This window comes from Stegodyphus dumicola, chromosome 4 (assembly GCF_044657685.1).
Source record: "Stegodyphus dumicola isolate Sdum_Otavi_A_Nest chromosome 4, ASM4465768v1".
Classification (NCBI taxonomy): domain Eukaryota; kingdom Metazoa; phylum Arthropoda; class Arachnida; order Araneae; family Eresidae; genus Stegodyphus; species Stegodyphus dumicola.
This window is the reverse complement of record NC_140771.1, coordinates 178,346,411-178,570,918: the sequence shown is the minus strand read 5'-3', so window position 1 is coordinate 178,570,918 and position 224,508 is coordinate 178,346,411. Positions and strand designations below refer to the sequence as shown.

General features: G+C 33.6%; 1 protein-coding gene across 3 annotated transcripts; it reads right to left on the bottom strand.

The window, feature by feature from the left end:
* Positions 1-1,199: 1,199 nt before the first annotated feature.
* CstF64 (cleavage stimulation factor subunit 2 CstF64) lies at positions 1,200-175,559 on the bottom strand. 3 transcript variants are annotated; one of them, XM_085815839.1, is made up of 12 exons: positions 175,246-175,539; positions 158,747-158,825; positions 129,631-129,800; positions 99,019-99,053; positions 73,531-73,638; positions 69,710-69,829; positions 38,570-38,686; positions 35,707-35,749; positions 33,201-33,374; positions 15,621-15,988; positions 13,175-13,312; positions 1,200-1,379 (listed from the first exon to the last, which is right to left on the bottom strand). In XM_085815839.1, exons 1-12 carry the CDS (start codon positions 175,301-175,303, stop codon positions 1,257-1,259), a joined length of 1,533 nt encoding a protein of 510 aa, XP_085671965.1. In that variant the 5' UTR covers positions 175,304-175,539; the 3' UTR covers positions 1,200-1,256. The 3 variants fall into 3 exon arrangements, with proteins under 3 accessions (XP_085671965.1, XP_085671964.1, XP_085671966.1); XM_085815838.1 differs by having other exon boundaries at positions 33,201-33,377; positions 175,246-175,532; XM_085815840.1 differs by lacking the exon at positions 33,201-33,374 and having other exon boundaries at positions 175,246-175,559.
* Positions 175,560-224,508: the final 48,949 nt, after the last annotated feature.

The following is a 224,508-nucleotide window of genomic DNA, read 5'->3' as shown; positions in this document are numbered from 1 at the left end:
ACGCGAGAATAGAAAAACCAAACTTTTTTGCTTTCCTAATATGCCTACAATTATTGAATTATGATGCACATGCTTCTCGCTTTCTCAGCCTACATGCTACTGTGCTGCTCTCTTCTTACTGCATCGACATCAAAAATGCAAATGTTTTAAAAGATGCATGATGGAAGTGTTAAGTAATTTGCGGTCGCAAATGTCAATTAAAACAAAAATGAATATTTAAATATGTAACAACTGCTTCATATTACATCTATATCATAATTGTTTCTTCTTCTTTTTTATGGATCAGCGTCTATGTAATCAACATTTCTATATTATTAGATGTATAAACACTATATTGCAATTAATGGTTGGTAAATTCCTAAAAGGAAAATAGATATGTGACACTAATGCATGCCATGAGCGGCAGAAAAAAAAATTCATACCCGACAGGTGAGGTATTCTTTACCTAAAGTTTTAGGAGCTGGATCCAATGGGTGTGGATGCAAGTACTGTTTCTGAAAAAGAAACTGAGCAAAAGCCAAGCAAAAATTATCAAAGTTAAATGTTAGCATAGGGCGTCAATTATGTGGGGAGGCATTTTGGATGGGGTCATAAAAGAGTCCTTTATAGTGTAAAAATAATTTATGAACAGGTTTAAGTCACACACGGACATTACATTTAACTTTAAGAAAATTACAGAGCAAGAGTCTGATACAACCTATCAGGTTCACCACTTGGCTTTTACTGAAGTATTTCTCTGGTTATTCACCAGCGGGCACCCTTATTGCTACAGTTAGTCCAACAGTTTATATTAGCAGCAGAGTTTATATTAAAGGACTGGTTACAACTATTAAAAATTTGATCATTAATATTTTACCTGATATGACAAAATAAGATATTACTATACTACACTAGAATTACCCTCATTTATCAAATACATTACAATAAAATTATGAGTTAAAAACTTTGTTCACTTTTGTTACTTTATCATATTTCAATAATTGTAACATATGCAATGATCGCTTTCAATTAAAGATTGTTTATTGAAATAAAATAATAATAAAAAAACCTGAAAATTATTTTCGGAGAAGGTCAAATAACGTCAAAATTTTTCTGTTATAAAAATAAAAATATCTCATACAAAGGACGAAGACAAGTATTCAGAATACTAATCAGTTTTAAAGTGTACAGAATTTAACCAAAATTAACCAAAACAGAGATTCATTACAAAATTTAATACATAAATCAAATACAATATACACATTATACAATGAAATTTATGAAGCCTGTTGGCTACGAGCTATCTGTTCCTTGAGTACCATTATACTCTGCCGCTGTTCTGGCGGTAACATAGCAATCTGCTGATCGGACAACTGCAAAACTTGCATAATCAGAGCAGCCTATTAAAAACAAAAGTAGGTTATAACAAGATGAAACTCCTAAAAATATCTCAAAACAAAAAATTAAAAGAATGTTAAATACAATTGCACAGATTATATTTTATACACTTAATGTTGCACACATAATTTTTACCTAATCATTAATCTTACTTCCAGTTCTTATAAATGGACATTTGCAATCATGTATAACAAATCTAGTTAATGCTTTCATTTCCATGCTGAATGCATGAGACCGCTGTAACACAAGAACTGATTGTGTCTTTTTAAGGACTTGCCGAAACTGGCAAATTACCAAAAACATACCAGATATTCAATGTAAAAGCGGACAGTAACATTTAAAGAACATGCAACATATAGCTATTAGTGACCAGACAACACTAAAATGAAAGCAAGATCCTATATGCCCCTGTTTTATATATTACAATACAAAGTCCGTAATCCGGACTCGTCGAGACTTCGGCTATTCTGGATTAGGGTTTTTTTCAGATTATAGATCCTCAATTTAAATCTGGTAAGATGGCGTGCAGAAATTACAAAATTAAAAATATGAAACCGTAATTTATGAAGTAAAGAACAATTATGATCAAAAGGGTATCAAAATTTACACACACACACACACACACACACACAAAAAAAAAAAAAAAAAAAAGCTTAATATTTATTTGTTTACTTTATTATACATTTCTTTCAATTTAAGTTGTTTAAGTTGCTTTGTTTTTTGAGCTAATACTTTCTCTTTAATTCTATAAACAGACATAATTTTTTGTTCAGTTACAAAGTTCTGCTGTTCAAGTCCTGTAATTGCTGTGTCAAGAATACTGACTAACTTGTCAATCGAAATTTTTTCATTTTCAATAACCTCTCTCTCTGTCACTTTCTTCACTATTGGAAGCGGTATTTTCTGGATCTAGATTTCGCCGTCCGTTAATTGATTGATGATTGGGGCATTGATTTTATAAAATTGCTCTAACAGTCTGCAAAAAATAATAAGCCAGATCCAATTAGAAGATTAAGGAACAGTGCAATCTGCAACATTAACTGAAATGCCTTAGAATCAGTAAAGATAATTTTAGTTTAGCTTATACCATCCGCACATGTGTAAAGCATACAAAAAAAAAAAAAAAAAAAAAAAAAAAAAAAAAAAAAAGTTTGTGGCTTTGAGGTCCGGATTATAGATCATTCCGGATAATGGACTTTGTACTGTATATGCCTATAAAAATATCATGAACACTTGGGAAAAGTGAATACTGAGGGGTTGCCTCCTTCCCCCCAGCATTTCTGAAGCACCTTGAGTTCTCCTCCGTGGGCATGCGCAATAAGAATCTCAGTTTTGAGAGACTGAAAAAAAAAAAAAAAAAAAAAAAAAAAGAACTCTTCCCTTCTGTTTTTACAAGTTCATGTATACACTTTATTCATCGCTGAGATTAATGTTATTCTAACGCTATGTACATATTATGATTTATTAAAAAAATTAATTTTTATAAATAAATGGGTGTTTAGCAGTCACATAGATCCCAAATTGGTGACTACGGTATTAAGAAGAATATGTTTTTAATCGTTCGAACATGCCTGCTAACAACAATATTATCGTTTCAACGCATACACTTGAAATAACAGAATAACAGTTAAAGTACTGCCGTTTTGGAAAGATACTCCAAGCATTTGGTTCTACAAGATTGAAAGTCAATTCTTTAACAATGGAATAACTGCCGACATCACAAAATACCATATGGTGGTAGACCACAATGAGACTGACATCTTATGTCAGGTAAGTGATATAATTGATCCTCCTCCAGTTACTGATGAGATTAATTGAAGTTTTCACTGACTCTGAAGAACGAAAATTAAAGACACTTTTGAAAGACATCGATTTAGGTGACAAACACCTATCTGTTTTACTCCTACAAATGCAAGAACTGGCGGGACCTCTTGTCGGAACTGAATTACTGAAATCTTTGTGGCTTCAATGCCTTCCAGCCCAGATGCAAACCATATTGGCCTCTTTTGATTTTGAACATAAAAAATAGCAGCTATGGCTGACAAAATATCTAACATCACAAGTCCTGCTCAGCTTCAAGCAGTGGATGTCATATTGAAACTAACTACTTATACAGATACATACGATGCTCTAGATAATTTACAGAAACAAATATCTGATTTAAATTAAAAAAGTTGATAAACTTTTTATATTGTATTCTCGTGTTCGTTCTAATTCTAGATCTAGATCTAGTCGCCTCCTTGTATACGAAAAATATTTATTTAAGAACACAATTTTTGGTTGACATTTGTTTGCTTTGCCTCCTACTCCATAAGACTGATGTAAACCAACATCACTGCTCAATTTAATAGAAGCAAATGGTATCAAAATTTATGTATATGGAAAAAGTTTAGTCAATTTAGACATAGGTCTACGACAAGTTTTTCCATGGACTTTTGCTATTGCTAATGTGCCACGACCAATTTTGGGTGCAGATTTTTTTAAGTAATTATGGCATTATTGTTAATTTGAAATCCAAAATATTAATTGACAACATGACTAATGTTCAGATGGCAAGATATCCTGGCATACTGTACCATAAATTACAGTTTTAGAACCATTCATTACATGTATTTAATGATTTACTTAAAAAATATGATTTTCTGTTTCAAGATGTTTTAAGACAGCTTTTGAATAAGAATACTCTAACATTAATTACTTAATTACAAATGTAATCGAAACTCCAGTAGCAGCTAAGGCTAGGTGCCCAACAAATTGGCTGCCGCAAAAGAAGAATTCACTTATTTAGTGCAAAAAACATTCGTAGGCCTTCAAAAAGCTGCTGGAGTAGTCCTCTGCTCATGGTAAAAGAATTGGATGGGTCTTGGCGGTCTTGGGGGGACTACCGTAAATTAAATTCATCACTATTCCAGATAATTATCCAATTCGATATCTACATGACTTTACATTCAATTTGAACAATAAAACTGTTTTTTCAACATTAACCTCAAGAAGGCATATCACCAGGTACCAATGAATAAACAGTACATACCGAAAACCGCAATACTACTCCTTTCGGATTATTTGAGTTACTACATGACATTTGGTTTACGTAAAGCTGTGCAAACCATCCAAAGATTACTGTATCAAATTCTATCAGATTTAAATTTCTGTTTCGTATACATAGATGATATTTTGATTACTTCACCATCCCTTGATGAACATGTACTTTATATCGAAGAAGTTTTTAAAAGATTAAAAAGTCATAATTTGACTGTCAAACTTCCTAAATGCACATTTGCTGCAGAATGCATAAAATTTTTAGGTCACATTATCACAAAAATGGAATCACTCCTTTACCAGAAAAAAAGTTATCTAAGATTTTTCCAAATCAAAAACTGTTAATGAACTAGACGTTTTTTGAGAATTCTTAATTTCTGTAGGAGATTTTTAAATCATGCTGCTGAAGTTCAAATTCTTTTAAATGGTATATTGGGAAGTTGTAAGAAAAATGACAAAACACCCTTAAATTGGTCAATAGACACTGAAACAGCTTTTGAGTCATGTAAAAAGCTTCTAATACAGGCTACAAATTTAGTCCACCCAGACCCAAAAAAGAAATTGCTTTTACATGTGACACATCAGACAAAGCCATAGGCGCTTGCATCCAACAGACAGCTTAATGCATAAACATGGGATTTTTCTCCAGAAAATGGACCGATACAAAACAAAAGTGCAGTACGTATGACGGAGACCTGTTAGCAATATTTGCCGCTATTAAATACTTCAAGTAGCTGCTTGAAGTAGCTTGCGTCCAACAGACAGCTTAATGCACAAACATGGGATTTTTCTCCAGAAAATGGACCGATACAAAACAAAAGTGCAGTACGTATGACGGAGACCTGTTAGCAATATTTGCCGCTATTAAATACTTCAAGTAGCTGCTTGAAGTATTTACAGATCATAAGCTACTCACATAAGTATTTTTCCAAAAGTATGGCAAGCAAGCTCAACAAATTAATCAACTTAATTTTATTGGTTAGTTCACTACTGATATTCAACATGTGAGTGGCGCAGAAAATGGGCCAGGCAGTACTCTTTCTCACATCGAAACGGTTGCTACCGTCATTCCTATTAATTATGAATCTATGTCGCAAGCACAACAGAGTGAGACTGTACTCCAATTCCTTTTAGACAAAGAACATTCAGTTCTGCAATTAAAGAAGTTAAAAATGCCTGAGAGTTCTGTAGAACTGTATTGCGACATTTCGCATGGTAAAATCCGTCCCTTTGTTCCGCACAGTCATAGAAAACTTGTTTTTTCAGCTCTACACAATCGTTCTCATCCTGGACCTAAAGCAACACTGAAGCTAATTAGTGACCGATTTGTCTGACCCAGAAGGGAAAAAAAAAAAAAAAAAAAAATGTCACGAATCTCGCTAAAACTTGCATACAATGTCAAAAGGCTAAAGTGTCTCGTCATGTACACTCACCTTTAACTACTTTTTCAGTTCCAGATGAACATTTTTCTCATATCAATATAGATTTGATTGGACCTCTTTCTTCATCTCAAGGAATGTCTTACTGTTTGATGTTTGACATGTATCGACAGGCATACTCACTCCCCCAAAGTATATCCATTGAAAGATACATGGGCAGAGACTGTCGCCACTGCTCTTTATGCAGGCTGAATTTCAAGATTCGGTGTACCTGCCTAGATCACCAATAATCGCAGAAGTTATTTTCGAAGTGAACTCTTTCAAGAACCAGATAGAAACTTTCGTATTCACCTTTCTCATGCCACCATGTACCACAAGCCAACAGCATCATTGAAAGATAGCACAGATTGCTTAAACAGTCCATAATGTGTCATATATACTGCATTACCTTCAGTTCTTGTAGAACTTCGGACCACTTTTAAAAAGGAACTTATATGGCAAACTGGTGTATGGTCAAACTTTACGTCTTCCAGGACAATTTGTTGTGCCTCCTGACAGCATCAATCCAAAGTATGACTTCCTACAAAAATTAAATGACCACATAGAACACCTTTGACCGACTGCTACTACAAATCACTCCAAAAAATAGAGCTTTGTGTACAAAGATAAATGTTCTCATGTTTTTCTGCGTGTAGATGCAGTAAAACCCTCATTGCATACACTTACACTGGCCCTTACAATGTGCTTCAACGTAGTGATAAAACTTTCATCACCTGTAAAAAAGGACATGATATCACTGTGTCTGTCAACAGGGTAAAACCTGCTTATGTAGTCCCAGATGATGTATTTGAACCTCCTATAGTTTAACTGATGTGGATAAGGCCTTATCAGCAACCAGCCTGTACAGTAAACGAACAGTCCCTTGAAAAGAGTGCTCCTGTGAAAACAAATTACACAAACTCGTTCAGGATGTCGTGTTCACTTTCCAAAATGATTTGTGCAAGACCAATTTTTTTTCTTTTTTAGGTTTTTAGCGCTTTTTTTTCCAGGAAGGGAGATGGTGTGGGGTTACCTTCCTCCCACATTTCTTCAGTGCCTCGAGTTTCCTCCTCATTCATGCGCGATTAGAATCTCCTTTCTGCATGACTGCAAAAATGAACTCTTCCCTTATTTTATAAGTTCGTGTACACACTTCATTTATCACCGAGATTAATATTATTCTAACGTTATGTACATATTTTGATTTATTAAAAGAATTTGTTTTTATAAATGTGTGTTAACAGTCACACAAACCTCAAAATACTATATATAGCTACTGAAATTAAGGAGACATGTGACAAATTGACTGGTGAAATGTAACTATTTCGGGACAAATGTTATTTTGGTATAACTTTTCCCAAAATAAATGTATATTCTAAATTCTTTTTTAATTTAAAATAGACAGTTTGTAGATTATATAAAACAGATAAAATGTAAATTTAAAGCTTAATGTTTTTAAAAACCAGTTGTTTAATTTCTCTTACCTTTGATGCATCTTTTGTGACAGTGTGCTAGTTTGGTACACTTTTCTTAAAAAATACTGCATCAAACTTCTTAAAATGTTGCATGATGGTTAAAAACATATCATTTAAAAATAATAAGCAGTATTTTACATTTTACATAAAAAGAAAAAATATTGAAATAAATTATTAAAATATTTTGAAAATCACAGAAAAAAATGGTATTAAATTTTTAATATAGCCACAACTAATAATCTATTTTGAAAGTAGTAGTTAAGATAAAAACTGTGGAAAATTTAAATCATCTAGGCTGAATAGTTTTCAAGAAAAGTGTACCGAAAGTTACAAAAAACACGTTTTGAGGGGGGAAAAAATAATAATTTATAAAAAAATCATTTTAATATTTTCCTGCACCATAATCATCTTGAACTGGCATTTCTGAATCTAGTTGTTTTTGTTTTATTAACTTATGTTTCTTTCTGGCCATTTTAAGAAAGCTTTTGTGAAGCGAGATGGGCCTCACAAATTCTATCGCAATCTATTTTCGCAAAAACTTTACCGTATAAAATCCTGGTTGTATTCCTAATAATTCCATTATTTATTGCGGCTTTGTACACCACCATTAAAATATATTTTCGCATCTAACAAACCAATGTTTAATGTGATGACACTCACAAAAACAGTTTTTGGTATGCGTGTCCAGATGCAATTATTAAAATTTTCATTCGGGTTTTGAGTTGTTGTTGTTCACTTGTCCGACGTATAGCAGCACAAGGAGCAACTGTCTTTGGCAACAACATTGAGCACCTTACAGATGGGAGTGTGATTTAGCTCTGGTCCGCCAGCAGTTTTGATGAAGAGCATCCGGGGGGGGGGGGACGGATCCAAAGGTCTTCCACCCTTCCTCCCCTGCAACATGCCTCTCGAGAGGTCTTTCCGCTGGCCGCATATTTCGAGTGCTTCCATGCCGCACAGACACTATACATTTACAAACATGAATGCCTTCTCTGCGATTCGAACCCTGGCCCATCGGCACGGCAGTCAGCGACGCTAACCACTATGCCGGTTGAGTGGCGGTTTTGACTTCTTCTATGAATGCAATTTGACAGTAGTTTTCTGTCAGAGAGACTTCTAAACACTCAGCTAATAAAACAGTTTCTAACAAAGAATGTTTATGAAAATACTTTTTACCAGCTGATATGGCTTTATTGTTGCCACACCAGACATCTGTCCCTTCTCAATTGCTAAGCTTGCTAATGCTTGTTATCATTTTTAACGAAAGATTTCGATCTTAAAATTTCGAAACATGTATAAGTTATATATTTTTGGAATCGTCTCAGTCTACTTTATTTTTTAGCCCCAAAATGAAAATTTGAATATTTGAAAATTTTTATGTCATACGTCCCCTTAATGCACAACAAGAGCTGGATGATTTTGAAAGCCCATTATTTGGTGATTACATCCATGAGATTCCTGGCAGCTCCCAGATTTCAATGCAACAATATTGCCGTGAAATGGAAACAAGAAAGAATTATAAAAATATCACCTTCAGCAAACAAAGCCAAACGTATTAACAGATAACAACTATGAATGCAACCAGTATCGAGCCAGCAAGCTTTATTAAAAACCTTTACCACAGACTTTTGAATGGCATCTGGAAGTAATGTCAGTACCATTTTCTAAGAGGTATACACATAAGATTCTATGGGCAAGCTGCACGAAAGCATGCCAATGGTTCTGTCAAATGTAATGTGAGGATAAACTACTAAAGTTCATTGTTCTGAGAGCAATATTTGAGGCAAAAGAATTATGGTACAGAACTTGTTCTTACCTTAATCTTGATTCACTGGTTTCTGTATTCCCACCTCAGCTTATTCCTCATCTGGAGAATACTATTTATGGACTCTCTCAGACATCAGGCCCAATTTGGAATTCATCCAGAAATCTGGAAAGAGCAGGGATAGGAATTCCCCACTGCATGCCAGAATAATAACAACAATATTAAAGTATCACTGGTTTCTGTGCTACTACTCTGTGGCAACCATTTGGAACTGGTCCTTATCATTTTCAATGTGGCAATTTTTCGCAAAGAAAAAGCTGCAATTATGTTATTTCAGGAAATGGAAATAAATGGACTCAACTAGCAAACCAAAAGCTTTGATACTAATCCAAATAATAATCGAATACTGCTAGACCAAGTTAAAGTGCCAGTTGAGAATCTGATCAAACCACTTCAAAATAGCTACTTAAATGTTTGCCATGATGAAACATTATGGCATTATGGAGAACTAGAAGAAAATACTGCAGACACCTAACAAAACTTAAGGCACGACTTCCTCAAGGGTGACAGTGGTGAATGGGAAACCTATGTTATACCGATACCATATCAATCTCAAGTTAAGCCATTTCTTGTTACTGTCCAACATTAAAAGCAGAATAATGTCACAACAGAGTCTATTGTAAAAATGTATCCTTAAGATCTCTAACTATTGTTAGGGTAGACTGCATTTTGCGAAGACACTTCAAACAAATGATCTTTATAAACAATGCAAACATTTTGTACGAGTTCCAATGAACACCTACATAATGTACAAATAAGAAAAAGCTTTATAATATCACAAAAAATTAAAAAATATGGATAAATGTACTGAAATAAAGCAATATCATTTTCAACATATATTGTAGGCAAGGCATATTTCATCAATATAGATGCTTACAGTTTCTAGTAAGGGTCCACTTTTAATTGAATAATTGGTGTATGCATATATTAATGTAAACAATGATGAAGATTAAAAAGATTTGAGAATAAAATCGACTTTATGTTGATTTTTTCTTTTATGTCTCATTTTGTCACATACTTGCTCAGTTTAGAGGTTTAGTAAATAGTAGGTAGATTTTCTGTTAAATGGCATAGGTTAAAATGAAAAGTAAAATCATAAATCAGTATGATTCATAACAGTGATGCAGTTAGCATCATAGCTTTGTGTAGAGTTCCAGGGGTTGTAACCCAGTTAATATACTTTCAGGTTCCAATAAGCCATTAAAGCAGCAGAGGTGATAAATTGTTTTGTATTATTTTAAGTCTCACTAGATGCAAAGAATAAGTTTAAATTGAATTTCTACATTTTTTGTGTTTTACATTCAAAGGTTAAATTGAATTTCTACATTTTTTGTGTTTTACCTTCAAAGGTTAATGAAAGCCAATAACTCGCATTAATATGCAAAGATAATTTTTAAGGGTAAGCACTTAGTTATAATTAAATTATGCATTAGATAACCTTAGTCACATGGATTTACATGGCCACTATCAAATTAAATATATTTTTTAATAATATTTGTTAAAAAAACCCTATTAATATCACAATCTAATAAAATTCCACAGTTTAAAATACATCCAATTTATGACATTGATTTTTAAACAATATTAGGATAATTACACATTAAACATTTATGTTTTGTAGCAACAAAACTCAACACAGTAATTATGTGTCTTTTTAACTTGAAGGCCTACCCAGACATTTTGGCAAATTTATATCGATTTCCTTCTCCTTAAGCATCTTTTCTAACAATTAAAATTTGTCTCAATACACAAAACAATATTCTCATTAATTTTTGCCTGTTTTATCTCCTAACTGTCAACCTCTCCACAATGTACTACCCATGAGGGTTTACTTGTTCTAGTAAAAGTTAAATAGTCCCCTCCTCCGACAGACGTGAAAAACATTATGGCTATGTCTGAAAGTAATTATAAATCAGAGGTTTAAATAAGCTTCTTATTAAAAAAGAACTTAGAACATAAAGGCATTCTTATGCTAACAAAATTAGTTACAGCTCGTGGTGATGTAATTAAACAAGAGTTAAATTCAAACTAAAAATATGGACTAGTGGTCAATTTAATTTCAATTTAATCTGGTTCAATAACTCTATCGTCATAATAAACTCAAATGTCAGCAGCGGTAATGGAAATTATCAGAGCTGATAGGAACTAATACAGGGAGCAAATGGAGGTCAGAAACACACTCTTGTCTCTTACACTCCAAAAACCTCAGTTTAAAAACTGTCTCAGTGATTTGCATTCTGGTGAGAAAATAGAAATGGGAAATTACAGTAAAGGCTGAAATTGTTAACAACTGGGTAACTTATATAATAATAACTACATATCTCTGAAGAATAATTTTCTTTCTCTTTACATATTTAATTTGTTTCTTCAACACATTTCCTTTTCACTTTAGAATTTTTGGATTTAATTAAAGATTTCTGTTATTCTAAAAGACAAAATGCATTTAGAATGTATGGAAAAAGCTGCTAATTTTATTTCTTTAGTAATACGAACATTCAGCAGAAATACGAAATACGTATCGTAAGGTCCGGTCGCAGAGCTGGTGTGGCATAATTTTTAGAATTTAGTGACACACTGAGCAACAAAATCTAGAAATGGCAAAATTTTTAAAATTTTGAGCAGGTACTGGAAGCAGAATTTAGAAAGGCACCAGGCAGCAGAATTTAGGATGCACAGAGACTGCATCAGGTGGCAAAATGCCTAGCGCCAGCCCTGTGTATGATGCATTAAGACATATTAGATGAATCTTCTGAATTGTCAGCTTTCAATTTCTTTATTAATAAAAATATTCTTTTATATACTGCCTGTCCATATGATAAGATTAGAAGCATTTTTGATATTTTCCAGGCTCGTGTCTAGTGAAAAGTAGAGAAAGAGAAAACTGATGCATATTCTGAGAATTCTGAAAAATGGGAAAAACTCTTCCCATGAAAAAATTAAAAAGACATTTTTAATTAATTACATAGCTTAATTTGCTTTTACTAAAAACTGTTTTATAAATTGTGCTTTATAGCATTACACCTTGCTTATTTTTCAGATTTAAAACATTGTATAATATGTAGCCAAAATGGAACTTTATAATATGACAGTAAAAAATAAAAACGGCTTATTTTAATGTTATTTCTTAAATATAACTCCAATACATTACCATTATTTTAATGAAATTTATCTGTATTAGAATGTTCTAAAAAAGTTGCAAAAAATTTCCCAGGTTACGGAATTAAAAATTTTCCATAGAAACTGATCTTAAATTCGCCAAATTTAGAACTATTTAATAAAAGAATTCACATCCCCCAAAGTGGAAATTTGTTTGAGAGCTCTTCATTACAAAAAATGACATAATTTTGAAATACTTATGTTTCACTTCTTGCTCAAAAACTCGAATATTCCACCAGTTATATTACAAATAGGAACAAATTATAACCCATGAACCCATTCAAAAAATAACCATATTTGTCAGTGAATCACCAAAAATATTGCTGCAAAATGCTAATTCACACTCAAAATGGCAGTGGGAAAAACAGACAGAAATTTCAGATTATTAAAATTAAGGAACTCCTGCCTCTTTTGGCCAAAATTAAGGACTTTTAAGAACCAAAATTCGTTTCCAAAAAACTTAAGGACCACACAAACCCTGAATTGAGGCTATCAGGCTAATAGACAAAGAAAAAGAAGAAAATCATATAAATTGCAAGTAACAAATTTGTGATTATGTTTGTCAATTTTGTTATGACAATCAACAAAGCAAAATTACATTTTGTTGTTATTAGTTTGAATTTAATTCTGTTAATTGCAGTGGCTGCTTCACTTTTACCCAAGATTTATTGATCAAAAATTGCATGCATATCTTTAATATTAATCTGCCCCTAAAATAAAACCCTTAGAGAATAATGCAGTAATTTAAAAAATGTGGATGCAGTGAAAAGGGTTTTTATTACCATAGTAAAGAGACACTTTTAATTTTCTGCTTTTGATTTGCAAAAATATCTGTGCTTAACTATTTAAGGGGGGGACTTATTGATTTGGTTACTTATACTTACTTTTTCTTGATCATGTGGAGCTATAGCCGCAGCTGCTGCAGCAAGAGCATTAGGCTGACGAGGTGATGATACAACATTTGAGGGTGATGCACCACCCACCATTGGTGATCCATTGCTCACAGCACTAATTCTAGGATTCTGCATTAAATTTATACAACATAATAAGGCAGAAAATTAAGTGAAAACTTCAAACAACAATATTTTATTAAAATAATTTTTAAATTAACACAGTTTCTTTACTTTTAAATTTTACACTCTTGTTTTTAATTTTAGATGTAACATTATGCTGTATTTTTACTATTAAAATAACCAACTAGCTTTGAAATTTAAATTTAATTACCTGTTGCAAATATGTTAAATTGTAACCATTCTTTTAGAAACATAAATGCTGGCTAGCTCTTTAGGAGTTCTAAATGTGTGTGATTTACTTGATGAATTTTCTGTACTTATTTATTACAAATCCTTTTATATGTATTAAAAAATTAGAACTGTTAATAAATAGTTGCAGTGGGGAGACAAAAATTGTCTTCCAGAAAAAATCGTTGAAACAATTCTGGTCATAACAAATTCTGTTAAAACTAAGAATGCTATAAAGAAACAAAAATGATCAAACATATTTCTCACTAATCTCTTAAATAAGAAACATTTAACTTTAACTAAAGAACAGATTTAAAAAAATGCAGCCAACAGTGTAATATAGAGTACAAAAAAGTAAAATAAAGAGTACAGAGTGTTTTTTACTATGACTTTGATGTTGAGAGATAATACTGCAAACTGCTGTTTCATCATGTGCTTCTGCTTACATTCATAGACTAAGCAAACAACAGTAGAAATGCTACCTTATCAAAGAAAGTCTCCTTTATTATGGAGGGAAAAAAAAAAAAAAAAAAAAAAAAAAAAGAGGCTCTACTTCGGAGTAGCTAGAAATGTAGTTTAAAGCAAAGCATAAGAGGATTTTCTGCCCAAGAAAGATTAATTTGTGGAGAACTTCCAAGTTTTTTTTCATAGAAATCATTAGGCAGCTTACAAAAAATGAATTAACCTTCTGACTGCTCAATTTGTGGACCGAAATCATTTTCAAATTTGCCCGCCCTTTTTTTTTTGCATATTTTAAATCTATATATATATAGGAGAATTGAAAAATGCACTTTTTCTTTCTAGAAAATATTTTTTATATAGATTTTTATCATGAGAAACTAAGTTGCCAGAAAAACCAATTTCAGATGTTATCACACACACACACACACACACAAAAAAAAAAAAAAAAAAAAAAAAAAAAAAAAAAAAAAGCTTCCATCGAATTACAGTTAATTTCTATTTACTGCATAATATAAAAAAGTAAAATGTATAAAATTTAAGAAAATATAAAGCGCTGCGGGAAAAATACCTTAAAAATGCAGTTTAGTATGATAGAGTTCAAACTTCACAGTCTTTGCACCAGATTCAATAAATGTAATTAATAATCAATCTAATTAATAAACTAATCACTAATTTAATTAAGTAATCAAAATAATTGCTGAATGTTTCCTAGCAGCCATTTCTGTAAGAAAAAAGTGGCAAAAAGTGAAGTTTGAGAGCTAATACCACCTGTCTTCAAATGCTGCAATTTAGTCCACAACTAACGATATCTGTTGTGTCCAAAACATAAACTAAACACCTAATACTGTATATAATTAATTTCAATGGTTAAATGGGGAAAAAACGAGATGTGCTCTTCAATAAAGGAAGAAAAACATATGCCCGCAAAAATCCCCCCATTGATCAGCCAGAGGGTTAACTAATCCTCAGAAAAAAAGCAGAGGAACAAATGAAAAAAAAAAAAAAAAAAAAAAAAAAAAAAAAAAACTGCAGGAAGCAGATGGAAAATGTTCCTTTTGTACTTTATTTATTTATCTTTCATTTTTATTACAACATACCAAAAATTATTTTACTGCCTTTATATACACAATATATTCTCTTAATAGCTTCATAAAAAGTAAATTCAAGAAATTTTCACAATTATTTACATATTTCTGAAGAAAATTATTTAAGTCCATTTATTAGTCTTTCCAGACATATTAGAGATGCATTTTCACCATAAAAATATTTAAACAGAACTAATTAATTTAAGAATAAACCAGTTAAGTTAGATAACTTAATTTAATTATTAATTTATTAATGTAAATATCATATTACTTTCTTAGTAGGCATTTGGAGATACTTAATGAACTTGGTAAAACACAGAAACATCCATGTAAGACCAAGAGTAAAGATTACTTTTAATGCAGCCTTTGCAAGTCATAAGAAGTGACGTGGAGAAAGGGATGTCAGGTTATCACATGTTATAAGCCATTGGGAGGCCAGACTATCAAACACTTATTATAAATAATATCTCATATTTCAAGGACTTTTCTCAAGCATATAAACACTGTTATCACATTTATAAGAAAAAGACATAAATACTTACAGTCGGCATGCGAGGATTTGGAATAGTTGGAGCTGCAGGCATAGACACATTTCTCTGAGTGTCCATTCGACTAGGAGGTGCAGGTCTTGCTTCATATGAAGTTCTAGAATCAACAGTTGCTGGGACACTAGGACGGTCAAAAGGAGGTCCACGGGTGCTCACATCAAGACCTGGCACACCTCGAAATCTAGGATCAAATGGTCTACATTCTTGAACACCTCCAGGTACACCTAAAGTTCTTAAATCCTGGTCTCCCATTTGTTGCCTCATATCTTTATCTCCAGTCATCATAGGCAGAGTCCTCATATCTCTATCAGCCACTGGTGGTTGGCGTAAATCATGATCACCCATAGCTCGTGGATCCATTGCTTAAAAAGTAAGAAACATGAAAATCAATGATTTTTATATATTTTCTTAAAATGTTTCTAGATGTAATATTATCTAAACATATTTTAAGAAAATAATAAAGCATATACTCTATATTTATTGACGCATATACTCTATATTTATTGATGAATATACTATACCTATTGATTAACCTATTTTAACCAGAGTAAAAATTAAAAAATTTGGCAAATTGGTAGTTTCAATATTAAATGGAAACAATAAACAAAATATCATTTTAAGAATAAGCTCAATTTTATTCCTGTTCCTCTTTATTCCTTAAAAAATATTTTATATTTTAAAACTGAACTAGAAAATTTATTAAAGCTGAATTTTTAAACCAATACTATTCATTGAAGCAATAAAAATTGTACAGAAATATTTTTTTTACAAACACATCTATTAACAAAACAAAAGAAATGAAAAAATGGTATTGATATAGTCTATGACGTAATACTTTTAGTATTTATTTCTTAGATAGTACTCCTAAAATGATATTTTAAAATATGAAAATAAATTAAAATAACTAAGAATATATGAATGAAAATTATTCCATTAATTGATGCAATAACTTTTAAAATTTTTAATTCATTAAATTTAAATTACATCCAATTTTAAAACGAAAAAGCGAAACTAGCCTTAAAAGGACCATTTTTATTAGTCATTCAGCCATATACATTATGAATGTCATGCAACATGCCGAAAAAATAAATATCATATTTATCAATAGATCTCCACCATGCTTCTGCAATTCTATCATATTTATCAATAGATCTCCACCATGCTTCTGCAAGATAATGTGGAAGCATTTGCAGCATGGAACTTTATATGTTGCATAGAATCTAGTCTGAATACTCAGCAAGATACAATTGTTTGAGTATTACTGTAGTCTATGATACTGACGAAGCTCTTCTGCTGGTTTACAGTTTGAATGATACGATCACAAAAGTGGTAGATTGCATACTACATCATTACTCAAAAAATCTTTATCTCAAATGCCAAGAGGTCATCATAAAATCTCATGATAAGTTTTTCCTTATTCGTACAAAAATATATACCTTTATTTAGTTGGCTTATACATAACAAATGGTTGAAAGAGTTTCTCTATTGCCCTAGAATTCAACTAGCAGCAATGAAAATTTGCACTCAAAGAAAAAGAACATGAAATATTTATAATTATCTAAAAAGCAGATCTACAAATTTTACGATATGAAATAAACTCCCTCCCCCCTGCAAAATAAATCTGATATAAGTTCTCAATTTTTATATTCATTAATTGTTATCACATAAAATACTATTTTAAATAGGTAAATATATGGTATTCTAATTTTTAAGCTATTTCTAGTACGAAATGAATAAAATTAAGATTTAATAAGCCATCTTTTGTCACCACAACTACTCAAACTTGGAAATCAAATGAATATTTTTATTATATTACTGAATCTTTATTCTGCTACATTTTAATCGCCAGCAAATAAAAAGTAGTTGCCGTACGTTAACGAATACCATGCGCATTTTTTTTTTGATAATTTTAATCAGAAAAAGAGGTGCGCGGTTCAAGTGAAACAAAGCAATATAAACCAGGTAAACGCAAGTTGGTTGGCGGCAGAAATTATTTCTTTTTGAAGCTACGGTATTTCCAGAAAATATAATATTATATGATGTCACTGTACCTTCTCAAATAATGAATCCTGGTCAGAGATTTGTAGAGGATATCCCGGTACTTTCAGCAAACAATTATTCTCTGAATGGTTTTTGCCAAACTCTGCTTCTTAATCATAACATTGGCAGCAGCACTAGAACTCAGTTGATAAGGAAGAAGAGAATATTAGCAGCTCAGAAAGCATCAGTGATGACAGCAGCACAGAAGGCAAGGAAGACTGACAATCTACATTGTGTTTCCAGACTGAAAATGTGGGAAGAAGTGCCATGGTGTGGTAAGATAGCTGCCTTTGTTAGATTACCGGTAGATTTTAAAGGATTACCATTTTTGATGCCATATAAGACGCACCCTTATTTAGAAGGCCACACACAAGCGAAAAAAGTTTCAATAGTCCGCGCGACAGCGCGGTACCACAATAACTTAAAATGTGGTTTCTTTTAGTTCTCACGTTTCATAAAAGCCAAATAAACAATCATTGAATGGAATTATCAAACATATTTTATTAAATGAAAATTAACAAACGGCAAGCTATTTTGAACATGATATGTAAATTTCATTAATGAATAAATGAATGAATGGCAAGCAATCAAACATAACACAAAATAAAGCAGAAACATAAAAAAACACAGATTCAAGAAAAACGTTGCCTATCATGAAATTAGACTTTAATCACTTTCAAAACCATAAAAATCCTTTTCACTATCATCATTACTATTCTTTCCGTCATCACTAGTATCACCTTCTTCGAATAATGCGTCGTCTTCTGTTCCGTCAAGAGCATTACTGATTCCGCACTTCTTAAAGGACTTAGGAATTACTTCATACTTTACGTCCTCTCAAGATCTTTTTACCCACTCGTACATTTGTGAAATAGAGAGCCGCTTCATTCTACCTGAAGGTGTGAGGGCTCTCCTATCCACTTGTTTCATCGTTCTTGCACTTTTTCCTTAAATGGCTTATTCACCGATATATCTAAAGGCTGCAATTGGCTAGTCAGTCCACCAGGAATGACAGCTATCTGGGTTTTTAATTCTCTCACTTTATTCTTTATGGTTTCAGTTCTATGGACGCTAAACTGATCCAAAACCAAAAGAAAGGGTTTTCTTAAGAGTCCACCAGGTCGCCGCACCCATACTTTCTGTAACCACAGTTTCATTCCAGTTTCGTCCATCCAGCCTTTCGGATGAACATGAACAATTACAGCCGTTGGAAATTTTTCTTTCGAATGAGTTTTTCTTTTGAATATGAAAAACGGTGGTAGTTTTGTGCCATCAGCACAACATGTTAGAACTACCGTATATCGATTTTTCATTACCTGTGGTTTTTATGGTTATTGATTTAGACCCTTTAATACTCACAGTCTTGTTGGATGGTACATCAAATGTGAGAGGAATTTCATCCATATTTCCTATTTGACCGAGCTCAAAAGAAGTTTTCTTGCGTGCATTTACAACAAACCTATGAAATGCTAGTAATTTTTCTTCATAATCTGCTGGCATTTTTTGTGCAATAGTTGTTTTTGTGCGCATAGATAAGCCTTGCCTTTTCATGAACCTGTAGCACCAGCCCTCAGACCATGAAAAGTTCTGATTCCCATGTTTTTCTGCAAATCCTTTGGCCTCATTGATTATCATTTTGGTTGAAACACTTATCCCAGATTTCCTCTTATCTATCACCCACGTTTTTATGGCATTTTCAAGTCCAGGCCAAGATGGAGCTGGGCATCGAAGGTTATGTTTTTGTTTTTCAGCAGTCTTCAGTTGATCTTCCTGCAGTCGCCAAGTATCATTTTTCCGGTAGGTGGTGGACCGAAATGCCTTGCTGCTGCTCTGTTTCCATGCACTTTGGCGTAGTTTAACACTCCTAGTTTATACTGAATTGTATAGCTTAATCTCTTGTTTCCTGTAGTCATATTTTCTGGGGTATTTTTTTTAAACAAATAGTTTTAAGGACCGATACCGACACGTTTATTCAGAGTAGCACCGATACCAACACGTGTGTCGGCTGAGTCAAAGAAAGTCTATGTAAAGAAGGAAAGGCTCCATAGACGTAATGTGACCATTGAACCTGTTCGAACTTCGACATCAGCTTCGAGCTTTGGCGCTTTTTGGCGACAGATATTTCACGCATGCGCAAAATAATTATGGCAGATGTAGAAAAAGTTATGTGTGTCTAGACTTTTATCCAGGCTAAAAATAGTATTCAGTATTGAAAGTTAACCTGTGTCCTTCACGTATAAGACGCAGGTAACTTTTTTGAGACCAAATTTAGGAAAAAAAAGTGCGTCTTATATGCTGTCAAATACGGTACTCGGGACTATTAAATCCATATTAACACAGCAATTGTTGCAGACTGAAGCCATTGTTCAACGAATAAAATATTATATAACATACTTAGATTAGCAGGAGTTTTTTCCCCTGCCACAGAATCAAGCAAAATAATTTTTTTCTGTAAATTAAGCTTTCAGTGGGCTTGATGAAAATATGAGCGCCATATTCGCAGACATGGTTTTCTTTTTTGGTGCATCACAAAAATCGGGCGCGTGTCTTATTCAGTTGCGTATAGTATTCATGAACATATGGTAGTTACTTCCTGGAAAACAAACTTTAGGTCATCAATCGGATAGCTTTGTGGCATCTGAGGAAAGTTATGATTGGTTAAGGCTGTCAGCATTCTTACTTTTTCATTATCTATTTCTGCTTTTATCATTTAATTTGCTGATTTAAATCTTATCATGTTCAAGAGGACCCACCACTGGCAAGTGGATAGAACAACTAAACACTGGTAATTTAATCTATCCTTAAAAAAATCCTTGCAAATAAGACTAGCTGTATACGTATTTTTATGCTTATTCTTATAAGTAACATTACTATAAAATAGTTTCTCTTACAAAGTCCTTCACAAAGGCATACCACCATTTAAATAGATCATCCTCGTGTGCTTTACTACAACAGATACATCGAGTCCAATCCAGGCACTCATGATAAAATTTACCATGGATTACACTCAAGAGGGCCCACTACTGGCAAGTGGATAGAACAACTAAACACTGGTAATTTAATCTATCCTTAAATCCTTAAAAAAGATCCATGCAAATAGGGTAGCTGCATATGCATTTTTATGATTATTCTTATAAGTAACATTACTATAAAATAGCTTCTCTTAGAAAGTCCTTCACAAAGGCATACCATCCTTGAAGTAGATCATCCTCGTGTCCTTTACCACACCAGATACATCGAGTCCAATCCAGGCACTCATGACAAAATTTACCATGGCCAACAAAGAGAGAGAAAGCAGCATCTATTATTGACCAAGGCTTATTCCATTTCAGCTGAAAGTATACTTTTGCCCAGTTCCAACACTGATAATTTTGACTGATAATTTCTTAAGACACAGATTCCAAAAGTCTTGAACCCCTCTTTTCCAAATAATAACCTCTCAGGTGGAAAACCAATTGTAGTACCACCATGTAACAAAGATACTATACATTAACAAACATTATCAGGTTCAATGTTCCGTCTTACTTTCTTTGGGAACATGCAAGGACCTGACTCAGAACAGAGAGCTTACTAAAGCTATGTTCAATAACCGTGGGAAGTAGACAGAATACACAAGAAGGGTATACAAAACCCTTTATTTTTCTCTATTTACAATAACTTCCGTACTTCGGAATACAAAGACCCACATAAACGTGGAAGATTGGCCTTATATTAACAGGAAGCCGTATGTAGTACAGAGAACTGTGAACACTACAATACATTTAAAGTTATCAAGAGGATTAAACCTCTGGCCTGGAAGGCAACCAGCAACTGAGTAAAACTTCTAAGGTAAGCGGCCTGCTTCGACTAACTGCTTCCTCTCCCTCGCTTGGCAAAAAGCCACAACTTAAATACTTGGCGTTCGCCAGACAAACTTTGCATAAATACGTTAACGCTTATAATTCTGGCCGGAAGTAGAAAATAAGAAGTGATAGTAAAGATTTAAAATAAAATAAACGTTAGTAAAACTTAAGATCCTTACAACATTAATGCCTTTTCCAGGATTTCAAACCAACTCCATGACAATGCAGCTGTCATTTGGGTGCGGATTTTTTCCCTCCCCTTTATTTATTTTCGTTAGGAATCCAGGAAAACTACAAGGGAGGGTCGATCCTTCACAAACTGATTTGACATTACTTAAAATAAATATTATATATATAAACCATTTTCCACAAGTGTTAATAGGAGGAAGACCATCCTAGTTCATAATATTCTTTTTGTTAATCATTAAACATACGATATACACGTCTAGTTAAAAAATGGCTACACAACAAAGGAGCAATGTGCCGTTATTTATCACGATAACATGAGACCTCATACCAGGGCTGTCTGAAAACTTTCCGACCTCAATATGTATACGGCAGCTCAAATTAACTGAAGTGTGGGGTGGGGAACTTGTTTGGGAATTACCAATCAAATTTTCATCTATTTTGAAAGCGAATATTTTGTTTAACAATTACTTTTGTGAGTTGATGTGACCGTTTTTGCAAAAATGGAAACCTGTTTTTGAAAGATAATACACCTACTCAGATTAAAGAGGAGTTGGACACAGTGTACGAAGACTCTGCACAATCATTTACTACTGTGAAATTTTGGGCAGCTGAATTTAAACGTAGCTGTATCAGCTTGGATAAGGATGAATGTTCAGAACGGCCAAAAACTGCAAGCACTGAAAGAAACACATTGCTAATATCTACCAAATGGTGCTGACGACCATCCAGTCATGGTTAGAGAGATAGCAGAGGCTATTAGCATGTCTAAAGAACATGTTTGCCACATAATGAACCAAGATTTAGATACGCGCAACATGGATGCACGCTGGGTGTCGCGTTTGCTCATTTTGGACCAAAAACATGTCCGAATGAACATTTTCACTGATCTGTTGGCACAATATACCAAAGTTTTTTTCGACTATGATTAATAGTAGATGAAACCTGGATTCATCATTACAGGCCAGAAACAAAAACACAGTGAAAACAGTGGACTGTAAAGTAAGAATTGGCTCCAAAAATGGCAAAAACTGTTCCTTCTGCAGGGAAAGTGATGACAACAGTTTACTGGGACAGCCATGGCATTGTTTCAATAGATTATCTTGAAAACAGAAAACCATTACGGGAACATACATGTAACGTTACTTGACAAGTTGAAGGCTGAAATTGTGGAAAAATGGTCACATTTCCAAAAGAAAAATTGTTTCACCAAGACAATGCTCCCTCTTACACCTCAGCGCTTGCAAAAGCAAAAATCCATGAATCTGCTTGACAACCTGCCTTATTTGGCAGACCCGGCACCAAGTTTCGTTCCCCAAGCTAAAGCACTTGGGGAAGAAAAAACGAATTTCGTTAAATCCCACGTTATACTTAGGCGGGTTAAAGGGATGGGAGCATCGCTGGAAAAAATGTACAGACTTACAAGGAAACTACGTAGGGGGGGGGAAGGAGGTAATTTTGGAGAATAAATATCTTTTTTCTTTGTTAGGTTGGAAACTTTTCTGACAGATAATGTACAACTTACTTAACACAGGAGAGAAAATTTTTGGTTGACAACTTCTTTAGCATCCACCTTACAGGCTATACCTAGCCCCAAACATTTATTGCCCATTTGATCCACTAAAAAGAATCTTGGAGACAAATGCTTTACAGATGATAACAATATTCAAAATGAAGTCCTAATATGGCCGAGACAGCAGCTCAAAAAAATTTATGCAACAGAGAAAACACATAAAAATAATTTATAATTCCTTTTAAATATAACAAAAAATTATGATTACATATAATAGTTTTATTATTTCCCCTTATATTTCAACTATAATTAGTTTGTTCAGGAGATCAGTTTAAAAAAATGCAGATCTGCATGATGATTGCAATTTACATGCTTATATTGCAACTTCATTGAAATGCTAAATTATTTAATTTAGAAGTCCAACAACCAAAACCAGCATTATATTTTCAAATTTTCACAGGACTAGTTTTGATGGTTTTACCGAACCATCATCCTCAGCTGCAAAAGCGCAAATGAACGAGATAAGATATAATGTTTAGATAAGATAAGAAAGCCTGGATAGGAGATAAGCTACTGGCGCCATCTGTTGATGAAACCAGAACTAAAATATAATTTCTTTAAAGGCTGAAGGCAAAGATGGATTGGAATTAGGGTCATTAACTAGAACAGAAAGATTTTTTTGAATGTGAAATGCCTCTAGAAAATCCAGTTCATCAATGGAAGATGTTTTTGAATAATTTTGGCAGCAGAAAAATTGAAAGTGTGATTTTCGGACCAACAATGTTGGGCAACAGAACACTTCTGCGTTTCCTTTTTTCTAACTATGCCTCATGTTTCTTAACGCAAAATTTTAAGGCTCTCTTAGTTTGGCCAATGTAAATTAAACCACCCTGGCAAGGAATCCTGTAAATACCCCAGGAATTCATACCTGGAATGGGGTCCTTGAGTATGGAACTCGGAATTTTATTGATGGGAGAATAAACAACACGAAAGTTAAATTTCTGCAAAATATGTGCAACTTTATAGCTAATTGATGGAAAGAAGGGAATGACAGCAGAATTTTTATAATCTCCTAAAACAAGAGTGTGCCTTTTGGTGTGTTGAGATAATTTTTTAACTGCTTGATTACAGGGTTCGTACACATTTCTGCACATGGAAATTATGTACTTTTAAGGACCATTAATGAAAAAAATTAAGGACCTATGAGCAAATGGGAACTGAATAAATTCAATTTAAAATATTATCTATGCCTGAAATTCACTTTTGTAACACCATCCTAAAAATAAAATAGATCCACAAGTAGTATGCATTATTACTAAACATGAATTAACATAATTATTAATAAGTTAGATAATAAAATAAACTTTATGCAATTTATCAAGTAGCATTAAATATTTTACACTTATAATAATTGAACATATTTGAAAGAAGATAAGTGACATTTATGTTTTACTCGCTTTATATTGATTTTTTTTTTTATGTCTCATTTTGTCACATACTTGGTCAGTCTAGAGGTTTAGTAAATAGCAGGTAGATTTTATGTCAAGTGGCATAGGTTAAAATGAGAAGTAAGATCATAATCAGCATGATTCGTAACAAAAGACTGAATGTTGTCACCACTGCTGCTTGTCTAGATAGACCTGCTGATTAGAACAAACCTGAAAGGCCTGATGTAGGCACGGTTGGCAAGCGTTGAGTGTTAGTTAGGCTCTGTTTGATGCAGTTAGTGTCATAGCTTCCTGTAGAGTTCCAGGGGTTGTAACCTAGTTAATATACTTTAAGGTTCTAATAAGCCATTAAAGCAATAAGATTTACTTGAATTTTTACATTTTTGTGTTTCATCTTGTGACCACAGTGACTATTAATGAAGGACAATACCTCGCTCTAATAGGTTATAGGTTTCGGAGGACAGGGACGCCTGGTGTCTAACATAAGTAAACTCCCGAAACAGCCCCTTATTGAGACATGAAAAAGGCTGTACGTGGCCAAACAAAGGCGCTAATGTTTTGTTTTACAGATTTGGAGAGACTTTGACTGAACAGATATGGCAAGGAAACAAAAATGTTGCAGAATTTTTTTTTTTTAAAAAAAGGGCAGCAAGAGCAAGAATTAAAACATGCAAAGAAATATAATTAAGGCATGTGTTGAGCTAAGTTGCTAGGATAATGACCTCAGGTGGCATGCGATGCACAGTATGTTGAGTTTTGTGCTAGGAGTTCGTAGGGCATAAATTACACAAGTGTTTGCACATAAGGCTGTCCATGGTTGTGTAGTTCATACAGCTAAATAGTTTGCACATGTGTGTAGTCGCAAATAATTCGCTGTTTGCATGCATTGTTCGTAATTTGCACATAGTTTACAGTTACTTCAGGTCTCTGTTTACGAACGTGCATAGGAGGATGCAGCTGGCTGCAGTTGTAGTACAGGAGAATGAACATTTACACACTCTGCAGTTTCACAGTTTGCACATTAATGGAGTGCAGGCATTGCATCCTGTGACAATTTCATGGAACCTAAAATGTTTGAAGTCGATACTCGTTGGTTGCTCATATAGATCATGTTCTTGTTACTGGGAAGCTGGCAAGGGTTTAATGTGGCTGGCACACATCTTGGCCCATGTAGGCTAATGCATTGATGGTTTTGCAGATTTGTGTTTTTGTTGGCTTAGTGCTGGAAGGCCTCAGTTATTGTTGTGGGATGCTTAATATGAGTTAAGGTTGTCAGTGGGCAGTGGAAGATGTAATGATCAAGTGCTCCTTCTCGGCCGCAGATACAGGTGTCTGTGTTGGAGATATGGTGTCTGAAGTAATATGAAGGGAAAGTCCAGTGATATATCTTTTGAGTTATGGGGTTGCAATGAGACAGGCCGTTGACACTTTTGGAAGAAAGATATAGGTACAACGACCTGTTTCACTTGTGTTCCGTTCATGTTGCCACTCTCTGAGGACTGCTTGATGCAATATTGGTTTTAGATGAGACGGCAGAATTGGGATGTTCTCTCAATGGGTGTCAGGTGCGTTGGCAGCTTTCTTTGCCAGGACGTCTGCAGCCTCGTTGCCCTCGTGCGCCTTGACTGCGGTTAGTTAAATGCTGCTATATTTGCTGTGGTAAAGTTGACTCTGTATGCCTGTAATTACTGGTGATGAGTGGCGGTGATTCAGGATGACATGGAGAGATGATTCGCTGTTGTAGCAGATGCAAATGGGATGCTGTGTGATTCTTGTAGTTTGTAGATTTTATGTCAAGCGTCATAGGTTAAAATGAGAAGTAAGCATAATCAGCACGATTCATAACAAAAGACTGAATGTTGTCACTGCTACTGCTTGTCTAGAGACAGACCTGCTGATTAGAACAAAAAATGAAAGGCCTGATGTAGGCACAGTTGGCAAGTTTTGAAAGTTGATTGGGCTTTGTTTGATGTAGTTAGTGTCGTAGCTTTGTGTACAGTTCCAGGGGTTGTAACCCAGTTAACATAATTTAAGGTTTCAATATACCAATAAAGCACTAGAGGTGATAAGTTGTTTTGTATTATTTTAAGTCTCACTAGATGCAAAGAAAAAGTTTTACTTGAATTTTTTGTGTTTTATCTTGTGACCATGGTGAGGATTAATGAAAGGCGATAATTAACTCGCTTTAATATGCAGAGATAATTTTTAAGGGTATGCAATTAGTTATAAATAATTAAATTAGGTTATTAGATAACCTTAGACATTATGGATTTACATGGCCACTACTAAATTTTATTTTTTAACAATATTTGTTAGAAAAGCCCTATTAAAATCAAAATCTAAACAAATTTCACAGTTTAAAATACATGTAATTTATGACATTGATTCTTAAACGATATTAGGATAATTAATTATACATTAAGAGCTACAAAACATTTATGTTTTGTAACAAGAAAACTCAACAAAATATTTATCCGTCATTTTAATTTGAAGCTTTCCCAAACATTTTGGCTAGTTTATATTGATTTCCTTCTCTTTAAGAATCTTTCCTAACAATTAGAGATTTATCTCAATATGCAAACCAATTCTCTTGCTAGTTTCTGCGTGCTTTATCTACTTGTTAACCTCTCCACAATGTACCTATAAGGGTTTAATTGATCTGGTAAAAGTTAAATAGTTCCAAACCCCCGATAGACATGAAGCAAATTATTGCTATGTCTGAAAGTAACTACAATATTAGACAAAGGCTTAAATAAGCCTCTTTTTTAAAAGAACTTAGAACATAAAGGCATGTTCTAATGCTAAAAAAATGTATGATGCATTAAGACATATTAGATGAAACTTTTAAATTGTAAGTTTTTCAATTTCTTTTTTAATAAAAAAATCCCTTTCTATAATGCTTGCCCATGTGATAAGATTAGAAGCATTTCTGATGCTTTCCAGGTTTGTGCCAAGTGAAAAGTAGAAAAAATAAAGGAAAGATAAACATGTTAAGAAAAAGATTCTAGTATCAAGAGTAAAACATTCAAATATTATGTTTTCATAGTTCTTCTAGACGTTCTCCAAAAAGTAAGAAATTCATTGCTAACTTTCTGTTAAATACATCCATTACGTGTTGATACGATGGAGACATTTTTTATTTTGTCACATATATCTCGAATCTTCTAGAATTGTGGGTCTATAAATCTTGCCTTCAAATCATTCTAAACTTTCAAGCTGCAATGTCTAAGATACTAAAGAAAAATTATCCCTACCAATTCTGTAACAGCAAAAAGCCAGAAATATCTTGGGGGGGAGGGAGGGGACAAACCGTAAAATTAATTTTATAGAGAAAACTGCATATTCTGAGAATTTTGAATATTCTGAGACAATTACATGAGAAAAACGCTTACTATGAAAAAATTAAAAAGGAGACATTTTTAATTAATTGCATAGCTAATTTTGCTTTTGCTAAGAGCTGTTTTGTAAATTATGCTTTATAGCATTAGACCTTGTGTATTTTTCAGATTCAAAATATTGTATAATAAGTTGCCAAAATAAAACTTTATAATATGACAGCGAAAAATAAAAATTTTTTATTTCAATGTTGTTTTTACTTCCTTGTATGAAGTAAAAAGGAAATATTGTAATCGTGAAAAGTTTCAGGCAGCATATTTCAACGAAAATATCCATTTTTACCGCTATCGAATGCAATTTAACGACGTTTTTGCGTGATATCTGTACGTAAGCACAGAATAAAATGCCCTTTTCCTTCAAAAAAATTATAAAACTGCTTTAAAATTAATTCTGAAGAGAATTTTTCGTGGCGTCTGTACGAACGTATCTCGCATAACTCAAAAACGAGTAGCCTCCGAACGTTGAAATTTTGTATATAGGACTGCTATAACATCTAGATGTGCACCTCGTATTTTGGCTGCAATCAACTGCACCAAACGTATGTAAATATATTTATATATATATATCCACTCTGTTACCCGGCTCAGTAATCTCAGTTTCTTTACTCTTATATGTTTGTAAATTGTACATTTTTTGCTTTAAAAATTATTGTATTATGTTGTTTTTATCTTCCGGTTAAGGTTTTTATGCCTTTAGTAAATCTGTATGCAATATTTTTAGAATTATCAACAATTTTAAAGTTGCCTAAGTGCCGCTAAGCCTTTTTTTTATGGCGGCAATTGATGTTTACATTTGAAACAGGAGACTAGTGGATTTGTTGCCAATCTAGAGAAACTTAGCTTCGCAACAACAAAAATATCGCAATTATTTATTATTGCCAATTAAATCATGCTTAATTCTTTCTGGAATTTTTTCAAGGAAATAAGTGTTTAAGATTTACTTTGTAATTTTTAATATAGATATTTTGAGTTTTCATGTATTTTTGCCTTCTCGCGAAGTGAGAACTGAATTAATTAAATGAGAAATACTCAATCGTCTGTGAAAAACTGTTTCTTTTTTGTTTTGTTTGCTTAATTTCTTTTATACATCATTCTAGCTTTATTATAGTATTTGAATAGAACATGTGACAACAATTAGATAATTCTATTCTTTAAATGATATAAATTTTGTGCATTATGAGTTATAATATGAATGAAATATATAAGTTAACTGTTATATAATTATTGGATTATATAACAATTAACTTAGTTTCTGTTATATAATTATTATATAAGTTAACTGTTATATAATTATTAATACTGTTAAGTGAATCTAGCGCCAGAGTGTCGCCATGGTAAACAAATACTAGAGTGAATTTTAAAGAATGCATTTATTCTATTGTGGTTTATGCGCTGTCGGCGAAGTAGATTTAATTCAATCCAATAAGTTTTAATGAAATGCAAGAAAAAATGCGTATAATTTATTATTCCGTACAAGGAAGTCATGTTGTGTACACATCAGATTTTTTAAATATAATTTCAATATATTACCATTATTTTAATGAAATTTATCAATGTTACAATGTTTTTAAAAAATCATCGAAAAAATCTCAGACCTCGGAATTAAAATTCTTTTATAGAAACTGATCTTAAAATTGCCAAAATGTTGATAAGTCACCAAATTTAGAACCATTTAATAAAAGAATTCACATCCCAAAAAGCAAAAAAATGTTTAAGAGCTCTTTATTAGAAAAAATGAGTTTCAAAATGCTTATGTTTCAGTCGTAGAAACAAATAGAAATTTCAGATGATTAAAATTAAGGACCTTCTGCTGATTTTCGCCAAAATTAAGGACTTTTAAGGACCAAAAATCGATTCCAAAACAATCTAAGGACTTTTAAGGACTCTTAAGGACTGTACAAACCCTGGATTAATAATGTTGGGTGACAAGCCCCTGTCAATAGCTATTGCTTTTAAAAAATTTAGTTCTTCATCAAGGGATAGTTTTGAGGAGCAACTTGAAGAGCATGGAAAACATATGAACAAAATGAAGATAACTTTTGTTTAGTCAGATGACATTGTTTGAAGTGTGGTGGAAGGCAAACCGATGAAGGTTTACGGTAAACTGTAGTACTGAAGTTGGATGTGTTACATGTGAATAGAATGTCGAGAAACGGAACAGAATTGTAAGTCTCAAGTTCAAAAGTGAACTGAATAGCAGGATCAATGGAATTCATTGTTGAAAGGACTTTATTTAAATCATCTTTATTACCTTCAAACAGGGTAAAAGTATCGTCTACATAGCGGAACCATACAGGGAAGTTTAAAGTTTCAAACAATTTTGATTCAAAATAATGCATGTTTACAATGGGAAGATTTTTTGAACTACTTGAACTGGAAGACTGTAAAAGAAGTTTTTCAAATTTAATTGCAAGAGTGTTTTTATAACAGTTAACTGCATTCTCCGTTCTAGGCTAAGACTTTTTTCAAGGGCAGAGAATTCTGGATATGAATTAGTGAGTTCCAGCTAAATTATGAATTAGCTAAATTATTTCTTAGATTAGTATTTACATTAGGAAACAGTAAATGAATTAAATAACATATATTGAACATTTTAACTTAAACTAAGAGCATGCACATATTTAAAAAAATTCTTGTAAGTACTCCATAATTTTGCTGTGTTATATTACATGTTATGTTATAATTAAGTACATATAATACAGCAGAATGCCTTATTGCTGTATTATGTAAAATTAAATATTATACAATACAGAAGGATTCAAGGGAAACTACAAGGAATTAAGGTCAGTTAGATCTGCACATTGGTTAGCTTACCTGCAGTTAAGCAAATTAAATGTGAATAGGCAATTCAATGCACAACAGTTCCAAATTCCACAAATCTGAGAAATTTTCTTAAAGCATAAGAGGACGGAATAACTAAAACTTAAAGTACTTAAGTTTTTCAATGATTGTGAGGATTGGCCATTTCATTTATTAAAGCATCTGTATGTTTAATTGATTATATGAACTTATTTCATCACAGTGACTGTTAAAATCAATCTGTATAACCCATGAATGTGAAAGGTTAATACTCAGCATTAAATAATTAGTCAATTTAAGAACATTAAGAAAGAGTTATCGAATGAAGTCAAAAATACTGGTCTAACAAGTACAAAAATAGTAAGAAAAAGGCCTTGTTTATTTCATAAATTAGCATATGCATAACATAAAAATAGCTTTTATACGCACATAAAAACTAAAGATTTCAAATGACTCATCCTTGTGCAAACAACCTACAATACATTGAGGCACGCTGCAATAAAAATCAAAGACTAAACACTGATGATGCATGCAAACCATACTACAATACATACAAAGGCTAACATATATACAGTAGTGGCCAAAATTGTGGACACTTTTGGAAATTTTTATGTTTTTGAGCTTTGTATGCTTATAGAAAATGTTACGTTTCGCAAAATGCGAACTTGTATACATCATTTTAAAGAGAATTTATTACTGAATTCAATACAAAACACAAAATTCAATTATTTGCAATACAAAAAATGTTATATGTACTTTAATATAAATAAAAAACACAGTAATGAAGTGGTTTGTAATGTCTAGCTTTCCTGGCCAATCACTGTTCTTGTTCTGAGAACCAATCAAATGTTAGTAACTGCCAGTAGAAGCTGACATCATGTTTACACTTGAAAAAATTCATTATTTTGCTTTGGTCTGTAGAAGGAGGACCTGTTTCTTATACACTGCAATTACAAGTAGGAATTTTTGTAAAAATTTTTAATATTTAGTCAAGAAGCAATGACATCAAATAAAAGAGTAGATTGGACACCTAGAAAGAGATGTAATATTATTGTGTAACGAGAAAGTGGTCTTTCCTATGCTGAAATTGCAAGACAGGTGGGTGGTTCAGTGACTACATTTGGAGTCCGAAAGTTTTGTTTAGGATATTAGGAGACAAATTCAATAAAAAACAAAGAAGGAAAAGGCCGAAAAAGGTGCACCACATCTATTGATGACAGAAGAATAAAAAGACTATGTCTCCAAGATAGAAAAATGTCAGCAGCGGCCATCAGAAGTGATCTGAATGATGCTGGTGTTTCTGTCAGTTCAAGAACAATCAGGAGAAGATTAACAGATGTTGGACTGAGAGGTAGAATTCCACAAAAAAAGCCTTATCTTAATTTTCAGCAATGGAAAAAAAAAAAAAAAAAAAAAAAAAAAAAAAAAGAATTCAGTGATCAAAAGAACACATTAATTGGACAGATGATAAGTGGTCACAATTTATATGGAGTAATGAAGCTAAGATATCGCTATTCGGTAGTGATGGGCGAAAACATGTAAGACGTAAAATAGGAGAAGAGCTACATCCTGACTGCACTCAAGCAACTGTGAAGAACCCAGTTAGTGTTAGGATTTGGTCATGCATGTCAGCAGATGGTATTGGTCGGCTTCATGTCATCGATGGGACACTGAATGCCAGAAAATACATTGACACTATTTTAGAACCAAAACTTCTACCTTCCATCAGAGATCTCTTTCCCAGCAATGCTTCGTTTATTTTTCAGCAGGATTCTGCTCCTTGCCACACGGCCAAAATATCGAAAGAGTGGTTTCGTAAAAAGAGCATTAAATTGTTGTCATGGCCAGGAAACAGTCCTGACCTCAATCCTATCGAAAATTTGTGGCACCGTTTGAAAACTCTTGTCCGAATGAGGCACCCATCAAATCAAAGGGAACTAATTGAGGCTATAATTGTTTCCTGGCATCATGTAATAACGAAAGAAGAGCTTAAAACTCTTGTCAGCTCAATGAAACGTCGATGTGAAGCTGTAATCAAAAATAAAGGGTACCTTACTAATTACTGTTAACTCACTGCAATCATCACTATCTAATGTATATCGATAACTATTATCGTTTAACTTTTTGTATTGCAAATAATTGAATTTTGTGTTTTGTATTGAATTCAGTAATAAATTCTCTTTAAAATGATATATACAAGTTTGCATTTTGTGAAACGTAACGTTTTCTATAAGCATACAAAGTTAAAAAACATAAAAATTTCCAAACGTGTCCACAATTTTGGCCACCACTGTATATCTGAATTTGTGATTTAAAGCAGTTAGCGTACAAATTTAACAATTTGCACACACCTCTTTCAGGAAATGTATTAGGCATCACAGGATTAGGAAGTACAGGTTTAGGAGGAGCGGGAATTACAGCAGGTCTATCGCCCAACAATGAGGGTCTTGACTGTTGAGTAGTAACTGGCCTTGCCATAGTCATTATAGGATTGGTAGGCATCATACCTGTTGGACATGTAGACACTGCTGCCAAAACAAAAAATAAATTTAGCAACACCAAAAATTAAATTAATTTTACACTAAAATGTGCAATGATTTCAGTGAAAGTTAGTGTTTAAAAACACTAAAGCACACATATAATCACAACTAATTATCAAATCATTCGCAATCATATTATTTTAATTCTCCCCTTTTTTTTTAATGATTTCAGTTCCAAGTTTGTTTCAAAAGTGACGAGTTGAAACACTTAACAAATCATCAAGATAATTCTTATTTCAATACTGAAATAAAACTAAAAAGGTGCACAGAAAATCTTTTTCAGATATAAGAGTGAAGAGAATACATAAAGGTAACTTCAGTGGATGACATTAATGTGATTGGGGTTAATGTTATTATTCAGCTATTGTTCTTGATTTGCAGAAGTTCTTCCCATCTGTATATGAAAACATGGAAAATACATTCCTTATTTTGATCAATCATTTCATTAATATGATAAAACCATTACAGAATATTTTTTTATAGTCGTTAAATAAAAGATAAATTCAACAAATAATGTCAAAGTAGATTATAAAAATTGTGAAGTCACAGAGAAATTTAACAAAGTGAGAGCTTAAATCATCAAACAGTTTGGTTTCATTTTCACTTGAACATTTAAAACTAGGAAAAAAAGCAACCTCAGCTTGGCATAGATTTTGAATAACTTGATCGATTTTGGAGGCAACCAGACACACGCTTTTTTTCTTCAGAAGCCCCTCCCCTCAAAAAAATAAAGAACACTGCAACTTATATATATATTCCCAGAAAACATCTACAACACACTAAAATTGCTTTTTTACTTAATTTAAAATTTTATGTTGGAATGTTGAGCACGGTGCTGATATTGCCGTCCTTTTTGTTCAGCTTGCAGTGAACAAGCATTGGGGAGAATGAACAGAGTACTACTTTATTTCTCCTTTTTAGCTTTCTTTCAGATTGGGGCAATGATGCAGCCAATGCATATGTAAATGCAAGGCAAAAAGGTGACCTCCTAGAGATAATTAGAAAAAAAGGCAACAAAGTGTAGAGACAATTTGAGAACAGAAAATTTTTGTTTGATTTTATTAATTATTAAATTATTTACTCCTCATTAGAATTATTATTTACTCCTCATTTAAAATTTTTGGAAGAGAAAGAGATAGTGATACATCAAGTTAATTATTTTTATCATCTAAACGCTGACATGTTACGGCTGTCATTGTTGGAAGATGATAGCTCATTACACCAAGCGGTGGAACTTGACAATGGCAGTTGTGACATAAGTGTTAATGATACCAGTGATAAAAAAGAATGATTTGATCAAAAAGGCAATCAGTCAAATATTGTGTCGTATACGAAAGCCTAAGGTGCCAAAAAAAAAAAAAAAAAAAAAAAAAAAAAAAATAATAATAATAATAATAATAATAATTTTAAGTAAATTTCATTGAAATTACTGCATTTATTTTTTATACTTGATACTACTGGTTCCTATGGGCCAATGCTGGCCAAACAGAAAGTTCACTGTCGGTCCCCAGGGACTCAATGTGTTAACTTTTACAATCACTTTACATTTTAAGATACATTGGTCAAATAATTTCCAGGAATGTTATGAAGAATTCACAAATAAACTTTTGTATTACAGATATTATGAACAGTTCATAAACAAACTTTTGCATTTCCCTAATTAAAATGCAGAAAAAACACTTGTTCATTCAATATTTTAATATTCAGTTAAATTCTGCTGTTACTTTTTCCTCATAGTTTAATATTTACATTTGGTTAATGCTACCAAAACAGAAATGAATTAAAAAATTTGTATCACATTTTTTTGTGGCAACTACTGTGCTCAAAAACATCTTTATTAAATTGACAAACAAACGTAATTGATTCTATTAGCACCATAATAAAATAAGATAGAGCCAGAGGAAAATTCATAATGAATTATTTCTACATATTAACTAAATAAAATTCTACTTAATAAAATAAGAATAAAATTCTACTTAATAAAATCATCTACCCATTCGAAACAGATAGGGAGACCCCTGTTAATGATTTTATTTATGTTATTATGTTAATTTAAAAACATAACTTCATACATGTTTTGTTAAAACAGATAAACAGATAAAAGTTCTAAATTTTTGTTGACAATTAATATAAATTAGACGAGTTTAACAACTGATTGAATTCTATAATTCTAATTTCTGAATATATACATACATATATATATACAATTCCATATCTTGTTTCTTTTAAAATCAACCTCTTCTTTTATGACAAATAATTTATTAAAGCTAAATGCGCTTTGAACTTTTAATTATTTATTAATTTTAAAATATCTTACCAGCAGGAAAAGTTGTAGGTGCTTCATTTAAAGCAGGAATATTCTATGAAATAAAGATAGATAAAATTAACAATATTTTTATTTTTAAACATAACGCCAGCTCTCTTTTTAGCAACATAATATAAAGCTTCTTAAATTTCAGATATTATAAAACAAAATAATAATTTAAATCAAATAAATATTACACTATAAAGAATAAAATTTTAGTATAAAATACATTCAAATTGTAGAATAAAATACTCCAGCATAAATAAAACATCCCTCCTATTTAAATATTACTGTCTTTGTTTTTTCCCCTCCAATTAGAACAGCTCTATTTAATATTTAAGCTAATAAATGTATGCCTCTACTTTTCTCTCTTTTTTGGTGGTAGTAGTGGTGTATCTCTGTGTGTGTGTCATGTCAATTCAATTAAAAAGAGAACAAATCACTTGATTAAATACTCTAACTGAAATATTATTAAAATGAGTCAAGTATTACTTAATCTCAGTTACTGAAGTGGTTAATTCAAGCAGCTATGCAAAAACAATTGTCGGTTCTTATTGTTTATATGGTTCTGAGTGAAACACTAAAATAATATATTGGTGAAGGTGACAAACCTGGTTTTCCGATTTTTAGCCAATACTGTTAGGGTAACACATTCAAAAGGCATGCCTGCCAACTTCATGATTAAAAATCAGACATTGGGAAAAAATTCAACTCTGTTGAACTCTGTTCCAGTTGTTGCATTCTTACCCATGCAACAACTGGAATATTTTCTTGAAGGGGGAAAAGTGATCGAAAAGAAATAAAATAATAAATAATTAAAATTAAATAAAAATATAAATAAAATAGATAAAATATTCAAACTAACTTAATGGTACATAGATAAATATTAAAATTAATAAATTTTAAATATGAAATTAAGTAATAAACAAAAATGCATTCAGTAGACTTGAGAACACAAAATGCAAAATTTGTAAAAAAAAATTTCCCATAAATCAGAAAAATAACTGGAAAAGAAAACCCCATTAAAAATATTGAAAATAACATTTATTTGAACATATTCACAGCAACTGACTTTTGTCAAAAGGGAATCAGAAAATTCAGCATAAGACTTATCATCCACTTCATATTTGAGAATCAAGATAATTTTAAGAGTTTGTATTGTCATAGAGTGGGACTGAGTTTTATTACTATTATTTGCATTGCCAAAAATGTACTTATATCCTGACCGGCCATAAGTTATGGTTAATAAAGCTTTCAAAACTTTACTGATAATGCCATACTTAGGATTTCTATCTATTTTACACATTTTTTCTGTGAAACCAACAAAGTATTCCCTCCTCATCAAAATCAGAAAGCAATGACAGTAAAACACTATAAAAGGCTTTGTTGAAGTCAGATGAATAAAAATAAGAAATCTTTTCATTTCAATATATATATATATATATATATATACATTTTCATTTTCTTTTGCAGAATTTTTTTCATTCAGTTTGACTTTCATGGCAAAGGTTCATCATAGTATGCTTTCTTATCTTTTTCCCTGTTTAAAACCCATTATTTTATTTCATCTCTTCATGATAAAACTTAAGATCTCACTGCTCTATTAGCATTTTTATTCCTCTACCAAGAGACAAGCTTGGGTGCATATGCTTTAGTGTTCTTATTTCTTGCCCATGCAACAACTGGAATATTTTCTTGAAGGGGGAAAAGTGATCGAAAAGAAATAAAATAATAAATAATTAAAATTAAATAAAAATATAAATAAAATAGATAAAATATTCAAACTAACTTAATGGTACATAGATAAATATTAAAATTAATAAATTTTAAATATGAAATTAAGTAATAAACAAAAATGCATTAACTCACCCCCCCCAAAAAGTTAAAGTAAATTAATGATAGTAAGACAAGCTATTAAGAGTTAGGAAAAATAAATATTTTGAAAAGTATTATATAAAATTGCTCCTTTTAGTACCAGGCAAATAAATATTCATTTTTTCATATGAATCACATTTAGACTTTTTTTTTTTTAATTTTCTATCCCAGCTAATTAAGGGTTCTCACATATTTCACTCTTCCCCAGAAGTTAAAGATTACATCCATTACAGAATATCAGTATCAGCCTTACAATATGCCAAAAGAAGTGATACCAAGCCCAAAATTCCTAACTACTTGATAAAAATTTAGGAAGTACCAGCTGAATTTAAGTGTTGCTAAACAGAAGTTATATCAAAGATTATGTATCATGAATGGCAATATGGACAGATAGAAGAAACAAATGATGACAGCTAAAAATAATTCTGAGGACTTTAAACCGAAACTATGTCTCGACCCTATCTAAAGCTAACCACATATAGTGAAAAGACCTCTTAGCAAGTGCAAAATACTCAGTTCCATATAGTGGCTGACACTAGTGGGTGAGATTCTGAAACACAGGCCTGCCACCATGCCACTTCTTTGAGAGCAGATATATTTTAAAAACTGCTTGGAAAAACAGACACTAAAATTCAAAAGAGAAGATCTTTGGATTTGTACCCTGGAATGATTCTCATCCAAAAATGGGATGGAGATGGACAAATTATATGATGTCCAAAACCTACACGAATGACAGGCATAGTGCTTGTCTCTTGGCAACAATATACTGATTTGGTTGCAGGTCCAAATCACAAAGATTAAAAATAACAAAAATGATGCTAACTTAAGTGTAAAAAAATACATTTTTAAAGCTATGTATGGTAAGATTATATATATATATATATATATATATATATATATATTAAAAAAAAAAAAAAAAAAAAAAAAAAAAAAAGCTTTAGTTATTAAAAAATGCTGCATATAATAATATATTTATAATAAAATGAATAATGTACATTACTGGCTGAGTTGGCGGAACCATTGGTTTTACATCGGGGGTAGGTAAGAATGGTTTTACATCAGGTGTTGGTAATAGACCAGCTGTTGTTGCTTGTGTATTTGTCCCATGCAGCATCCCCTAAAATAAACAAGTTACTGTAAATCTCATTCAAGTATAGCATATAATGTTAAAACACAGTAAAAAAATAATACTTTCAATATTTTTCACACATAATGTCAGTGCAATATTCTCTCAGATTTTAAATTCACTCAAAAACATATTTTATACACACATTTAGCAAATACAAAACTATATACAGTCAAAAGTCGTTAACTCGGACACCCATAATCCGGAATGATCTATAATCCGGACCTCAAAGCTACAAACTTTCTGTGCATGCATCGCGTTGACGCATGCGCGTAAGACCTTTACGGCTGCGAATTTGAGTGCGCAAAATACGTTTACGAATGCATGTTTAATGTATAACGGATGGTGTAAGCTAAGCTAAAATTATCTAATTATCTATTTCAGTTAATGTTGCAGATTGCGTTGTTCCTTAATCTTTGAATTGGATCCAGCTTATTATTTTTTGCAGACTGTTAGAGCAATTTTATAAAAGTAAGCTTGAACTTTCGATTATGTCAAATAGAGTTTCCGATTTATATTTAGTAATATGTAACGGATCTACAAAGCGAAAGAATGGTTCGGAGTCCATTAAACAAAAAGTGGAATTGCTGCAAAAAATGAATACAGGCATATCCTTTGTTTATCTAAACTTTAACGTTTGTTTATCTTTAACGCAATGAATTGGAAGTTGATCTGTCAGCACTATCCTTATCTTCAGGGCAGATGTTTTTATTTTATTTGGCTTATAATTGCTTACTAAATGTAGTATTTCATTTCGATGTACTCCGTTTTTGATATGATTTAAATCAAATGCCTCGTCATTATAATTCGCTTCCGATAGCGAAGAAAGTGACAGAGGTTATTGAAAACGAAAAAATTTCGATTGACATTAGTCAGTATTCTTGACACAGCAATTATAGGACTTGAACAGCGGAACTTTGTAACTGAACAAGAAATTATGTCTGTTTATAGAATTAAAGAGAATGTATTATCACATAAAAAACGAAGCAACTTAAACAACCATTGAAAAAAAATGTTTAGTAAACAAATAAATATTAAGCTTTTTTTTTTTTTTTTTTTGTTGTAAATTTTGATACACTTTAGATCATAATTTTTCTTTATTTCGTAAATTATGGTTTCATATTTTTAATTTTATAATTTCTGCATGCCATTTTACCAGATTTAGACTGATGATCTATAATCCGGAAAAATCGATAATCCGGAATCGCCGAAGTCCCGACGAGTCCGGATTAACGACTTTTGACTGTATCAGAAAGTTTGGTTCTTTTTTGCAATGGAATGCTGTTAGCACCAAACATAAATGTCTGCATGAAATCTAACTAGATTATGACAACATAAATATAAAGCTTCATAAAAAGACTAACTAATTTATATATAATTAAGGTAATATATCTAATGCATAATGTACACAATACCAAGGCTGTATGTGATACCAAAGAATGCAATTCTCTAATTTTTTTAAGCAAAAACATCAGAGAACTGCAAAAAGTTGGCACTAGGCATAAATTCACCAAAGAATGGTTGTATGTATAAAAGCAACTGAAAATCTATAATATAAAGTTACTAGATTGATGTCCATTCTTTCCCCTTGTTGGCAACAACACTAGTGCTGATCTGAAGCAAACAGGTTACCACATTTGTCACTTTCATGCACATTTGGAGACTGCTACTCAGTTAACAGAAAAACATTGAAAGATCCTCAATTCGCTAATAAAATCACATGGAAATGACAGATTAACACTATACTCAAAAAGCTGGATAAAGGAAAATATAAAAAATAAAAAGTATTTTTCAATTCTCTTAAACTGATGTCATCCTTTTAATTATTTTAAAAAATTCACTTTATACACAAGCTTAAAATAAATAATAAAAAATAAGCAATTATACCTTGACATGTTAATAAGTAACTTTTTAACTTTTCACTTAAAAATACTGCTACAGATTTTTCTCTCATTTCCTTAATGATCACTCAAATCAGATAACTTTTTAATCACATATTTTGCACTGTAGAATGAGAGAAATTTACTAATTTAGCGATATCTCAAACTGAATCTCCAGCCTTATGATAAAAAATGATCAATTTTCAAATGCTGTTTCCTTATGACTATGAGCCATCTTTAAACATTAAATAAAATATAATTAAGTAAGCAAGCAAACAATAAATCTAAACAATTTTTTAAGCATTAACAAAATGCAAAAATAAAAAGTGGTATACGATAATTTTATTTATGAAATTTTACGAAAATGTTTCGGTGTACAATGAACATACTTGTCAACCTATGAAACTCAAAAATCAGGAGATTTTTCACAATGTTAAAAAGACTTTTTAAATGATGAAAATATAGTTTTTGATAATGAATTCACTTTAAATAGTAACTAATTCTTAAATGCAAGCAACACAAAAATACCTTACACATAAAAAACATTTTTATTACTTGCATTGAAAAAAAAAAAAAAAAAAACCACTTTAATCAGTTTTTGTTCAAATGTTATAAACAGTGGCAGATTTTGCCTTCTTTAAGAAAGAAATTTCATAATTTTGTTCCTAGCAATTGCCACGTAGGCCTGCTTTCGCTAATAAAAGTTTTTCTAATTTGTCATCACTAATATTAGATCTAAATTTAGTCCTCGTTTTCCCAACAACACTGAAAATCCTCACACACTCTGCATTACTATGGGGAACTGTCATTCACTATATTTTAAAATTCCATCAGCATCTTTCAGTTTTCCAATTAAACTCCACTGGGTGTCAGTCCTAGCTGATTTTATAACTTCATCCAAGTTTTCTAATTGTAAACTGCTGTTATGCAGCTGTTGGAACTGTTTCAATTTTCCCTTCCTTTTAGAACTCCTTTCAAGATAATAATAAATATCAACAATGTGTTCATCCACATTTATTGGTAAAGAAGCTCCCCCTTTTTCAGCTGCTAAATTTAAGAGGAGACAGGTGCACCTCACATTCTGCAAATCTGAATTTTCCTTTCTAAAGATGCCTGCAACACCAGTCTTCAAGCCTACCAATACTGGTGCATTATTGGCACTAAGTGCTAAGCAATTATCCAGAGGAACTGCATTTTCTTTTAAAGTTTTAATAATTAGCTGTGCTATATTAAAAACCTGTCAAATGTCCTTCTAAAGTGGGGACAGAAAGTAAACTGCACTCAATTTCTAAAGACTCTGGATTAAAAAAAGAAATAACATTTGGATCAGTTTTGAATCGGTATTATTGCTTCCGTAGAGAGGCAGAACGGAGCAGTTTTAATGCAATCAATAACTGAAGATTTATTTTTCAAATGCAGTTCTTTAACAATTGCACCTGTTTTGATTCTTGAGTATTTCTTATCGATTTCACTATCGGGAAACATTTTTCTTAATAAAACTGCAGCGTGATCTGATGCATTCTGTGGCAGGTTGTGCTCCAGTAAAAAGGCAGAGAACAGATATTCTGCATTAATAACTTTTTGGTCCTTTGTTTCTGAAGAAAAATGTAATTTTTCGTTTTTTTCAAAACAACTCCTGTTGTCCTTGTGTTTTTGTGTATGCACATGTTTGAGAACATCCGCCCTTCCACCATGCGAAATCGAAAAATCGCAACGACAGGCGCAACACATCGCAAATTTATTACATTTCCTTGAGGAAATAACGGAAGGAAAGTCAACTGTGTATGATTTTTGAAACGTACACGTTTCACCTTTCTCACAGACATAACAAAAGATGATAATTTCTAAAACTATTTCCCGAAGGCATGTGTACTCGCACAACTTGCTACGAAATGACCGAAATAAATAAAGAACTATCCAAATAACAGCTTGCTTTGTCCTCATTGGCTAATATATGCCAGATGACACACAGTGGAGCACGATGCCCATTGGAGAACTGGAAAACGGCGTTTCTGGATACGTATATGCTCTCACTCACAAAGCAGAAGTTATCTAATTCGCAAGGTTTTGTTTTAGATATAACCTAGGGAAAATTCAATTGCTTTCAGACGTCCAAAATCACTTTACTTTTTTTTTTTTTTTTGTTCATATAACAAAGTATTAAGCAAAGTTCCATAAAAATCGTGAGAAATTTTAAGAATAAGAAAAAGTCGGGAGAAATATATCGTAAATCGGGTTGGCGGGAGAGCGGTCGAAAAGCGGGAGTCTCCCGCTTAAATCGGGAGAGTTGGCAACTCTGGTAAAGGATTACAGTTCATATTCCATCTGCATCTATGCTGATTGTGCGATCCAGTAAAACTTACAATGTCCCAATCTACCTAATATAGAAATGTTCACTTTATGTTAGTATATGCAAATTTTATGCAATGGAACATAAGTTTAATAACCATAAAGTAAAATAATAATCAGCATAAATCATTACAGAAAACTGGCTGCTACCACTGCTGCTGCACACTTAACAACAGAGAGTTCGCTGACCAGAACACACATGAACACCTGACGTTGGTTATGTTGGCAAGTGAAGAAAGTTAAGTGCAGCTAACATTCTTCACTGTGTGTTTGACCCAGTTAGTATCATACCTTCATGTAAATTTGCTGAAGTTGTAACCCAGTTAACCCTTTGAAGCATGCGATATTATTTTTATAAATTCTTTAACTAAAAATTGTAGAAATTGAATATTATGATCGTAGAGGCAAAGAATATATGAATTAAAAAAAATCTACTCTTGCCCATTGTTCTGTGGTGGTCGCACTGTGCAACCACCGTGCGTCTAGGACTTTGAAACCTACTGAGGTAGTAGGGAAAAAAAATTTACCTTTCTTCGTGGGCGTTTCCAATAAATGACAAAATTTATGAATTTTTAAAAAATGTACGTAAGAATTGCATTATATATAATTTTTTTACATTATTTTACAAAGTAAATTGTCAGAAAAAATAAAAGTTTATGTAATTTTTCTGTAGCAGTGAAAATATAAGTACCTACATAATAAGGACGTTTGGCTAAATGGATTAAAAAAACTCAGTAAAATAAGGATAAATCTCCCGCCTAAATCGGGAGAGTTGGCAACTCTGGATGAATTTTGTGGTGTGTTTTATCATGCCTCCTTACAGTTTCAATTTCAAAAAAAGATAATAAGTCATTATTAAAAATTAAAAAGTTTGGTTTTATTTAAAGTCATACAGAGATGTTATGAAAAAATATTCGGCTTCATATTCGAATTTAATTTCAGGCTACAGCAGACCGCCACTGCGCAGTATTACTGCTCATTTTTGGAGCACAATCTCCGACCAGCTTTGAGAAAAAAACGGTGACACTTTCTGCAGAACACTCCTCTCATTTTGCATGACAATGCTCGGCCGCATGCAGCACAAGCTGTGACTGATTTTTTCAAGCGATGGGGCTGGGAAGTGCTTTACCATCCACCATACTCCCCAGATCTAAGCCCTTGTGACTATAACTTAATTCCTAAGATGAAGGAACCACTTCGTGGCACTCGCTTCCAAACTGTTCCCGATATTCTTGTGGCAGTAGACTGGTCTATTCAAACTATCAACAATACAGGCGCTGCTACAGGTATTCTGCGACTTCCACATCGTTGGAAACGGGTTGTACACAATGCTGGCGATTATATTGAAGGACTGTAAAACATGGTGACATGAATCACTTTTGTATTCCTTGTAAATAAATAATTGCCACTATTAAAGTTCCAACCCTCGTATATTTCTCATTCAATTAATACGTTGAGTGCCGCGCATATTTGGTGGGGTTTTCCCATGACGCTAACTTAAAAATTTTTATTATGCAATGTATATTATGTTGAAATATTATCTACAGAAGATAATGTGAGTTATATTTGTATAATCATGCTTAATGCATTTTTCGTGGTGGGAGTTACCGGTGACCCCCAAGTTGCTGTAGACCATTATTGCAATTTATAATTTAAATTTTTACGATTTATTATTCTTTAAACCATTATAGTAACAATGGCACTATTTAAAAATTTATCAATATCAATATTTACTCTAATTATGTATTTTACTATTGGTCGTGTTGCCAGTCACCGGTGGCACCCATGGTGCTGTAGCCAAGTGAAGTGCAGGTCACTGGCGATTCCCCACAGCAGTCAACGTGTTAATTCAGTTCTCACTTTGCAACATTTAAAAATTTTTTTTGAAAAATCAAATCTATTATTGCTACATGTTACTCTTAATCCTTTGCGGTCGGATTAAATTTGGAGATGGGTATTGTACTGGTTGGAATTAATTTCCGTCGATAGAGAAGGGATACATAACACGCAAGTTTATGATGGATAAACAAGATTTAGTAATTCTTTTGTGAACTTTAGATATATCTTTATTCAATACACTAATCTAGAGCTGTGTTTTTGTATAAAAATTATGTTTTATAATTCTCCTTCGTGTGATATTTTTCAAAACACTCTCCAACATGCAGGCCAGGTTTTTGAGTGCATGTATCGCAAAAATAATTGGTTTGGTGCCTTCCACCCTTAATCTTTCTGTTTGAACATACACTACAATCTTTACTTTTTACATTTTCACAATGCCGCAATATATGCAGTTTTCCATGAAGTCTTTTTTCCTTATCGGAGGTCGATGATCTTCCTGATTTTGAATCTGTTCCGTCATGAAAATCACCTACCAGTTGTGCCATCAATTTTCGGACGAACATAAAATGTGGCATAGGTGTCCTGATCTCTCTTCCAGCTGAATTTTGGGGAATTATTTTGGAATATTTTAAGAAGTGAGAATGTCTAATTACTGTTAAATACAATTTATAAAATATTCTTTGGAATTCTACAAGGTATCATCGAACGTTGTCAATTTCACTGCATTCAAAAGACAACTGACTCGCCACTGCGTCTTGCATGGTGAGCGCTGGGTCACAACTTTTGTTTAGATTAGATTATGTTATCTCCAATCAATGGAGCACCTTATTGGTTCGTGAATAGATTCTTTAGGCATTAAGGTTCGTATAGGAAAAGAGTAAACTGATACATACAGTATACGATTCGTATAGTTCCTTGCTGTGGTGGCTGAGAGCAGACATACAACCGGAACGGTAAAAAGGCCTTGGTGGCTGACAGCAGACATACGACCAGAAAGGTAAAAAGGCTTTGGTGGCTGACAGTGGACATACGACCGCAAAGGGTTAATACATCATTAAGGTGCAAATCAGTAAATGGAATTCTGTATAAGCTGTAAATTTCCTTTTGGTCTCACTTAGCAAAAAGGCACTGATTGTGCAAAAAGAATTAATTCAATATTCTGCTGTGTTTCAAATGTAAACATATATGGCTGCTATGGTAAAAAAAATTAAGCTTAGCTGCCACTTAAACAACTTTTAAATTGCTGATAATGCTACAAATATTGCACGCAGATTAACTAAAGGCATAAAAACTTTAACCAGAAGATCATCATAATTAAATCATTTTTAAAGCAAAAAATGCACACTTTAGCAATATATAAGAATAAAACTGAGTTCACCGAGCCAAGTAGCAGAGTGGGTGTTTGTGTGTGTATATATACTTTACGTGTGGTCAATTATAAACAAAAAGCAAGGTGCAAAACTACATGTTATAGCAGTCCTATATACAAAATTTCAACGTTCTGAGGGTACCTCTTTTTTGAGTTATGCAAGATATATACATACAAACATCATGAAAAAAAAATATCTTCTGAATCAATTTTAAATCCATTTTACAATCCCAGTCCTTTATTCTGTCTTCACATGCAGATGTCACTCAAAAACATCATTAAATTGCATTCAATTGTGGTCAAAATGGATATTTTTGTTTATATATGATATCCGAAATTTTTCCAATTGCAATACTTCTTTTACTTCATATAAAGAAGTAAAAATGACAATAGCCAAAAGAGACTCGGTATTTTTGTCTGGACTATGATGTTGAACTATGCCTCTCACCTTGTTTTAAGATATTTCACTAAATCAGATCTTTGCCCCTCTCCAAGAAAGAGCTAAGTAGACATAATAGTAGTAATTGTAATCTAACACAATTGCAAAAGAATTGTATTTTTTATACATACAACCATAAATGTAACTTTCCTGTTAAATGCTGATACATCAGAGAACTTCCAGGGGAAATATTCTTTGCAGAAAAAAGTTCTTCTGTGTACTTAAATATATTTGAAATGTTAATTTTAATAATATTTTCTTATTTAATGTAAAATGAACAAAAAATGTGACAATTTTTGTATTGAATTTGAGAAAAAATAAAACAGTTAACGTGGTGAATGTGATCCTGTCCACGACTATTTTGATAACATTAAACAAAAAGAAAAAGTATCCTTCAAAATAGCAATGGAATTTAATTAATTTAACTAGAAATATAAAAATAGATACTTCCACAGCATTTTAATAAAAAAAATTCAAAAGTTTGTTTGCATTTACTGCAAAAATTCATCTATGAACTGTTCATAACATTTTTGGAAATTATTTGTCCAATGCTGTCCCTAATCCTTAGAGGACATCCTTCAATAAAAGAAAACTTGTCAGTGTAAAAATTACAATTAGGCACAGATGCAACCTTAGTTTGGTACAGATGTTTTCAGATAATTTTCATTTCAGGGGAAAAATCATCTGCGAAATTTTTTTTACTCCCCAAAAAGGATTTTGTCTGATTGCCCTCAAAATTGATAGCAACTGAAAACCTTTGGCAAACTACTTTTCTCTAGCCTAATATAAAATGATCAATTAAAATCAAAACTTAGCTTTTTAGCAGCTTAATTCCTTACTTATCGATATTTCTTTGTCACTTGGCAATTTTCATTACAAATTTTTAATTCATTTAGCAATTTACTTTACTTTAAAAAATGTATTCTAAAATATTTTGATCATATTAACCAAACTGTTGAATAAGCAATATCTTTTCTATGGGCGTGTACAACGTTGGCAATCTGATAATACAATCTAAAAAAAAAAAAAAAAAAAAAAAAAAAAAAAAAAAAAAAATTCAGATTTTAAATTACGTCCAAAGGGGCTTTTTTTTAACACTTTGTCTGTTACCTTTATTTATTAAATATCATGTTCTTCGCACTTTTCAGTTCAAGAGCAATATCACAAAATAGTTTTAACTTGAGCTTATCCTTTAGAATTTTCGATACATAGCCTCACACATAAAAATGTTTTTTCTGTACAATGTTGCCATTGCTCCCTTTGAAATCCTTGAGTTTGTTAATCAAAAATTCGTTAAAGTTTTACAAAATATGAAATTGATAATAAATTCCAGATTTCAAATTTGCACTTCCACATGCTCATATTCGCAGTAGGATTACATCATTCAAAATTCAATGGATTAGTGTACTGTTGTTTTACCACACTGCGAGAAATATACATACATTTACGCAGGTTTTTCATTATTTAATTTCTTCAAATATAATGCAGAATTCTAACATTTGGTGACAACAGTTTGAAAAGTAAAACGGACATTCATAGCGAACCAACACTAAATCCAACGAATCCACGAAAACAATAGTCCTTAAAGGACAAAGCCCCTTTGGACTAATAAAAACATTAACTTATGATCACATTATGCAGTGTCTAGTGTAATTAAAAGCTCAGCAAACACTAATGACCCAACTTATCTTTGCCTAATTTATGCTTACAGTACGCAAGTTATAAGACAAAGTATCTCATAAAGCAAAGTGACCAGACGTCCCGATTTTTAACAATTTGTCTTGCATCCTGCAGCATTTCAAAAAAGACCTGCTTTTTGGAAAGAATGCACAAGCTAGGGAACGCCGAGAGAATATTGTTTTCAGCGGTCATGTGGCTATTTCGCCAGGATATGAGTTTTATATTATTTTTGTTAACTTTATAATGTTAAACTTTAATAATAACAAATAATTATTGAGAGCTGCTTATCAAAGTTTGCATTGTTGATCAGTTGTTGGAATTCAACCACCACTGTTTGGATTTAATAAACAATGGCATTTTTTGACATTGGCAATGACAAAAATATTTTGTAACTGTCTCTCAGATGATACGCATCGTACTGTGAACTAGTTAAACAAGTGATGACAACAAATCAGTTAGTCAGATAATTTGGGTAAATAATTTACTTATTTCATAAACACATATTTTTTAAAAATTTAGCAGACAGTACTCTTATTATTTATATTTTATAGTGGCAGCAAAAGTGCCGGCCTTGAAAGTGAAACTTACGACTTACGTTATGGAAAATTTAAAGGGGAAAAAATACAAATTAGTATTGTAATTATTTAGAAAGAAATATAGGATTAAAATTAAAGTAATTTTTAAAATACAGTTACTGTATAACAAAAAAATTAATTTAATATATAAACTAACAATTAAATATGTTCATGTAATTTTGTATCTACTTACTATGTTTTTAAGCAATAGCACATTGTTCAATAAGTCCCGGAACTAACCAACAGATGGTGTTAGTAATAGCAACTCGATTTCGTTGTTCAAAAGAACTAATCTTCAAATTACATGTTTCTGATTTTCATGGCAATCGGACCAGAAACAGCAAAGCCACTGTGGTGAAAGTAACACTACTTGTACATTTGTGAACAAAATGGACAAAAACGAATTATGAGTGTTGATCAAACATTGATATTTAATGGGAAAAATTACAGTGAAAGCTCAGCAATGGCTTGAAGAATGTTATCCAGATTCTGCTCCATCAAAAATAACCATTTACTAATGGCATGCTGATTTGAAGTGAGGTCGCACGGATACAAACAATATGGCACGCTCAGGTAGGCCAAATAAAGCAGTCACTCTGGAAAATGTGAAACAAATGTTGAAAATAAAATGAAAATGAAAGTTCGTGAGATTGCTGAGATGGTAAACTTATCAACTGGAAGTGCATGTCTGATTTTACACGAAAAGTTGGGCCTGAAAAAAGTGTTTTCCAAATGGGTGCCGCATGTGCTGACAATGGAACAAAACCAACAATGAGTCAATGATTCACAGAGTTGTTTGTCACTGTTTACTTGCAATAAACATGATTTATTGCCTTTGTATGTGACAGTGGACAAAACATGGATCCATCATTTCACTCTGGAGTTGAAGTGGCAGTCAGCTGAGTGGTGTGCAGCTGGTGAAAGCTGTATGAAGCGTCCAGAAACGCAACAGTCAGCTGGCATCAGTGTTTTGGAATGCACAAGGTACAATTTACATCGACTACCTTGTAAAAGGAAAATCTATCAATAGCACCTATTACAGTGAGTTATTGGTGCGTTTGAAGGATGAAATCGGAAAAAAAAAAAAAAAAAAAAAAACAGCCATACATGAAGAAGAAAAAAATTGTCTTCCATCAAGACAATGCAAACACTGGTTATATTGAACGAGTTAGGCTTTAATCTGCTTCCCCACCCACCATACTCTCTTGATCTAGCCCCCAGCGACTACTGGCTGTTTGCTGATCTCAGAAAGATGCTCAAGTGAAAGAGATTTCGCTCGAATGGAGGAAGTCATCACTGCCACCGAAGCTTATTTTGCAGACAAGGACAAATCGTTTTACAAGCATGGTACTGAAAAGTTAGAAAAACATTGGAATAATTGTATAGCTCTTGACGTTGATGAATAAACATGATTTTTTTTAAATGAATGTTGTTTTCTTAGTTAGTCCCAGGACTTAGTGAACGAAGTCTTATATATGTAAAAATGTATAGTATAATTTATAAAAAAATTATTTTTTTTTAGATGTTTAACATAATGGAGTAGTAGTAGTAGTACTAGTAGTAACAGAGGAATCTGTTACTACTATTACTACTACTACTACTCATTATGTTAAACAATGAGTTTTCATAATGAGAAGAAATCTAAGAAGTGAATTTCCTTTTATTAATCTTTTGAAGACGGGATGGCCATTATAGTGGCCATAGAGTCCTCTGTTTGAAATGACAGGGTTGTCCACTTTAGTGACCATGTCTTTTTCCCCCATTTTCCAGACTGAAAGTGTGGGGTGAAATGTCAAATTTGACGTCCCTGGGGTTTTAACTACTTATCTCTTTCAAAGGTCTTTGTGTTAAGAATCTGATTTTTCCCAATTTTTCCCTTTTAGTTCTTGTAGCTACATTGCTACAGAATTTGTGATAACTGCATTTGTAAATTATAAACAGAGCCTTGCGTTACTTTAGAATATTTCATATTTTCGTAAGTTTTTAGGAATTATTTTGACATTTTCCTAGCAATATGCTGAAAAGAGGTCTGACTGAAGAAGAAATACGAAAACTTCTTCAAGAGCTTGATGATGAAATATATGCACATACATATATCTGTATGTTTATACACGTATGCATAAATCCACACACAAACACATACATATGAATGCATATGTGTACCTGTGTGTGTACATGTACGTGTCTGTATATACGTTATTCTCATTTAAGGATATGCATGCTTTCATCTTTATGTGCATATCTGCACTTATACCATATTATTATATCAGTGCAGACATACATACTACATGGATATGTAGGTATACATTTCCATAAACAAATATAAATTTCCACGTACTTGTATACACGTACAAGCACTTTTTCTTACATTCTTACCAGTTCATTCTTAACAGTTCTGTCTGTCTTTACTTCCATAAATATCTAATTATGCTGAAGTGACCTTCACACACAGAAGTTCATTGTGATGGTACTGTTATTCAGACAAATCACAAGAACATAAATATAAATTTTGTGTCAAAGGAACAACAGTAGTTTTACAATTTCAGTCTGAAACCTGGAAATTGTAAATACACTAAAACTAGTCAATCAGTTTCAAAGGCCATCTCTAGCCATTATATTCCAGATGTACTGATATACTATTATTTTAAACGGTATCTCTGTGTCTCGATTTCATGGTCAAATCATTCTGAAGTAAGATGTTCAGAATGGATTGTGAAATTTCACTATCCGTTGAGCTCCGGGGATGCAAACAGGATGTAAAAGCTCTCAAATAATGTACAAATCATTATTCTACGACAGCACATGTTCCTCATCTGAATTTCTGAACCTAGACCTTTTAAGTGATTGAATGCCTTTGTCATTCATTACACATATATCTCAGCAACTACGTTCAAGTACAAATTCCTGGAGGGCATACCTTGGGCACTCAGTTATGAAATAGTTTCGATATGATAGCATAATGACCGATGTGCTAATGAAACCAATGAATAGATGCCAAATTTTCAATAAAAAAAGAGAAAAACAGTTAATTCAACTGTGTCAGTATAGATTTCGCATGACCTGACAATGAAGATTTTTTGAGTAACTGCAAGTAAAGATACTCGCTAATATATCGTAGAATTTAAATTCCACCATATAAAATCTGCCACCATGGTTGATGTCAAAGCTGCTACAAAGACAGTCTGGAGTTGAAAAGAAATGGTTTAAACAATAGAGGAAATTGAAAAATTCGCATGGGACGATGATTTCAAACAGGAGAGAATTTTGCTGACCAGGCATGTGAAATTATCTGGAAATATCTCTTAACGTGCTAAATTATGTAGCATAATATAGAATAACATAATACAGTATTGAAGACAACAACTAATTATCATGCAACTTCTGTCGAACAGTTTTGCAGACACTATGCATAACAAACAATTTTCCCTTCAATTTGAAAAACTCACTAAGAAATTACCTAAATTTTGATACCCGAGTGAACACGTTCCCTTTGTGAGCTGGGAATTTAGTTTTAGACAAATGGAAAAAAAAAAAAAAAAAAAAGACAAATGGAATTTACATTTTAAATTATGGGTTTGCATACTAAATAATTTGACATTTTTAATGACTTAAATTCATTCTATTATTAATACTTGAAATATATCACTTACTAATTTTCAATAAACAGTAAAAAATGGTACATAATTAAATAATCTTTTTTTTTTTCAAATTTTTAAAACTAAAATATTCTAAAAAACAGTTTTTGAGCATCTGTTTTATTATGCGTTAATTTTGAAAAAGAACTGAATTTTAATTAGTATCACTTATGTAGTTGGACATTGCAGTACTAACAGTCTACAATAAAATAAAATTGTTTTTAATTAAACCAGTTATAGTCTAATTTGCTGAAAGTTTCCTCCTTAAATAGTATGTTATCAAGCAGATTTTGAACAATTATGTAAAATTAAAATTTCCTTATGCCTATAGAGCATAATTTTATCAGTTCCACTGAACTTTAATCATTTCTATAGCTTTAAGCGTTTATTTTTTAATTATTCCCTGTATGGAAGAAAGTTCAAAGATATAGCTATATTTGATAATATATACCAAAACAAATTTAAAATTATAAGGACATTTAACAGTAAAAAAAAAAAAAAAAAAAAAAGATTGGTTAAATTTTAAATTGTCCAAGGAAATAATCAAATAGTTGAAATATTTATTTTTTTGACATAACATTAATATAAAGATACGATAGAAATAACTATCGTACGCACTTAGTAAAGACACATAGTTTTACAGTGTAATTTAAAATTCAAACCAAAATTTTATAAAAACGAAAGTAACGTCCTATAATATAAAGAATGGCATTTTTTTAAATGAAGGTTTACACATTTCCCAGTAGTCTCAATCCAGAACAACTGTAATATGAAATTTTCCCTCGAAAAAGAAAAGCTTCTTGAAGTCTGGTCACTAATCCCTACACTTTCCTTCCTTTTGCGACATAGATGCAACTCTCTGAGAATCCATTAAACTACACACAAGAATCTTTGTTGCAAATAGGAGGTGATTTCTTAAAGAGGGGAAAGCATTCGGTTCAAGATAAGGCTTCTACTGCTACCAAAGCCCTGGCCTCAAAAGGTTAAAAACACCAAAAGTGACATGGCAAAATGTGAGAAATGTTATGGTGAATTTTCTATTTCGACCGGCGAGAAGAATGATATTTCAAAGGCCTCAGAGACACCAGAAACATAAAAGATATTTAAATAATACTGCATCTTCATCCAAAATGCAGGAATCCTTACAGAAAACAACTTATGGAGATTAAGAAAAGAAATTAGCATTAACAGAATGCTAATTTCTTTTTTCCTTTTTGTCTTTCATGTTAATAACCACAATCATTTCTTTAGATCTTGTACATCACAAGTTGTGCAAAAGTTATTCAACAAAAAATTTGCCTGTGCTAGAACAAAATCCAAAGCAACTGTGTGTAATGTGCTTTTTCCATATGCATTTTCAGAATTAAAAAAAAATCTAGGAAAAATTAATTTTTTTATTCGTTTTGATGCATCTAATCATAAGTGTATAAAGCTATTTCCACCCATTATCCTTTGAAATCCTAATTTCTATCACAGGATAAATGTCCTATAGTTTTAGAGGAGTTTTTGAGAAAGAATCTTCAAAAATTTGGCTACAGCTTGTACACAATCAAGCAGCTCATTTTCAAAATGCTATAAAACTTATTGAAAGTGACAAAATTTCGGTATATTGAAGGTGACAAAATTTCGGTAATCGAAGTGGCAAATGTAGTTAATACTTTAAAATTTCAAGAGCGGTTAGAAAATAATTTTCTTCCGTTAACTATCTGTAATACTAGCCAGCTAGAAGAACAACGTGCAATAAATTGTGCAGATATCATGAATCACATTAAAAAGTTCTCTAGTAACTGCATAGATTATTTAGAAGAGTGGATGTTATATTACAATGATATTAAATATATTCATTGGGTTACATTTAAACAAGAATTTAATTGGAATGAAGTGCAAAATCATTTGATCATATTACTAAAAATTTCCTCATATTTCCTATATTTCCCAAAATGATCTTTTTAATGAGGTGTCATTATTAAAAAAATATATTGATAAGGAAAAGATTAAATCTTGGGCATCAGCAAAATCACAATAGAGAACAAACAGTTAAAAATATTTCATCATTTTGACCAAACCATGTTCCAAGCAATAAAGCGCTAAAAATTGTGGAATACACGCTGTCCTTACCAGGAACTAACACTGCGATTGAACGCATTTTTTCTACGGTAAAATAAAGTGCAGATATCAGAAAAATAACAATTAAATGTTGAGACTTTGAAAGCCATTTTATGTGTAAAATATAAACTAGCAGATTCTTGTGAAAAATTTCATGACCTTTTAAGCAACGACAGCAATCTACTAAAAAATGTAGTTCACTCAAATAAGAAATATATCAAAGAATAAAATAATACCATACATAATTGTTAATGTATTATATTTGTAAAGTGTATTTATGTTGAAATTAAAAAAAAATATATTACAATACTATTTTTGCGTTCTATAAAAATTTGTGTTGCTCCATATAGACCAAATTTTTAATCAAGACCTCCACCCACCCACTCCAGTAAATGGTGTCCCGTTTTACCAATGTTAAAATCTGGTCACTTTATCATAAAGGTGTGTGTTGGTTGATCTTACTCCTGTATATGAATAAAGCAGCATGGAACAGCATTAAGTATATTTTATAAACACAAACGAAATTTGTACCAGGAGCGCTCTAGTAGCTTTTCTTTTCTCAGTGGCACCTCCCAAAGGAGGCAAGAGAAAAGTTGTGACCTAAAACATAACACATGATGTGCATCTCGTGCTAACTGACTGCTTCTCTCATTCTCATGGATGAAATGCTGCAGAGTATGTTCCCAGTGATAAGTCACAATTACAAATTATAATGAATATTTACAATATATACAGAAAATGATGACATCATGCAAAATTAGCGAAATAAAGAAAATGAAGTACAATGTAATAAAGATATATACATAATCATCGATGCAATAGGAACATATCCCTAATACAAAAATGTTAAATACAGTACAAGTTTGTACTCAATGTAGTCTGTGACTAAATGCATAGGAAATCAGACCTTACCCACTCTTAGTGGTAGATGTTTGATTAAAGCATCATGGGGGAGGGAGCTGAAAGCAAAAGAGGGAAAGACAAGATATGAATAATGTTATCTGGCATGTGGTAAGCAGGTTTTAAGCGAACAATTTAAACTATAGTATGTTTTCCATTTCCATCACTAACAAAATTTTTATAATTTCTGTTAACAACTAAATGAGGTCCAGTACAAGGTGGTGTCAGTGGATTATTAACTTTGTCAGATCTTAAAAATATATAAGGACAAGTTTTTAATAAGATATTGATGAAAACTTTATGATTACCATGTAGGGCAGTAGAAATAGGATTTAAAAATTTCATTAAAGTAAACTATTGGCATATGCAAAATTTAAGGTATGATGTTTAGCATCACCGGTTACCAGATCAGGATGTAACCTTAATGATGTGCCATAAACAAGTTGAGTAGAAGTTGCTTTGACGTCCTCTTTAATGGCTGAGTGTATGCCTAAGAGAACAAGTGGGAGAGTTTCTATTCATTGTGCCACATTATGTGCTTTAAGGGCTGTTTTAAGATGATGATGGAAGCATTCGATAATTCCATTTGACTGGGGGTGATATACAAAGGTTCAAATCTTGTTACAACCCAAGCATGCAAGTAAGGTCTCTTAAAAAGATTACAGTTTTTTTTTTTTTTCCCTGGTCAGATATAAGTGATCCCATAGCATCCAGACCTGAATATCCAGCCATGTACACAAGCGGCTGTTTCCACATTCATGCCAGTTGTTGGAATAACATCCGGCCATCTTGCGAATTGGTCTGTGATAGCCATGCAAAACTGTTTTCCATCCGATGGAGGAAAAAGACCTATAAAATCTATATGTATGTGGGCAAAGTGAGCATCAGATTTAGCAAATGTGCCAATAAGGGGGGGGGAGATTTGGTATGTTTACTGATTTTTTGCTAGTTGATGTTTATCACAGTTACACACAAACAATTTAATTTCTTTTTGCATGCTTGGCCATACAAAACATTAACATCAATCTAAGATAAAACAACAAAACAAAGCTAGCACCTAATCTAGTTTGATCATCAACTACCTCAAATATTCGAATAGCAAAAATTTTAATCCAAAATTGACTGCATCTCCTAATATCAGCAATATTTGCCTTGGAGTTTCTCATTCCAGTATCTTAAGTGAACAACATCACGTTGCTACCCATTCTATTCCTAATTTTTTGGCTCCTCCTGGCGCAAATTCGAACCTAAATTTCACTGATATCCTTTCAACCATTATCCAAATTTCATTTCAATCTGGTATTAAGAAACAAAAGTTCCTTTTAGCATTCAAAGCCTCAGCTCAGAGTGGCTCTATCTGATGCCACCTACTTTCTTTCCACTGACAGCGAGGCAGCCGGTCCACTGGGTAGTTAGCATATCGGCCAGGTAGCCCCGCTGACGGAAATAACTTGATCAAAATAACACACTTATACAGTCAAAAGTCGTTAATTCGGACACACACAATCAGGAATGATCTATAATCTGGAACTCAAAGCTAGAAACTTTCTGCGCATGCGTCGCTTTCACGCATGCGCATAAGACCTTTACGGCTGCGAATATGCGTGTGCGCATGATACATTTATGCATGCGCGTTTAATGTATAACGGACGGTATAAGCTAAGCTAAAATTATCTAATTCAGTTAATGTTGCAGATTGCATTGTTCCTTAATCTTCGAATTGGATCCGGCTTATTATTTTTTGCAGACTGTTAGAGCAATTTCATAAAAGTAAGCTTGAACTTTCGATTATGTCAAATAGAATTTCCGATATATATTTACTAATATGTAAAGGATCTACAAAGCAAAAGTATGTTTCGAAGTCCATTAAACAAAAAGTGGAATTGTTGCAAAAAATGCATAAAGGCATATCCTTTGTTTATCTAACCATTCCGAAATCTGTTTATCAATTTCACACCGCAGCGCGCAATGAATTGGAAGTTGATCTGTTAGCACCATCCTTATCTTCAGGGCAGATAATTTTGTTTTATTTAGCTTGTAATTCCTTCTTAAATGTAGTATTTCATCTTGATGTACTCTGTCTTTGATATGATTTAAATAAAATTCCTCGTCATTATAATTCGCTTCTGATAGTGAAGAAAGTGACACAGAGGTTATTGAAAACGAAAAAATTTCGATTGACAAATTAGTCGGTATTCTCGACACAGCAATTATAGGACATGAACAGCGGAACTTTGTAACTGAAGAAGAAATTATGTCTGTTTATAGAATTAAAGAGAAAGTATTATGACATAAAACAAAGCAACTTAAACAACTTACATTGAAAGAAATGTTTAATAAAGTAAATAAATAAATATTAAGCTTTTTTGGTAAATTTTGATACCCTTTAGATCATAATTGTTCTTTATTTCATAAATTACGGTTTCATATTTTTAATTTTATAATTTCTGCATGCCAGCTTACCAGATTTAAACTAATGATCTATAATCCGGAATCGCCGAAGTCCCGACGAGTCCGGATTAACGACTTTTGACTGTATATACATATTGTGCTCAAGACGACTGCTGGGGGCAGTGCAAACAAATACTGGATGAAGACGATAGTGCAGTAATGGAAGAAGGGTGCATTGTGGGTGAGAAGAACAATTTCAGTTACATATTTACAGAGTTATGGATAGGTGGTTACAAAAGACATCCACAACGTGAACAATAAATGAGTACATTGCAATATATGAGCCATTAACAAAGCGACTGATAAAACAGTAGAAATAATATCTAAAATAGGGCTAAATACTAAATAGCAATACTAAAAGTAGTAAGAAGTAAAATACTAAAAAGTGAAATAATACATAAAATTAAAAAAAGGCAAAACAGTGAAAACAATACATAAAATAAGGCAAAATACATAATTCAAGGAGATAAATATATACAGGGAATAAGAAACGCCAAATAAGCTAACTTCAGATAAAATTAGTTCATTACAGGTACAGAGCATACAGGGGCTGTGCTGGTGATGAGGATGGTAGCTGAGAATACTCCAGCCTGTCTGAGATTTTGCGTGCAATATTTATGCAATCGCATATGCGTTTCAATGCATTGTGATTTTTCGAAGTAGCTTCGGCCCATGCATGGATGTGGTTTGCTACTGGTTGCCTAAGATGATATTTGGAGGTCTCTTTGCAAGTGAACAGATAGTGGTCCGGATCTCCTGCCATCCCGCATGAGCAATGCTCGTTTTCGTGTCGTCTGAAGCGATGCAGGTGAGTCATGAAGGGACCATGTCCTGTTAGATACTGAGTGAAGTGAGACGAGCCACTTTTTAGAAGGCGGCAGACTTTTGGAAAAAATCTGTAAACTCTTCTGGAAGTGGTCTCTGTCTCCCACAGATTTTGCCAACGTTTGAGTAATTCTCTCTCGAGCTCAGCTTTTAAGAACGAACCCAGAAGAGGCACGTCAAGTGTGCGAACTTGTGGGTCAGTTGCTGCTCTTTTAGCTATTACATCTGCAATTTCCTTACCCAGTATTCCGGTGTGGGCAGGTACCCACTGGAGTTCAGGCCTATAGTATTTAGGTGTTCTTAGTAAAATTTTGTACGGCCCGGACGAGTGGATTTTTACTACATGTGCCTTGGATTGCCTGGAGGCTTAGAGGCTGAGTCTGAATATATACTGGAATAGTTATTTTCCAGTGCGTAGACAAGTGCTGCTTTTAATGCAATCAGTTCAGTCTGAAAAACTGAGTTGTGGTGCTTAAGCTTTCTTTCTCAGGTCTTTAAGATCTGGTTCCCATGTAACATTTTTGAAAGCTATGCAGCTCTCCAATTTTTTTTATCTATCCCAACATTAATATTCCATTCTTTTAGAGCAGTAACCGATGATGCCATACACCAGACCATTTTCCCAACTTTTTTTTCCTTGCGAACCACAAGAAAGGTAAAAAAATTTGACGAACCCCCTATGTAGTCGTTAATGACAGGTTAAAAAAAAAAAAAGCAATAAAATTTGATAGAATATATATTTTTCATATTGCAGAATAATTGATTATATTAATCGTGAACCATTTAAATAAAACATTAATAAGACTAAAATAATGGCTATAAAAGTTGAAAACAAGATAAATTTAACAGACTGGTTCTTATGTTTTACATTTGGAAAAACTTTTAATGGGATATTTGTGGCTGTTTTATAGAACAAAGCAATTCAAAGTTAGGCTCAATATCTGACAATTTCAGTCTTAGATCAGGTTCTGCATTTAACCTGTTTCTGTATTTATCTTTCAGATAAGTATATGTTGAAAATTCTTTCTCGCATAGATATGTTGTGCAAAATGATAATAGAACTTCAATGGCTTTTTTTGACAGAACATGATATTCATTTTGTATACTGAGCCAGAATTCAATTAAAGATTGATCTTTAAAAATTGCTTCTAGAGAACTGTCACAAGATAATTCTAGGAGTTTTTCTTTTCCCATTATAATTACAGAGGTTTCTGAACTTACATTTCCTTGAAATGGATTACGTGTCCAGTTGTTTGAGATGGATATATTGCATCTGTTGGGAAAATAGTCATCGAAAGTTAATCGAAGATACTTTAGATGTTCACATATACTCCTTTTAATGTTTTCGTCAGGTTTAATTGAATTTTTTGATAAAATAGTGCTGACAGAATCGAAACATCATACTCATTCATCTGCAGGCATTGAATCCAGAAATTGATCTTTTTCAACATTGCCTCAATTCTATCATGTACACTGAAAATGTGACACCCTCGCCTTGTAAAGACATATTTAATTCATTCAGTTTACAAAAAGTGTCAGCTAAATATGCAAGATTTTGCAGCCAAAGAACATCCGATATACAAGAAGACAAATGAAACGGATGATCAATAAAAAATGCTTGAACTTCAGACTTCAATTCAAACAAATGCATCAAAACAATACCATGGGAAAGCCATCTAACTTCTGTGTGAAAGAGTAAAGAAAACTTCGAAGATCCTCACAAAGCGTACGGAATAGACGGCAATTTGTAGCATGCGATTTTATAAAGTTCACAATTTTTCCAGCATCACTTAAAGCAGTAGATAACTCTGCATGAATAGTCTTACATACTAAAGCTTGTCTATGAATACACCAATGAGTCCATTGAATTTTCTCATTGATCTTCTTCACCCGTGCCACAAAATCAGAAAATTTTCCTGTCATTGATTTTGCACCATCTGTACACACACCCACACAATAAGACCAGCTTATTAAATTCTTTTCAAAATACCCACTAATCATATCAAAAATCGCTTCTCCAGTTGTGTAGGTTTTCAAAGGTTTTGCAAATAGCGCATCTTCTTGAACACTATTCGTAAAAAGATAGCTACTGTAGAAAAGCAAGACTGCGGCATTTGTTACATCTATCGATTCATCAAGTTAAATTGCAAAATAATTCAATTTTATTCTTTTTAGAAGTTTGTTTCCACATAATTAGCCAAGTCATTAATTCTAGGCGACACCATGTTGTTTGATAAGGGAACTAGCTCAATTTTCTTTGCTGCTTTTTCCCCCAAGCATACATTTGGCGATATCTTTCGCATATGGCCAAATAAATTTTCTGCTTTTATATGCGCTTGTCCAGATCTTGCAATTCTATAACTTACTCGAAATGATGCTTCAAGGACCATTTTACTATCATTGTTTGAAGTCAAGAAAGAAGAAAGGCTACACTTTTTGATATCTGCTAATTTTCTTTTGAAATATTCAAGAGGTTTATCTTTGTGTGCCGGATGTTTTGTTTCAATATGTCTATGAATGTGAAGTGATGGTTTTAAACTGCTGTTGGCAAGAACTTCGTTACATATAACACAAAGCGGTTTAGGTTCCGACTCATTCCCAGTAAAATGAAAACCCAATTGTAGATAGTTGCTATTATATTTTCGTTTTTTCCCTTTTCTATCATCATTTCCTTTGTTTTTCGTCTGGTGAAACGGTAACTCACTACAGCTTTCAGTACTATCATCTCGATTATCATGTCTCGTTTCTTTACGACCCATTTTTAACCAATGATCTATAATAAAAAAAAAGTTATAATAATAATTAAATTAATAATTATTAAATCATTTACACGAGAACTTGACAGTCATTGTATCACTATCACTCAAGCTTTACAAGTGCTAAGCCTATGTATGAACGTCGACAGATAGACAGACAGACAAAATAGACAGTTAATACAACACTACTCTCTGAGTTCCCGGTTGTGAAAAAGTATCTAATTCTAAAATCTGTAGTAAACTGCCTTAATTTGATATTTATTTCCAATTGTATTCAAAAAAATTTTTTTTTACATAGAAGGGAAAACTGCTGCAATGATTTTAAATATAAAGCAGAACATGATACTAAACACATTGATAAAATGTTTTAAATATAAATAAATGTTTGTAATAAAAAGAGAATAGTATTTGATTACTGAATAAGAGGAATAAATTATAATGTATAAAATTCTTGATATGATTTGATATTGATGAAGTAATTTTGAAAAACAAATAAGGAAAAAAGAAATGAAAATATTGAAATTTATTATAGATTTTGTAACAAACAGGCAGTGAACAATCTGTTTTACAGTGGGTGTGTTCTTTAATTTTTTTTTCTTTTGATTTTTAATGGCGTTTTAAAAAATCTGCCATTACAACATTATTTTCGCGAACACAGGAAGGAATCACTGTTTTAGAGGTTAAATCTTACAAAACTTTTGTTTCTAGAACACTAACGGTATTATGCTAAAGTTCCATGAATTCTGAGATTATGTGTTTGAGAAGGGATTTGATATTATTTTAGTTCGGGAGACCAAACGCCAGCTAGAGAGAGTTTCCAAGCTGGCAAACTGCAATTTTTATTGTAATGACAGATAAGCTGTCAGTCCCTTTGAAGTTTGTTATGGTAGCACATGTGTGTATATTAAAGATCGAAATCCTCACAAAAAAGGTTGACGCTCTGAGCCAACTTGTGGCAACTACTATCAAAATTTTAAATCCTAATTCACCTTCATTAATTGCGATCTCTGCATACCTTCCTCCTCAGAAGGAAAAAGGTGTTAAATTGCTAGAAGATTTTTATAAATTGCTCAAAATTTCCACCAATATCATTATTGTTGTGATTAAATTGATTTAAATTTCCACTGTCTTCATCAGTATTGCGATTGTAAATATTCCAAACCTACTGGTTGTGGTCTCCGAAAATGAGCTCAAAGCACCCAAATTCAAATTATTGTGCTGGACAACTCCACCAGATATGGAGTACAGGTTCCCCCTCATTTACTGGCCTGGCTGTATTTAAAAATATATATTTTGATTACCATGTGACTGTTGAAAGCTGTTGTTAACCCCTTACTTCTCAACTTAAAAACTTTCAATAAAAATTCTCTGGCACTTGCCTCTACACCTTGTGACAATATTCAATTTAAACTAAAAAAAAAAAAAAAAAAAAAAAAAAAAAAAGTATTCTCCTCCACTTCAAATTAAATCCAGTAAAGATTGATTCTGCAGTTGATTAACTTGTAGAGACATTAGGATTATTTTTTGAGCCAGAGAGATGAAACATTAGCAACACCTTCGCCAGGAATTGCTCAGGGTGCAGACCACCACACCACGAACGCATACTAGGAAGGCAGGAGAAACACACTTCCCCTTTTAAAAAAGGGCGACTGGGGTTTTTAGCGGACCCAATCACCAAATTCTGGGTGAGGAGAATCATCATCCAACACCCTTTTAGTTCGGGCACCACCATAGAGACATTAGGTTATTTTTAAAGTAGGAGTGACGAAAAATTAGCAAATGCCTTCGCCGGGAATTTAACCATGCACCTCTGGAATACTGGCCAAGCGTGCAGAACCACTACACCACAAAGGCATGCTAGGAAGGCGCGAGAAATACCTTATAAACTAATTTGCACCTTCTCTCCCGGATCTAGACGGGGCAAGTTGGGATTCTTGCCCCGGGCGGCAAATTTAAATATAACGCTGGATCGTTTTGGTATGTTGTTCACTAAAACAGCTCTCTAATTTTAGTACAATGTTAATAGTTTTAAGGCCACGTTTAAAAACCTCTTTTAAGAAGATTTCTAATTTTATACTAAGAACCCTTTTAAAGAAACATGAGTTAAAATAAAGTACAGCCGATTACAACTATAAATACAAGATCAGAAAGAGGCCAATAGAGGGACTCTAGGCATCACTGATAGAATCAGACTGACCCTATCAGTAACATCTGGAGTCCCTGTATCATTTGCTGTCTAGGCCGGGCATATTCAAATAATAAATAGAACGATAGATAGAAGAAGTCACCTGGTTCCCATAGCAACGTCTGCTGGGAAATGGAGAAGGATTGCAACTATTTTTTAAGAGCTAACCTAAAAAATTAACTTTGGGCCATCCTGGACAAATGAAATAATTCAAATTAATGTTCATGGAGTATATATGTAACGGTGAAGTACCAAAATCTGGTTATTCTTATTCTTATTAAGGCAATTCATAGTGAATTTCATTTAGATTAAAAGGAACCATCTGCGTGTCGAGGGGGGAGAAAAGCGGAATACAGAAAATGAGCCAAAGATAAGGCCAAACAGAGAAAACAAATTTCAGCTAAGATGAAAAAATAACTTCATGAAAGAAGTAAACATCAGATCCTGCCGCAATTCCAATTGTGCTGAGATTCTAGAGGAAATTAATATTTCTTGCAATTTGCACGACCAAACATGACTGCATATATCATCCCCAAACAATCTACAAGTCAGCATTTGAAAGAATAAACTTCTTCATCAACATCAAACAAATAGCTTGAGGACATGAAACCATGATATAAAGATCTCTTCATTTAGATGGGAGCGGGCAGCAGAAAGATGAAAAACTAAAAATTTTTGATTTGTTGGACGCATGCAATTGGCTGGTCATAAAAAAATAAACGGTCACCAACAATCTTTCTTAAGCAGTCAATCAGTCTTATTAGCCAGTAAACATCCGGGAAAACGTAAACCTCAATCACATTGAACTTCATGGCAGACATTTGACATGTTATACAGAACATTAGTAAATAATGAAAAGCTTAGATCTTGGTTTACATATTCTAAAAACAAGACTTCATTTTTTTGTAAACTCTGCAAGATTTAGCAGAAACATGGTGCTGCTGTTACACCATACTACAGGATTCATTAATTGGAAAAACATTTTAGCAAGATTAACTGAGCGCGAAGCGTGTGGTATCAACAGAGGTGCATGATTAAGTTTAAAATTCGAGTACAACAAATGAAATCGTGCCAAGGCATCGATCACGACACTGAGCGACTCATTCATACAGAGAAAGAAAAATGGAGAAAAATTCTATACAGTCATGGATGCGGTACTATATCTTTCAACATTCTGTCATTCTTTTATTGGGTCTGATGGAATCCCAAGTAGTCTGTTCATAAAGTGTCCTTGACGTAGCGAAGAAAATTTTCTTAATTTAATCTCTCCACTTGCCAAACATAACTCAACTCTTACGTATAAGCACCTAACAAAGGGAAAGGAATCATATTTACCCCATATGTGTCTCATACAGAAAAAAAATGAACCAGGTGACTCAATACGTAAAAACGTGTGGTGATTGTGTGAGACAAAGGAAAATTTAATTGATTTCATAGAAGTTGGGGGAAAGATAGGAGAATGTATTTCTGAACGCATTGTAGAAAATTAGTGTCTTAATTGACACTTGATGGTTTAGATATTGGAAAATGTCGGTGTAAGTCTTTCGACAAAGGGTTTAATATGGTTGGCATTTCTAAAACAGCACGAGCTTACAGAATTGAATAAGCTGGATGAATTTGTGCCATGTTTGGCTAACTCCTTATATTTTGTCAGTATGCATTCTGCTTCTTCGTCTCCGGAAGCAGTTAATCTATTTGGAATTATTCAGAAAATACTTCGCTTTTTTGTTGGATGCACTACTCGACAGTATATTATTAAAAAATGTACAAAATACAACTTAAAAGAAAGCAGCCAGACGAGATGGTTGGAAAAATACGTGGCTGTGAAAGTCCATTTAATTATTTTACCAGAAATATTCAAATAGTTAAAAAAAATTAAAGATATTTCTCTTGATGCGGAATCAAAGCACGAGGTAGGATATCTGTTACATGCTGTGAAAAATTTGAATTTACTCAACCTGATTATTTGAGCAGATATTTTTCTAGAATTCAATCGAGTAAATATAGAAATTCAAAAGGAATTCCTCTTCTGCGTTCTGTGTAGTTAACGAAAGAACTGACCAAATCTAAGGAATTATAAAAAATGAGAGAAAAATCCTATGAAATATCGGATACAAGAGTCTAAAACAGTAGCCCAAAAAAATCGCAGTTGAGTCTATTCTGACAAATGAAGAATTCAAAAGCACATAAAGCAATCTGATGAACTGTTTGAGGACAAATCACGAACACTTCAACCTGTTCAGATCGAAGTTTCAGCAAATTAAAACATATTTAAAAATATCTATGATCATCGGTGAGCAAGAGCGTTTATAAAGTCTCGCGATTCTGGCAACCGAAAATAAACCCCAGATCAAATTATGACGATTCCATGCACTTATTCGCAGAATAAAAGGCTTACAGTGTAAAATTTTAATTTTCGTTACTAATTCCGTGATATTTTAATAGCGTTAAGGCAGGTAAGAACTTAAAATTACTTATAACATAGAAAGTATGAAAAACAAGACAGGAAGCACAAAGACTCATATTCTGTATAATCGTTTCAGAATACTTCCTTTCGGCAATAGCCCATATTTTGCATGCAATGGTTCCATTAGTGGCTGAGCAACAAAAGCCGCTGAGCACTCATAGTTTGGTCCGAGGGTCAAGTATAGGTGAATGGGCTGGATGTATGAGTATTTCCGTGATTTTCCCTGTGTGTAACATAGATACAAGCCAGTTTACCTTACAAAGTTTTTTCCACGGGATATTCCTCCTTTTCCATGCAGAGCCTAATGGCGAAACACATAGTAAATAATCAGACAAATGTCTTCAGCAGTGGCCGAGTGATTAAGATCACTGTATACTGGTAGTTCGACCTTGCCTGGGTTCAAACCCAGGCGAACGGGCTGGTTCCATGGTTTGTTTTCGTGGATTTCCTCATGTGTAACATGAATACGAGCAAGTTTTCTTTAAAAGTTCCTCTACAAAAGCACCTCTCCTCTAAAGCAGATACCAGTCAGTCTCCTTAATTTTTTTTTTCCACAAGGCATTCCTCCCTTTCCATGAAGTACCTAATGGTGAAACACATAGTAAATAATCAAACAAATGTCTTGAGCAGTGGCTGAGTGATTAAGACAGCTGAATACTGGTAGTTCGACCTTGCCTGGGTTCAAACCCAAAAGAGGGCTGGCTGCATGGTTTCTCTTCGTGGATTTCCTCATGTGTAATATGAATACGAGCCAGTTTCCTACAAAGTTCCTCCACGAAAGCACCTCTCCTCTAAGCAGGTAGCCCTCCTGTCTTTGCCATATTCATATAATCTAACCCAACCTAATTTAACCAGTAATGCAATAATATGGAATAGTAAGAAGCTTAGGGGTTGCTCGTTGTCCCTAGAACGGAAAATGAATGGTGGCGAGGACTGGGGAGTTAGAAGCATTCAGGATTAGAGTTAGGATTAGACTTGAATCCGAATGTAAGCTAACCAGAAAGGCGATTCTCCTAGGGAGGAGATGAATTTCTAATTATGTTTTTTTCCTTTATAGCAAAAAAAGGGGAGGGCCCATTAAGAACTTAGTATAAAATGGAGCTTAGGTTTTTACCTCAAACCATATCTATTTCTGTACTTATTAAAGAAATGAAAACGTTTTAGAGAAACTTAAAGGATGATGGGTGAGGGCGGCAGTTTTAGCTTTTTCCCCACATCAGAAAAATCAAAAATCTGGCGCTGTGTAGCTTAAATGATACTTTTGATTCTTCCCATTTCCAAACTTCCTCCTGAGATTAAATTCAAAATTTGTGAGAAAAATAAATAATGAAAAATTTGGCAAATAACATGAATAATGAAATTAAAATTCAACTTTGTACTCTCCAGAATGAGATCAAGACAATATGTGACCAGTTCTTCCAATCACAATAAACAGTACAAAGTCTTTAATCCGGACTCACCAGGACACTTCGGCGATTCCAGATTATAGATCATCAATTTAAATCTAGTAAGATGGCATGCAGAAATTATAAAATTAAAAATATGAAACCGTAATTTATGAAATAAAGAGCAATTATGATCTAAAGAGTATCAAAATTTAACCCCCCCAAAAAAAACTTAATATTTATTTGTTTACTTTATTAAACATTTCTTTCAATGTAAGTTGTTTAAGTTGCTTTGTTTTATGTGCTAATACTTTCTCTTTAATTCTATAAACAGACATAATTTCTTGTTCAGTTACAAAGTTTCACTGTTCAAGTCCTGCAACTGCTGTGCCAAGAATACCGACTAACTTGTCAATCGAAATTTTTTCGTTTTCACTAACCTCTCTGTCACTTTCTTCATGCCTTTATCCATTTTTTGCAGCAATTCCACTTTTTGTTTGATGGACATCGAAACATGCTTTCGCTTTGTAGATCCTTTGGCAGCTCCAGAATCGGAAACTCTTTTTGACATAATCGAAAGTTCAAGCTTACTTTTTATAAAACTGCTCTAACAGTCTGCAAAAAATAATAAGCTGGATCATATTAGAAGATTAAGCAACAAAGCAATCTGCGACATTAATTGAAATAGATAATTAGACAATTTTAGCCTAGCTTATACCGCCCGTTATACATTAAACGCGCATGTGTAAAAGTATTATGCGCATGCGTAAATGCTATGCATGCACAGAAAGTTTGTAGCTTTGACGTCCGGATTATAGATCATTCCTGATTATGGACGTTCGGATTAAAAACTTTTTACTGTACTAAGTTTCTAACAACCAATGACAACAGTCTTTGGCACACATCTGCCAGGTTATGCAAACGGATACTCTCATTTTGTCCTTAGCTGTGGACTCAGTGGTGGCTCATACAGACATGGAGAAAGCTGAGCTTATTGCTAGCAGTCTCCAAACCAAATTTACATCCTGTCATGAAGTTATTTTTGTGAACAATGCAAATACCTTCTCACAACATATTGATTATTTCTTTTTTACAATATACTTCACTTTCTGAAGTTAGCACATATGTTGCTAAGCTCAAGCCCAAACAGCACCTGGATTGGACTCTACTTCCAATTGTATGATTAAAAATCTCCCCAATAAATTTGTTCTTCAAACAGTAATGCTAATTAATGTTAAGTTATTACATTGCTATTTTCTGGAAAGCTGGAAATGAGCACTTGTTGTGCTTATTCCAAAACCTGGACAGTGCCACTCTAACACTCAAAATTACAGACCTATCTTCATTATATCAGATATACAAATACATATTGCTTGAATGGCAGAAACCTTGGATTTAAAATTATTCTGAGAAATTTCTCAAAAAAGAGAAGATAGTTACAACCAAACTTCAACCACTATTAGCTCAAAAGAGCCCTCTGCCAACCAAAACAATACTACTGAGGAGTAGATTATTAATTTACAAACCTGCCCTGTAGCCAAATAGAAAATGATAATGATAACAAATAAAAATGTGTGTATTTTTAAAACAAAATCATTCTGATATAATTCAAACATGCTATGTTTAATCCATTTTCTTAACATTTAACTTTTCACAAAATTAAGACTTTTTTTCTTTATATTTATTTAAAAAATGGTATATTTTAAGAAACAAATTAATCTCATTTTTCAGTGGCAAATTGATTTTACAAAACTATGTTATCAATAATATATCTTCTCACAATGACAGCTCAACATTCTTTCTTTAAACACAATTATTATAATCTAAATGTCATTTATTTTTTTTCCTAAAGCATCTTTTAAATGAACTTTTGAAATTATCTAAAATGCACAGTCTTGCAGTCAAATTTCAAAATGACAAAAATACTTTGAATTTTATGAAAGATTAGAACTAGTACACATTTTTGCATCTGTTAACATTTCAAAGAAATTTCACAATTCATTCACGGTGTTATTCTTAATGAATTTATTTTTCCAACTTAGTTTTCATTGATAGTATAATGTTAAAATTAGTTATAAAGTTTAAATAAACTTCATTAATCTGATACATATTGCACAATAAACATAAAACAAAACACACACGTAAAAATATAATGTAAATAAGAAGCACACACCATAGCAGTTTCAGGATCTACAATCCTCATGATGACCTGAGCTTGAAGTAAAGCGTATGTTAGTTGAGGATTCTGTACCAGTAAAGTCCGGGCTTCATTGGGGTTATTTTCTAAACATTGCTGCATAAAAGAAATAATAATAATAATAATAATTGTTTACAAGCACTTTTAGGAGAGAGTTTTCTTCCAACTTTTTTTAAAATAAAAAACTGGCAGATTCTCTCCCGAAATTTTAAAACAACTCCAAATTGACTTGAAATTACTTAAAATGTAAGATTCAGGTTACTGAACCACATATAATATAATTCTGAAGTAAAATATATACATATTTAATTTAATTTAATGGTTTTTATCAACTTCATTTTGTCCATTTCTTATTTTAAAGAGAAAACGCTGTGTAGCGAAAACAAGCTATTATTTGCCAATTGACGAAATTCAACTTGCGTTTTTCAAGAATAGAAGCATAACTTAAAATATATATTATACTTTTGTTCTAACATATGTATTTTGATAAAAATTAGACTTTTCCTGAAATGACAAACTGATCTTTTTTTTTCTTCCAGATTTTGATTTAAATTCTGTCTAAAACCCAAATTTTGTAAAATTCAGTTAGAAAAGTTCATTAGTAATTCAAGAATATCATTTGGTGTACTTTTTTTGATTTTACACTGAGAGTAATTCACTTGGCAAACTTTCACTTCCACTTTCATTTTGCAGATGTAGGGTGGGGGGAACCCTGTTTCTTCTTTCTTGGAAATATTTTTACCTTATACTATATTTTTCATACTTGTTATTTTTAGATCATTTTTTCCTTTTTTAGAATTTTATTTTAATTATTTGAGTTGTATGGCTGAATTATATTAACACCTGAACAAGTATTCCTGTGAAAAGTTCTAGAACTCTAAAATGTTTCTTTTGATAAAGTAAGTTTTATTAACCTACCATGGGACCTCTGTGCATTCAATCTAATACAAACCAGTATACATGCAACAATACAGTGTATAAAATTTCTGTTCCTTTGCTTTTTTTCTCAAAACGCTTTTCTATTGCGAAGCCTTTCTCTCCTTGAAGGAAGGGTAATATGCAAGACAACAAAATATACAACTCTGAATTATACTTTAAATTAACACTTTTTAATTTGGGAACTTCTTCCTCTCTATTCTAAAAAAATAGTAATAACTTTTTTGAAACTGTGTCATAGCTGAAAACTATTTCTGCATTAACCTTCTGGACTGTGCACAGCTCTTAGCCAACCAGATTAATGAAAAATTTTACGATAAATATTGTTGCAATCCAAGAACGTTCTCTCTTATGCTACCTAAATGTGCTTGCTAAATGATATTTCTTCGCTTAACTGCATTTTTTTCATTGGCCTAAAATGTAATTAACTGTGCATACATAATTGTGAGCCATGTTTAGCACTCCTAGTATTGTATCAATTAAGAAAAAATATGTTTCTGAACAATCGTTCCAGTTAAAAAATAAAAATGATGTTTTAATCATCAAGCAGTTGTGATTTTTTTTTTGTCATCTATGCAACAGTCTTCTCCATGATTTAAAAGTGAATTGGTATATTCCCTAATGAAGCTCTTCTGATAGTAAGTTATATACAACAAAATAAATCAACACATATTATATCCTACAAATATTTAAAAAATTATGATAATTTTATTTACTTTTGAAGTGCTTTTTATTCAAGAATATTTCATTGACGTTTTCTCTATGGTGTTACTTATAACAAAATTTTTAGCAAAGTCTGAAATTATGTAAAATTAAAACAAATCAAATCAGAAGTGCAATAAGCACTATAAGATTAAATTGCCTATTTATTTTATAATATTAATTACTGTAATAAAATTTATTAATCTGAACCATCCACTAATAAATACCAGGAGTTTTCAGATGAATTTACGGAAGTTGTTTTCCAAAATCTGTATTACATGCAAACTGAGGGATTAACCATGTGAAGCTCTCTTAATCCTATCCTGGCTGATATCTACATGCATTATTATAAATCAAAATTATTTGAAATTTTCAACTTCCCGGTATGGTTCCGCTATGTAGACGATACTTTTACCCTCTTTGCTGGTAATAAAGATGATTTAAATAAAGTTCTTTCAATAATGAATTCCACTGATCCTGCTATTCAGTTCACTTCTGAGCTTGAGACATCCAATTCCCTTCCGTTACTCGACATTTTGGTCACATGTAAAACATCCAACTTTAGTATTATTGTTTACTGTAAACCTTCACTGGTTTGCCTTCCACCACACTTCAAATCATGTCATCCGACTAAACAGAAGTTAGCTTCATTTTATTCCCCTGTTTCTGTGCACTTCAAGTTTGCTCCTCCAAATTGGATCTTAATCAAGAACCAAATCTCTTAAAAGTAGTTACTATTGACAGGAGCTTTTCACCCAACATTATTAGCCAAGCAATTGTAAAATTCTCATCTCAGCATACCAAAAGGCACACTCTTGTTTCAGAAGATTATAAGAATGTTGTCATTCCTTTCTTTCCAGAATTAGCTATAAAACTGCATGTATTTACAGAAATTTAACTTTTGGGTAATTTATTCTCCTATCAATAAAATTCCCAGTTCCATACTTAAGGATCCCATTCCGGATATGAATTCCTGGAGTATTTACAGAATTCCTTGATTAATCTCTTGATTAATTTGACCAATTTACATTGGTCAAATTAATCAAGAGAGCCTTAAAATTTCGCATTAAAGAACATGAGGCATATGTTAGGAAAAAAGAAAAACAGAAGTCCTCTGTTGCCTAGCAATGTTGGTCCGAAAATCACACATTTTTCTGCATCCAAAATTATTTTAAAAAATCTTCCATTGGTGAATTAGATTTTCTAGAGGCGTTTCACAATCAAAAAAATCTTTCTGTTCTAGTTAACGACCATAATTTCAATCTATCTTTACAATTCAGCTTTTAAGGAAATTATGTTTTAGTTTTCTTGTTTCATCAATAGATGGCACCAGTAACTTAACTCTTTTCCAGCCATTATTATCTTATCACCATATTCATTATCTTGTTCGTTTGCTCTTTGACAGCTCAGGAAGATGGTTCAGTAGTCAAACCATTGACACAAGCCCTGGAAAATTTGCATATATAATGCTGATTTTTGTTGTTTCACTTCTAAAATATTCGTTGTCTGGCATGTTATTTTAACTTAAGCTCATTTATGTCAATTATATCACTGCTAATACAAAAATAAACTCTCATAATTATTTTTTAATTGTAGTATATCCGTAACTAGCCTCTTATAATAATTCTGCACATGAAAAAGTATATTAACATATATTCCTTATAAAGAAGCAACAGAAGAAGTTTGAAATTCATTTAACATATTTTAAAAGTGTTTTTAATTGAATGCATCATAAATTTATAACATGAATACATGGTATAAATTACAAAATAAGAAATTTCAATAACACATTTTTCTCTTTCTTATACATACATAGGTATACATTAATCTATGACACAAATTCACTACAAAACATTTATATCGTAAATTGAAAACCTAATGTTCATTTTCTTAATTTTTTTGCACATATTCTTGTGTAATGTTTGTTATGCCATTAGAGGAAGTAAATGGGTCTTTAATAAGTAAAACTGTCATTAACTCATTCTTAGCTCGAAGGCATCTTGACAGTTTCGGCAGAATCTTAAAAAGCATAAAACACTGATAACCTTTTTATTATTTACTTACATTCATAAAAAATATTCACAAATATTCCAATATTCATAAAAATTATAGAATATGAATAAATTCAAAATATAAGCAAGTTTTTCATTTTATAATACCTTCATCTGTGTCATTAAGTCATACAACTGCTCAGGAGGTAGACTACACATTGTTTTTGCAATTACATCAGGAGCCTTATCAGGAGACACATCTGGACCAAAGGGACTCTGAAGAAAGAAAAGAAAATGAATTTAAAGTATGCACTTTTTATTAAAATTCATGCACTTATATTAAGGTATCATAGACCACTTTCTAACTCAATCAAGACCATGAAATACATTTATCACACATTTCTGAATATAAGCACCATGTATTTTTAATTCAAAAATTTACCTAAAACTCAGAACACATACATAAGTCAAAATGTGGGGGGGGGCAATCCAATAACATTCAAACATTTCACCATGAAGGCAAAAATGTTGCCAAGCAGGCAAAATGGGTAGAATATTTTGCAATTCAAATCACTGTGAAGTAAAACATCAAAAGCCAATGGTGACAGTAGCAACCCTATATGAAACTAGCATACTTTTCCATTCATTTGTTATCTCGTTATATGGTCTATGATATCTGTGTTAGTATTACTTTCTGCATCATTTTATTTTGTCTGAAGGAGGAATGGGGAGAGAAATTCTTATAAAGAAAATTTCAAACTATAAGTGATCACGTTTGCTGAAAATTCTAATAAAAGTTTGACTGCTTGACACTTTTCTATAAATGAAAAATAAGTGGAAAAAAAAAGGTCAATAATATAAACAATTTAAAAAAATAATACAACTCATTTTCATAAAATGAATAAGTCATTTCATTTCAAATAAATTTTTTCCTCAAACTAAAGAAATATAAAAGTGCTATAGAGGGTGATTTATCATTTGCACCTGTTTAAACTACCTAAGGGGTACTTTAAACAGGTTTAAACTTTTTTTTTTTTTTTTAGCAGATTTGTATACAAGCCAACACCTGCAATTTAACTTTAGAAAAAGTTTCAAAATTTCTCGGCTTATACACGGAATTACATGATATTCACATCCATCAAAAACATCTTAATTTTGATATTAGCCTAATATATTTGCAGGTATGATACAATTTAAGAAATATTTTTCTAGCAGAAATACTATTTTTTTTTTTTTTTTAGAAAACATTTTTATATTTGTTTATAAAACATAAATTGTATTCTTACCTCAAAGCTTCAAAGCTTACCTGCATGAAACACAATACATTTTAAATGATTCAATACATTCCTGAGCTGTTCATGCTAATTTTTTCTGTCATTGCAACTTAGATGATTACAACAGTTACAGGCATTATTAAAAGATTATAGTTTCGAGAACATTTATAATGTTAAAATGGGAAATTTAAATGGATCTTTACTATTGCTCAATAACCATTAAATCAGTGACACCCAAAGACTCAAATGCATATAGCACTAGAAAAGTACAACAAAGAGTAATAGCAATACTGTGTGCCACTATTTTTTTAGGTGAAAAAAATAAACATTCATTATGATGGAGAAATTTTATTAAGAGTAAGTTCGTAACAAAAGTGAAATGTAAATTCAAAATCTTGGATGACAAAAGCTCTTTATTCTTGGGTGATGGAAGCAATTTTTCTAATGCTCTAAATTCTGTTATGGAAATTAAAACATATCATAACTAAGGAAATGATGATATTTAATTATATTTAATTTCAAACTGTTTTAGAAAGGAAATGATGAACCAAAGCATAAAATACAGCAGATAAATTTCATAGCATGAATACTGAACATTTTAAAATTACCAAACAAAATTTATAATGCAAGATTTTTGTAGTTTTATTTTGCTGGCAGAGGGGATCTATACAAGACATGCTTTTCCTACATTTTAAAATATTATTCATTGACAATGTAAGATCTGTCTCTTCTATTCCACATAAACTTAAACTAGAATCCTACAATGAACCTGGTGAATTCTCGCACAGGCGTAAATGAAGTACCAGCTCAGAAGAAGGGAGAAAATAACCCTTTATTTAATTTGAACAAATAACAGAAAGGAATAATCTTCGTGCTTTACAAAAACACCGTGAACTTGCGGTGAAACTTAAACATAGAATATAAATCAATTCAAATCTAAAATAGAATAATGGGATTAGCACGTGAAGCTACGTCTAACATGTTGACTCAACAAAAACCTAGCAGGGGTGATGATAATCCAAAATAGCTAAGAGGCGTACAAGCATAAAAGTGAGATAGCAACAAAATATGCACTGGCTAGCAAAAACATGCAGTGAATAAACTCAGTGATTCATCCATTTAAATACTCACTTCACTTAACTTCAAATTTACATCCTGGCAAGAAAATGCGAGGGGAAGTTGAGGAGTTCAGAAAAGGTATCAAACTTAAAATATATTTGTTATGCAAAATAAGGGAAACTATAAAAGAACATTTCATAAAATAAATTTCCTTTTTTTTTAACATTATTCTTAGAAATTTACAGTTTTATTATTATAATGCTAAATAAACTAATATACCTAAAATAATAATATGATACAAATAAATTATATTAATAACAGTCATCTTCTCTACGACGAAGAACTATCCTTAGAATTCATGGGGACTTGTCTTAAAGAGGGTTCACTGTACGTATGTCTGTAAATATATTGTTGTCACTTGCCTGCTAGTCACATCAGCACAAGCCCTCGAAATTTACTGTGGCAAGGAGTGCAAGAGAGGACTTTCGACTCGCCTCATATTTAGAACGCCCCCATGCCACACAGAAACTAATAAACAGTATTAAGTCTAAACCTGGATATCAAATAGCCAGAATGAATTTGGGATACCCAAAAATTTTATAGAATCTTTCTTACATATTTTAATGAAAGGAAAGTTATTTACAGATTTAATAAGAATATTTATATTGAAAGAATGGTTTACAAAGGATGCCCACGTGGTTCTTGCAGTACTCCGCTGCTCAGGAACACCGTAACATATCGATTGTTAAAGAAAGAGTCCCCAAATGGTGTAAGAATGTTATGTTATGCTGATGACATTTTATATGCAATTTGTGAAAACTCTTTAGAGAAATTGTTCTCATTTGGTACAGAAGATTTTAAAATGTGGATTGAAAAAGAAAAGCTGAGATGTAAATTTACAAAAAACTTATTTCTTGTTTTACCCAAAAGATGGAAAAGAAACTAGACCACCACACCTAAAATATGAGGGTGTTAGAATTAAAATGTGCTGAAAACCTTAAATATCTTGGTGCTTCGACTGTAAACTGAATTCTGAAGAACATTTTAATATTTATAAAAGAACTAACTCTATTCTGATGGATTATAAAAGAAATTTCTCAGCCGAGTCATTAGCACTGAAAAGTAACATTATTAGATTAATTTACAAAACAGTTATTACTCCCATTATATTATATGTGTTGGAGTTCTAGTTCTAGTGGACTTGCAGCGAATCAGAAATAAATTAGATACAATACAATGACTTTGCCTGATGCTTTGGACTAGATGCTTTAAAACAGTCTCGACAGAATTTGTTTGCATATTGGCCAGTAGATTGCCCCTCTTGATATTTTATTCTTTTTATTATGATAAATTTAAATTACGTTCACAAAATGTTGATTTTATTACTTATGAAGGTTTTGCTGCATATTAAGAAAAGCAGTGAAATACAGGAGACCAGGTTTTTGCGTTGGAGAACTGGATATATTTACTGACGATTCAGGTTATGACAATGAAATTGGTGTAGCATATGTGGTTTACTTGTTTGGTACAGAAATAGATGACAAAATTAGACTTGAACCTTACACTTTAATTTTTCAAGCTGAATTGCCTATCTTATTTGCTCTTAAATGGACTGATGAAAACCTGACTGTAAAAACATATACAGTCAAAAGTCATTAATTTGGACACCCATAATCCGGAATGATCTATAATCCGGACCACAAAGCTACAAACTTTCTGCGCATGTGCGTAAGACTTTACGTCTGCAAATATGCCTGTGCGCGTGCGCAAAATATGTTTACGAATGCGCGTTTAACGTATAACGGACGGTATAAGCTAAGCTAAAATTATCTAATTCAGTTAATGTTGCAGATTGCGTTGTTCCTTAATCTTTGAATTGGATACGGCTTATTATTTTTTGCAGACAGTTAGAGCAATTTCATAAAAGTAAGCTTGAAATTTCGATTATGTCAAATAGAATTTCTGATATATGTTTACTAATATGTAAAGGATCTACAAAGCGAAAGTATGTTTCGAAGACCATTAAACAAAAAGTGGAATTGCTGCAAAAAATGGATAAAGCATATCCTTTGTTTATCTTTAACGCCGCGGCGCGCAATGAATTGGAAGTTGATCTGTCAGCACTATCCTTATCTTCAGGGCAGATGTTTTTATTTTATTTGGCTTATAATTCCTTACTAAATGCAGTATTTCATCTCGATGTACTCCGTCTTTGATATGGTTTAAATCAAATTCCTTGTCATTATAATTCGCTTCTGATAGCAAAGAAAGTGACAGAGGTTATTGAAAACGAAAAAATTTCGATTGACAAATTAGTCAGTATTTTCGACACAGCAATTATATAGGACTTGAACAGCAGAACTTTGTAACTGAACAAGAAATTATGTCTGTTTATAGAATTAAAGAGAATGTATTATCACATAAAAAAAGGAAGCAACTTAAACAACTTACATTGAAAGAAATGTTTAATATAGTAAAGAAATAAATATTAAGCTTTTTTTTTTTTTTGTAAATTTTGATACCCTTTAGATCATAATTGTTCTTTATTTCATAAATTACGGTTTCATATTTTTAATTTTATAATTTCTGCATGCCATCTTACCAGATTTAAACTGATGATCTATAATCCGGAAAAATCGATAATCCAGAATCGCCAAAGTCCCGACGAGTCCGCATTAACGACTTTTGACTGTATTAATATATGTACACACACATCTGGTTTGGAAGCACTAGCAGATGTTGATAACACTAATATTTTGGTCTCACATATAAAAGATCTCCTTGTAAAAGTTGAGAAAATACATGATGTGAAAATGAACTGGATGAAAGCCCATATTGGTGTTATAGGTAATGAGAGGGTCGACATGTCGTTCGATTTTCAGGCATCAAAAAGGAATTGTTATTGGTAAAATCAAGGATTTCTATTATGATTGCAGGAAAGAGAAATGGAACATTTCGAGAAAAAGGAAAGATTATTTGTTGAACTTTGAAGTTTCTAAAAATATGAGAATGATATGTGATTTTGATTATAATCAAATTACTGGACACAAGCACTTCCTGGCATACCTGAAAAGATTTAATTTGCAAAATTATAGTTTTTGTAGTGTTGAAGGTAATGCAAGACATTTCATCAAAGACTTGCATATTATTGCTAAATGTTAGGGAAAAACATGGTAACATAAAGGAATTCTACTGCCATGCAAAACATGCCATCACACTACGTTTTTTACACAGACATTCTTACACATATCTCTTGGGAAAATTTCATCCCATCCATGACACATTTGTCTGAGACATCAATCTAAGAAATAAAATCATAGGAGGGCAGTCACATGCAGATATCTTTTAAAGGAACTCTACAACCAAGTTTGTGTGAGCCCTAGAAATAGGGTTCTTAAATGTCATACTGTGACTGAATGCAACATCATCAAACAACAAATACATGTCACATCAAATGGCAATTATATGCCTTCCAGTCATCTGAGAAAATTACTGATTCCTGCTTTATGCTCCCCTTATAATAATGCTAATAATTTAGAATGGTTTTCTTCATTCCCAAGCTAGTTGAAGAATTAGTTGCTATAGAAACTGCCTTTGGATGGTCACTCCAAGGAAAATATGATGACCAAAGTTAAGTCAACATTGATTATGCTCGTTCTGAATGTAAGAGATTTGGTCTCCACTGAGCTAAGGCGATTTTGGGAACTGGAGAGTTTGGGCATTAGAAGTGATGAAACAGATACTTCAGGTGTCGGGGAAATTCTAAAGGAGTTTGATGAATCGAGTCAGTTTATAAATGATGGGTACTGTGTTAAGTTTTGTGGATAATAGGTATGCAGAAGAAATTGGGCAATAATAAGGAGGTTGCATTCAAAAGTTTTATTAGTTTAGTTTGGAGGTTCAAGAGAGATCTGTCATTATATAAACAATATCGGGAGATTGTTGACAGTTATCTTAAAGAAGGAATAGTTGAAATACCTTCTGATTTGTTAGGAGATGAATTATCATTTTACTTACTCCAACATGCTGTTATTCAAGAAGACAAAGTCTACGAATTGTATTTGATGGTGCAGCTCATGGAGAAGAACTTTCACTAAATGACAGTCTTCACACTGGTGCGAACTCGTATCCTAATTTGTTTGAACTATTATTAAAATTTTATTGTTATCATTGAGTACAAGTTGTCTGATCACACTATCAGATTAGAATCATCATTTACTTCCAGTTCTAGTGCAAAAAGTCAGCTACAGAATGTCCCCAAATCATGTCTACAGCTTTTGGTACTAATATTGTAACATATGACACTGTGAAGGTTTGGTAATGAAAGTTTAAAAACAAGGACTATGACATTCAACAAGCAGAGCACTCTGGCTGGCCTACTGATGTTGATGAGGCCCACCTGCGAGAATTTGTTAAAAAAGATCAGCATGCAACCACTCAAGAGCTTGCTAAGGAGTTAAATATCAGTTGTGCTATGCACAGTATAAACTTGACATACAAATTCAATCGTGGGATGCTGCATGAACTTACTCAAGCAGATAAGGACAAACGTGTGAACCCATCAGCAGTGTGGCAAGGCACAATTTGATTAACAAAAAGATCATGTTTTGAATCTGATGGGACTGCCATGATATTACCCAAAAAAAGTATCTGGAAAAAAATAAAACTCTTGACAGTAAGGTGTTCCACAAAATGCTAGTCCATGTTGCACCTGCTATCAAGGAAAAACATCGAACTGAGTTCTGCCGTAAAAAAATAATGTTCCATCAAGATAACGCAAGCCCACATGTGTCTGCATTCACCAGTTGGACTCTGTGTGGAAACTTTTGTCACATCTACCATATAGCCCCGACACTGCTCCTTCAGACTTATACCTTTTTTCACACCTGCAGCTACATCTTGCTTCTTTCTTCCACTATACACAGGATGTAAGAAATGAAGTTGGTCTGTTTTTGGATTCGCTGCCTCCAAGTTTCTGGGAGGAAGATTTTAAAAAACTACCAAAACATTGGTAGAAAATCATAGATTTGGGTTGTGATCACGACCTGCACTAAAGGCACTGTTGTGTTTTTTTTTTAAACTTTTTTTTGGCAGAAAACTTTCAGTGCAATCAGATATTAGACTACAATTTAAAATATTTTGCTTTCTTACTTTCTTTAATGATAATGGAAGTTTCTGAAAACAGAGATTCGAATAAGTAACTATAAAAATTAAGCTAACAGAAGTTGTTTAAATGCAGGTCCTTATGAACAGATCCGAGAAACCATGCTACTTAGAGGGATAAAAGAGAAATTCCTTCTTACAGATGGCTGCCCATATGTCAAGAATAAAATAATTTCTGAAATTTTCCACATTTTTAAATAGGAGAAAATCATAAAAATAGAAAAGAAAATAGAGAAAATTGAATTACTTCAACAGAAAGTCATGCTGTATCAAAATACAAAAAGAATTTCCTTATTTTTATGTCTCGCATTACTTAGATGATGCCATGAGCCTTCTAATTAGCAAATTGCACTAAAGCAGCAATTCTACTTGGAGCTCTTTGCAAATCATAGCCAAGCAATCAGCAGCCCTAACCATACTCACTCACTTACCACCCAATAATAAGTACACTCGAGAAGAGCTCTGAGTGGCTGCTTCATCACAGTTTATAATATGAGAGCACTTGGTGCTGTTTAGATAGTGGTGCTTATAAAATAATAAAGTATTACTGTAGAAAACTGAGAAAACTTAAGAATAAACAGTTATTATAAAGAAACAGATCAATGAAATTAAGTTTTACGTAATTTACATAATAAACATGCAATTACGTGGGTTTTTGCTTTTGCTAAAAAGTAATTAAAAAACTCTGTTTTATACGGGTTCGTACACATTTCTGCATACAGAAATAAAGTGCTTTTAAGAACCATTAATGAAAAAAATTAAGGACCTATGAGCAAAATGGGAACTGAATAAATTAAGTTTAAAATATTATCTATGGCTGAACTTAACTTTTGTTCAGCCATTGGAACTTAACTTTTGGCTATCCTAAAAATAAAATATATCCGTAAGTAGGATGCATTATTATTAAACATAATTATTATAATTATTAATTAATTTGAGAATAAAATAAACTTTATGAAATTTATCAAGAAGCATTAAATATTTTACACTTATAATAGTTGGACATATATGAAAGATGATAAGTGGCATTATATTTACATTTTACTAACAGCTTTATGTTGATTTTTTTTATATCTGATTATGTATGATTTTAATTGTAGTCTTAACAATAATAATAACTGCCATTCTCAGTTTAGAGGTTTAGTAAATAGCACATAGATTTTTATGTCAAAGGGCATAGATTAAAATGAGAAGTAAAATCATATCAGCATAATTCATAACAAAAGTCAATCTGTTCTCACTCCTGCTGCTTGCCTAGAGAGAGAGACCTGCTAATCAGAACAAACCTGAAATTCCTGATGTAGGCACGATTGGCAAGTTTTGAAAGTTATTTTGGCTCTGTCTGATGCAGTTAGTGTTGTAGCTTCGTGTAGAGTTTCAGGGATTGTAACCTAGTTAATGTACTTTAAGGTACCAGTAGGCGACTAAAGGACCAGAGGTGATAAGTTGTTTCGTATTATTTTAATATTATTAAGTCTGTATTAATTAAGTTGTACGTTATTAATTTATTAAGTCTCACTAGATGTGAAGAATAAGTTTTACATGAATTTTTACATTTTTGTGCTTCATCTTGTGACCACGGTAAGGATTAATAAAAAGCAATAACTCGCTTTAATATGCAGAGATTATTCTTAAGGGTTAGTTAGTTATAAATAATTAAATTATGTAGTTAGATAACATTATGGATTTACGTGGTCACTATTAGATAAAATATATGTATTTGATGACATTGATTCTAAACGATATTAGGATAATTACACATTAAAAGCTACAAAACATGTTTTGTAGCAACAACACTAAAAATGCCTTTTTAATTTAAAGCCTTCGCGGACACTTTGGCTAATTTATATCAATTTCCTTCTCTTTAAGCATCTTTTCTAACAATGAGAAATTTGTCTCAATACGCAAAGCAGTGTTCTCACTAGTTTGTGCGTGCTTTATCTCCTAACTTCTCAACCTCTCGACAATGTACCTATGAGGGTTTACTTGATCTAGTGAAAGTAAAATAACCCCCAACCCCCTTACAGACATGAAGCAAATTATCGCTATGTCTGAAAGTAACTACAGAGAAGCACTATAAAAGTAACTAAAAATATTCACATAATATTGCCCCTCTATGTAGTACACTGTTTTTCCTCTCTGATGGCTCGTTTTCTGGTAAACTGTATTCCCTTATTTTTTTTTTTTTAATTATTATTCAGTGTATTCAATTTGTAATTTAAAAGTAAAATTTTAAATAATTATTCAATTAATATTTTAAACACAATTTTTCATAATTAATAATTTTAAAATGATATTAATACAAATTAAAAATGTTTACAATAATAAGAATGTCAACTTCTATATGTAGTTACATAAAATTGGGGGAAAAAAAAAAGACTATTTGAATTAGTAAATTCCTCCCCCCAGAACATTTTAAGGCAAATTTAAAAAAATTTTTTTAAATGAAAAAGTCTTTAATTCTTGTATGACATTTCTTTTGATTCTAAATCTTAAGAAAAATGCTACAAATCAAATTTAGTTCTTGAAATGTTTTCTCGCTTATATTATAACACATAAAGAAGTTTCTAGGGGTGTTAATGCAGTAGTCAAAGTGGTATTATTTCTTCGGCATTCCCCCTACTTAAATGTTTTCAATTAATTCTTCAACTACACATGAATAACTTCATTACATTGATTCACAATTTATCTATTTCCTTGGCTGCAATGCCTAAATCCCAATAGTTTCCAATCTTCTTAATCCATAATCAACACTTTGACTTGCTTCTGGGTAGAAAATCCCTTTTTAATGAAGCAATTTTTAATTAACTGTGATTTTACTTAAGTCCAGGCAAGTGAAATCATATTCATAGCCTCAAGAATATTTAAATTTTTTACTAATTATATTTTGAAGGGCTATTTGAATCAACCTTTGCCTGTAGAACATTTTCAAATTCTTAATGAGAGCCAGATGTATTACTAGACTAGTGCGGTTTTCAGGGAAGAACAACTTTCACATTTTGCAAGAAATATGTTGTTTGGAGATGGGTGGTACACTGATCCTAAAAAAAGAAAAAAAAAAAAAAAAAAAAAAAAAAGAAAGGGGAGAAAGAAAAAAGTAGTTTATTATTATTATTATTATTATTTATTTATTTTGTTTATTTTCTTGAGTTATTTTATAAAAATGTCCACAGTTATGCATGCTTTCACATTTTAATGGCAGAGTTTTAACATGTTTGAGGAACTTTGGTTTTGGTTACATTCCTATAACTAAAAGTAGTCATATTTTCCATACCATCAGCATTTGTTCAAAGTAAAACATCGAGAACTTCTTTACTTTGCTTAGCTCCATGACAATGGTCACCTCTGAAAGTTAGAGTTCTTGCAGACATAAATTTAAAGAAAAGAGCAGTTTGATCAACATTAAAAAGGTGTTTTAATTCACAGCCATTTATTTTCGTAGATAAATTCTTGAACCACTCTTCAACCAACTCAGTAGAACCCCTTTTCATAAACATTTATTATATGACATGAGATTCATGCCGCACTTCCAATCCAGACGAAAAGCTAGCTTTCTTCGCATTCACTCAAAGTGCTATTTCTTTTGACTTCTCAATTAACATGGGGCCATTCACTGGAATACCGGATGCACAACACTGATTGAAAAATTTTGGCAAAATGGCTTCTACCTCAAATTTTCCATATTGTACACATAATTTCTTTAAAGAAGACTGTCCCCAAATTTTTTTCCCCCCCCCTCAAATTTGTTTCTATCAATTACAACCATTTTTAATATTGTCGCAGAAATATCCAGTTTCTTTATTAAGTCATCTTTCATCAAACCAGTATTCTCATCAAATTCTTTTGAGATTTGAATTTAATATTTTATCAAGAATGCCTTTCGTTTTGTGACACTTTTTATCAATTAAATCTCCTCCATCTAGTTTACTTAATACAGCATACTGTTCAGGGAGAAAAAAAAAAGCATACATGTTTCTCCAACTATCCCCTCTATTCATAAACTGGTTTTCAACTCCTGTACCAGACTCTGATATCTTATACTTTTATTTTCTTCTCCTATCCCCACCTCTGGTGAAAATATTTGAATGGTGGGACTGTGTGAAATGTAAAACCAGTGCAGTTAAATCAAGCAAAAGCAATGTATAAAAGAAATATTTAGCTATTAAAATGAATAGGACTTCATCGAGACCAACATGAAATGACATATAAAGATGTAGAAACGAGAAATGTCTAAATGGTGCCCCACTGTATTACCATTTCATACATTTTACTTCCCCTTGCAGTTATTATTTGAAATGTATATATGGTAGATTTTTCGTTATGTGGATACCCGAATATGGCAGGTGTTCTCACACTTAAAAGAAACATTTGATTTTACCTTACTTCTATTATTTATGTTACAACTCGCTGCAGCCTTATCTGCTACTCATGTGTTTTATTCTTCAAAATCCAGGTCTTTTACTCACCCTCCTTCTCCTTTGTTCTATGTATGACCTTCTTAGGAACTGTAGTCAAGAATAATACATGTCAGGTGTCCCTAGGACTTTACAGGGTAATTGAACCAGACACATCTGAGTTACTGACAGATATTGTAATGTCAATATGACCGTATATTCTTATATGAATCTGGGCTTCTTTTAAAGAAATAATATTGTGATAATTAGCAGTAATTTATTCATGGTTTCTTTTCATTTGTTATATTCTTACTGTAACTGCAAATTACTTGCATAATTTTCCCTTCTCAGTTTTTGAATGATAAAATTAGTTAAAAAGGAAGGAAAATATATGAGGAAATATGGTAATCACCGAAAATGGAAAATATATATATTCTATAATAAAAAGGAAAAAGACATATCATACACAACAAAAAGAACAAATTTAAATGGTAACCTGAACTTCTGGCATAAGCCCATGCTTTAAATACAAATCTGGTGACAAACCACCAGGAATTTTATTGCTTCTACCAAAAAAAAAAAAAAAAAAAAAAAAAAAAAAGTAAAATTCCTAAAAAATTAATTTGGGTATAAGACCTTAAAACTAGTGCAGTTTTTCTAAAAATTACGGAAAATTCATTTAAGTTAGCGGACAGGCTTTAAATTTTGCTAGAAGCTATAAGCTGACACAAAAATTGTCTCAACAGCAAACTCCAACTTGCTGATTCCTTTTTTATTTATTTATTTTTCATTTGTATTGTCATTTTTTTCTCTGCATTAATGCTCTTAAACTTTTTTGCTCCATGCACTGTTTTTACTACTGCCAAACGATCATTCCTCTTCTTCCTTTCCAAAACTCGAAAAATGCATACATATTTATTTAAATTTTGATTATTTTTTAATGTGCTTTATAAATTAAATAAGAAAAAATATAGAAAATATTGATAAATAGCAAAACCTGAATTTTAAAAAAAGAAAGAAAATTTGAAAGCTTTGAGATTTTACATTATTTTCCCAAAAGAGTGTGTAAGGATTATATTAATTTATCTAACACATAAGTTTTGAGTTAAACTTCCTTTCCTATCATTTCTGAATTTCAACTTACAACTTCCAGTCAGAATGCAGTTTTAGAATCATGTTTGAATGCAAATTGAGGAACAGTGGTATTTAACCGCAAAGTTCTACTGTCTTAGTCAGAGAGAACCAGAGATTATGGCTAGCATGTGTCCGCCCTTTTAGACTACTCTATCTCAAGCTATTATTACGCTCGGCCATACTTTACGCCCTTAATAGCTTCACAGTCAATTAGGGTTAAGGGGCCAACTCCATTAGAATCTTGATAGCTTCGACTACATCTTTTTACTTAAGATCAGTTAAGTTTTAATTCTTAGTTCCTAAGTTCAAGCCCGAGTGCTGGCTTTATTGTAAAACTCCAAGAAAGAGTTCTGTTAAATCTTATTTGAATAATAAAGGGTCTTTTAACCCTTTCCAAGTTTTAATTACTGTCTCACGAACTCAAGTGATTATTCACATACTAGTTCTTAAGATTCTTCACATTCAACTGTAACTTAAAGTACACAGTAGAGAATCTTACATTTGGCGCCCGAAAAGTTTCCAACAGACTGTGTCTTAGAGAGTGGAAAGTTTACGTTGACTGCTCCGACCTTTCAGGTCCCTTAGACGGCTATGAATCCAATGGTAGGATTCAGATTTATCGTGGAAGCGATGCATGCCTCTATGAAGCCAGCCACAACATTTGATGGCAAAGGCTCAGTTATGACCTTTGTGGAGCAACTAGACTGCGTTTTACTTTATACCCAGTGAACCAGCTGCAGAAAGTTACCATCGCTACTACAAACCTAAGAAGTCAAGCTCTCAGCTGGTATAAAGGAATTGGCAAGATCTTGTTGGGGAACTCTTTGGAATTGTACAGCTGGGAAAATTTCAAGTCTGTGTTGCTGAAAGCATTTCTAGTGGTGAAAGATTGGGCAAAGCTAGAGCCAGAATTGTTTAGCAAATATCAAAGCAATTTCGATGAGTTGATGGAGTTTATTTTACGGAAAATTAAAATCTACAATTTATTATATGGGAAGATGCTTGATATTGAACTTATCGAGGTGATTCTACCACGTCCTACTACCATCAGCTTAAGATTTCCTTCAAGTCAGTAACACGTAAACATTAGAAAAACCTCTTCCAGCTTGCGCTGAAGTTCCAAAGCAGAAGAAACTTGGAGAAAGCATGTGCGAACCAGTTTGGCCAACATTCAAGCAGGAAAAACTGCATGTTCAGCAGAGTGCATACAGACAGACAGGAAATAGTGGAAAGTCAGATAACAAAAGCGCTGGTAAATCTAAGGGTTTCAGATACAAAAGTCAGTGAAAAGGGGGGGGGCAGAAAAGCAGAATTTAAACGAATACCAAGGGGGAAGAAAAGCCACTCAGAAATTAGTTTGAATAGAGTAGCAGTGCAAAATCTAGCCATGCCAGAGATACAAATTCTTGTGAATAATGTACCAACCACTGCCCTCCTGGACACCAGGGCTCAGTTTTCATTTCTCTCAGAAAATTTCTTTAAGAAAAATGTTTGCCATTACAGACTATTTAAAAACGCAGGACAAAAAGTAATTGCCGCCCAAGGCAAACAGTGCGCATATTTGGGGAGAACTGCACTACATGCACAAATTAAAAACGAGGTGTTAAAAGTTAATTTTTTAATGGTAAAAAATTTGCTAACATCTAAAATGAGGGTTGCTTTCTTATGCATAGCTGGCGTGACTCTTAATTTCCAGAATTCTACATTTCAGGTGCACATGAACCCTGTGGAAGAAGAGGAAGGGTCTATGCCAGAAATAGGCTTAGACTACCTAAGGTCCAAAGAGAAAGAAAAGATTGAAAAGTTGGTAAGAAAATTTAATTCTTTGTTTAACGAAAAACCTGGCTTCTGCCAGGTCATGAATCATGCTATTAATACAGGCAACACCCCTCTAGTCCAGTCGAAACCTTATCAATATGATAAGGTGAAAGAACAGATTAAGGAACATCATATAAAAACAGTGTTAGAAAATAAAATAATTTTGTCAAGCACTAGTCCATACGCAAGTCCGGTGGCCCCTTCCAGAAAGAAAAATGGGCTACCGCCCGAGCACCCGGATGTGTACAGGTTTGCAGTTGATTACCGCAAACTTAATAGTATAATGAAGTATTCCGTGTATCCCTTACCAATAATTGATGAAATTATCAGAAAATTTTTTTCTGCTAAATTTATGACAACCTTAGACTTAACATCTGGTTATTTTCAAATCACCCTAAAGCCTGAAGATGTTGAAAAGACTGTGCTTATTACAAAGTCAGGCGTCTATGCTTCTTAAGAATGGCATTTGGTTTAAGCGGAGCACCGGCTACTTTTCCAAAATGCCAGTTTTAAGTATTATATATTTATCTGGATGATATAATAGTCACCAGCGAAACGATAGATGAACATGTTAAACACCTGGAAGAAGTTTTTTCAATTGCTTAACAAGGCCGGTTTCAAAATAAATGCAAGAAAATGCAAGTATGCTGCCAAGGAGGTACGTTACCTTGGGTACATGATTTCAAATAAGGGCATCGAGACTAATAATTCCAAAATATTAGTGATTAAAAGTTACCCTCCCCAAACACGGTTAAGAAATTATCTTTATTTTTGGGCTTATGTTCCTATTACAGAATGCTTATAAAAAAAAGTTTACGAAAATTGTTGAGCCTCTTTTAGAGCTGAAAAGAAAGAAAACTAGATTTCCTTGGACAGCCGAGGTGAACACCACTTTTGAACAACTAAAAAATGCCCCAGTCCTCAAATTCTCAGAAGGAGAACATGATCTAGAAATTGCTGCGGATGCATCCGATTACGCAATTGGTGCTGTGCTTTCCCAGAAAAGATCCTGATAGCTTTTTTTTTTTTCTCGAAAACTCTGAATTCTACGCAAAGGAACTATTCAGCAACAGAGCGAGAAATGCTTGCTGATAACAGTATACTAGGACCATGCGGCAGTCGACCACTTGTATTCGGGGGAAAATCTATCGCCTCACCAGACACGGTGAACATTAAAACTACAAGAATTTAATTTTATTATAAAACACATCCTTGGAAAAGAAAATTTAGTTGCCGAAGCCCTTTCAAGAATCAAAATAGATGAGGAGGGGAATACAGTTAAGTGTGCTATGCTCAATTCAAAAGTTATCGAGTCCAGTGAAACCATAATTGAAGAATTACGAAAGGATCTGGAATTTAAAGACATTTACGCATATTTTGAAGACCTCAAAAAGTTTCAACATAGAGATTTAACAGCTATTCGCAATAGCGTAAAGCATTAGGAAATAACTGATAAACTGTTATTCTATACAAAAGTAACAATTTGATAATCAGGAATATCGGCCAGTAATCCCAGCAAAACTACGTTTAAATATTTTAGAAGAATTTCATAACTCCTCGATGGCTGGTCATTTCGGAATTTAAAAAACCGTGCAGAGGGTCTGTGAAGCGATTTATTTTCCGCAGTTACAAAGAGTAGTCACGGCATGTGCTAAATTACGCCATTTGTGTCAATTAATAAATGATGTTAATTACAGCCTGGCCGGGTATTTAAAAAACATAAAGATTACTTTCCCAAATGAAATGGTTGGCATTGATTTGCTCGGACCCTAACCTAGAACAAAAATAAATAAAAATTACATATTTGTTAACAATTGTGGATCATTTTTAAAAATGGGTAGAAATAGTCCCTCTTAAACAAGCTTCCACTAAAATAGTCGCATATTCGTTTTTAAATACGTATATTTTAAAATACGGGACCCCACTAAAAATAATATCAGATAACGGAAAGCAATTTGTTAGCAGTATATTTAAAAATTTGTGCACAGGACTTGGCATACACCATCTAAAAATGGTACCATATGGACCGCAATCGAATATTGCGGAATGCGTAAATAAGGATATTGTAAAAATTATCAGGGGATATGTGAAAAATTTTCATGACCGCTGGGACAGCTGTGTCAATGAGTTAGGCTTTGCCTTGAGAACAGCAAAGCACGATACTACAGAAGACCCCCACGGAGTTATTTTTAAGAAGAAAAACTTAACGCCTTTGGATAAGCTGTTCTTTGTACAGCAAAGGCAAGAAGAATTCAAGTTAAAAGAAACAGATAATTTTCGACGAAGAAAGACAAAAGCAAAAGATCTACTATAATAGAAATAGAAGGGAAATGGAATATAAAGTGGAACAGAAAGTTCTCAAGTTGAAATACTCATTATCATCCGCACCCGAAAACAGGGTGGCAAAGTTCAAAATAAGGTTTGAAGGGCCATACATTGTCAAGAGAATAATGGAAGCCAGGTTTGGCTTTTATAGAAAACAACTGGTTGCAAATATTGATCAGATAAAGCCCTATTACAGCCGTAATGATTTTCAAGTTTTACAGGATCCTGGAACGGAGGGAAGAATTCCGTCAGCTCAAAAGCCCAGCTGGAGTCCCCCAACACAAAAAAAGAAGCAGACAGAAGACTGCAACAATCACTGGCCAAGCAGATCCAACCTGGAAAAGGTCCAGGCACACAGAAATAGAAGAAGATAACCCCTACAGACCAACAAGCCAGAACTGAGGATTCAAGAAAAATACTAGTACTGCTGGCTAAGAGGGTGAGGCCCGCTGAGGAGGTTCCAGAGAAGCAGCAAACTCAACTATGTGCAGAATCAACAAGACGCAAGCCACGTTTTCCAGCACCAGCGACTATGAGGGAGGCCCAAGGAAGTCCAGATTTGAGGAGGAAAAGAGGTAAAAGACCAGCCAATACAGCTGTGCCTGACCAATAAGTTAGAAGGTCCAAGTGCAAGTTCAAAGACCCAGAAGAGCAAATGGCCCCACCAGAGCTCAAGAGGAGACTGCAGTTTCAAAACCAGCAGCCGTCATTTGCAAAAAACCGAGGTTCATAGACAAAGGACAAAAGAGGAAAAGGAATGAGGGAATCGGTCACAGAAGAAGTCACAGAAGAAGGCTGGAGGTCCTCAAATATCCGAGGTTTGAACAATTCTGTGGAGGAGTACAGAAAAAGAGATAAGTAAAAATTTTCTTTACTTATTTTATATTAAAAAAGTTCAATTTATGTCATTTTGTTCTAAGGCACTCAAGATTTTAAAAGAAGAAAAGTTAAATCACAAATAGCAAGAAATTAGTTGTAAATAGCTTATAATCATAGATTTTTATGTTCGCAATTTGGCGAGAAGCTACTAGCAAATATTTTGTTAAGAAATTTTGTTAAAATTTTTGTATAAAATTTTGTCGCAAGTTGCGAGAATTAAATTGTCAATATTTTTAGTTGGAAAGACTCTTTGACTACTGAAATCTGTTAACTTAAAGTTAAGATTTCGTGTAAAGATGGTAAATTGTAATTAAGCAACTATCACTTTTGATGTAAAGTGAATTTAAAAGTGATGTGTAAATATCTGAATGTTTATGTTCAAGTAGAAATGTTCAATTTCTATGGTAAAGTGTCATAAATTTAAACTTGTACAAAAGATAAATTTTGCCCACTGTGCAAAAGAATTTCTGAAAGAATTGCATGTTGTAGAATATATATGTGTTCAATGTTAGGCTCTCCAGCTAACACTTTAAAGTTATATTTAAGCTCTCACTTAGTACATTAGGAAAGTGTTTTTGTATAGTGAGTCTTGTGAGGTCTGGTATGTCAAATTTAACAATGTTAGACGTTGTTTAGTAGCAGTTTTGTTCGCAGTAACACAACATAAGTACCCTAAGTATATTTCAGAACAAGTTCTGGAGAGCATTGCGGAAAACAGAAGTTTAAGTATGAATGAAAGTGTGTGAGGCCAAATGATGAAATAAAGGAGTAATTGTAAGGAATATAGAAATTTTTGTAAAAGACAGTACTAATGCTTTTTCCTTCCAGAGAAGTTGGAAGGACCAGGAATAACTTATGGATTAAACGAAAGAAAGAAGCAGATGATTGTGTGTTCCAAATTGAAAATTTATAAAATTTTGTCAATTTCTAGTTTAATCTAGCTTTAAATTTGCTGTAAAGTTGGCAGTAAGAACAAAACTTTAAAGTGAAATCTAGTTAATGAAAGAGGTATAAGCATTATAGTTTAACGCTAGAAAGTCTTAAACAAGGTCGTATAGAGACCTTAATTGACAACTATTTAAAGTCTGGCTACTGGGACCCCTGCAAGCATTATATTAATTTATCTAACAGTTAAGTTTTGAATTAACTTTCCTTTCCTATCATTTCTGAATTTCAACTTCTGGCCAAAATATAGTTTTAGAATCACGTTTGAATGCAAACTGAGGAACAACAGTATTTAACCGCAAAGTTCTACTGTCTTAGTCAGAGAGAACCAGAGATTCTGGATAGCACGTGTCCGCCTTTTTAGGCTACTCTCTCTCAAGCTATTATTACGCTCGGCCGTACTTTACGCCCTTAATAGCTTCACAGTCAATTAGCGTTAAGGGACCAACTCTGTTAGAAACTTGATAGCTTTGGCTATATCTTTTTAGTTAAGATTAGTTATGTTTTAATTTTTAGTTCCAAAGTTCAGGCCCGAGTGTCGGCTTTATTGTAAAACTCCAAGACGGAGTTCTGTTAAATCTTATTTGAATAATAAAGGGTCTTTTAACCCTTTCCAAGTTTTAATTACTGTCTCACGAACTCAAGCAATTATTTGCTTACTAATTCTTAAGATTCTACGCATTCAACTATAACTTAAAGTACACAGTAGAGAATCTTACACGTGTTTAATTAATGTTTTGTGTGTTATCTTTATTTTTTAAATATCATGTTCTTTGCACTTAAACCACATAAATTCAATTCAACAGCATTATCACAAAATATTTAAAAATAACAAAACAGTATATCTTTAGAATTTCCGATACACAATCTCACACGCTAATAAAAATGTTTTTTCCGTACAGTGTTGGAATTGCTCACTTTGATATCATTGAGTTTTTTACGCAAAAATTTGTTATAGTTTTACAAAATTTGAAATAGATAATAAAACAAATTCGAAATAAAAATTCAGGTTTCCTAGTGCTCATGTTCGGTTGGAAGACTACGTTATTCAAAATTTGATGTCTCTAGGTACCAATGTTTTTTCACAATGCGATAATCTTTCATGCAGATTCTTCATTATTTAATTTCTTTATTACATGACGATAACATTTAGTGGCAACAGTTTGAAAAGTGAATCAATGCAGAAAGTGAAACGATGCAAAATGCAGTTTTGAGACTAATAGCCATTTGGGTCTAACTCTTCTTTGGACTAAAATGTAGTTTTTTATATTCATGAACTAAAAGTAAATACTTAACAGGTAAATATAAGGCTGGCTGCATTCCCCCAAAACTATAAATCCCCCAATTGAAAATTCCTTCTTTCAGCTGGTCTTCATTGTTTTTAATAGTGCTTTAGCAGATGAACTAATTCTCTACATAAATAAGTAGCTCTCTCCAAATTTAAATTACTTTAACAGGGTTCGTACACATTTCTGCACACGGAAATTAAGTACTTTTAAGGACTTTTAAGGACCATTAATGGAAAAAATTAAGGACCTATGAGCAAATGGAAACTGAATAAATTCAATTAAAAATATTATTCTATGCCTGAATTTCACTTTTGTAATACCATCCTAAAAATAAAATAGATCCCTAAGTAGTATGCATTATTACTAAACATGAATTAACTAACATAATTATTAATAAGTTTGAGAATAAAATAAATTTCATGCAGTTTATCAAGTAGCATTAAATATTTTACAATTATAATAGTTGGGCATATTTAAAAGAAGATAAGTGACATTTACATTTTATTAATAGTTAGCTTTATGCTTTTTTTTTAATGTCTCAATTTGTCACATACTTGGTCAGTCTAGAGGTTTAGCAAATAGTAGGGAGATTTTATGTCAAACGGCATAGATTAAAATGAGAAGTGAGATCATAATCAGCATGATTCATGACAAAAGACTGAATGTTGTCCCTCTGCTGTTTGTCTATAGCTGCTGCTTGTCTACCTGCTGATTCGAACAAACCTGAAAAGCCTGATGTAGGCACAGTTGGCATGTGTTGAAAGTTAGTCAAGCTCTGCTTAATGCAGTTAACGTCATAGCTTTGTGTAGAGATCCAGGGTTTATAACCCAGTTAATATACTTTAAGGCCATAGCCATTAAATAATAATAATGGCTTGCGCCATAGGTGATAATTTGTTTTATATATAAGTCTCAAGTAGATGCAAAGAATAAGTTTTACTTGATAGTGTTGATGGTTATTTGATGGGTGATGGTTACTTGATGGGTTCTCCACACAAAGGATTTGACGATTGGATTCCCTAAAAACCCCAGTCGCCGTTTAAAAGGGGGAGTATATAAGGTATTTCTCCAACCTTCTTGGTGACCCTTCGTGGTGCAGTGGTTTGTACACTGGTAGTGGTATTCCAGAGGTCCGCGGTTCGATTCCCGGCAAAGACGCTGTTAATTTTTTATCTTTCCTGCTTTCAAAAATACCTAATGTCTCTACAAGCCTTCCCAAACATTTTGGCTAGTTTATATCCATTTTCTTCTCTTTAATTATTGATCTTTTCTGACAATAATTATAAATTTGTCTCAATATGCAAACCAATGTTCTCGCTAGTTTCTGTCTGCTTTATCTCCTAACTTCTCCACAATGTACTATGAGGGTTTACTTGATCTAGTAAAAGTTAAATAGTCCCCCCCCGGTAGACGTGAAGCAAATTATTACTGTATCTGAAAGTAACTACAATATCAGACAAAGAACTTAGAATATAAAGGCATGTTTTGATGCTAACAAAGTCAATTACAGCTCACGGTGACGTAATTAAACGAGAACAGTCAAATTCAAACTAAAAATGTGGACTAGTGGTCAAAGATAATACAATTTAATTTAAATTTAATCTGGCTCAGTAACTCTATCATATGAGGAAACAGAAATGGTAAAGGCTGAAATGATAAACAATTGGGTAATTTACATAATAATAACCGCACATATCTTTGAAGAATAATTTTCTTTATGTATTCGGTTCCTTTCTTCAACGTGTTTACTTTTAATTTTAGAAATTTTGGACTTAATTAAGGATTTCTGTTATTCTAAAAAACACTAAATGCATTTAGAATGTACAGAAAAAGCGGCTAATTTTATTTCTATAGTATTATGAACATTCAGAAGAAATATGAAATATATATGGTAAAGGCCGGTTACAGAGCAGGTATGGCAGAATTTTTAGAATTTAGTGACACACAGAACAACAAAATCTAGAAATAGCAAAACTTTTAGAATTTAGAGTGGGCATTGGAAGCAAAATTTAGATAGGCAATAGGCAGCAGAATTTAGGATACACAGAGATTGCATCAGGTGGGAAAATGCATAGCACCAGCTCTGTGTACGATGCATTTAGACACATTGGATGAATCTTTTAAATTGTAAGTTTTCAATTTCTTTATTAATAAAAAAATCTCTTTTTATAATGCCTGCCCAAGTGATAAGATTAGAAGCATTTTTGATATTTTCCATGCTTTTGTCTAGTGAAAAGTAGAGAAAATAAAAGGAAGATAAACATGTTAAGAAAAAAGACTTTAGTATCAGGAGTAAAACATTCAAATATTATGTTTCCATTGTTCTTCCAGATGTTCTCCAAAACGTAAGAAATTCATCACAAACTTTCTGTAAAATGCATCCATTACGTGTTGATATGTTGATACCATGGAGACATTTTTCATTTTGTCACATATTTCACGAAATGTAAAATTAATTTTGTGGAGAAACTGATGCATATTCTGAGAATTATGAATAATCTGAGACAATTACATGGGAAAAACGCTTACTATGAAAATATTAAAAAGAAGACATTTTAATTAATTACATAGCTAATTTTGCTTTTATTAAGAGCTGTTTCGTAAATTATGCTTTATAGCTATATACCTTGTTTATTTTTGAGATTTAAAATATTGTATAATAAGTTGCCAAAATGAAATTCTATAATATGACAGCGAAGAATAAAAATTTTTTAATGTTATTTTTTAAATATGATTCTAATATATTACCATTATTTTAATGAAATTTATCAATGCTATGATGTTTTAAAAAAATCGCCGAAAAATTCTCATATCTCGGAATTAAAAATTTTCTACAGAAACTGATCTTAAAATCGCCAGAATGTTGACAAGTTGTCAAATTTAGAACCATTTAATAAAAGAATTTACAACCCCAAAAGCGAAAAGTTGTTTAAGAGCTCTTTATTAGAAAAAATGAATTTCGAAATGCTTATGTTTCACTTTTTGCTTAGAAACTCGAGTATCCCATCATTTATATTAAAAATAGAAACAAATTATAACCCATGAACCCATTCAAAAGATAACCATATACGTCAGTGAATTGCCAAAAATTGCTCCAAAATGCTAATTCACACTCAAAATGGCAGTCGTAAAAACAGAGAGAAATTTCAGATGATTAAAATTAAGGACCTTCCACTGATTTTGACCAAAATTAAGGACTTTTAAGGACCAAAAATCGATTTCAAAAAATTTAAGGACTTTTAAGGACTCTTAAGGACCGTACGAACCCTGTTTAATTTCCCAACAGACATTTTTCAGAATATTCTTTCCCTTTCCAAAAGCCATATTTTGTGTCTCATCCTTATCCATGAAAAATTTTCAAGTAATAAGGAGTGGAAGCTCATTAAGCTCAAGTTTTATGAAATTAGAAGACCTTTCACATCTTTCACGAAGGTGACGTTTTTGTCACAGGAGACCGAAGCATGATCATAAGGTTAATACTGAGGCTTAAGAATCTTTTCTTCATTACAAAATATGATAGTACACTGTTTATTACACTTGTTTTGAAAGATTACATGAAAAGCAATCAGAAATTTCTAAAACTTTTACTGTGGGATGGCTGTTAGTTCTCGTTGTTTACAACATCAATATGTGATGTATATTACATCAATATGTAATATACATGATATACATGATGTGTATATAAATTATGTGCTGCATGGTTTAAATTTCATTATTTATTCAAATTCCCCCCCCTTCTTCCTTTCTGAAGACATTACCAGTTGACGCATGATACATCGCTGGTGTCCCCCATACTTTTACATGTACCTAATTCCCACACCAAATGGGAATCACAGAAAAGAGATGAAAATGTGACATAAGAGGAATTAAGGACCGTTTGTCAATCTTTATCAAAATTAAGGAGTTTTAAGAACTAAAAATCATTTCCAGAGAACCTAAGGTCTCTTAAGGACTTTCAAGAATCATGTAAATTCTATTTTAATGGCTGCCCAAACCCTGTCTACGCCTCATTAATGGGGGCACTATAGGTGACAATGTTCACAGTTAGTTAAGTTTAATCCCCGGATAGTTTTAAAAAAAATAGAACCCACATTAACAGAAAACACTAATAACAATTTAACTGTATTTTGAAGTAGAATGAGAATTAATTCATTTGGTTATGTGAATTAAATCAGAATAAAAGAGAGAGAGAAAAAAAAAAAAAAAAAACACACACACTATATGTAGCAAAAAAATAAATTATTATTAGATATGATGAAACTAAGCTAGAAATGGCATTTAAGAATAATAGTAAAATGCGAATTTAAACGTTGCGCTTTAACTCATATCAAAAAGTCAAAACTTTTTCTTTTCTGACCGAGTTCATCTAGTACATATCATCTATTATCACTGCTGTTATAGTACACATTTTTTTCTTCCTTTCTGTACTTTCAGTCAACAGTTATACTTCAAACTTTTGGTTTGTAGCAGTAACTTTTTTCCTTATTTCACAATAACAAATTTATCATTTAAAAAAAAAAAAAAAAAGCAGCCAAGGAAATCACAGCTGATTAATCTGCCCCTGGTCAATATAGAGTTGATCGCACATAATACAAAGCAATATAGCAAAAAAGACTGAGAAATATAAACTGAATGGGGGAAAAAAAAGCAACATTATCATTATTTTATGGTCAATAGCTCAATTTTAAGGACATAAAAACTTTACAATTTTTAATACAGTTAATATAGGGTTAGCACAAATGATTCACTCATTTTGAAAAGGCTATATTTTCAAAAGCATTAAGGGTACACACATGAAAAATATACGAAAAGAACCACAAACTCAGCAAGTTTTTTTCACCAAGTTTCCTGGATAAGTGGAATGTTGCTTCATTGCTAAATAATAACTTGGTGGCAAAATCTTTGTCCTCCAATGCTTCTTGCATGTTGACACACAAAATTTAGTTGATGGGCTTAATCCTCTGGCTTTAACTGTAGCAGGAGCTACATATGGTACAGTCTGAAGTGCAACCATTGATGCAAAATCTTCCACACAGTTTTTATGGTATCCCGAACATCTGGTCAACCGACAGGATGTGGACAACAATGCTACAAAATATATGGAATCAGCATGATTATCATCTGGATGTGTGTCATGACACCAAAGGGGCAGATATTGAATATTTGTAGAGGAGTATAAACTTCGTGAGTTGGTTCTTTTCATATATCTTAGATGTGTATACGTAAAATACTTTTGAAAATACAGCCTTTTCAAAACAAATAAATCATTTATGCCCCCCCCTGTATTATAAAAAATAAAATTAAAGCAGACCATCAGATTTCTATACAAAAGCAAGTTTTGTAAACAAAATTAATAATATAAGATTAATGGCATACCTCTACTGGTGGTCCACCCAATGATGCTTGTAAATCTAAATGTAAAAATTAAGCATTTTACAAATAAAACAACATGACCATAAATCTACATCATTTAAATACTTTATGTATAAAATAAACACATATGCATTAATAACCTGACATATAATATTTTATAAACATACTCTTATTAAACAATATAATTAAAATAAGCTTCAGATGGTTCCAAATCAGGCTGATAATATTTCCGTGAGACAATGGAACATCGATATGGCACAAATGTATGACTGTTCATCATGGAAAAAAACTAGGAAAAAGTCTTATGACATTAACATGTTAGCTTATCACTGTTCTTCAGCAAGCGAACACATGTAAAAGATTAAGTACACCTTAGAAGTACTATATTCTGTCTGGATGATAAAATTAGATACAAGTTTTGGTCTTTTAATACCTCATAAAAAAATCTGATATGGCCAACACATGACCCCTCTCACTGCCATTCTGCAAATTCCATTTCTTAACATAGAATTGGAGGAATAGCAACAAGGTTTAAGTAAATTATAACTTCCAGTTGATCATTTGTAAATAAAATCAAATTTGTTTGCAAACTTTATGGCTCATTATAAATTATAAACACTACTCACTTTTTCCTATTCAGTTCTTCCATATATAACAGACAATGGTACCTGTATGTGCTAAAATACACTTCTGTTCTCATACTTTAATTTGAAAATATCACACTGACAAGAAGTATATTAATCTTTTGGATATATAGTGTTTTCGATTCATGAATTACTACTTAAGAGTAATAGCATTTTTAAAAGCAGCATATCTTCAGAATTCCAAATATAGTATTAAGAGTTGCTACAACAATCACAAAATTTTTAAAAGCAGCACATCTTCAGAATTCCCCAATAGAGTATGAAGTGTTGCTACAGATTTCCTTTTCTGTCTTTTTTAAGTTTATGATATGTGTAGTTTTCTTCAAAAGATGATCAAAGGTTTTATTCATCATTTTAGTTCCATTTATTAAATCTCACCTTCTTCACACTCACACCATATAAAATTCAACAATAAAATCACAAAAGTTTTAAAAATCAGCATATTTTAAAATTCCCAACAGAGTATTAATTGTTGCCAGATATTTTTCATATTTGCTAACATTTTTTTTAATAATACTTAGCGATAACATTTGGTGGCAGCATTCTTTCATTGAATGCATTCAAGTGACTTGACACGAAAGTGAAACGAACACAAAATTAAGGACAGGCTAATACATTTAATTATGGGCTCACCTTCAGAATAAGCTTATTCTTATTACATTTCCATATTTCCAAATGATTAACCTTTAATCCTGATAAATGTAATATGTTGTGCTCAATCACATACCTATTTTAAATACCAAATCTGAGACATTTTGGATATTATCATATTTTTTACAAAAAGTCTTTTCATAGCTTCAAGTAAAGTATCACTTCCAGTTTACCATTTTTAACTAAAATTTAATATGCTGTTCCCATTGATATAAAAATCTTATAATATTAAAATTTAAAAGTTTTGTATTATATTTTAATACAGCTTTCATTAAAAACTACTATGGGCTTCAATCAAGTAGACAACTTCTGGTTGTCTACTTTTATCCAAAATCTAATCAACACTTTATATGAATGTCAAAAGCTTATATACAAAAAAATTAAATTTTTGGAAGTTTCATACATGAGTTATCATGAAAATGAAAAAAATCTGTCCACATATATAAATAAACATCATTGTAAGAAGGGAAAAAAAAAAAAAAAAAAAAAAAAAAAAACTTGCTACTGAATTCTTGGGCCAAAAACATTACCTCCCTTACCTATGTTATATACGTTGGCAGGAAGTAAAAATAACTAAGTGCTCTTTTATTCTTCTTTCTCTTTAGTGGAGTAGTCAAGTTCATGCGCATTTCTTCAGCTCAAAGTACCCCTGGTGTAAAAAGGCCTTTAGGAGCTTCAAGTAAAATATAACTTCTGGTTGTCCAGTCTTACCCAAAATTTAACCCACACTTCATATGAATGTAGCAAGCTTAAATATGGAAAATTAAAAGTTTAAAATTTGTATTATTATTGACGAGAAAATTATAACACATATACACAGATGGACAGTCATTTTTGTAAAAATAGTAAAGCGTGTTGTGGGGACCCTAACTCATGCTTATTTACTAAAAACCCACCATGAAATTTTTGAACTGAAAAACACAAAAAACAGTACAGTACAAAGTCCGTAATCCGGACTCGTTGGGACTTCGACGATTCCGGATTATAGATCATGAATTTAAAACTGGTAAGATGGCATGCAGAAAATATGAAACTGTAATTTATGAAATAAAGAACAAATATTATCTAAAGAGTATCAAAATTTACAAAAAAAAAAAAAAAAAAAAAAAAAAAGCTTAATATATATTTGTTTACTTTATTAAACATTTCTTTCAATGTAAGTTGTTTAAGTTGCTTCATATTTTGTGCTAATACTTTCTCTTTAATTCTATAAACAGATATAATTTCTTGTTCAGTTACAAAGTTCCACTGTTAAAGTCCTGTAATTGCTGTCGAGAACACCGACTAACTTGTCAATAGAAATTTTTTCGTTTTCAATAACCTCTCCGTCACTTTCTTCACTATCGGATCCAGAAATGAGTCTAGAACCATACTACAGATTTCGCCATCCGTTAATTGATTGATGATTGGGACATTGTCGTCGCAATAAAAAACTTATGTTATATCATCTTCATTTATTACCGCTTCTCCACATTTCTTTATAAAATCCAATAACTGGAAAATTTTGCCTTTAGTTTGCGATGTCCGAAAACTTCCAAATTCGCTGCTATCATCTTCATCGTCCTCACTATGAAATATGGTAGCTGGCCATAAATTATGGCGAGCATTTTTTAACGTATCTGGAGACACATCCTCCCACGATCTTGTGATGCTCCACACAGCAAATTTAATGCTAAAAAATTTCAAAAAGTCTTGAATAGTCTTGCCATTGTTCAAGAAATTTAACATAGATTTAAAAAATGTTACTTTATATTTGCATTTCAGCGTGTGCACTATTCCCGTATCCAAAGGCTGAATGATAGGCCTACAGTTTGGAGAAAAGGATAACATGGATACATTATCTTTCACTAAAACTTTAAGTGTGGTATGCGCCGAACAGTTGTCAACAATCAAGACTATTTTTGAGTCATCAGGTAAACCAACCGAATTCAAATGTTGCTAAGACTCAGGTATAAAATGATTTTCAAACCAATCATTCATCAACGCTTGTATCATCCATGCTCTTTTATTTGCACTATATATAACGCGGAAAATCGTTACTCCTTTAAATGCTAAAGGTCGTGCATGTTTTCCGATTACGAAAAGTTTGCACTTGTGCATTTCTGCAGCATCTGCGCAAGCTAAAATTGTTAGTCTCGCTTTGGAATCTTTGACACCAGTTGGAGCCTTTTCTGTAGAGATTGCCAAGGTATTTCGCTGTACATATTGCCAGAAAAGACCAGTTTCATCAGAGTTGTAAATTTGTTCTGGAGATAATTGTTCACTAGTAATGAATTCAATGAATTCACCTGCAAATCGTTCAGCAGTTTCAGTATCAACTCGAGTTTCTTCAGCTGACATTTTTAATTGTCTTATACCATAGTGATTTTTAACCCTTTAACTGTCAAGTTATTTTGATGATTTGGATACACAAATTGTCAAATTTTTTTATTGGAAAAACCAAATGTAGCCGAAATAAACATCTCCCGATATATATTCGGGTATGACAATACAATGCACTCAAAAAAAAATTACCCCGAGAAATACTCGGGCGTGACATTTTCGAACACCAGTGCTGTGCCCGAGATAATCTCGGGCATGACAGTTAAAAGGTTAAATTTGGCTAACCAACCTGTCGAATATGTACATTCAGTGTTTAAGTTCATTTCTTCATGAAATATTTTGGCTTGAGCCATTAGCTCATCAATGTCACGCCCTCGCTGCAATATTAGACTCGCTCGCAATACTAGACCCGTCAATGGCACGCCCTCGCTATGACTCTGTCTGACCCATTCAAATCATCACTTTGTCATGATCGTCATTTTTAGCATAACGAACCCTTTTTCTGTTATTCATTGCAAGTGGGGTGTCGGAATCGACCAAAAATTCCTTTTTCTTTTTGCTTATGTCATATACAGTTGACTTTCCAATGTCATTTCTCCTCGCATAATTTTGAGATGGATATGCCTTTATCCATTTTTTGCAGCAATTTCACTCTTTGTTTGATGGACATCGAAACATGCTTTCACTTTGTAGATCCTTTAGCAGCTCCAGAATTGGAAACCCTTTTCGACATAATCAAAAGTTCAAGCTTAATTTTTATAAAATTGCTTTAACAGTCTGCAAAAAATAATAAGCAGGATCTAATTAAAGGAAGATAAAGGAACAGCACAATCTGCAACATTAACTGAAATGCCTTAGAATCAGTAAAGATAATTTTAGCCTAGTTTATACCGTCCATTATACATTAAACATGCATGTGTAAACGCATTACGCGCATACGTAAAGGATACAAAAAAAAAAAGTTTGTGGCTTTGAGGTCCGGATTATAGATCATTTCGGATAATGGACGTTCGGATTACGAACTATTACTTGGAGGGGGGGGGAGGTAAAAGCTTGTTACATTTCATTAAACAGTTTTTTACCCACAATAGTGTAAGCGTTTTCTACATACTCTTACACTATACAATTAGTATAGTTTTTGTCATCTCTATACTCAATCAACTTTCTTCTTTGACTATATTTCTTTGTAATAGAAAATACTTTTTTTTATCAGGTACACAACTTTCTTAAAGATGAAGGAATTAACCATACAATATAAAAAATGCCTTGATTCAGGGCATATTTTGTCAATTTTCAAAAATCATCCATATCGATACACTGCATCAATCCACTGAAGTCCAGATATTTTAACTCATATATGAGTGTGAAGAACCAAGCCAGTGGATAAGTGCAGAAACCACAGCAACTATCGAGAATGTTACTAAGCAGGAGGGAATCCAAAACTTCCTATGGTCTTATGTTGGTATGGTGATGACATGGTTAGATTATTTAAATATCACGAGTGCTGTCTGCCTAAGAGGAGGCATACCTACATAGAGGACTTTCTGTGGGAAACTGGCTTGTATTCATATTACACATGAGGAAAATCATGGAAATTAACCATGCAGCTAGCTTGTTTGTCTGGCTTTGAGCCCAGACTAGCAGTATTCAGTAGTCTTAACCACTCAGCTACTGATAGACCAGGGGACGACACGAATTGTAAAGTTCACTGACAAGAGCTGCATGTAAAAAATAAAGTCTGCTGGGAACAGTAAAGCATACTTGCCAACCTATGACACTCAAAAATCAGGAGATTTTTTTAAGAAATCAGGAGATTTTTCACAATGTTAAAAAGACTTTTTAAATGATAAAAATATAGTTTTTAATAATGAATTAACTTTATATAGTAACTAATTCTTAAATGCAAGCAACAAAAAAATACCTTACACATAAAAAACATTTTTATTACTTGCATCGTTTAAGGAAAAAAAAAAAAAAGACACTTTAGTTTTCGTACAAATGTTATAAACAGTGGCAGATTTTGCTTTCTTTAAGAAAGAAACTTCGTAATTTTGTTCACAGCAATTACCACGTAGGCCTGTTTTCGCTAATAAAAGTTTTTCGAATATGTCATCACTAATATTAGATCTAAATTTAGTCCTCGTTTTCACAACACTGAGAATCCTCTCACACTCTGCATTACTATAGTGAACTGTCAAGATGGTAACACAATTCTAGACAGTTCACTATATTTTACAGTTCCATCAGCACCTTTCACTTTTCCAATTAAACTCCACTGGGTGTCAATCCTAGCTGATTTTATAACTTCATCCAAGTTTTCTAATTGTAAACTGCTGTTATGCAGCTGTTACAATTAGAAAACTTGAATGAAGACTTGGATGGATTGTTTCAATTTTTCCTTCCTTTTAGAACTCCTTTCAAGATAATAATAAATATCAACGATGTGTTCATCCACATTTATGGGTGAAGAAGCTGCCCCTTTTTTCAGCTGCTAAATTTAAGAGGTGACAGGTGCACCTCATAATCTGAATTTTCCGTTTCTTAAGATGCCTGCAACACCAGTCTTCCAAGCCTACCAATACTGGTGCATTATCGGCACCAAGTGCTAAGCAATTATCCAGAGGGCCTGCATTTTCTGTTAAAGTTTTAATAATTAGCTGTGCTATATTAAAGCCTGTCAAATGTCCTTCTAAAGTAGGAACATAAAGTAAACTGCAATCAATTTCTGAAGACACTGGATCAAAAAAAGAAACAATTGGATACAGTTTTGAATCAGTATTATTACTTCCATCCGTACAGAGGCAGAAAGGAGCTGTTTTAATGCTATCAATAACTGAAGATTTATTTTTCAAACCCATTTCTTTAACAATTGATCCTGTTTTGATTCTTGCACCTTGAGTATTTTTTAGCGATTTCACTATCGGGAAACATTTTTCTAAATAAAGCTGCAGCGTGATCCGATGCATTCAGTGGCAGGATGTGCTCCAGTAAAAAGGCAGAGAACAGACATTCTGCATTAATAACTTTTTGGTCCTTTGTTTCCGAAGAAAAATTTAATTTTCCGTTTTTTTAAAAACAACTCATGTTATCCTTGTGTTTTTGCGTATGTACATGTTTGAGAACATCCGCCCTTCCACCATGCGAAATCGAAAAATCGCAACGACTGGCGGTACACATCGCAAATTTATTACATTTCTTTGAGGAAATAATGGAATGAAAGTAAACTGTGTACGATTTTTGAAACGTACACGAGTATTTCACTAAGGCACGTGTACTCACACAACTCTGGACAAAATGAAAGAAATAACTAAAGCACGTCCAAATAACAACTTACTTTGTCCTCATTGGCTAATATATGCCAGCTGACACGCAGTGGAGCTCGAAGCCCATTGGAGAACTGGAGAACGACGTTTCTGGATACGTATAATGCTCTCACTCACAAAGCAGAAGCTATCTGATTAGCAAGGTTTTGTTTTAGATATAATGTAGAATAATTCAATTGCTTTCAGACATCCAAAAGCACTTTGTTTTTATTCATATAACAAAGTATTAAGCCAAGTTGCATAAAAGTCGTGAGAAATTTTAAGAATAAGAAAAAGTCGGGAGAAATATATCGTAAATCGGGTTGGCGGGAGAGCGGTCGAAAAGCGGGAGTCTCCCGCTTAAATCGGGAGAGTTGGCAACTCTGGTAAAGGATTACAGTTCATATTCCATCTGCATCTATGCTGATTGTGCGATCCAGTAAAACTTACAATGTCCCAATCTACCTAATATAGAAATGTTCACTTTATGTTAGTATATGCAAATTTTATGCAATGGAACATAAGTTTAATAACCATAAAGTAAAATAATAATCAGCATAAATCATTACAGAAAACTGGCTGCTACCACTGCTGCTGCACACTTAACAACAGAGAGTTCGCTGACCAGAACACACATGAACACCTGACGTTGGTTATGTTGGCAAGTGAAGAAAGTTAAGTGCAGCTAACATTCTTCACTGTGTGTTTGACCCAGTTAGTATCATACCTTCATGTAAATTTGCTGAAGTTGTAACCCAGTTAACCCTTTGAAGCATGCGATATTATTTTTATAAATTCTTTAACTAAAAATTGTAGAAATTGAATATTATGATCGTAGAGGCAAAGAATATATGAATTAAAAAAAATCTACTCTTGCCCATTGTTCTGTGGTGGTCGCACTGTGCAACCACCGTGCGTCTAGGACTTTGAAACTTACTGAGGTAGTAGGGAAAAAAAATTTACCTTTCTTCGTGGGCGTTTCCAATAAATGACAAAATTTATGAATTTTTAAAAAATGTACGTAAGAATTGCATTATATATAATTTTTTTACATTATTTTACAAAGTAAATTGTCAGAAAAAATAAAAGTTTATGTAATTTTTCTGTAGCAGTGAAAATATAAGTACCTACATAATAAGGACGTTTGGCTAAATGGATTAAAAAAACTCAGTAAAATAAGGATAAAAAAAAGGAGTACCCCCCCCAATTTCAAAGAACAATTTTTTTTTTTTTTTTTTTTTTTTTTTTTTTTTTTTTTTGCGACACTGTTCAAAGCATGTTTTGTCTTTTTGGCACACGCATAGACACACATTGCACGTTTCACACATGTATCTTCTATAAGGTTTCACTGCCTGGATCTAAATTTCACAGGTATATGTCCAGCGTTACTTAGTTTCTTTTCATCTGCAAAAGGAAATTTGTGGTTTTTTATGTTAATGGGAGAGTGTTTGGTCTTTTTGGCTTTGGTACAAATCATCCGTTTCCCATTCATACTTATTTTGTTCGTATTTCGTCCCAAAATATTCAGAAAATATTTTAAATTTAAATAAAACTTTAAGGGACTTCATTTTTAATTATAGCAAAGTATATTTACATTAAATTTAAACCACATGAAATAATTTATAAAATCACAATACTAGCTTAGGGAGCAAGTGTGTTGAGGTCAGAGAAAAGTCTCTGGAAAAGAAAGACCTTTTTACCGAGCAGGTGCATGTATTATTTAGTAATAAAATAACTCTGTGGTTTCAAAACCCCTTATCTATATCCGGGTAAAAAAAAAAAAAAAAAAACATTCCTATTTGAGAAGCAAGCAAACGCCACTGTGAAGAGCAGTAGTTTCAAGGCGTGACTACCGAGCCTCTAGAGCACTGTGACACAATGCTCTAGTGGGGTAGTGGTCGTGCCCTGAAACCACAAAACAAATGCCATACATATAGAGGGTTTTTTTATATATGCAGTTTAACTATTACTATTTTTTATTTGTTTGTGATAAAAATCATGATGTGCGATGATTACCTTTTGAAATTCAAAGTTTTTATATTAATAAAAGGAAGTTATTTTATCTCAGTGAAAACGAATTTTAAAAGGCATCCGATTTGAAGTACTAAGATCTAAAACATGTATGATTTTGTGTTATTTAGAAGTAAAAGATCGGTAATCAATCGATTTTCACTCAAAAATTTCGGAAAGAACAGGAGAAAAAAATTCGAAACTACGTGGTTTCAAGGCGCGAGCACCGCGCGTCAAAAGGTTAATGCAGAGCATTTAATATAAAGTTTTAATAAGGCACTAAAATAATGAAACATCAGAGGTTGTTTCATATTATTTGAAATCTCATTAAAAGTAACGAATAAAATTTAACCTTAAGTTTTACTTTTTGTATTCGCGTGTGTGTATCTTGAATCCACAATAAGGATTAAGGACAGGAGATAACTTCTAAGGGTGAGCAGTTAGTTGCAAAAAATTAAATTACGTAGTTAGATACCATTAGTCATAATACATTCATGTGATCTTTTTTTTTTTTTTTAATTTCTAAAATATATCCATTAAAAAGGATTAAAGAACATTTTACAGCAGATATAATTTATGATATTGATATAATTATACATTAAAGACTAAAAACATTTACGTTCCATAGCAACAACAAACAACAAAATTTAAAATAGTAAAGAAACAACCCAGTAATTGGCATAAATTTAGGCAAAAATCTCAATCGATTCGGAGGACAAACAGGTCCCTCTTCATTTGGAGCAAGCAAATTTACAAGACATGAAAGCAGCGGGCATAACGGTTCTATTTATACCCTACTACAGTAAAGCAAACAGGAACGTAGCACCATGTGTGCAAAATTAGCAACGAAAATTGAAAAATTAAGTTAACAGAATTTTAAAAGCATTAGGAAGGACTGGCTTGGACTTAAAGTCAGTAATTAAACAAGCTAAATTTTTGCGAATGTGAAAAGCTTCAAGAAAATCTAATTCACCAACGTAAGAAGTTTTTTGGATAATTTTCGTGGACCCAAAGTCAAAATTATGATTAAATTTCCTAACTATGATTAGCTATCAAAGACTTGTTAATGCCACCTTTTCTTCAACACTCAATTAGTTTGGCCAATATACCTCAAACACACTGACACGCGTTACTAATTTTGGCAACAGATGGTGCTACCTTCTTGTTTGCTTTACTGCAATAGAATCACTATGCACACTGCAATAGAATCGTTACTCATGCTGCTTTCCAGCCTTGCAAATTTCTTTGCTTCTGATGAAGAGAAAGCTGTATGCCCTTGAAATTAATTGAGTTTTTTGTCTAAATATATGCCAAATGCAACATTTTTCTTTATTATTTTTAGTTTCACTTTGGTGTGTTTCTCTTTTGATTTTTAAACAACAAAATGTTTATGTTTCTTTTTAATTTGAAAATTTTCCAGATATTTTAGTTAATTTATATCAGTTTCCTTCTCTTAAGCATCTTTTTTAAGTTTGTTTCAATAAACAAATCCACTAGTTACTAAATGTTTCATTACTCTGTGCTTCATCTCCTGTTTACTTCTACGCCTATGGAATTAATTTCCACTTTTCGTTGCCCTTCATTAGCAACACACTTTTGAGATTTGTCGTCTGAAGAATTTGGTTGCTAAAAGCGTAGCTGACCTGTAACTGTTGTAATTCTTATTTTATTGCTTATCTGTATTGCTGAATTATCACTAAACGTTTATGTGTGAATGTTATATAATTAAATGTATGCAGTTTGGTTTAAAGAGACCGAGAGTGGTTGAATTTATTAAGGATATTTAAAATCGAAACTACATCATCCATTTCAGCGGCATTCTAAAACGAGGAACGTAAACAATTTTGGAGGTACGGCGGCAAGATTGGGAATTCGTCAGCAGTTTAAAGTACAGATAAGTGCTTTTTATTTCAATTTACATCTGAATTTGATTCTTGAAGTTTTATATATATTTTGAACTTAGATTACTTATTATGGATCAAGCTACTGTAATTAGACTGCGTGGTAGGGCAAAAGCGGCCTTCACAAGGCTTCAGATTAGTATTACTTCCGATTTATCTAAAAATGAAGTAATTTTGCATCTGGAGCGCTTGGAAATTATTTATTCAGATTTTGATAAATTTGATGCCCAATTACCAGAACAGCAGTCAGAAATTGTAGATTTTGAATTGAAGTATTTTAGTTTGAAACTTCAGGATCAAAATTTGTTAGATTTATTGAATGTGGCTAATGTGCCAAATGTTACAGAAAATTCTAATACAGTACAAAGTCCGTAATCCGGATGATGTATAATCCAGACCTCAAAGCCACAAAATTTATGCATGCGCATAATGTATGCTTTATGCATGCACGTGTTTAAAGAAATGTTTAATAAAATAAATGACGAGTCTAGATTACAGACTTTGTACCGTATTAGTAAGTTACTGAAGTTGAATATTCCTATTTTTTTGGGTAACTGGATAATTTTAATGACTGGGTGAATTTTAAAGAGTTATTTGTTGCAACAGTGCATAATACTTCTTTATCAAATATACAGAAATTTCAGTATTTGATCAGATCGCTTGCTGATGAACCAGTTTCTATAATTAAACATATTCCGTTATCATATAATTCTTATGAAGAAGAAGTATTGGCAAAATTGTTTGCTAGGTATAATAAAAAGAAACAAATCGTACAATCGTTAATTAAAACATTTCTGGATCAAACATGTATTTCACAGGTAGACAATGTTAATTTATGGCTTAGCTGATACTTCGGAAAACTCTTGGTGAGAAAGCAACTTCTAGGGATCCATGGTTAATATTTATGCTGCTTCAAAAGGTAGATTCAGAAACTCAAAAGTTATGGGCACAGAAAACAGCGGAAGATGATTTCAATACACTGGAATCATTTTTTGAATTTTTAAATTTAAGGTGTTCTTCTCTCGAAATTATTATGAAAGAAGAAGCAAAAGTTAAAGTCATTCATAAATATAGTAATGTTAGTTCTAAAACGTTACAGAATTCTAAATTTAGTAATACTAAATGTTCGAAATGTAATGGACTTCATGCTTTATATAAATGTGTTATATTTAAGAATTTGGATGTTACTGCTAGAAAGAACTTTGTGAGAAAACAAGGATTGTGTTTTTTATGTTTAAAATCACATCTAATCAAAAACTGTAATTTACATTTAAAGTGTAATTTGTGTAATTCAAAGACGCATGAAGATAATAGTTTGTTGCATGATAAAGCTAACAACGTACAGCTTTTAACAGCGCCAAACAAAAGCACTTTAGAAAGAATTTCGAATGAACCATGCAAGGGTCAAGGTCAGGTAGTTGTCAGTAATGCGATTGAAAATTGCAACTCGGCGATTTTGCCTACGGTTCTCGCACTCGCATTTTCGTCCATTCGCGAAACTATCAAAATTAAATAATAAATGAATTTAGGAAATGAAAGTTCATTTATTTCTGAACGAGCTGTTTGAAGATTAGGGTTAAAAAGAACGAATCAAAGGTTACTTTAGCGTGGAATTGGTGGAGTGCCGGCTTCCAAGACTCGCGACTGTATTAGTTTAAAAATTGGATCAAGGTTAAATAGTGAAATAATTGATGTTAACGCATACATTTTGGATAGGTTAACTTTCTCATTGCCGGAACAAGTCACTAATGTAAAGCATATAGAATACATTAAATCTATTCCGTTAGCAGATCCGAACTTTGCTCAACCCAAAGAAATTGATTTGAATTTAGGAGCTGATTAATTTTTCTCCATCCTAAGAAGTGGCCAAATATATGGTTCGAAAAATGATCCTGTAGCTCAAAATACAAGTTTCTGTTGGGTGATTGTGAGAAAGGTTGGAATATGGAATGCCCCAAAACAGCAAATTTACACTTCATAAAGCTAGAAGATAATATAAATATTGATTATGAACTGAGAAATGGAGGATATCATCAATGTTGGGAAGATGGGATTTCTGACAGCTGAGGAAGAATTTTGTGAATCACATTTTCAAAACACTCATTCTGTTAATTCAGATGGGCGATTTGTTGAAAAACTTCCATTCTATAAATCGCATTTGAAGTTGGATGATTCAAAACCGGCCACAATTTCTAGGTTGTGTTCCATGGAATGAAAATTCAAAAATAATCTGGAATTTGAAAAACAGTATAAAGATTTTATACATGAATATGAACAATTAGGGCATATGACTGTGATTAATGACGATTTATCTAACAGATCGGATACAGAAAAGTTTTATCTTCCTCATAATGTGGTCATTAAACCTTCTAGCACAACGACAAAATTAAGAGTAGTTTTTGATGCATCCTGTAAATCTGAAAACGTATATCATTGAATTCTCTTTTAGAGGTAGGTCCGAAATTACAAAAAAAAAAATATTTTTAAGATTTTGATTAATTTTCGATCTCCTAAAATTGCTTTCACAGCCGATGAGGAGAAGATGTATCGTCACGTGATGGTAGCCCATGAAGGTTAGAATTATCAATTGATACTTTGGCGATACAATTCCAGCCATGAAATATGCATGTACAAGTTGAAAACAGTTACGTATGGTCTTTCCTCTGCTTCATTTTTAGCAACCCGATCTCTGAAGCAGATAGCTTTAGATTCTAAAGAGGAATCAGATGTATTTCGTATATTGTAAGAGGATATGTATATGAATTTTGTGAACAAAATTCTACTTTATTGTAGAGTGGAAATACAGTTGATGATGCAGTATCCGCCTGCAAGAAAATATCTTCAATTTTACATCTCCTAATTTGTTAATGTTTCAACAATGTACCTTCGAAGAATAATTTTCTCTCTCTTTCAAATTGAATTCCTTTTCAATGAGTTTCCTCTTCCTTTTAGAATTTTCAAAATTCAGATTTAATTAGATTTCTGCTATTCTAAAGAACTGTTTGTGCTTAGACTGCACAGAAGAAACTGCTAATTTTATTTCTCTAATATGAGTACTAAGAATAAATATGAAATGATATAAGGTCAGAGTTAGCACCAGATTCAGTGTGGCTAAATCAGAGATCTCCTAAGACAGATTAGATATCAATGGTGTGGCCTGTTACACCAGAATTTCTGCACATTCAGTGAAAGTATATATGGAAATGGGATTGTTTACAGAAATGCAAGTGACCACGGAAATCATCAGCCAAATAAGAAAAACTGACTTTAATGCATTCCCAATCTGGGAAGAATTTATTTGAAAAAAAATGGTACATTTCCAAAGAAACAAGAGATAAGTGAAAGGTAAGTATTTAATTTACTTTATTTATGCTACTTTATGTTGAGTTTTGCCTCAAGCAAAGATATCCTGGTTTTATTCAACAAAGAAGTTTTTCAGTTTCGTGTATGGATTTATCTTGAATTTTTATTTTGAGTGTTAAACATTATTCTGCAATTTTAGTTCTAGGAAAATTTTGGCATGATTGTAAAGCAAATGTTAGCAACTAATGTACTTGTGATGTGTAAAGTTCAAACAGAGTAATCTTCTGAATTATACAGTCAAAAGTCTTTAATCCAGACTCGTCAGGACTTAGCCAATTCTGGATTATCGGTTTTTCCGGATTATAGATCAGCAATTTAAATTTAGTAAGATGGCATGCAGAAATTGTAAAATTAAAAATATGAAACAATAATTTATGAAATAAAGAGCAATTATGATCTAAAGGTCTAATCTGAAATCTATATCTAATTATGATCTAATCTGAAATTTACCCAAAAAAAAACTTAATATTTATTTGTTTACTTTATTAAACATTTCTTTCAATGCGCACATGCATAAAGCATACATTACGCATAGTCGAAATTAGAAAATTGCAACCAGAAAAGTATTTTATACGTATTCATGATATTTATAATGACGAGGAAATTTATTTAAATCATATCGGAGTATATCAAGATGAAACGCTACATTTAGTAAGGGATTATAAGCCGAATAAAATAAAAACATCTACCCTGAAGATGAGGATAGTGCTGACAGATCAACTTCCAGTTCATTGCGCGCCTCTGCCATTCAGCAATTTCCATGACTGCACATTTTGTACCTGCAATCATTATTTACGACACAGCCATTAACTTTCTCCCTCTAGAGCCATTTATTTTTTTAATTTGACCTAGAACAACACTATTAAATGTCTAGAATTCAAAAATCAGTTTGTGCTGCAGTAAAGTCTTTTGATTTTTAATTTCCATTAATTTCTTACATTTAACAGCATTTCAGCTCTTCAGGATATCAAATAAAGAGATCAAGATGTCAAAAAACCATACTAATCAACTAAAAAAAAAAAAAAAAACTTACACCTGAGACTAACCCTGCATCAATTTCGCAGGAATTCTTGCAGTATGAAACAAGTGGCCATAATTTTTTGAAGCAAGTGACTTGTGACAAAACATGCATTTTTCAGTGTGATCTTAAAACAGAGAGACAGAGTGCAGAGTGACGCATGCCCCGATCTCCTCGCCAAAATAAAGCTCGAGTAAGCAAATTAAAACTGAAGTCCACACTCATTGCCTTCTTTGACATCAACGCACAAAGAGTTTGTGCCACCTAGACAGACAGTAATGCAGATTTTTACAAGGAAGTGCTTCAAAGCTGAGGAACCAAAGCGTGCGTGCTTATAACAGCCCGGAGCTAAAAAACAACTGGATTCTGCACCATGATAATGCATCCGTGCACACATTTATCAAAGTGACTCAGTTCCTGACAAAACATGATGTCATATTCCTACCCCAATCACCATACAGTCCCAATATCTCCCTGCCTTTTTTCTATTCTCTCAGTTAAAATCCAGCTTAAAAGGTCATTGCTTCGACAATCTGGAGAACTTTCAGAAAAAATGTAGCACGCATTCTGAACAGAACTCCAGCTGAAGACTTTCAACAGGCATCAGTGGATGGCAGAGACACTGGCAATGATGTTTTAATGCAGGAGGAGGCTATTCTGAAGAATAAGTGCATATAAAATTATTTTCAAATATCTTTAGAAAATTTTAAGAAACCAGTCTCATTACTTTCTGGACAGACCCTGTATATTTCACATTACTATGAAAAATGTAAGAAAATAAAGGAAAATGGATGTTTTGTTTTTGTGTGTTTATGTTTTGATTATTTGTTTTGCCTCATATGTATGCTGCTATGAAAAGAATGAATATTTTTTTAATAATTCTTTTTTTGTTTATTTAAAAAATACATTTTTATTTAAAGGTGCCAAACAAGTTATTAAAGGGAGACTCAAAAGTTCCTTGCTATTAAAATAACAAAAGGTATTCAAATTCATTTGCCTACTCACATACGAAAATTGTTATTTATAATACTCATTTTTATTTAAAGGTACCAAATAAATTAGTGAATGAATCATAAGTTCCTTGTTATTAAAATAAGAAAAGAAATTCAAATTCATTTGCCTACTCACTTATGGAAATTTTCTCTCGTAAGTAAAAAAAAAAAACAACTTAATAATTATATAATTTAGATAGAAATTTATATAATACAAGGGATATTCAGAAAGTAAGGAACATTTTGGAATTAAAAAAAAAAAAAAAAAAAAATAAGTACAAGGAAAAAAAAAAATTATTATATACACCAGAAAGAGTGACTAAAATTCTACTTTTCTACATAGTCACCAAACAAATTGAGGCACTTATCATAGCGGCGGACTATCTTTGAAATTCCTTCGTCATAGAATTCTGCCGCCTATGATCTCTGCCACTCAGTGACGTGCACCCGCAGCTCCTTGTCATCGTCAAAGCGCTGTGTTGCTAGCCAGTTCTTCATTCTTGGAAACAAATGAAAATCACTAGGTGCAAGACTGGGACTATAGGGCAGTTGAGGAAAAACCTCCCATTTGAATGAATTAAGGAATTCTTGAGTGCGGTTCTTGAGGTTGGGCATTGTCGTGCAAAAACAAAATTTTGTACGTCAACGTTCCTCGGCGCTTGTTTTGAACTGCTCTCCTAAGGTTGTGCAAAGTTTGACAGTACCGCCCAAAGTTTATTGTGGTACCACGTTTGAGAAAATCAATCAGAAGCACACCTTGCCTATCCCAAAACACAGTCGCCATAATCTTCTTTGGTGACAAGGTTTGCAAAAATTTTCTTGGTCTTTTGGAGGAACTTTTATGTCCCCACTGCATGCACTGTAATTTTGTCTCGCAGTTCACGTGTCTCACCCACGTCTCGTCACCAGTTACGATTCGATCCAGTAATGAATCACCATGTTTGTCATAGGCCTCCAGAAATGTCAAAGCTGCCCCCATTCGCTGACCTTTATGGTGGTCTGTAAGCAATTTCGGCACCCATCTTGCACAAAATTTGCGGTAGCCTAGCTTTTGTGTAACAATTTCAAATAACAAAGTCCGTGAAACTTTTGAAAAACTAGGAGAAAGCTCCGTTATTGTGAAACGGCGGTTTTCACGAATTTTTTCATCAACTTTAGCGACTAATTCGTCAGTCACAATGCTAGGGCGTCCACTCTTCTCTTCATCGTGAATGTTAGTCTGGCCATTTTTAAACTGAATGCGCCATTTCTGGATTGAACTTTCATTCATTACGTTGTTTCCGTACACTTCACACACTTTCCGATAAATTTCCATATGTTTTAGGTTTTTTGCTAACAAAAACCGTATCACAGACCGCACTTCACAACTGGCGGGATTTTCAATTGCAGCGCACATTTTAAATTTGAATATCGAAAAAACGGGCAGCGTGGAAATGTTCCAGTTGTGATGGCTGGAAGCGGACTGAGATGCCGAGCATGCAGACACCGAAATATACGTGATCAGCGCGCGCCTAGCAACGTCAGGCGGAAACGTTCCTTATTTTCTGAATAACCTACATATTTAAGCAAAAAAATATGGTAATTTTTAAAACAATAATAGAAAAAGACCTTGGCGATATCTGAAATAATCACATTACAGAATGGGGACAATATTTTTGGTGATTCATCTCAGTAGCCACTCTAAAAAAAGTACAAAGATATTCATTTTTATTCTAGGATCAAGAATCAGCGGTTAATTATTATGCAAAGAAAATTTCTCATTAATTACATTTATTTATTGTGTAATCACAAGCTATTTAATTTATATAATTATTAAAGAGCTAGAATATTTATAAATATAATGTGCAATGTGCTTTGAAGATTGTGTTGATGAACCAACACCATCTTCAGTTATGACTTCAATTGGCATATAACTAACATGACTAGATTCTGGAACAAAAACAAAGTTGTCAGGTCCAGTGAATCAAGGTTTCTTTTACAGTGCATTAATGGTTGTGTAACAGTACATTATCTTCTAACTGAATAATTGTTCAATATGTACAGGCCAATAGTAGCAGCATTATACCTTGGAGCAGGAACCACATGACAATTATTCTAATGGGTATCAGTAGAATTTGTGGTAATTAATTATACAGCATACTATGAAAGTCATGGTTTGGCTCATGGGCTTAACTTTTTAAACAACTAGGCCAGATTTTGGATATGAGATTTCCTGTCAGGGCACACAACCAATTATATTATTATTATTAAAGCAAACAATGTATATGAAAAATAAACATATTTATTAGATCAGGGTCAGATTTCAAAAATTAAAATGATAAATTTTAGTGATGTCTGGTTTTGTTTGCAGAGGAAAAAGAAAAAAAGAAGTTATTAAATGAGATATATTTATGTCCTTGTTGCTTAATGTGCTCCTTTTCAAAGAATAAGGTGAAACAAACTTATTGTGTGATAATGTAATCTATTAACCATTAATATACAAAGCTGATGTGTATACCACATGACTTCCTTGTATGAAATATTAAATTACATGCATTTTTCCCTGCATTTCATTTAAACTTATTTCCTTGAATTCCATTGGAGATATATTTCTCATTCAACTAATTCAGTTCTCACTTTGCGGCAAAGCAATTCAAGATATAGAAAAACATAAAGCACCAAATATAGTTAAAACAATTCTTACTATTAAAATTACAATTTCTACGCAAAAACAAGCAATTTGGTCAGCAGGCAAGAAGTCAGTTTCCTTTTGGTCTCATTTGGCAAAAAGACACTGATAGTGCAGAAAGAATTAATTCACTATTCTGCTATGTTTCAAATGTAAACATATATGGCTTCTATGGTAAAAAAAATTAGGCTTAGCCATACTTAAACAACTTTTAAATTGTTAATAATTTTACAAATATTGCATTCAGATTAACTAAAGGCATAAAGACATAATAATTCAATCATTTTTAAAGCCAAAAAAAAAAAAAAAAAAAAAAAAAAAACCGCACAATTTACCAATATATAAGAATAAAAAAATGAGCTCACTGAGCCGAGTAACAGAATGGGTATATATTTATATATATATACTTTTGGTGCATCAGATTGCAACCAAAATGAGAGGTGCACAACTGCATGTTATAGCAGCCCTATACACAAAATTTTAATGATTTGAGGCTACTCGTTTTTGAGTTTTGCGAGATACATATGTACATATGTACAGATGCAATCAAAAAATCTCTTTTGAATCCATTTTTAAATCAATTTTTTGATTCATTTTGGGAAAAAAGAGTCCTTTATTTTCTCCTTATAAGTACATTTGTCATGCAAAAACATCATTAAATTGCATTCGATAGGGGTCAAAATGGATATTTTCATTGAAATGTGATACCCAAAATTTTTCGTAATTACAATACTTCCTTTACTTTGCACAAGGGAGTAAAAAGAATAAAAGCTTGGTTTTACTAACCTTCACTGCACTTAAAAAAAGGGGGGGAACTCGGTATTGATGACAAATTATTCAATTAGAGCAGCTTTTATTCTCATTAACATTACAACATTGATTGCAAAATCTCTAGAGGCACATGTCGATAATGCACACAAAGGAAGCAACCGCACAATGGTAGTAGTAAAAGTGACAACAATGCGAGACTGTTTCAGATTGGTCGATACTCAGTTTTACAATACTGCATGACACATCATTGTTCTGCCATGCTATGCAGGATCAGTGCGTGATGTTCCTTATACATATTTGATGGTTGTTTTATGTATAATGTGTATTGTTCCCAGATTTTTTTTTTTTTTTTTTTTTTTTTTTTAATATGACCCAGATTTACAGGTCACAAGCAGACACCTGGCAGACAGAATGTGGCCCACAGGTTGAGCTCCCATGGTTTAACTGATGTCTTAGCTTTTTGAATCACCAGAATTCAATCCTAATAAACAAATGCGGGATGAGATGAAGCACCAACACAAAGCTCACAGACCATATTCTCATGACCTACAGATCTTGTCTGACCTAGCACTTGCAAATCTGGTACAACCTTCCTCCTGCACCGGACCTTTTGATTTTTCTGATGTGGGGCAAAAGCTAAAACTGCCGCCCTCACCCATCATCCTTTAAGTTCCTCTAACAAGTTTTAATTTGTTTAATAAATAGAGAAATAAATAGGGTTTGAGGTAAAAACCTAAGCTCCATTTTATACTAAATTCCTTACTTGCCTTTTCTTTTTTTATTATATAAAGGGAAAATATGTACCAAAGTTACATAAATAGAAAATCGCTCTAATCCTGAAGTGCTTCTAACCCTCCATTCCTCGCCATCATTCATTTTTCCGCCCTAGGGGGGACGGGCATCTCCTAAGCCTCTCACTATTCTGTATTATTGCTTACCGGTTAAATTAGGTTAGATTATATAAATATGGCAAAGACAGGAGGGCTATATGATTAGAGCAGTGGTCGGCAAAGTGCAGCTCCAGAGCCGCATGTGGCTCTTTGGCTCCTTAACCCATTAACCGCCAAAACTACAAGGAATGTTTCTTTTCTCATGAAAATAATAACAAATATTAAATTAAGCATTAATAACATAAATTTACATTGAAAATTTAAAAAATGCTCTTACTTGTGGAAAAAGCGAGTGTTGCGTTCGTGCAACGTCAGCAGAATAAGACTACGGATGTTTAGTGAGTAGGATTGTACTCGTGTGATGTTTCTTTTGAGTGGAGCACAGGATTACTTTTTAGCTGTATAGCGTTTTATAAATCTACAAATCACTTTACTTGTAATTAATTTAATATTAAAATATACATTCTATTTCTTTTAAAAATACAGATTATTTCATTTGAAAGATTCAAGCATGAAAAGCTTGATTATGATCATGATGTAAAGCTACATTACATACTTTGCTGTAACTATAAACAGTCTGGCTTTGGTACTCTTTACAACAAAGTCTTTTGTTATCAACGGACTTTACGATAAAATGTCTACCATCTCCATGCAATGGTTTTTGAATGCTGAATTTACTAGGTCTTCCTGTTGCTGATCTATTTCTGGCTAATTCTACACTCTCAATAGGAGTTTGCAAAAGGAATAATGCATTCTCGCGTCTGAAATCTAAAAGAGTATATTTCCAGTAGTAAAAAGTGGTGATATTTAGTAAGTTTAGATACGGTCTCACCTCATATAATTTATCAGTAATGTCAATTTGACTATTGTCAAAGGCAAATTCTGCTTCATATTCCTGTAATGCAAACGTGATACCAATTCTTGTACAACAGGAACAGAAATGCCCTTATATACCAATACATTTTTTCTTGAGGTAAAGAATGATATCCTGTAATAATATTCCAATAAATCTTTTCATATAGGCTTCAGATGCAATAAATTCTGGTCTTTTTTTTTTTTTTTTTTCTGAGCGTATATATTTGTCTGTTCAACGAGAAGACAGTAAATGTCTAAACCAAAAAAGAAAATCGAAAATCTGTGCACTAGTTTTTTTACCTTGTGTTTTGTCTTTTATAATTTCTCTTCTATCTCTTTCTTCATGTTCTTCCTGAGACATAACTAACAGTTCCTTTTTTATCCACTTCAAGATTTCAGTCTTCTGCTTTTTAAACTTTCTAGTATGACTATAACTGCTTTTAGAAGGCTGAAACTCACTTCTTACGTGAATTTCAATTCCCCAGCAGTATCATTTGGTAAAATATCATTATCATTATTTAAAACATTGCCATTCCTTTCTTCTTCGTCACTAGTCTCTGCAATTTCTGGGGGAACAACAACAACATCAGTTTCATTCTAGTCATTATTAACATTATCATCATCTGTTTCTTCATCAAAAAATCTTTGAAGGGCTTCTTCTAATGTACGATACCTCGTTCTAGGCATTTTTAAACAACCAGAATATGAACCAGAACATTGAAAGGAATGAGTGAAAAAGGAGATTGACTACCCGTTTCCTGCTGACATTGCGTCAACGCAACTCCTGATTTCCCTTCCTTCCCAACACAAATATAAACATCTGACTGATGTAATGTTCTGATAAACGGTGACCTTGGCTAAAAATAGATCACTCACAAAGACGGCGATTCTTTCGTTAAATATTTTCAGCAAAAATACTCGGTCGAAAATTTTGCTTAAAGTATGAGATTAATTATTATAAACAAAATTATTGTTGAAGGCAAATATTTTTTACAGAAATAATCTTCATAATATTCCCTACACAAAATCATCTGCTTGTATAAAATATCTTAGGTAGTTATATTTATATACGCATTTATTTTGACTGTTGCGTCAACGCAACACCAGCACCTAATGGGTTAAGTGCGGCTCTGGTACAAAGGAGCAATAATATTTTCATTTAAAAAAAACTTGGTAAGAAAAAAATTACATCTTATTTTGATAAATTAAAATTCTTCTATAAATCGAGAACATGTATAATTTTTTGTTTGCGTAAAAAGATAGATAAGTAATTAAAATTTTATATTGTTGTAAAAATACGTAACGAACATCGAGTTTAACCACTTGCACTATGACTAAACTTCACGGTCACGGTGCCGTGCGCTACAAGCGGTAAAGTGTCTCATTTACGCCGCTCCGCGTCTGCGAGTGCAATCCAGAACTGTAACTCGAGAAATAAACAATCTCGTTGTTAGGCGACGTGTGCACCACTATTTTCATTTGTGCGATAAATGCCTATCGATGTGGCTTTATTAATAGCAGTTGACAATTCTTGTAACATATTAAATGATACAGTGCAAGTTTCACTTTTTGTAAGATTTGTGTCCCATTCAAGTCCTAAAGAAGCATCTTTAGGATTATTGCCACTCAAAGGTCAGACATGTGGAGAAGATATCGCCAATGCTGTAACTGAGTGTATGGATAAACATCATATTCCCCTCGATAAAATTGTGTCGATTTCAACAGATGGGGCCAAAAGTATGACCGGCGTAAGAAAAGGATTTGTTGCTATTTTGAAAGAAAAATTAATCCCGAGATACTTGTTTATCATTGTATCATTCACTAAGAAGCGCTTAGTGCAAAAACATTTCCGGAAGAAATTTGTAAAATAATGGAATTAGCAATTACCATTATCAACTCCATTTTAGCTAAAGCTCTTAATCATCGCCAATTCAAAGAATTTTTATTTGAAATGGAGAGTGAGTACGCTGATCTTCTGCTTCATAACAAGGTACGTTGATTATCAAGAGGGTATGTTTTAAAACGTTTCACGTCCCTTTTCCCGTAAATTAAAGCATTTCTCCTTGGGAAGGGAGTTCACTATCCAGAACTAACAGACGATCAGTGGATCCAAAACTTGTATTTCATGGTAGACGTTACGTCTCATCTAAATCAGCTTAATCATAAACTACAGGGAAAAGGAAACTTACTTTTTTTTATGTTAGAAGAAGTAATAACATTCGAAAACAAATTATCCATTTTTGCATAGAATTTTGAAAGGGAAACATTGCTTCACTTTCCGAGCCTGCTGAAGCATCGCCAAGAAAATAATTCTTCTATTGATAAACACTATTTTAGAACAATAATTTTTAATATGAGGGAAGCATTTCTCAGCAGGTTTTAGGAATTTAAAAACAGCAGAGCAACTTTAGCATTTGTCAAAAATCCTCTTAAAGCTACGATAACCAAGTTGAAATTTTCTCCTTTTGAAATTGACATTGGTAGCTTTGAAATACAATTGCCGGATTTAAAAAACAAGGAGATATGGCGCTCTAAATTCGAACGTCTTTGTGTTGAATTGGAAATATTAGAGAAAGAAAAATGTTATCTTTAGTTCACAACACAAGTGGTCTGCTTTGAATGACCTGGAGAAAGAAGACATGATCATTTTCAACGCCTTGGAATAGTATTCCTGACTCTTACGATCAGTTGAAAAAGCTCGCGTTTGCTGTTCTTTCCCTTTTCGGTTCTACATATATATGCGAACAATCTTTTTCAAGCATGAACATTAACAAGAGTAAACCGAGAAGTCATCTTACTGATGAGAACTTGGAATCATGCCTAAAATAAAAAACAACAAAATACAAACCTGACTTACTCAAACTTTCCAAGGAGATGCAAGCACATTATTCACATTAATAAAGATTTATTAAGTATTACATTTAACTTTATTTAGTGTAATAAAAGTTTACTAAACAAGGAGATTTGGCCCCCAATTTTTTTTTTAAATTGTTGTAATGTTCATATTTGGGTCTTTGGCTAATAAGTTTGCCGACCACTGGATTAGAGGATAGGTGCTTTCGTGGAGGAACTTTTTAAAGGAAACTGGCTCATATTCACGTTACATATGAGGAAATCCACGAAAACAAACCATGCAGCCAGCCTGTTTGCCTGGGTTTGAACCCTGACAAGGTCGAACCACCAGTATTCAGCGGTCATAATCATTTGGCCACTGCTAAGGACATTTGTCTGATTATTTACTATGTGTTTCGGCATTAGGCACTGCATGGAAAAGGAGGAATGCCCCGTGGAAAAACATTTGTAAGGAAAGCTAGCTCCTATCTATGTTACAAATGGGGAAAATCACAGAAATGCTCATACAGCCAGCACCACGCACATTCACATATACTTGACCCTCGGACCGAACTACTAGTGCTTAACGGCTTTTATTGCTCAGCCATTATTAATGGGGCCATTGCATACAAAATATAGGTTATTGCCAAAAGGAAATATTCTGAAAAGATTATACAGAATATGGGCTATTACTGAGAGTATTCGTGCTTTCTGTCTTGTTTTTCATACTTGCTATTTCAAAAGTAATTTTGAATTCTTACCTGCCTTAACGCTATTAAAATGTCACAGAATTAGTAACAAAAATTAAAATTTTTCTCTGTAAGCCTTTTGTTCTGCTAATAAGTGCATAGAATCATCATAATTTGATCTGCGGTTTACCAGAATCGTGAGACTTGATAAACATCCTTGGCTCACCGATGATCGTAGATACTTTTTAATATGTTTCAATTTGCTGTAACTTCGATGTGAACAGGTTGAAGTGTTCGTGATTCTCCTCAAACAGTTCATCAGATTACCTTATTACCTTTTGTGGTTTGGAATTCTTTCTTTGTCAGAATAAACTCAAATCAATTTTTGGCTACTGTTTTAGACTCTTGTATCCAATATACCATAAGATTTTTCTCTCATTTTTTATAATTCCTCAGTTTTGGTCAGATCTTTTGTTAACTACACAGAACTCAGAAGAGGAATTGAATTTTTATATTTATTCGATTAATTCTGGAAAAATATTAGTTAAAATTTTCACAGGTTGATAGTTAATTCAAAATTTTTCACAGCATGTACCAGATGTTCTACCTCGTGCTTTGATTTGGCATCAAGAGAAATATTTTTAATTTCTTTTCAATATTTCAGGTAAATTCATTAGAAGGACTTTTACAGCCACATATTTTGACGACCATCTCGTCTGGCTGCCTCCTTTTAAGTTGTATTTTGTACATTTTTTCATAATATACCATCAAGTAGTGCATCCGTTAAAAATAATAATAAAAAAAAAAAAAAAAAAAAAAAAAAAAAAAAAAAAAAATAAAATAAAATAAAATAAAAAAAAAAAAAAAAAAGGTAATTTCTGAGTAATTCCAAACAGATTAACTGCTCCTGGGCACGAAGAAACAAGATACAAGGAGTGAGCCAAACATGGCACAAATTCCTCCAGCGTTGTACAAATTCCTCCAGCATTTTTGTAATCCTAGCTTGTACTGTTTTAAAAATGCCAGCCATATTAGACCAGTTGTCATAAGACTGACACCAACACTGTCCAATATCTAAACCATCAAGTGTCAATTAAGACACTAATTTTCTACAATGCGTTCAGAAATACAATCTCCTATCTTTTCACCAACTTCTATGAAATCAATTAAATTTTCCTTTATCTCACACATCACCACACATTTTTACGTATTGAATCACCTGGTTCATTTTTTTTCTGTAGAGGCACATATAGAAAGCAATCGAGCATTATTGTGTAGTATTTGGCTTCTTTAATATTGTTTAAAATGCTACTTTAGACTGTTTTGCCTTAAGTTAATAACTAAGTTAATAATTTCATTTTGTACCATCTTTGATAAATATGATTCCTTTCCCTTTGTTAGTGCTTTGACTGGTACTTAAGATTTAAATTATGTTTAGCAAGCGAAGAGATTAAATTAGAAAATTTTCTTCGCTAGGTCGAGCACACTTTGTGAACAGGCTACTTGGGATTTCATCAGATCCAAGAAAAGAATGACAGTTTGTTGAAAGATACAGTGCCGCATCCATGACTATATAGAATCTCTCTCTATTTTTCTTTCTCTGTGTGAATGAGTCGCTCAGTGTCGTGATCGATGCCTTGACATGATTTCATTTGTTGTACTCGAATTTTCCACGTAATCATGCACTTCTGTGGATTCTAGATGCTTCATGCTCAGTTAATCTTGCTAAAACTTTTTTCCAATTAATGAAGCATGTAGTATAGTGTAGCAGCACCATGTTTCTGATAAATCTTGCAGGGTATACAAAAAGTTGCATTCTTGTTTTTAGAATATGTACACCAAGATCTTCTAAGCTTTTCATTATATATTAATGTTCTGTATCACATGTCAAATGTCTGCCATCACGTTCAATAGGAGTAAGGTTTACGTTTTCTGCATGTTTACCAGCTAATAATACTGATTGACTGCTTAAGAAAGATTGTTGGTGATCATTCATTTTTTTCTATGATCAGCCAACTGCATGGGTCCAACAAATCAAAAATTTTCAGATTTTCGTCTTTCTACTGCCTGCCTCCATATAATTGATAAGATCTTTATATCATGATTTCATGCCCTTTAGCTATTTTTATGATGTCAATGAAAAAGGTTGTTCTTTTAAATGCTGATTTGCAGATTGTTTGGGGATGATATATGCAGTCATGTTTGATCGTACAAATTGCAAGAAATATTAATACCCTCTAGAATCTCAACATAATCAGAATTGCGGGAGGGTCCTTACAGTTTAATTCTTCCGTGAAGTTATTTTTTCATCTTAGCTGAAGTTCGTTTTCTCTGTTTGGCCTTAGCTTTGGCTCGCTTTCTATATTCCGCTTTTCTCCCCCTCGGAGCATAGATAGTTTCTTTTAATCTAAATGAAATTCAATATGAATTGCCTTAATAAGAATAACTAAGAATTAACGTAATTACACTGAACAATCCTAAATAAATGGTCGCATCTCGCTAAATATAGTGCGAGCTATTAAAAGCAAGCATATCTAAAAAGAACGTGCAGAAGAGACTCGAAAACTATATATAAAAAAAAAAAATCTAGCTTTAAAATCCAAAATGCACTCCACTGTTCCGATTCAAACCAAAGGTGAGCCTAAGTTGCGAACTGGCTGCAAAAAAATCTAAATGCCTTGCTTCATCTTGAAGACATAATAACGGTGTCTTGCATATACTCGACGAATATTAATTTGAATTATTTCATTTTTCCATGATGGCCCAAGGCTAAATTTTTTGGGTTGGCTCTCAGAAAATAGTTACAATGCTTCTCCATTTCCCAGCACACGTTGCTATGAAAACCAGGTGACTTCTTCAACAAGCCATCGTTCTATTTCTCATTTGAATACATCCTGCCCAGACAGGAAACAATAGAGGGACTCCAGACGTTACTGATAGGGTCAGTCTGATTCTATTAGTGACGCCTGGAGTCCCTCTATTGGCCTCTTTCTGATCTTGTATTTATAGTTGTAATCGACTGTACTTTATTTTAACTCATGTTCCTTTAAAAAGGTTCTTATTATTTAATCATAAATCTTCTTAAAAGAGGTTTTTAAACTTGGCCTTAAAACTATTAACATTGTACTAAAATTAGAGAGCTGTTTTAGTGAATAACATACAAATACAATCCAGCGTTACATTTGAAATTGCCGCCCGCTAGATCCAGGACTGTCTTTCTCCTCTCATTGTCAAGAACTTGCAAATGCTTTGAATTAACAAAATGTTCAACTTACATTAAATATCAAGTGTAGTGATTACCTAGGATGTTAAAAGCGCAGAAACCAGGTCTGACAAACACGTATTAGGAGAGTGGTTATACTGTTAGGTCGATCAATATGTATACATGTGTGAGAAAATTTTTAAATAGTCTAACAATGATGTTTTTCAAAACACTTCTTCAATAAAATTTAACATGAATACTGTTTCGTTCATGCTTAAGTATCACTCACATATATAAAGAAATAAATAACTTAAAATAAAATGAAATATTAAGTTCAAAACCACAGCCTAAATAATGCACTTCACGCTACATTAATTCAAAGGTAATTTTTATTAAAATAAAAACCTAATAAAAATATTACAATCTAACAAAAACATATTCAATTTGAAATAATGATTTGGCACAAAAATACCACAATTGCGAATTCATATAACACTGTAATAAAGAAATAATAACAATATGACCGGTGTTCTAAAATTCTTAGAAAACCTAATGCAGTGCAAAAAAAATTCATACATAAATTCATATGGTACTAACTGTGCAATATTAACTAAAATGTCCTTTGAACCCTTTAAACTGCCGAACAAGATATACTCTGTAAACACGATGAAGTCCTACAAAGGTTTTAAATAAAACCCTTTCATTAAAACTGATTTTAACAAAACGCATAACTTGGTTCATACAGTCAAACTCTGCCAATTGTAAATATTAAACAGAAAAAATGAAGATACAATCTAAAGTGGATTCATAGCCTCAGGCTGCATAATTTGGTCTAATTACACTGGCGTAAACTTCATTGGCACAATTTAACTGCAGCTAGCAAATGGTTAATGATGGAATATTTAACTGGCAAAGCTGGGTGATAGAAAGTAAAGCCACAAGTGTTTGCTGTAAAAAGCACTATATCTAAAACATTCAAAACCCATAATCTTCAATCTCATTTGAAACCTGGTGAGGGCTAATGAAAAGGAGAAGTTATAATAAAGATCCAACACATAAAAATGAGTTAATTAACATAAAATACCTTGTAAATTAATAAAGTTACCTCATACACAAATATATATATATACAGTCAAAAGTTGTTAATCCGGATTCGTTGGGACTTCGGCGATTCCGGATTATCGATTTTTCCGGATTATAGATCATCAGTTTAAATCTCGTAAGATGGCATGCAGAAATTCTAAAATTAAAAATATGAAACCATAATTTATGAAATAAAGAACAATTATGATCTAAAGGGTATCAAAATTTACCAAAAAAAAAAGCTTAATATTTATTTGTTTACTTAATTAAACATTTCTTTCAATGTAAGTTGTTTCGTTTTATGTGATAATACTTTCTCTTTAATTCTATAAACAGACATAATTTCTTGTTCAGTTACAAAGTTCCGCTGTTTAAGTCCTGTTAATTGCTGTGCCGAGAATACCGACTAACTTGTCAATCGAAATTTTTTCGTTTTCACTAACCTCTCTGTCACATTCTTCATGTATTTATCCATTTTTTGCAGCAATTCCACTTTTTGTTTGATGGACATCGAAACATACTTTCGTTTTGTACGATCCTTTGGGAGCTCCAGAATCGGAAATTCTTTTTGACATGATCGAAAGTTCCAAGTTTATTTTATAGTATTGCTCTTACAGTCTGCAAAAAAAATAATAAGCCGGATCCAATTCGAAAATTAAGGAACAACGCAATCATCAACATTAACTGAAATAGATAATTAGATAATTTTAGCTTATACCATCCGTTATACATAAAACGCGCACACGAAAACGTATTCTGCACTTGCGCACACGCATATGCACAGACGTAAAAGGTGCTTACGCGCACGCGTAAACTTTTTAGCTTTGAGGTCCGGATTATAGATCATTTCGGATTATGGGTGTCCGAATTAACGACTTTTGACTGTATATATATAAATGTTGTATGATTTTAAATTCTCTAAGTTCGAAAACAAGTTATTCAAATACTAGCGCAATAGCTGCAAAGTAAGATAATAATAATTCATTTACTAAAGAAACATTGCTAATCAATATTTCTTTAGTAAATAAATTATTTTATATATGGGGCTTCTGAAAAACAACACCCCATTATGAGATTGCTGGCATGAAAACAAGATTTTCAATTGCCTTAAATTTAACACACTAAAACCTTACTTGTGCAAGCACAAAGGTGTTGACAACATTTTGAAGGCTGCTTTTTTCAGTAAAAACTTATCACTTCATACTGAAGCTGAAACCCATATGTCATGGCATCAGGCATTTGAGTTCGTATATACTAGTCAATTAGCACAGAGGAATCAGATAACCTTATGAAGGCAATTTTGTATACATAAGCACTATGTATTTACTATATATATATACACACACATACATACTCTTTACAGTCCTCATGGATCCATTACAGCCATTACATTTAAATACTAAACAATAAAAATTAATTTACTTTTTAATTCTTCCTTGCTTTTCTCACTTGCAGCATTATCAACTCTTAATGCTCTTCCATTTAATTCATAACCATTTAAATTACGCATAGCACTGAGGGCCATTTCTTGGTCTTTATACTCACAAAAGCCATAACCTTTTGGTTTTCCAGTTTCGCGATCATACACTAGCCTAAAAGTACAAGCACATAATATAATAAAAGCTAGATATACAAAATCACTAAGTACATGAAATATAATTAAATGATGCCCTGCTTGTTATTTTTTAAGGCACAATAAATTGTGCTTTAGTAAAAGCTTTAATCATGCAGTTTTATTTTTAAAATCAAAGTTCCTAAAATTTTTCTCAATGAAGCAAATAATAATTTCATGCATTTTATCAATTAACTATAACAGAATGCTGTGCCCATTTCCAACCTTCCTGCATCATTCATTATTATTAGCATTATTTCTGTGCAGATGTCTAAAACTAAACTAATAACCAGAAATTAATTACTCTGCAATTACATAAGGATTAACCATTTAACAGTTTTGATTGAACCCCATTCAAGTTACATGAAAGGAGACTTCCCTGACTTTCCCGTACAACTCAGCATTGTATTGGTATATTTTCCCACATCAATCCACTGATTTGCATAGTTTACTTTGCAGTGTTTCTAATAAATTGTCTTTAGTAGTCTAGCAGACTGAATTGTAAAACCAATTCAAGGACATGTTTTACTGCTTTTCATTTAGGCTTTGTATGTTGCTCAAAACAAGAGTCCCTGGTTTGCCCGTACACCACTCAAGCAGTATACGGGCAAACCAGTAACCCCCCTCTTTTTAATGAGGAATCTGCCTATCTCCTTGTTTTAAAATGTATCATACCAAAGCTGAATTTTAAACAGAAATAAAAATGTAAGCATTCAAAAAAATACATGTTTTTCCCTTACATTTATCTTCTGTAAATTGGTCTTTCCAGTTTTGCACCTTTGTCAGAAAAAAAAGCCAACAAAGTAAAAATGGCTCATTTTCGCCATAACTAAAAGTTACCTTAAATTAATATATGCAATACTTGAAACAGTTCTGACTGCTGATTTGAATTCATGTAATCAATTTGAATTAAAAATTGTTGATAAAAATATGCTTATTTTTGGTCACACTATGGCAGAAAAATGAAACTGGTAAGTGTTTTAACTTACATTTTAATATATGGTTTCAATAAATAACTAATGGAGTATCCAATTAAAGCAATGTAATCCCCCTCTTTTTAATGAGTGATGTTAAAAGCCATATTTATTTGTTTAAGATCTCAGAATTAACATCAAAGATTCCAATTTTAAACAAAAGCTGATAAATTGTTTCACAAACCGAAGGCTTATATGAGATTCTATCCATCTAACATCTAGAGGTATAATTACAAGAAGATCTATAATTGTGAAAGATTTTGTTTATAAGTTACTTGAAGCAGCAATATGAGATTATTTACATGCACAGACCCAAGCACACACATTATATAGTTGCTCTACTTGGTTGGAAAAGGTGAAGGTGTGACATAAAGGGATGATTTTTATCACTAATAAAATATAGATGAATATGATGGCTCATCAGGATTTAATTTCTCAAACAATCAGACAGTCAATACAGTGTAAAAGGATTCAATATGTTATTTCGTGCTATCCAATAACATGAAAAAGTCATGTTCGATATACTAAGGTATAATCAATTAGCTATATCAGTATTCAACATTAATGCTATAATGACTAACTGATCAGACAGATTATGAACAGGACATGTGGAAAAGGATCCTGTACATTTATTAAGTTGTTTAGAAACTACTTTTGATCTTCCCCCTATTATTAAAATAATAATAAAATTTCTACACAGAAATAACTTTAATCAGTAATTGACGCTTTTGTTCGAAGCCATCTGCCGTCTTCTAGACAATTTCTTAATTTCACTTTCAAGAAACTAATCTTATTCTGAAAAATAAATAAATTAATTAAATTAAATAAAAGTTGAATCTGACATTTATCAAAATAGAAGTTTTGCTCAATAAAAGCTCAAAATGAATTAATTCCCTTACAGTATCATCAAGTTTATAACATGTCCTTCTTTTGATGATTAAAAGGTTTTGATGTTGTTTGAGCTGTCTGTCTTTCTGCATATGGACCATGATTTTTGTATGTTTAGTATTATTATAAATAATTAATTTTTCCAACACTTATAAAACTAATTAAAAAATTGGTCACATTTCCAAGTCAAATTAATTACATTAATTAAATTAATGTAATTAATTGTTACATTAATTAAATTTTTTTCAAGTTCATATGGGATCCAAATAACAAGCTTTCTTATAGATAAATCTTTTCAAATAGTCATTAATAAATAATTTTTTGGATAAATTTAAGACTCTAAGCAAGCGCACATACCATTAAGTAATGATCAGCTTCAATCAGTGCTTTTAATTTATATATTAAGAAAGGAATTTACCATCACTGATTTCAAATAATATACGAAATCATGGTGCACCTTGAACTAAAATTTTTAAACCAATTCTGGCGTATTCACTCAATTAGTGCATCATAAACAGTACAAATCTTTTTGTACATATCTGCAATTATCTGCTTTTGCAGAAATAATAAGTGTTGAAAATGGTAATTTGGTATTATCACATTATCTGCCTGACAAGAATCACCGCTATACAGCCAAAGATGACAACCAAGAATTTTACGAAAATGTATTCATACTTGCCAACCTAGGACACTCAAAAATCGGGAGATTTTTCTCAATGAGAAACAGAATTTTTAAATGATAAAAATATTTTTTTTAATAATGAATTAACTTTAAATAGCTACTAATTAATATCTGTAAGTTCAGTCACTAATTCTTAAATGCAAACAGTAAAAAAATACTTACTAGTAAAAAACATTTGCATCCTTTAACAAAAAAATACTTTAATTAGATTTTATACAAATGCTATGAATAGTGGCAGATTTTGTTTTCATTAGGAAAGAAACTTCATAATTTTGTTCATAGCAATTGCCACCTAAGCCTGCTTTTGCTAATAACAGTTTTCCTAGTAGGTCATTACTAATGTTAGATTGAAATTTAGTCCTTAATTTTACAACACTGAAAATCCTCTCACACTCTACATTACTATGGGGAATAGTCAGGATGGCCAACATTATTCTAAACAGTTCATTATACTTTAAAATTCCATCAGCACCTTTTGGTCTTCCGATTAAACTCCACTGCGTATCAATCCTAGCTGATTTTATAACTTTGTACAAATTTATAATTGCAAACTGCAAAATTGTGACTGCAACTTATCACTACTTTGTTAGTTGCAGCCCCTATTACCAAATCTTCATCTTTCTTCTGATTTTATTTTTCACCATAAATCACATTATATAGAGAATTAGAAGACAAAACAAAGACTTGTTTTACAAACTCTGATAAAATGTCTTTCAACAGGGTTCGTACACATTTCCTTACATGAAAATTAAGGACTTTTAAGGACCATCAAAGAAAAAATTAAGGACCTATCAGCAAACAAAAAAAATGAATAGAATAAAGCAATTATCCATACAACCGACTTCATGTTTGTAATTTCACTTTAAGAAACTAACAGAAGTGTGTATTATGCACTATTATTATTAAATTCAATTTAATACTTACCATAAAACAATTTTGAAAATTAAACTAACTCCCTACAAGTTATGAAGTAGATAACATTAAATTAGGAACATAATTTCTTGAAAAACATGTATAAGTGTATTTTACACTAATAACAGTCACTATTTTAGAGATTTACATGATTATTATTTAACTTATTTGATATTTATTTAAACACAGTCAACTACTATTACAATCACAATGTAAGAATATTTTGCAGATTAAATTAACTGATTTGTAAACATACAATTTATTTCCTTGGTTTTTTGAAAGATACTAGAATAATAAACTGTACAATAAAAGATACAAAACATTTGTGCTTTTTTTAAATCTGAAATCTTTTTAGCTATTTTAACATCTAATTTATTCATGTCTATTTCCTTTTCTTTAACTATTCTTCTACGTTCATTTGTTTTGATAAACAAATCAATGTTCCTGCTGGTCTCAGCTTCATCTGCTAAAGCATCTACTTCTTCATTAATATCTTTAATGTCCCTTTGAAGAAATTTTTCTTCTGCTTCATATAATCAATTTCTTCCTCAATAATATTTCTTTTCCTTTTTGAATTTTCAGATTCTTCTAAATACTGAACTTCTAAATAACGAACTCCACTTCTTGCAGAAGCTGCTGCTGATCTTATATTTCGATATTAAGAACACCTCCAGAAAATTTTATGTAATCAAATACTGTGCGTTGAAAAATGTATGATGAGTCACTTAAATTTTCAATTTCAATTGCTTTATTTACAGAGAAGACCCTTTTCCACAGAGGCCTGTTCATGTGACAAGATAAGAATACTTGTCACAGTGAATACTTGAATAGTGAAAATATACATTTTTTACTATATATATATACAGTGGATGGACAAAAATATGGAAACACCTTGTGAAATGCATGTTTGAAAAGAAAGATTGATTTTAATGAAATATGTAGGTGGCGCTGGCGTTTTTGACTACTGACGCCACCTATACAACTTCGTAAATGTGCTAAACAGTTCAGTTGTTGTCGGAGTACTGTTATGTGAGGTTGTCATTGCATTATGTCAGAGTTAACAGACTTCGAACGTGGGCAAATTGTTGGAGCACGTATGGTAGGTGCTTCTGTAAGCAAGGTAGCCGAGGTGTTTAGTGTTTCGAGAAGTACTGTATCGAAGATTTATTCCACATATTTGAAAAGCGGAAAAACATCATCTGCTAAATCACAGCGTGGACGAAAGTGTGTCCTGAGTGATCGCAACAGACGATCATTAAGGGCAATTGCGATGAAAAATAAGAAGACCACAGCTGCAAAAGTTACTGCTGAAATGAATGTTGTGTTACCGAACCCTGTGAGTACCAAAACAATTAGAAGGGAGCTTCATAAACAGGGAATTGCTGGCCGTGCTGCAATTGAGAAGCCACTCGTCAGTGATGCTAATGCCCATATAACAGGAAAAGGTGGTGTTTAAGTCATAAAGCCTGGACTATAGAGCAGTGGAAGCGAATAATATGGTCTGAAGAATCTTCTTTCACATTGTTTCCCACTTCTGGCCGAGTTTACGTCTGGAGAACGCCATCTCAAGCCTATAATACAGACTGCTTGTTGCCAAGAGTGAAACATGGCGGAGGTTCTGTTATGGTTTGGGCAGCCATATCGTGGTTCTCTGCTAGCGCCATGATAACTGTGTCAGGGCACATGACTGTCAAGACTTATGTGAACATTTTGGCCGATCAAGTTCATCCCATGGTACAAACTTTGTTTCCCGATGGTGATGGTGTCTTCCAAGACGACAAAGCCCCTGTTCACACAGCTCACATTGTCCAGGACTGGTTTTCTGAGCACGAGGATGAGTTGTCCCATCTCCCCTGGCCACCACAGTCACCAGACCTGAATATTATCTAACCTTTGTGGTCTACATTGGAACGGAAAGTGCGTTCTCGTTATCCACCGCCAACGTCGTTATCTGAACTTGCCACCGTTTTGCAGGAAGAATGGTATAATATTCCCTTGGCAAACATACAGGAACTGTATTTATCCATTCCGAGAAGACTGCAAGCTGTTTTGGATGCCAACGGGTTTCCTACACCATATTAAGCAAAGAAACATGTTTTCTTAAAGGTGTTTCCATATTTTTGTCCAACCCCTGTATATATAATTTACTTCCTAAATCAAAAAATTCAACGCACAAAAAAATAGCATTAAAATAAGTACACCATCACAACTCAATACAGCAGAATTAGAACACTTTAAACACCATGATTTCAACTCTATTCAACTTCAGATACTAGATATAATACCTAATCACAAAACACAAATTTTTCAGGAATCTCTCTATATACTAAAACAACGTTCACTTTATCCATATGGACTTAACACTTATATACATAGTCATAGAGATACTTCTAAGAAGTCTATTTTCAGCCAATTTAAGCTCTACAGCAACAAAACGCAGAGAGGAAAAAGAGGAAGCAAAATAAAAAATAATGCGAGATTTTTATCCACTTTGGATACACTTGCATTGAAAAAACAATTGAAAGGTTTTTTTGACTCAGACTACTTTCCCAAGAAACTTCTCAACTGGTTACACTCCTGTACTAATAAATTCTTATCAAAGTAAAAAAATTCATTCAAGAAAGCTATGATGACATACAAATCATTAAAGACATGATTCTTGATTTTAGTCTTTTCAAACTCTCTAATAGTCTCACTCAACACAAAATTTATTTTAAAGTCAATTTTCTGCATCCGCAGTTTGACAATATTCATTTCTCAAGAATCATCAGAGATTGTAAAGATTCCTTCCCTGCAGTTGACACAATACCAATGGTTGCATTTAAATATCAAAGGACCTTAAGCAACTTGCTCACTAACCACCATGAAATAGATGAAACAGCAGAATGACATTGTAAGACACCAATTTACAGCAATTACGTAGATTCTCATCACCAGCACATAATTACTGGCAACCTGAATATCATATAAAACCATCAACTAAAAACACTAATGAGTTATGGTACAAAATTTAGACCAGTCAGAAAGATGACTACAAATTACTGTTACAAGACTTTCGAAAACAACATCAACGAATTTATAGTTAAAGCAAGCTATCAACTGAATTTACCCATAGATACCTTCTTAAAATGGAAAGATAAAATTCTTCAACGCATATCCACCGAAATCAGTCACCTCAAGTTTAAAAGTACACTGAATTGGTCGCAACTTACATCAGATATTAATAAATTAAAACAGCTTTTTACTATTAGAAAAATAGATAAAGCAACTAATAACTTTAGCATTATATGAAAACAATTCTACGCTGAAATTATTCATAAAGAACTTCTCAACGCAACTACTTATCAATTGGCCAACCTTACAGAAACATCTATAATAAATAGGATTAACTTTTCATAAGAAACTCAATATTACTTTCAATGCAAACTACAACAGATTTACTAATCTTTATGCGATTCCCAAATTCCATAAAACACCATTAAAATTCAGATTTATAGCTAATGGAACTAATAATTACAAGAAAAATGTAGACTATTATTTTTCAATTCAACTTAATAAAATCTGTAAATTTATTTTCAATGATTGTAACACTTAATCATAACTATTGCTGGATCATTCATAATAACACACCTGTCATTAATACCATTCAAACCATTAACATCCAAAACATTAACTGCTATGACTTTGAAAACTTATATACCTCATTTCCTCTAGAAGAAATCTATACCAGTCTACTTGATCTACCTAAACTCTTCCCTGATATGCTCAATATCATGACTCTTGACAAATGGAAAACCTACTTAAAATGCACACTTTTTCATAACTACATCAAGTTTCAAAATCAACTTTTTAAACAAGTCAGAGGATTGCCAATGAGCTTACATTCCAGCACCTTGATCTGTAATATCTTTTTATTTGTCAAAGAATTTAACTTCCAAAAATATCTACAACCACAAGAGTTAAATCACTACAAACACACCTACAGATATATTGATGACCTTATTACAATTAATAATTTTGGTAAAATTGAACACTCCGAGATTTATCCGAATTGTCTTACACTTAAAAATACTAATAATTCACAAAATAGCATAGACTTTCTGTATCTTCAAATCATTAACTACGAAAAAATTTTACTTTTTGACAAAACAAGAAACTTCAATTTCAATACTAACAAATTAATAAATTGGAACTCCAACATATCCAAAAAAGTAATTAACAATACTATAATTAATCAAATACAACGAATTAAAATTATATGCACAGATACAATAGATTTACAACGCGAAATTTTACTCCTTATTAAAATTCTCAAAAATAATCTAATTCCCATTCAATTTATCAACCATTGCCTTAAAAGAGCAGGTGTTAAATACTCACTCTAAATCATTTACCTGATAGGGATATGATAATTTGTTCCTAAACCTGAGAAGGCGGTATAAGTTGGATGACTGTCAGTTGAAGGATTTGTATATAGTGTAATTACTCAATTGTATATATTGTAATAAGGTAATTGTCTTCAGACCCTTACTGTTACTATACTGTTACTAAAAAAATGGGCCTATTTCATGACTTTAGTCTGTCTAATAGCTCTTGGACAGTGAAAATTCCTTTTTCCTTTCTTAAATTCTTAATCATTGCGACACGACAATTAGCCAGAAATTAATTAATTTCCATTCACTAGTATTTTAAAAAAAAAATCTTAACAGACAGTCTCACTCAAATAAGAACTCCACATAATACATCCCTCAAGAATTCCAAGTCCCACCCACTACCATAAATTACTTCACCCAAGTCTTACCGACTGATATTATTCAAAGCCCCCACTGCCGCTAAGAATTTTCGGACACCCTACACTTATGAGTCAGACACGAAGAGAACACTTTGCCAACTCCCCCACTAGAAAGAATGTAAGTTACTTAATACCTTTTCTGGCCTTTATATCTTCATGTACATTCACTGTTCTTATTATATTTTATTTTTTATATTATATTTATATTGTCTTTGATTTATTTTTACAAAGTTTGCATTATTTATCTTATTTTGTAATCTTCTATGTTTATTTCAACTTTACTTTGAATTCGATTTCATAATGACAATTTCCAATGTTTAATTTTTACAAATAATATAGAACTCAAATGCATAAACATGAAAGTGTCGGGGACGGTTACTCGGGTTAATTAGGATTTCTCTACAGTAATTGCTTTTTACTCCAAATTGAATTGACTAAAATGCTTCATAAGAATAAGTTCTTTGAGTATCAACATTGGATCATAATCCCTTCTATTCGCGGAAATATTTGGCCTGACTAGAACTGCCGGTTTGGATAACTCGAGTAAAGACGAAACACTTTTGTATTTACGTATTTTTTTCAATTATTGTTCATTGAACGGGAGTTGGTTCGTTCCCCTTGAAAAGTCAACTAATTTCCGATCAATGACAATGATTACATGTTTTTAATTTTTCCTTTTACAATTGAAATTTTATTCTTCATGATGATTTAACTCCAGTCCCCGTTAAAATATTATTAACATTTTGCTTTCAAATTACTTCAAAACATCTTTCAAAATATAACTTACCAGTATGGATTCACTCTTTTAAAATAATTCTACTTTAATTAAACTTAGGAGATAATATAATCAATTAATCAATACTGTTTAGGAAATAAATTATATATATATATATCTATATCTATATATATATATATATTTGTACTGTATCTATCTATCTATATATATATATTTGTACTGTGTATATATATATATATATATACATACAGTACAAAGTCTGAATTCCAGACATTCAATATCTGGAATGATCTAAAATCCGGACCTCAAAGCCACCACCAACCAATTTTTTACGGCTTTTTTGAAGGGAAGGGGTATGCTTTACGCACACGCATTAGATTTTTTTCCTCATCATAAAAAAACATGTCGGAAATCCCGATTCTTAATCTCAGTTTGGCGCTAAATAAAATATCTCATTATTGAAGAAATAATTATTTTAGCATAAATTTGTGTGATTAGTAACTTGACTCCATAGCTGAGTATCTGCTTGGCATAATCTCAAACCGAAACATTTGTTAATTTTACACCAACTAATATTTTATATCCTTGATGCCGAAATCGCGAATCATTATTTATTGTATTCATGGACCTTATAAGAAATAGACTAACCCAAACGGGTTTTCTCCTCCCTCGTCTGAGGCGTTGTCGGCTGTCACCTTGATCACATCTGGAGGAGTAGGGACGACATGCAGAAATTTAACATTGGTTGCCTATTGCAGCGTGTATAATTGTCAAGAAAAATCTGGTTGTAGCGCCTCATTTCACAAATTAGAATTTCTACATATTTTTATTTTTGAAATTGAGATTGATTTTTAAAAATTTAGCATATTTGTCAAGCATAATTAATGTTCCAAATAATTATGAAGCTATTGCATGCTTTCAGGGCTTGATATTTTTTTAGCTTTTCCTATGCCATAAGGTAATTTGTAACAACAGGAATTTTATTTCAATTATATTTCATAATACATCATAGTGATAAACACTTTTGACTACTTAAAAATTTTTATACATTTAATTCTAATATTAAAATTGTATTTAATTGTAATAATTAATTTTGCTTGTGTTTTATAGCGATTATTTTTTAATTTATTTTTTGTTTTGCATAAGTTTTTTTTATTTACTGTTAATTTAATTTATTAGCCCAAAGCGGCGGTAACCTAGAAAGGCTGTTAGTTTCGAAGCTGCATTTTGCACTGTCTTACTATAAACGTCCGTGTCTCCTTGCAAATTGTTGTTACCAAATATTATCGCCCTGTATTATATGTAAAGATATTAAATAATGAAGGATCTGCATGAATACATGTATGTTTCTCGCACTGTGACAAAAACGACAGTATCTAGAGCCATCAAATTTTTAATAATGTGATCATCCACCCGAACATGGGCATCTGGATGGCCGAATTTCGAATTTGTTTCAATCTATTTCATATTTTGTAAAACTTCAACGAATTCTTGATTAACAAACTCAACAAGTTCAGAGCGAGCACTGTACAGAAAATAACAGTTTTATCTCCAGTGCGAAAATACTAAAGATATGCTGTTTTCAAATGTATGTGGTTTACGGGGGGAAGAACATGATATTCAATAAATATAGGTAACACACAAAACTTTAAAAAAAGGTTCCCTTTGGGCGTAATATAAAATCTTAGTGCTTCTAGATTTTATTTTATCTTTTTTTTTTCCTCTTCATTACGCTCAGAAAATTTTATGCTCCGAATTTTATAAATTATTAAAATACCTAATCCACTTTAATGTTAATAATTTAATGATCAAATAAATATGATCGTTTTGAATGTTATTATAGTTTGGAAAATCACTGCCTGAAAATGTTCATTAAATTGAAAAAAAAAAAAATTATCAGATCTTGTTTAATTTTACCTTATTTATTTCAAAGCATCACGTACTATCAATCTTATTTAATTTTACATTATTTTTATGCAAAATTAAGTTCATAAATTTTGTGCTTAGAGTTTTTACCAAAGTAAAGACGTTTGTACAAGAATTACGCGTGAAAAAAATGTGCGAAATGCAGTAAAAAGTGCTTTAATGAGACATATTAAATCCTATTTGGAAAAACTGTGGCTTTCATAAGCTCATCACTATACAACGTATCACATTTAATAATTAAAGAGATTATGTGATACAAATGCCATAGGTTTCAATGTTAAAGTAGATCGTCCCTACTCTTTCTTGCCGACATGCCGGTGACGCACGCCCCGCCCACTGGGTTAGTCTATTTCTTATAAGGTCCATGATTGTATTTTGCTTTCATCACCGCATGTTTATCAACGGATGACAACTTGAGTGATGAATCATGCAGCTACGCCAAATAACAGAGTATCATCCGATTACAGATTTAAGTTTAATGCGCTAAAATGTTGACAAGGGGAGATTTAGCAGAAATTTCTCTCCTTATGCTAAAAATAGATTTTGTTAATGATAATCATAGGACAAACGATTATATTTAGTGCTATTTGAATTAAGAATAACTGATTTGTTATCCACATAAAGGCAGAACCAGCGCCAGATCTCGCATGGCCGCACCAGGCGGCAGAATTTAGCGAAGTTAAACAGAAGTTTTTCATTGCGATGACAATGCCCAATCATCAATCAAATAACGGAGGGCGAAATCTGTAGTATGGTTCTAAATCCAGAAAATACAGCTACCGATAGTGAAGAAAGTAACAGAGAGGTTACTGAACGAGAAAAATTTTGATTGACAAGTTATTCGGAATTTTCGACACAGCAATTACAGGACTTGAGCAATGGAACTTAATAACTGAACAAGAAATTATATGTCTATAGTATTAGTCTAAAGTATTAGCAGAGAAAACAAAACAACTCACACTGAAAGAAATGTTTAATAAAGTAAACATATAAATATTAAGCTCTTTTCTTTTGTAAATTTTGATACTCTTTAAATCATAAATGCTTCATTATTTCATAAATCACGATTTCATATTTTCATTTTTATAATTTCTACGTGCCATCTTAGTAGATTTAAAATGATCTAATATCCGGAAAAATTGAAGCTTCAAAACGTATTTCCGAACTTCACTTTTTCTCGGCTAGCGTTATCGAATTTGCCCTTGGCTACCTAAAATCAAAATGGAGCCAACAGATTTCCCACGAAATCAATAACAGACCCTCTGCAGAAATAAACTCATTATCCCGATATCCAATACATATAGTATGTGCAAAAGAGAATAAACTCCATAGAAGGTGATAAAAAATTAATTTATGGCTTAATTGAAACAAACACAGAAATTAAGCTAAGCAAAACCATGTAAAAACAAATTGAAATGATAAAACAAAACTTAATTTTCATGTGAATTTTCAGCGCTGACTCTCCCATTCTAGAAATTTCAATTTGTTTCAGACAAAGACCACATTTAAGGATTGCCATCCATCAATATCCAGTCTTTGTAGTCAGCTTGATGAAGCCACAGTTTATTGAAAATGCAATTTCCAGGCATCTCGTTCCTATTGGCGTCGGAAGGGTTGTGGCTTTCTAGGTTGGAATTGCTCTGATTTTGGCAAATATTTTCAGAATCCCCCGCCTTTTTTTTTTTCTCAAGCACTTTCATCATCACTTTCGCCTCTTAAAGAACTTTCAGCTTCACGCTTTCGACACAATCTGCCTAAATTTATGGATAACACCTGTTTCGAAAGATTGGGGAATAGCCAATCAGACACCGATACTTTCGTTCAGGTAGCTAATTTTTTTTTTTTTTTTTTTTTTTTTATCGTTTGCAACGCAAATCCGCCAACAGATTGGTTAAGAGCCATGTAATTTTAATTCCATATTCATGAGAAATCGTAATTCACACTTACAATGGCAATCATTAGAAATTATAAGAAATGTCAAATGAGCAAAATTAAGGACTGTTTATTCATTTTGGCCAAAATTAAGGACTTTTAAGGACCAAAAATCATTTTTGAAAAAATTAAGGACTTTTAAGGACCATACAAACCCTGTTTCAACAGATCAAAAATCACCGATTGCGAAACATGAATTTATGGAATTCTGCTTTGTAAAACTATGTTAAGAACATCAAATGATTGTACAAAAAGAAAACAGCTTTCTTAAGGTCTGAAGACAAAAACATCTGTTCTTCAGAAGATGAACTTAAGTAATTGGAAAATGTTTCCCTTGTTGAGCTTTTTTTTTTTTTTATTATTTTGAGAGAAATTTGTAACAGCTTTGCATTTATATTTTGTAGTATTATTTTGAGAACTGCCAATTAAATTCCTCACTGGTGCAGATATTACTTTATTTTTATCAAACCTATTTTTAACAGAACTTTCAATAGAGCTTTTTACCTTAACTCTAGAAGCATTTACTTCTTTAAAAAATGGAAGAAGAGGCTTCCATTGATCAAGGATTCTCGATTCTTTAAAGATAGATAGTCAGAACGTACATATGCGTTTCAAAATTTTTCTTATTTCAGTATTAGGCAGCTGTTGGAACTGTTTCAATTTTTTATTCCTTTTAGAACTTTATGCAATTTATCAAATAGCATTAAATATTTTACACTTATAATAGTTGGTCATATTTGAAAGAAGATAAATGACATTTATGTTTTACTAAGAGTTAGCTTTATGTTCATTTCTTTTATGTCTCATTTTGTCTCATTTCATTTTACGTTATTTCATCTGTAAAAGTAGTAGGTTGAGATGAATCACTTTAATTTGTACCAGAAAAATTTTGTGACGTCCCTATCTTCTTTATGTAGTGACAACTGTAAAAAAGCTTGCTTACCATCACATATAACAGCCAATTCATGCAATCGAATTCTTAGTAGACAATCAATAGATTTAGGAAGAAGATTCGGGCCAGCTTCCAAGGTATCTTTCAGTGAAATCATTCCTGGAGCATGCGAGGAAGCATCAAACACAATTCTCCACTTGGTTTCAGATTGTGTTTTCTTTCTTACAGCATGATAAGGAAGGTAATATACTGGCTTCTCATTGGATTCATCTATGGAACAAACTTCAACATGCTTTTGTTCAATGTAATTCAGCAAGCAGTTGTCATATTGTGTCTTTAACACATCACTAGATGAAAGTCTTTTTTGAAGAGAATGAAATCTGTTTTCCACTATAATTTTGTTTGTAGGCAAAGGTGTGACCAATGGTTTTCTAGGCAGAGACACAATTCTTCGATTGTCTTCAGTGTTGTAAGTTTTGTGAAATTCTGATAAAATTTCTTCATCTCGAGTAGTCATTTTTCATTTCTGCACATCTTGTATCCCTATGGAGTCTAATTCCCAGAAGCGACGTACCTGATCATTTAAACAATCAGTTTTAACTTGCACGCAAACTTGATGGACAGAAGTCTTCTCAGCGATTGTAGTACAGTCAAAAGTCGTTAATCCGGACTCATCGGGACTTCGGCGATTCCGGATTATAGATCATCAGTTTAAATCGCGTAGGATGGCATGCAGAAATTCTAAAATTAAAAATATGAAACCGTAATTTATGAAATAAGGAACAATTATGATCTAAAGGGTATCAAAATTTACAAAAAACAGCTTAATATTTATTTGTTTACTTTATTAAACATTTCTTTCAATGTAAGTTGTTTCGTTTTATGTGATGATACTCTCTTTAATTCTATAAACAGACATAATTTTTTGTTCACTTACAAAGTTCCGCTGTTCAAGTCCTATAATTGCTGTGCCGAGAATACCGACTAACTTGTCAATCGAAATTTTTTCGTTTTCACTAACCTCTCTGTCACATTCTTCATGTCTTCATCCATTTTTTGCAGCAATTCCACTTTTTGTTTGGACGGACATCAAAACATACTTTTGTTTTGTACGATCCTTTGGGAGCTCCAGAATCAAAAATTCTAATTGACATAATCGAAAGTTCAAGTTTACTTTTTTAGTATTGCCTCTTAAAGTCTGCAAAAAATAATAAGCCGGATCCAATTCGAAAATTAAGGAACAACGCAATCATCAACATTAACTGAAATAGATAATTATATAATTTTAGCTTACACCATCCGTTATACATAAAACGCGCATGTGAAAACGTATTCTGCGCTTGCGCACACGCAAATGCGCAGTCGTAAGAGGTCTTACGTGCACGCGTAAACGCCTATGCGCATGTGTCAACGCGGAGCATGCGCAGAAAATTTTTAGCTTTGAGGTCCGGATTATACATCATTCCGAATTATGGGTGTCCGAATTAACGACTTTTGACTGTATGTGTTCTTGTTCCACTAAGAACCCATCCAAACACTGACGGTACCATAACAAAAGATTCTGAAAGCTTGATTGGAGCTTCTGTGGAAACAATTTGCCAATAATGATCACCACCAATAAGTATTTCTATGGGCAGTGAAGAGTCATCCGGAGGATCAGCAATTCTCAATCTTTTCTTCTGAGCAAAGTGAACTATTTCTGGTGGAGCAGTAGGATGTGTAGTATAGGAATTGGAGCTTTCAAATACGGAGATCAAAAATGCTTGGTTGCTCCACAAACTTGAAAGTGACAGTTGAACACATCTACGTTGTTCTTGTGAAGTAAGAGATTCAAATGCTTGAATTGAAAGTGAGGCAGAACTGACAACTTTAAGCTTCAGTTTTTCAATGAGGTTTGTGTGAACAAAACTTGCTTGGCTACCACCATCTAAAATGCAATGTGTTAATTTAGTAATGCCTGTGGGGCCAGTAACGTACACACGAGCAGTTTGCAAATGTGTGAAAATTGTTTTAGGAAAGGTTATGTGATTTACAGCACTGTTAGTTATCCGCAGTTGATTGTTTTCAACAGGAGGACAAATAGATGCATTTAGTGCACCGTGCAGTATTTTTTCTTGGGCAGTTTGAAACTCTATGACCACAGTTAGTACACAGAAAGCAGCGATTTGAAGTTTAAAGTTTCTGAACATGAGTATCATAGTCTGTAACAGTTTCACAATATTAAGGCCAATGTCCTGTAGTATCACAAAATGAACAAAATGGTGAAATTTTCTTATGTTTGTTTACTGTTTTGGAAATGATATTAAAATTTTCTACAATGCACTTTACGGTGTGATCAGAAAAAGACGTACCTTTAACTATTTGTGCTGCAACTACACCTTCCACTTCTTCTGCCAAGAACTGCATCAATCTAGTAATATTACCTTCGTTTAGTTTTTCACGCTTGGCATAGATAATCCAGCGGCAACAAATAGCATTGGGGAATGCGCGAATAATTTTTGGCACTAGGATTCTACCGTATGCTTCAATATTTTCACCCACAGCAGTTAAAGCTTGAATTCTTCTGTTACATTCTATGTAAAGATCATTTAGATGCGTAGGAGATGGGTCTTGAATAACATTTAAATGTTCTAAGTAATCTAAGTGTGATTGGATAATTCGATCTTTATTTCCATATCTTTCCTTCAACAATTTTTTTGTTGTTTCATAGGTGTCTCCTATTACACTAATTCCATCAACAAGGCGTTTAGCTTCACCATCTAAATAACCTCTGAGGAAAACATGTTTATCAATAACAGAAAGATGTGGATTGGCATCTATAGAAGATTTAAACTGTTCCCAAAAACATTGCCACTGTTCAATTTCTCCTGTAAATGACTGTAGTTTAACTGTTGGCAATTTAACTGTATATGGTTGAGTCATAGGCACTGTAGTAGGAGGGTCGCCAATTGTCATTGCTAAATCATTGGTATCCATGTTCGAAGCAGTAACATTATTTGGAGTTGGCGATAATTTATTTTGAGTAATTTTTCGTGCTTTGAAAATTGCGGATTCACCAGTATCTATGTAGTTTTCACACTGCAAATTATCACTTTCATATTCATCGTCAGAAAGGAAGTTGTGAATTTCGTTATCTATTAGTTTCATATCATTTAAAGCAGTTGTTATGCGATTACAAATATAATAAACTTTCTCAATTGAGAAATCATCGTTCAAAGTATCAATTTCAGTAGAAAAGCGAGAAACATTACTTCGAATGGCTTTCCGCTTTCGTTTCAGATGCGTCATTTTGTCTACAGCTTCACCGGTTGGCGCCACTGCCCGAGTAGTAGAAAAGAACAAAAACAAAACTAAGTTTTAATGTCGGAAGTAAAATATTTCAGCAAGAATAATCCAACAGTAGGAAGTATAAGTTCAAGGTCCTGTTTCATAGAGGTAGAAGTCCAAAGTACTCACTGTGAACACAAATTTAAGCAGATTAAAGGGCTCAAGTGTTATAAATGTGGCCGTCCAGGTCATATTCAAAAATACTGTAGAATGAAAGGTAATTTTTCCAGATCACCCTCGCCTGCTTCTTCTGTTTCCTCAGCTGTATCTAGTAGTAATAAAACATCTCCTAAGTGCAAGAATAAACCCAATTTGAGTAAAGGTAAAAATAATTCCCCTGCTCAGTCCCATTTTGTAGCTCAAGCTAATGTTAACAACTTGGAGGAAAATGATGATAGTTGGATTTTTGATACTGCTGCATCTCATCATTTTTGTAAAAATCGTGAATTGTACGATACTTTTTCTCCTGTGAAAAATGAGAACATGCTAGTAGCTATTGATGGGGTAACTTTTCCAATTCGTGGGAAGGGTACTGTTAAAATGAAATTTGGGGATACAGTTATTTTGCTTAAAGATGTCTTATACTCATGAACTGAGACGAAATTTAATATCTGGACCTAAGGTGGATATCAATGGAGCGAGATTTTATGGTAAAAATGGGCAAATTAAAATTACTGATGATGAAAATGAAACCTTGTACAAAGCTAAGTTGATAGGAAGTAACTATCATGTATTCCCGAAAATAGTGAAAAAGGGTCATATAAATCCATAATGACTAAGGTTATCAAACTACCTAATTTAATTATTTATAACTAACTGCTTACCCTTAAAAATTATCTACATATTAAAGCGAGTTATTGCCTTACAAGATAAAATATAAAAATGTAAAAATTCAAGTAAAACATATTCTATGCATCTACTGAGATTTAAATAATACAAAACAACTTATCCACTCTGGTGCTTTAATGGCTTATTGGAACCTTAAGGTATATTAACTGGGTTACAACCATTGGAACTGTACACGAAGCTGTGACACTAACTGCATCAAACAGAGCCTGACTAACTTTCAACACTTACCAACCTTGCCTACATCAGGCCTTTCAGCTTTGTTCTAATCAGCAGGTTTCTCTCTAGACAAGCAGCAGCGGTGACAACATTCAGTCTTTTGTTATGAATCATGCTGATTATGATCTTACTTCTCATATTAACCTATGCAGTTTGACATAAAATCTACCTGCTTATTTACTAAACCTCTAGACTGACCAAGTATGTGACAAAATGAGACATAAAAGAAATGAACATAAAGCTAACTGTTAGTAAAACATAAATGTCATTTATCTTCTTTCAAATATGACCAACTATTATAAGTGTAAAATATTTAATGCTATTTGATAAATTGCATAAAGTTCTAAAAGGAATAAAAAATTGAAACACTTCCAACAGCTGCATAATACTGAAATAAGAAAAATTTTGAAACGCATATGTACGTTCTGACTATATTTAAAGATTCGAGAATCCTTGGTCAATGGAAGCCTCTTCTTCCATTTTTTAAAGAAGTAAATGCTTCTAGAGTTAAGGTAAAAAGCTCTATTGAAAGTTCTGTTAAAAATAGGTTTGATAAAAATAAAGTAATATCTGCACCAGTGAGGAATTTAATTGGCAGTTCTCAAAATAATACTACAAAATATAAGTGCAAAGCTGTTACAAATTTCTCTCAAAATAAAAAAAAAAAAAAAAAAAAGCTCAACAAGGGAAACATTTTCCAATTACTTAAGTTCATCTTCTGAAGAACAGATGTTTTTGTCTTCAGACCTTAAGAAAGCTGTTTTCTTTTTGTTCAGTTCTTTTTGTACAATCATTTGATGTTCTTAACATAGTTTTACAAAGCAGAATTCCATAAATTCATGTTTTGCAATCGGTGATTTTTCTATAGTCTTATTGGAATTTTCCCTATCTATCTCTCTTAAACCAAGACGTGTTTCCTCTGCTAGTATTTCAAGTTCAACATTTTTAAATATGAACTTTTCATCTGGCCACCTCAAAACATTCTGAACCACTTGATCATATTTATCTGGAAGGAACCTAAGAAACTGAAAACATATGTATACATCTCTTACAGCCTGATTAATATCAGCTAATTGTTCAGTTAATGCGTTTTAATCTAGAAGAAAAGAAACTAATACTTTCATTTGGCTTAATTTTACAATATAAGAACTCTGAAAACAAGGACATATGTCTAGATTGATAATCTGGAAGTATTTGGCAAGCGTATTCCATGCCACTACCAGGTCATCAATTTCACTTATCAAGTTTCTATATTCAGGGCTTACATTCCTATAAATTAAAGATAATGCCAAACAACTTCTATTTTGATAGTCGGCAATTATTTCTTTTGTAATATCCTTGACATCATTTAAATCAGGACATTTTTCAATACCTTTGACCAAAAGCCATGGATTTTTTTCATTTAAAACAAACTTTATATCTTTAGACCATGTAAAGTAATTACATGCCTCAAGTTTAGCAATATTATGCATAACATTAACAGTAGCCATATTTGAATTTCAACAAAAAACGCCCACCAATCTCTTAAGTCCTAAATTTAAACTTCAAAAGTCTGCACTAAAAATAACTCAGGGGCTGGGTAATAACCAAAATGATGCTAAAGCAAAGTTTAAAATTTATAAAATTAAACATTTTAGCAATAGCAGCAATAAAAGCTCCCTGAGATAATATGTTGTGCAGACATTGAAGACAATAAAGAGGTTTCAAACTTAACCAATTTATTAACAATATAAAAAAGAATAAAAACACAAAAAAATAAATTTAAACAATATCAGAGTCTTCGAAAAATATATTATAACCATCATTCATCAAATAATATTTTTACCTGGTCTCCAAAAATACTGGCATTCAATACAAACAAAATGTCCTAAACAGTAATTATGCGGTCCCAAATGAAATTGGCAACGCATTCAATAAGTCCATGATCAATGGTCAAGAAAGCACCTGAAATTTAAATTAAGTTCTTGAAAGCACTTAAATCCGGCCTAACTCCGCTTACATTAGTTGAACACGAGGAATCGCCGCTAACTTATTTTAAATGCCACCTTCATGAAGAACATGGATGCCGCCCACGGCAGTCACTCACATTGTAGCCGCTGGAACCAAGGAACTTATTCTGGAAAGGTCATCTTGTATACAGAAACCAAGGAACTTATTCAGGAACAGTCATCTTGTGGACAGGAACCAAAGAACTTATTCAGGAACAGTCATCTTGTGGACAGGAACCAAGGAACTTATTCAGGAACAGTCATCTTGTGGACAGGAATCACATTTTGTTTTTGCATCTTAATTAGGTTGAAACAGTCCCTTCTCAACACAAACAGTGGCAGTAAGAAAAAGAAGTAGAAGTAACTACTATATTACATTAAAATAAGAACTAAACCTAATAAACATTTCAAGGAGGAGAGATGATGCAGTAAAATGGTTACAATAAGTCATACTTTCCAACAAATTTCTAAGACCTTTACGGCTGCGAATATGCGTGTGCGCATGCGCATAAAATGATTATGCATGCGCGTTTAATGTTTAACGGACGGTATAAGCTAAGCTAAAATTATCTAATTCAGTTAATGTTGCAGATTATGTTGTTCCTTAATCTTCGAATTGGGTCCGGCTTATTATTTTTTGCAGACAGTTAGAGCAATTTTATAAAAGTAAGCTTGAACTTTCAATTATATCAAATAGAATTTCCGATATATATTTGAAAAATGTAAAGGATCTAAAGCAAAAGTATGTTTCGAAATCCAAAATCTGTTTATCAATTTCACGCTGCTCGGTGGGGGGGGGGGACGCCGCGGCGCGCAATGAATTGGAAGTTGATCTGTCAGTACTGGCCTTATCTTCAGAGCAGATGTTTTTATTTTATTTGGCTTATAATTCTTACTAAATGTAGTATTTCATCTCAATGTACTCCGTCTTTGATATGATTTAAAACAAGTTCCTCATCATTATAATTCGCTTCCGATAGTGAAGAAAGTGACACAGAGGTTATTGAAAACGAAAAAATTTCGATTGACAAATTAGTCGGTATTCTCGACACAGCAATTATAGGACTTGAACAGCGGAACTTTGTAAATGAACAAGAAATTATGTCTGTTTATAGAATTAAACAGAATGTATTATCACATAAAAAACGAAGCAACTTAAACAACTTACATTGAAAGAAATGTTTAATAAAGTAAACAAATAAATATTAAGCTTTTTTTTTTTTTGTAAATTTTGATACCCTTTAGATCATCATTGTTCTTTATTTCATAAAGTACGGTTTCATATTTTTAATTTTATAATTTCTGCATGCCATCTTACCAGATTTAAACTGATGATCTATAATCCGGAAAAATCGATAATCTGGAATCGCCGAAGTCCTGACGAGTCCGGATTAACGACTTTTGACTGTATTACCATTATTTTAATGAAATTTATCAATGTTATGATGTTTTAAAAAAAAATCGTCGAAAAATTATCAGATCTCGAAATTAAAAATTTTCTATAGAAACTAATCTTAAAATCGCCAGAATGTTGAAAAGTCGCCAAATTTAGTACCGTTTAATAAAAGAATTCACATCCCCAAAAGCAAAAAGTTGTTTAAGAGCTCTTTATTAGAAAAAATAAATTTCGAAACGGTTATGTTTCACTTTTTGCTTAGAAACTCGAGTATCTCATCATTTATATTAGAAATAGGAACAAATTAAAACTCATGAACGCATTCAAAAGATAACCATATATACGGCAGTGAATTGCCAAAAATATTCCTCAAAATGCTAGTTCACATTCAAAATGACAATCGTAAAAACAGACAGAAATTTCAGATGATTAAAATTAAGGACCTTTTGCTGATTTTGGCTAAAATAAAGGACTTTAAAGGTCCAAAAATCGATTCCAACAAATATAAGAACTTTTAAGGACTCTTAAGGTTTGTACGAACCCTGATTAAAGCCTGTCGAATGTCCTTCTAAAGTGAGGGCAGAAAATCAACTATGCCTTGTTTCTGAAGACAACAGATTAAAAAACGTAACAACGATTGGATATCGTTTTGAACGGATATTATGGCTTCCATCCCTGACAGTCAGAATGGAACCATTTTAATGCACTGAAGATTTTTTTTCATACCAATTTCTTTACCAATTTGCAGCTGTTTTGGTCCCTGCATTTGAGTATTTCTTAGCAATTTCGCTATCGGGAAATATTTTTCTACATAAAGCTGCAGCATGATTCAATGCATTCAGTGGCAGGTTGTGCTCCAGAAAAAAAGGCAAAGGACAGGCATTCTGCATTAATATTTTTTTGGTCCTATGTTTCCACAGAAAAATTTATTTATTATTATATTTTTTAATACAAATCATGTTGTCCTTGTGTTTTTATGTACAAACATGTTTGAGAACATAGGGCCTTTCACTGTGCGAAATCAAAAAATTGCAATGACAAATAATACACATTGCAAATGTATAACATTTCCTTCAGAAATAATAGATGGAAAGTAATCTGTGTACAATTTTTGAAAAGTACGCTGATTATTTTACCTTTTTTGTAGACATAACTAAAACAAAAATCGTAATTTCTTACTCGAAAACCCATGCACACACCAATCAGCAATAAGATGAACGAAATAACAACCTTGATCTTGCTTTGTGCTTATTGACTAATATATATATATATATATATATATGCCAGACGGCACACAGTGGTGCTCAGTGCTGATTGGAGAACTGGAACATGACGTTTTTGAACACATGTGGTCTCTCTCCAATGTCACAGTTCTCCAATGGAAGATGTTTTACAAAAAACATCTTCCATTGGAGAACTGGATTTTCTAGAGGCATTTCACATTCATAAAAATCTTTCTGTTCTAGTTAACGATCCTAATTCCAATCCAACTTTGCCTTCGGCCTTTAAAGAAATTATGTTTTAGTTCTGGTTTCACCAACAGATGGCACCACTTGCTTATTCTTGTCCAGGCTTTCTTATCTTATCTAATCATTTTTTCCTATCTTGTTCATTTGTGGTTTTGCAGCTGAGGATGGTGGTTCGGTAAAACCATCAAAACTAGTCCTGTGGAAATTTTGTAAATATAACGCTGATTTTTGTTGTTTGTCTTCTGAATTACCATCCTAAATATAAAATAGATCCCTGAGTAGAATGTACTATTACTAAACATGAATTAATTAACATAATGATTAATAAGTTTGAGAATAAAATAAACTTTATACAATTTATCAAGTAGGATTAACTATTTTACACTTATAATAGTTGGACATATTTGAAAGAAGATGACATTTACTTATGTTTTACTAATAGTTAGCTTTATGTTGATTTTTTTATGTCTCATTTTGTTACATACTTAGTCAGTCTAGAGGTTTAGTAAATAGCAGGTAGATTTTATGTCAAACGGTATAGGTTAATATGAGAAGTAAGATCATAATCAGCATGATTCATAACAAAAGACTGAACGTTGTCACCGCTGTTGCTTGTCTAGAGAAAGAGCTGCTCATTAGAACAAACCTAAAAGGTCTGATGTAGACACAGTTGGCAAGTGTTGAAACTTAGTCAGGCTCTGTTTGATGCAGTTAGTGTCATAGCTTTGTGTAGAGTTCCAAGGGATTGTAGCCCAGTTAATATACTTTAATGTTCCAATAAGCGATTAAAGTACCAGAGATGATAAGTTGTTTTGTATTATTTTTAAGTTTCACTAGATGCAAAGAATAAGTTTTACTTGAATTTTAAAATTTTTGTGCTTTATCTTGTGGCCACAGTAAGTGTTAATGAAAGGCAATAACTTGCTTTAATATGTAGAAATAACTTTTAAGGGTAAGCAGTTAGTTATAAATAATTAAATTAGGTAATTAGATAACCTTAGTCATTATGGATTTACATGGCTACTATTAAATTTTATTTTTTAACAATATTTGTTAAAAAAGCTTATTAAAATCAAAATCTAATAAAATTTCAGAGTTTAAAATACATGTAATTTATGACATTGATTCTTAAACGATATTAGGATACACATTAAAAACTACAAAACATTTATGTTTTGTAACAACACTCAACAAAATATTTATCCTTCATTTTAATTTAAAGCCTTTCCAAACATTTTGGCTAGTTTATATTGATTTCCTTCTCTTTAATCATCTTTTCTAATAATTACAGAGTTGTCTCAATTTGCAAACCAATGCTCTTGCTAGTTTCTGCATGCTTATCTCCTAACTTGTCAACATCTCCACAAGGTACCTATGAGGGTTTACTTGATCTGGTAAAAGTTAAAGAGTTCCAAACCCCCGACTGAATCATAAACCAAAAGGCTGAAATTATAAACTATTGGGTAAGTTACATAATAACAACTGCACATATCTTTGAGGAATAATTTTCTTTATGTATTCAGTTTCTTTCTTCAACACGTTTACATTTTAGAATTTTTGGATCTAATTATGTCTGTTATTCTAAAAAACACTAAATGCATTTAGAATGTATAGAAAAAGCGGCTAATTCTATTTCTTTAGTAATATGAACAATCAGAAGAAATATGAAATATATATGGTAAAGCCCGGTTACAAAGCTGGTGTGGCAGAATTTTAGAATTTAGCGACACAGCGAACAACAAAATCTAGAAATAGCAAAACGTTTAGAATTTAGGATCCACAGAGATTGCATCAGGTGGGAAAATGCCTAGTGCCAGCTCTGTGTATGATGCAATAAGGCATATTAGATTAATCTTTTAAATTGTAAGTTTTCAATTTCTTTATTAATAAAAAAATACCTTTCTATAATGCCTGATAAGTGATAAGATTAGAAGCATTTTTGATATTTTTGATGCTTGTGTCTAGTAAAAGGTAGAGAAAATAAAGGGAAGATAAACATGTTAAGAAAAAGATTCTAGTATCAGGAGTAAAACATTTAAATATTATGTTTTCATTGTTCTTCCAGACGTTCTCCAAAAGGTAAGAAATTCATCACACACTTTCTGTAAAATACATCCATTATGTGTCGATATCACGGAGACATTTTTCATTTTGTCACATATTTCTCAAATCTTCTAGAATCGTGGGTCTATAAATCTTGACTTCAAACCCTTCTAAACTTTCCAAGCTGCAATGTCTAAAATACTAAAGAAAAATTATCCCTACCAATTCTGTAACAGCAAAAAGTCAGAAATATTTTGAAAAAAAAAGAAGGAGGGAAAAAGTGTAAAATTAATTTTATAGAGAAAACTGATGCATATTCTGAGAATTTTGAATATTCCGAGACAATTGCATGGGAAAAATGCTCACTATGAAAAAATTAAAAAGAAGACATTTTTAATTAATTGCATAGCTAATTTTGATCATGTTAAGAGCTGTTTCATAAATTATGCTTTATAGCAATATGCCTTATTTATCAGATTCATAATATTGTATAAATTGCCAAAATGAAATTTTATAATATGACAGCGAAAAATAGAATGTTTTATTTTAATGTTATTTTTTATATATAATTTCAATATATTACCATTATTTTAATGAAATTTATCAATGTTATGATGCTTTTAAAAAAACTCGTCAAAAAATTGTCAGATCTCGGAAGTAAAAATCTTCTATAGAAACTGATCCTAAAATCACCAAAATGTTGACAAGTCGAAAAATTTAGAGCTGTTTAATAAAAGAATTCACATTCCCAAAAGCGAAAAGTTGTTTAAGAGTTCTTTATTAGAAAAAAAAAAAGGAATTTCAAAATGCTTATGTTTCACTTCTTGCTTAGAAACTCGAGTATCACATCATTTTTATTAGAAATAGAAACAAATTATAACCCATGAACCCATTCAAAAGATAACCATATATGTCAGCAAATCACCAAAAATATTCCTGCAAAATGCTAATTCACACTCAAAATGGCAGTCATAAAAACAAACAGAAATTTCAGATGATTAAAATTAAGGACCTTTTGCTGATTTTGGCCAAAATTAAGGACTTTTACGGACCAAAAATCAATTCCAAAAAATTTAAGGACTTTTAAGGACTCTTAAGGACCGTACGAACCCTGATTTATTCATCTGACTAATAAAGTTCTGCATACACCAGCATATAATGCTACCATCTATCTTGCAGCTAGTGGTAATGAACACGGTTTTGATGTTTGAAGGTTAGGTTTGCAGTTTCTATGCGGATAGTGTGTGGAGTCCCCCCTCTTTTGTAATGAATTTTAATGCCATTGTGGAGTTTGCCAGCTAGCAAAAATGAAAGTGGTCTTTTTTTCAGAAATGACATTTTGCCTAGAAGTAAGTGTAGGAATGTACACTCCATACTGGCAATTCGTTAATATCTTTTTAATTTACAATTTGGTAATATGCTGAGAATTCTGCTATTCTCCAATTTTTTTTTAAAGTTAAAACAGATTGTTGTGCTCATAGACAGAAGACTGGGGAAAAAAGGAAGTTAAATGCTTTATAATGGATGTTTGGTGCATTTTTAATTTAATTAATCTGTTGCTTTTTTACATAATTTTGAGTGTTTCATTATGGATGTTTCTTGCACTTTTAATTTCATTAATTCATTGTTGTCGATTTAATTTTCAGTCTATTTCGTTTGTGCTTTATGCAATATTTTAAAACAGCCACAGTTTTTCTTGTGTGTTAGGTTGCCGGAAAATTAGCTCTCAAAGACTGGTGACTTGTGGGTTGATTGGGCAAACCGTTAATTTTTAAAATTCATCCTTCAACACATGATGACAATATAAGCATCCTATAATTTTTCTAAATTTAATCCAAACTACAAACTGGTATGTCAATTAACACAGTGTACTCACAAAAAATCGTTTTGAAAAACATTAATATCATCTGCATAAGCCTAGCTTATTAATATATGTATATATATATATATATATGAATTTAACAAATATTCTCTATTTGTATATATGTGTGTGTGTGTGTGAATGAAAAGGAAAGACAACTCAGAAATACACAGCAGAAATTTTCCATTTTAACAATGGCCAGATGCACTTATGTCCATCACTTAAAAAAATTGCTGCCGAATTCCAAGAGCAATTGGATATGCTGTCACTTACCACAAGGATCATCTTAACAGCATCACTGGCCTTTGTCACTTCTAGGCCTTTATACTTTCTAGTGTCTATACTACTTTTATCACCCTATGAGATTCTTAATTAAAGCTATATATGTGATTTCACTGATAACAATTAGAGCTTTCTGGTGATTTAGTGATCATTACTTTGCTTAAAATTCGGCAACTTTTTCTTTCAACTGGCAGCAACATCCAACTAACTTTCATATAAGGCAACAAAAGCTTTTCCAAAGGATACCACTATTTACTACCACAAAACTGTACCACTATTCCTGTCAACATAAACGGGAGTTAACATGTCTCATTCCATTACTTTTGGTACAAAACATATTTTCTGGATACAAATCACATAATTTAAGCTTATAACGGTATGGCAAGATCTGCCACAAAATGTCTGAAGTCGAAAGGAAGTCTTTGTAGATTGAGTTTTGGAGCCAAATCTTAAATCTTGTTTGAACTCGCTATCCATCACTTTCACATTACATTAGGTTTTTATTTCATAAGTTGCTGTCTTAATCTTCTGTTTGAAAAGCAACATATATTATGGCTGCAAAACTATTGCTACATTATTTTGACAGTACTCAAAAGTCTTTAAATCCAGACTCGTCGGGACTTTGGCGATTCCGGATTATCAATTTTTCTGGATTATAGACCATCAGTTTAAATCTGGTAAGATGGCATGTTGAAATTATAAAATTAAAAATATGAAATCATAATTTATGAAATAAAGAGCAATTGCGATTTAAAGAGTATCAAAATTTACAAAAAAAAAAAAAAAAAAAAAAAAAAAAAAAAAAAAAAAACTTAATATTTATTTGTTTAATTTATTAAACATTTCTTTCAACGTGCATGCGTAAAGCATACATTACGCATAGTCGAAATTAGAAAATTGCAACCAGAAAAGTATTTTATGTGTATTCATGATATTTATAATGATGAGGAAATTTATTTAAATCATATTGGAGTACATCGAGATGAAACACTACATTTAGTAAGGAATTATAAGCCGAATAAAATAAAAACATCTACCCTGAAGATGAGGATAGTGCTAACAGATCAACTTCCGGTTCATTGCACGCCGCAATGTCCCCCCCCCCCCACAGAGCAGCGTGAAATTGACAAACAGATTTCGGAATGGTTAGAGAAACAAATCACCTCTCTGTCACTTTCTTCATGCCTTTATCCATTTTTTGCAACAATTCCACTTTTTTTTTTTTAATGGATATCGAAACATACTTTCGCTTTGCAGATCCTTTGGTAGCTCCAGAATCGGAAATTTTATTTGACATAATCAAAAGTTCAAACTTACTTTTATAAAATTGCTCTAACAGTCTTCAAAAATAATAAGCCGGATCCAATTCGAAGATTAAAGAACAATGCAATCTGCAACATTAACTGAAATAGATAATTAGATAATTTTAGCTTAGCTTATACCGTCCGTTATACATTAAATGCGCATGTGTAAACGTATTATGCGCATGCATAAAGGTATTATGTGCATGCGTAAACATATTATTTGTTCACGCATGCGCAGAAAGTTTGTAGCTTTGAGGCCCGGATTAAAGACTTTTGACTGTACAATAAACAAAGCAACTACATTCAATGCAATATACATTTTTACCTTAATTAAACCAAACAATAAATGATACTGCAGTCTATATTTAAATAAAAAATCAAAATAATGTATTAATTTATATTCCAAAAAACATAACTAAATGCATATCATATTGATTCACATTTGTAAAGGCTTTACCTAAAGCTAACTACAGGCCCAACTTCAGAAAATATATCTTTTAGCTGTTCCTCCGTAGCTTCATATGGAATATTCCCCACTAAAAAAAAATAAATCAATCAATCAATATAATAACATTAATTAATGTTTGAAATATTTGTTAACTTAAAAGACACAAATATTCCAAAAGCAAATAAATGACTAAGAGATAATTCAGAATTTTGCCACAAAGTGCAAAAGAAGAAATAAAATAATAAATACAACAGACCTCCACCTATCTGCATCACTTATTCTTCTTTTGCACCAATTAAAAATTATGTTGTTTTAAATATGTTTTGAATATTTCCAATGACTTAAATACTACAAAATGATAAAACAGTTTAGAATTTACATTTTCAAGAAGCTCTTAAATTAATTTAGACAAATGTATAAAATATATTTAGTAGCTTACAACAAAATATACTTTAGCACAAATCAGTAAGCATGTCACACAATTCATCTTATTCACTTGCATATCATCACATATAAATAACTAGCCGCTACGTATGTGGGCAGCCTTTGTCTGGCTTTTAAATGTATCAAAAAAATGCCTAAAGAGAACACCAAATATTAAATTTTAAAACTGCACAGAATTTTACACTGCAGAACAACTTTACCAAAAAAAAAAAAAAAAAAAAAAAAAAAAATGATACTTTTCTGTTTCACCGGTGCAAATCTTGCCAAGCAGACTTAACATACAACATACAGTATGCACATAAAAAATGTTAACAAACGTTAGTTGTAAGAATTTTTTATTTTGAAGGCATAAACATTTTAATATCATTTAAAATTTTGTAAAAAGCCAAAAAATAAAGACAATGAATTTGTAAAACAACATTAATTTAAGAATTTACTATGCTTTCATGATTCAACATCCTGATTCATATCATGTGACCCCAAGTGACCTCATCTCACGTAAACTACGCTAGAAAAATCTAATTCTCTCAATAACTATCTAGTACATTAATTTTAAGTTAAATCTTAATTTGAAACACAAGTTTAAATGCAAGAATTATTTCAATTCATATGAATAGCTAGCTTACTCACAAATTATGTAAAACCGCAGTGCTTTACTTCGCTAGTGTATTCTCACTAGAATTGATTAATTTAACCCTTGACTTAGCCTTTTCTGAATTTCAGCTTCTGGTAAGCGACATGATTTCATCCTAATTGACTTAATTACCGTGAATGGCCTTAGGGCATAAAATTGAAATATCTGGTAAAAATTCTGTGTATGCGAGTAAAGAAACAATCTGATACGAGATGGCTGTGACTTGTTTTGAAAATGAGGCGTAAAAGGTTAACATCGAGTATATTCCGTTTGACATCATTTGTACTGTTTTTGGTGACTTTATCGCCTGCGCCGGCAAAACGGAAAAGTACCGAAAAAATCAATAAAAATGTACTATATAAAAAACAATTACAATGAAATAAGCAATATCCTTTAATACAAATATTAATTATCCTAATAAATAAATTTACCAACTTTCCATAGAGAAATCTTAAGAATTCCAATGATATAGAGGAAGTTTAAAAATTCAATTAAAAAAAAATGTAAAACTTTTTATCAGGGCTGTGGAGTAGGGCAGATTTTGGGGTAAAAGGAGTCGGAGTTGCAGTCGCTAAAAAACACGTCGACTCCAACTCCAGTTTTTGTTGAACAGTTTGAATTTGAAATGAAATTAAAGTGAATTGAAAAAAAAAAATTAATGACTAACTGAAATATTTTTTTTTTATTTATAAACTATATACATTAATAAATAGTTATTTTCTATTTTATTGGCATATAGTAAATAAATATAAGGGAGCAGGATGGATGTGATATTTGCCATTATTGATTAAACTGATACATTTAGTTACTAATCTCATTGGTGAATTTAGGTAAGCAGCAAGAACTCCCAAAATTGATGCCATTCTAAGGAATAGAGCAGGAAAAAGAGCAACGCAATGGAAAAGTACATGTTTGATGACATAGTGGTTGTTAGGATTAAGAACTTTTACAGAAGATGTAAATAACCCTAATATTTCACTAACAGAAAGACTGTGGAATGATCTTGCAGAACTAGAAATCTTCCTTTCAGCACCATATATAGCCACAAAAAAGCTACAGTTTGAAGAATTAACAGGGGACAAGAATGTTAGATGTAGATAACCTTAATGTTTCACTAACAGAAAGACAGTGGAATGATCTTGCAGAATTGGAAATTTTTTTCTATACCGTATATAGCCACCAAAAAGCTACAATCTGAAGAATTAACAAGAAGCAAGACTGGAAGATTGTGATGTTTGTTCTTTCTGAAATGGAAAGTTTATTGCAGAATCATTTCTCCAATGAAGAAAAGAGAAACTAGTTTGCTAAATAATAAGATCGTGCTAGGTTCAATATATGTAGATCTAAAACCCCAAATTTTGTTGGATGACAAACAAATTTTAAAAGGCAAAAGAAAGCCATCTATATACTTTCAGTAAGAACTAAATTATTCTCAGATCAACTGGAGTATTCAAATCAGGACAGTCAAACTGCAGATATTGCAACTGAGTTTCTATCATCCTCTTCCACTGATGAATTACATTTTGAGAAATATTTGGAAAATATTGATTTTGGCAAAGCGAATGAAAATAAAGAACTAAGAGCCTTTAGATATAAAAATGAAAAAAAATACAAACAAGATTTAAAAACAGCATTTCACGAAATAGATAAATATGATTGCTCTTGCAAGACACCTCTTTTAGAACTTATAAAAATCTATTCTGAAAAGTTAAAGGAAGTAGCCATAACAGTAACAGCTCTTTTTTGCTACTCAGTTTGGACACACTCTTCTGAGTTCTGAAGTTTATCAAATTGGATCTATGGTCCTCTAACAAAGAAAATCCGACTAGTACGGATTAACGACTTTTGACTGTATATGAAGGAGTCGGAGTTGAATTTGGAGTCAGAGTCATTAACCCTTTAACAGTTTGACCCAGATTTTCTCGTTCTTTTATGCAAGCTTCTTAACGGTTTGTCCTGTAATACTGTCATTTTAAATCTCTCCCTGAAAACGGACAGACCCGTGATTTTGTTAGACTTAAAAGAAACGTGAAAAATGGATAGCCCGGATTTTTGTCTCACTTTCACCCCAAAGTGTCCAACCCTGATGACAATAGTTAATGAATGACCCTCAATAGCGCGGGAAGTTTTACGACCAAGAAGTCTTCTTGATGTTTTACGATAACGGCGACCTTAGACTGGTTCTAAAATAATAAGAAATTTGTTACCAGTTAGAAAGTTAATGGAAGAGGAAATAAGAATTTCTGTTTTAGACGTTGTTCATGAAATAAAAAAAAAAAATAAATAAATAAAGGAGATTTTTATAGAATAAGCTTTTATTTATAACTCAAATGATTAATAAATTAAAAAAAGAAAAGTAATTTAGCTACTGTTCTCCTATCGGAAGGTATTCAGTAATGTATGCATGCACGTCATGTGCATGTGTCTGTGTATTTATATGTGTGTAAACACATGTATATGTTCGTATGTATATATATGCGCATACATGAACACATACATCCGTATACATGCATACATACATACATTTTCTAATCCGATCCTAATAACAGAAGAGTACCGTAATTTATAATACAGATTAATAGGAATACGAAATTAAATAATATTCTTTACAAAATTCATTTACAAATTTATATCATGAATAATAAAAAAAAGTTGCACCCTACATATATTTTTGACATTGGAAATTGACTGTTTGATATCGTTATTTAAGTGTCTGCACTTTTATAATCCTTGATATTGCACATGAATATTGTAAAGAAGTTTAATTAATCTCTTGTTCCCATTAAAATATGCCACAAATTATTTTTTGCCTGTGGCTTATTAAGAACTTTATAAGTTTTGAATAAAAGCTTATGTTATAAAACTTTTTAAATTTTTTTTAAAAATTTTATCTTCTTAATCTTAATAACTCATTTTCAATGAAAATTTTTAATTGAAAAATCATTTTTCAAAAATCAATAAAAATTTTTTACTTCCAATAAAGTAAATGAATAACAATGAATAATATTTTTTTTTTTACTTCCAATAAATGCCTCAAATAATCGAAACCATTTTCTGACTTTTCACTCAGAAATCAGAAGTTACGTTAATAATATACAAATTTTAATTAAAAGAATATATTACATCAGTGCAAACGTTAAAGTTTTGACTTTAGTATTTTGTCTTGCAAATGAAAATATGTGCAAAAATCGTGTCAACATTAAATTTAAAAAAATTAATGTAATTTTATAAAACTTGTTTTATCATATTGTATTATCATCCGCAATCAATACGTTTACAAAATTTGAACTCGATGGCTCTTGCAGAAATACACTGGTGTACAAAAATTAAGGACGAGACGGTTTTTTCAATATAACTTTGTACAAAAGCTTTCCAAATCAACACATTTAATACCGTAAGATCCCCAATACGTAAGGACATGAGTAATGTAAGCAACACTTACTAAAAGAGAAATCAGATGGATAAAAAGAAGCTTTATAGAAAAAGTAGCATGGAGCGCAATGCGACTGAAGGCCGAAACATCCCTGTGATGGGTGTCCAGCAAGAAACATCCGGTCTTTAATAGGGGATATGATCTCCCCTGACTGCTAGGCAGGTTTCACAGCATCTGCCCATGCTGAGAATGAGGGTGTCAATGAGTTGTTGAGGCATTGCTGCCCATTCGTCTTGCAGCGCCAATCGAAGCTCCAGAATCGTTACTGGTGGCAAGGTACGAGCTGCCAAGTGTCTGCCTATAAAATCCCATACATGCTCGATGGGATTGAGATCCGGAGATCGTGCTGGCCAATCGATATGTTCAATATCCTCACTCTCTAAGAGCTGTTCGGCAGCTACTGCGCGATGACATGGTGCATTGTCTTCCATGAAAAGGAACTGCGGACCCATAGCGCCTCTAAAAAGACGCACATATGGAAGAAGAATCTCGTTACAATAACGGATCCCGTTGTCTGAACCTGCGTCAAAGATGTGAAGGTCTGTACGACTACCAAGCATGATGCCTCCCCAAACGAGAACACCGCTACTTCCATACCTGTCCCTTTCAATGATGTTCGAGGGATGATTGCGGTTTCCCCGCTCTCTCCAGATGAGTATGCGATGAGAATCGCTACTCAGACTGAATCTGCTCTCATCTGTAAAGAGTACTCGTCCCCATTCATTGTCTCTCCAATTCCAGTGTTCCCGGAACCACAGAGAACGCCTTCTCCGATGGGCAGGCGTTAGAGGTACACACCGTACAGGGCGTAGTGCAAACAGACCACCACCGTGCAGTCTTCTGGCCACGGTAAAACGCGATATCGGTCGTCCAGTCATCTGTGTCGTGTGTCTAGCGATTTCTCTCGCTGTCTGCCGCCTGTTTCTTCTGGCCTGTAAGATGTCGTCTAACAGATTGATTATTCGCCATTTCTCGCTGAGGCAGCAAATCGGTGTGATTTTAACTGCTATACGGCGTGCAATCTCTTTGCCAGAAATACTGATCTTACACCGACAACATGCTTTATACTACTCAGACACTCCCCCATTACGTCTACCTGCATATCTGCGTATGTGCTACCGTACATCACCTTACTTAATCTCCTGATTGGTCTTTCTGTCTGCTCTGCCTCTTCGTTCAGCTGATATACTAATTTTTCGATTTCGTCCTTAATTTTTGCACACCAGTGTATTATGCTGTTTGAAAGAGGTCATCAGAAGAAATTTCGCATATTTTATCATACTTTGTGCATTTTGCAGCAAGTATTTCATTTTTTTGCCTCTCCCACACTTAATGATATTATCACTATTCTGATGAATCTCGAATGCTCTGAAAAACCAATTTTTGAGTAGGTTCTCATAAATTTAACTTAATAAATACTATAAAAATACAACTGTTCTTGTATGAGTACAATTTATCGTCCAATGGAAAGGTTTTGCTAGATTGCTTTAGTAATCGGTAGATTTTTATACTGATTTTAGATTCTTTTTTCTTAATTTTCAGTTGTTGTTGCCCTACCACAACCTCTCGAGAGGAGTTTTGGCTCGCAGCATATTTAGAGCGCCCCCATGCTGTACGGACATTATACATTTACAAACATTCATCCTTTTCCGGGATTCGAGCCGGACCCTTCGATATGGCAGTCAGCGACGCTAACCACTATACCAGCTGGGCTGCAATTTTCAGTTGTTCATAAGTCCACTAAAAAGCTCTGCTCCTTAAAATGTCAATTGCTTAAAAATATTTGCAGTCTAAAGCAAATCTGATATTTACACGTTTTTACCTTAATATTTCTTTACAAAGATAGAATGATAGCTGTCAATACAGACAAGTTTAATGTAGTTGGATTACGGCGAAGCACACAGTTGTTTATCTGCCCAAGAGGAAGGAAACTGACTGACTGATCTGACTTATATTCTCGTTCCACTTGTAAAAAAGCCAAAAAAACTTCCATGCAACCAGCTCATTGGCCAGGATTTGAACCCGTGTCGAGCTAGCAGTGCTTAGCGATTTTAGATGCTCTGCCAGTGGGGATCCGCAGTCTTATTTAAAATCTTTTTTCAAAATCTTCTACCCTAATTTAGTGTGATAGTTGTTGTAGTATGAGGGTTAGAGTTATTTAAATATAACAAAGCATATGAGAGCTATGGACCTTCGTGGAGCCCTTTCAGTGGGAAACTGGGCTACACATGTAGAAAACCACGAAAAACAAACAGGCAGGAATCCCGTCTCTGAGAAACAGAACTGATTATTTTCCTTTAATCTGAAATCTAAAACAAAAGAGATAGAAAAGAGCGCTTTTCGGAGGAGCTGTATTCAGTATACGAAATTTATTTAAAACAAGCTGTGAGCTTTAAGTACTGTTTTTGTACAAGCAAATAGTAGTTTGCCTATGCTAACTGCCCCAGTGGATAGGCTGCTTCACTGTCGGCGGGAAAAAAGAAAGTAGTTTAGCTTTCGTATGTAACTAACATGCTGACCATCAGTTCAACCTGTATCATTCTCGGTTGATCTTTACAATATGGTAACTGGTAGTTTGGCGACATTTTGGAGGCGATAAAGGTTACTACCTGGGACTTTGGTAATAATGTGAGCAGTACTCAGTTCCGATTACGCATTATTTTGCGTGAGGGAAATGAGAGATCATGGGATATGTCATGTGATATTAATGGACGAATTACGGTTCTTTAATCGGAAAAGAGGGGAAATCGGGAAAAAAATGTGGAAATTTTGTATTTAGCTTTATTCTGTGTTGTGTGAAACAGTGTTGTTTAATTTTTGGATCCCATGGCCCTAACTAAAGTGAATTCGAAATGGGTATTTAGGCATTGTGATAAAGAGAAGTTTGCTTTTTATTTAGCAGAGGAAGTATGAAGGAAAAATTCGCAGAAAAAATCTTTCAATAATTTTATTGAATGAATTAGAAAAGTGTATCCACCACGTATTCAAGATTCTGAAGAAGATTAGGTAAGTTAGTATTTTTAATTATTTGAGGATATTATTTTTATGCATTGTTCTAAATGTAAGGTGGAAAGGAATTTGGTATTATTGGGAAAATTGTTATTAGCAATGATTTAGTTTAAAGTAATTAGGATTGTAAGGTAATTTTTATTAATTTAATGTATGTGCTCATTTATATTTTAAGTAATGTTTTTGAATTTAATTATATTTTAATGAAATGATAGTTATTTTGTGAATTTTATGTTTGTAGGAATTTGGTATACGTTTAAGTTGAAATAAACGTGCATGGAAATAATTTAAATATTTGATACTAAGTATTTGTAATGCTTGCGGTATGAATTCGTTGGTGACGTGTATAATGTAATAGATGATTTAGAGGTAAAAGTTTTTGGATATTTTATTTATTTTATATGTGGAAATGTTCATATTTGTAAAGGGTAAATACTTTTTCGCGATCAGGTAATTTCATATATGTTCTTTTTACCGGGTTTAAAGATTGAGAAAATTGTCATGTATTTTCGTGAAATTTTTCTAATTTATGAGAAAAAAGCAGTGTACATGGATATAGTGAAGAGTGTGCGCAATGCCATTTTTGTGCAATTCTGGGATGTTTTTTTAAGTAAAAATAAGTCGACGTGTACATGGTTTAGTGATATTTTAATTAAATGATAGTTATTTTGTGAATTTTATGTTTGTAGGAATTTGGTATATGTTTAAGTTGAAATAAACGTGCATGGAAATAATTTAAATATTTGATACTAAGTATTTGTAATGCTTGCGGTATGAATTCGTTGGTGACGTGTATAATGTAATAGATGATTTAGAGGTAAAAGTTTTTGGATATTTTATTTATTTTATATGTGGAAATGTTCATATTTGTAAAGGGTAAATACTTTTTTGCGATCAGGTAATTTCATATATGTTCTTTTTACCGGATTTAAAGATTGAGAAAATTGTCATGTATTTTCGTGAAATTTTTCTAATTTATTAGAAAAAAGCAGTGTACATGGATATAGTGAAGAGTGTGCGCAATGCCATTTTTGTGCAATTCTGGGATGTTTTTTTAAGTAAAAATAAGTCGGCGTGTACATGGTTTATGTGTATGCGTTATTTTGAAAAACGCATAAGGAGTATGGTATTGTGCACTTTTTCCTAATTTTGCAGTGAATATTTGTCATGATTAAGCAGTTTTGTTTGATAAAATTTCTAGCATAAGTGTGATTCGGCTACTAGATTGTTGGAAGAAGTGTTCAGTAGATAAAAAGAAAAGAAACATGTCTTTACTTCGTGAAGACAAAATGGCGGCGGGGGAAAAAATAGAGGGTTGCTGTAGGAGAGTTGGTTGCCAAATTTTCGCCAAAAAATCGCCAAGTTACCATAATGTAAAGATCAACTTCATTCTCTATTAATTCATTAAATGAAGATTGGATCATCAGATAAATTTTGCTTCTTCCAGTGCCAGTTACAAATCATACAGCTGTACATTTGAACTATATCAATAACATTTGAACTATATCTTTAACATTGCATATTACTAAAATGTACTTGTTCTTTAAAGTCCTTGATCTGTTCTAAAAATAGTAGTACAATTTAAAGCTGCTTAACATTTCTATGCATATAAAAAAGTAAAACTGTTTAAAATGCATATCGTTTAACGCTTCCTGTTTTATTTGGAATAATATTTCAAAAATAAAACTCGTGTTGGTTATGACCCAAGCAATACTTAACGGGATAAAGAGCCGTAGTTTGATAATGCTAGGATCATGCATTCAGTTTTCGTCGTTTTAATAAAATCCATTATGATACTTATGCTGGTAATTATAAACTGCATTTACATATAAAGAAGTATGATTAATGCACTAATATAACAGAATATACGCTTTTTATATTCTGACAAGTTTTGTCAAGATACCAATTTTTAGTTCAAATATAAGTCATAAATTCCCTAGCCAGATTCCATTTTTATATAAATAGATGCATAAAGGAAAAAATGGAACAGTTAATTATATTTTTTATTCCTTTACAAAATTTAATTCTTTTAGATATAATTTTTAACGGTAAACGATATTCTGCTAAATTATAATATAAAAATTATTACTAATAATAATTTATATCCTAATATTTATATCCTAATTTATATCACTCAAAACAGAATTGGAAAACTCATTCAAATCATATTTAATCAAAACATTTTACACAGTTTTGGGGAAAGGAATTTTGGGATTTGTTTGATTTTTAACGTGAATTCTATCATTAAAACATTTTTACTATGTTTCCTCATTCATATAAAATTAGCAAAATAATTTACTAAATAATTCTTACATGTAACAGTATTCTTGTTTTTCTTATGTTATATGACTAAAAATAAATAAAAAAGTGGCTGGTATTCAATATTTATTTTTATTTAATTATTTAATTACAAATACTTGGCTATTGGTACTTAAGACATAATCTATTATAGTTTGTTATCAGACTAAAAATAAATAAAAAAGTGGCTGGTATTCAATATTTATTTTTATTTAATTATTTAATTACAAATACTTGGCTATTGGTACTTAAGACATAGTCTTTCCATATTATCACTTTTCTATTAGGGTTGAAATTATGCTAAGAACCTAATAGAATTCGGAAAATCCTATGATTGCATAAAACTGCGGGAGGTGCTAATAATGACAAATTTTGGTTGATCTTTACAATATGGTAACTGGTAGTTTGGCGACATTTTGGAGGCGATAAAGGTTACTACCTGGGACTTTGGTAATAATGTGAGCAGTACTCAGTTCCCATTACGCATTATTTTGTGTGAGGGAAATGAGAGATCATGGGATATGTCATGTGATATTAATGGACGAATTACGGTTCTTTAATCGGAAAAGGGGAGAAATCGGGAAAAAATCTGGAAGTTTTGTATTTGGCTTTATTCTGTGTTGTGTGAAACAGTGTTCGTGAATTTTTGGATCCCATGGCCGTAACTAAAGTGAATTCGAAATGGGTATTTATGTATGTATTAATTTAATGTATGTGCTCATTTATATTTTAAGTAGTGTTTTTGAATTTAATTATATTTTAATTAAATGATAGTTATTTTGTGAATTTTATGTTTGTAGGAATTTGGTATATGTTTTAGTTGAAGTAAACGTGCATGGAAATAATTTAAATATCTGACACTAGGTATTTGTAATGGTTGCGGTATGAATTCGTTGGTGATGTGTATAATGTAATAGATGATTTAGAGGTAAAAGTTTTTGGATATTTTATTTATTTTATATGTGGAAATGTTCATATTTGGAAAGGGTAAATACTTTTTCGCGATCAGGTAATTTCATATATGTTCTTTTTACCGGGTTTAAAGATTGAGAAAATTGTCATGTATTTTCGTGAAATTTTTCTAATTTATGAGAAAAAAGCAGTGTACATGGATATAGTGAAGAGTGTACGCAATGCCATTTTTGTGCAATTCTGGGATGTTTTTTTAAGTAAAAATAAGTCGACGTGTACATGGTTTAGTGATATTTTAATTAAATGATAGTTATTTTGTGAATTTTATGTTTGTAGGAATTTGGTACACGTTTAAGTTGAAGTAAACGTGCATGGAAATAATTTAAATTTTTGATACTAAGTATTTGTAATGCTTGCGGTATGAATTCGTTGGTGACGTGTATAATGTAATAGATGATTTAGAGGTTTTTGGATATTTTATATGTGGAAATGTTCATATTTGGAAAGGGTAAATACTTTTTCGCAATCAGGTAATTTCATATATGTTCTTTTTACCGGGTTTAAAGATTGAGAAAATTGTCATGTATTTTCGTGAAATTTTTCTAATTTATGAGAAAAAAGCAGTGTACATGGATATAGTGAAGAGTGTGAGCAATGCCATTTTTGTGCAATTCTGGAATGTTTTTTTAAGTAAAAATAAGTCGGCGTGTACATGGTTTATGTGTATGTGTTATTTTGAAAAACGCGTAAGGAGTATGGTATTGTGCACTTTTTCCCAATTTTGCAGTGAATATTTGTCATGATTAAGCAGTTTTGTTAGATAAAATTTCTAGCATAAGTGTAATTCGGCTAGTAGATTGTTGGAAGAAGTGTTCAGTAGATAAAAAGAAAAGAAACATGTCTTTACTTCATGAAGACAAAATGGCGGCGGGAAAAAAAAATAGAGGGTTGCTGTAGGAGAGTTGGTCGCCAAATTTTCGCGAAAAAAACGCCAAGTTACCATAATGTAAAGATCAACCCAAATTTTAAATGAAAATAGAAATTTATTTAAATAGATTACAATAGAATAGAAATTTATTTAAATTGACTATAATTATTCTTATATTCTATGTCATTTTGGTACTATAATTTCAGTTATTAGCTTGAATACTGCAATTTAGTCACATAATTTGTAAGTGGAAGTCCCACAATTTTAAATTTATGCATAAACGAGCAAATACATTTTGAAAGTTAAAAAATATATATATAATTTACAATTCATTTAACTGAAACCGTAAGAATCAAAAGGGATTTTTGTGCGTGTCTGCTTTATGCATTTAATGTATAAAATTCGGAAAAGTGAGAAAATCCATCCAACACAGAGAAATAATTCTTTCTAGTCTGTGGTAAGATTGTATCAAATTCATTTAAATTCGAAATGCGATCTCTCAAATCAACGAAGGAATACATTTTTGGTTTTAAATTCCACATTAGTAACAACGGTATAATAGCTAAACAAAATATTTGTAGAAAATCGCCAAAATTCTACAAATTGCTATAAAATCCCAAAAAACATTAGGAAGATTATTGCTTGCCAATTCCATGCTGAAAAGATCAAGCGTTTATGAAGAAGAGCTCGACTGTTAACGAACAACTTGTGGAAAAAATTCAAAGCTAAAATATAAATACGTATGCCAAATTTTCCAAAAATTCCTGATAAATATTGTACTCTCATCGTAAATATATATGGACTTATAATGTGATAAAAACTGAGTCGGTAAAAGAATGGATTAAAATTTAATTTCCCAAAATAAATTGGCCTACTAAAACTACATAAAATGGATAAGTAAATAGTAAAAAAATTGTGAACAAAATAAATAATGATCTTTCTTAAAATACTGCCCAATAAAGCATGTTGAATAATTGAAAATTTACAAGCTTGGAAGCTAAAATCCTAAAAAGATTTCGGAAAATTCGGATGTCACATATTAAAAGAAACAAGTCTACAAACTACAAGTACATAGAAAGAGGAGAAACGAAACTAAACCCAACAAGTACTTCTTGCCATTCGATAGCGGGGAGGCAATTTCCTGGCTTATCCATCACACTAAGGGGAAGCAAACATACTGCCCTATGCTGAGCCATCTTAGAGAGATTTCAGAAAGCAAAAACAATTTTTTGGAGGGGTTTGTTGACTGACAACACGGCCATTTTCAAAATTAAGGACCTTCTAACGATTTTGGCCAAAATTAAGGATTTTTAAGGACCAAAAATCGATTCCAAAAAACTTAATCACTTTTAAGGACTCTTAAGGACCGTACGTACCCTGTTTATTTATTAAATATCATGTTCTTCACACTTAAACCATAAGTTTTAGTTCAATAGCAAAGTCACAAAATAATTTTACAATGCGCCTGTCTTTAAAATTTCCCATACTCAGTCTCGTACGCTGGAAATAAAAATGTTTTTTTTTCGTACAGTGTTGCCATTTCTCGCTTTGAAATCGTTGAGTTTCTTAATAAAAAATTCTTACACAGTTCTGCGCCATGGAGATAAAAAGGTTCGCACTTCCTCAATAGATTGTTGCCATCGCTCGCTTTTAAATCGTTGAGTTTGTTACTTAAAAATTTGTTAAAGTTTTACAAAATATAAAATCGATACTAAAACAAATTCCAAATTTCAAATTTAGTCTTCCACATGCCCATATTCACAGTAGGATTACACCATTCAAAATTCGATGGGTCTATATACCGTTGTTTTATCACAATGCGAGAAATATACATACATTTATGCAGATGCTTTACTTGCATATGCTTAGTATCATACTTTTCTGCTAACTGAATTTAATTATACTTACTGTCATGTTTAACAAGCTAAATTTGACTTACATGTGCTTAATATGTTTAATCACCTAATTATTAGCTAAATGTACACATGCTTCATATCATGTTAATAGCACTAAATATCATATTTAAAATGCTAAATATGACTTATACATATAGTATCATGTTTTACTTTAAGACTTGACTGTACACTGATTAAACCATTACTGTTCATGAGCATGGTGACAAAGAAGACACTGCTGCCAATAAGCTCTCTGCGGACACACTATTGGGTTCTTTGTTGAACCTATATGTATTAAAACTACATTTTGTAAACTTTAAGACTATATTAATATAGCTACTGACAAACAGGACAACTCATCTCATTAGCAAGATTTAAAATTATATCAGTGAATGCATTGCAGATAAAGGGATTAATAATCTCTTCCTTATGACTCTCTCACAAAAAGATGTGACTGATCTTTGAAATATGGTAACTGGTAGTTTGGCGACATTTTGGAGGCAATAAAGGTTACTACCTAGGACTTTGGTAATAATGTGAGAAGTACTCAGTTCCGATTACGCATTATTTTGTGTGAGGCAAATGAGAGATCATGAGATATGTCATGTGACATTAATGGACGAATTACAGTTCTTTAATTGAAAAAGGGGAGAAATCTGGAAATTTTGTATTTAGCTTTATTCTATGTTGTGTGAAACAGTGTTGGTTAATTTTTGGATCCCATGGCCCTAACTAAAGTGAGTTCGAAATGGGTATTTAGGCATTGTGATAAAGAGAATTTTGCTTTTTATTTAGCGGAGAAAGTATGGAGGAAAAATTCGCAGAAAAAATCTTTCAATAATTTTATTGAATGAATTAGAAAAATGTATCCACCACGTAATTAAGATTCTGAAGAAGATTAGGTAAGTTAGTATTTTTAATTATTTGAGGATATTATTTTTATGCATTGTTCTAAATGTAAGGAGTAAATAAAGTAATATGGTATTATTGGAAAATTGTTATTAGCAATGATTTAGTTTAAAGTAATTAGGATTGTAAGCTAATTTTTATTAATTTAATGTATGTGCTTATTTATATTTTAAGTAGTGTTTTAGAATTTAATTATATTTTAATTAAATGATAGATATTTTGTGAATTATATGTTTGTAGGAATTTGGTATACGTTTCAGTGGAAGTAAACGTGCATGGAAATAATTTAAATATTTGACACTAAGTATTTGTACCCATTTGTAATGTTTGCGGTATGAATTCATTGGTGACGTTTATAATATAATAGATAATTTAGAGGTAAAAGTTTTTGGATATTTTATTTATTTTATACGTGGAAATGTTCATCTTTGGAAAGGGTATATACTTTTTTGCGATCAGGTAATTTCATATATGTTCTTTTTACCGGATTTAAAGATTCACAAAATTTTCGTGCATTTTCGTGAAATTTTTCTAATTTATGAGAAAAAAGCAGTGTACATGGATATAGTGAAGAGTGTGCGCAATGCCATTTTTATGCAATTCTGGAATTTTTTTTTAAGTAAAAATAAGTCGATGTGTACATGGTTTAGTGATATTTTAATTAAATGATAGTTATTTCGTGAATTTTATGTTTTTTTATGTTTGTAGGAATTTGGTATACGTTTCAGTTGAAGTAAACGTGTATGGAAATAATTTAAATATTTGACAATAAGTATTTGTACCCATTTGTAATGTTTGCGGTATGAATTCGTTGGTGACGTTTATAATATAATAGATAATTTAGAGGTAAAAGTTTTTGGATATTTTATTTATTTTATACGTGGAAATGTTCATCCTTGGAAAGGGTATATACTTTTTCGCGATCAGGTAATTTCATATATGTGCTTTTTACCAAGTTTAAAGATTCACAGAATTTTCGTGAAAATTCTTGTAATTTATGAGAAAATAGCAATGTAGATGGATAAATTTAAGAGTGTGTGCAATGCCATTTTTTGCAATTCTGGGATGTTTCTTTAAGTAAAAATAAGTAGACGTGTAAACGGTTTATGTGTATGTGCTATTCTGAAAAACGCGCAAGGAGTTTGCGATTGTGCACTTTTTCCCAATTTTGCAGTTAATATTTGTCATGATTAAGCAGTTTTGTTACATAAAATTTCTAGCATATGTGTAGGTCAGCTAGTAGATTGTTGGAAAAAGTGTTCAGTAAATAAAAAGAAAAGAAACATGTCTTTACTTCGTGAAGACAAAATGGCGGTGAAAAAAAATACAGGGTTGCTGTAGCAGAGTTGGCCGCCAAATTACCATAATCCAAAGATCAACCAAAGATTTTTTTAACTTGCATTATAACAAGACTGCAACATATAGAACATAATACAAGTATAGCATATATTACACTACTGTTTAATTTGTATGGCTTCTGGTCAACAAGCTATTAATATTTATCCTTAAGAAGAATAAACACTTACATGCAAATTTATAACTATGTGGCATGCTGCCCTTACCCATCATGTATTTCAAGGGTCAGTTACGTATGTTTACAATACTAATACACAATTAAATTAAGCTCAATGTAATAGCACACTGAAATTAACATATAAAATTGAAATATACTACAATACTGAAACACTAATATAACCCACAACTATTAACGCATTTAATAAATAATAATAGGATTAAAAAAAAGACGCTTTTCAGCTTCATCATGATAAGTACACAATATGAAAATTTTTACTATCAATAAAATTGACACTAAGTCAGGAATAACAAAACTGATTGATTGATCTGCGCTAATAGTTGCATTAAAAACAGATGGCTTAACTTAATGTATAGACATAAAATCTAAGAAAAATTCAAATAGCAAGTTAAAACTGAAGACGAAAATTTCACACTGAGAACAGGCATGGAGAAAACCAAACCAAGTAGAATTTACAAAATATTACCTTTCAGAAAGGATATTATTTTTCAAATTATAAATAAAATACACACCAAATACCGATCGCATTGACCGCTCTGCAGCAGACAGAGCACCTTGCATTGCAGACATGATTTCTCTCTTTTTTTAAATTCGAAAGAATATAACTCTCTACCGATTTAGCATTTGTACACAAACTTACAGACTGACAGACATAGGCTAAATTCCCGAACGCGCAGGGAGGTCACGTGAACTTGACTTTATGCCTAAGCCGACGTCACAATAAGATATAGGTACTTTTGCCTCAGACGAAAGCACAAAAATTTCTGGGACTTGTATATATTATTTTCCATTTTTACTGTACGATACTGCGTCAAATCTACGATTATGTGTAAAAGATAAGCCAAAGTTATTAGTTGCTATTACTTCATCTGTGGCCGGCCAATGGTTGGCGTCAGCCCTGATCAACTTCTTCACTATTGAAGACTTTGCAAATTTATTACAAGTGCACAAGACTTTTTCATTTTTGTGGACTTTAACGAACTTTTACAAATCCTTAGGGGATTGATAAACATGTAGTGGCAAAGGCCTCTGGATCGAACACCACTTAACGAATGATGATCTCCGATTCGATCAGTCGACGTCACAACGAAGCTCCGCAACTTACTCACAACGTGGTAACTGACTCTTCAATCGACTTGAATTATCACCACACATACTCTCAAGCAGATAAAACTTTGAACTATGGAAATATGAACTGCTGACTGACTTCTTGACACATATGGCGTAACTTTGCTGTGAAATGAACTGAAATAAAAACTGGCTTCCAAGTTCCAAGTACCGCTGGATGCGCCGCTGATTAACTTGCAGGATTGGCAAGTTTTGTTCCGGCTGTCTGAGTTAGTTGCTATAGAGCGCTGAAAGTAGGAGAATACATGAGTGAGACCTAAGTCAGGATTGCAGATGTTGAGAGGGCGTGACCACCTTGTCACGTGAGGTGTGAAGAAGTCGTTAATACGTTGCGAGATTTCAGGTTAGAAATGCTGAAGAAAACATTAAATGTAAAAATTTGCAGAAATAATTACATAAAAGAGAAATTTTTCTAGTAATCATCAGAGTAACAACATATGGAATAAACCAAATTTCATCACATAATACAGTCTAGCAGTCCTGTATGTTGAAATTCTGAGTCCATGATAACGGGTTGGGGGTGGTGTAAACAGAATCATGGTTTCATTATAACAGTCGAAGATGTTTCAGGAAAGCAATAATTTTAGTAAGAGTTACAAAATAACAAAATAAATGCAGAACAAATGTTAACACAAAATACATATATTACAAATAATAACTGGCGCGAGGAACGGGCGGCTAAAACCCGCCGGAAACTGAAAAACTTCACCCAATCAGAATAAGCCACCACCAGAGACTGTTTTTGGCAACCAATGAGATACATTCATGTGACGTCGGAGGTCACGTGATGTAAGAACTGCTAATGTAAACAAACAAGTTTGTGCTGCGGTAGATATGTTGAAAATTCGGAAACTTTGTTTATTTTTAATTATTTATGAAATTTGCAATTCATCTTTAATTATTATTTCATCCACTAATTAACTGTTCATTCACTTGATTAGTATAATCTTGGTAACTCTTATATGTTATTGTTATCTCCATGATACTCTTTTGTTCGCTGCTTTACCATGTTTTGATTGTTAATATTTATTTATGAATTCTTTCCTTGATCTGCTAATTAATTCATTTATAAAAAATATAAATGAATACATAAAATTATGTTTACATAGATTGCCCTGCTACGGTGAAAAGAAAGTTACTATTTAAGTCATAATTTTATCAGCTTAACAAGCAGAACAGTAAATATAAATAGTTGGTTTCTGAAATTCGTGATACTCAAATTTCCGATCATGTAAAGATTCTGCGCGGTTCAAAACTAATATATAATTTTATACAACTTAAAATTTAATTTTTAGCAACTGACTATTATCCTATTGATAGTATAAACTGCAAATTAGCACATTTTGTATACTATAATATAAATGTCAAAAGGAAAATATAGATTTTTGCAACTGAAATCACTGCAGTAGTAGCTGTGAAACTAATAATTTTTTATAATACATTTTCTTGCGAATTATTATAATAATAAATAATAATAATGTACTATCTCTATACATTTTAAATGTTCAAAAAATAAATTTAGAAGTTATTTTTAATCTTGTAAGTTACATAATTTATATGCAGATTTTTTTATTTTAAAATGATGTAGCTCAAACAGATTTTCAAGTGTATTTATTGAAAAGATCTACCTTAGGAAATATACTAGTATAATTCTAATGCACATGTTATCTCAAACTATGGACTGACACAAACACTGATTTTAAAGGACTAAATATACATTCTAATTTAATGTTTAAATTAAAAAAACTCAGTAATCTCCCATAAAAATTTAGAATTAAGTATAAATTCTTATAAAAGCAACCTTTTATATCAAAATGTTTCAGCATTACGGATGCTTCTAATATTACAGCTGTTGGTATCCTTAATATCTACAGTGGAAGGTATTAAAAAATTTAACATTCCGATATTTATGTGTATTCATTAAAAACGAATTACAACAGTTAAAATATTATAACATAGCCCGCTGAAATTAGTAAAATATTCTATGACACTAATTAATATTAATGAGAGAAAATTGCCTTTTTATTTATGTTCTTGCAGATAAACAGATCTTTCACGAATTCGGCTACTCTAGTAATTTAGAGCAACTATTCATGAATTATGAACATACTATTAGTACACTTACATTTAAAAGTTTGGAAAACGTTATTCAATTAAATGATATACACTTAATATTCTTAATGGAAACATTATTAATACTGGTAAGCATCATGTATAAGAAAAAATTATAAATCTTACCTCGTTTTCTGCAGAAAATTGCACAGATGTTTCCTGATTTCGGCCTTCGCACAGCTTGTTCTAAGTACCGTGCTATCCGGCATTACTTTGAAACGAATATTGTTCCCATAGTTTTCCTTAAATAACAAAAGACCCTTCTTCTTTACATCAAGGAAAGATAAATCATTTCCAAGCGTATTTTTTAATTTCTGGCAATAGTCATAAATTTCTAAATTCGAAAAATCAGTTACTTTCAGAGGAATATCTGTTTTCGACTCCATTGTAAACACGGCACATGTGGATGTTGTTGTTACACTACTGAAGCTGATCGTGAGTTGCTGTCGTCTCTTCTTGATGTTCACGATAAGTATGTTTTCATTACTCTTTTCGCCATTAGGTTAAAAGTTAGGATTCATGAATATCATAGACAAGGAGGCGATCGAAAACCGTATCAAATCTGTGTGTAATCACAGAAATCTGGAAGTTACCTGCGATAACTCAGAAAAACTTATGCTTTTTGAGTTACATGCTTATCAAAATTTATTTAATCCAAATAATGCGACTGAAGTTCACTTAGCCTACGTCAATGCTATGGAAAAGGATATACAAATCTTAGAATTATACATTAATGAAACATTAACACGTGCATTAAAGAATATGCAGTATATAATTCAAATTATTCACATCCTAAATTCAATATTTACATTAAATTGCTTTGGGTTAAAAAATTATTTAAGTAGTTTTAACGGTACCGATATGAATGTCAGTTTCCAAAATCTCCTGTATAAAACAAGTTAAATTTCTGTATAATTTTCTATTAAATTCTTATAAATATTATAATGCAACATTTATAATTAGTTATCAATTTTTTAATGTGGTCTGCTTTTAGATATTTTTAGATTTTAGATATTCACGGGATTTGAACCTCGGATCGCACTACCAGTGTTCAGAGATTTTACTGCTTGGCCACTAGTGGGATCGATTTAAAAAGGGCATAAATAGAAATGTGTACTGCAATTTCCTTTCACTGCATATGTTAATATATTTATAATACATTTAGATACTTATTTATTTAAAACAGGTTTTGTATGTCTTAAATTTTTATGCTTTTGGAATTTACGAGAAATATGTTGGTAACGCCCATGCAGCAAGCTCGATCGCGGGATTCGAACCTCGGTCCGAACTATCAGTGTTCAGAGATTTTACGCTCGGCCGCTAGTGGGATTTAAAGAAATGCCTTAAATTTTTATGCTTTTGGAAATTACCAGAAATATGTTGGCAATGAGAAATATATTGGTAATGACAGATATATTGCTATATTGGTTATTAGAGATTTGTTGGTAGTGCAGCCAACCCGTTCGCGATATTCGGACCTCGGACTGAACTACCAGTGTTATATGTTGATATATTTGTAATACAGTTAGATATATATAGTTAATTATTTATTTAAAACAAGTTTTGTTTGTCTTAAACTCTTTTGCTTCTGGAAGTTACCAGGGATATATTGGTAATGACAGATATATTGGGCTGAGAAATAAATATCAAGTTGGTGCATTTGAGAGGTTACGTATGCTATTTGTTCTGCTATTTTTACCAAATGGATAAATTTACATAGTTTTCAACAAAACAAAATCAAATTGCGATTCAATCGAAAGTTTGGATTTTCTGGTGTCATCGGCGCTGTACGATGAAAATTTTCCTTCCATTTTATATAATATATATATATATGTTTATGTGTATTTATATGCAAGATGATATGTTTTGTGATTTAACGTATAATTATTTAATTCTTTTTAGTTTCCTTCCCATTACTTTTGTTAAAAATTTCTTATATTTTTACTCACTAGTAAATCGTCTTTTAATGCATCAATCCAAAGTTTTCTGCTTATTGGTATCTTCGATACATAGTATATTTGTAGCTACGTGATAGGTATAATTCCTGAATAAATAAAATTATTGATATAATCATGGTGTTCATGCGATGCGTGCGTTGTTATACAACAATTTCAAATTAACTAGAAGTGGACTGTACTAAATATTTTATTCAACAACTTTAATCAAATGCGTGCCATCTTTCAAGCGATGACTTACTACTAATAACAACAGCAATAAAAAGTAAAACTGAGTAAGCGTTTACAGGGTTGCTGTAATGAACATCTGCGCCATGCAAGGCGCCAAGAAGAGAAAAAATGACGTAATCTTACAGTTAAATAGTCTTAATGACTTAACATACCCCCGGCATTGAAGGGTTACTTCAATAATTTCGTGCGATAATACTCATAATAACCTACAAAATTGTACAATTACTACCTTATACAATAATGCAATACGAATAACATCTCTTAATTCAATATAATAATATTCAATTTTCAATCAAAATTTTATACACAATACAATGTACAATACAAGTTTTATAATAATAAGCTAACACTTAACTAACTTAGGAAGCTTCTTCTTGGGGTAAAATTGCAAATTTTGTAATTCCACGCTTAATAATGCCCTTTGCTGTCTGTATTTCTACTACTCTAACCTTACCGTCAACTCCAGGAAAAATTCTTGTAATGCGCCCTAACACCCATCTACAGACAGGAAGCTCATCCTCCTTAACTAGTACTAGCATACCTATTTTAATATTCGTTTGTTCTACCTTCCATTTTGAACGCTGTTGTAGTGTGTTTAAATAGTCCCTTTGCCAACGATTCCATATCAACTGGACAAATCTGGTAGTTCGTTTCCATCTTGAGAGTCTGTTTTCAGGTATATCAATTAATTCGGGTTCTACTATAGCATTCAAGGGTCTTCCAATGAGAAACTGACCTGGTGTTAATGCCTCTAAATCGTTTACATCGGAAGATAAGGGAGTAATAGGGCGAGAATTTAAAACAGACTCTATCTGAGTTACTACAGTTAATAACTCCTCGAAAGTCAACCTTGCATTACTTACAATCCGCTTTAAGTGATATTTCACGGATTTTATTCCAGTTCCAATAGTCCACCAAAATTAGGTGTCCGTGGGGGAATAAACTTCCATACTATTCCTTCTTCACCTAAATAATCTGCTAATTTTTTGTCAGGATTTCTAATTAAATTGTTAATTCTTTGCAATTCGGCATTTGCGCCAACGAAGTTTTTTGCATTGTCTGAGAAAATGATTGAGCATTTTCCGCGCCTAGCAATAAATCTCTTTAAGGTGGCAATAAATGTGTCAGTGGTGAGATCACTCACTAGTTCGAGATGCACTGCCTTTGTTATAAGGCAAATGAAAAGAGCTAAATATACCTTATGAAGAGTTCCTTTCCTCTGTCCCTTGTACAGTCGGTCACAAAAGTATTCGAACACCGGTACCCTATCAGAAAATGACAAGATGGCGTTTTTTTCTCTTTCTCTCTGTGTGTCGTGTTATTCCATCCTAGGTTTTCTTCTCCCCCCCATCTTGGAAAAAACTGGAAAAAATTGGTTACGATCTCTTTTTAAATGGGGAGATGCCATTTTGAGAAAAAGCTGACGACCCTATCTTGGAGAATAAACATGACCGCTTTACACACCCTTTCACTCTCTCTCTCTCTTTGAATTGGGAAGCCATTTTGGGAAAAAGCAGACGACCCTATCTTGGAGAATGGAAATGAACGCCTCTCCCTCTCTCTTTGAAATGGAAAGCCATTTTGGGACCCTCTATTCTTGGGGAGGGAGAAAACTGAAGTCTGCACTTCGCTGTCTCTGAATGCGAAAAGCCCTTTTGGGAAAAGCGGACCCTCTTCTTCTGATCTTGGAGAACTGGAAATGAACGCTCTACACGATCTCTCTTTGAATTCAGAAGGTATTTTGTGACCATCTAATGTTGGAAAACTGAAATGAACGCTCTACGCCTTTCTCTCTCTCTCTCTTTGGGATGAGTAGCCATTTTGGAGGATTCTCCACCACCATCCTAACCTTGGAAAACTGAAATGAACGCTCTACACCTTTTCTCTCTCTCTCTCTCTTTCTCTGAAATGGGTAGTCATTTGAAAACTCCCTAACTTTGGAAAAAACAGAAATGAACGCTCTACACCATCTCCCTTTGAAAATGGGGGGGATGTCATTTTGAGACCTCCCTCCCCTAAACTTGAAAAAAAAACTGAAATGAACGCTCTACACTTTCTCTCTTTGGACATGGGTAGCGCTTTGGAGACCCTCTCTTCTTGGTATATAAAAAAAAAGAACTGAAGTGAAGGCTCTACACAATCTCTCTTGGAATGGGATCCATATTTCGGGAAACGTGGATCACCTCATGCTGGAAAACTGAAGTGAACCACCAAGATTGGACTCTATATAATATTTTTTTTAATTGACATCATGACCCTCCTCCAATTTGTTATTAAAAAAAATTGTTTTTTTTTTGTTTTGGTTTTTATCCCATTTCCGATGTGATTTCAGAAATGCAATTCCATAACAGTTCAATTTCATTCGAGGTTAAATGATCTAAACAGTCTTTGACCCACCCATCCGTATGATTATTTTCTTCTCCTTCCTGTTGCACCAAATTTTGTAAGTGCATATAATCATTCCATGCGGAAGGGCTGGATCCTCACAAGGCTGTCTTGAAACACTTGGAGTCTCTTTGGGATGAGTGGAGGGATCTAGGATGTCTGGACCCGGCTGTGATTCTACCTCCATGATTTCTGGACCCGTTGGAACTTGTTTACCCGGCTGAAATTCTACCTCCATAATTTCTGGACCCGTTGGAACTTGTGAACCCGGCTGTGATTCTGCCTCCATGATTTCTGGACCCGTTGGAACTTGTGGACCCGGCTGACATTCTACCTCTACGATGTCGGGACTTTTTGAAGCTTGTGGACCCGTCTGACATTCTACCTCTACGATGTCGGGACAGGTTAGAGAAGAAGAAGAAGAGGATACTGGTAGAGGTTCTGTCTGTGAGGAGTCCGAAAGAGGTTGCCTGTTTGAACAAGTCGGGGAAGAAGAAGAAGAAGAAGCTTCTGGATTCTGAAGCGGATCTTGCACGCCAGGTAGGTTCCGGTAAGTCGACCGTTTTTTAAGAGGTAATTTTTTTTCTTCCTCCTCATCTTCAATTGTGATGACTTCAATTTCATTCCGTTGCCGGGTCGATTTTGTTTCGGGAAATAACGGTTTGGTCCAGCTCCTCTTATCATCTAAGGAAGGGATGGGTAAAGGTGGCGGAGGGTTTTCTTCTTTTTCTTGAAACATCATCGGCGATTGGAAAGAAATCTCCTCTTTCAATTGTTTCCAAAGCGAGTACGAGCACCGATCGACGAGAAAGAGACTCTTCTGGGTTGTGACGATGAGATATTGCGTTTTCGGGGGAACGACATAGTTTTGAAAAGGTCTTAGAATATATTTCTTATATTTCATCCTGTCGCTGACTTTAAAACTTCTTTCCTTCAGATTGGGGGACGATGAGTCGTAATAGGCGAGAGGAGCGGCTGTGGTCTGAACAATATGAACTTCGTCCTCAGCCGTCGTTCTCACTCCGAACGTAAAATATCGTTTCGTGAGAAAAATATTCTTCCACCGAAAACTCGTGCGCGGATCTGTATATCGCCGGTCTGTTTGAATGGGCCGTCTCAAAGCTCGATCCATCCGATTTCAAGAGAAGGGAGATTCCTCTTTCGTTTGTTGCGATTCGAATAAATTTCTGTATATATTCTGAACGAGCAGGTTGGAGGATTCGACATCTTGGTTGAAAGAAACGATCGCTTGATGAGGTGGTAAATGCGGAATAAATGTTGCACAATGACACGCCAAAAAGATTTTCAAGTTGGAGATTTGCTTTAGCGTCTTCAAATCCTCCCCGTTCGAAATCCGTTGAGTTGGAAAAACGTCTAATAGCGACATGGCTCCCAATGGAAAAGAAATGATCTCGCCCAGTACTCTCGCCTTTTTATATATAGACACACACAGACACACATAGAGGCTCTATGACGTCCGTTTTATTTGTTTTTTTTTGTTTCTCTCTCTCTTCTTTCCAAGAAATCTTATCTCCATGACCTCTTTTTCTTTTCTTAAAAAGATGAATGTGTGTGGGAATGAGGAAGTGAAAGTAATAATTTAATAAACAAAAAAATTATCCAACCATGACCTTCTTTTTTTTTTCAAAGTCACCCTTTCCAATCCAAGGACGTCCAGAGATAGAGGAAGCAGGGAGAGAGAAGGAGGGAAGGGAAGGTCACACTCTCTTTCTCTCTATAAATAAAAGGGGAGAGCCCCAAAGTCGTATTTTTGTCCAAGTGGATCATGAGGAGGCATCCCCAGCTCACTACGTGTATTCCTTTCAAATATAAATATGTTGATCTTTCCTTTTATATCATCCAAGGAGTCGTTTACCTGAAAGCCTCCGATTTTTCAAAATGTGCGGGTTATCATACCGTGGGGAGTTATCAAAAGATGCGGGACGAATTTTTATCCGACGAAAACGTGTTGATGGCTCGTGACATTTTACTTTTGGATGCACAAATTTTGTTAATGAAACGAGCCAAATATTTTTACACGTCCCACTTTCTAACCGTCTCGCAAATGAATAGGATTATGGATCGTCTTGAGAAGACAAAAGGGATTCTCGTTCATTTTAGTGAATGGTTGCACAAATGTTTGCACGAACCTCTCTCGATCGAGAAGACTGGGAAGAATACCTATTATATTCTTCTCGAGGACTCTCCTCCTTCGTCTCATCTTAAGGAGGCTACGACTTTTGAAAAAATCCTCGAGCAAGAAAAAATAGAATGGTGGAACAACTACCCCATCCCTCTCCCCGAGCATCAAGAGGAGCCTGTTCAGAAGAAAAAGAAAAAACCTTTCCAAAAGCCTATCCTCATCCTCCTCGATAATGATGGGGATGAGGAGAAGCCTGTTCAGATTCCTCTCAGTTTGTCAAAACCCGTCGAGGATGAAAAACCTCTCCCTTCCTAAAAACCCCTTGAGGAAGAGAGACCCCTCGAGAAGGAGAGATCTCTCCCATTGTCAAACCTCCTCGAAGATGAAAAACCTCTTCCTTTCTCAAGACCCCTCGAGAAGGAGGGACCTCTTCCTTTATCAAACCCCCTCGAAAATGAGGGACCTCTCGATTTGTCAAAACCCCTCGAGGATAAGGGAACCAAAACTTCTCTCTCTTTCGAAGAGGAGGGACCTCTCAATTTGTCAAGACCCCTCGAGAATAAGGGAACCAAAACTTCTCTCTCTTTCGAAGAGGGGGGACCTCTCAATTTGTCAAGACCCCTCGAGAATAAGGAAACCGAAAATCCTCTCCCTTTCTCAAGACTTCTCGAGGAGGAGGAGAAGAAGAGACCGCTCCATGTTTCAAGACAGGACCCCCCTCTATCTCTTGAGGATCCGAGGGAACCGATTCCTATTGAAAAACCATCTAACGACGATCCCCAGAAAAGGTCTTCGGAGGAGATTAGACTTCCATGTAGAAAACGAATCTGCCACAATCATCATCATCATAATAATAATAAAAATAATAATAATATACCCCCCTGTCAACAACAGAATCCTACAACATTTGCAGATAAATGCATTCAAACCAATCCCTTTATAGTAACCCTTTTGATTGGAGAACCCGTGCATTAGCCTCAAAAAAAAAATGAGATTCTAGACTGTTTCTATGACCAGAATGTTAAGCCAATAGATAGGTCTAGCTCAGAATTTTTCTTTTTAAAAGAAAATAAATAAATAAATAAATAACCCAAAGACTATTCGTAAATATAAATTCGTAAATATAAGTCTTGAGTCGGCTGGAAAAAAATTTTCAGAGCTGAGAAAAATTCTCCAACTGAGAAAAAAAAAACTTTTTGTTAATTTTTATCATGTCTTAGACATGATAAAAATTAACGACCCCCTTCCCTTTTCGTCTGGGAATGTTGTCTCACTCTTTTGAAAAACAAATCGTGATTCATTCATGGAATGATTGCCATTAGCGAAAGGATGAGTCATGGTCTATTTTTAGAAAGGGTGAGACATCCTTCCCAGACAAAAAGGGAGGGTCATTAATTTTTATCATATCTAAAGACATGATAAAAATTAACCAAAAGTTTTTTTTTTTTTTTTTTTTTCAGCTCTGAGAAATTTTTTTTCTCCCAGCCGATTCGAGACTTTACCATTTTTTTTAAGAATGATTTCTCCCTGATCTATTATTTCAAAATTCCAAGTTTCGCTTCAGAACCATCTACGCTGTTGAAGAAGTGACATGATATATGTATTTTTTTTAATGAGTTCTGTCAAGATTGAATTGTGCAGGATCGACGTTGCGAATTTCTTCTCTGTGTCTTTAAATAATAATGATACCGAACTGCTTTTTGTAGAGCGCAATGGAAAAAACCTTTTGTATGGTTAGGACAATTCATGTGTTCGATCCCATTGTATTTGAGAATCTCTTGCGTCGATCCCGAAATGCAATAAATGGATCTTTGCAACCATTTCTCTAAAAACCGCCGTTTCATTTCTCCTCGCACCCAAATCATGGAAAAGGGTTCCGTCAACATCGTTAACACCCATGGAAAATAACTGTACGGAATTTCTCCTTCGTACCACGACAAGCCGTGATAATAACACACAGCGGTTCGTTTTTCTTTCTCGGTGAGCATTTGCCATGGAAACGGGGGTTTAAAAACAAATACCCCTCGAGAAGTACCGTCCAATGTGACGTAAGCCAATTCTTTCACAATAAAGGCTCCTTGAGAATCGTAGAAACCTTCAAAGTCGAGCACGAGTTCCATGTTTTTTATTTCTTTTTCTTTCCAAGGTGACCTTTATTATTATTATTATTATTATTATTATTATTATTATGATGATGATGATGATGATGATGGATGTGTATTGAGATACGCACGATATTATTCAAAAAACAAATATATATACGAATGTGACCTTTCCCAGAATTCATACGACCTGTCACGTGCAACCTTCTCTCTCCCTCTATAAAAGAGGAGACGGCGAGAGAACGCTATCCATTTTTTCCTTCAGGACACACAGCGAGAGAGAGAGAGAGAGAGAGAATTTTGTTTTCTTTTTTTCTCAATTGAAGAAGATGGACATTTTGAGTGCCAAACCTCTCAAAGATTCCTACATTGTTCTGGACATGGAATACTTTCACTGTTATGATCCAAAGACGGGAGATATATGTTTCATCTTGAAAGAACTGGGCTACATCACTTGCGATTTAACCTTATGCGGATCCATGATTTTTCTCCCTCCTGTCCATTACGATGACTTATCGTCCCGCAATCAAGCTGTGGTCAACCAGACTACAAATAATCGACACGGCCTGCAATGGACCGAGGGTCGTCTTTCCTACGAGCATCTTCCTACAATCCTGAAAATACTGACCGAAAATGTGGAGGTGATCTACGTCAATGGATACGATTAAGCCGAATTTTTCAGCAAGCTCTGCCAGCGATCCGTTTACGAGTTTTACATCCCAGGGAAAACCGAGTGGCGGAACAAGTCGAAATGCACGCGACACCAATATTTCCAAAAGATGATTCATTGTGCCGAGAACAAGGTGAGAAATTTTCGATACCATTTGATGGAGGGTAGTTACGTTTTCCGGAAATTACATTGTTACCCCTCCGAGAGCAAAGCTGTCGAAGACGAAGAGGAGGCGGAAGAATCTCCCCAGGAGAACTCGTGCGACGATGAGGAGGAGGAGGAAGAGGAGGAGGATGAACTTTCTAATAATAATAATAAATGTCTAAGTTGGGATGCTTTAGAGACCCAAGAATATTGGTCTAAACCCTTATCTCACCTAGACCTGAAAGATGATCCTCAAGTGTACTCTTTGTGGTCCTCTTCTAAAATTTGCTCTTGGAGAGAACCCTTGAATGTTCATGAATGAAATGGTATGTAAATCCCTAGAGAAAAAAATAGAAAAAAAAGTTCCTTTTTTTTGTAATATGTTGATTTCTTTCCAATCCCATTTCTTTTCCATAACTCCAGCCCAATCGACGAGAAGAAGAAGAATTTTCCAAGTTACACAAGACGAATCTTCCAAGTTACACAAGACGTAGAAAGATTTCACAAGGATTTATAAATTAAACGCTCCCACATGATATATGTATAGAGAGAAAAAGACCCTCTGTTCTCTAGCCAATACGTCAAGACTTCCCTAAACTAAGAGAGACCATGAGTACCGAGGAAACCTTAGCAAGTGGAAAGACTTTCAAAGAGATTAGAAGAGTTAAGACGGGATAGATTTACAGTTCCGCCGACTAAAGAGGAAACTATCATCGATTTCAACAAACCGCTGTACTTTCATCCCCTACCACAAAGAATGAGACGAGTGGACTCGCCGTTGAACAGTTCCAATGAGAAACAAAATGTCACTTATTTGAATAGCCAATTTCAACACATGAATATTTCATAAGTATTTTTTTTGTTTTTTTCCCTAAAGCATAGGGAGATCGGATCAGTAGTTTTTCCCTTTTCATCGTCGAAAAAGATTGGGAGGAAAAATCTTTCTCAGCTCTCTCAGAAAAAGTTTTCAGCCTTTAAAAAAAAAAAACTTTTTGTTAATTTTTATCATGTCTTAGACATGATAAAAATTAACTCTACCCCCCTTTTGTCTGGGAATGTTGTCTCACACTTTCTAAAAATAGACCATCACTCCTCCTTTTCTAAAGAATAGAATTCCAAGAATGGGATCTGGTCTATTTTTAGAAACGGTGAGACCCTATTCCCAGACAAAAGGCGGTAGAGTTAATTTTTATCATGTCTAAAGTTCAGGGTCCATCCATCTTCTTATGTGAAACGGTGACCCTGACAAGATCGAGATAAACAAGTCCTGTGAATTGTTTTGTAATCTTGACGCGATACAAGAAAGACTTTTTATTTTTTTTTTGAAATAGGCGGGGGGTGGGGAGAGAAAATGTTCTCACGACCCTCAGATATCTTTTCATAAATATATTTTTTATCAAAGTGTTTCTTTCATTCCGATCCTTTTAAGAGGTTGGAATGACCCTGACATTTAGATGGGGTCGCGATCCCGACAGATGTCGTGCGAGTATAAAAGTGTGTATCCTCCGCGAGATTTCTTCAGAGAACAGAAGAAGACGCGAACTGAGCTAAGTCCCTTTGGTCCTATGAATATGGTTTAATCCTAACTTCATTTAAAAAGACCTTTGAAACTTTGAAACTTCTTAACCCTTTGAAAAGAAAAATGTCTCTTTCAAGACGACGACTCTAAAACGTTTTTTTTTTCTAGATCTTCCCTGTTATACATATATACCTTTTCGATTCTTTTTTTGCTCCTGTTTGTGGAAGACATCACCGTATTCATCGCCATGGCGTGTTCAGAAAACTTTATCGTGCTCGATCTAGAGGGTTTCCAGTCCTACAACCACAAGAAGGGTGAATTTACCTACGTTTTAAAAGAATTGGGGTATGCGACAAAAGATTTTTTGACCGTGGGATCGTTGACGTTTGCTCCTCCTCACCCCTTCCACCAACTGAGTGAATAAAACCAAAAGACGAATGCCTGGCTGACGAGAAACCGGCACGGACTTCGTTGGAACGAGGTTCATATTCCCTACAACCATTTAGGACGCATTCTCCAATCGCTCACTCACAGCTTCTCCACGATTTATGTGGTAGGATGCCAGAAAGCTAAATTCTTTGCTAAAGCCTTGGATTATCAAAAACCCGTGACTGAAATTTATGTGCCAGATGGAATCATTTGGAAGTATCGGGAAAAATGTGCCCGACATCATCAAAGGAGGAAATATTTCCATTGTGCCGAAACCAAAGTGCGCAACTATCGATGGCATATTACGGAAGGAGATTTTCATATCAATCACGTCTATCCAGACGGAACGGAGAAAGAGGAGAGGATTCAGGAGGAAGCAGACAATCCTCTGTAAGCTTTTGATAAGGCCTACGATCAGTTAGAGAAAGATCCGTCCCCAAAAGCGTACGATAACCTCATCCAGAAATGGGATAATCTGTCCTGTTTCCAAGTGATGGAACATCCGGATGAGCATACGCATTTCCACTTGATGGGCTCTTCTACTTCTTCTTTGTCGTCAACTTCCTCCAATAACTCGAGGAAGACGGAGGGTTGGGGAGACATACCTGAAAATATTCCCCATTACGATCCAGCAGCCTGTTGGGACAAACCTTCGAAAGAATCTCATGAGACCCCCAAAATATCTTCAGAGGATCCAAAGACAAAAATCCACTGAGTGTTGGGACAATGAACAGACGACTCATGCTCCAAAATCGACTGAGACTATGTCCACTGAGTGTTGGGACGATGAAACCGAAAAGACGACAGAGAATTGAGATGACCGTTCTCAAAAGTATTTGAATTGATATATACATAAACTCAGAAGAAAAAAAAAGAAAAGATTTTTAGAAATAAGTAGGGAAAGGTTCTCCGCTTTCCCTATATTTATGGAAATGGACTGAGAAGAGAGAGAGAGACGAATCAGGAGACCAAAAAAAGTGGGTCTTGGAAGGAATGAGTGCAAATGCATTCGATTCCTTCCGAGACCCATTTTTTTTTGGGTCCCTCTCTCATCCAATCTTGGAAAAGAACTTTGTCCTATTTTTCTAGGTCCATTCAAAAAGAAATGAATCTATCCATAAATTTTCTTAAAAGAAAAAAAACAAAAAGATCCTTTACCTCTTGACGGTCCAAAGTCGAGAATCTTGGAAAAAATCATCCAATCTCCATCCAGTCAAACTTCTCTGTAGAAAATCTAGTAGATGCATCTGCATTCTTGAACACCCGGCAGTTATTATTGGACGCGAAACGTTGAATGCTGAAATAGTTAACAGTGATCCCATTCTTAAAGAAACGGGGATGTTTTATTCATCCAGTCGAGTGCGGAAAAATTTCTGAGAGCCGGAGAAAAATTTCTCTGGCTGAAAAAAAAAAAAAAAAAAAAAAAAAAAAAAAAAAAAAAAAAAAAACTCCCCTTTTAGTCTGAAAATTGATGTCTTCAATTTTTCAAAAATTGAAGACATCAATTTTCAAATTTTCAGACTAAAAAGGGGGGTAATTTATTTTTCAGAAACTTTTCCCAGCCGACTCGATGTGAATAAAACTTTACTGTTTGTTAAGAATGTTATTTAATGGATCGATTTCAACCTATCGAGTTTCGCTTGAGTTCCGGCCGTGCTGTGGGCCCACCTTCATACAAGTTTTCCCCTTTTGGAATAGAATAAAACTTTACTGTTTTTTAAGAATGTTATTTAATGGATCGATTTCAACCTATCGAGTTTCGCTTGAGTTTTAGATGTGAATAAAACTTTACTGTTTTTTAAGAATGTTATTTAATGGATCGATTTAAACCTATCGAGTTTTGCTTGAGTTCCGGCCGTGCTGTGGGCCCACCTGGATACAAGTTTTCCCCTTTTGGAATAGAATTTCCGTCAAGGTAGGTTACTTTTCCTCTTTTTGCATTTTTCATGTCATTTCATTTGTATTACAATATACTGAAAACGGGCGTTCGAACTGATTTCTAGGCTATTTCTATACAAATGGAGCTCGATTGAAGAAAGAAATGATGTCTTTTTTTATTTTGTGGACTGCCAATTTGTATTGGAATATACTGAAAACGGGTGTTTGAGTCGGTTTTCAGTATATTTCAATACAAATGGAGCTCGATCCAAGAAAGAAATGATGTCTTTTTTTTTTTTATTTTGTGGACTGCCAATTTGTATTGGAATATACTGAAAACGGGTGTTTGAGTCGGTTTTCAGTATATTTCAATACAAATGGAGCTCGATCCAAGAAAGAAATGATGTCTTTTTTTTTTTATTTTGTGGACTGGTAATTTGTATTGGAATATACTGAAAACGGGCGTTTGAGTCGGTTTTCAGTATATTTCAATACAAATAGAGCTCGATCCAAGAAAGAAATGATGTCTTCTTTTTTTATTTTGTGGACTGCCAATTTGTATTGGAATATACTGAAAACGGGTGTTTGAGTCGGTTTTCAGTATATTTCAATACAAATAGAGCTCGATCCAAGAAAGAAATGATGTCTTTTTTTTTATTTTGTGGACTGCAAATTTGTATTGGAATATACTGAAAACGGGTGTTTGAGTCGGTTTTCAGTATATTCCAATACAAGTGGAGCTCGATCCAAGAAAAAAATGATGTCTTTTTTTATTTTGTGGACAACCAATTTTGTATTGGAATATACTGAAAACGGGCGTTCACGTCGGTTTTCAGTATATTCCAATACAAGTGGAGCTCGATCCAAGAATGAAATGATGTCTTTTTTTTATTTTGTGGACAACCAATTTTTTATTGGAATATACTGAAAACGGGTGTTTGAGTCGGTTTTCAGTATATTTCAATACAAATGGAACTCGATCCAAGAAAGAAATGATGTCTTTTTTTTTTTATTTTGTGGACTGCTAATTTGTATTGGAATATACTGAAAACGGGCGTTTGAGTCGGTTTTCAGTATATTTCAATACAAATAGAGCTCGATCCAAGAAAGAAATGATGTCTTTTTTTTTATTTTGTGGACTGCCAATTTTTATTGGAATATACTGAAAACGGGTGTTTGAGTCGGTTTTCAGTATATTCCAATACAAGTGGAGCTCGATCCAAGAAAAAAATGATGTCTTTTTTTTATGTTGTGGACAGCCAATTTTGTATTGGAATATACTGAAAACGGGCGTTCACGTCGGTTTTCAGTATATTCCAATACAAGTGGAGCTCGATCCAAGAAAAAAATGATGTCTTTTTTTTTATGTTGTGGACAGCCAATTTTGTATTGGAATATACTGAAAACGGGCGTTCACGTTGGTTTTCAGTATATTCCAATACAAATGGAGCTCGATCGAAGAAAAAAATGATGTCTTTTTTTTATGTTGTGGACAACCAATTTTGTATTGGAATATACTGAAAACGGGCGTTCACGTTGGTTTTCAGTATATTCCAATACAAATGGAGCTCGATCCAAGAAAAAAATGATGTCTTTTTTTATGTTGTGGACTGCCAATTTTGTATTGGAATATACTGAAAACGGGCGTTCACGTCGGTTTTCAGTATATTCCAATACAAATGGAGCTCGATCCAAGAAAAAAATGATGTCTTTTTTTATGTTGTGGACAATCAATTTTGTATTGGAATATACTGAAAACGGGCGTTCGAGTCCTTTTTCCGACTATTTCTATACACATTCCACTATATTAAAATGACGTCATGGTTGAGTCCAAACAGAGTCGTCCCCGGACAGAGTCGTCACCGGACAAAGTCGTCCCCGGACAATTTTATACCGAATTTGTATAGAAATATACTTAAAATAGGCTTGGAGGGGGGGGGCGCTTTCTAGTATATTCCTATATACATTCGGTTGCATTCAGAAACAAAAAGAATGTCTTTTTGAATGGACAGGATGACTATGGAAACCGGATCTCTCTCTCCCAAGATTGGATGAGAGAGTGCCTCTTATTTGTATTGCAATATACTGAAAACGGGCTTTCGAGTCAATATCTAGACTATTTCTATACAAATGGAGCTCTATTTACGAAAAAAATGATGTCTTTTTTATTGTGTGGACAGCCCTATTTGTATTGCAATATACTGAAAACAGGCGTTCGAGTCGGTTTCTAAACTCTTCCTATACAAATTCCACCATCTATATAGAAATGATGTCATCGTTGAGCCCAAACAAAGTCGTCCCCGGACCATCTTGATGACCAGACATATTGCCTTTTCAACAGCCCGTATTATTCTGAACAAAAACGTGGAATACTTTTATAGAAAAGAGAAGAATTGAAAGTGAAAGTCAAAAAGCAAAATGGGATCGGCTGGGAAAAATTTCTGAGAGCCGAGAAAAAATTCTGAGTCAGAAAAAAAAAGAAAAAATATATAATATATATATTATATAATATATATTATAAATACTTTTTGTTAATTTTTATCATGTCTTCTAGAAATGATAAAAATTAACTAATCCCTTTTGTCTAGGAATGTTGTCTCACCGTTTCTAAAAATAGACCATGACTCATTCTTTCTAAAGAATAGAATTCCAAGAAAAGAATGGGTTCTGGTCTATTTTTAGAAACGGTGAGAAAACAATCCCAGACAAAAGGGGGTACATTGAGTCTGTGCTGTAGACCCTGAACAACCTATCGGTCACCGGTAATATATCTGGAAGGACCCCAAAAAGCTATCCACTGTCGTTGGAATTGTGTTCACTGGAGGCTATTTCTTTTTTTCGCAATCTCGCTTTTAGTTATCTCTGAGATTCTTTAGAAATAGGTGAAGATGGGTAGCGTGAAGCGGGGAACACCTGGATCAGGATTCCCGATTAGGGTAGAGAGGGAGGCGTGTTGCCTTTTCAACAGCCCACAGTGTTCTGAACAGAAACCTGGAATGCTTTTATAGAAAAGAGAAGAGTTGAAAGTGAAAGTCGAAAAACGAAATGAGATCGGCTGGCAAAATATTTTCAGAGCTCAAAAAAAAAAAAAAAAAAACTTTTTGTTAATTTTTATCATGTCTTCTAGACATGATAAAAATTAACTCACCCCCTTTTGTCTGGGTATGTTGTCTCACCGTTTCTAAAAATAGACCAGAACCCAGTCTTTTCTTGGAATTCTATTCTTTAAAAGGATGAGTCATGGTCTATTTTTAGAAAGTGGGAGACAACATTCCCACTTTCTAAAAATTCCCAGACAAAAGGGGGGAGGTGAGTTAATTTTTATCATGTGTAGAAGACATGATAAAAATTAACAAAAAGTTCTTTTTTTTTTTTTTTTTTTTTTTTTTTTTTTTTACATCTCAGAATTTTTTTCTGAGCTCTGAGAAATTTTTCCTAGCCGATCCCATTTCGTTTTTCGACTTTCACTTTCAACTCTTCACTTTTCCTATCCACTGTCGTTGGAATTGTGTTCACTGGAGACTATTTCTTTTTTTGCAATCTCGCTTTTAGTTTTCTCTGAGATTCTTTAGAAATGGCTATACAAATTTCACCATCTATATAGAAATGATGTCCAAACAAAGTCGTCCCCGGACCATCTTGATGACCGAATATGTATAGAAATAGTCTGAAAATTGGCTTAAGGGCCGGTTTCTGGACGATTCCTCTACAAATTCGGCCGCATCCAGAAAAACAAAAACACATAATTTCTTTTTGGGTGGACAGGAGATGATAAATTTCTTTTCTCTCTCTCCCAATATTGGAGGAGAGAGTGGCCCAAAAAAATGGGTCTCGGAAGGAATCGAATGCATTTTGAAATGCACTCATTCCTTCCAAGACCCATTTTTTTGGTCTCCTGATTCAACTCTCCAGTCTATGGAATAGGGAAAGCGGAGAACGTGTCCCCTTCTTTAACCGACTGGAGACCATATCGCATCATCATCATCATCACCATCATCCTCCTTCTGATACTTTTCAACGAAGGCTTGATGTCTCTGGATGATTTTGGGGAGATGATGGATCCCGAATTGAGTGATGAAAAAGAGAGGACTCTTTTTCCTTTCTTGTTCGTCTTGCACAGTCTCTCGGAGGGTGATATACGTTTCCCCGTCCTCCTCAATTTTCGTCAGAGGTCTCATGAATATTTTACACATCCAAGGGAAGAGCGACTTGTTATGCAGGGATTTCGAAGCGACGAAGGCCGCTTCATTCGAAGTGAGGACAATCTGGTTCGGTTGACCCCATTCTTTGGAGTAGTTTTCCAAATCGCCTAGTCGAAGAAAATGGTGTCGATTAGGAAAAAAGACTTGGAGAACACTTGTCGTATGCGAGACGTTCGTAGGCAAGAGAGTCAAGATATCTTTGGCATTCCAGTACAGGAATCCTAGATCCACATACGCGTGCACGTAATAGTCATCGTTATATTCCAGTTTGAGCAGCATGGCTTTTGTGTTTTTTTTTCCGTTCTCAAGGCGAAACACTCGTCTGATATGAACAAGAGCTCGCTGGCGATCCGTTTATATAGACTCCTCAGAGAGAGAGAGAGAGAGAGAGAGGGAGAGGGGACGAGGAACAAGGTTGATGAATTCTAAAATAAAAAAAAATGATAAAACATGAGTGTTTGTCAAGGTCATAGAGAGATGATTATAAAGTTGTTTTATTTTTCATTTTCTCAAAAGAAAAAACCAAAAGGGTCCCATTCCATACGACATGGCCTTTGAGAAGGTGACGGGGTCGAAATGGGTGAAGATGGGTAGCGTGAAGCGGGGGACACCTGGATCAGGATTCCCGATTAGGGTAGAGAGGGAGGCGTGTTGCCTTTTATAGAAAAGAGAAGAGTTGAAAGTGAAAGTCGAAAAACGAAATGAGATCGGCTGGCAAAATATTTTCAGAGCTCAGAAAAAAATTCTGAGATGGAAAAAAAAAAACTTTTTGTTAATTTTTATCATGTCTTCTAGACATGATAAAAATTAACTCATCCCCCTTTTGTCTGGGTATGTTGTCTCACCGTTTCTAAAAATAGACCAGAACCCAGGCTTTTCTTGGAATTCTATTCTTTAAAAGGATGAGTCATGGTCTATTTTTAGAAAGTGGGAGACAACATTCCCAGACAAAAAGGGGGGGTGAGTTAATTTTTATCATGTCTAAGACATGATAAAAATGAACAAAAAGTTTTTTTTTTTTACATCTCAGAATTTTTTTTCTGAGCTCTGAAAATATTTTGACAGCCGATCTCATTTCGTTTTTCGACTTTCACTTTCAACTCTTCACTTTTCTATAAAAGCATTCCACGTTTCTGTTCAGAACAGTGTCTCTCTCTACCCAAATCTGAAACCCTAGTCACGAGAGAATATGAGACTAGAAAAATAGTTTAGCTTATTGATCTAAAAAATGTCCCATGCTAGAACTCAGAATTATAATCAGAGCGGGGCTTTCCAGTATCCACTTCCAAGATTTTTGATTTGCCATGGGTGACATGTTCCCAAATTCATAAATTCTTCAATTATAGTCCCCTTCTTTGACAAATGGCTAAGAAATTCTTAAAGAATATCATGATAAAGATTTAGCTATCTATATATAACATTATGTTTTTTTTTCAAAAACAAAATCCAGTCTTGATCGAAATGGACTTTACACACAATTTATTGTATCCCCACCTTTCCAAGATTGGCTTGAAGAAGTGATAAAAAAAATGGGTCTGGAAGGAAAAGAGTGCATTTCGAGAAAAGAAAAGAGGACCCTCTTTTTCTCGCAATGCACCCGTTTCCTTCCAGACCCATTTCTTTTGCCTCCTCAGAACTCTCTTTCTTTTCTCCTCCCTCTCTCTTAAGAGGGATTGATAGAAAGAGGCTAGATGGAAAAGTCTCTTTTTTTTTCTTTCGAGAAGATAAAAAAAAATTTGGAGGAGGAGCAAATTTTTTTTGGGTGGTGGTGGTGGTTTTTTTTAGAAGGTGATGACTTTAGTGACATTTAAAGAGACCACCAGAGGATCCGTTTGAGTCTCGACGACCTTTTCTTGACGAGGGTCTGTCTGGCAATAAGCGCTGGCATATTGTTTAGGGTAAGTAGAAGAGTCCGTCATGCCTGGATGAGGCGGTATGTAGCGCACTCCCAGATTAAAGAGGGTGATGAAGGGAAATCTCTCCCCCGGATAGAGCAGTCGGTAAACAGGTTGATTGGGTACAACTCGAACCAGCGGCTCAGTTAAAATGCTATACACCCAGGCCAGAAGCTGATTATTTTTAGGATTCTTTTCTGCCAGATCTAACATTTCTTCGCTGGAGAGGACATATCCCTCTTGAGAACTCCCGAGACTTTCGAGATCTTTTATTTTCCTGAAGACGTGGTGTTCGTCGAAAAACACGGAGAGAATGTCCCAGGTTCTTTTACTGGAAGTATGAATCAGAGGCAAAATGTCCGTAGCGTTCCAAAACAATCTTCCGTCATCCACATAACAGCGAATGCTCACAAACTCATTATATAAGACGCGGATCATCATCTTGAGTAGAAATATGGATACGCACAGCAGTCTTTCTCTCTGGGAAATAGAGTCTGTCTTCCACTCGCCTCTCTATATATACGAGAAGACCACGTGATGGGCGACGTGACGGTTGACTTATAGAAAAAAAAATCAACTTTGTCTACCTCTCTCTCTCTATAACCTTCTATTTTTTTTCCTAAAGGACACCGCGTCACCTTTTCAAAAGTCATGGGATTGAGAGGAACGAAAGAAAAAAACAACCATCCTTTGTATACTACCTATGACCTTCTCCTAGAGACCCCTGTCATTTTCTTCTCGAGAGCTACGTGATGACAGCTTTTTTTTTATTCTAGAGTTTATCAACTTTGTAGACACATGACCCCGTCACCTTCTCAAAGGCCATGTCGTATGGAATGGGACCCTTTTGGTTTTTTCTTTTGAGAAAATAAAAAATAAAACAACTTTATAATCATCTCTCTATGACTTTCACAAACACTCATGTTTTATCATTTTTTTTTATTTTAGAATTCATCAACCTTGTTCCTCCTCCCCTCTCCCTCTCTCTCTCTCTCTCTCTCTGAGGAGTCTATATAAACGGATCGCCAGCGAGCTCTTGTTCATATCAGACGAGTGTTTCGCCTTGAGAACGGAAAAAAAAACACAAAAGCCATGCTGCTCAAACTGGAATATAACGATGACTATTACGTGCACGCGTATGTGGATCTAGGATTCCTGTACTGGAATGCCAAAGATATCTTGACTCTCTTGCCTACGAACGTCTCGCATACGACGAGTGTTCTCCAAGTCTTTTTTCCTAATCGACACCATTTTCTTCGACTAGGCGACTTGGACAACTACTCCAAAGAATGGGGTCAACCGAACCAGATTGTCCTCACTTCGAATGAAGCGGCCTTCGTCGCTTCGAAATCCCTGCATAACAAGTCGCTCTTCCCTTGGATGTGTAAAATATTCATGAGACCTCTGACGAAAATTGAGGAGGACGGGGAAACGTATATCACCCTCCGAGAGACTGTGCAAGATGGACAAGAAAGGAAAAAGAGTCCTCTCTTTTTCATCACTCAATTCGGGATCCATCATCTCCCCAAAATCATCCAGAGACATCAAGCCTTCGTTGAAAAGTATCAGAAGGAGGATGATGGTGATGATGATGATGATGATGATGATAATGCGATATGGTCTCCAGTCGCTTAAAGAAGGGGAAACGTTCTCCGCTTTCCCTATTCCATAGACTGGAGAGTTGAATCAGGAGACCAAAAAAATGGGTCTTGGAAGGAATGAGTGCATTTCAAAATGCATTCGATTCCTTCCGAGACCCATTTTTTTGGGCCACTCTCTCCTCCAATATTGGGAAAGAGAGAGAAAAGAAATTTATCATCTCCTGTCCACCCAAAAAGAAACTATGTATTTTTGTTTTTCTGGATGCGGCCGAATTTGTAGATGAATCGTCCAGAAACCGGCCCTCAAGCCCATTTTCAGACTATTTCTATACATATTCGGTCATCAAGATGGTCCGGGGACGACTTTGTTTGGACATCATTTCTATATAGATGGTGAAATTTGTATAGCCATTTCTAAAGAATCTCAGAGAAAACTAAAAGCGAGATTGCAAAAAAAGAAATAGCCTCCAGTGAACACAATTCCAACGACAGTGGATAGGAAAAGTGCAGAGTTGAAAGTGAAAGTCGAAAAACGAAATGGGATCGGCTAGGAAAAATTTCTCAGAGCTCAGAAAAAAATTCTGAGATGTAAAAAAAAAAAAAAAAAAAAAAAAAAAAAAAAAAAAACTTTTTGTTAATTTTTATCATGTCTTCTAGACATGATAAAAATTAACTCACCCCCCTTTTGTCTGGGAATGTTGTCTCCCACTATCAGGTTCAATGTTTCTTCTAACCTTCTTCGGAAACATACAATGACCTGACTAGAACAGAGAGCTTACTAAAGCTATGTTCACTAATTGTAGTAAGTAGACAGGATACAGACGAAGGGTATACAAAACCCTTTATTTTTTTCTTTATATACAATGACTTCCGTACTTCGGAATACAATGACCCTCCACTCGGGGTCTAACTTAAAAGATATCAAAATAAAACTAAACTCTAATTTAACTTTAGAATAAGATTGGCCTTATAATAACAGGAAGCATATGTAGCACAGAGACTGTGAACACTACAATACGTTTAATTTATCAAGAGGATTAAAACCTCTGGCCTGGAAGGCAAAGTAGCAACTGCGTAACTTCTAAGGTAAGCGGCCTGCTTCGAACTCACGGCTTCCTCTCTTCTGCTTGGCAAAAAGGCCACGCTTAAATACTTGGCGTTCGGCAGACAACTTTGCATAAACTCCTTCACGCTTATAATTCTGGCCGGAAGTAGAAAATAAGAAGTGATAGTAAAGATTTAAAATAAAATAAACGTTAGTAAAACTTAAGATCCTTACATACTTCCCGCCAGAGTTAATTAGTTTGAAACTGAGGTCTAAAACGACCTTGTTGAAAACTTTTAGCTCTAGAAACTAACGCGAGGCCAACCTTTTACAATCATAACTTAGCTAGAAACTAGAAAATTTTAAAAGAAAGAAATTTGTTACAATAGCAGCTCCCGGAATATACAACAATCTTTTTTCTTTTTCATCTGTACTGCATCAAAACAGGAGCTTTATTCAATTCTGGTTCCTTCCAGAGATCTGGAAGGAAAACTAGTTTAATGAAATGTTACAGAATGACATTGCAAATAACATATAGAATATACTTTTCTTAACATTCTTATTTCATTCATGACTATTTTAATTATCTCTCCCCGTGCTCTCTGACATGTGTTGTAAAAACACCAAACACGAATGTGTTTCTGTCTATGTGTTCAACACTTCCTCCTACAATCAAAACACTAACGTGTTAAAATTCAACATACGAGACCTCTTAACACACCCTAATTTCAACTCTAGACCCTGAGGTACTATTCTGAAAGTGGCTAACTCTAAAGTGTAGCGTCAGGGAGCCTAACTACATCATTCAACCTTTAACACATATTCACCATGATTTAATCTTTACAGTCACACGAATAACAAATTTTTTAACATTACTTTCACTTTTACCATATCACGGTATTTCTAAACATTCAAAATAACAGTTCACACGTATACAAGAACATATCAAGATGCCGTTAATTTTACACATTTGAAAACATACATTAGTAGTACATTGTTAACTTCTATTCTTTTCAAAGCAAGTGCCAATTCTTTCTACATTGAAATAATACTACATTTCAAAAAGTCTTTCAGACTAAAACTTCTTTCTTGTTAGAATGTTTTAAATAAAATTTATACAATAACTTTTTACAATATTTAAGTCTTTATACAACGCTATTATACATCAACTTTAGTTTTACGCGCGAGTAATTGAAAAACATAATAAGAAAATCGGTCACAACTCATTTCTCGCCCTTTTGGCGATAAAGGTAGACCTCGCATGAGGTAAAACTTCTTGAAATCTTCCACTTGCAGTAAGAATGAAAGATTAACTTAAGTTTGCAAAGTAACATAAAATTTTACTTATCTTTGTAATATTCGGACATCCTTTTCTGGGCCCAGTCTTTAAAGGTACTGCAGATAGTAGTTTGATTTATCCTCCTTCTTGTATGGGCTCGCCCTTCAGTGCTTTCCTCTGGAAGCTTCCGTTTTTCACCACTACGGCCACCCTTGAACATCTTCCTTCTGTCCTCTGCTTGTGGTCTTGGCCGTTTGAAGGCAGCTGGTCTTGGTGGAACCGGGAAACTTCTGTCGTGATCCTGCTTGGACCTCGTTGTTGGCCGTTCAAATTTTTCTTGTACTTTTTCCTCCGCCGCTGATTTCCCTTCCGCAGTTCGGCGACTTTTGCTGCGGAGAGTTCTGTCGGATGAGTCAATCTTCCGTTTCACAGCCGGGTTATAGTTGCCGTCCTTTCTCCCGGTCTTTTCCACATACGTCGTCCTTCTCCCTTCTTCATTCTGGGGGTGTTCGTGAACTCTGTTTTTTGGACGGTGGAACGGCTTCTTTTTCTTTGTACCTTCAATTTTTCCGCGGGGCAATTTTCTTTTCACTTGCTTCTGTCTCTCATTGGCTTGCCCTTGTACTTGTCGTTTTCCCACCTCTGGAACTTGTACCTGCGGTGTCTGCCGTACCGGATCCTGCAAAAGATCTGAAAAGATTTGCATTTTATTACGGTCATAGAATGGTTTTATCTGGTCAATGTTTGCGGAACAGGTTTCACCATTTCTTGCCTTTAACACTACAACAGCGTGAGTTATTTTTTCTATAACATATGGTCCTTCAAAGCGTGGAAAAAATTTGTCAGTTTTATCTTCTGGTGCTGAAGAAAGTGAATGCTTAATTTTTAACACTTCATCTCCTACTTTATAAGTTACTCCCCGTCGTTTCATATCATAATAAAGTTTCTGTTTTCTCTGTGCTACTTCAGTGTTCTTTTTTGCTTCTTTAATTAATTTTTCTATATCGCCCATTTTAAATTCTGGGGCTCTTTGTTGAACATAAAATAATTTATCTAACGGCGTTATAATCTTTCTGCCTAAAAATAACTCAGCAGGAGTTTTGCCCGTTGTATCATGTTTTGCGGTCCTAAGGGCGAAAGCAAATTCATTGACATAGTTATCCCAGCTTTTATGAAAATTTTTAACATAACTACGGATAATTTTCACTATATTTCTGTTGACCCGTATATTTGATTGCGGCCGATACGGGACCATTTTTAAATGACGTATGCCCAGTTTTTGGCACATGTCTTCAAATATATTACTTACAAATTGAGGACCATTATCCGATATAACTTTTAGGGGCGCCCCGTATTTTAAAATATATTTATTTAAAATAGAATCGGTAACTAATTTCGCGGAGGCTCGTTTTAAGGGAACAATTTCGGTCCATTTACTAAAATGATCAACTACAACAAGGAGATAGCGACTTTTGTTTAACTGACTTTTTGGGAAAGGGCCCAATAAATCGATGCCGATTATTTCATTTGGAAATTCGGATTTAATACTATTTAGAAACCCGGCCGGGCGGAAATTAATATAATTAACGGCTTGACATGTTGGGCAGGACTGGACATACGCCCTTGTTAACTTTTGCAGTTCAGGAAAGTAGACTGCCTCGCGTACGCGTTGAGTAGTTTTTCGAATACCAGCATGAGAAGCTAAAGGGCTGTCATGGAGCTCTTGCAGGATATTTAATCTAAGACTAGCTGGGATTACAGGTCGAAATTCGTTGTTGGAATTCGTAGTTTTTGTATAAAATAATAGACCATCTATTAGTTCGTAATGGGCCGCCCTATTTCTTATCGCCACAATATCTTGGTGGCTAAAATTTTCAGGATCCTTCAAATACTCCTAAATACTTCCAAACTCAGGATCCTTACCCAGTTCGGTTATTACAGTTTCTCGGGAATTTATTGTACACGCTGTCAGCATTGCAACTTTTACGGTATTAACCTGTTCGTCTAATTTAATTCGTGACAGGGCATCTGCTACGATATTTTCCTTTCCGGGGGTATGCTTGATTACCAGATTATATTCTTGCAGCTTGAGTGCCCATCTTATTAACCTTGGGGATAAATTTTTTCCAGAGTACAATCTAGTTACCGCCGCATGATCAGAATATACTGTTATCGGCGCCTTTCCAAAATAGACTCGGAACTTTTGCACTGCTAACAGAACTGCAAATGCCTCTCTCTCGGTCGCGGAATAGTTTCTTTGTGTTTGATTTAAAGTTCGGCTAAAAAATGCCACTGGCTGCTGATTTTGCGAAAGTACCGCTCCTACCGCATAATCCGAAGCATCCGCTGAAATTTCTAAATTTTCATCCTTTTCAGGAAATTTCAACACAGGGGCTTGCGTTAATGCTTGTTTTAATTTTTCGAAAGCACTATTGGCTTCGGCCGTCCACGAGAATCTTGCCTTTTTCCTTTTTAATTTTAACAATGGCTCAGCGATAGCCGCAAAATCTTTTATAAAGGACCTATAATATGAACAAAGTCCTAGAAAAGAAGAGAGCTTCTTTGCCGTGTTTGGAGTCGGATACTTTCGTACAGCGATTATTTTTGATTCATCTGTCTCGATCCCTTTTTGCGATATTTTGTAACCTAAATATTTTAATTCAGGGGCTGCAAATTTGCATTTTTCGACATTAACTTTTAGACCGGCCTCATTTAATAAAGAAAACACCTGTCTTAAATCCTGTACATGTTGGTCTAGATTATCACTAGTAATAATGATATCGTCTAAATAGATAAATGTGGACTTTCCGAGAACAGGTCTTAACACAATGTCCATGCATCGCTGAAATGTTGCTGGGGCGCCTGAAAGGCCAAACGGCATTCGCAAAAATGCATAAGTGCCAGACTTGGTTATAAAAGCAGTCTTAGGCACGTCCTCAGGCCTGATCCCTATTTGAAAATAACCATTCGTTAAGTCTAAAGTTGTCATAAATTTGGTTGATTTTATGTTCCTTAAAATTTCTTCTATAATCGGTAACGGATATACCGGATATTTCGTTATGGAATTTAATTTACGGTAATCAATAGCGAATCTCCACCTTTTTGGATGCTCCAAAGGATAATCATTATTTTTCTTACATAAAACCACCGGACTAGCATAACTACTTGAGATAGGCGTTACGATCTTTTTACGTAGCATATCGGTAATATGCCATTCTATAATTTTTTCCTTATTCTTATCATACCGGTATGGTTTTTGACGAACCGGCAATGCATCTCCGGTGTCAATACTATGGTTAGTAACCTGGGTAAATCCTGGAATATCACTAAATAAGGAAGCAAATTCACTTACCACTTGTCGGATTCTATCTTGCTCGTCATTAGGCAGGTGGTCAAGATTTAACCTCGGCGGTTCAACCTTTTCTACACGCACTGGTTTCATCGTCAGCTTAAGAGACGCTTCATTAAAATCCAGTGTAGCTTGTGCGTCTGAAAGAAAGTCTATTCCTAGTATTAAGTGTGCTTGCAAATTCTTTACTATAAAAAAACATCACCTTTACTTGTTCGTCCTTGATACGGATGTACAAAGGTACTTTACCTACGCACTTACATTGTTCTCCTTGCGCCGCTAATACTGTTGTATTATCCGCATTATATATGCGGTATTTGCGAAAATACTTTCTAAAAAAGACTTCTGCCACACAGGAACACTGCGCGCCGGTATCCAGGAGTGCGGTGGCCGGGATATTATTTACCAAGACTTCAATCTTCGGAAGAGTTAAATTTTTCACCATTACTGTATTTAACTTGTAGGAAGAGGGGTTTTCGTGGCCTTCGGATTTCCGCACCCTCTCGTCAGCAGAAATCCGTTTTAGTTTAAATTATTTTTTCTTTCGGTGCTTTCCTTCTTTCTCCACTGGCCTTGAGACTTTTTTCCTGGGTTGCTATTGAACTGTCGACGTTCGCCGGCTGTTTTTGAATGCTCGGGTTTCCTTGCCCACTGATTCGCTTTTTCTCCGTAGCCATGTGCTTGAGTTTGCTGTAGTCTTGGCGTACCAAATTGGTTTCGCTGTTGATATTGGCGTCTTCTTTCGATGTCCGCCGTTCTTCTACTTTCAAACTGGATTGCTAGCTCAAATAATTTTTCCAGTGTAGTCGGATTTCTCAATTCAATAAAGTCTTGCACTTCGGGTAGTAACCTCGGCAAAATCACTTGAATTATTTCAGGATCCGGACGGTTTCCATACAAGAGCTTGAAAACGTGAATTTTTCTTAAAATAAAACTCGAGAGGTTTTCCATTCTTTGTTGATATATACTGAAAAGTTCTGTTTCTAATTTCGCACGATCCCTTACAACAGGGAAGGCTTTTAGTAGGGCAGTCTTGAAATTTTCGTAGGTATAGGTGGGACTTCCTGCTTGACCCAAGAGACTTCTGCCGATACATTTGAACCAGTTAAGCGCTTGGCCCCTCAAAGCGCTGGTAGCTAAGGTAACTTTTTGAAACTCGTGCACGGGGTAGAGCATGAAGTGGTCATCCAATTTTTCCAAAAAACTGGTTACCTGTGAGTTTCCATTAAACGTTGCTTCTGGTTTCATCGAAGCGCGCATGGTCTGGACAATATACCCAAATCCTTCCAGGGCGGCAGCTGGCATTTCTGGATTCTGAGCTGTTTCTGCAGGCAGCACAGGTTCTTCTTGAAACTCGGCCATGGTTATTCTTCGTCGGGCGCCACTATCAGGTTCAATGTTTCTTCTAACCTTCTTCGGAAACATACAATGACCTGACTAGAACAGAGAGCTTACTAAAGCTATGTTCACTAATTGTAGTAAGTAGACAGGATACAGACGAATGGTATACAAAACCCTTTATTTTTTCTTTATATACAATGACTTCCGTACTTCGGAATACAATGACCCTCCACTCGAAGTCTAACTTAAAAGATATCAAAATAAAACTAAACTCTAATTTAACTTTAGAATAAGATTGGCCTTATAATAACAGGAAGCGTATGTAGCACAGAGACTGTGAACACTACAATACGTTTAATTTATCAAGAGGATTAAAACCTCTGGCCTGGAAGGCAAAGTAGCAACTGCGTAACTTCTAAGGTAAGCGGCCTGCTTCGAACTCACGGCTTCCTCTCTTCTGCTTGGCAAAAAGGCCACACTTAAATACTTGGCGTTCGCCAGACAACTTTGCATAAACTCCTTCACGCTTATAATTCTGGCCTGAAGTAGAAAATAAGAAGTGATAGTAAAGATTTAAAATAAAATAAACGTTAGTAAAACTTAAGATCCTTACACCACTTTCTAAAAATAGACCATGACTCATCCTTTTAAACAATAGAATTCCAAGAAAAGACTGGGTTCTGGTCTATTTTTAGAAACGGTGAGACAACATACCCAGACAAAAGGGGATGAGTTAATTTCACTTTCAACTCTTCTCTTTTCTATAAAAGCATTCCACGTTTCTGTTCACAACACTGTGGGCTGTTGAAAAGGCAACACGCCTCCCTCTCTACCCTAATCGGGAATTCTGATCCAGGTGTCCCCCGCTTCACGCTACCCATCTTCACCCATTTCTAAAGAATCTCAGAGAAAACTAAAAGCGAGATTGCAAAAAAAGAAATAGCCTCCAGTGAACACAATTCCAACGACAGTGGATAGCTTTTTGGGTCCTTCCAGATATATTACCGGTGACCGATAGTTTGTTCAGGGTCTACAGCACAGACTCAATGTACCCCCTTTTGAATGGGAATGTTGTCTCACCGTTTCTAAAAATAGACCAGAACCCATTCTTTTCTTGGAATTCTATTCTTTAGAAAGAATGAGTCATGGTCTATTTTTAGAAACGGTGAGACAACATTCCTAGACAAAAGGGATTAGTTAATTTTTATCATGTCTAGAAGACATGATAAAAATTAACAAAAAGTATTTATAATATATATTATATAATATATGTTATATAATATATATTATATAATATATATATTATATAATATATATATTATATATTTTTTCTTTTTTTTTCTGACTCAGAATTTTTTCTCGGCTCTCAGAAATTTTTCCCAGCCGATCCCATTTTGCTTTTTGACTTTCACTTTCAATTCTTCTCTTTTCTATAAAGGTATTCCACGTTTTTGTTCAGAATAATACGGGCTGTTGAAAAGGCAATATGTCTGGTCATCAAGATGGTCCGGGGACGACTTTGTTTGGACTCAACGATGACATCATTTCTATATAAATGGTGGAATTTGTATAGGAAGAGTTTAGAAACCGACTCGAACGCCTGTTTTCAGTATATTGCAATACAAATTGGGCTGTCCACACAATAAAAAAGACATCATTTTTTTCGTAAATAGAGCTCCATTTGTATAGAAATAGTCTAGAAATTGACTCGAAAGCCCGTTTTCAGTATATTGCAATACAAATAGGAGGCAATCTCTCATCCAATCTTGGGAGAGAGAGATCCGGTTTCCATAGTCATCCTGTCCATTCAAAAAGACATTCTTTTTGTTTCTGAATGCAACCGAATGTATATAGGAATATACTAGAAAGCGCCCCCCCTCCAAGCCCATTTTAAGTATATTTCTATACAAATTCGGTATAAAATTGTCCGGGGACGACTTTGTCCGGAGACGACTCTGTCCGGGGACGACTCTGTTTGGTCTCAACCATGACGTCATTTTAATATAGTGGAATGTGTATAGAAATAGTCGGAAAAAGGACTCGAACGCCCGTTTTCAGCATATTCCAATACAAAATTGATTGTCCACAACATAAAAAAAGACATCATTTTTTTCTTGGATGGAGTATTAGAATATACTTGGTATTAGAATATACTTAAAACCGACTCGAACGCCCATTTTCAGTATATTCCAATAGAAAATAGGACAGTCCACAACATAAAAAAAAGACATCATTTTTTTCTTGGATGGAGCTCCATTTGTATTAGAATATACTGAAAACCGACTCAAACACCCGTTTTCAGTATATTCCAATACAAAATTGGCAATCCACAAAATAAAAAAAAAGACATAATTTTTTTTCTTGGATCGAGCTCCACTTGTATTGGAATATACTGAAAACCGACGTGAACACCCGTTTTCAGTATATTCCAATACAAAATTGGCAATCCACAAAATAAAAAAAAAGACATCATTTTTTTCTTGGATCGAGCTCCACTTGTATTGGAATATACTGAAAACCGACTCAAACACCCGTTTTCAGTATATTCCAATACAAAATTGGCGGTCCACAAAATAAAAAAAAGACATCATTTTTTTCTTGGATCGAGCTCCACTTGTATTGGAATATACTGAAAACCGACTCAAACACCCGTTTTCAGTATATTCCAATACAAATTGGCAGTCCACAAAATAAAAAACAGACATCATTTTTTTCTTGGATCGAGCTCTATTTGTATTGAAATATACTGAAAACCGACTCAAACACCCGTTTTCAGTATATTCCAATACAAATAGGCAGTCCACAAAATAAAAAAAAAGACATCATTTTTTTCTTGGATCGAGCTCTATTTGTATTGAAATATACTGAAAACCGACTCAAACACCCGTTTTCAGTATATTCCAATACAAATTGGCAGTCCACAAAATAAAAAAAAAGACATCATTTCTTTCTTGGATCGAGCTCTATTTGTATTGAAATATACTGAAAACCGACTCAAACACCCGTTTTCAGTATATTCCAATACAAATTGGCAGTCCACAAAATAAAAAAAAAGACATCATTTCTTTCTTGGATCGAGCTCTATTTGTATTGAAATATACTGAAAACCGACTTAAACACCCGTTTTCAGTATATTCCAATACAAATTGGCAGTCCACAAAATAAAAAAAAAGACATCATTTCTTTCTTGGATCGAGCTGTATTTGTATTGAAATATACTGAAAACCGACTCAAACACCCGTTTTCAGTATATTCCAATACAAATTGGCAGTCCACAAAATAAAAAAAAGACATCATTTCTTTCTTGGATCGAGCTCCATTTGTATAGAAATAGCCTAGAAATCAGTTCGAACGCCCGTTTTCAGTATATTGTAATACAAATGAAATGACATGAAAAATGCAAAAAGAGGAAAAGTAGCCTACCTTGACGGAAATTCTATTCCAAAAGGGGAAAACTTGTATCCAGGTGGGCCCACAGCACGGCCGGAACTCAAGCAAAACTCGATAGGTTGAAATCGATCCATTAAATAACATTCTTAAAAAACAGTAAAGTTTTATTCTATTCCAAAAGGGGAAAACTTGTATCCAGGTGGGCCCACAGCACGGCCGGAACTCAAGCGAAACTCGATAGGTTGAAATCGATCCATTAAATAACATTCTTAACAAACAGTAAAGTTTTATTCACATCGAGTCGGCTGGGAAAAGTTTCTGAAAAATAAATTACCCCCCTTTTTAGTCTGAAAATTTGAAAATTGATGTCTTCAATTTTTGAAAAATTGAAGACATCAATTTTCAGACTAAAAGGGGGGTATTTTTTTTTTTTTTTTTCAGCCAGAGAAATTTTTCTCCGGGTCTCAGAAATTTTTCCGCACTCGACTGGATGAATAAAACATCCCCGTTTCTTTAAGAATGGGATCACTGTTAACTATTTCAGCATTCGACGTTTCGCGTCCAATAATATCTGCCGGGTGTTCAAGAATGCAGATGCATCTACTAGATTTTCTACAGAGAAGTTTGACTGGATGGAGAGTGGATGATTTTTTCCAAGATTCTCGACTTTGGACCGTCAAGAGGTAAAGGATCTTTTTGTTTTTTTTTCTTTTAAGAAAATTTATGGATAGATTCATTTCTTTTTGAATGGACCTAGAAAAATAGGACAAAGTTCTTTTCCACGATTGGATGAGAGAGGGACCCAAAAAAATGGGTCTCGGAAGGAATCGAATGCATTTGCACTCTTTCCTTCCAAGACCCATTTTTTTTGGTCTCCTGATTCGTCTCTCTCTCTCTTCTCAGTCCATTTCCATAAATATAGGGAAAGCGGAGAACCTTTCCCTACTTATTTCTAAAAATCGTTTCTTTTTTTTTCTCCTGAGTTTATGTACATATCAATTCAAATACTTTTGAGAACGGTCATCCCAATTCTCTGTCGTCTTTTCGGTTTCATCGTCCCAACACTCAGTGGACATAGTCTCAGTCGATTTTGGAGCATGAGTCGTCCGTTCATCGTCCCAACACTCAGTGGATTTTGTCTTTGGATCCTCTGAAGATATTTTGGGGGTCTCATGAGATTCTTTGGAAGGTTCGTCCCAACAGGCTGCTGGATCGTAATGGGGAATATTTTCAGGTATGTCTCCCCAACCCTCCGTCTTCCTCGAGTTATTGGAGGAAGTTGACGACAAAGAAGAAGTAGAAGAGCCCATCAAGTGGAAAGGCGTATGCTCATCCGGATGTTCCATCACTTGGAAACAGGACAGATTATCCCATTTCTGGATGAGGTTATCGTACGCTTTTGGGGACGGATCCTTCTCTAACTGATCGTAGGCCTTATCAAAAGCTTGCAGAGGATTGTCTGCTTCCTCCTGAATCCTCTCCTCTTTCTCCGTTCCGTCTGGATAGACGTGATTGATATGAAAATCTCCTTCCGTAATATGCCATCGATAGTTGCGCACTTTGGTTTCGACACAATGGAAATATTTCCTCCTTTGATGATGTCGGGCACATTTTTCCCGATACTTCCAAATGATTCCATCTGGCACATAAATTTCCGTCACGGGTTTTTGATAATCCAAGGCTTTAGCAAAGAATTTAGCTTTCTGGCATCCCACCACATAAATCGTGGAGAAGCTGTGAGTGAGCGATTGGAGAATGCGTCCTAAATGATTGTAGGGAATATGACCCTCGTTCCAACGAAGTCTGTGCCGGTTTCTCGTCAGCCAGGCATTCGTCTTTTGGTTTTTTTCACTCAGTTGGTGGAAGGGGTGAGGAGGAGCAAACGTCAACGATCCCACGGTCAAAAAATCTTTTGTCGCATAGCCCAATTCTTTTAAAACGTAGGTAAATTCACCCTTCTTGTGGTTGTAGGACTGGAAACCCTCTAGATCGAGCACGATAAAGTTTTCTGAACACGCCATGGCGATGAATACGGTGATGTCTTCCACAAACAGGAGCAAAAAAAGAATCGAAAACGTATATATGTATAACAGGGAAGATCTAGAAAAAAAAAAAAACAATAAAACGTTTTAGAGTCGTCGTCTTGAAAGAGACATTTTCATTTTTCTTTTCAAAGGGTTAAGAAGTTTCAAAGGTCTTTTTAAATGAAGTTATGATTAAACCATATTCATAGGACCAAAGGGACTTACCAGCTCAGTTCACGTCTTCTTCTGTTCTCTGAAGAAATCTCGCGGAGGATACACACTTTTATACTCGCACGACATCTGTTGGGATCGCGACCCCATCTAAATGTCAGGGTCATTCCAACCTCTTGAAAGGATCGAATGAAAGAAACACTTTGATAAAAAATATATTTATGAAAAGATATCTGAGGGTCGTGAGAACATTTTCTCTCCCACCCCCCGCCTATTTCAAAAAAAAAAAATAAAAAGTCTTTCTTGGATCGCGTCAAGATTACAAAACAATTCACAGGACTTGTTTATCTCGATCTTGTCAGGGTCACCGTTTCACATAAGAAGATGGATGGACCCTGAACTTTAGACATGATAAAAATTAACTCTACCCGCCTTTTGTCTGGGAATAGGGTCTCACCGTTTCTAAAAATAGACCAGATCCCATTCTTGGAATTCTATTCTTTAGGAAAGGAGGAGTGATGGTCTATTTTTAGAAAGTGTGAGACAACATTCCCAGACAAAAGGGGGGTAGAGTTAATTTTTATCATGTCTAAGACATGATAAAAATTAACAAAAAGTTTTTTTTTTTTAAAGGCTGAAAACGTTTTCTGAGAGAGCTGAGAAAGATTTTTCCTCCCAATCTTTTTCGACGATGAAAAGGGAAAAACTACTGATCCGATCTCCCTACGCTTTAGGGAAAAAAACAAAAAAAAAATACTTATGAAATATTCATGTGTTGAAATTGGCTATTCAAATAAGTGACATTTTGTTTCTCATTGGAACTGTTCAACGGCGAGTCCACTCGTCTCATTCTTTGTGGTAGGGGATGAAAGTACAGCGGTTTGTTGAAATCGATGATAGTTTCCTCTTTAGTCGGCGGAACTGTAAATCTATCCCGTCTTAACTCTTCTAATCTCTTTGAAAGTCTTTCCACTTGCTAAGGTTTTCTCGGTACTCATGGTCTCTCTTAGTTTAGGGAAGTCTTGACGTATTGGCTAGAGAACATAGGGTCTTTTTCTCTCTATACATATATCATGTGGGAGCGTTTAATTTATAAATCCTTGTGAAATCTTTCTACGTCTTGTGTAACTTGGAAGATTCGTCTTGTGTAACTTGGAAAATTCTTCTTCTTCTCGTCGATTGGGCTGGAGTTATGGAAAAGAAATGGGATTGGAAAGAAATCAACATATTACAAAAAAAAGGAACTTTTTTTTCTATTTTTTTCTCTAGGGATTTACATACCATTTCATTCATTCTTGAATGAAAACATACATATATCACGTTATTATCTTCTGGTCTTGGAGAGAACATTCAAGGGTTCTCTCCAAGACCAAATTTTAGAAGAGGACCACAAAGAGTACACTTGAGTATCCTCTTTCAGGTCTAGGTGAGATAAGGGTTGAGACCAATATTCTTGGGTCTCTAAAGCATCCCAACTTAGACATTTATTATTATTATTAGAAAGTTCATCCTCCTCCTCCTCCTCATCGTCGCACGAGTTCTCCTGGGGAGATTCTTCCGCCTCCTTTTCGTCTTCGACAGCTTTGCTCTCGGAGGGGTAACAATGTAATTTCCGGAAAACGTAACTACCCTCCATCAAATGGTATCGAAAATTTCTCACCTTGTTCTCGGCACAATGAATCATCTTTTGGAAATATTGGTGTCGCGTGCATTTCGACTTGTTCCGCCACTCGGTTTTCCCTGGGATGTAAAACTCGTAAACGGATCGCTGGCAGAGCTTGCTGAAAAATTCGGCTTTATCGTATCCATTGACGTAGATCACCTCCACATTTTCGGTCAGTATTTTCAGGATTGTAGGAAGATGCTCGTAGGAAAGACGACCCTCGGTCCATTGCAGGCCGTGTCGATTATTTGTAGTCTGGTTGACCACAGCTTGATTGCGGGACGATAAGTCATCGTAATGGACAGGAGGGAGAAAAATCATGGATCCGCATAAGGTTAAATTGCAAGTGATGTCGCCCAGTTCTTTCAAGATGAAACATATATCTCCCGTCTTTGGATCATAACAGTGAAAGTATTCCATGTCCAGAACAATGTAGGAATCTTTGAGAGGTTTGGCACTCAAAATGTCCATCTTCTTCAATTGACAAAAAAAGAAAACAAAATTCTCTCTCTCTCGCTGTGTGTCCTGAAGGAAAAAATGGATAGCGTTCTCTCGCCGTCTCCTCTTTTATAGAGAGAGAGAGAAGGTTGCACGTGACAGGTCGTATGAATTCTGGGAAAGGTCACATTCGTATATATATTTGTTTTTTGAATAATATCGTGCGTATCTCAATACACATCCATCATCATCATCATCATCATCATCATAATAATAATAATAATAAAGGTCACCTTGGAAAGAAAAAGAAATAAAAAACATGGAACTCGTGCTCGACTTTGAAGGTTTCTACAATTCTCAAGGAGCCTTTATTGTGAAAGAATTGGCTTACGTCACATTGGACGGTACTTCTCGAGAGGTATTTGTTTTTAAACCCCCGTTTCCATGGCAAATGCTCACCGAGAAAGGAAAACGAACCGCTGTGTGGGCGAGTGATTATTATCACGGCTTGTCGCTGTACGAAAGAGAAATTCCGTACAGTTATTTTCCATGGGTGTTAACGATGTTGACGGAAACTTTTTCCATGATTTGGGTGCGAGGAGAAATGAAACGGCGGTTTTTAGAGAAATGGTTGCAAAGATCCATTTATTGCATTTCGGGATCGACGCAAGAGATTCTCAAATACAATGGGATCGAACACATGAATTGTCCTAACCATACAAAAGGTTTTTTCTATTGCGCTCTACAAAAAGCGGTTCGGTATCATTATTATTTAGACACAGAAAAGAAATTCGCAAGGTCGATCCTGCACAATTCAATCTTGACAGAACTCATTAAAAAAATACATATATCACGTTACTTCTTCAACAGCACAGATGGTTCTGAAGCGAAACTTGGAATTTTGAAATAATAGATCAGGGAGAAATCATTCTTAAAAACAAATGGTAAAGTCTCGAATCGGCTGGGAGAAAAAAAAATTCTCAGAGCTGAGATAAAATTCTCTAATGAAAAAAAAAAAAAAAAAAAACTTTTGGTTAATTTTTATCATGTCTTAGACATGATAAAAATTAATGACCCTCCCTTTTTGTCTGGGAAGGATGTCTCACCCTTTCTAAAAATAGACCATGACTCATCCTTTCGCTAATGGCAATCATTCCATGAATGAATCACGATTTGTTTTTCAAAAGAGTGAGACAACATTCCCAGACGAAAAGGGAAGGGGGTCGTTAATTTTTATCATGTCTAAGACATGATAAAAATTAACAAAACTTTTTTTTTTTTTTTTTTTTTCTGAGTTGGAGAATTTTTCTCAGCTCTGAAAATTTTTTTCCAGCCGACTCAAGACTTTACCATTTATATTTACGAATAGTCTTTGGGTTATTTATTTATTTATTTTCTTTTAAAAAGAAAAATTCTGAGCTAGACCTATCTATTGGCTTAACATTCTGGTCATAGAAACAGTCTAGAATCTCATTTTTTTTTCGAGGCTAATGCACGGGTTCTCCAATCAAAAGGGTTACTATAAAGGGATTGGTTTGAATGCATTTATCTGCAAATGTTGTAGGATTCTGTTGTTGAGAGGGGGTATATTATTATTATTATTATTATTATTATTATTATTATTATTATTATTATTATTATTATTGTGGCAGATTCGTTTTCTACATGGAAGTCTAATCTCCTCCGAAGACCTTTTCTGGGGATCGTCGATAGATGGTTTTTCAATAGGAATCGTTTCCCTCGGATCCTCAAGAGATAGAGGGGGTCCTGTCTTGAGACATGGAGCGGTCTCTCCTCCTCCTCCTCCTCGAGAAGTCTTGAGAAAGGGAGAGGATTTTCGGTTCCCTTATTCTCGAGGGGTCTTGACAAATTGAGAGGTCCCTCCTCTTCGAAAGAGAGAGAAGTTTTGGTTCCCTTATCCTCGAGGGGTTTTGACAAATGGAGAGGTCCCTCATTTTCGAGGGGTCTTGATAAATGGAGAGGTTTTTCATCTTCGAGGGGGTTTGATAAAGGAAGAGGTCCCTCCTTCTCGAGGGGTCTTGAGAAAGGGAGAGGTTTTTCATCTTCGAGGAGGTTTGACAATGGGAGAGATCTCTCCTTCTCGAGGGGTCTCTCTTCCTCAAGGGGTTTTGAGGAAGGGAGAGGTTTTTCATCCTCGACGGGTTTTGACAAACTGAGAGGAATCTGAACAGGCTTCTCCTCATCCCCATCATTATCGAGGAGGATGAGGATAGGCTTTTGGAAAGGTTTTTTCTTTTTCTTCTGAACAGGCTCCTCTTGATGCTCGGGGAGAGGGATGGGGTAGTTGTTCCACCATTCTATTTTTTCTTGCTCGAGGATTTTTTCAAAAGTCGTAGCCTCCTTAAGATGAGACGAAGGAGGAGAGTCCTCGAGAAGAATATAATAGGTATTCTTCCCAGTCTTCTCGATCGAGAGAGGTTCGTGCAAACATTTGTGCAACCATTCACTAAACTGAACGAGAATCCCTTTTGTCTTCTCAAGACGATCCATAATCCTATTCATTTGCGAGACGGTTAGAAAGTGGGACGTGTAAAAATATTTGGCTCGTTTCATTAACAAAATTTGTGAATCTAAAGGTGAAATGTCACGAGCCATCAACACGTTTTCGTCGGATAAAAATTCGTTCCGCATCTTTTGATAACTCTCCACGGTATGATAACCCGCACATTTTGAAAAATCGGAGGCTTTCAGGTAAACGACTCCTTGGATGATATAAAAGGAAAGATCAACATATTTATATTTGAAAGGAATACACGTAGTGAGCTGGGGATGCCTCCTCATGATCCAAACACAGAGAGTGTGTCCTTCCCTTCCCTCCTTCTCTCTCCCTGCTTCCTCTATCTCTGGACGTCCTTGGATTGGAAAGGGTGACTTTGAAAAAAAAAGGAAGGTCATGGTTGGATAATTTTTTTGTTTATTAAATTATTACTTTCACTTCCTCATTCCCACACACATTCATCTTTTTAAGAAAAGAAAAAGAGGTCATGGAGATAAGATTTCTTGGAAAGAAGAGAGAGAGAAACAAAAAAAAACAAATAAAACGGACGTCATAGAGCCTCTATGTGTGTCTGTGTGTGTCTATATATAAAAAGGCGAGAGTACTGGGCAAGATCATTTCTTTTCCATTGGGAGCCATGTCGCTATTAGACGTTTTTCCAACTCAACTGATTTCGAACGCAACATTTATTCCGCATTTACCACCTCATCAAGCGATCGTTTCTTTAAACCAAGATGTCGAATCCTCCAACCTGCTCGTTCAGAATATATACAGAAATTTATTCGAATCGCAACAAACGAAAGAGGAATCTCCCTTCTCTTGGAATCGGATGGATCGAGCTTTGAGACGGCCCATTCAAACAGACCGGCGATATACAGATCCGCGCACGAGTTTTCGGTGGAAGAATATTTTTCTCACGAAACGATATTTTACGTTTGGAGTGAGAACGACGGCTGAGGACGAAGTTCATATTGTTCAGACCACAGCCGCTCCTCTCGCCTATTACGAATCATCGTCCCCCATTCTGAAGGAAAGAAGTTTTAAAGTCAGCGACAGGATGAAATATAAGAAATATATTCTAAGACCTTTTCAAAACTATGTCGTTCCCCCGAAAACGCAATATCTCATCGTCACAACCCAGAAGAGTCTCATTCTCGTCGATCGGTGCTCGTACTCGCTTTGGAAACAATTGAAAGAGGAGATTTCTTTCCAATCGCCGATGATGTTTCAAGAAAAAGAAGAAAACCCTCCGCCACCTTTACCCATCCCTTCCTTAGATGATAAGAGGAGCTGGACCAAACCGTTATTTCCCGAAACAAAATTGACCCGGCAACGGAATGAAATTGAAGTCATCACAATTGAAGATGAGGAGGAAGAAAAACAATTACCTCTTAAAAAACGGTCGACTTACCGGAACCTACCTGGCGTGCAAGATCCGCTTCAGAATCCAGAAGCTTCTTCTTCTTCTTCTTTCCCGACTTGTTCAAACAGGCAACCTCTTTTGGACTCCTCACAGACAGAACCTCTTCCAGTATCCTCTTCTTCTTCTTCTCTAACCTGTCCCGACGTCGTAGAGGTAGAATGTCAGACGGGTCCACAAGCTTCAAAAAGTCCCGACATCGTAGAGGTAGAATGTCAGCCGGGTCCACAAGTTCCAACGGGTCCAGAAATCATGGAGGCAGAATCACAGCCGGGTTCACAAGTTTCAACGGGTCCAGAAATTATGGAGGTAGAATTTCAGCCGGGTAAACAAATTCCAACGCGTCCAGAAATCATGGAGGTAGAATCACAGCCGGGTCCAGACATCCTAGATCCCTCCACTCATCCCAAAGAGACTCCAAGTGTTTCAAGACAGCCTTGTGAGGATCCAGCCCTTCCCGTATGGAATGATTATATGGACTTACAAAATTTGGTGCAACAGGAAGGAGAAGAAAATAATCATACGGATGGGTGGGTCAAAGACTGTTTAGATCATTTATCCTCGAATGAAATTGAACTGTTATGGAATTGCATTTCTGAAATCACATCGGAAATGGGATAAAAACCAAAACAAAAAAAAACAATTTTTTTAATAACAAATTTGAGGAGGGTCATGATGTCAATTAAAAAAAATATTATATAGAGTCCAATCTTGGTGGTTCACTTCAGTTTTCCAGCATGAGGTGATCCACGTTTCCCGAAATATGGATCCCATTCCAAGAGAGATTGTGTAGAGCCTTCACTTCAGTTCTTTTTTTTTATATACCAAGAAGAGAGGGTCCCCAAAGGGCTACCCATGTCCAAAGAGAGAAAGTGTAGAGCGTTCATTTCAGTTTTTTTTTCAAGTTTAGGGGGAGGTCTCAAAATGACACCCCCCCATTTTCACAGAGAGATGGTGTAGAGCGTTCATTTCTGTTTTTTCCAAAGTTAGGGAGTTTTCAAATGACTACCCATTTCAGAGAAAGAGAGAGAGAGAGAGACAGAAGGTGTAGAGCGTTCATTTCAGTTTTCCAAGGTTAGGATGGTGGTGGAGAATCCTCCAAAATGGCTACTCATCTCAAAGAGAGAGAGAGAGAGTAAAAGGCGTAGAGCGTTCATTTCAGTTTTCCAACATTAGATGGTCCCAAAATACCTTCTGAATTCAAAGAGAGATCGTGTAGAGCGTTCATTTCCAGTTCTCCAAGATCAGAAGAAGAAGGTCCGCTTTTCCCAAAAGGGCTTTTCGCATTCAGAGACAGCGAAGTGCAGACTTCAGTTTTCTCCCTCCCCAAGAATAGAGGGTCCCAAAATGGCTTTCCATTTCAAAGAGAGAGGGAGAGGCGTTCATTTCCATTCTCCAAGATAGGGTCGTCTGCTTTTTCCCAAAATGGCTTCCCAATTCAAAGAGAGAGAGAGAGTGAAAGGGTGTGTAGAGCGGTCATGTTCATTCTCCAAGATAGGGTCGTCAGCTTTTTCTCAAAATGGCATCTCCCCATTTAAAAAGAGATCGTAACCAATTTTTTCCAGTTTTTTCCAAGATGGGGGGGAGAAGAAAACCTAGGATGGAATAACACGACACACAGAGAGAAAGAGAAAAAAACGCCATCTTGTCATTTTCTGATAGGGTACCGGTGTTCGAATACTTTTGTGACCGACTGTCTGATTATACTGGGAGAACCATAAAATCGGAAAAGCGATGGGTTTCACAGTTAACGAGGCAATCCAAGACAGACTGGGAAAGAGAGATCCTTTTTTTTAGCTGAGAAGCAGATTACCCTTGAAATCCGTGACTCTGACCATATAATTTCTCCATAGACTCTTTGAACGGTATTCAGGAGACATCCTCCATGAGGGAAAAAAAATCTCCCCTTCCCCTTCTAAATCGACTGGAAAGAGAATGAGGTGGAAGAGATCCATCCACGAGAGATCATACTCTTGAACGTCAGACAAATATGAAGTCGAATAGCTTAAACAAAAAGTGCTTGAAAAGTCATCGAGTCTCGAAAATCTAGGTCTCTCTCTCTCTCTCTGAAGGAAATGAGAAAATGGGAATCTGCGTTTTTCTTCCTCAACGGCTGACATTCATCTGAAGTGACACTCGAAATGTTTAAATATATAAACGAGAGTCCATTCTTAAAAAAATGACGCTGTGTCGTCAATTGGAGAATCGAGTCGGCTGGGAAAATATTTTTGAGAGCCAGGAAAAAAAATTTTCTAAATTTGAAAAAAAAAAAAACTTTTTGTTAATTTTTATCATGTCTTTAGACATGATAAAAATTAACTACCTTCCCCTTTTTTTGTCTGGGAATGTTGTCTCACCGTTTCTAAAATAGACCATCACTCATCCTTTCTAAAAAGAATAAAATTCCAAGAATGGGTTCTGGTCTATTTTTAGAAACGGAGAGACAACATTCCCAGACAAAAGGAGGGTAGAGTTAATTTTTATCATGTCTAGAAGACATGATAAAAATTAACCAAAAGTTTTTTTTTTTTTTTCAAAGTTAGAAAATTTTTTTCCTGGCTCTCAAAATTTTTTCCCAGCCGACTCGATTCTCCATTGACAAGACAGCGCCATTTTTTTTAAGAATAAACTCTCGCTTATCTATTTAAGCATTCCTAGTTTGGTTTTAGATGAGTGTCAGCCGTTGAAGAAGAAGCATCCTGTCACTTGGGAGAGACATATTTTGAGGAGTCAACATGTTGTGTGGACCGTTGAGATCGATTTTTCTCTTCCCATTGTGTGGACATTGTTGAGCGTTTTGTGAAGCTTTGAAAGAATGGAGGGGGTTTTGATGGAGAATATTTTTTTTTATTTAATTTTTAAAAAAAGATTTAAGATTGACATTTTATAACAGGTTTTACATGGAAAGAAGGTTTTTCTTCTAGTTTGACGACTTCTTTTTCTTGGGAGATGTTTCTATTGGAAAGATGGAAGGAAGACGATTCCCACATTGAAGAAGGTTCATGAGAAACTCGCACGGATCTTGGTTCTCTTTTCGAGCCGATATATCATACGGAATCCGGGACATGTTTTGCAATCGCTCCAGTTCCTCCTCGTATTTTTGCTTGCTCGCCAATTTCATGCGGGGACGAAACTGGTCCAGAATATACAATCCCTGGGGTTGAGTCACTCGAGAAAAAGCGACATATTGATTGATCTGTCGAGCGTTTTAGTCAATTGATATCGCGCTCCTCTTTGTAAATGGAGGACGGATTCGAGATTCGCCATCTGAGATCGATGTAAATGTCGACTCCGTTTCATCATCCTCTTCCGCAATTTTTCGCTCTCGGAATAAATCACGTCTCGAGCCAGACACGAACAGTACGTCCCTCGGGATTGGAGACGTTTCATATTATATTTCTCTGCATCCTTGCTCGAAAAACAGAGAATAATAGCTTCGCGAGGAATTTCGTCGAAACTGCGAACGCGGGACTGAAAAAATGCCACATCGTGCGGTTCTAAAAAGTGATTTCTCGTTAAACGATCGAGTCTCTCCTCGTAATCCAGAGAAAATCGCATACATTCGACTAGTTCATAGTAGAGCGTGGATTGAGGCGTCCACCACCCTTCAGAATAAAAAATGGGCGTGTCGCGAATCGGTTGGAGCTGCTGCAAATCTCCGAATTTAATCATATGCACATTCCCAAACGGTTTATCCGGCACATGACACAATTGTCGAAGTTGCTGGTCGAGGCGCGAAAATAAATTGGATCCGATCGTGGAAACGTCATCCAGAATCACCATCCGTAAAGGAGCATACAGGGGTCTGTAATAGTCTAAAGTCTCTTGGGTCAGAGGTCGAACAAAAGTCTCGTTCATTTGAAGACGCAGGGCATGATGCAAAGTATCTCCCGTAATGTAGACCGCTCCTTGAGCACTGAGTGCGAGTCTGAGAACCGAGCACGCTTCGCTAAAAAGAGGCGTTCGAATCAGAGTTTGGTATAAAGCTTGGATCAGGAAAGATTTACCCGTTCCGGCAGATCCTTGCAAAATAATATCCAGAGGAGGGGGACGTTTCGATTCAGGTAAAGCGTAATAGGCGTACAAACGAACGAGAACGTAGATCAGGAAATTGTATTGCTCTTTATTACATTGTCGAATACATTTTTGATAGGCTTCTTCGGACCACATATCCTTATACTGCAAATTCGTATAGCTTTCCCACTGCTTGGGAGGAAGATGATTCTTTTGCGGTCGGGAGTTCTTTTTAAGAACAGCATAACGTTACCTTTGAAGTATTCGTTCTCGCTCTCGATTAGCTGAATTGCTTCGCCAGCGTCGTTTCTGTTCACGCATTCTTTCCCTAAGACGTTCTCTACTGGATAGGCTCATCGTGACACCACTCAAAAAGGTGAAGTGTGTGTATGAAAATCACTTCCTTTAATTTATATACATATATTTTTTGAGGAGGGGGGGTGTGAAATGACCTCGTCTCGAAACGAACCAATAGCACTTCGAGAAGACTTGGAACGAGATAGGTTTCTTAGAGAGAGAGGGACACAAAAAAATATATAAAAAATCAGAATTATTTATCCGTCGACCTCTGGGCTAAAAGTAAACAAACAAAATTTGAAAAGGTCAAGGTGAACTCACTGAATTCATCTTAGAAATCAGATAGGAACAAAAAATGAGGGTACCCATGTTTCCTCTTCAACAACATAGACTCATCTAAAACGAAACTCGGAATGCTTACACAAATAAACAAGATTCCATTCTTAAATAAAAATGGGGAAGTCTTGTCGATCGAGTCGGCTAGAAAAATTCCTGTTACTCAAAAAAAAAAAAAAAAAAAAGAACTTTTGGTTAATTTTTATCATGTCTTCTAAACATGATAAAAATTAATGAACCCCCCTTTTTGTCTGGGAAGGATGTCTCACTCTTTCTAAAAATAGACCATCACTCACCCTTTCTAATAGCAACAATTCCAAGAATGAGTCATGGTTTGTTTTTTTCGAATGGGTGAGACATCTTTCCCAGACAAAAAGAGGGCACAGTTAATTTTTATCATGTCTATAAGACATGATAAAAATTAACAAAAAGTTTTTTTTTTTTTTTAACTCAGAAATTTTTTTCAGAGCTCTGAGAATATTTTTTTCTAGTCGACTTGGCTGGACAAGACATCTCCGGATTCTTTCTGGAATGGACTCTATGATCTATTTAAACATTTCGAGTTCCGAGTTTCGCTTCAGTTGAGTGTGAGCCGTTCAAGAAGAAGAAACCATCCTGTGACTGGAGAGAGAGAACTATTCCTTTTTCTATTCACCCGTTGTGTTGAACCGTTCAGATATTTGCTTTTATTAATATATTTTTTTCCTAACCCACCCGTCTTTAAACAATGGAATAGTTTGAAAGGGTCAACCCATTTTATAGATATCACATCATACCCTCATCTCAACGGGTCTCGAGTGGGAGGAAGGAAGGAGCAGGCGACGAGAACTAAGCATGTCTGTTTATCGAGTAGGCGCATCGGGGAAAGAACGATACCCGACCGACCCCCAACATCCTCACTACGAATTATACGTTACGGATCCTGAAGGAAATCCTATCTTGGCTCGAGACGAAAACGGTCATGAGTATTACGCGGTAGATTTAAACGGAAACCAATACATTTTAGCTCCTCGACGGTATGCCCGAACGTCTTTTGGACGAGAATACTACCCGAAATTTCAAAATGGGGACGAGTATTCGCTTTATACGTCTGTTTTATTCCCTTATGCCAAAGACGAATGGGGGCATGAAATGTATCCTAAAAAGGCGGATGGAGTCGAATATTGTTTAACGGCCGGCGATCGAATTCGTTATGCTCGCGATGCTTGGGGAAACGAGTTTTATCCTCGAAGAGCGGATCAGCAAACGGAATACCTCTGTGAAGAAGTGGGGTATGCGAAAAGAGCCGACGGATCCGAAACGTATCCTAAATTTTATATCTACACTTCTGGTTAAGATCTCTCTCTCTCTCTCTATCGAAAGAGAAGAAAATAATAAAGAGTGTGTTACTGCAATGGAGCATTCTGACGCGGAACCTGTTTCGTATTCCATTTGGTGTGTGAAATGCCGAGCCAAGACCGACACGGTCGACGTCCACTATCGCATGTCGAAAAATCGACGGCCGATGGTCACGGGAAAATGTCAGGCGTGTGGAACCAAGAAACAACTGTTTATTACAAATGCTTCCGTTCCACCTGGAATTCAGTTCCTGGATGAGGAGGAAGAAAAAGGAAAATGTTCCGAGTAAGAAGAAACAAGTATATTCAAATCAAAAATTGGAAAAAGATGGATCTTACTATTATCTGCTCTCCTAAAGCGGGTGGTTCACCTTTACAGTTTGGCATACAGACGGATTCGCATAATCCGTTTCCAAGACTCGTGAATTTTCCTCAACCGGCAACTCCACCCTTAGATACTTCTTCTTTGAATGAGTTTTCTAGCATTCTGAAAGAATATCTAAACGTCGTGAGAGAATTGATTCTTGCCCTGCATCGAAATGTTGAAGAAAAGAGCTTTGAATGTGGAAGCAAGGACACGGATCCAAAGCCAAATTCGGAGGGTTGAAAGGGATAGGTGAAAGTCCATTATTAAAAAAAACAATGGTCATGTCATGTCTTGTCGATCGAGTCGGCTAGAAAAAATTCTCTAGATGAGATAAAAAAAAAACTTATGGTTAATTTTTATCATGTCTTACAGACATGATAAAAATTAACTCT

What these genes read in the sequence shown, in the direction of transcription:
- CstF64 (XM_085815838.1), bottom strand. Translation starts at nt 175,303, where the DNA reads ATGTCTGCAATGCAAGGTGCTCTGTCTGCTGCAGAGCGGTCAATGCGA. An exon ending in TGGTTCCGCCAACTCAGCCA is followed by an intron (nt 35,750 to 38,569) that starts GTAATGTACATT and finishes TTTATTTCATAG; the next exon opens with AATATTCCTGCTTTAAATGA. An exon ending in CAAATCCTCGCATGCCGACT is followed by an intron (nt 13,313 to 15,620) that starts GTAAGTATTTAT and finishes AATTTAATGCAG; the next exon opens with AATCCTAGAATTAGTGCTGT.